At 43.8% G+C, this 288,358-nt stretch overlaps 2 protein-coding genes across 2 annotated transcripts; both read left to right on the top strand.

The window, feature by feature from the left end:
• The first annotated feature begins 63,298 nt into the window (after nucleotides 1-63,298).
• arhgef38 (Rho guanine nucleotide exchange factor (GEF) 38) lies at nucleotides 63,299-174,219 on the top strand. The gene is made up of 14 exons (XM_063046918.1): nucleotides 63,299-63,470; nucleotides 118,831-119,018; nucleotides 122,262-122,385; nucleotides 134,378-134,525; nucleotides 135,611-135,628; nucleotides 139,296-139,495; nucleotides 141,151-141,284; nucleotides 143,810-143,914; nucleotides 147,746-147,868; nucleotides 148,560-148,898; nucleotides 155,339-155,497; nucleotides 165,631-165,829; nucleotides 168,102-168,376; nucleotides 169,779-174,219. Exons 1-14 carry the CDS (start codon nucleotides 63,299-63,301, stop codon nucleotides 169,962-169,964), a joined length of 2,370 nt encoding a protein of 789 aa, XP_062902988.1. The 3' UTR covers nucleotides 169,965-174,219.
• A 12,088-nt stretch (nucleotides 174,220-186,307) lies between these two features.
• Nucleotides 186,308-285,521, top strand: abcg2a (ATP-binding cassette, sub-family G (WHITE), member 2a). Its single transcript, XM_063046916.1, has 16 exons — nucleotides 186,308-186,463; nucleotides 200,215-200,434; nucleotides 213,614-213,673; nucleotides 226,662-226,776; nucleotides 228,100-228,252; nucleotides 240,793-240,950; nucleotides 246,342-246,493; nucleotides 247,471-247,575; nucleotides 261,178-261,431; nucleotides 268,345-268,427; nucleotides 272,112-272,201; nucleotides 274,778-274,902; nucleotides 276,262-276,416; nucleotides 277,334-277,423; nucleotides 281,298-281,383; nucleotides 283,831-285,521. The coding sequence occupies exons 2-16, from the start codon at nucleotides 200,217-200,219 to the stop codon at nucleotides 283,976-283,978; spliced, it is 1,992 nt and encodes a 663-aa protein (XP_062902986.1). The 5' UTR covers nucleotides 186,308-186,463; nucleotides 200,215-200,216; the 3' UTR covers nucleotides 283,979-285,521.
• The last annotated feature ends 2,837 nt before the right edge of the window (nucleotides 285,522-288,358 follow it).

The raw sequence follows: 288,358 nt of genomic DNA, 5'->3' as shown, positions 1-288,358 counted from the left end.
TTAGCTTCACTTTGTACAATAAGGTTAATTTTGTTCTCATCATGAGGAATTCTTGAGGTAAATCTGTTCATGGTTTTATTTCTGTGCCATCAGTTCTCTTGGTCCACTGCCTTCCGAAAATAGGAATTAATGGCCAACAGGGATCAGGAGAATGGAACTGTCCTGCTTGGGACCTGGTGTGGCAAAACAATTCAACTCAGGAGACCGGCCACTGTGTGTGTGCTCTTGTTCAATTTCCGTTTGGAACTGATTTATTTCATGATTCATTTGAACCTAACATTAGGTATTGCTGTTGGCATTAAGGCAGATTTGGACTAATGCATTGGTGGCTAGTTAATTATTGTTACAGTACCGCCATACAGTGAAAAGCTTTTGTTTGCATGCTATCCAGACAGGTTGTTCCATATACAAGTACATTAAGAAATGCAGAATATAGTGTTCAGTTATAAACATAAAGATTAGTTTTACTTGTGAAGTGCTACATTTCAATCGTCCTCGCTCACTCTTCTAAACTCCAGTGGATACAAGCCCAGCCTAGACAACATTTCCTCATGGGACAACCCACCCATTCCAGGTATTCATGACTGAAATGCTCCCCAACACATTAACATCCTTCCTTAAGTAAGTAAACTGCTTCATGTATGGGCTCACCAGTTCCCTACAAAATGGAAACATAATCTCTCTACTTTTGCAGTCAATTCCTCTGAAAACTATTGACAATATTCTGTTAATCTTAATTAATTGGAATGCTCAGTATCCACATTAGCCAAACCTTTCACTGTTTAAAGGCCCCTATAATGACCTCTCAACATTCTGTTCTCAAGATTTAAACTCAGAATAGCTTGCCTCCTTTAAATCTTCATTTCCTCTCCAGTCCCTCTTTATCTCAATGTTAATCACAATCCATCGGTACCTCTTCATTCTGCATTCTATTATTGTTTTCCCTTGCACTATCTCAATGCATTGTTGTAATGACATGATCTATCATAAACAAATTATCAGATTATTGTCACATGTGGCGAGATGCGGTGAAAAGCTTTTGGTTTGCATGCCATGCAGATAGATCATGCCATACAGAATTTTATTAAGGTAGCATAAAAAACACATAGAATTGCATTTACAGAAGAACTGCAGTGCAGGCAGACAATTAAAATGCAGGGGCGGCGACAAGTTAGATACAGAGTTCAAAAATTCATCTATTAGCAGATGTGTGGTTTATTCAAGTGGGATAGAAACTATCCCTGGACCTGGTGATCTGTGCTCACAAACTTTTGTATCTTCTGTCTAATGGAAAGCTGAAGACGAGAGAATAACCAGAGTGAGAAGGGTTCTTGATTATGTTGGCTACTTTCCCAAGGCAGTGGGACTGTAGAAAAGAGTCACTGGAGGGGTGCTGGTTTTCGTGTTGGACTGAGTTGTGTTCACAACTTCTTTGCATGCTTGGGCAGAGCAGTTGCCAACACAAGCTATGTTGCATCGAGATAGGAAGTTTACTATGGTATATTGATGAGAATCATTGGGGACATGGTAAATGTCCTTCAGCTTTGGAGGAAGTACAGATGTTTCTGTGCTTTCTTGGCTGTGGGATCAATGTTGTTGAACCAGGGCAAATTGTTGGTGATGTTTAAAATTCTCTTTCTTTCTTTTTAAATCTTTTTATTGAGTAAGTATACAAAAAAGGTAAGCCATATAAACATTAATACAATGTTAAAGTATAATAAAATTCCAAAAGATAACAATACCAAAAAGAAAATACTACAAACAATGTAATTTAAGCATAAGAAACCAAGATAACATAATAGTATACTAGATTTTATATATATCAATGGAAAAAAAAAGAAAAAAAAAAACCCCAAAAAAAAAACCCACCGTGCAACTAACTAAAAGCAAAGCAAAGCAATGGGCTAACTTGAAACCAAACAGAGTTAAACTTAAAATCACGTCCTCAATCCCGACCTCCATTAAAACAGTGAAGAAAAAACAAGAAGGGTAAATATTACATTAAATGAAAATATCGAATAAAAGGTCCCCAAATCTGTTCAAATTTAAATGAAGAATCATAAAGGTTACTTCTAATTTTCTCCAGATTCAAACATAAAATCGTCTGAGAAAACCAAAAAAAGGTAGTTGGAGCATTAAGCTCTTTCCAATGTTGTAAAATACATCTTTTCGCCATTAAAGTAAGAAATGCAATCATTCTACGGGCTGAAGGGGAAAGATTACTAGAAATTTTAGGTAGTCCAAAGATAGCAGTAATAGGGTGAGGAGAGATATCTATATTTAATACCTTAGAAATAATATTGAAAATATCTCTCCAAAAAGTTTCCAAAGTAGGGCAAGACCAAAACATATGAGTTAAAGAGGCTATCTGCCCCGAACATCTATCACAGAAAGGATTAATATGCGAGTAAAAACGCGCTAACTTATCTTTGGACATATGTGCTCTATGAACCACTTTAAATTGAATTAGGGAATGTTTAGCACAAATAGAGGAAGTATTAACTAATTGTAAAATCTGCCCCCAATCATCCACAGAAATGGTAAGCCCCAATTCCTGTTCCCAATCTACCCTAATCTTATCAAATGGAGCTTTCCTAAGTTTCATAATAATATTATAAATCATAGCCGATGCACCTTTCTGACATGGATTAAGGTTAATTATCGAATCTAAAATATATATAGGAGGAAGCATTGGAAAGGAAGTAAGTATAGTACTTAGGAAATTTCTAACTTGTAAATATCTAAAAAAATGTATTCTTGATAAGTTATATTTATTAGATAATTGTTCAAAAGACATAAGGGAACCATCTAAAAATAAATCCAAAAACCGTAAAATACCCTTAGTCTTCCAAGTTTGAAAAGCGCGATCCGTAAAAGAGGGAGGAAAAAATATGTTACCTAAAATAGGAATCGCTAACCCGAATTGATTAAGATCAAAAAATTTTCTGAATTGAAACCAAATGCGCAAAGCATATTTAACTATCGGGTTAGAGACCTGCTTAAGACGTTTCGAATCAAAAGGAAGAGAGGAACCTAAAATAGAACCAAGTGTATAACCCTGAACAGATTGTAATTCCAATGCTACCCATTTAGGAATAAATAGTATGTCCCGGTCAAGTAACCAAAATTTCATATGTCGAATATTAATAGCCCAATAATAAAATCTAAAGTTAGGTAATGCTAAACCTCCATCTCTCTTAGCTTTCTGTAAATGTATTTTACCCAGTCTCGGATTCTTGTTCTGCCAAATAAATGAAGAAATTTTAGAGTCAACTTTATCAAAAAAAGATTTAGGAACGAAAATTGGTAATGCCTGAAACACATATAAAAATTTTGGCAAAAAAAACATCTTAACTGCATTAATACGACCAATCAAAGTTAAATATAAGGGAAACCATTTAGATGAAAGTTGAGTAATATGGTCTATTAATGGTAAAAAGTTAGTCTTAAATAAATCTTTATGTTTACAAGTAATTTTAATCCCAAGATATGAAAAGTAATTATTAATCAATTTAAATGGAAATTTATAATATAAGGTAAAATTCTCAACCATCTCCTCAGATCATTGATATAGACAGGAGTGTGTGCTCTGTCCAATTCCAAAAGTCAATGACCAGCTCTTTCATTTTGCTGTCACTGAGGGGAAGGATGTTGTCTTGACACCAAGCAGCCAGGCTCTATATTTCGTTCTTGTATTCCATTTTGTCACAGTACTCCATCACGACCAGGAGCTACTCCATGCTAAACCTCAACCCTATTTCTACCAGTCACAACATCAGAATCAGGTTTAACATCACTGGCATACATCATGAAATTTGTTAACTTAGCAGCACCAGTACAGTGCAATAGATGATAAATATAGAAAAAAATTCAGTTACAGTAAATACATAGGTACAGGTGCTCAGTGAAGCGGTCTCCCAATCTACGTCAGGTCTTACTGATATACAGGAGGCCGCACCAGGAGCACCGAAAACTGTATATGACCCCAACAGACTCACAGGTGAAGTGTAGCCTCACCTGGAAGGACTGTTTGGGGCCCTGAATTGTAGTGAGGGAGGAGGTGTAGGGGCAGGCATAGCACTTGTTCTGCTTGCATGGATAAGTGACGGGAGGGAGATCAGGAGCAATCCCTGTGGAAAGCAGAAAGTGGGAGGAAGGAGGAGAGAAAGATGTGCTTGGTGGTGGGATCCCATTGGAGATGGCAGAGGTTACATAGAATTATGTGCTGGGCATGGAGGCTGGTGGAGTGGTAGGTGAGGACAAGAACCCTATCTCTGGGAGGATGGGGTGAAGACAGACGTGTGTGAAATGGAAGAGATGCGATTGAGGACAACGATGATGGTGGAGGAAGGGAAGCCGCTTTCTTTGAAGAAGGAGGACATCTCCTTAATTCTGGAATGAAAAGCTTCAACCTAAGAACAGATGTGGCAGAGACGGAGGAATTGAGAGAAGGGGATGGCATTTTTACAGGTAACAGTGGGAAGAGGTATAGTCCGGGTAGCTGTGTGAGTCAGTGGGTTTACAAAAGATATCAGTTGATAAGCTGTCTACTGAGATAGAGATGGAGTGATTGAGAAAGGGAAGGGAGATGTTGGAAATAAACCAGGTAAATGTAAGGGCAGGGTGGGGAAGTTAATGAAGTTGACGAGCTCGTCGTGGATGCAGGAAGCAGCACCAATGCAGTCATCAATGCAGCATAGGAAAGGTTGGGGAGTGATATCAGTGTAGGCTTGGAACTAAGACTGTTCACGTAGCCAGGCATAGCTGGGACCCATGTGAGTGCCCATTGCTACACCTTTTGTTTGAAGGAAGTGGGAGCGGCTAAAGCAGAAATTATTGAGAGCAAGGACCAGTTCCGCCAGATGGAGGAAAGTGGTGGTAGAGGGGAACTGGTTAGGTCTCGCGTCCATAGAGAAACGGAGAGCTTTGAGACTTTCCCGGTGGGGGATGGAGGTGTATAGTGACTGGATATCCACAGTAAAAAATAAGATGATCTGGACCAGGGAACTTGATATCATTGAAAAGATCAACAGCCTGTGACTTAAAAAAGTGAGGCAGTGTTCATGAGTTCAATGTCCATTTAGAAATCGGATGGCAGAGGAGAAGAAGCTATTCCTGAATCGCTGAGTGGGTACCTTCAGGCTTCTGTACCTCCTTCCTGCCTCCTTACTCCCTTGCGTCCTTAATGACTTTGTCTTTGATTGAATCTCTACACTCTACCTCAGCCAGACCTGATGGAAATCAGTTCCACCTTCTCCCCACACTAAGTAAATGTTTAGAATCAACAGACCAACATGTGGTACCATGGAGTCACCTGGTCCCTGGTGAACATTTGTCTCATCTACCTGGGCCTCTGCTGACTCACCTTGTAGCACAGTTTGTCATGTGGGTTGGCCCTTACTCACTTTAAATGCAGCCAAGGCAAATCTCATTAGAACTTGTACTCAGGACCATCAAAGAAATTTTAATGACTGCTGACATTTATTAATTACTGTAGAAATCAATAAGATTTATTTTTAATCATTGTAACTAAATTCAGTTTTAGTCCCACCCTTTGTATAAAAGAGCATCGTGATTAGTGCACAAGTAAAAGGTCAAAATAATAAACTGCGTTGTTTGGATAAGGATTATAGGCTAACCCTTGATCTCTTACCAGTCTGATCAAACTTGTAAAAGGATTGGTGGGGTAAGGAAGCGAAGTAAGTCAGCATAATAGGCCTGAACATTAAAACAAAAGCAAATCCTTCCTGTGTCAACTCTTTGTGAAGGGCAAGTGTAAGATAAAAGAACTGGTAATTCAGCCCAGTGCTTTCCATTCCCAAATCTCTCCCCGGGGCCTGTTCCTTGTTTCCTTTAACTTTCTTTAATAACTTCTGAAAATTATAACAATCGGCTTTCTCCACAACTCCAGCCAGTAAATTGTGGATCATAATTTCAGGGTGACAGAGTGGCACATCTAGCAAAGCTGCTGTCTCACAGATCCAGAGATCTGGGTTCCACCCCAAGCTTAAGTGCTGTCTGTGAGGAGTTCACATAATCCCACATGTTCTGCCTGTGCCTCTGTGGGTGCTGTGGTTATTTTCCACATCCCTATCACGAGTGAGTTGGTCGGTAAATTAACATTGTGTGTGGATGAGTGCTAAAACTTGGCAGAGCCGATGGGAATGTGGGATTAGTTTGACATTAGTCTGGATGGATGGTTGCTAGCTGGTGTGGATTCTGAGATATTTTCATGCCTTGGGTTTCTACAACCCTATAACGAGCATAGGAGCAGCACAGATTGGGTCACCGCACACAGTCTATTTCCTGGGGCTGGACAACCAAGAACTAGAGGGCACAAGTTAGAAGTGAGGGAAGAAAGATTTAATAGCAGCCTGAGGAGCAATTCTTTCATCTAGATGTGGTCACTACATGGATTGATTTTCCAGAGGTACACTAACAACATTTACAAGCACTTGTTCAGGTATATGGATAGGAAAGGCTTCGAGCAGGGAATCCCAACCTTTTCAATGCCATGGACCCTTACCATTAACCAATGGGGTCCATGGGCCCCAGGTGGAAAACCCCTGATTTAGAGGGATATGGGTCAAATGCAGGTAATGGGACTAAATTAGATGGGATGGGAATCTTTGTCGACATTGGATTAGTTGAGTGGAAGGACCTGCTTCCATGCTGTACGACTCTGACTCGATAACTCCGAAGACATTGTGCCCGGTTGTTGACTGACAGAAAAATGACCTTTCATCCATACCAACCATGGTGCCTATCAATCTTACTTCCATTCTCCTGCATGAGACCCATTTTCCCAAATGCCTTTCCAGTCTGAACACATGTCTTAATGACCATCGGCCAGAAGCACTCACATCAACAGTGATGAAATGCTTTGAGAGGTTGGTCATGACAAGACTGAACTCCTGCATCAGCAAGGACCTGGACCCATTGCAATTTGCCTAGCTCCACAATAGGTCAACGGCAGAAACAATCTTAATGGCTCTTCATATGGCCTTAGACCATCTGGACAACACAAATACCTATGTCAGGATGCTGTTCATCGACTATAGGTCAGCATTTGATACCATCATTCCCACAATCCTGATTGAGAAGTGACAGAAGCTGGGCCTCTGTACCTCCCTCTGCAATTGGATCCTCAACTTCCTAACCGGAAGACCATAATCTGTGTGGATTGGTGATAACATATCCTTCTCGCTGACGATCAACATTGGCACAGTTCAGGGGTGTGTGCTTAGCCCACTGCTCTACTCTCTGTATACACATGACTGTGTAGCTAGGCATAGCTCAAATACCATCTATAAATTTGCTGATGATACAACCATTGTTGGTAGAATCTCAGGTGGTGATGAGAGGGTGTACAGGGTGTACAGGAGTGAGATATGCCAACTAGTGGAGTGGTGCCATAGCAATAACCTGGCACTCAACGTCAGTAAGACGAAAGAGCTGATTGTGGACTTCAGGAAGGGTAAGACAAAGGAACACATTCCAATTCTCATAGTGGGATCAGAAGTGGAGAGAGTGAGCAGTTTCAATTTCCTGGGTGTCAAGATCTCTGAGGATTTAACCTGGTCCCAACATATCGATGCAGTTATAAAGAAGGCAAGACAGCAACTATACTTCACTAAGCGTTTGAGGAGATTTGATATGTCAACAAATACACTCAAAAACCTCTATAGGTATACTGTGGAGAGCATTGTGACAGGCTGCATCACTGACTGGTATGGGGCTGGGGGGGGGGGTGGTGCTACTGCACAGGACCAAAGCTGCGGAGGGCTGTAAATTTAGTCAGCTCCATCTTGAATACTAGCCTACAAAGCACGCAGGACATCTTCAAGGAGCACTGTTTCGGAAAGGCGGTGTGCATTATTAAGGACCCCCAGCACACAGGGCATGCCCTTTTCTCACTGTTACCATCAGGTAGGAGGTACAGAAGCCTGAAGGCACACACTCAGCAATTCAGGAACAGCTTCTTCCCCTCCACCATCCGATCCCTAAATGCACACTGAACCCATGAGCACTACCTCACTTTTTTAATATATATTATTTTTATTTTTGCACGATTTTAAAATCTTTTCAATATACGTATACTGCAATTTATTTTTCTTCTTCTTCGTCTTCTTCGTCTTCTTTCTTCTTCGTCGTCTTCTTCTAGATTATGTATTGCATTGAACTGCAGCTGCTAAGTTAACAAATTTCACAGCACATGCCAGTGATAATAATTCTGATTCTGATTCTAACCAAATGCCTCTTAAATGTAATTGTACCTCCTCCACCATTGCAGATAATCACCACACTCCTTGTGGAAAAACTTGCTTCTCAGATCACCTTAGAATTTCCCCCCTCACTTTAAACCTGTGCCCTGTAGTTCCGGACTCCCCTGCCCCAAGAAAAAAAAACTATCCCTCATAAGTTTATAAACCTCTATATGGTTACTGCCTCAGCTTTCTATGTTCTGGTGAGAATAAATCGAACCTATCCAATCTCTCCCTAATGTTTCCAGTCAGCTACTGTTTGATTTTCTCAGTTCCCTCTTGACAACTTTATCTTTATTCCTTTGTAATCCTCTTCACTTAATTTTAAGACACTTGCTTCACACCTAAGTAGGACTGAATGTGGGGTTTATCAAATTATGGTCATTCTTTGCCTAAGGATACTTTATAAGATAATTGATTAATCCTTCCTCTTTTAATATGTCTACATCTAAAATAGCCTGTTTTCTGGTTGGTTTAATAATGTATTATTCCATGAAATTGTCCCAAATATATGCTCTGAACTTGACCTCAATTCTGACATTTTAATTTGTCCAGTCTGTATAAATAGTAGAATTGCCCATGATTACTGCTGTACCTTTCCTGCAAGCCCCTATTATTTCCTCATTTAGATAGGCAAAGTGCTCTGATAGCAATAGAGTCTGAGGAGAAAACTACTCACTGTCAGGCCAAGAGTGAATTGAAATCATATTGCAATTGGAAGAGGACTTTGACCAAAATTCATCTAGTTAGGATGCTTTTGTTACAAATCCTTAAAAACGTTATTGCACTGCTTTAGAGTAGATATCATTGCTTCTCGGCCTTTTGGCTAAGATCAAGTGTAGAGTAGATATCATTAAGGTATGACAATCTTCTTCCAAAAAAGAAGTTGAGGGTCAGTGTTCAATGTCACTCTCTGAGTTTGATCTCGACAGTTTGTGGTTATGGCAATGCAATAGAAGAGTTCATGAGTATCTCTCCTGCATTCCAATAAATACAAACCAAACCAAAATTATCTCACAACCCATAAAGATGGGCAGCTTATCAGCTTCATTGCTGATTGAATCTCTTGACAGAATGATAGAAATAGATGAGAAAGAATTGCCAATCTGTTTGAGGCCATGTTTGTGAAATAAAATAGATCAAAATATGACAGGAAGGGGACTATTAGACCCAAGTTATATTTGACAATGCTGATTATGCTTATCGCTTTAGGCTCCTTAGAAGGAGATTTTGTTCCAAGTTTGATCCATAAAAATCAAATAATTTGTCTTTGGAGATAGTCATCCTACCCAAGTGGAGTTGGTGTGCACTTGGTTTTCATTCCTGGAGTGATCTTGCCCCTTAGGCAGCAAGGAAACAGAAGCAGAAGAGGGCTACTTGGCCAATCAAGCCTGCCCACCATTCAGTATGATTTATGCTGGCCTCAGCACCTCCTCGGTCCCAGTTCCCCTCAACCCTCAATCCTTCATCTTTCAAATATTTTTCTATCAGCCCATCACGTACCCTGTCAAACTCTGTGAGAATCTGTACGTTCCCGTGAGCTCACCGCTCACTCTTTCAACCTCAGCAAAGTAAATGCATGGTCTGTTTAAAGTGTCCACATCAGAAAAACTTCAGACTAGAAATCAGTCTGTCAGCCATCACTGTAGATCCCCATTAGAAGAATACGCTTCCACAGGAGGGAATTTTGATGTGTACAATATTCCAGGCACGGCCTTGGTGGGGCTCTATGTAACTAAGCCATCTTTCTTTCTGCACTCAAATCCTCTTGCAAAATGACTAACATGTTGTTGCCTTCCCAACTGTTTGCCACACCTGCATATTAACTTAGCGATGTGTGTACAAGAACAACAGGCATTCAATCTCATCATTTCAAAATCTCTCCCAACTTCAAAGTCAAAGTTAAGTTTATTGTCATATGCACAGGTGCTTTGGGAAACAGCTGGAGCCGAATAACAGGCACATAGAATCAGTGACACAACATTCACAAGAAAAGCATAAATTAAACTTAATATACACAATTTTTACAAGAAAGGAAACAATTAAGAGCAAAAACAAAGTTGATTGTAGTGTGAAGTGGTCATATTGTTGCTGTTCTGAGGTTGTGATTTGGATTATGCTGTGGGTTCAAACACGGAATGTTTGAAGGGAAGTAGCTGCTCTTGAACTTGCTGGTGTTGGGAATTCAGGCTTCTGTACTCCTTGCCTGATGTGAGAAGATGATGTGGCCCAGATGGCGAGCATTTTTGATGATGGACGTTGCTTTCTTGAGATGGCACCTCCTGGAGATACTAGCAGTGGTTGGAAGAGATGTGTCAGTGATGTATTGGGCAGAGTCCACTACTCCCTGCAGCTGTTTATTTTCCTGCACGCTCGAATTACCATACCAGACCACGATGCACCAGTCAGCATACTTTCAATAGTAGAAGTTTGTTAAGAGTGTTTGGTGACAGGCCAAACCCACTTAACTTCCGTATGGGGTTAGGGTTTGAGCGGAGACTGGCTGTGTTAGCGAAGATGGGGGGGGGAGGAGGGTTGTTCGGGGGAAGAGAATCTCCTGCTGGGGTGGGACTCACAAAATCACAAGCAAGAAATAGTGAAAAGATCAAAAACCACGTGCAGACGTTTGCCATGCACATCTTTAGGTCAATACTACATGAGGAGGTGCTTGGGAATGTGCAGGTTGGTTCAAGAATCAAATAGTTGAAGGGAAGTAGTTAGCCTTGAACTTGGTGATGTGTGACTTCTGCCAAAGGGATGAATTCCCTTTTTCTACACTGTATTCACCTATCATGGCCAGTCCTATCGTTTCATCTTTTCTCAAATTTTCTGTCCAATCAATATGGTGTTGATTACTAATACAATGCGTTCTATATTTTTAATAACCTCTGTGTGGCATTTTATCAAAGTCTTTCTGACAGGCCACAAAGTGTTCATTCACCAAGTTTCCAATTATTTCATCTGCTGGTTACAACCTCAAAGGACATGGACATCACAACATCGAAAAACTACAGATGATGGAAATTCTGAAATAAAACCAGAAAGAGCTAGTTTGGATGTTCAGATGAAGGGCCTCAAACCCAAATGAGAATGATTTCTCTCTCAACAGCACTGTCCGACTAGCAGAGTGTTTCCAACATTTTCTGTTTTTAATTTACAAACATTATTTCTTTTTCATAAATACATTAAGTGAAGTGACTCTGTCACAGATCCACAAACTCATTGTCCACGGGAGGGTCTACTAAAAGTGATTCTTGCAGCAATAGCACAAATGTGACCATTTTCAGAATTAGAATCAGAATCAGGCTAACTATTACTGTCTTATATGATGTGAAACTTGATGTTTTGAATATGTAGTATAGTGCAAAGTCAAAAAATTACTATAAATTACAAAATAAATTAGTGAGAGACAAGGAATAATGGGTTCATGGACTGTGCAGAAATCTGATGGTAGAGGGGAAGAAGCTGTTCCTAAATCGTTGAGTGTGGGTCTTTGGGTTCCATGATGGTAGTAATGAGAAGAGAGCATGCCCCAGGTAGGGAGGGCCAGTAATGATTGATGCCACCTTCTTGAGGGACTGCTTCTTGAAGATGTCCTTGCTGGTGGGATGGGTGGGAGTTGTGCCCGTGTTGAAGCTGGCTGGTCCTACAACACTGAACCTTCTTGCAATCCCAGGCGTCTGGGCTTCAGGAAAGGAGATGAATCTGTACGTGAGAATCACAGTCTGCTCTTAGTCATTCAACACTGGGAAGGTCCTCATCAGAGTCCTCTTCAACCCTCTCCCACAGTGACAAAAGAGCCATTCCCAAATCCTGGTGTGGATTACAGTAGACATGAGCTTCATCACATGACAATCCCAGAGCAATGAATGGAGCAGCAACAGTGATGTGTGTGATCTTTTTTTCACCACACTGAAGTTTTTGACTCCATTACAACTAGGAGGGAGTGAAACGAGCGCAATACATCGTGGGCACATCCCTCTCCACCACTTGTATTATCTGTACGAGGCACTGCCTCAAGGAGGCAACATTCATTTCAAAAATGCCCACCGTCCAAGCCATGGCATCTTCTCACAGCTACCATCAGGCAGGAGGTACAGAAGCCTGAAATCCCACACCACCAGGTTCAACCATCTGGTTCCTGAATCAATCAGTAAAAACATAAACACTTTGAGCAACACTTTGATCACTTCGCACTAAAATGGACTTTGTTTTCTTTTGTTCTAGCTGTGTTTTTCTGTGAAAATTGTGCATCATTTATGTTTAATTTATGATTTTCTTGTGAATGCTGCTTATATGATGATATGGGCCTCTAATATTGCTGCAAACAAGTTTTACAATGCACCTGTACATATGTGGACTTGAGCATATGACTCAACTTTGACATTGGCTTTGAACACACTGCACAAATTCAGCTGTGAGCGGAATTTCATCTCCAATAATGGCAGGCATGCGTGATACAAATGAACGAGTCTACAGCAGACCAATTCTAATGAAGACTGGTGTCAAACTTGTTCAACCTTTCCCATTCAGAGTCCAACTTCCAACAGGAATAAAGCTCATCTTCAAGACTGATGGGGAATTGTTCAGCTGACTCTCTACACTCCAGAACCATGCTTAGCTCAAACCTCAAGCTACAGTAAGCAGATAAACCTGGAATTCACATAAGCTCAGAGGCCAAGCTCCAAAACATCTTCGACATGTTCACCAAAACATACATGCAGATGGGCCTTATACTCAACATCAGCCCGACAGAGGTCCTTTACCAGCCTGGTCCCACGGAGCACACTGCTCTCAGATCCCACAGAACTACAGTGGAAGCAAATAACCCTCAGTCCCAAGGAAATGAGTAAGACTCTTTGTGGAGCAAAGACAACAGGGATCATCTACCAGAAGCCTTTAAACTCTCTGATCTTGAAAATAATCCCCTCAAATTTTCCCTCTCTCTTTCCCCACACCCCCCTTCCTCCCTTCCTTCTGATTTCATTGTCACTCGTTTGCTTTCCCTCATCAATCTTCCAACTGCATCTTATCAGCAGCTGTCAAGGGCATCTGACTCCTCACTGTGGAACTATTTCCAGCCTCCTCCTCCTCCTTCTTCCATCTTATACTTGTCCAAAGTTCTCTCTCTTTCGACAGCCACTGCTGTTTTATCTGTGCTGCACCACCATCTACTGTACAACTTAGACAATGCAGCATCGTTCTTGGTAAGCCTTCCCAGATTTCATTACCTCCAGTGAAGTTGATGCAGAGTTTAGACCAACACTTGGAGATATAAGGAGACCAAAGTGTCAGTAGTTAATTAAGGGATGGCCATGAAGATCAGGAGCAGTAGGGCTGAGAATTGGGAGCACGTCAGTACTTATCTGAGGCTGAATAATGGGTTATAAGCAGCCAAAAAAATATAACAGTAAGGAATTGTTGACACTCCTGGTCAGAACCCTGCATCAGGACTGAGAGTGGAGGGAGTAAGTTTTATGGGTATGTAAATAGGAAAGGACTAGTGAGGGAGCTACGAGGGTTAGATCCCTCAAAGATGCCGCAAAAGTTGACAGGGTTGTTAAGAAGACATATGATGTGTTGGCCTTCATTAGTCACAGGATTGAATTCAGAAGCCAAGATGTAATGTTGCAGCTCTATGAAACCCTGGCTGGACCACACCTGGAGTATTGTTTTCAGTTCCAGTTGCCTCAACATAGGCAGGATGTCACAAATACAAGAAAATCTGCAGGATCGGCATCATCAATGGAAAAGAGTAAACAGTCGACGTTTTGGGCTGAGACCCTTCTTCAGGACTGGTAAGGAAGGGGAGGAAGAAGTACAAAGTGGCAGGTGATAGGTGAAGCTGACAGAGAGGAGGGGTGAAGTAAAGAGCTGGGAAATTGATTGGTGAAAGAGATAAAGGCTGGAAAAGGGGGATCTGATAGGAGAGAACAGAAGACCATGGAAGAGGAGGAGGAGGAGTGCCAGAGGGAGGTGATGGGCAAGTAAGAAGACGAGGTGGGAGAGGGAAGCAGGAATGGGGAATGGTGAAGGCGAGGAGGGGGGAGCCCTTACCAGAAGTTTGAGAAATCGATGTTCATGCCCTCAGGTTGGAAGCTACCCAGATGGATACAAGGTGTTGTTCCTCCAACCTGAGTGTAGCCTCATCACGACAGTAGAGGAGGCCATGGATTGGCATTTTGGAATGGGAATGGGAAGTATAATTGAAATGGGTGGCTACCGGGAGATCCTATTCGTTGCGTCGGATGGAGCGAAGGTGCACTGTGAAGTGGTCTCCCAGTCTGTGCAGGGTCTCACCGATACGTAGGAAGCCACACCAGGAGCACTGGATACAGTATATGACCCCAACAGACTCACAGGTGGTGTCGCCTCACCTGGAAGGACTGCTTGGGACCCTGAGTGGTAGTGAGGGAGGAGGTGTAGGGGCAGGTATGGCACTTGTTCTGCTTGCAAGGATAAGTGCCAGGAGTGAGATCGGTGGGGAGGGATGAATGGACAAGGGAGCAATCCCTGTGGGAAGTGAGGGAAGGGAATGGTGGTGGGATTCCATTGGAGGTGACAGAAGTTACAGAGAATTATCTGCTGAATGTGGAGGCTAGTGGGGTGGTAGGTGAGGACAAGAGGAACCCTATGCTTGGTGTGGCTGCGGGAGGATGGGGTGAGGGCAGATGAGTGTGAAATGGAAAAGATGCCAGTAAAGGCAGCATAAATGGTGGAGGAAGGGAAGCTCCTTTCCTTGAAGAAGATGGTCATCTCAATTATTCTGGATTGAAAAGCCTCATCCTAAGAGCAGATGCATTGGAGACAGGAACTGAGAGAATGGGATGGCATTTTTACAAGTGACAGGGTGGGAAGAGATATAGTCCAGATTGCTGTGAGAGTCAGTGGGTTTATAGAAGATAACAGTATCAAAGGTTTCAAAGGTACATTGCCCAACGCCGGACCCCTAGGCCTGAGTCAACGTAGTAGTAGTAGTAGTAGTAAAGGTCGGAGAACTGTATACAATATACATCCTGAAATACTTTTTCTTTGCAACTATCTTCAAAAACAGAGGAGTGGAGGAAAGTTTTGGGGGGGAAAGCTTTCAGAGTTAGTTTTTTTTATACTGAAAGTGGTATATGCGTGGAACGCTCTACCACGGGTGGTGGTAGAGGCTGATCCAATAGCGACATTGAAGAGGTGGGTAGGCACATTGGTGAAAGAAAAGGGAGGGTTATGGGATGTGTAAAAGTGAAGGGTCAGACTGAAGTTAGAGTAGGTTAAAAGATCGGCTGAACATTGTGGGCCAAAGAACCCACATGTTCGACATTCTAAGGAACTGCAGATGCTGGAATGTGGAGCAACGCACAAAAGCAGTGGAAGAACTCAACAGGTCAGTCAGCATCTACAGAGGGAAATGCACAGTCGACGTTTCAGGTTGAGTCACCTCACCTGGACTGGAGAGAAGGAGGGGAGGTAGCCAATTTGAAAAAGGTGAAGGAAAGGGGTGGAGCAAAAGCTGGCAGGTAGATCCAGGTGAGGGAGGGAGGGAGAGTAGTAATGGTGTCAGAATTTGGAAGGTGTTCAGTGGAAGGAACGAAGGTGTGAAAATGTAGAACCTTGGGAGGGGACTGGGGAACATGGAATAAAGGGAGAGAAGTGGGGGGGGAAGTAGTGGGAGGGGTGTGTGGGTAATGGGCAGGTGGAATGGCTGGGGGATGGGAAAGAGATGGTGTAAAAGGAATCACTTGGATCAGGGGGAGAGAGAAAAGTGAACAAGGGGGTGCGGTTACTGCAAACTTGAGAAACCAGTGTTTGTGCCACCAGGATGGAGACTGCCCAGGCGAAATATGAAGTGTAGTGAGGGACCTTAGTACTCCCTACAAATAGAGACAAGGGAATTTCTAGACAGCTATAGAAAATGGCAGAGGAACTGTTTTGTTGAAGGCAAAAAATAAAACTGGACAAAGGAGGTAAATAGCTTGAATCAGGCCCTTCAGCCCATCAAGTCTGCAATGACCATCAAGCACCAATCTACTTCTGAGGATGCCCTCCTCCATTGTCACCTCCATGATCTGGTTTTCATGTGTGTTGGATCAACACTTCCTATGGCCATGTTGGTCCAGTGTTGTTTCTTCCTCATCCTGTCCATTCCCTGAAGGTCTTTGGCCCCTCAGTTATGTTGATGTACCTGTCTTCTTTCAACTACCCCCATTACTCCCTCACATTTTGTCTTTCTGGTTCCAGCAGTCTTTTATTGCCAGGAGTAAAGCCCTGGTGTGAATCTCATCGGCGACAGAGTACTCCCATTCTCACATTTCTCCCTATTAGACTCTGCATTCAGAACATCCATTCACCATTTCCACCAGCTGCAATGAGATCCCACCACTAGCCACATCTTCCCCTCCCTACCCCTTCCAGCCTTCCACAGCACCACTCTCTCTGTCATTCCCTGGTCTACTCATTCCTCCCCTGCCTTACCACTGGAACTCTCCCCTGCAGCCATAAGAGGTGAAACACTCGTCCTTACACCCCCCTCCTTCACCAGCATCCAGGGACCTAAACGGCCTGCCCAGGTGCAGCAAAGGTTTATGTGCACCTCCATCAAGTTTGGCTACAGGATTTAATGCTCCTGATGTAATCTACCCGTCATGACCAAGACCAAGTGAAGATGAGCCACCTGATCTGTAGAGCACTTACAATGGCTGAGGTCATCTCACTTCCCACTTGTAGACCAAGTCAGCGCATCTTCCCAATCCCAAACTGACCTATCCATCTCATACTCTGTCTTGGTAACCTGCATCCATATGGTATGTACTGATCAAACACCCTCCAGTTTCCCTAACCCAGTTTTGACCCTACCCCCCTTCTAGTTCCTTCCACCTACCACCCACATAGTTCACCCACTGTATCCTATCTCCATCTGGTTCTATCCACCCTTCACCTCTCCCCTAATGGCCCCATGATCACTTTCCATGACTTATCAGACTCCAGCACTGATTGCTTTGTGTTCCTGCATATCTCCTCCCAGTACCTGTCTCCATCCTCCTCCGGCCACCTTGTTCCATCTGCCTTCACCTATCACTCCCCTGCCACTGTCTCCCGACTCTGCCCCTTCCACTGCCCCAACTTGCTCTTTCTGCCTGTTACCCTTTACACCTTCTAGGTCAACCAGTCACCGTGGGCCTCTCTCTCACATCCCTCCTCTTCCCCTTTTTATACTGGCCATTGCCTCTCACCACTCTCAGTCCTAAGGCAGGGTTTGCACCTGAAATGCTTCATCTCATCTCCCCAAACTCCCATGCCAAAGGCTGAAACTGGATTGTGTTTCACCGATCTCATTGTCTCTAGCTCACCATCCTCACTGTCCGCTATGTCCTCGAGATCAGCTGAGTTAAGCATATTGGCTGTCTGCATGCCCTTGTCCAACAGGACCCAATGTTCACACTGTGTGTCTTCATCTCAAGTGTCTCTGCAATCTCCTTGGTGTTTCCACTATGTAATATTTTCATTAGGCCAGGGGTCCCCAACCTTTTTTGCACCGCGGACCGGTTTAATATTGACAATATTCTTGCAGACCGGCTGACCGGGGGGAGGGTGGGGTGTTCAAGTTCAACAGTGTGTGACAGGGAATGAGGAAAGGTGCAGCTGACTCATATCGTTTCATATCGCTAAATCATATTGTTTCCTTGCGGCCCGGTGGTTGGGGAGCACCGCATTAGGCCACTCCAAGTATTGTGTGCATTTCTGGTTGCCCGTTACAGGAAGGACATGGAAGCTTTGGAGAAGGTTCAGAAGAGGTTTATCTGAATTACAGAGCATGAACTCTAAGGAGACATTTGGCAAACTTGGGTCATTTTCTTTGGAGTGTCAGAAGCTGAGCGGAAACCGAATAGAACTTCATAAAATTATAAGGCATAGAAAGTGTAGATTGTCAGTCTCTTTTTGGCAAAGTGGAAGTGTTGAATACTAGAGGGCATGCATTTAAGGTGAGAGAGGGGTATGTTTAAAGGAAATTGTGGGGTAGGACTTTTTTGCACAGAGAATAGTCAGCACATGGAACAGACTGTTAGGAGTGGTGGTGGGAGCAGATACGATGGTAAGAGGCTTTTAGATATGCACAGAAGGGAGGGATAAGGATTATCTGCAGGCGGAGGAGATATGGTTTAACTTGGCATCGTGTTTGGTGCAAATAGTGTGGACTGTACAGTTCTATGTTAATTAGAAGAGTTTATACTGTAGCTCAAGTGGTCTGTGATCTCTGTGCAAATATACCATTCCTCTACATGTGTATCAGTGCGACTTCTCCAAACCTAAAAACAAAGCAAGAGCACAGGACACGTCACCACTGCTCTCAGAACTCTGTCTGCGCATTTCCTGCAAAATCATTGCTTATCCAGGTCCCTGCAGTGTCAGTGACTCACCTTCAAGTTTGCTGTGACTGCTTCCTTGATTTGATTGACAGCTTGCTCATGAGCATCCAGCCAACCCCATTCCAATTTTGAAGAATAAATCTAACGATGCTCTAAACACATTATCGGTGATGTAACCTGGGGTCATGGAGTGTTTCACATCTCTCAACATCAGACTCCCTCACCCAGGCAACCCAGCTGTGGTTGATCAAGCCATGACTTGTGTTAAAAGACCAAAGACATAGAAGCAGAATTAGGCCATTCAGCCCATTGAGTCTGCTCCGCTATTTCATCATGGCTGATCCCGGATCCCATTCAACCCCACCTTGATGCCCTGACCGATCAAGAATCTATCTACTTCCGTTTTGAATATACCCGCAGATTTGGCCTCCACCGCAGTCCATGGCAGAGCATTCTACAGATTCACTACTCCTTGGCTAAAAAAATTCCTCCTACTTCTGTTCTAAAAGGTCGCCCCTCAATTTTGAGGCTATGCCCTCTAGTTCTGGATACCCCCACCATAGGAAACATCCTCTCCACATCCATCCTATCTAGTCCTTTCAACATTCGGTAGGTTTCAATGAAATCCCCCTGCATTCATCTAAATTCCAGTGAGTACAGGGCCAAAGCTGCCACTCTCTCCTCGTATATTAACCGTTTCATGCCCGGAATCAGCCTCATGAACCTCCTCTGGACTCTCTCCAACGACAATATATCCTTTCTGAGATAGGGGGCCCAAAACTGTTGACAATACTCCGTGCGGCCTGACTAGTGTCTTATAAAGCTTCAGCATTATCTCCTTGCTTTTATATTCTATTCCCCTTAAAATAAATGCCAACATTGCATTTGCCGCCTTTACCATGGACTCAACCTGTGGATTAATCTTTTGGGAGTTTTGCACAAGGACTCCTGTCCCTTTGCACCTCTGATGTTTGAATTTTCTCCCCATTTAAATAATTGCCTGCACTATTGTTCCTTTTACCAAAATGCATTATCATACATTTTCCAACATGTATTCTATCTGCCACTTTTGTCCCATTCTTTCATTTTGTCTGAGTTCTGCTGCAATCACATTGCTTGCTCAGCACTAACTACCCGTCCACCGATCTTCATATTATCCACAAACTTCACCACAAGGCCATCAATTCCATTATCTAAATCATTGACAAACAATGTGAAAAGTAGCAGTCTCAATACTGACCCCTGAAGAACACCACTAGTCACTGGCAACCAACCAGAAAAGGCTCCGTTTATTCCCACTCACTGCCTCCTGCCTGTCAGCCATTTCTCAATCCATTTCAGTACATTTACTGTAACACCGTAGGGTTTTATCTTGTTGAGCAACCTCATGTGAGGGACCTTTTTCAATTTTCCAGTCCGCTGGGACCATGCCAGAATCAAGTGGTTCTTGAAAGATCATGACCAACCTCTCCTGGGACTCTGGGATGCAGTCTACCTGGTCCAGGTGACTTCTCCACCTTAGGACCTTTCAGTTTGCCTAGCACTTTTCCTTCGTAACAGCAATGGCTCTCAGTCCTGCTCCCTGAAACTCACGGATCTCTGACACACTACTAGTGTCTTCCACAGTGAAGTCTGTATTCATTAAGTTCATCTGCCATTTCTTTGTCCCCCATTACTACCTCACCAGTGTCATTTTCCAGTGGTCCAATATCAAGTCTCACCTCCCTTTTATTCTTTATATTTTATACTTCATACTTTATTGTCGCCAAACAATTGATGCTAGAACGTACAATCATCACAGCTATATTTGATTCTGCGCTTTACGCACCCTGGAGTACAAATTGATTTCAAATATTAAAATTTTAAATTATGAATCATAAATAGAAAATAGAAAAGGGAAAGTAAGGTAGTGCAAAAAAACCGAGAGGCAGGTCCGGATATTTGGAGGGTACGGCCCAGATCCGGGTCAGGATCCGTTCAGCAGTCTTATCACAGTTAGAAAGAAGCTGTTCCCAAATCTGGCCGTACGAGTCTTCAAGCTCCTGAGCCTTCTCCCGGAGGGAAGAGGGACGAAAAGTGTGTTGGCTGGGTGGGTCATGTCCTTGATTATCCTGGCAGCACTGCTCCGACAGCGTGCGGTGTAAAGTGAGTCCAAGGATGGAAGATTGGTTTGTGTGATGTGTTGGGCTGTGTTCATGATCTTCTGCAGCTTCTTTATATAACTGAAATAACTTTTAATATCCTGCTTTATATTATCAGCTGGTTGCCCTTATATTTCATCTTTTCCTTTCTTATAACTTTTTTAGTTGCCTTTTGTTGGATTTTAAAAGCTTCCCAATCATCTAACTTCCAGGACATATATACCTTATATGCCCTTTCGTTGGCTTTTATGTAGTCCTTAACTTCTCTTGTCAGCCATGGTTGCCCAGCCCTGCCACTTGAGAACTACTTCCTCAGTGGGACATACCTATCCTGCACCTTGTGAACTATTGCCAGAAACTTCAGCCATCTCTGCTCTGCTGTCATCCCCCCAGTATGCCCCCCCCAGTCCATCGAGGCAACTAACCCTCTCTCTCTCCCCCCGTCGCTAATTCTCTTTATTCCATTGTGATACAGATACATGTGAGTTATGCTTCTCCCTCTCAAATTGCAATATGAATTCAATCATATTATGATCACTGCCTCCTAAGGGTTCCCTTATGTTAAGCTGACTAATAAAATCTGGGTTATTACACAGTCTAAGATAGCCTTTCTCCTAGTAGGCTTGAGCACGTGCTGCTCTAAAAAGCCATCTCGTAGGCATTCAATAAATTCCCTCTCTTGTGATCACCATCAACCTGATTTTCCCAGTCCCCCATATTGCAAATTGAAGTCCCCCATTACAATTGTGACATTACCTTTATTACATGCCCTTTCCAGCTCCCTTTGCAATCTCAACCCCACAGCTTGGCTACTATTTGGAGCCCTATATGTGATTCCCACAGTGGTTGTTTTACCCTTGCAGTTTCTTAACTCCACCCACAAGGACTTGACATTCTCTGACCCCATGTCACCTCTTTCTAAAGATGTACTGTAATTCCATCTCTTACCAACAGAGCCACACCACCGCCTATGCCTTCCTACCTGTCTTTTTGATACAAAATATATCCTTTGATGTTAAACTCCCAACTATGGCCTCCTTTCAGCCACAACTCAGTGATGTCCACAACATCATAATGACCAATCTCTAATTGCGCCACGAGTTCATCCACCTTATTTTGAATGTTACGTGTATTTAAATACAGCACCTTCACCCTTATGAATTTTGCCTCTGAGATACAACTTAACTCTTTGGGTACAACTGCAGACCGAGCAATCATTGGCTTGTCCTTCCTTACATTCACCTTACCTATCACATCATCTACTTGCAAACCTGTTGGCTCATCCTCAGCTCTATCATACTACAAATGTTTGTAGTTCCTGTCCCCCCGCCATGTTAGTTTAAACCACTCCCAACAGATCTAGTAAACCTGCCCCCAAGAATATTGGTCCCCCTCAGATTCAAGTGCAACTTGTCCTTTTTGTATAGTTCACACCTGCCCCAGAAGAGGTCCCAATTATCCAGAAATCTGAATCCCTGACCCCTGCTCCAATTCATCAGCCACACAATTATCTGCCACCTCATTCTATTCCTATCCTCACTGTCGCATGGCACAGGCAGTAATCCCGAGATTACTACCCTTGAGGTCCTATTTCTCAGCGTGACTTCCTAACTCCCTGTGGTCTGTTTTCAGGACCTCCTCCCTTTTTCTACCTTTGTCATTGGCACCAGTATGTACCATGACCTCTGGCTGCTCACCCTCCCTTTTCAGGATATTGTAGATGCGTTCAGAAACATCGCAGATCCTGGCGCCTGGGAGGCAAACTACCATCCGAGTTTCCTTTTGGCATCCGTGGAATTGCCTATCTGTCCCCCTGACTATAGAATCCCCTATTACGGCTGCCAGCCTCTTCAGTTCCCTGCTATTCTGAGCCACAGGGCCAGAGGCACGACCGCTGTTGCTTCCCCCAGCTAGCTGTTCAGGCAGCAGGTGCTTGACCTCCTCATCCAGAGCCATCCCGAGCCTTTCTCCGTTGCCTCAGCGACGTCTGCCTCCTCGTACCAGCGATGCCCCTGTGCGCTGAGGGCTCAGTAAAGAGACTGGCCAGCAAAGTCCTGGAAGCCCACTTCAATGGGCATGCACTTTGCCTTCCGACCCTGCCTCTGATTGTCACTGACCAGTTCCTAGTATTTGGCAAACCTCCTCCCGATGCTCCTCCCGTGGCACTGTCAGCTCCAGCAGGACGCTGTGGTTTGCTGCCTCGGAGACCAGGAGGATGTCTGGTCTCAATGTGGGCTTGACGACGTGCTGTGGCAGTTCTAGCTGTTTCTCCTGCTCGGTCCTGAGCTGCCAGTCATGAGCGGGTGCCCGAATCCCTGTAGGTGGCTTTACTCTTGCTTCTGGTTGCTCTCCAGCCCAATAGGTTTCAAAAGGTACATTTAATGTCAGGGAAATGTATACAATATACATCCTGAAATACTTTTTCTTCACAAACATCCACAAAAACAGAGGAGTGCCCCAAAGAATGATTGACAATTAAATGTTAGAACCCCAAAGCCCCCCAAACTTCCCCTCCCACACACAAGCAGCAGCAAAGCAACGACCCCCCTCCCCCACCAGCAATAAAGCATCGGCACCCCACACCAAGCACTCAAGCATGCAGCAAAGCATCAATAAAGACACAGACTTGCAGTACCCCAAAGATTACTCGTTCACCTGGTAATTCCACATACCACGGGCTCTCTCTCTAATAAGGGAAAAAGAGGTGTCCCCATTTCACAGTGAGAGGGGAGACATAACAAAACAACTCGCTGATTTATGGTGTTAAAAGTCTGTTGCATCGCTTTTTCCGAGCCCCGTGCCCAAAAATCTCAGGCCTCTGGGTGCACAGCCGGCAGCCAGCTCGCTGCTTCCGATGGTCTGTGTACTGATGCATCAGTCGTCAGCGGCAACACCAGCCTTGGATCAGCCCGTCTCCAGAGCCATGAAAATCCGGCACCTTGAAGGCGCATGAGTCTCCCAGGCCGCGTCCTTGGCATATCGAAAAACGGCCGGTCGTGAGGCCCTGAGAGCGGCTCCCATTCCCGCAAAGGACCGAAGTCAGCGTGTAACTCCAGGTCAGGGTGTTTAAAGGACCCCTGAAAGGGGAAAAAAAGAGATGTCAAAGATAGAAATAGAGCTGTTTTCAAAGATGCAAGCAAAAGAGTCACCATCAGGCACCATTATCCTAACCTCTGCTCTTTTCACAAAGGTGATGGTTCGATTGCAGGTTTGAGCTTGTTTGCTGTTACTGACTGTTAAGAAAATTACTTCCATGAGGGCTTTCAATACTTGGTCATGTCTCCAGCAGTGTCAGTCCTCTCTAAGGGCTTTCGGGCAGCAGCTCAGGATATGCTTCAAGGTTTTTCTCCTGGAGCACAACGGGCAGTCTCCAGCTATGCAGGTTGGGTGGGCTGGGTGTGGGGTGCCGATATATCATACACTGAACACGCTGGAGGAACTCAGCAGGTCAGGCAGCATCCGTGGAAACGCTACACTACGTTGACTGTTCGTTTCCATGGATGCTGCCCGACCTGCTGAGTTCCTCCAACATGTTATGAGTCCACATCACTCTCCTTTCCGTGGCCTGCTCCCACCTGGCCCAAGCTCCCTCCTGCTTCATGCCCACTTCCTTCTGGATGAGCCTGCGCTTCTCCCTCCCATTGTCCATGTCATACCTGTGGACTGGGAAGCTTCCCAGGCCAGCTCTCCCTGGGGTCACCGCTCCCACCGGGAAATTGTGACACAGCCGAGATTCAGCTTGCTGCACAGCTTCTTCCGCTCTCCACTTCCTCCTGATCCTCACAATGACCCGTGCCTGGACCAGCTCTGAGCTGCTGGAGTCCCGATACTGCATCACCTCTCTAGCTCGTGTCACCTTGAACCTTTCCTCCCAGTACGTCAAGGAGAGCCGCAGCTTGGTGTTCCTTCCATAGCGGGCGCTGCTGCTGAGCAATCCCAGCCACCTCCGGAGGAAGCCTCTGACCTTTCTCTCTACGATCTCGTCAGTGGAAACTGGAACTTTATATACCAGCAGTGGCCAAACAATCCGTCCAACATCCTTCTAGCCTGAGTGATTCACACACCTCACTCAGACGGGGTTTGAAACTGCTTGACTAGGAAAAGATGTTCCTTTACACTCAATTTTAACTTACTCTTAAAGCTATGTACCCTTGTACAAGATTTCCCCGCAGAGTGATAGTAATTTATGATAGGCTAGTCACAAACATGAACTGGAAAGGTTTCAAGGGTCTGTGCTGTATCAGTTTGGTTCTGACAGGCTCAGTAACAATTAACATTTGTAACCAGTAGGTGTCCCTGCAGACACTGGCCCACAAGAGGCAAAAACAATGGGAACTCCATCAGGGATAAAGAGGTAGTCAAGGTTTCCTGAAAGGACATTTCAAAGAAATCCTCAATTACCGTAGACACAAATTCTTTTGACTCTTTTATCTGCTCCACACTCACACCATCCATCTCTGACAAGGCTTCAAAAGAACATACAGTATATAGGTTTCAGAAGCAGACAGTATTTCAATGCAGATGCAAGAGTGCAGATATGGAGCAAGAAGCAATCTGCTGGAGGAACTCAGCGGGACAGTCAGTATCTGAGGGGGGGAATGGAACTCTCACTGTTTCAGGTTGAAGCCCTGCATCAACCTGACACAATTTTCTGACATAACGTCGACAATTCCTGACTGATGCTGCTCGACTCGCTGAGTGTGCACAGCAAATTGCTTGGTTTTCCAATACATTTCTAAATGCTAATATACTTCACAACCTCATTGGGAAGAGGAGGACATGTCAAGGGACATCGGGGACACTGATTGCGCCCATTGTCAAGATAGGTGCTAAATCCTGTTGTAGAGATGGGAGATTTACCCTGCTGACTTCACGGGGCAGGTCAGTGCAGAGTCGCGATCAGCCAAATAATTCTGATGCCCAAATGGATGCTCCTCAGCACTGTAGATCCTGCTTATTTTACGAAGAAACAAGCACCAGCCCCACCACGCACCAGCTTCACCCAAACACGCAATAGCCCCACTACGCTCCCAGCCCCAGCGCACACCAGCCCTACCATGCACCAGCCTCACCCAACCACACAATAGCCCACCACATAACAGTCTTACCATGCCTCAGCCTCACCCAACAATGCACCAGTCCCACCACGCTTCCAGACCCACCATGTACCAGCCCTACCATGCACCAACCTCACCCAACAACACACCAGCTCAAATGAAATGTAAAAAGCAGCATCTTCCACCATTCATGGTCTTTTTTGACCTTACAAAAGCATTTGATGCCCTCATTCAAGAAGTATCTTCACAAATCTGGATGACCGTAAACATAAGACCATAGAATTAGAAGCCCAGCCCCTCACATTTGCTCTGTATTCATTTCCGACGATTTACCATCTCAGCTCAGTTTTAACATTCTCCTGTTTCTCAGGATCACCTGAGATCTCAGTGCTCCAACAATGATACCAAAGGTATTCCGAATAGATGGTGGGCAGTTTATTATTGAGTTATAGGGTCATTCAGTATGGAATAAAGTCCTTTGGCCCTTGTGGCAACGCTGACTTTCAAAACCTTTCCATGCTAATCCTATTTACCAGCACACAGAATTTGGTCCTTAGCCTATGAAATCTTGGCAATTCAAGGGCTTATCCATATGCTTCTAAAATGTAGTGAGAATCTGTGCCTCCACTACCACCTCAGGCAGTGTGTTCCAGATTTTAATAATCCTCTGGGTGAAGAAATTCTTCCTCAGATCCCTCCAAACCTCTTAATTCCTCACCTTAAACCCAAGGCCTCTCATCTTAGTCACCTCTGTTGTCTGATGTAGGAGAAGCATTTGATGGCTCTTGGCCTGTTGTCGCAGGAGTTCAGGAGAATGAGGGGGGAGCTCATTGAAACCTCTTGAATAGTGAAAGGTCTAGATAGAGTGGATGTGGAGAGGATATTTCCAATAGTGAGAGAGTCTAGGACAAGAGTGCACAGTTTCAGAATCGAAGGATGTCTCCTTAGAACAGAGATTGTACTGACGTTCTTTAGCCAGAGAGTGGTGGGATCTTTCGCAGGCAGCTGTGGAGGCCAAGTCGTTGGGTGTATTTAAAGCAGAGGTTAGTAGGTTCTTGATTAGTAAGGGTGTCAAAGGTTATGGGGAAAAGGCAGAAGAATAGGGTAGAGAGAGAAAAACATTAGCATGATCAAATGGCAGAGCAAACTCGATGGGCTGGGGCTGAATGATCTAATTCTGCTCCTATGTCTGATGGTCTTATGATTCCCCTCCCACAGCAATGGGGTGGTGTTGAATGGTGTGCCCTGTTTGAACCCGAGAGCAGAGTTTGAAAATGACATCTGTGAGGTTGTTTTTCAGCCTGAGTCCACGCTGTCAGATCAGGTGCACTTTAATTAAGCGGCAGTCCCATGAGCTCGGTGTGCAGGGGTTCCCAGTGCTCCACACTATTCTGCTTCCATCCATTCTTTCCGATGCCTCGGAGCTGAGCTGCAACTTCCTTGCTGGTGAGAACAGTGGCCCCATGAACACTGATACTCAGCAGCACCCAGTCCAAGGTAGTGTTGACTGGAGGGCTCCAATCATGAGGAAGCACTGCTCTGTTCTCACTGGAGTGAAGGAATCTGAGGGGTGACATCAGAGAGGCTCATAAAATCATAAGGTGAATAGCCACCATCTTTCTCCCAAATAAAGGACCCCTTAGTTAATGGTAAGAATCCATGGTGTAAAAAAGTTCGGGAATCCCTGGTTCAGAGGGATATAGGCTAAACACCACGATAGACACTACCAACAAAATGGGACAAGAATAGTCAATAACAACATTTTATCCATGCACTTGTCCAGTCTACATAGTCCAAACAGATTGGGTATGTATTCCTTGGGCTTTAGAAGAACGTGGGATGAAAATCTAAGATCTTAAGAAGACTAAGTGGACTCACTTTCAAAGACTCTGGTTGGATAACCTAGTTGGGCAGTCTGTCAATAATTCTGTTATGGTTATTATTCTATAGATTAATCTCAGGGTTGTATATGGTGACATATGTACTTTGATAACAAAATTTACTTTGAAGTTTGACTCTTCATCTTATATTCTCAACATTATTTATTTGTTTGTTTGTTTATTTATTATTTATTTCTTTTTGTATTTGCACAGTTTGTTGTCTTCTGCACACTGGTGGTCCACCTATTGGTGACAGTTTTCATTGATTTTATTATGGTTATTAAATGTATTGAGTATGTCCACAAGTAAATGCATCTCAGGTTTGTATATGATGACATAAGTGTACTTTGATAACAAAGATAGTTTGAACTTTAAGCACTGAGGATTGGGCAGAGTAGAGTAGATGTTGAAATGTTTTCACCCCTGGGTCTGGTGTGCCAATCCAAAGGGTCCTTCTTCACTCTGAACAGTCAAGGGCCAGGTATTCCAGGGTGCGTCACAACCTGGTATGGAAATACCTATGCCGAAGAATGGGAAAGTCATTTATACAGCCCAGTCCTTCACAGGAAAATCCCTCCTGAGCATTGAGCACATCCACAAGGAGCGCCACCACAAGAAATCGGCATCCACCATCCAGGCCACGTTCCCTTCCCACTTCTGACATCAAGAAGGAGGTACAGGAGCCTTAAATCCCACACCACCAGGGTCGGGAACAGTTAATACCATTCAACCATCAGGCTTCTGAACCAGTGTGGATATCTTCATTTGGTTCGACACTGAACTGATTACACAAACTAAGGACTCTAGAAATTCATGTTCCCAGTATTATGTGTGTATCTGTGTCTGTTTGCTTATTTAATTATGTGTTGCTTTCTTTTGTGTTTCCACAGTTTGTCTTTTGCACATTGGATGTCAGGCTTTGTGTGCAGTATTTCATTGATCTATTATATTTCTTTGTTCTACTGTGAATGCCTGCAAGAAAATGAATCTCAGGGTTATATATAGTGGCATATCCATACTTCGATAATAGTTACTTTGAACTTTGAACTTCCATTTGATGGAGGCTGACCTAACAGCGACTCCTTTGCTTGCGTCTTTGGAAACAGTTCTATTTCCATCTTTAATATCTCTATTTTTCCCTTTCAGGGTTCTTTTGAAGACTCTAGCTTGGAATCACACACTGACTACAGTCCTTTGTGGGAATGGGACCCACTCTCATGAATGGCCATTATTCGGCATGCCAAGGGCTCGGCCTAAGAGCTCCGCTCGCCTTCGGTGGACCGAGTTTTTGTGGCTCTGGAGATGGAGGGATCGGAGGTCAGTGTCCAAGCAGAAGACCGGTGTGTCGTGGGTGATGGAAGATCTAAGGCTGTGTGCCCAGAGACCCGAGATCTTTGGGCACAGAGCTCGGAAAAAGCGACACAATGGACTTTTAACATCATAAACCAGCAAGTTGTTTGTTATGTCTCTCCTTTAATTGTCAAGTGACTTCACCTCTTTTTCCCTTATTCGGGAGAGAGAGAGCCTGTGGTATGTCGAATACTGGGTGAACAAGTAGTCTTTGGAGTACTGCAAGTCTGTGTCTTTGCTGTTGCTTTGCTCGCACTTGAGTGTTCGGTGGTGGGTACCGATGCTTTTTTTGCCAGTGGGGGAGGAGAGATTGTTGCTTGCTGCCACTTACGCACGGGAGGGAGGGGAGCTGGGGGAGGACTTTGGGATTTTAACATTTAACTGTCATTCATTCTTTGGGGGCACTCCTCTGTTTTCGTGGATGGTTGCGAAGAAAAACCATTTCAGGATGTATATTGTATACATTTCTCTGACATTAAATGCACCTTTGAAACCTTTGAAATGTACCTTTGAAACCTTACGCTGAACATCAGCAAAACCAGGCAAATTGACTGTGGACTGAGGGAAGTCAGGCAAACTTCTTTGAAGGGTCTGATGTGGTGAGCAGCCTCAAGGTCCAGGGAGCTAACAACTCGGAGGACCTATCCTGGTCCCAGCACATAGATGTGACGATGAATAAGGTGCACCACCGTCTCTAGTTTCTTAGAAGTTTAAGGAGATTCAATATGTCTTTGATGACTCTGACATACTTTGACAGGCATGCAGTGTAAGGCACTCTGACTAGTTACATCACAGCCTGGTCCTGGTATGGAAACTCCCAAGTCAAAGTGAGTTTGAATGCACGTTGAAGGTCCAATGCACAGGCATGCACGAGGCTACAGAGAATGGTGGATTCAGCCGGCTCCGTTTGAGGTACAGCTCTCCCCACCTTTGAGGACACCTAGGAGAGTCAAAATCTCAGAGAGGCGACAGCCATCATCAGGGAATCAGAAACAATCGGGTTAAATGGACTGTTCACTCTTTTCCATCGATGCTGTTAAGCCTGCTGAGTTCCTCCAGTATTTTGGGGGTGTGGCTGGGATTTCCAGCATCCGCAGATTTTCTCTTGTTTTGTGATCAGGTTAAGTATCACTGGCATAGGTCATGAAATTTGTTGTTTTGCACCAGAATTACGGTGCAAAACATTAACAAGCATAAATTTCAAAGGGTAGGTTCATTGTCCGTTCAAAAATCTGATGGTGGAGGAGGAGAAGCTGTTCTTAGAACATGGAGTCTCTCTTCAGGCTCCTGATGGTAGCAATGAGAAGAGAGCATGTCCTGGGTGAAGGGGGTCCTTAATGATGGGTGCCAATGCCAATGTTTTGAGGCATTGCCTTTTGAAAATGTCCCTGAAGCTAGGGGGCTAGTGCCTGTGATGGAGCTGGCTGTGTTTGCAACCTTCTGCAGCTTCTTCCGATCCTGTGCAGTGGCCCCTCCGCCATCTGACCCATGCGCTTTTCTCTTTGCCAGCATCCAGCAGGAGGCACAGGAGCCTGAAGACACACACCTCAAATTTCAACAGCAACTTCTTCTCCACTGCTATCAGGTTCTAGAACCGACAATATCCCTAACACTACTTCGGGCCATATTTCTTTCTCTCTGTCTTTCAACGTGCACTAGTGTCAATTTGCTTATTCTGTTGTGTAAGTTCAAAGTCAAAGTCGAGTTCAAGTACATGTAAGCACAGGTGCAATAAAAAGCCTTAATTGCCATCAGTATCGCAGGCACATACATCACAGACTCAGTGTATACAGTTTAAAGTACCACTTTATTATGTACACCTGTACAGCTGCTCGTTATTGTAAATATCTAATCAGCCAATCATGTGGCAGCAACTCAATGAATAAAAGAATGAAGATATAGCCAAGAGGTTCAGTTGTTGTTCAGACCAAACTTCGGAATAGGGAAGAAATGTGATTGAAGTGACTTTGACTGTCATTGTTGGTGCCAGACGGGGTGATTTGAGTACCTCAGAAGCTGCTGATCTCTTAGGATTTTCATAGACAACACCTCTTGATTTTACAGAGAATGGTGCAAAAAGCAAACGACATCTGGTGAGCGACAGTTCTGTAGGCTTTAATGAAAGAGGTCAGATGAGAATGTCCGGACTGGTTCAAGCTGACAGGAAGGTGACAGTAAGTCAAATAAAAATACATTACAACAGTGGTGTGCAGAAGAGCATCTCTGAACGCACTTCATGTCGAACCATGAAGGGGATGGGCTACAGCTGCAGGATACTACCCGGGGTTCCACTTCTGTGGCCACTTTATTGTGGTACATCCCTGTATCTAATAAAGTGGGCACTGAGTTTATAAACAGCACTCAGAAAAAAAACATAAATTACACACAATTTTTATGAGAGAACAAAAAAAAGTCCCCATTGTAGTGCAAAGAAATCAAAACAGTCACAGTGTTGCTAAACTGCAGTGATTAGGGACGTACAGCTTGATTCAAGATCTAAATGGTTGAAGGGAAGTTCTTGTCTTTGAACCTGATTGTGTGGAACTTCAGGTTTGTATACTTCCTGCCTCATGGTGGAGGAGAGAGGGAGAGGAGAGGGAACGTCAACTCAGACCATGAGAGGCCTGCGTCTGGCATTTTCATGTCTTACAGGCGCAGTTTGGAAGTCTGTGTGGGGCGCCACTCCTTGCACAGACACCAGAGCAATGTGTGGTTAAGTGCCTTTCTCAAGGACACAAACACACACGCTGCCACAGCTGAGGCTCGAACTAGCAACCTTGAGATCACTAGACGAACACCTTAACCACTTGGCCACGTGCCCAACAAGTGCCTTATGGTAGTTATGTATAATTCATTAATTTGTATTTGTCATGTTTGTAATGCACTATGCTGCTGCTAGAAAGTCTTTCATGGCATTTATACCATATGTCAATAAATTGCATTTGACAGACGCTTTTTTGGGAAGGATTAGAGAACATCCCTGAGTGTTTCCCCGCTCCACCCGGTGGATGGAATCGGTACTGCATTTCCAAGGGCAGCCCTTCAGCCACTTGGAGGGGCTGGTTGAGTAACATTCCGGCAAAGGCTTCTCCTGTTACAGAAAGCTCCCTGAAGTTAAAAACAAACTGCTGCAGGAGTTTATGAAGGAAAACTCCGTGAAAGAAAATGGACAGTCCATATTCAGGTTGAGATTTTGCATTAGAATAAGATATGTGTTGTTTTGTGGCAGTAGTACAGTGCAAAACTCTAATTTACAGAAACTAAATAAATAAAAGTTCAAAGTAAATTTATTATCAAAGTACATACAGTCAGCTTGTACAACCCTGAGATTCAATTTCTTGCAGACATACTCAATAAATCCGTAACAGAATCAATGATAGACTACGCCAACTTGGGCATTCAACCAGGTGAAGTCAAGTTTATTGTCGTTTACCTATGTACAAGTATATAATGTATATAGAACTGAAACAACACTTCTCCAAACCAGGGTGTAAAGCACAGAAGTACATGTGACACACAATCATTTATAAAGGTAAGGATAAAACTGCACTTGAATCACACACAAATAACAAGCTAAAGTGCATTAATATTAAATATCGTAAGGTACGGAACTGATTACCAGTGACACTTCGAATACAATGTGGCAGGGAGTTCAGAAGCCCAGTGGCCTGGGGGAAGAAACTTCCATTCTAACCAGTCTTGCTGTTATACATCGTGCCTAACCAGTGTGCAAAAGACAACAAACTGTGCAAATACAAAAAGAAATAATAATAAAATAAATAAGCAGTAAATATCGAGAACATGTGATGAAGAGTCTGTAAAAGTGAGTCCGCAGGTTGGGAGAACATTTCAATGATGGGGCAAGTGAAGTTGAGTGAAGTTATCGCCTCTGGTTCAGGAGCCTGATGGTTGAGGAGTAACAACTGTTCCTGAAACTGGTGGTGTGAGTCTGAGGCCCCTGTACCTTCTTCCTGATGGCAGCAGTGAGGAGGTAGTATATCCTGGGTGGTGGGGGTTCACGACGATGGATGCTGCTTTCCTGCAACAATGCTCCATGTAGAGGGCTCAACAGTTGGGACGGCTTTATCCATGATGGACTGCGTCATATCCATTACGTTTTGTAGGATTTTCTGTTCAAGGGCATTGGTGTTTCCATTTCAGGCTGTGATGCAGCTGGTCAGTATACTCTCCACTACACATCTATGTGCCTATAAGCTGTTTCTTCTTCCTAGTGGCATTCTGGAACTTCCCAGAAGGAATGCCTTACATTTGTGAGTAACTATGTCCTGGACCCATTGGTTATTCATATCAAAACAGTCCGAGTTTTTTTTTCTCATACAGAGACCAAGTGTCTCTTTCCACAGCTGCTAATCTCTGCTGGTTAGGTCTCATCAGCTTGAGAGGATCTCCCTTTGAGGAAAAGGAACTTCTGGACACTGTTACTCGAAAGCAGCTCTTTGCCTTGGACACCCAACTTACTGTACGCTTTTCCTGCTTCAGAAAAATAAATCAGAATCAGGTTTGTTATCACTGGCATGTGTCATCAAATTTGTTAACTACTTAGCAGCTGCAGTTCAATGCAATACATAATATGGAAGGAAAAATAAATAAATTACAGTGTATGTACTGTATATTGGACAGATTAAAAATCATGTAAAAACAGAAATAATATATGTTTAAAAAACGAGGTAGTGTTCACAGATTCAATGTCCATTTAGGAATCGGATGGCAGAGGGGAAGAAGCTGTTCCTGAATCACTGAGGGTGTGTCCTGAGGTGACTTGTCTAACTCACGTAAGTTTTTTAAAATAGGAAATGGGATGAAATGATCTCCTTTGCAAGCAGTAGGCTGACGGAGATCTTGCAATCTTTAACAGTAATGTTACCATGGTGCAGCGGTAGGACTGCTACCTCACAGCACCAGTGAGCCAGGTTCAATCCTGACCTCTGTGCCTGTGGCTGTGTCCCCCAAGGCTCTAACTTCAGCCCGCACCCTAGACACGTGCTGGTTGTTCAGTGCAGGTTTGTGGCAAAGAAACAAAGGACAGGGAACTGGTGGGCATGGCAATGAGAATAAGTTTGAAGGCTAGTGGGGAAGAAGGAGAGGTCTGGAAGTAACACACATCAAAGTTGCTGGTGAACGCAGCAGGCCAGGCAGCATCTCTAGGAAGAGGTACAGTCGACGTTTCAGGCCGAGACCCTTCGTCAGGACTAACTAAAGGAAGAGCTAGTAAGAGATTTGAAAGTGGGAGGGGGAGGAGGAGATCCAAAATGATAGGAGAAGACAGGAGGGGGAGGGATGGAGCCAAGAGCTGGACAGTTGATTGGCAAAAGAGATATGAGAGGATCATGGGACAGGAGGTCCGGGGAGAAAGACAAGGTGGGGGGGGGGACCCAGAGGATGGGCAAGGGGTATAGTCAGAGGGACAGAGGGAGAAAAAGGAGAGTGAGAGAAAGAATGTGTGTATATAAATAAATAACGGATGGGTTACGAGGGGGAGGTGGGGCATTAGCGGAAGTTAGAGAAGTCAATCTTCATGCCATCAGGTTGGAGGCTACCCAGACGGAATATAAGGTGTTGTTCCTCCAACCTGACTGTGGCTTCATCTTTACAGTAGAGGAGGCCGTGGATAGACATGTCAGAATGGGAATGGGATGTGGAATTAAAATGTGTGGCCACTGGGAGATCCTGCTTTCTCTGGTGGACAGAGCGTAGGTGTTCAGCAAAGCGGTCTCCCAGTCTGCGTCGGGTCTCGCCAATATATAGAAGGCCACATCGAGAGCACCGGACGCAATATATCACCCCAGCCGACTCACAGGTGAAGTGTCGCCTCACCTGGAAGGACTGTCTGGGGCCCTGAATGGTGGTAAGGGAGGAAGTGTAAGGGCATGTGTAGCACTTGTTCTGCTTACAAGGATAAGTGCCAGGAGGGAGATCAGTGGGGAGGGATGGGGGGGACGAATGGACAAGGGAGTCGCGTAGGGAGCGATCCCTGTGGAAAGCTGAGAGAGGGGGGAGGGAAAGATGTGCTTGGTGGTGGGATCCCGTTGGAGGTAGCGGAAGTTACAGAGAATTATATGTTGGACCCGGAGGCTGGTGGGGTGGTAGGTGAGGACCAGGGGAACCCTATTCCTAATGGGGTGGCGGGAGGATGGAGGGAGAGCAGATGTACGTGAAATGGGGGAGATGCGTTTGAGAGCAGAGTTGATGGTGGAGGAAGGGAAGCCCCTTTCTTTAAAAAAGGAGGACATCTCCCTCGTCCTAGAATGAAAAGCCTCATCCTGAGAGCAGATGCGGCGGAGACGGAGGAATTGGGATTGCTCTTTTGGGTGCTGCTGTGTGATAAATGACTCCCGTCTATGCCCCAGGAAGTAATTAAGGGACTCTGGCCCTCCAAGCCTGCATCTCCCCTTCTCGTGGAACCACAAAGTCATACAGCACAGAAATGGGCCCAAATCATCCAAGTTGCTTACCTAGCTGGTGTTGTTATCCTGCGTTTGGCCCATATGCCTCTCCAAGCAAGCTGTTGCTTACCTGCCCCAATGTTGCATGACTAAGGGTCAGATTTTGTTTGATACCTCTTCTGAAAGTGGCAAAGTTCAAAGTAAATGCATAATTATCAAAGTACGTATTATCTGTCGCCATAAACTACCTTGAGGTTCATTTTCCTGCCGGCATTCACAGCAGAACTAAGAACTACAATGTGCAAAAGACAAACAGTGCAAGTACAAAGAGAATAAATAAATACGTAGATAATGCTGTGAACCTGAGTTGTGGAGTCCTTGAAAGTGTGTAGCAGTAACGGTCTTGTACAAGGGAAATTAATTGTTGCTAAAAATTCCATTGTCCGTCACTGACATTTTAACAGTTTCTAAATCAACAGCCTCCCCACTTTTAAATACACCTGGCACAGTAACTTCCCTGGGTTTATAGTTCCTTCCTGTTTTACTGTGTAAATAGCATACTGCCTGATGTTCATACACTCCTTCTATTGCCTTAATCCTTACAGTCAATCGTCAGCCCTGGACAAACAGGAGAAAATCTGCAAATGCCGTAAATCTAAGCAACACACACAGAATGCTGGAGGAACTCAGCAGGCCAGGCAGCATCTATGGAAAAGAGTACAGTCGATGTTTTGGGCCGAGACCCTTCATCAGGACTGAGAAACTAGATGAGGAGTCAGAGTAAGAAAGTGGGGGAGGGGAGGAAGAACCACAAGGTGAGAGGTGAAACCGGGAAGGTGGGGAGGGGTGAAGTAAAGAGCTGGGAAGTTGATTGGTGAAAGAGATACAGAGCTGGAGAAAGGGGAATCTGATAGGAGAGGACAGAGGCCATGGAAGAAAGAAAAGGGAGGTGGGGGGTCAGCCCTGGGCTGTTTTATACTCAGCAGCCAGTGAGAAAGGCCCTGGATGGAGTTTAGTCTGCAGCAGCTCCTCACAGTATAAAATTTAACTCTCAAAGAAAAAAAAAATTTTTAATTTAACATTTTTTTTAAAACTCTCAAAGAATCATAGAGAAGTTCTGTACATCATGGAAACAGGCCCTTCAGCCCATCATGACCATCAACACCCAGTTATAGTAATCCTACATTACGCCCACATTCTCATCAACAACACCGAGACCCTACCTACACAATAGGGGCAACTTACAGTTAACCCAGCATGGTATGGCAACTGCTCCAGCTGAGACCATAACAAACTGCAGAGAGCTGTGGACACACAAACTAGCTTCCTCTCCATGGAAGCAGTCTACACTTCCCATTGACTTGTTAATGCAGGCCAACATAATTAAAATCCTGTCCCGCTGTCTCTTCTTCCCACCCCCTCCTATTGGGCAGAAGGTTCAAAAGCCTGAAACATACACCGCCGGGTTCAAGAACAGCTGCTGATCCATGGTTACCCTTTGTATAACAAGATGGACGCATGACCTCACAATCTATCTCATTACGTCCTTGCATGTTATTGTCTGCCTGCGCTGCACTTTTTCTGTAAGTGTACAACTCTATTCTGAATTCTGAATTGCTTTTCCCTTGGGCTACCTCAAAGCATTGAAGTGGTTAAATGATTTGTATGGATGGCATGCAAAGCAAAGTTTTTTTATGGCATCTCGGTCCCTGTGAAAATGATAAAACTATTTACGGACAGCCACCTTTGGGGGGTGTGAGGAAACCGGATCACTCAGGGGTACACACCTGTTCACAGAGGGAACGTGCAAACCCCACACAGACAGCGTTGGAGGTCGGGATTGAACCTGTCCAGCCAGTGCCCTGAGGCAGTGGCTTGAGCTGCTGTATCACTGCACCATGCCCCAGCCTTGCTGAACTGCTCCCTCATGGGAGTGGACATCCCATGGAAGTTTGGGCAGACCCCTGGGAACGTTGGAGCGTAGTCTGGTTAAACTAGTAGTTGGTTTATTATTGTCACTAGTAGCAACATAAAGTGCAAACTTTTGCTTTGCATGCCATCCAGTCAAATTATTCCAAACATTAAGATAATACCATAGGACCACACGATATAGACTTGACTGGAAAACCATCACCAAGGCTGCTTACAAGAAGGAGATGAGCAGACTCTATTTTCTAAGGAAGCTGAGATCCTTCAATGTGTGCAGCAGGATGTTGGAGATTTTTTACCAGTCTGATGTTGTGAGTGCAGTCTTCTTTGCGGCTTTATGTTGGGGGAGCAGCATTGGTGCTGGTGATGCAAAAAGACTAAATAAACTCATCAAAAAGCCTGGATCTGTCCTTGGCTACAACCCAGACTCTTTTGAGTCAGTGGGGAGAGGAGGTCACTAAACAAACTGGTATCCTTTATGGACAATCTGGCACATCCTCTCCGTGACGTACTGAATAAACAGCAGAGCACCCACACCCCTTTCAAACAGGCTCATTCAGCTCTGCTGTCACAGAAAATCTTTCATACCAAATGCAATAAGCATATGCAACAGTTCATCTCTCTGCAACAGGAGAACACACATCGTAGTACAATAGTCTCTGTTTTATTATATCCTACATTATTATTGCACATTGGTAAATTAATATTGTGTATATTATTACTCTGTACTTCATTATTAGTTAAGTCTGTACACCACTAAGTGTGATTTTAAATGTTGTTATTATTATTAATATTATTACAGGGGAGAATTAGGCCATTTGGCCCATCAAGTCTGCTCTGCAATTTCAATATTGCCGTTCCATTTCCCTCTCAGCCACAATCTCCTGTCTTCTCCCCATTTCCCTTCATGCCCTGACTAATCAAGAATCTATCAACCTCTGCCTTAAATATACCCAATAACTCGGCTTCTACAGCTGCCTGTGGCAACAAATTCCACAGATTCACCACTATCAGGCTAAAGAAATTGCCTCTCTTCTCCATTCTAAATGGATGTCCATTCTGTTCATTCTATTCTGAGGCTGTGTCCTCTGGTCTTAGACTCCCCCATCATAGCAAACATCCTCTTCACATCCACTCTATTGAGGCCTTTTGACAATCAATGTTTCAATGAGATGACACCCCCCCCCCGACCCCCACACACATTTTTCTGAAACCCAATACAAAAGTAAAAGCAATACCAGAAGATCTATTGGAAGTCGAGGCCTGGGATCCCTGGATCTGCAAATCCACTGGGGAAATCAATGCCCAATGTCTGCAAATCCAGGAATCTGCTGGATGTATATGGGCGGGAGGCAGGGAGGAGCAGGACTTCATTTGCTGCTGTTGTTTAGTTACTTATTGTGTTCTGTGTTGTTCTGCCGAGCATGCTATACTGACACAGGAGTGTGAGGCGACATGGGTGAGTTGCCCCCAGCACATCTTTCGCTTGTGTTGGTTATTAACGCAAAAGACGCATTTTACTGTGAAAAATAAAATGAATCTGAATCTGAAGTGATACTGTGACAGAGACAGTGCAATGCGGGCAGACAAGGCCATATACCGTGCTGCCAAGGGTCCACCTTCATTGTACAAGAGTTCTGTTCAGGAGTCTTATTACAGCAGGATGTTGCTGTTCGGTGTGTCGAGTCATCGTTGACTCACGGTGACCCTATGAGTAGTGTATAGAGTAGTGAGATACGGAAGTAGATTGCCAGGCCTTTCTTCTGTGCAAATACTGCTGCTCCCAGGTTGGGACCCGGCTGGATTTGAACTCAGAACCACCCACCTCAAAGCCCAGTGCTGATGCCACTACACCACCGGCCGGTCCAAGCAGGATCAGACACCATAAACATTGATCACTATACTGTATCCAGATATGACCACTGATACAGAAATTGTTCCTAAGAACCATTGTCTTTGCTAAACAGAAAAAAATGTTGAAGTTCCTGCTATTTGTTTACAAGAACAACACAGTGACATAAGTGACTACTTTGGACATTTACCATGTACACATTATTGAAAGGCATATGACCCATTCCACCTGTCTTCTTTGCAAACACAATCAGTTTGCCATGCACGTATTTTCCATGAGGGAATTTTTTTTTTAAACTTCAGTCATATTAAAAAAAAATTTACAAGAATAAACTGTGCAACACCTTTTCATTCTTTGCATTCATAGTCACTGCTTTCAGCACCATCCTATAACATTCCAACACATCAATAAACCATCAATGTGGTCCCCTGGTGTGGTATACTGGTAGTGCCTTTAATTCAATTTTCCAAGGCATTAGGGGCTAAGTCTTTTTGATCCCCACCACCCCTCCAGGTACTTCACTCCTTCTGTTGCGGAGGAAGAGTTTGTTACACAGAGGTTTTATACAGAAGGAAGTTGTATCTCCACAGCCCCTTTCATAACTTCAGGATGTCACAAAGAGATTCACAGCCAGTGAAATATTTATTAGTGACACCTGCTCTGAGATATAATGAAAAGCTTTTGTTTGCGTGCCATCGAGAAAGATCATTCCATGAGTACATCATGACAGTGAAAAACAGAATACATAATGTAGCCTTGAAATTATTTTGCAAAACGCACTGGACGCCTGATCATTGTTGCGCAGGAAGCCCAGCAGACAATGTGTATAAAGCAAGATCCCAGAGACAACAAAGTGTGAATGACACACATAAAAGTTGCTGGTGAATGCAGCAGGCCAGGCAGCATCTCTAGGAAGAGGTACAGTCAACGTTTCGGGCCGAGACCCTTCGTCAGGACTAACTGAAGGAAGAGTTAGTAAGAGATTTGAAAGTGGAAGGGGGAGGGGGAGATCCAAAATGATAGGAGAAGACAGGAGGGGGAGGGGTGGAGTCAAGAGCTGGACAGGTGATTGGCAAAAGGGATATGAGAGGATCATGGGACGGGAGGAGAGGATCATGGGACGGGAGGCCCAGGGAGAAAGAAAATGGGGGGGGGGGAACCCAGAGGATGGGCCAGGGGTATAGTAAGAGGGACAGAGGGAGAAAAAGGAGAGAGAGATAAAGAATGTGTGTGTATAAATAAATAAATAATGCATGGGGTACGAGGGGGAGGTGGGGCATTAGCATTGTAGGGTAAGCAGTCAGAGTCTCTTCGCCAGAGTAGAAATGTCAAATGCCAGAGGACATGCTTTTAAAGTTGGGATGGGAGGGAGATAACTTTTTTTTTACACACAGAGAGTGTTAAATGCCTAGAATAGATTACCAGGGATGGTCATGGAAGCAAGCAGTGTGGCGGAGTTTAAGAGGCTTTTACAGAGACACCTGAATATTAAGGAATAGATGGATATGGGTGATACACAGGAGGACATTTAGTATGAATTGGCATCAAGATTTGTACAATGTTATGGGCCGAATGGTCTGTACTGTTCTATGTTTTGTAGCTCACTCAGTGTTGATTGAAAGATAACTATTGGCCAGGACAGGGGAATCTCCCTGGCTATTCTTCACTCCACTGCTTCATTTAAAAAGATCCCTCTTCTCTACAAACCATTGGGCTTAAGGATGAAATTTACTTAATCAATTCGGGTTAGCGATTCCTATTTTAGGTAACATATTTTTTCCTCCCTCTTTTACGGATCGCGCTTTTCAAACTTGGAAGACTAAGGGTATTTTACGGTTTTTGGATTTATTTTTAGATGGTTCCCTTATGTCTTTTGAACAATTATCTAATAAATATAACTTATCAAGAATACATTTTTTTAGATATTTACAAGTTAGAAATTTCCTAAGTACTATACTTTCTTCCTTTCCAATGCTCCCTCCTATATATATTTTAGATTCGATAATTAACCTTAATCCATGTCAGAAAGGTGCATCGGCTATGATTTATAATATTATTATGAAACTTAGGAAAGCTCCATTTGATAAGATTAGGGTAGATTGGGAACAGGAATTGGGGCTTACCATTTCTGTGGATGATTGGGGGCAGATTTTACAATTAGTTAATACTTCCTCTATTTGTGCTAAACATTCCCTAATTCAATTTAAAGTGGTTCATAGAGCACATATGTCCAAAGATAAGTTAGCGCGTTTTTACTCGCATATTAATCCTTTCTGTGATAGATGTTCGGGACAGATAGCCTCTTTAACTCATATGTTTTGGTCTTGCCCTACTTTGGAAACTTTTTGGAGAGATATTTTCAATATTATTTCTAAGGTATTAAATATAGATATCTCTCCTCACCCTATTACTGCTATCTTTGGACTACCTAAAATTTCTAGTAATCTTTCCCCTTCAGCCCGTAGAATGATTGCATTTCTTACTTTAATGGCGAAAAGATGTATTTTACAACATTGGAAAGAGCTTAATGCCCCAACTACCTTTTTTTGGTTTTCTCAGACGATTTTATGTTTGAATTTGGAGAAAATTAGAAGTAACCTTTATGATTCTTCATTTAAATTTGAACAGATTTGGGGACCTTTTATTCGATATTTTCATTTAATGTAATATTTACCCTTCTTGTTTTTTTTTCACTGTTTTAATGGAGGTCGGGATTGAGGACGTGATTTTAAGTTTAACTCTGTTTGGTTTCAAGTTAGCCCATTGCTTTGCCTTGCTTTTAGTTAGTTGCACGGTGGGTTTTTTTTGGGGTTTTTTTTTTTCTTTTTTTCCATTGATATATATAAAATTTAGTAAACTATTATGTTATCTTGGTTTCTTATGCTTAAATTACATTGTAGTATTTTCTTTTTGGTATTGTTATCTTTTGGAATTTTATTATACTTTAACATTGTATTAATGTTTATATGGCTTACCTTTTTTGTATACTTACTCAATAAAAAGATTTAAAAAGAAAGAAAGAAAGGATGAAATTTACTCCAGTTCAGCGGGTTCTGGAGTGGCCCAGAAGGAACTGCAGAGCCTTTCACAGACGAAGTGGGTTGGTGGATGGTTTATCACTGCTTTCAGTGATTATGAAGGGTCTCAGTGTGATACCAGTACATGGCTTCGGCATTCTGACAATCTTCCCAAATGCTGGGATAGCACAGCAGTGTTAGCCAGTAGAGCTGCTGCCTCTTAGCATGAAGGCCCATATCCCAAGGACATACTGGTATTGGTTTATTATTGTCAGTGAGAACCTTGTTTGTATGCCATTCAAACAGATCATTCCAAATGTCAGTACATTGAGGTAGTAGAAAGAAAACAATATAATAATACAGTTGTAGGGTAAGGCAATTGGGAGAAATGTACATAATTCACAACCACCGCCAGTGAGTTGAAGTTTCGGCAGGGTCGTCTACTGTTCATTGCGGACACTCTTTCGGGGCGACGCTTCCTGTGTGACACAGGTGCTCGAGTGAGTGTGCTGCTAGCAACGCCCATTGATGAGAAGGCAAAGAGCAACAAAACCTTGCTGGAGGCCACCAACAACAGCAGGCTTACGGGACACAAAGGGTGACACTCCGCTTCAGTGGGTGATTTTACACATGGGACTTCGTCCTGACTAAAATGGCTAGACCGCTGCTTGGTGCAGATTTCCTGTGTGCCCAGGGACTACTGGTCGATCTTATGAACCGCCAGCTGGTGGACGTCAAGGACTTTGGTCCCTGCTCCCGAATAAATTCCCCACAACGACTCTGTCAAACGCATGCACCACTGCATGTGAGTTTACTTGACTGCTGGGCGAATTCCCAAACCTCGCCAAGCCCACACTCTCCACTACGTCACAAAACATGTGGTTGTGCACCACATTTCCACAGCTGGCCCGTCAGTCCATGCCCGTGGGCGTAGACTGGACCCAGAAAAGCTGGCAACTGCAAGGCTGAGTGTCAACATGGAAAGTCTTGGCATTGTACGCCGGTCGAAAAGCCCCTGGGCTTCGCCCCTCCATATGGTCCCTCAGTCCGATGGTAGTTGCCACCCATGTGACAATTACATAGAACATAGAATAGTACAGCACAGTACAGGCCCTTCAGCCCACAATGTTGTGCTGACCCTCAAACACTGCCTCCCATATAACACCCCACCTTAAATTCCTCCATATACCTGTCTAGTAGTCTCTTAAATTTCACTAGTGTACCTGCCTTCACCACTGACTCAGGCAGTGCATTCCACGCACCAACCACTCTCTGAGTAAAAAACCTTCCTCTAATATCCCCTTGAACTTCCCTTACCTTAAAGCCATGTCCTCTTGTATTGAGCAGTGGTGCCCTGGGGAAGAGGCGCTGGCTATCCACTCTATCTATTCCTCTTATTATCTTGCACACCTCTATCATGTCTCCTCTCATCCTCCTTCTCTCCAAAGAGCAAAGCCCTAGCTCCCTTAATCTCTGATCATAATGCATACTCTAAACCAGGCAGCATCCTAGTAAATCTTCTCTGTACCCTTTCCCAGACATCCCACCCTGCAAAAACTCATTTCAGGGAGGTAGCACCATCAATTTGCAGGAGACTTCCAGGAGAGGTGGGATGTCTGCAATAGAGTAGCTCCTTAGCAGCTAGCCAGCTAGTTTAAATAATGTTAGCTATGCTAATGAACGAATGACACCTGTTAAACTCACCTCAACACAGCTTTTACAGTCTTAACCTTTTCCATGGGCAATAGAAAAGTCACTGTTGCAAACAGTGCAGCGAGCAACGCTGTCATTATTTTGACCCCTATTAGGCAGGGGTACACTTTAGTGTAGTCTGGGGTGACATATGTTTTATATATTTTTTTGAAACACTCTGCCATGGCGCACTCTCGCTCACGCTCTCTCTCTCTCTCGTGGTCGCTTGCATGCTCTCAAGTGCTCACTTGCTTTCTCTCTAGCTCTCTCGCTCGCGCGCTCTCGCCTGCTTTCTCTCTCGCTCTCTTGCTTTCTCTCGCTCGCTATCAAAAAAATTGATTTCCGTGATATTGTATAAAATTTGTAGGCATCAGGGAGCCACTATTAATATGTGGGAGACTCCCGGAACTTCCGGGAGAGGTGAGATGTCTGCTTTCCAATACTTCCACATCCTTCCTATCGTGAGGCGACCAGAACTGAATACAGTACTCCAAGTGTGGCCTAACCAGAGTTTTATAGAGCTGCATCATTACATTGCGACTCTTAAACTCTATCCCTCGACTTATGAAAGCAAATACCCCATAAGCTTTCTTAACTACCCTATCCACCTGTGAGGCAACTTTCAGGGATCTGTGGACATGTACCCCCAGATCTCTCTGCTCCTCCACACTACCAAGTTTCCTGCCATTTGCTTTGTACTCTGCCTTGGAGTTTGTCCTTCCAAAGTGTACCACCTCACACTTCTCCGGGTTGAACTCCATCTGCCACTTCTCAGCCCACTTCTGCATCCTATCGATGTCTCTCTGCGATCTTCGACAATCCTCTACACTATCTACAACACCACCAACCTTTGTGTCATCTGAAAACTTGCCAACCCACCCTTCTACCCCAACATCCAGGTTGTTAATAAAAATCACGAAAAGTAGAAGTCCCAGAACAGAGCCTTGTGGGACACCATTAGTCACAATCCTCCAATCTGAACGTATTCCCTCCACCATGACCTTCTGCCTTCTGCAGGCAAGCCAATTCTGAATCCACCTGGCCAAACTTCCTTGCATCCCATGCCTTCTGACTTTCTGAATAAGCCTACCATGTGGAACCTTGTCAAATGCCTTACTAAAATTCATATAGATCACATCCACTGCACTACCCTCATCTATATGCCTGGTCACCTCCTCAAAGAACTCTATCAGGCTTGTTGGACACGATCTGCCCTTCACAAAGCCATGCTGACTGTCCCTGATCAGACCATGATTCTCTAAATTCCCATAGATCTTATCCCTAAGAATCTTTTCCAATAGCTTTCCCACCACTGACGTAAGGCTCACTGGTCTATAATCACCTGGACTATCCCTACTACCTTTTTTGAAGAAGGGGACAACATTCGCCTCCCTCCAATCCTCCGGTACCATTCCCGTGGACAACGAGGACATAAAGATCCTAGCCAGAGGCTCAGCAATCTCTTCCCTCGCCTCATGGAGCAGCCTGGGGAATACTCCATCAGGCCCAGGGGACTTATCCATCTTAATGTATTTTAACAACTCCAACACCTCCTCTCCCTTAATATCAACATGCTCCAGAACATCAACCTCACTCATATTGTCCTCACCATCATCAAGTTCCCTCTCATTGGTGAATACCGAAGAGAAGTATTCATTGAGGACCTCACTCACTTCCACAGCCTCCAGGCACATCTACCCACCTTTATTTCTAATCGGTCCTATCTTCACTCCTGTCATCCTATTTTTCTTCACATAATTGAAGATGCCTTAACGAGCTCACCACCCTCAATCATTACCCTGTCCCACACATCCAAGATTTTTCGGCACGTTTAACCAGAAAGTTAATTTTTTCCAAAAGTTGATCTAGCTAAGGGCTACCATCAGGTGCCTGTGTGCTCAGAGGACATTCCCAAGATGGCTGAAACGAGCCCATTTTGAGTTTCTGTGCATACTGCTTGGACTGAAAAATGCAGCACAGACTTAGATTTTCTTTTCATTTACCTGGAAGACATACTTGTCGCCAGTCTGTCCAAATCTGAACACATATCTCGTCTCTGCACACTTTTCAAGCGCTCCCCCTGTATAGAGCACTTAAAGGCAATACCCCTAATCATGTGCCTGACTTGTCAGGGGACATGACCAGGGCATTTGATGACACCAGACGAGCTCTTTCTAACACGCCCTACTGGCGCACCCAGACCCACTTGTGAACTCGGATATGTAGGTCGGGTGGCATTGCTGCTGTGTAGACCAAAGTTCTGATATCTTGGCCATTTCATGCACGGGGAGCACGGTTTGTAGTCAACGAATGCTGTGAAATGGCGACTCTGCAGAAGAAAACAAAAGTGGCAGACGGTCGGATAGAGACCAAGAAGCCCGCAGTCAAACATGCTGTACTTCCTTTCGGGGGAACAGAGCGTCTGCCGCATGCCTCTGACCAGCTGTTCGTGCACAGCAGCCAGAGCCATTACTTCTGACGCCTCCGATTATGCTTGGGTACTGTGCACTCAAGTTTGTTTGGCATGGCCTCAGAAAGGATTGTGTGATTGGACTGCAGCAGCCTCTGTAGGGTGCCAGAGGGCAAAAATTAACCACCATGTTCAGCGCCACTGGTATCTTTCGATGTCCCTGAGCAATGGTTTGATCATGTCAACGTGGACCCTGTTGGTCCTCTTCCCCCACGCACCTCCTTACCATGGTGGACCATACCACCAAGTGGGCAGAGGTTGCCCCTCTAGCATCAACGATGGCCGCCATCCCACCTGATATTTCCTATGACTGCAGTCCCCAATTCATTTCGGACCTCTGAGCTGCGATGGCCCAGAACTTCTGTGTTAGGCCGCTCCTTAAAGGCTGCTCTGAGGGCTTCCTTGACCGATGCGTGTTGGTGCAATTGTCTTCCTTGTGTCCTGCTCCAAACGAGGGCCTGCAGTCATCCCTGCCAGCGTTGGTATACGGGCAGCCGTTACGAGTGATAAGTGATTTAATTCCTGACGCCACACCGCCTGGTCGGCCCCTCAACAGCATCCCACCCTCCTCAGTAAATTCGATTCCTTTGCCCCTATTCCTACCTCCCATGATGGTGTACTGCACCTTGGGTCCCTGTTAACCTGCATTCTGCCTCGCTTGTTTTCAGCCACCAGGATGCACACGAACATCCCCTTAGGCCCCCCCTTACGATGGCCCATTTGGAACAGGGAGAAAAGACTTTTAACATAGGTAAGCAGGGTAAAACCTGAACGTACTTTGGTAGGTTGCCTTAAACCAGCCCACCAAGATTTGTAGTATTCCCGCTGCCCTGCCCCTGGCATCACAACAGGACCATGAATATGTCAACACACCTCTGGACGAGCCGGAGGCTCCTGCTGTTCCTTCACCCACGGAACACGGGCCCCGAGCCGGGCAGCTCGTCTGAGCTCCAGACAGGCTCTCAGTGCTGGTTACAGTGAATTCAAGGGCGGCCTGTGTAGGGGAAGGTAACTGGGAGAAACGTATGTGATTCACAACCACCGACGTTGATTTGGGGTTTCACTTTAAGAGGCTGGTCTGATGTGACGACGTTATTATGTAAAGATTTTTTTAGCGGCTTTTGCGTTCAAGGCTTTGGAGTTCAATACAATGTGTTACGGGTTTCATCAGAATCAGAATCAAGTTTATTATCATCGGCCTGTAACGTGAAATTGGTTAAGTTAGCAGCAGCAGTTCAATGCAATACATAATCTAGCAGAGAAAAAATAATAAGTAAAATAATAATAATAATAAATAAACAAGTAAATCAATTACGTATATTGAATAGATTTTTAAAAAGTGCAAAAACAGAAATACTGTATATTAAAAAAAAGTGAGGTAGTGTCCAAAGATTCAAAGTCCATTTGGGAATCGGATGGCAGAGGGGAAGAAACTGTTTCTGAATCGCTGAGTGTGTGCCTTCAGGCTTCTGTACCTCCTACCTGATGGTAACAGTGAGAAAAGGGTATGCCCTGGATGCTGGAGGTCCTTAATAATGGACGCCGCCTTTCTGAGACACCGCTCCCTGAAGATGTTTTGGATACCACAGAGGCTGATACCCATGACGGAGCTGACTAAGTTTACAAGTTTCTGCAACTTATTTTGATCCTGTGCAGTTGACACCCACCCCTATACCAGACGGTGATGCAGCCTGTCAGATGGATAAGGTTTAGAGGACATGAGCCAACTGTGGGCAAACGGAGCTAACTTTGATGGGAATTTTGGTTAGCATGGATGTGTTGGACTGAAGGGCCTGTTCCTGTGTTGTATAACTCTGTCGCTAGTGTACCTCTGTCAGGTACAGAGGCTGAGATTTCACACCCCTGTCTGAACTGGGGTGTGGCAGGTGAGTGGGGAATTGGAGGCCACCTTTACCTTAAATTGCCCCCAGTGAATAGATGAGTGGTTGACCGTATGGGGAGTGTGCATCACATCCTGTTTGAACCTTATAAATGTGTCATGCAAGCATGCATAAAAGTTCAGCTAAAGACTCCTTCCTCAAAACTTTGCAAATAAAATTAATATCATGATGTAATCATGAGTGAGTCAGGAAAATGAGGCAGCCTCTGGCACACTCTGTATAAATACATCAGCTGACCTGTTTCAGGAAGGAGCACTCTGCTCAGTGTTTATACTGGACTTCTTTTTTCAAAGTCATTTATGTGTTGGTAAAGAATGGTGTCGGCTTTGGGTAAAAAAAAAACAATATTCAATCCACGAGGGGACTTATCAAGTTTAAAGCAAAATACTGCAGATGCTGGAAATCTGAAATAAAATCTGCAGCTGCCAAAAGTCCTTAGAGATCAGGTAGTGTCTGTGCAGAAAGAAAGGGAGAGGAAATGAACATTAACTCTGCTTCTCTCTCAGTGACACTGTCTGACTGTATGGGCATTCGTTGTTACTCCTCATTATGATACGTGTTCAAAACGGACCGGAGAGCTGAGCTCAAATGATCCAAGCTAACAGTGCAGTGCTGTACCTATAGTGCTACAGTATTGTCTTTAGGATGAGAGCTTGCAATTGTGAGTTGATGTTTCGTGATCCCATGGCCCTATCTAGAAGGAAAGTTGTCTTTGATAGCCTGTCATACTGATATCACATAATTGATATCACTTAATCACAGAGTCACACCTGGTCACACCTTCAACCTCACAGTTCCGGAGAGCCAGGTTCAAACATGACATTGGGTGCTGTTGGCACATTCTCCCTGTCATTGCAAGAGTTTCCCTCATGGGTTCTGGCTTCTTCCCACATCCCAAAGACCTGCAGGGTCAGTGTGTTCACTCCCTCTGGGTTAATTGTTCCCAGTGTGTAGGTGAGTGCTGAATTTGATGGGAATGTAGGGATATAAAAAATGAGGTTAATATAGGAATAGTGTCAATGAGTGACTGATTAGTCAGCATGGATTTGATGGTCTGAAGGGCCTGTGACTCTACAACTAGGTGATCTGGAACAACAAGTAATCTGCCGGGTGGAGGAACTCAGCAGGTCAAACAGCATCTGTGGAAGAAAAGGAACTGAGCACATCCCAAGTTTCCTCTCAGGAGCGTATTCATACTGGAACTGCCACGTGACAGACCCAGGGGTTCCCAACCTTTTTTTATGCCATGGAGCCTTACTGTTAACCAAGGGGTGCACGGACCCCAGGTTGGGAAGCCCTGGATTAGACACAGGTATGCACAAGAATGTCTGTGGATGCTTGAAGTCTGAAGCAATACAGAAAACATTGGGGGAACTCAGTGGGCCAGGCAGCGTCTGTGGAGGGAAATGGATAGTCAATATTATGGATCAACAACCATTTGGGGCTAGAAAGGAAAGGGGAGAGAGCCGTATAAAAGGGTGAGGAACAGTGTGGTTCTAGAGCTGGTGGATGATCCAGGTGAGGTGGAGCAAAGATAGACAAGCGATGGAGAGTGAGAGTGGATAGAATGTAAGAAGCTGGGAGGGAGGTAATAGGTGGAAATGATAAAGGGCTGGAGAAGATGGAATATCATAGGAGAGGATAGTGGACCATGGAATGAAATGAAGGAGGAGAGGAAGGGAACTGGAAGAAGGAATGCATCTTCCGCCAAGATGGTGGCACATTCAGATGCAGTGGCCTCTCAGGGGTCAACCAAAGGTGCTTTTTTATTTGTTAAATGTGTTTTTTTATGATCATAAGCCTATACTGGACTCCATGAACTTCAGGTACAGCAGGTCTACCACATCAGTGAGCTGCTTGTTGATCGGAGTAGTCAGCCGGGGTGTCAGAGGAACCGGCTGGGAAGTTCCGGACTGGGTTCGGAGGAGCTGGTCTGGGTGCAGACCACGTTGATGTCTGCTACTCGTAGGCATCGGAGTTGGTGCGCCAAGGTGGCATGCTGCGTAACCATGGGTGATTGTCTTGGACATGTCTCTTGCAATCGCAAGGCCTTGTTGGACATTGATAATGTAAGTTGCCACAGCCCTGTTTCCCTTGCTTTGTGGTGTAGCACGCGGCATGGGAGCTGCATAGCTTCGGTTGTAGCATGGCCCCAAGCCATAGGCTTGCCTGCTGGTGCGGTCCAGGTGAGGCAACACTGGAGGCTGGGTAGCATGGCGTCTGTGCTCAGTTGGGGGCTGGCCTCTCCTGAAGGTGCTGCCCTCCAGTGTTTAATCACTGGAATGACAGGCTAATTTTCCAGTAAGTGTACCATCAATTTGCGGGACGTGTTGCTCATGGTCTTGGACGACATGTTTCTTTGCATGACTATGTTTTTTTTTTGCTCGCAATTTTGAATGTTTTGCATCTTGGCCCCAGAGGAACACTGTTTCATTCGGCTGTATCCATGTATGGTTGAATGATAATTAAACCTGATTTGATTTGATTTGCTTTGATTGATTTGATGGGAAAGTGAGATAGAGCATGAGACGGAAATGGGGTATAGTGGAATAAGGACAAAAAGGGGACAGAAGTATGTGATTACTGGAATTTGAAGAAATCAATGTTCACGTTGAGAGGTTGAAGAATACCAAGGTAGAATGTGAGGTGCTGTTCGCTGATCTGTGTCTAGCCTCAACTTGGCAGTAGAGAAGGTGTGGCCACCAGATCTGGACTGTTGCAGTGGATGGAGCAAAGGTGTTTGATGAGCTTTTGTGAACTTTAGTTCTGAATTTTATTTGCTTACTTTTTAAGAGCACGATTTGTTCTAATTTTTTGCACTTTGGGTGTCTGACGGTCTTTTTTAATGGGCTCAGTTGGTTTTTTATCGTGTGGCTGCCTGTAAGGAGACGAATCTCAAGATTGTGTACACTATAAATACTTCAATCAATGCACTTTGAACTTTGAAGCAATTACCCAATCTGCGTCGGGTTTCACCAGGAGCACAGGGTACATTAAATCAGACAAAGTGATGGAGGTGAACAAAACCCTGGTCAGAGATTAGAAACTTTGCACAAGTGTTTACGGAAGGAATTCTTGAGTGGATGTTAGGGAGCTGAAAGCATAGCATCAGTACTGGTGTGGTGAAGGTCAGTTACGTCCAGGAAGTCAGAACGGGAGAAGCCCAGAGACTGCCAAAGGCTCGCATGGTCTGCAGGAATCTAAAACCTATTTGAGGTCCCTTACCCTTTTTCCAAATATTCTTTCTTGGTGTTTTGTGGAGCAACCTCAGCAGAACTACTCTCTCGTTGGGTAGTGGCAGAGCATCAGAATAATGTAATCTAGTGCAACACAGCTCGAGAGAAGATCAAGCAGACAAAGGTTAAATCCATCCTGCCACTGACTTGTTTTTAGCCCATCTATGAACGTGTTCACTCAGGTGCTGGGTAATGAGTTAGAAAGAAGGAACTTCCAGCTGTAAAGCATTTGTTTTTAATAGCATCTGCGCTTACAGGCAAAGGAGCAAATCTTCTCATGAACTATGATCACTGGTGGAATGTAGGAATGTAGTGGCTAATGTGTGCACAGCAAGAATACAGACAGACACACACACACACACACACACACGTGGCTGCAAAACATTACAATGTCAGAAAATTAGAATCAGAATCAGAAATATATTTGTTATCACTGACCTATGTCACACCTCTGCTCCATCCGCCACAAGCAGGATTCCCCGGTGACCAGACATTTTAATTCCTGTTCCCATTCCCGTTCTGATGTGTCAGATCATGGTCTCCTCTTGTGCCAAGATGAGGCCACCCTGAGGGCAGAAGAGCAACGCCTTATAAGTTGCTGGTGAACGCAGCAGGTACAGTCAACTGTACCTCTTCCCAGAGATGCTGCCTGGCCTTCTGCATTCACCAGCAACTTTGATGTGTGTTGCTTGAATTTCCAGCATCTGCAGAATTCCTCGTGTTTACACCTTATATCCTGTCTGGATAGCCTCCAACCTGAGGGCATAAATATTGATTTCTCCTTCCAATAAACAAATTCCCTCTCACCTCATCTATTACCCACTCTGACCTTTTATTATTCCTCACTCCTGCCTATTACTTCTGCCTGGATCCTCTCCTGCTTCCCTTTTTCCTATGATCCACTCTCCTCTCCTATCAGATTCCATCTTCTCCAGTCCTCGACCTTTTACATTCACTTGGCATCACCTATCACTTTCCAGTTCGCCTCCTTCCCCTCCCCCCACTGCTTTATTCTGGCATCTTCCCCCTTCCTTCTCAGTCCTGAAGAAGGGTCTCGGCCCCCGAAACGTCGACTATCTATTCATTTCCATAGATGCTGTCTGATCTGCTGAGTTCCTCCAAAATTTTGTGTGTGTTGTTATAAAATTTATTGTTTTGTGGCAGTGGTACAATGCAATGCATAATAGTAAAAATATATTGCTATAAGTTACAATAAGAAATAAAGAGTAATTAAGTAATGCAAAAAAAGAGCAATATAGTGATGTAGTGGAGCAGGAGTAGGCCATTCAGCCCCTCTAGCTTGCCCCTCCAATCAATATCACCATGGCCAAACTCCTCCTATGAACCAGATCCCTAATCTATTAACAAAAATCTACCTTCACTTTAAATATCTACTACCTAGCCCCCATGATCGTCTGGGTCAGAGGCTCACTGTCATCCGTAAGATGAAATTTCTATGTATTGTACCTCAGTTTCAAATAACTGACCCTAATCTACTCTCTATCCCCTCACGGAAAATTCTCCCACCAGTGGAAATGTCTCCACATCTACCCGTTGCTCTTCCGGAGAACCAGACATATTTCCATGAGATGTCAGCTCATTTTTCTGGCCCGGGACATAAGGGAGAATCGCAGACACAAGAAAGTGCAGATGCTGGAATCAGGAACAAAACAAAAATCGGATTGCTTGAGGAACTCATTTGATCAGGTAGCACCTGTGGAGGCAAAGGAACAGTCTATGTTTCAGGCTGAGATTCTGCATCAGGGCAGAGCAGGCCAAGGAGCGATAATCAGTATAAAGTGGAACCAGGTGAGGTTGTAGGGTCATAGAGCCATACAGTACGGAAACTTGTCCTTCGTCTTTGTCAAATAAGATACCCGTCCATGCTTAGTCCATTTGCCCGTATTTGATCCACAATCCCTTTCCTAACCACGTACCTACCCAAGAGTCTTTTAGATGTTGTTATTGTGCCTGCAAAGCATTGTTATCATGTTGCTGTTGTGGGGAATGATGGGCAGTTGGAGCCAAGTGCGAGGAGGGGGAGTTTTGTAAGTGGAGGAGAGCAGACGGTGAGTGGAAATGGATAAGGGAAAAGTTGGACAGCGGGAGGCAGGTGGAGTAAGGGGAAAGGGAGGGGGAAAGTAAGATAGAGGCCAGAAGATAAGTGGACCGAGATAAAAGAAGGATGATAAATCCAGATGGGAGAAACGTAGGCAAAAGAAGAAGAAACCCAGGTGGATAGGTATGGAGGAGATGGGTAGGTGGGAATGGGAAAGGCGAACAAAGAGATGCTGGGTGGACTGGTGGGAGAGGGAAAGGAACACTAGAGGTTACCTAAAATTGGAAAATCCAATGTTCATACCATTGGGTTAAACATAGAAACATAGAAAATAGGTGCAGGAGTAGGCCATTCGGCCCTTTGAGCCTGCACCGCCATTCAGTATGATCATGGCTGATCATCGAACTCAGAACCCTGTACCAACCTTCCCTCCATACCCCCTGATCCCTTTAGCCCCAGGGGCCATATCTAACTCCCTCTTAAATATAGCCAATGAACTGGCCTCAACTGTTTCCTGTGGCAGAGAATTCCACAGATTCATCACTCTCTGTGTGAAGAAGTTTTTCCTAATCTCGGTCCTAAAAGGCTTCCCCTTTATCCTCAAACTGTGACCCCTCGTTCTGGACTTCCCCAACACCAGGAACAATCTTCCTGCATCTAGCCTGTCCGACCCCTTTAGGATTTTATATGTTTCAATAAGATCCCCCCCTCAATCTTCTAAATTCCAATGAGTATAAGCCTAGTCGATCCAGTCTTTCATCATATGAAAGTCCTGCCATCCCAGGAATCAATCTGGTGAACCTTTTTTGTACTCCCTCTATGGCAAGAATGCCTTTCCTCAGATTAGGGGACCAAAACTGCACACAATACTCCAGGTGTGGTCTCACCAAGGCCTTGTACAACTGCAGTAGAACCTCCCTGCTCCTGTACTCGAATTCTCTTGCAATGAATGCCAACATACAATTCACCTTTTTCACTGCCTGCTGTACCTGCATGCCCACTTTCAATGACTGGTGTACAATGACACCCAGGTCTCATTGCACCTTCCCTTTTCCTAATTGGCCACCATTCAGATAATAATCTGTTTTCCTGTTTTTGCCGCCAAAGTGGATAACCTCATACTTATCCACATTAAAATGCATCTGCCATGAATTTGCCCACTCACCTAACCTATCCAAGTCACCCTGCATCCTCTTAGCATCCTCCTCACTGCTAACACTGCCACCCAGCTTCGTGGCATCCGCAAACTTGGAGATGCTGCATTTAATTCCCTCGTCTAAGTCATTAATATATATTGTAAACAACTGGGGTCCCAGCACTGAGCCTTGCGGTACCCCACTAGTCACTGCCTGCCATTCTGAAAAGGTCCCGTTTATTCCCACTTTGCTTTCTGTCTGCCAACCAATTCTCTATCCACATCAATACCTTACCCCCAATACCGTGTGCTTTAAGTTTGCACACTAATCTCCTGTGTGCGACCTTGTCAAAAGCCTTTTGAAAGTCCAAAGTTGAAGACTACCCAAGTGGAATATGAGGTGTTGATTTTGTAGCTTGTGTTTGGACTCACCTGGCAATGGAGAAGGCCAAGGACAGATTCAGAATCAGCTTCGTTATCACTGGCATGTTGTGAAATGTGTTGCTTTGCAACAGCAGCACACTGCAAGTTAGAAAGACAAGTAAGTTGAGCAAATGGTGAATAGGCAGTATTCCTGGGTTCATAGACTGTTTAGAAATCCGACCGTGAAGAGGAGAAGCTGCTCTTAAAATGTTGAGTATGGGTGTGGCTACCTCCTTCTGGATGGTAAGAAGGTGAAGAGGTCACATCCTGTATGGTATGGGAATGGGAAGGGGAGTTGAGGTGAGATTGGAGCATTCTCTTTGAAATAGTGATCTGTGATCTTTTAAGATGGACTCTCGATTTCACAAACTACCTCATCATTGCTCCTGCAACTTATAGTCTGCCCCCACCGCACTTTTGTTCTTACCTGACCAATATATTCTGCATTTTGTTATTGCTATTCCCTTACACTAGTGCACTCATGTGATGAAATGATCAGTATGGGTGGCACTCTAAACAAAATTTTTCATGCACCTCAGTATACAGTATGTGCTAACGTCATCACATCATCATCCCTGAGGCCTGACACGGTCGTTCTGTGGCCATGATAGAACTGAGAGTGCCCTGGGAAGACCGGATTGAGAAGGCATTTGAGCGTAAGAAGTCCAAAACCAGGAGCTGGTAGAGCAGTGCCAGAGACGGGTGGAGGGCACGATGCGAGCCTGTAGAGGTGGGGTTTAGAGGTTTCGCTGGCTGCTCACTCTGCAGAACCTACTCCCTTCTTGGCATTACAGGGACTGCAAAGAAAAGAACCATCAGGACCGTCACAGAGGCTGCTGAGCAAACCCCCAGGTGGCTAAGGATAAAGAGGTGTGACCCGTGAACCAGTGCTGCTGGGACACAAGTCGGGGCCTGACCCACCCCCTCAGGGTCGACTCCCGATGACCCCAGGCTACAACACTGATGATATGTTCCAGCACATCTTAGGATGTATCTCAGCATCATGTGATATTAATAAACCAATTTACCAATTTAAATATCAGATTTATTTGTCAAATGTTTGTTAAAACATCAAAACATACAGTGAAATTCATCATTTTGAATCAATGACCAACATTGTCTGAGGATGTGCTGGGGGCCAGCCCACACTTCCGGCACTAACATAGCACGTACACAGATTGCTAACGCTAGCCCATACACCTTTTGGAATAGAGTCATAAAGCATTGCAGAAATAAGCCCTTCGGCCCATCTAGTCTGTGCCCAACTATTCTATCTAGTCCCACCCACCTGGATTTGGACCACAGCAAATATTCAATGGCAAATGTCATGAAATGCGTTGTTTTGCAGCAAATTCCACAACATATGTCAGTGAATAGAATGTGGGAGGAATCCAGAACACCCAGAGGAAATGTACACCGTCACGGGGAGAACCTAGAAATTCCATACCAACAGTGATAGGAATTGACCTCTGATTTACTGCTGATGCTCAGGCGAACCTTTGACACTGTCATGCTTCCAACTTGTACCGGGACAGGTGGCGTCCAGGATGAATGTCTCCTTGGAAAGACAGGAGGTCTGATAGTATTCTCTCAGTTGAGAGTGAGCAGTTTCAAGTTCCTGGATGACCTGGACCCAACATACCGATGCAGCTACAAAGAAGGCACAACAATGGCTATATTTCGTTGGAGTTTGAGGAGATTTGGTTTGTCACTTACAAGTTTCTACAGGTATACTGAGGAGAGCATTCTAACTGGCTGCATCACCGTCTGGTAGGGCGGGGGTGGTTTTGCTACTGTACAAGGTCAAAGAAAGTCGCAGAAAGTTGTAAACTTAGTCAACTCCATCATGGGCACTGGTCTCTGCAGTATCTAGGACACCTTTAAGGAGCGATGCCTCAAAAAGGCGGCAGCCATCATTAAAGCCTGCCATCATCCAGGACCTGCTCTCTTCTCATTGCTACAATCGGGAAAGAGGTACGGGAGACTGCAGACACACACTCAACGATTCAGGAACAGCTTCTTCCCATCGCCATCCAACTTCTGAATAGACACTGAACCCATGAACACTACCTCACTACTTTTTTATTTCCATTTTTGGACTACTTATTTAATATATATACTTACTGTAATTCACAGTCATTTTTCTCTGTTATTATGTATTGCATTGTACTGCTGCCACAAACTTAATAAATTTCACGACAAGTGCTGGTGATATTAAACCTGATTCTGATTCTACACTGCGGAGCTTCCTAATGAATCACGTCAACCAGCAACCATCTCAAAAGAGCCAGCAACACACATCAGAGTTGCTGGTGGACGCAGCAGGCCAGGCAGCATCTCTAGGAAGAGGTACAGTCGATGTTTCGGGCCGAGACCCTTCGTCAGGACTAACTGAAGGAAGGGCTAGTAAGAGAGTAAAAGAGCCAGAGCTCTTCTCAAACCATCAGCCCCAAGGCAGAGAGGAGTGAATGGTGATGAGGGTGGGGTTGGTTGTGATCTCCGGACTAATTGTATAACACAAATTAACATTTAGAAATCCAATCATTAACTCAACAATGTCTCAATTCCTAGGGGATGTTCAGATTACAACACTATTGGCCCTCTAACTCCTATCTACATTTGCACGTTAATCTATTGTTACGCTAAGAAGCATTAAGATCATGGAATCTATTTTGCAGTCAAAACTTTGTCCTCTTCCCCCACGGCGCTACCTTCTTCCCCCCCCCACCCCCAAATGGTGCCTGATTTGCTGATGTTCATCATTTACATTTCTATAGCAAATGAATTTCAAAAGTTCCCCACAGCCAACATCTTTCTTTTAGAAACGCAGTCACTGTTGTTATGCAGGAATTATTTTCACCTGTGCCCTTGACACCAGCAATCTCCATTTCGCAACAACTTTGTAATGTGAGTCTCTCTCCCCATACTGGGGTCAGGAAGGACGTGTTTTAAACCCGCACCACTTTTCTATCTTCTTACTTTACCAGGGCAGCAACAAGAGCGGACAGAGAAGGGCCTCAGTCCAAAACATCGACTGTTTACTCTTTCCCATAAATGCTGCCTGGCCTGCTGAGTTCCTCCAGCATTTTGTGAGTGTTGCTTGGGATTTCCAGCATCTGCAGATTTCTCTCTTGTTTGTGACTGCATTACTACGCTTCAAAGTCTCTTCCAGGGATGCCTACCCTGAAGAAGTTTAAATCTTCCCTCTCTCACTGCTCCCCTCTGTGATCTCTGCAGCCAGGAGGGGTCTCGGCCTGACTGCTCTTCTCCATAGATGCTGAGTTCCTCCATAGAGAGGATGTTGGTTTCTGTGATGTGATGGTCTGAGTTCACAACTGCCTAGTCTCTGCAGAGCAGCTGGGAAGGGTCTTTCGGTTCCTGAGGAAGTAGACATGCCAGTGGCTTCTAACTTGTATTGATGTTGCCCTTTACATGATGTAAAACTTCCTTGGTGCTTAAAGAAAGATTTCACACAGGGCCACCTCTCGAATAGTAGGGCAGGTGAAATCACCAAAACTGTGTAGTTGTTAATGAGCAAGAGGGATGTTATGGTTCATGAGGAAATTTGAGAACTCAGCCACTGCATCGAATGAGCCGCACACCGACGGCTTGAGTAACTTTTCCTGGATAGTCTACAACCCATTGAATTCTGAAATTTCAGGTAGCCAATGCTCCCTATCCCATTCTCTCTCCTCCTGGTCTATCCAGGTCCTCTCTCACACATACAACACCCCCATATCGCCCACCACCCCGTCTCTACCCCATCTTCCACTCACTGTATCTGTCCATCACCCACTCACTCTTCCCACTGGTTCGGTTCCATGCTCCACGTACTCCTTCCGTCATATTCCATCACCCGCAGCCCTTTGTTGCCTCCACCGATCACCTCGCAGCCTCTGTCACTCCATTCTTCATTCCTGCAACTGCCTGTCACTCCTCCTAATCTGGATCTACCAATCACTTGCCAGCTCATGCCCCATTCCAGCCCATCATGTCATGTTGGCTATCTTCCCTTCATCTTTCAGTCAAACTGATTGTCCTCTTCCCCACATCCACACCTCCCCTGAAACGGTGCCTGACTTGCTGAGTTTCTCCAGCAGTCTGTTTTTACCTCAGATTTCCATCAGCTGTCATCTTTTATGTTTCTGGTGAAATCAGCTGCTTGACACAAACACACATGATTCATAGCACATAGAGCATAGAAGTGTACAGTATCGGAATAGGGCCTTCGGTCCAATTTGTTTTCATGGACCTTGATGTCAACCAAACTAGTCCCACCATCCTACTCATTGTTCATATTTCTCCCTGTTCACTCGTCTGTCTAAATGCCTCTTAAATAGTCATAGTCATACTTTATTGATCCCAGGGGGAAATTGGTTTTCGTTACAGTTGCACCATAAATAATAAATAGTTAAATAGTAGTATGTAAATTATGCCAGTAAATTATGAAATAAGTCCAGGACCAGCCTATCGACTCAGGGTGTCTGACCCTCCAAGGGAGGAGTTGTAAAGTTTGATGGCCACAGGCAGGAATGACTTCCTATGACACTCTGCTGCATCTCGGTGGAATGAGTCTCTGGCTGAATGTACTCCTGTGCCCATCCAATACATTATGTAGTGGATGGGAGACATTGACCAAGATGGCATGCAACTTGGACAGCATCCTCTTTTCAGACACCACCGTGAGAGAGTCCAGTTCCATCCCCACAACTTCACTGGCCTTACGAATGACTTTGTTGATTCTGTTGGTGTCTGCTACCCTCAGCCTGCTGCCCCAGCACACAACAGCAAACATGATAGCACTGGCCACCACAGACTCGTAGAACATCCTCAGCATCGTCCGGCAGATGTTAAAGGACCTCAGTCTCCACAGGAAATAGAGACGGCTCTGACCCTTCTTGTAGATAGCCTCAGTGTTCTTTGACCAGTCCAGTTTATTGTCAATACGTATCCCCAGGTATTTGTAATCCTCCACCATGTCCACACTGACCCCCGGATGGAAACAGGGGTCACCGGTACCTTAACTCTCCTCAGGTCTACCACCAGCTCCTTAGTCTGTTGCTATTGTATCTGTTTCCACCACTTTCTCAGGTAGTGTGTTCTAGGCACTTAGTTCAAGTTTAATTGTCATTCAGCCACACTTGAATGCCAACGTATACATCCAAAGCAAACAGCGTTACTCTGGGGCCAAAGTGCAAAACATAGTACCAACAGTTATACACAGCACAGGGCACATATAATATGATAGTTAAAATACAGTCACACAAAAAAATGTGGGCCAAATCCCTGAGTCCATGAAGGTTGCAGCTCTCTGCAGTTGAACACAATACAGCTTGTCTTCTGCCGAGCGAACACTGGGGGCAGCACCAACTGCACAACAGCACCTCTGGCATTCCAAAGTAACACCCGACTCCAATACCTGGCTTTGGGCAGCTGCAACACACAACCCCGTGTCTTGAGGCCTAGACCTCACCTCAACAGAGGCCACGGAGCTCGCCTGCAGTTGCCAACAGGGTCTTGCAATCAGACGATCACTCATTGTTAAACTGCACACCTCCTTCATGTACCGACACCTCTCTGTTGCAGGCACTGTCATGGTCTGCACCAAGTCCAAATCCTTCAGTTTCCAAGCAATTCACGGATGGGATTGGCCTGCGGTACTTTAAGTTCTTAATTTCCATCAGGGTCTTGTGAAAGTAGAAAATACATTTAAACTATGTTACCACTTTGTGTGTCAGAAAAATCTTGTCTCACTAACCTTTAAACTTCCCCTCTCCCTCTTAAAAATGTATGCCCTCTAGTAATTGACATATCTACCGTGGGAAAAATCTCTGACTATCTACTCTATCTATGTCCCTCATATTTTTATATACTCCCCTCAGCCTCCGATGCTCCAGAGAAAACAACCTAAGCCTAACTCTATCAAATTTCTACTTACAGCTCAGTTAACGTACTGGTGAATCTCTTCTGCGCTACATTCTTCCTGTAGTGGTGACCAGAACTGACACAATATTCCAAATGTAGCCTAACCATTGATTTATAATATTGCAACATGACTTGCCGGCTTTTATGCCCAATGCCCCGATTGATAAAGGCAAACATGTTGTACACCCCCTTTACCAACCTATCCATTTGTGTTGCCATTTTCGGGGAGATATGAACTTACATCCCAAGGTCTCCCAGTAGTACTTCAATGTTCCCAAGCTCTTGCATTTCAACTCTCAAAGTGGATCACCTCCCACATGTCCGGATTAAACTCCATCTGCCACTTCTCCACACAGATTCCCCAATCCTTAAAATGGGGGTAACCAATGGGTAACTGATGAAACTGCCACAGGCTGGTCCATGTTATGTAAGGGAGCCCACTGTCATTTGGCCATGTAGAAAGGTATAGGAGGTAGTTCTGTGAAAACAAGAGATCTGCAAATCGTGGAAATCATGAGCACAAAGTGCTGATGAAGGTTCTCGGTCCAAAATGTCATCTGTTCATTTCCCTTCATAGATGCTGCTTGACCTGCTGAGTTCCTCCAGCCCTTTGTATGTTGCTTATACTGAAGAATCTGACCACTTGGCCCATCACCCCTCTCCTATCGGCACCTCTCCCCTTGTTCTTTCCCTCTCCTATCGGCACCTCTCCCCTTGTTCTTTCCTCACTGCCCTAGCAATGTTCCATCCCAAGTATTGGACCAATTCCCATGTCAAAGCTCCTGTTGCGTTTTCTCCAATCACCCTTCTAAACACTTTGCTTCTTTTGGAAATATTTTGTCTTTTCCGCCATGATTTCTTACCCTCCAAACAAAGCAGCAGGTTTTCCTTTTATGTAATCCCAGAAACATTTTCGTGATTCCTGGTGTCTCACAGCACCAGAGACCCCGGTTCAGTCCTGAGCTCCAACGTTGTCTGTGTGGAGTGTCTGCATTCTCCCTCTGACTGAGTGGCTTCCCCAGGGTCCTCCCGTTCCCTCCCACGACCCAGTGAGGTGAACGATGGTGACTGGCTGCTATCAATTTTTCCCAGTGTGTGGGTCATGGGTGGAATCTGGGGAGCGGGGGTGGAGTTGATGGGGATGTGAGAAGAACGAAAATTAAATGGGTGGTGGGTGGTCAGCATGGGCCGTGTGGGCCGAATGGCCTGCTTCTCTGCTGTATGACTCTATGATGCCATCCATAAATTCACCGACATGACTATTGTTGGCAAAATCTCAGATGGTGATGAGGTGTACAGGAGATGGTTGAATTATGTCGCAACAACAACCTTGCGCAAAGCCTCCAAGTGTGTGGAACTGACTCTGGACTTCAGGAAGTTAAGTTGAGGGAACACACACCAGCCCTCACTGAGGAGTCAGCAGCAGAAAGTGTGAGCAGTTTCAAGTTCCTGGGTGTGGACATCTCAGAGGATCTATCCTGGTCCCAACATATTGATACAAATGCGGCACACCAGTGGCTGAAATCCATTAGGAATTTGGGGAGATCTGGTATGTCTCCAAATACTAGCAAATTTCTACAGATGTACCATAGAGAGCATTCTGACTGGTTGGTATGGAGACCCCGATGAACAGGACTGGGAAAGGCTTCAGAGGATTGTAGACTCAGCCGTCTCCATCATGGGCACCAGCCTTTCCACCATCCAGGACATCTCCAAAAGGCGAAGGAAGATGGCAAACCTCAGCTTCCAAGACATGTCCTCTCCTCATCACTACCATCGTGGAAAGATACACGGCCAGAAGACCCATGGTCAACGCCGAGGATTTCTTCCCCTCCAACACCAGATTTCTGAATAGTGACAATACACCTGACTTCGATTCTGACATAACCCTCAGCGTCTATAACTTTAAAGAAAATGTTTATCCCTTTAAATTTTAATTGCTCAGCTGTCCCGTTGACGTCGGCACCCTGTTGCTGACAGCAGGGTTTTTTTTCTAGGAACACTTTTCCTAATTAAATGAAACATTATACAAATCGAAGTTTACAAAGCCGGGAACGGGGCTGAGCGGTGACGACAGGGAGCGCGCTGCAGGTGAAGTTAGCCGGAGTTGTGTGAGTGGGAGGAGCCGGGCCGGGCCGGGCCGGGCCGGGCGAGCAGCCGCTGTGTGTGCACAGGTGAAGGGAGGCATTCCTCTCCAGCAGCGGGGCGATGGAGGGCGGCGCGGGTCCTAAACGCAAGAACCTCGGCTTCTTCAAACCCAGGCTCTACATGCTGGAGCGGCGCCGCACCGACACCATCATCGCGCAGGCAGAGGAGGAGAAGGGCAGCAACCTGCGCAGGAGCCAGTCCGATCGCAGCGAGTACAGCCAGAAGCTGAAAGGTAGGAGGGGGAGACGGGAAGAACAGGGCAGAGAGCGGGCCAAGAAGGGAGACAAGGGGGAAATGAGAGCGAGCATGAGTAGGGAGATGGGGAGAGAGGGGATTGAGAAAAAGTCAGGTAGAGGAGGGGAGAACTTAGGGTGGGCGAGGAAGATGGAAGAGAGGAGAGAATGTGTGGAGCAAAGATTGAGGAGGGAGGAATGAGACTGGGAGACTGAGAAGCGGAGGGTGGGGAGAAATGAGAGTAGGGAGAGCAGAAGGGGAGAATGGAGAGAGAAAGTGGATGAGAGGGATAGAAGGGGAGGGGAGGAAAGAATGGAATTGATGAGGGCAGAGGGAAGAGAGAAAGGGGGATAGAGAAGGGGAGACAGGAAATGAAAAGGGTGAGGGAAAAGGAAGAGCGGGTAGAGGAGGAAGATTAAGCGAGGGAGAGAAGACAAGAATGGAGAAGGGAGAGGGCGAGGAAAAGGAAAAGGACAAACAGAGGAGCAAAGGGAGAAGGGGAGTGGATTAAAGTGAATCAAGGGAGAGAATAAACACAAGTTATTCCCATCAAGCTCCCTAGGCTGGCGTCTCCCAGTTCCCCAAGCTCCAAGGTTCTAGGGGTCCGGAGTTTGTGTGTGGGTGTGTTGTGGAGGTTACAGCACCAACATCGGGTGCCAAGGGTGGTGCTCTAAGCCTCCTGCGGTTCTGTCTTACAGTAGGTTCACTGTTGTAATAAGAGGAATTAAATCTGTGTGTGTTTTCTACAGGGAGTGAGTGGAGAGCCCAGGGCCGTGGGGTCACACTCCCATAGTAACTGAGCAGTCTCTGCTGTCTGTGCCTGCTAACTTGGGTCCAGTCTGTGCTGCGTCTTTAACATCCTCACCTTTTTATCAGACCCCTCCTTATCCCCATCTCTACATCCTCCTCTTAAGATTTCTGCTCCCTTCTGATTCGGATCTCTTGAGATGTGTTGATCCATTCAAAGTAGGTAGAGGACTAGCTGCTAAAGAGCAAGGAGTTATTCCAGTTTCCTAGATAACTTCCTTCGCACACTGCAGAGACCCCAGAATAGCCATTTTTTGGTTATGAAGTTCCCAAACATTAACAATGCAGGGTTATTAATGCAAACACTTCCTTTAAAAACATGAATCTCTATTAGCATTATCCAAAGATGATCTTTTGTACAGAGGTACTTTGAGGATATGATTGTATTTATATATACACCCAGTCGCACTTTTTGAGTACAACTGTACACTTGTTCATTAATGCAAAATATTAAATCAGCCAATCTTGTGGCAGCAACTCATTGCATAAAAGCATGCAGGCATGGTCATGAGGTTCAGTTGTTGTTCAGACCAAACATCAGAATGAGGAAACAATGTGATCTAAGTGACTTTGGCCATGGAATAATTGTTGGTGCCAGATGGGATAGTTTGAGTATCTCAGAAACTGCTGATTTCCTGAGATTTTCACACGACAGTCTCATGAGTTTACAGAGAATGGTGCAAAAAACAAAAGAAAATGGTCAGTGAGCAGCAAAATGTCTTGTTAATGAGAGAGGTCAGAGGAGAATGGACAGACTTGTTCAAGCAGACAGGAAGGCAACAGTAATAATAGACGTGTTACAAGAGTGGTGTGCAGAAGAGCGTCTCTGAATGCACAACACGTCGAACCGTGAAGTGCATAGGCTACAGCGGCAGAAGCCCACGAGCAGACACTCAGTGGCCACTTTATGAGGTAGAGGAGGTACCTAATAAAGTGACGACTGAGTGTAGTTCGGGTATTAACTTAAGCTTTAAATGAACAAAAAACATCTCTTAAGTTATTTTGGTGTACAATTTTAGAAAGTGGTTTAGTGATTTGGAAAGTTAATTTACAAGGAGGTTATTGGTAAGCATGAGTTATAGGGAAATGTTGAATAGGTTTGGATTTTATTCCCTGGAGTGTAGGAGAATGAGGGGAGATTTGACAGAGGTATGCAAAATTATGGGGGGTATGAATTGGGTAAATGCATACCGGCTTTTTCCATTGAGTTTGGATGAGACAAGCAATAGAGATCATGGGTTAAGAGTGAAAGGTGAAATATTTAAGGAAAACATTAGGGGGAACTTCTTCACTCAGAGATGGTGAGAGTGTGAAATGAGTTGCCAGCGGAAGTATTGGATGCAAGTTTGATTGCAATACTTAAGAGAAATTTGGCTAAGTACATGGATAGGAGAAGTTTGGAGGACTATGGTCCCGGTGCTGATAGATGGGACTTTGTCTATTTATTATTCAGACCTGGAGCCTGAACTGCTTCTAAGACCATGAGACGTAGGAGTAGAATTAGGCCATTTGGCCCATCAAGTCTGCTAGCCTTTCCACCAAGGCTGATTTATTATCACACTCGACCCTGTTCTCCTGCTTTCTCCCCATAACTTTTGATGACCTGACTAATCAAGTGCCTCTGATCCTCTGCTTTAAATATACCCAATGACTTGGCCTCCATAGCTGTCTGTGGCAATGAATTCCACAGATTCACCACCCTCTGGCCAAAGAAATCCATAGTTTGTTTGCTGTCAAAATGTCAAGGATTTGGGTCCTGTTCAATGCTGTGAAGTGCAGCTCTGCTCTTAAAGAAATTTCAGTTATTCATTGTATCCAGTCACTCTTTGTGCTTCTGGGAGTTGTCACCCGCACTCCTGTAAGTCCGGGCAAGTGATTCAGTGATGCATGGCAGAGGCGCAGCTGAGGGTTAAAGATGAGCTCATTCTCGGGTGAGTCATTGTGTAATCAGAGCCTGTTCCTTGTTCTGGTACAGCCCATATCATATGGATTCAGATTTACCTGAGCCAACAGGTGCATAGCAGAGCGCATGATGTAATGTGTGAATAGTTCTGAAGAACAGGTGCATTTTTCCAAAGCTCATTCTTACCTGACCGACAGCACAATTCACAAATCACTATAGGCACCAGAGAAATGTCATGGTAGCAGTGGGTTGATAATTATTTAGAATGTTCGCACTTTCCAGGAATTGCTCAGGGGATTTATTTTGTTGGGCTGCCTGCTTCAGTTTATTAAACTTGTGTCCTTTAATTTAAAGTTTCACTGCTTGTGAGCGGCAATTGTGTTTGCATTTGTGTCGTGCTCAGAACGAGAGTGAAACAGTAAACCAGCCCGCAAGGAAGCAGTCACAGTTCAACCAAATGATACTGGTATCTGCTCGCCAAGGTGACCTACCGCCCAGATGCTTTGCACAGGAGGTGCTTCACCGTGCACTCCTCCTGAGAGCATGGTGTCAGGCCCATTGCGATACAAGGAACTCAGCTTTTGCTGAAGTTATTGGGACAAATTCACATAGCAATGAACAACTCGGCAAAGGAACAGGTCCAGTGGCCCACCGTGCTGCGTTGATCTAATTAAACTAACCCCTTTTGCCCGCACTATGTTCTTATCCATCCATTCTCTGCACATTCATATGCCTAAGGGGCTTCTAAGCGTCTCTGTTATATTTGACTAGTACATTAAGATGGACTCTTCCACAGAGAAGGTGTAGGGCAAGGTCACAACGAAATCTACCTCAGTTTGACCCTACACCTTTCTGTCCATCTGCCCTGTACCTTCTCTGTACTGTAACACTCTACACAGTGTATACTGTACACTGTTAGTTTTACCTCGTACTACCTCAGTGCTTCAGTCTGATAAATTGATCTGTATGGATGGTGTGCAAGACAAGCTTTTCACTGTAACTTGGTGCATGTGACAATAATAAACCAATTTAGCCAGCCACGGCAGCACGTTCAAGGCAGCCAGCACTCTCTGGGGAAGAAAATAGGCTCTGCAAATCTCCTTTGAGCTTGCCCCTCCTCACCTTAAATGTATGCCCTCTAGAATTATACATTCTGACATGGGAGAAAGACACTGGCTGCGTACTCTTATCTATCCCTCTCATAAACTTCTGTCAGGTCTCCCCACCACCTCCCAGCCTCTGCTGCCCAAGTTTGTCAACCTTTCTTTACATCACACTCTCCCTAGGGCAGCTCGATAGAGCAGATCGCTTTACAGCACCAGTGATCCCCAATCTCAGTTCGATTCCCACTGCCGTCTGTAAGGCGTGTGTACACCATCCCTGTAACTGCACGGACTTCTATCATGTTATTTCAAAACCAGGGTTAGTAATTTGTGGGCATGTCATGTTGGCGCTGGAAGCATGCCAATACTTGGTGGAATTCTCCCAGGACAATCCTCGCTAATTTTACAGTACTTGACATAAACAGTGCATTTCACTGTATGTTTCAATGTTTCGATGTACATTTGACAAATAAAGCTAATCTTTATCTATAATTCAGGCAGTAACCTGGTAAACCTCTCCTGCACCCTCTTACACACCCTTCCTCTAATGACATAACCAGGAATGAATACAATTCAAATTAAACTGCATTGCAGAAAAATAGCTGATTTGCATTTATGTGGCATCTTTACTATGGTAACGCCCCCAGACACACTTATGAATTAGGTTCTGTCACCAAACCACGTACACAATATTAGACAGGTGATCAACGAATGAGTGTGTGCTAAAGAGCAAGAGTGTGGAGTAGAGTGTTTGGAATTTTGTCAAGAGAAGGTGTAGTTGTCATTGATGGGGGAATTGGAATTTGACACCGGATCTGGACGGGTGCCTGGATTCCAGAAATAGGGAGGGATTTATAGAGTAGTACAGACCGGAATCAGGCTCTTCAAACAACTCATCCGTGCCAGCTAAGTTGCCCACTAAGATGGTTCCATATGCTCGTGTTACATTTGGCAGCTCTAAATGAATCTGCTCCACAGTTAGGTTGTATAGAGGGATGACATGGTTGATGCTGGCATTATATAGGCAACATATAACACATCAGTGACATTGTTTACAAATTATAGATGTTTGAGTAGAGAGCTGTCACAGATTCACCTGATGGGGAGTCAGAAGGCCATTGATTTATTATTAATTACCCAATGCAGGAGCAACAGGCAAAGTAATCATTCTTACACTAAAATTCAAAGTAAATTCATTATCTATGTGCATATCTGTCACCCTATACCACCCTGAGATTCATTTTCTTGCAGGCATTCACAGCAAATGCAAAGAATCAATGAAAAAAATGGATAAACAGGCAATTGTGCGATACAAAAAAACAAACAACATAATAATAAATAATTAGATGTAAGGTCCTTGAAAGTGAGTCCATAGGTTGTGGAATCAGGTCAGCGTTGGAGTGAGTGAAGGTGAGTAAAGTTATCCCTTCTGGTTCAAGAGCCTGATGGTTGAGGGGTAATACGTGTTCCTGAGCCTGGTGAATTGAGATCTGAGTTTCCTGTACCATCTTCCTGATGGTAGCAGTGAAAAGAGAGCATAGCGTGGATGATGGGGGCCGCTGCTGATGGGTGCTGCTTTCCCACGACAATGCGCTGTGTAAGTGTGCTCGGTGGTGGGGAGTAGCCACATCACTACTTTTGTAGGGTTTTTCATACAAGGGCATTGGTGTTTCCATACCGGGCTGTGATGCAGCCACTTCGTGAAGACATCTAAACCAAACCCATGACCTCTACCAGATAAAAGCTGGGTGCTCTTCTAAGAAGTGCCTTCGATGACGTTTATAAGTTTACAGCCTTTTCTGTTTTTGTGGAATGTCATTAAATTCCTGAAATATCCTCTTACAAAACTTTATAACTTTAACTTAATAAAACATCCCAGGTCCTTCAGAGAAGCGGAACCAAATCCACAACTGCAAAGTAATAAAGCACCAGTTTCAATCAAAAATGTTGACAATTCCTTCGCTTTTCTCCCCTCACAGATGCTAATTAACTCACTTAGTTCCTCCAGCAGTTAGCTTTGAGAGAGAGAACAGTATTGATGACCGATGCCCATATGCTATGCAGTCCCAACCATTTATTGAAGCCTGAACATACCAATAGGAATATGTTCTGTTGAGCCTCCTGATTGTTACTGAATTTAATGACGTTATAACTGATTTGTGACACAACTCCTGTGGGTGAACCATTGCCACATATCCATCAATCCATTTCAGTAATCAGAAATATGTCAGGCTCAGATTTAAAATCAACCAAAATTAAAGGTGGGTCCATTGCATTCTGCACAAGTCCATGTATGCACAGGTGCAATGAAAATCTTACCTGCAGCAGTGTCACAGGCTCAGAGCATCAGATAAACAGAGAAACAGAAATTATATATTAAGTGTTACAAGAAGGGACACAATTAAACAAATTGTTTCAATTAGTTCAGTTAGAACAAAAAAGTTGATAAATTTATTAGTCACATACCGAGGTGCAGCATAAAGCTTCACACCGTTCATACTGATCAATTCATTACTAGAGTGCATTGAGGTAATAAAAGAGAAAAAATGAAAGTACAAAACAAAGTGATATATTTGTACAGAACGTGCAGTTCAGGTAAACAATAAAGTGCTGGGTACTTTGTGAGGTCTCGAGTCCATCTGATCATGTATTCTTATAAGAGTGGGGCGGAAACTGTCCCTAATCCCAGTGGAACTTGCTTTTGGGTTTTTCTTTCTTCTGCCCAGCGGGAGCGGGGAGAAGACAGAATGTCTGGAGTGAGTGGGGTCTTTGTTTATTCTGGCAGCAGGAAGTGTAGGTAGATCCCATGGAGGGAGCTGGTTTCTATGATATGCTGAGCTGTGACCACATCTCTGCAATTTCTCGCAGCCACGCGGTCAGTATGGTAGGGACCTTTGGCGACATATGTGGCCGCCTTGATGCAGTGCCTCCTGTAGGTACTACTAATAGTGGGGAGGGATATGTCCATGATGTATTGGGCTGAGCACTCTCCATTTCTTCTTGTATTCCTGCACATTTGAATTGTTATGTCAGAATCGGGCTTAATATCACTGACGTATGTCCTGAAATACCAGAGCGTGACACCAGCGTTCAGGACGTTTTCAACAGTAGGTTTACAGAAGTTTTTAGAGTACATCACTGACATGCTGAATCTCTTTAACCTTCTATGAAAGTAAAGACACTTGGTGCATCTTACTTGTGATTGCACCTATGTGCTGGTCCCAGGACAGGACGTTCAGTATGTTGACATCTGACCTTCTTGCTGCAGAGTTCTGAGCCTTTCCCGCTGTCTGTATTGTGTGTTTTCCAATTCCACCCTGGTTTGAGCATTTGGATCCATTCCCAGTTCCAAACTTTTGAACTTATGCCATCTCTCCATCTGCCCCATTAATTCCTTTCTTTAGCTTCAATCACAAGACAATTTCTTAAATTCCAGAGATTACATTCCAAATACTCTCCCTGTAGGATCCAGGTTTCATTCGCACCCCTAATGCAGTTCTGTCACAGTAAATGTATCTTCTGGGATAGTGCTCAGTACCTGTGTAAATGGAGCATCGCTCTTAACCGCTCCTGTGTTTGCTGTAACCGTTCATGAGACTGTAACAATGTGTGTTTGGACATCAACGGCTTCTATCTTTTCAGCTGGGAAATGTAGTTATTCTGAACTGACACACCACCTCACCCTTCCCCAGTGACTCTTCAGGTCAAGTGAAGTTTATCGTCATTTAACTACATGCATTATTGTCTTAGAAATGAGACGACATTTCTTCGAACCAGGGTGTAAAGCCTATAACATAAATAACACACAATAACTTATGAAGGTAAGGATAAAATCTACAGATAAATCATACATAAATGACAAACTAAAGTGCATTAATTATAAATATCATAAGGCAGACATCCCACCTCTCCTGGAAGTTCTGGGAGTCTCCCGCATATTGATAGTGGCTCCCTGATGCCTGCAAATTATATACAATGTCCCGGAAATTGATTTTTTTGAGAGCGAGCGTGAGAGAACAAGGGAATGAGCGCAAGAGCAAGAAAGCAAGCGCGAGAGAGAGCGACCACGAGAGAGAGCGCAAGAGAGAGCGAGAAAGCAAGCGCGTGAAAGAGTGAGAATGAGAAAGCAAGCGCGAGTGAGAGCGACCACGAGCGAGAGAGCGCGCGCCATAGAGAGAGAGCAAGAGCGAGAGAGTTCCAAAAAAAGTCAGAGTGGCAGAGTGTTACAAAAAAAGAAAATACAAAACGTACCCCAGACGACACTAAAGTGTACCCCTGCCTATTAGGGGTCAAAAATAATGACAGTGTTGCTCGCTGCACTGTTTGCAACAGTGACTTTTCTATTGCCCATGGTGGGTTAAGACTGTAAAAGATATGCTGAGGTGAGTTTAACAGGTGTCATTCATTCATTAGCATAGCTAACGTTATTTAAACTAGCTGGCTAGCTGCTACGGAGCTACTCTTTTGCAGACATCCCACCTCTCCCGGAAGTCTGCCACAAATTGATGGTGCTACCTCCCTGAAATGAGTTTTTGCAGGGTGGGATGTCTGATGAGGTACAGAACAGATTAACCGGTGACACTTCGAATACTCCGGGAGTTTAGAAGCCTAATGGCCTGTTTCTCATTCCGATTGTTCTTGCATTTTTGCATTGTAGTCTCCTGCCTGATGATAGAAAGTCAAAGAGGATGCTGGATGGATTGGTGGGATCCTTATTAATACTAAGGGCCCTGCGTACGCAGCACTCCTGATAAACGTCACCGATGGATGGTAGGGAGACCCCAATGATCCTCTCAGCTGTTCTCACAGTACTTTGTAGGGACTTCTGGTCCGATGCTCAACTGCTCCCATACCAGATGGAGATGCAACCTGTCAGGACGGTCGCAATAGTGCTCCTGTAAAACACAGTTAAGATGTGGGGGGGGGGTGGTGGGTAGCTTTGCTTGCCTTAATCTTCTTAGGAAGTGGAGGTGCAGTTGTGCCTTCTTGTTCAGGGAGGTGACATTAAGGGAACAGGTGAGGTCATTGATGTGAACTCCCAGGAACCTAGTGCACTTTCTTCTCTCTCTGCAGAGGAGCCATGTATTCACAGAGGGGGATGGTTTGTTTGCACCTTCCTGGAGTCCACAGTGACTTCCTTTCTCTTCTCCACACTCAGGCTTGGGTTGTTCTTCTCACACCAGTCCACCAGCCCCTCCACTTCCTGTCTATACTCCGTGTCATCATCGTTCCTGATAAGGCCAACCACTGTTGTGTCATCTGCAATGTGATGACACTTTTTGAGCTGGATCCTGCTACACAGTCATGCATCAGCAGTGGGCTGTGGGGGCTAAATTCTTTCTCTTCCTCCAGTGGTTTGGGGGATGATATCCTCTGCACCAAAGTCTGCAATTTTGTGCTCATTGACGTTGTGTGAATTAGGACCTATTGTAGGTCAAACATTCCTTTGAGTATGAATGTTTTCAATTGTTCTTCTGCAAATGGCAGTTCTCAAAGTGTATGTTAAGCCTACGTCCACACTACGCCGGATAATTTTGAAAACGAAGCTTTTTCTCTTCGTTTTGACCCTCTGTCCACACTAAAACGACGTTTTCATCCCCCGAAAACGGAGATTTTCAGGAACGGTCTCCAGAGTGAATAAATCTGAAAACGCCTAATATCCGTTGTAGTGTGTACGGGGTAAACAGAGAGATTTAAAAACGCTGTCATGACAACACCACAACAACAATGCTTTTTCTGCTTCTGCTTGGTACTGCGCAAGCACTGCCATACGGCTGTTACAACGCGCAGTCGGTGTGAACGGCGTGAGAGTTAAATTGTAAAGTGAACTTTTTTGACTATTTTAAAAATGTTTTATACATTTAACAAGGTGCTTTATTAATGCAACAGAGTTAGTCAGTATTTCAATGTTCGTCGTCAGCCGGGTCATACTGTCTGTGAACTCCCTGTCGGTTGCCTCCATACGCTCTAGTATTTGTTTTTTTTTAGTTTTAAGTCCTCCTGCGCGAGAGCCAAGAGCAATTAGAGCTTTTTCTTCAGAATTTTTTTCTTTAAAGTTTTTCTACTCTGTAACTGGACAAACGCACACCAAGTATACTGTTTCCTCTTCGCTTGTTTTCTGTGTGTCCTGCACATGCCCAGTAGGAGGAGACTCGCCCAAATATCCGCCTAATGTGGACGGAGATATTTTGAAAAACGCTTAGTGTGGACGCCTGTCATTTTTACTCGAAACCGGCGTTTTCAAAATTATCCGGCGTAGTGTAGACGTAGCCTAAGAGGCAGTCTGAGATGAGAACCATCTACCCAACACATGGAAGAAGAGTTCTCAGTTCGATGGGTGGCATTACAACAGGGTACTTGGGGTAAACAAGGTTACCTCAAAGCCTAAAGCCAAAAGTTTGAATAACACTATTGTAAACCATTCCAGTGTCGAAGGGTGACAACCTCCACCTCCTGTATTACAAACTGAAACCAAGGTGAAAGTCAAGTTTATTGTCACTATGCAATAAAAAACTTACTTGCAGCAATATCACAGGCACATAGGATTAGAGGCACAACATTTGCAAGAAAAGCATAAATTAAACAAATTGTACATGAAAGGACACAGTTAGAATTTTAAAAAATCAATGGCTATACTGGTTTGAAGAGAAGTAGCTGTTGAACCTGGTGGTATCATAGCTCGAGAAGATGGCATGACCCCAACTTTAGACTCTGACATAGCAAGAGGTGAGAGTATTTGCCCCAGAATTGTTTACATCACCTGAGACTGTACATCTTAGTCAACAAAGAGACACTGCTTTCTTAAAGCAGCTTGCTTGATTGGAATGAGAAGTGTAACCAATGGTGTGATCAAGGAAGTGAAGCAACTCCCTGTAACTGGTAACAACAGATTATCTGGTTGAAGATGGTTGATGGATAAGTATTAGCCAGAAAATCTGGGAAACCCTCCCTGCCCTTGTACCACCCAAACCCTTTTGATGATTTATATTCTTTTGAGAACAGAGGAGATCTCAGTTTTACATTCTATCTGAAGACACTGCAGAACTCCCTCAGTATAACATCCTGAATCAGAGATAAGGGGTTTATACGTATCCAAAGTGGATGCCTTAAAGAAAGAGTTTGCATTTCTGTAATGCTGATGATGATCTCAGGACTTGAAATGTAGTGGTGACTATTTTATATATATTTAATATTTTATTATTTGTTAATTTATTTGTGGTAATGTTATTTTATGTGTTGAGTTGTGAGTTATATGTACTGTGTTGTACACCTTGGTCCAGTGGAACATTGTTTTGTTTGGCTGTATACAAGTATATGGTTGCATGCCAATACACTTGAACTTGAAAAGATAAGGCGAGGGCTTCAGTTATCTTCAAGTGAAGTTGAACCTATTGTCACGTACACAAGCATGCTGATGTACAGGTACATTGACAAAGTTATCTGCAGCAGCATCACGTGCACGCAGGTATTGACAATGCGCTGAATATAAACTATACATAAATTATCCAAGACAGTGAAGAGAAAGAGGAAAATAGATTGTTCAGTAAACAAGACATTAGTGCAAAAGCAGTCACAGAAACAATACTAAATGATGCATGGTACAACAAAATAGACTCTTGACCTCAGAATTGACCTTGTTATGGCCTTGCAGCTTATCATCTGGCTGCACCACACTCTCTCTCTAACTGCAATACTTGTAATTCTGCCCACTGTTATTGTTTTACCTTGTACTGCCTCAAAGCACTGTTGTAATGAAATAATCTGTATGGGTGTACCTCAGTACCTGTGACAATAATAAACCAATTTGCAACTCCATAAGAGTTGTAAATCACAACAAGTTAACAGCAGATGATATTTGATTGGCTCCTCACTCAACCCTGGTACATGTGGACAGTGAAGATGCATACTTCAGGATGCTTGTCATTGACTACAGCTCAGCATTCAATACTATCATCTCCTCAAATCTAATCAATAAGCTTCAAGACCTTGGCCTCAATACTGCCTTGTACAATTGGATCCTTGATTTCGTCACTTGCAGACTCCAGATGGGTTGGATTGGCAACAGCATCTCCTCCACAATCTCCATCAGCACAGGTACACCACAGGGCTGTGTGCTTACCACCCAGCTCTACTCCCTTTACACTTATGACTGTGTGGCCAAGCACAACTCCAATGCCATATTTAGGTTTGCAGACTACGTTACTGTAGTTGGCACAATCAAAAGTGGTGACGAATCAGCATATAGGAGGGAGATTGAAAATCTAGCTTGCAACAGCAACAACCTCTCACTCACTGTCAACAAGATCAAGGAGCTAATTATTGACTACAGGAGGAGGAAACCAGAGATCCACAAGCCAGTCCTCATCGGAGGATCAGAGGTGGGGAGGGTCAGCAACTTTAAATTCCTCAGTGTTATCACCACAGAGGACCTGTCCTGGGCCCAGCACACAAGTGCCATTATGAAGAAAGTATGACAACATTTCTACTTTCTTAGAAGCAACGACTCAGTGTATCAACTAAAATTTTGACAAACTTCTACAAATGTGCGGTGGCAAGTATATTGGCTGATTGCATCATGGCCTGATATGGAAACACCAATACCATTGAATGGAAAGCCCTGCAGAGTGTAGTTGGTACAGCAAAGTCCATCATGGGCAAAGTCCTCCCCACCATTGAGCACACCTAAACAGGAAAGCAGCATCCATCATAAGGACCCCAACCATCCAGGCCATGCTCTCTTCTCACTGCGGCCATCAGGAAGAAGGCATAGGAGCCTCAGGACCCACATCACCAGTTCAGGAACAGTCATTACCCCTCAACTATCAGGCTTTTGAACCAGAGGGGATAACTTCACTCACCCCATCACAACTGTTCCCACAACCTATGGACTCACCTTCAAGGACTCTTCATCTCATGTTCTTGATATATATTGCTTATTTATTATTATCATTGTTATTACTATTGTTGTATTTTTATTTTTTCGCAGCTCAAGCTGGTCTGTGGTACAGGCATAGCCAAGTACACTCATTTCTCAATTGCTAGGAACTTTCAGACTATTCTAGTGGTGTTTAGTATTGTGGCTTTCTGAAGATTTACATAAATATTGCTGTGTAGGCCTAATTGTTTAATGCTATTGTGTAGTGACTTTGGGATGCTATCAGTTATGGATATTTCTATTGGGACAATATATATGTTGCCCTTTTCATGTTCCATAGTCTTTTCTCTTTTAATTCAGCATATTTCTGGTGTTTTTCACTTATTGCTTTCCGTACGTTATGTGTGTTTGGGATGGCTGTATCTAAGTTGCTCTTGCTTGTTTATTCTGTAATGTATCCGGCCGGTTATCTTGGATTGTCCTATCAGTAATAGTTGAGCAGTCGTAATGTAATTTGTAGTACTCTGACTGTAAGCTGGATCAGGCTTTAACTTATAGTAAGGTGTGGTGTCTTTTATGAGTTTATATTTTAAAGCAAAATTCTGGTAAATAATGTTTGGCACTTGATTGTGCCTGTGTAAATAATCAGGTTGAGTTAAACTGCTGCTAGATCCTGTAATATGTGGGACTGTTTCTGGTTTCTCTTGTCATTTTCTGCATTTATCATCTTGAATTTGTTGGTCTTATATTATGTATTTTTGATAAATTTTTTTTGTATTTACCACCTGGGCCAGTACTGCTACAAGAAACCCCTCTGTTTCTGGAAGGAGGTCTCCAACTCTGAGCCAGGTTTCGATGCTTCCTAGACAACATCTAGTCTGCTCAGATGCTGGGTTGTCTTCCATGGAGGGTCATGCTCTTGCATTGGTTAACTTTTGCTTCTGTAGAGATGATTTCTTCATTTTTGTGAGTTGAGCTTTATTTTAAGTTTTGTGGTGTGTACTTAACAGAATTGCATACGCTCACATGAAGTACTGAATCTTGTTTTCATTGATGAAGATGTATCCTTAGAAGTTTATCTGACTGCTGTGTAATCTTCTTATGTCTGTTATTCCTCTTTATCCTTCTGTCCTAGGTAGTGATAATCTAAGTGTGTTTGAGTGTACATAGTCTTTTCTAAAATTTGTCATTTCAGTTCTGATTTTTCTTTGAAATTTTTCCAGATCGGTTTCAGAGCAGGATATTATGCCAAAAGAATACGTTAATATGGGTATAGCGGCAAAAGTGTTATGGCCTTTATTATATTTTTACTGTTGAATCAGGTTTAATATCACTGGCATATGTAATGAAATTTGTTGTCTTTGTGGCAGCAGTACAATGCAAAGCATAATAATAGAAAGCAACTGAATTACTGTGAATATATAATATTAAATAGCTAAATTAAATAAGTAGTGCGAAAATAGAAATAAAAAAGCTGTGAGGTTGAGTTCAATCTCCATTCAGAAATCAGATGGCAGAGGGGAAGAGTCTGTCCCTGTATCATTGAGTGTGTGGCTTCGGGCTTCTGTACCTCCTTCCTGGATGGTAGCAATGAGAACAAGGCATGACCTGGTTGAGATTTTTTTTAAGCCTTGAAGTAAATTCTGTTGAAAGTTTTCCTTTTATCGCACTATGATCTATTGTCTTAGCTTGTTGATATCTCAGATACTTCTACGTTTCATATTCATCCATCAGTTGTACTGTATCCTGCTGCTCTGGTTTGTATTCTACCAGCTTTATTGCATCTTTCTTTATGTTTAATGTTCCGCACTTATCCAGTCCAAAGTTCATGTTTATGTCTTTAGAAAATAGTTCTACTGGGCCGGCTGGTGGCACGACGATATCGGCACCGGACCCGGGAGCAGAGGTTCCTGGGTTCGAAACTAGTCGGGTCCACCCCCGAGCACGCTTTCCATCCGTGCCGGGTTGAGTGTCAAGATCACAACTTGACCTCGTAAAACAAAGGAAAAATACTGCGAAAATGTGTGTGAGGAGTGGCACGCCACACGGTCTCTCTCTCTCTCACTCTGCACCTTGGGGAAAAAAGCTATGAAAAATCCATCATCACAGACTGGCATACACACGCACAGATTCGCACACACGCAGGCACACGCCAAAAAAAAAAGAAAATAGTTCTACTATTTGAATGAATTGCCTTAGCTTTATAGATGAAGGAGCGTATAATTTCAAATCAAGGTATAATTCGTTTAGTTGTCTCTGATTTAATACCCTATTTTTGCCTGATTCAGTAAATATGTGAGTGGGTTTAAAGCTAAACAAAACCATAGTGGGCTTAGAGAGTCACCCTGGAAAATGCCTTGGTTTATTTTGATATTACTGGTTGTTCTTTTTTGGTTGATAATAGGGTGATTATAGTAACCCAATGCTTCATCAGGTGTTGCAGGAATTTCGTAAGTATTGGGTGTAGTTTATATACATTAAGAGTTTCTATTAACCATGAGTGTGGGACAGATCAAGTGCTTTTTGTAGTCAATATAACAACATGGAAAATTTCTGCTTTTCCGCCGGGCTTGATTTAGAAAGACAGAATCTATTATCAGTAACCACGAGGAAATCTGCAGATGCTGGAAATTCAAGCAACACACACAAATTACTGGTGAACGCAGCAGGCCAGGCAGCATCTATAGGAAGAAGCACAGTCGACGTTTCAGGCCGAGACCCTTCATCAGGACTAACTGAAAGAAGAGATATTAAGAGATTTGAAAGTGGGAGAGGGAGGGGGAGATCCGAAATAATAGGAAAAGACAGGAGGGGGTGGAATAGAGCTAAGAGCTGGAAAGTTGATTGGCAAAAGGGATACAAGGCTGGAGGAGGGGTGGATCATGGGACAAGAGGCCTAGGGAGAAAGAAAGGGAGAGGGGAGCGCGAGAGGAAGATGGAGAGCAGGCAAGGAGTAATTGTGAGAGGGACAGAAAGGAAAAAAGAGAGAGAGAGGGGAAAAAAAGGAATAAATAAATGAGGGATGGGGTAAGAATGGGAGGAGGGGCATTAACGGAAGTTAGGGAAGTCAATGTTCATGCCATCAGATTGGAAGCTACCCAGACGGAATATAAGATGGAGGAATCCGTCTGGAACCTTAGTTCCAGAATCCAACGCTGATCTCATTGTGCCACCAGCTGGCCCCTCCTTTTTTTTTGCTCTCCCTCTTTTTTCTCTCTCTGTCCCTCTCACAATTACTCCTTGCCTGCTCTCCATCTTCCTCTCGCGCTCCCCTCCCCCTTTCTTTCTCCCAAGGCCTCCCATCCCATGATCCTTTCCCTTCTCCAGCCTTGTATCCCTTTTGCCAATCAACTTTCCAGCTCTTAGCTCCTCTTAGCTCTATCCCTCTCCCTCCTGTCTTCTCCTATCATTTCGGATCTACCCCTCCTCTCCCACTTTCAAATCTCTTACTATCTCTTCTTTCAGTTAGTCCTGACGAAGGGTCTCGGCCCGAAACATCAACTGTGCTTCTTCCTATGGATGCTGCCTGGCGGGCTGCGTTCCACCAGCATTTTGTATCTATTATCAGTTGTTCTTTACATCCTTTCATATCCTTACGGCATCCTTTCTATCTTATGCATGAATATTGTGGTTATTTAAGTGAGTGGTGATTAGTTGTGAGATACATGATGCTACAATTTATATATAGTTTGTAAATAAGTAGTTTGATGGGCTATTTGTGACTCAGGATTTTTAATAATTATTATTACTTTTTCTTTTTGTATTTGCACAGTTTGTTATCTTTTGTACATTGATTGTACTGTTGGCTGCGGTCTTTCATTGATTCTATTGTGTTTCTTGTATTTACTGTTGATAAGAAATTTCCAGCTATTGCCATCTTTGTAAGACACAAAGGTTCAGCCAGCAAGCAGCTTTCTGTACCCCATGCTATTTCTCCTGGTCTCCGGAGAATCCGGAGTCTCCAACTTCTCCTTTCAAGCTATGGACACACTCCTGGAATGTCACTGTCTAATCCTCTCCTTGCTCTATTTTCACACGTCCTCATTATTTTGGAATTACTGGATACTGTCAGGAACGGGAAGACCAGTTTAACTAGCTTTGGCTGAGCTCCGAAACTCTGGACTTCACCACTCAACCAACCCCCACTTTGCAGGAAGAGGATTGTGTCTCTTGTGAGACTTCTGTATCCATTGATGAGATGTAGGCCTTGCTGGCAAGGCTCATCCCTGCTCGCTGAGTCTTCCCAGGGGCCACGAGTCATCCACATTGCTGTTTGTGGATTCACACACTGGCAAAGGAAGGTGGACATACTGGGTTTTCAAGGCAGTTAGTGTTCAGTGCCCACCAGACTTTTCTGCAGATTAGGTAGCTATTTAAATTCCCAGTTAATGTGAATCTGTGTCTATAGTTTAGGCCTCTGGATTACCAGTTACTGTTAGAACCAGAGAACATGGCTTTAAGGTAAGAGGAGGAGCAGTTAATAGAAACCTGAGGGGAAACTTTTCCACACAAATGATAGTATGTGCTTGGAACATGCTGCCAGAGGAGTGGTTGGAACTTGGTAAATTGATTTATCATTGTTACATGTACTGAGGTTAAGGTGAAAACCTTTGTTTTATGTACTGTCTGTACCATAGTAACATTCTATCATAGTTTCATTGCAATAGTGCAAGAGAAAAATACAGAATGCAGACTAAAGAGTTACAGTAACAATGAAAATGCAGTGTGAGTGGATAATAAGGTGCAAGGCCATGGCAGTGTAGATTGTGAGGTCAAGAGTCCATCTTGTCGTACTAGGGGACCATTCAATAACAGTTTTATAACAGTGAGGTCGAAGTTCTCTTTTAACTTGGGGGCATGTGCTTTCAGGTAAGACACATGGACAGGAAAGGCTTAGAGGGATGTGGGCCAAGTTTTATTTTATTTATTTATTTATTTAGAGGTACAGCACATTACTAGGTCCAATGAGCCAACGCCACCCAAGTACACCCACGTGACTAATTACTGCTAACCCATACGTCTTTGGAATCTGGGAGGAAACCAGTGCTTCCAGAGGAAACCCACGCAGTCACAGGGAGAGCGTACGGACCCCTTACAGACAGCGGTGTTAATTGAATTTGTGCAGCAGATGCCGTAACAGAGTTGTGCTAACCACAATGCTACTGTGCTGCCCGAAGGGACCAGCTTTAATGGGCATGGGTGCCCTGGGCTGAAGGACTTGTTACATGCTCAATGGACATATGAATACACTGCTATCATACTATAGCCATATTCAATCTGATATTGAAGTGTCAGGTTTTGCTAGGCACCCACCCTCCCCATTCCAGAGGATCTACGATGCTGATTCGGCACGGGGAGTGCTACTCCATCAACGGTATGCTCCTTCAGATGAGCCTTTACCAATGAGCTCAGATGGCATGACATAGAAGGCCACAAGACATAGGAGCAGAATTAGGCCATTCAGCCCATTGAGTCTGCTCCACCGTTCCATCATGGCTGATTTATTATCCCTCTCAACCCCATTCTTCTGCCTTGCCTCCGTAAGCTTTGACACTCTGACAATTGAGGAACCTTTAAATACACCCAATGACTTGGCCTCCACAGCCGTCTGTGGCAATGGATTTCACTGATTCACCACCCTCTGGCTAAAGGAACTCCTCCTCATCTCTGTTCTAAATGCATATTCCTCTATTCTGAGGCTGTGCCCTCTGGGCCTAGACTCCTTCATTATAAGAAGCATCCTCTCCAAATCCACTCTAGGCCTTTCAATATTCAATAGGTTTCAATGAGATGTCCCCCTCATTCTTCTAATCTCCAGTGTGTACAGGGCCAGAGTCATCAAATGCACCTCATACGTTAACCCTTTTATTCCCAGAATAATTCTTATGAACCTTCTCTGGACCATCTCCAATATTAGTACTTCCTTTGTTCGACAAGGGGCCTAAAACTGCTCACGATACTCCAAGTGTGGTCTGACCACTGCCTTATAAAGCCTCAGCATTACATCCTTGCTTTCGTATTCTAATTCTCCAAAATGAGTGCTAACATTGCATTTTCCTTCGTTACCACTGACTCAACCTGCTAGTTAATCTTGGGGGAATCCTGCACAAGTCCCTTTACACCGCTGATATCTGAATTTTCTATCTACTTTGAAAATAGTTATCACATTTATTCCTTCTACCAAAGCCTATGACCGTACAGTTCTCTGCACTATATTCCATCTGCCACTTCTTTGCACATTCTCCTAATCTGTCTAAGTCCATCTGCAGACTCCCTGCAACCTCAACACTACCAGCCCCTCCAGTTACCTTCATATAATCTGCAAACTTGGCCACAAAGCCATCAATTCTGTCATCCAAATCACTGACATGAAAAATAAGTCACCCCAACACCAACGAAGACATTTTCAAGGATGTCCGTAGTATCTATGACATCTTCAAGGAGCAGTGTCTCAGAATGGCGGCGTCCATTATTAAGGACCCCCATCACCCAGGGCATGCCCTGTTCTCACTGTTACCATCAGGAAGGAAGTACACAAGCCTGAAGGCACACGCTCAGCGATTCCAGAGCAGCTTCTTCCCCTCTGCCATCGATTCCTAGATGGACATAGAACCCAGGAAACTACCTCACTTTTTAAAAAATATTATTTCTCTTTTTGCACTATTTTTAATCTGACTATTTAATATACACACCCTCACTCAGACACACACACTAAGTTAACAAATTTCACGACATACACTGGTGATATTAAACCCAATCCCGATTCTGTTTCTGAGCACCAGCGGCCAAACAGAAAAGGCCCCTTTATTCCTTTATTCCCACTCTTTGCCTCCTGCCAATCAGCCAATCTTCTATCCATGCTAGTATCTTTCCTGTAATACCAGGGGCTTTTATCTTGTTAAGCAACCTCCTACGTGGCACCTTGTCAAAGGCCTTCTGAAAATCCAGGTAAATAACATCACTCACTCACTTTCCTTTGTGCATCCCTCCTTCCTCATACCTATGGTTTCCTCACCTAGGTGATGACCAGAAAAACTGATAGCTGTTTCCTCCAAGGATTCCAACAGATTTGTTAGGCAAGATTTCCCCTTAAGGAAACTATGCTGACTTTAATACCCCATCAGCACTCTTTGAAGAGTAAGAGAAGGTGACCCCTGACCTCCCATCCTCCCTCCCCTACCCCTCATGTCCTGGTCAATAATTGTCCTTCAATAACGTCACCGGAAATACACTGTGTCTCAACACTCTGTCATAGTTGCCTGTGGCACAATAGTGTGTCTGTATACTTTGCCAGCTTTGGCACATCTTGGAGTTACTGACTTGCACTACAGAACTGATTATTGTGTCTCTCCTTCCTCATACCTATGGTTTTCTCACCTCAGTGATGACCAGAAAAACTTGACAGTTATTTCCATGAAGCCTTTTGTTGTCATGTACAGTAGAAAATGTGGAGTGAAGCCTCTTCATTTCAGTCTGTGATGAGCTGCGCTCTGTTTCTCTTTACTGTATTGTGAAATACGGTCTCCTTCAGTCCTGGCACAGCACCAAAATGCTGCTGGGTCTTGAAGTCCAAGTTGTACAGCGTGTGTTGTTGAACACAAGGATGGTCTTGTGCCAAGATGTCACTAACTGTTTCCCTCCGTAGATTCTGCCTGACCTCCTCCAGCATTTTGAGTGTGGCTACAGTTCATCTGGAGGAAGGTCAGCCAGAGGATCTGAGATGTTCCAAAATAATGTTTTTATGTTTTGCCTTAAGGAGTCTTTGAACTAAAATATGATACTGAGCAGGAAATAGGGCAGTCAAGCTTGGATTTAAGGAAGCTGTTGTGTATTTACTATTTGACCAATATTGTAAATGTATTGTTTGATTAAGCATTCTTTGATGTTTACATAATTCACTGCAGATTATATGTAAAAATGTGTAACTGGCATATGTTATTGTGCCTCCACGGCATATGTGTGTGTCTCACTAAAAGTAGGATGAAGCATACATGAGTTATAAGACGTAGGAGTAGAATTAGGCCATTTGGCCCATCGAGTCTGCTCCACCATTTCATCATGGCTGATTCATTCTTCCTCAGCCCCAATCTCCTGCCTCTTTCCATATCCCTTTATGCCCTGACCAATCAAGAATCTATTGACCTCTGCCTTAAATATACATAAGGGCTTGGCCTCCACAGCTGCCTGTGGCAACAATTCCCACAGATTCACCACTCCCTGGCTAAAGAAATTCCTCCTCTTCTCCATGCCAAAAGGAGTCTTAGACTCTCCCACCACAGGAAACATCTTCTCCACATCCACTCTATCAAGGCCTTTCACCATTTGATAAGTTTCACTGAGGTCACCCCTCATTACATGTACAGAGCTATCAAACACTCTTCATAAGACAAGCCATTCAAACCTGGAATCATTTTTGTGAACTTCCTTTGAACCTTCTCTAGTTTCAGCACATCCTTTGTAAGATGAGGAGCTCAAAACTTCTCACATTACTCCATGTGAGGCCTCACCGGTGTTATATAAGGTCTCAACATTACATCCTTGCATTTTGTATCCTAGTCCTCTTGAAATAATTGCTATCATTGCATTTGCCTCACTCACCACAGAATCGATGGGCAAATTAACTTTTAGGGAACCCTGCACCCTTTGCACCTGTGGTAAACCATGTATATATGTTGTAACTCGGTTACCTGTCTGGACACGCCCCTCTGCTGACTGCCCCTGTGGCTCCTCCCACAGAGTCCTGTATAAAGGTGTTCGCCTTGCCCCTCCCCCTCAGTCCGGGGGCAGACACTCACTGTGGAGGTCGTATTGTACAGCGAATAAAAACCTTTCAGTATTTTACCAAACCTCAGTCTTTTGGAGTAATTGAAGGTGCTTCAGCACCTCAGTTTTTTTTTGTATTTTCTCTCCATTTAGAAAATAGTCAACCCCTTCATTTTTTCTATCTAAATGAATGACCATACACTTCCTGACACTATACTCTATCTGCCATTTCTTTGCCCATTCTCCTAATCTGTCTAAGTCCTTCTGTAGCCTCTCTACTTCCTCATAACTACCTGACTCTCCACCTGTCTTCGTATCATCTGTAAACTTTGCAACAAAGCCATCAATTCCATCAGCCAAATCATTAACATATGATGTAAAAATGCTCAGTTCCAACACAGATCCCTGTGGAACACCAATAGTCAGGAGCAGCCAAGTGGGAAAGACTCCCTTTATTCCCATTCTTTGCCTCCTGCCAGTCAGCCACTGTTTTATCCATGCTGGAATCTTCCCGGTAATACCATGGGCTTGTAACTTGTTAAGCAGCCTCATGTGTGGCATCTTGTCAAAGCCTTTTGTAAATCCAAATACAGTACACAACTTTAACCAATAATCCTTTGTCTAACCTGCTTGTTATTTCTTGAAAGAATTCCAACAGATTTGTCAGGTAAGATTTCCCTTGAGGAAACCATACTGACTATAGCCTATTTTATCATGTGCCTTCAAGTACCCCAAAACCATCTCCTTAACAGACTCCAATATCTCCATACTGACTATAGCCTATTTTATCATGTGCCTTCAAGTACCCCAAAACCATCTCCTTAACAGACTCCAATATCTTCCCGATCTCTGAGGTCAGACGAACTGGCATATAATTTAATTTCTTCGGCCTGTCACCGTTCTTGAATCGTGGAGTTATATTTTCAATTTTCCAGTTTTCTGGAACCATTCCAGAATCTAGTGATTCTTGAAAGATCATTATTAATGCCTCCACAATCTCTTCAGCCATCTCTTCCAGAACCCTGGGGTGTACACCATCTGGACCAGGTGACTTATGTACCTTTCAGTTTCCCAAGAATCTCTCTAGTTATGGTAACTTCACACACTTCATGGCCCTGACACCTAGAACATGAACCATACTGTTAGTGCCTTCCACAGTGAAGACTGATGCAAAATACTTATTCAGTTCATCCTTCATTTTGTCGTCCCCCATTACCTCTCCAGCATCATTTTCCAGTGGTCTGATATCCACTCTCACCTCTCTTTTATACTTTATGTATCTGAAGAAACTTTTGGTATCCTCTTTAATATTATTGGCTAGTCTATTTCTGTATTTCATCTTTACCTTAATGAATTTTTTTAATTGTCTTCTGTTGGTTTTTAAAAGCTTCTCAAACCTCTAACTTCCCACTAATTATTGCCCTATTATATGCCCTCTTTTTGGCTTTTATGTTGGCTTTGACTTGTTAGCTGTAGTTGTGTCGTCTTGCCTTCAGAATACTTCTCCCTCTTTGGGATGTACATATCCTGTGCATTCCGAATTACTTTTGGAAACTCCAGCCATTGCTGCTGTGCCATCATCCCTGCCGGTGTTATTCCAGGCTCCCATATTTTTCTTTTAATTAATTTCTAGAGTTACAAAATGTAACAGTGGTCAGAAAGAGAGTTTCAAAACAAATCCATGATAATTACCTACCTGTTAAAGAACGTTTGAGTTAAAAAAAAACGCAGCACGTTTTTTCTTCAGAAGAGATGGTTTTTCTTCAGAAGAGGAGAAAGACATCCTAATTGGAAAAAAAAGGCAGAAAATAGATGAAATTCATGGTGAGTACCAGATGATAATAAATTTAAAAAAGCAGAAATGGCTGGCTACATCAGAAAGATAGAGGTGTTTCATAGCAACAGATATCTAGGGGATGTATACTGAATGAACTGAGCAGTATTTTAAAGCAAAATGAAAGGCATTTTGAAGGTACTAAACTGAAGCCTGCAGATATCTAACTGAGAACTAATACTGGAGAAAACATAACTCCAATAGTCAAAGAGAATTGGAAGTGCAAATCTGCAGAGAGATAGCAGGCAACTGCAGGAAACATAAAGTTGTGGTGGTAGGGGATTTTAATTTTCCCATATATTGATTGGGTCTCCCATACTGTTAGGGGTCTAGATGGTTTAGAGTTTGTAAAATGTGTTCAGGAAAGTTCTCTAAATCAATATATAGAGGGACCAACTAGAGGGGATGCAATATTGGATCTCCTGTTAGGAAACGAGTTAGGACAAGTGACAGAAGTCTGTGTAGGGGAGCACTTTGGTTCCAGTGATCATAACACCATTAGTTTCAACTTGATCATGGACAAGGATAGATCTGGTCCTAGGGTTGAGGTTCTTAACTGGAAGAAGGCCAAATTTGAAGAAATGAGAAAGAATCTAAAAAGCGTGGATTGGAACAGGTTGTTCTCTGGCATGGATGTGATCGGTAGGTGGGAAGCCTTCAAAGCAGAAATTTTGAGAGTGCAGAATTTGTATGTTCCTGTCAGGATTAAAGGCAAATTGAATAGGAATAAGGAACCTTGGTTCTCAAGGGATATTGCAACTCTGATAAAGAAGAAGAGGGAGTTGTATGACATGTATAGGAAGCAGGGAGTAAATAAGGTGCTTGAGGAGTATAAGAAGTGCAAAAAAATACTTAAGAAAGAAATCAGGAGGGCTAAAAGAAGACATGAGGTTGCCTTGGCAGTCAAAGTGAAGGATAATCCAAAGAGCTTTTACAGGTATATTAAGAGCAAAAGGATTGTAAGGGATAAAATTGGTCCTCTTGAAGATCAGAGTGGTCGGCTATGTGCGGAACCAAAGGAAATGGGGGAGATCTTAAATAGGTTTTTTTGCGTCTGTGTTTACTAAGGAAACTGGCATGAAGTCTATGGAATTAAGGGAAACAAGTAGTGAGATCATGGAAACTGTACAGATCGAAAAGGAGGAGGTCCTTGCTGTCTTGAGGAAAATTAAAGTGGATAAATCCCCGGGACCTGACAGGGTGTTCCCCCGGACCTTGAAGGAGACTAGTGTTGAAATTGCAGGGGCCCTGGCAGAAATATTTAAAATGTCGCTGTCTACAGGTGAGGTGCCGGAGGATTGGAGAGTGGCTCATGTTGTTTCGTTGTTTAAAAAAGGATCGAAAAGTAATCCGGGAAATTATAGGCCAGTAAGTTTAACGTCGGTAGTAGGTAAGTTATTGGAGGGAGTACTAAGAGACAGAATCTACAAGCATTTAGATAGACTGGGACTTATTAGGGAGAGTCAACATGGCTTTGTGCGTGGTAGGTCATGTTTGACCAATCTATTGGAGTTTTTCGAGGAGGTTACCAGGAAAGTGGATGAAGGGAAGGCAGTGGATATTGTCTACATGGACTTCAGTAAGGCCTTTGACAAGGTCCCGCATGGGAGATTAGTTAGGAAAATTCAGTCGCTAGGTATACATGGAGAGGTGGTAAATTGGATTAGACATTGGCTCGATGGAAGAAGCCAGAGAGTGGTGGTAGAGAATTGCTTCTCTGAGTGGAGGCCTGTGACTAGTGGTGTGCCACAGGGATCAGTGCTGGGTCCATTGTTATTTGTCATCTATATCAATGATCTGGATGATAATGTGGTAAATTGGATCAGCAAGTTTGCTGATGATACAAAGATTGGAGGTGTAGTAGACAGTGAGGAAGGTTTTCAGAGCCTGCAGAGGGACTTGGACCAGCTGGAAAAATGGGCTGAAAAATGGCAAATGGAGTTTAATACTGACAAGTGTGAGGTATTGCACGTTGGAAGGACAAACCAACATAGAACATACAGGGTTAATGGTAAGGCACTGAGGAGTGCAGTGGAGCAGAGGGATCTGGGAATACAGATACAAAATTCCCTAAAAGTGGCATCACAGGTAGATAGGGTCGTAAAGAGAGCTTTTGGTACATTGGCCTTTATTAATCAAAGTATTGAGTACAAGAGCTGGAATGTTATGATGAGGTTGTATAAGGCATTGGTGAGGCCGAATCTGGAGTATTGTGTTCAGTTTTGGTCACCAAATTACAGGAAGGATATAAATAAGGTTGAAAGAGTGCAGAGAAAGTTTACAAGGATGTTGCCGGGACTTGAGAAACTCAGTTACAGAGAAAGGTTGAATAGGTTGGGACTTTATTCCCTGGAGCGTAGAAGAATGAGGGGAGATTTGATAGAGGTATATAAAATTATGATGGGTATAGATAGAGTGAATGCAAGCAGACTTTTTCCACTGAGGCAAGGGGAGAAAAAAACCAGAGGATGTGGGTTTAGGGTGAGGGGGGAAAAGTTTAAAGGGAACATTTGTGGGGGCTTCTTCACACAGAGAGTGGTGGGAGTATGGAATGAGCTGCCAGACGAGGTGGTAAATGCGAGTTCTTTTTTAACATTTAAGAATAAATTGGACAGATACATGGATCGGAGGTGTATGGAGGGATATGGTCCGTGTGCAGGTCAGTGGGACTAGGCAGAAAATGGTTCGGCACAACCAAGAAGGGCCAAAAGGCCTGTTTCTGTGCTGTAGTGTCTATGGTTTCTATGGTTTCCTGTTGGAATGACATTTGTAACAGTGAAATACAACAACCAATAGCCACATTGGGCTTGTATATGGGGAAAAACAGGAAAGCCAGCATTGTGGGGCCATTGATTGGCTGAGACAACTGCAACGTGATTGGAGTTCCATCCACTATTTGCATGCTGCATTCCTGGTGGTAGAGTCAACTGAAAGCAAATTTAGAAAGTTACTGGATGATGTCACAGCAGTGTTCAAGGATGGCATTGGAAAATTTAAGCATATCAAGGGTAAAATAGTGTTAAATGAAAATGCCACACACAAGCTTTACAAGCCCGTCCAGTTCAATATTCCATCTGTGATAAAGTCGCCAGTGAGCTAGGTTGCTTGGAGGCTGAAGGAATTATTTCCAAGGTTGAGTGGAGCCCATGGGCAATGCCACTAGTCCCAGTAGCCAAGAAGAATGGGTCTGTCAGGATCTGTGATGTTTTTAAAGGCATCAATGGTACGGAAATTTAATCAATATCCTCTGCCCAGGATAGAGGATACCTTTGTTCAACCTTCTGCGTGAGGTACTTGGCTGAGGCCTACCTACAGATGGAGATGGAAGTGTTTCTCACCATGAATACAAACAAAGGGCTTTATCACTATAAAACAAAGTGCATGCTGGTGATAATAAACCTGACTCTGATTTTTTTAGAACAGCATCTACACCTGCTCTTTGGCAGAAAGACCATAAGATATATGAGCAGAATTAGGCCATTTAGCCCATCTCCTCTGCTCTGCCATTTCATTATGGATGATCCAAATTTCCTCTCCACCCCAATGTCCTGCCTTCTCCCCATATCCCTTCATGCCCTGATCAATCAAGAATCTGATGTTGGCGCATGGTCAAGTGGTTAAGGCGTCGGTCTAGTGATCTGCAGGTCGCTAGTTCAAGCCTCAGCTGAGGCAGCGTGTTGTGTCCTTGAGCAAGGCACCTAACCACACATTGCTCTGCGACGACACCGGTGCTGAGCTGTATCGGCCCTCATGCCCTTCCCTTGGACAACATTGGCGGCATGGAGAGGGGAGACTTGTGGCATGGGCAACTGCCGGTCTTCCATACAACCTTGCCCAGGCCTGAGTCAACATCGAAATCAATGGACAGCCGAAGAAGAATCAAGAATCTGTCAACCTCAGGAAGCTATGGACCAGGTGCTCCAAGGCTGTCCAGACACTCAGTGTTACCTGGATGATATCATTGTCACCCAGTGAGGATGCGAGGAACATCTCCCAAACGTTAAAAAGATGAGAAGATTATAGGCTCAGAGCACAATGCAACATGTAAAGTTTTTAAATTAGCATAATTTATTGTGATCACACCATTGACATACAAGAATTACAAAAGTGTTCTGAGAAGATTAAAGCAGTGGTGGATGCCCCAAGGCCAAAGGAAGTGTCACAGTTGCAGTGTTTTAGAATACGTCATTTAAAATAACAGGTTCCTGCTAAACCTGGCTACTGTGCTCCGCCACTTGAACTCATTACTACAGATCGGGAAGAAATGGCAAATCACAAAGCAGTATGAGCTGGCTTTCCAAAAGACAAAGGGAATGGTGATGTCAGATATTGTACTCTCACATTATAACCCACCTTGTCTGGTGAAGCTTGCCTGTGCCACCTCGCCTAATGGTACAGGTGTAGTCATGTCACGTGTTATGAGTGATGGAAGTGAAAGCCCCATAGGCCTTGAATCACATACCCTTACTACTGCAGAGAAAAATTATGCACAGGTTGACACAGGCCTTGATTCTGGTTTGGGATGTAAATGTTTCAAGCAGTACTTGTACAGGAGAGAGTTTACCCTCATTACTGATCATCAGCCACTAGTGTCCATTTTCAATCCACAGAAGATGTTCCACTGACAGCAGCAGCAGGAATACAGAGATGGACTCTGTTTCTTAGAGGACACAATTACAAAATCGAATTCAAGAGGACAACTAATCAGCAGAGATGATCCAAAGGGAAACCAGAAAAGACTCCATACTGTCTTGGGTCTACATAGTCACCCAAAGTGGCTGGAATGTGGAGCAGAAGTTCCAGTTCCCCCATTTTTACCAGCACCAGGATGAAGTTGACTGGGGTTTCCTTATGTGTGGATTGAGAGTTGTTGTACAATTAAGCTGCGAGCTGAAGTCTTGTAGGAGCTGCATCATGCCAGTCATCCGGGCATGATCAAAATAAAAGTGTTGGCTCGAAGCTTTGTCTGGTGGCCTGGGATAGATCAGCAGATTAAGTTGCTTGCCATGCGCTGTTTGGGATTCCAACACATCCAGAAGGTGCCAAGAGCAGTGCCTTTCCACACCTGCGAATGGCCTGCATTGCCCCGGCAGGGGATTCGTGTGGATTTTATCAGATCATTCGTGGGCAGACATTTCTTGGTAGTAGTGGATGCCGCTACAAAGTGACCAGAAGAGTTTCCAATAGCTTCCACTGCACCCTTTCACAATGCTGATGTGTTGAGAAACCTCTTCTCAAGAGCTGGTGTTAAAGAACAGTTTCAATCTTTCCTGAAAATAAATGGAATAAGTCCTATTACATCTGTACCGTACCAGCCAGCTACAAATAGCTTGTTGGAAAGGTTTATCCAGAGTCTAAAGAACACACCACAAGCAATGTCAGTAGAACACACTACTCTGACACTGAATCAGGTCCTCGCCAACTTCCTGCTTTCATATCGCAATGCAACACACTCCACAACCATCAGCTCACTAGCTATGCCTTTCCTGGGTCATCTCTAGTGCTCACACTTGGATCTCCTCAAACCCACTCTCAGAAGGAATATGCAGGGCGAACAGCTGAAGCAAATTGAGGGTTCCTCGAACAAGGAGGTTTAATGTTTCATTCCTGAACAAGCAGTCCTGGCAAGGGACTGCAGAGGTGATGAAAAGTGGGTACTTGGCAAGATTAAGGACAGAACTGGACCACTCTCCTATCAATGGAAGTTGCGACTGATGTCATCTGGGGACGAGACATCGATCAGTTGAGAAGAGCAGAGACCGTTGTTAGGGAAGAAAGGTGCCCAGAGCTGTCAGAACCACTCCCTGCAGTTTCAGAGTCTATATAGATGTAAATGTATTCTATATTGTTGGAGTTTATAGCTAAGTGGAGAGGAGTGTAATGCATTTAATATTTCAGTAATATTTGATTAATATTGTAAATATTTTGTTAAGCATTCTTTGTTTACATGATTCATTCTGGGTTATATGTAAATATATGAAATGCTTATAATATTAAGGCACCACATCATATTTGCTGGCCTCACCAAAGTAAAGCAAAGTGTACATGAGCTATCCCAGGTCCTGTGTTTCTTTTTTGGTTAGTTTCTGAAGTTACAACATATAACAGAAGCTTTCAGAGGGCAAAAAAAGAATGGATTAAGGAGAACACTCCAAGACATGACCATTTGGAGAAGGGTATAAAAACAAGGATGTAATTCTGAGGCTTTATGAGGCATGAGTCAGACCGCATTTGGACTATTGTGAGCAGTTTTGGGTCTCATATCTAGAGACTGGCATTGGAGAGAGTCCAGAGGAAATTTACAGGAATGATCCCATGGATAAAAGGCTTAATGTATGAAAAGCATTTGATAACTCTAGGCCTGCACTTGTTCGAGTTTAGAAGAATGAGTGGGATCTCATTGAAACCTAATGAAAATTGAAGTGGATGTGGGGATGATGTTTCCAAAAGTGGGACAGTTTAGGACCAAAGGGCACAGCCTCAGAATTGGAGGACGTCGCTTTAGAACAGATATTAGGGGAAATATCTTCAGCCAGGGGGTGATGAAATTGTGGAATTCATTGTCACAGACTGCTGTGGAGGCCAAGTCACTAGCATATATTTAAAGCAGAGCATGATAGGTTCCTGATTAGTAAGCATGTCAAAGGTTACGGGGAGAAGGCAAGAGCATGTGGTTGTGAGGGAGAATAAATCAGCCACGATGGAATGGTGGAGGAAACTTGATTGGCCAAATGACCCAATTCTGCTCCTATGTCTTAAGGTGTTATCTTTAAAACCTGTGCCTCAAGGAGGTGTCGTCCCCTACCAGGACATGCCCTCTACTCATTACTACCATTGAGGAGGAGGTACAGGAGCCTGAAGACCCATATTCGATATTCTAGGAACAGCTTCTTCCCCTCTGGCACCTGATTTTTGAACGGCCAATGAATACTGACTCATTATTCCTCCTGTTGCACTTTTCTGTAGCTTATAGTAATTTTTATGTATTGTACTGTACTGCTACCAAAAAAAAAACACAAATTTCACGATGTATGTCAGTAATAATAAAGCAGATTCTGAACTCTCCAAGGCAATTGAGTAGATAAGACTAGGAGTGCCAGAAAAATATCAGCCATTTATATAAAGCCTTTTTAGAATGGCCTGTGGGGACTTGATATATTAAAGAGCAGTAGTAACACTGAACATAAGACCAGAGCATGTGTAGACCACTTGGCCCATCAAACCTGCTCTGCTGTTTGCCAATCTGATGAAGCCACACAAATGGAGAGGGTTCCAAAGAGGTTCACCAGGATGCTGCCTGGATAAGGAGAGGTTGGAAAAACTTGGATTGTTGTCTCTGGATGGTTGAAGATGAGGGGAGATTTGATAGAAGTGTATAAAGTTAAGAGAGGGATAGATAGTGTAGAAAGTCAGAATCATTTTCCCAGGTTAGAATCGTCAAACACTAGAGAACAGAGCCTTAAGGAGAGGTGGGGAAGTTTAGGGGAGATGAGCGGGGCAAGTGTTTTTTTTTACACAGAGAATGTTAGCTGCCCAGAACGGACTGTTAGGGGTAGTTTCACCTCATAATACAAGGATGTCCCTTTAGAACAGAGATGAGGAGGAACTTCTCTAACCAGATGATAGAGAATCTTTGGAATTCATTGCCACTGACAGCCGTGGAGGCCAAGTCATTGGATATATTTAACGTGAAGGTTGATTAGTTCTGGATTAGTAAGGGCATCAATGGTTATAGGGAAAAGGCAGGAGAATGGGATTGAGAGGGATAATAAACCAACCATGATGGAATGGCAGAGCAGGCACAATAGGCCAAATCGCCTAATTTTGCTCCAATGTCTTGTGTTCTTGTAGTGGAAGCAAATATGATATTGGTATTTTAAGGGTTTTAGTCAGGCACAGGAATATGCAAGGGATGAAGGGGTATGAATCCTGGACAGGCAGAAGAGATTAGTTTAATTTGGCATTGTGTTTAGCGCAGCCATGGTGGCCAAAGGACCAACTATTATACTTGTAGAGTCATAGAATAATACAGCAGAGAAACAGGCCCTATGGCCCAATTCCCCCATACTGACCAATGTGCCCATCTAAGCTAGTTCCGTTTCCCCACGTTTGGTTCATTTGCTTCTTAACGCTTGTAATCATTGTACCTGTCCAACAGGTGTAATGCTTACAGTGGAACGTTATCAAATAGAGCTTGACGCAGACTCACACATGAAAATAATAAGTCAGGCAACCAAAGCTCAGTCAGTGCCAAAGGTCTTTTTTTTAAATGAAAAGGATAACAGAGAGACAAGAGAAGTTCCAGAAGGAGACTGCACACCCTAAAACGTTCAGTGGCTGAAGCAGGACTGCCAATGGATTAATGTCAAGGCCAACTTCTGAAGCACAGGGTGCTGTACCGATCTATGTTCTGTCTTCACCACAGTGCAATTTCTAATATCCCTGACCATGAAATCTTCATTCTGGGCTCTTCAAGACAGGAAAACATCAATTCCAAATTCACCTTGTTAAAATTTTGTAAGTTTCAATCCGATTTTCTTTTTCTCTTCTAAACTGAAGAGGATATAATCCCAATCTAGACGGTCTTTCCTGCGTACAACATGCCCACTGTCCTCGGAAACAGTCGAGTGAATCTTTACTGCATTCACTCTATGGTAAGTAAGAAACCAATAATGTCCTTGGATTTTGTACAGTCCTTATAAGCAACAGAAGGGGGGCATTTGGCCACATCAAACCTTGTGATATAGGCTGAAATGGGAAAATAAGAATATAAGTATTTTATTAAACAAAACTCTTCATTTTCTTTGGATTATCCTACACATCTCAATAACATAAAGCAATAAACTGAAAAAAGGAACCTAGTTATTTTTATAAGCAGAAGTGTAAGGAAAGGTATTTGTCTCCATTTCTCTTCACCATTTACACCTCAGACTTGAACTACTGCACAGAGTCTTGGCATCTTCAGAAGTTTTCTGATGACTCTGCCATAGTTGGATGCATCAGCAAGGGAGATGAGGTTGAGTACAGGGCTACGGTAGGAAACTTTGTCACATGGTGTGAGCAGAATTATCTGCAGCTTAATGTGAAAAAGACTAAGGAGTTGGTGGTAGACTTGAGGAGGGCTAAGGCACCGGTGACCCCTGTTTCCATCCAGGGGGTCAGTGTGGACATGGTGGAGGATTATAAATACCTGGGGATACGAATTGAGAATAAACTGGACTGGTCAAAGAACACTGAGGCTGTCTACAAGAAGGGTCAGAGCCGTCTCTATTTCCTGAGGAGACTGAGGTCCTTTAACATCTGCCGGACAATGCTGAGGATGTTCTACAAGTCTGTGGTGGCCAGGGCTATCATGGTTGCTGTTGTGTGCTGGGGCAGCAGGCTGAGGGTAGCAGACACCAACAGAATCAACAAACTCATTCGGAAGGCCAGTGATGTTGTGGGGATGGAATTGGACTCTCTGATGGTGGTGTCTGAAAAGAGGATGCTGTCCAAGTTGCATGCCATCTTGGACAATGTCTCCCATCCACTACATAATGGACTGGTTGGGCACAGGAGTACATTCAGCCAGAGACTCATTCCACTGAGATGCAACACTGAGCGTCATAGGAAGTCATTCCTGCCTGTGGCCATCAAACTTTACAACTCCTCCCTTGGAGGGTCAGACACCCTGAGCCAATAGGCTGGTCCTGGACTTATTTCCTGGCATAATTCACATATAATTAATTAATCATGGTTTTATATTGCTATATTTATACTCTGTTCTTGGTTGGTGCAACTGTAATGAAACCAAATTTCTCTCGGGATCAATAAAGTATGACTATGACTATACTATGACTATGTATGTCTAAAGAATTCAGGAAAGTGTCTATATAGGGCTCATTGGAGGCCTGGGGTTGAGCGTACAGCTCTTGATCATATGTTTCAAAGCTCTCTTGAATTTTCCGTGTTGTATTCTCCACAAGCTTTGTTTTTGGATTCTTTATTTTATGAATTGTATTGTCTGCTTGTTGTTTACATAATTTATATGCTAATAATCTAGCTGATTTACCTCCTACTTCATAATTCTTCTGTCTCAGGTAAAGTAAGTTTCTTTGAGTTTCCAATGTGTATATATCATCAATTTCACTTTACACTTTCTTAATTTCCTGTTTTAAATTAGAACTAATTTTGTTGCTATCTACAACTTGAAATTGTTTTAATTTTCCTTGACAGTCTGCTAATTTTTGTGCATTGAATTTTTTCATGTGAGTAGTAATGGAAATAATTTTCCCTCTCAGTACAGCTTTCAATGTATCCCATAAGATCACTGGTGATGTTTCTCCTGTGTCATTATAGTCTAAGTATTCTTTGATTTCTCCCCTTAATCTCTCCATTACTTTCGGGTTATTGAGTATATGTGAGTTTAACCTCCATAGTGTTTTCCTCATTTTCCTTTCCAGGATTAGAGACATAGAGACTGGACTATGGTCCGACGGATCAATTGTTGCAATATTACACTCTTTTATCCTGTATCTATCTATGTTAAATATAAAAAAGTCTATCCTTGAATAAACAATGAGGGAAAGAATAATGCGTATAGTCTTTACTAGTGGAGTGTGATTCCCTCCGTATATCTATAATTCCCAGCTCCTCCATCAATGAATTCACTTTCCTAGTCAGAGGTTTATTCTGAATAACTGTTCTTGAAGACTCTAATGCAGGGTTTAACCTAATATTAAAATATCCTCCGCAGATTACCACCCCTTGAGAGCTGACCATTAGGTCAAAAATGTGTCTATAGAATGACCATTCACAAACTGGTGGAGCATAAACATTCAACAATGTTATTTCTGTACTTTCTATTCTTCCTGTAATTTTTACAAATCATCCATCCTTGTCTTTAGTCTCTGAAATATGTTCATAATTAAGAGCACTTGATATTAAAGTAGCTACTTCTCTTTTGTGGCCCAATTTATATGATGAATAAAATATATGCTTAAAGCCCATTCTTTTTAATTTTGCATGTTCAGATTGGCTCATGTGCGTTTCCTGAATGAAAACTATTTGTGCCCTCTCTTTTTTCAATTTAGACAATTATATTTCTCTTAATTGGATTCAAAACCCCATTTACATTATAGGAAATTATTTTTACCAGTTCAATTTGCATTTTTCTCTAATAGAGAAAAACACTCTCCTTTTCTAAACCAACAGTAAGCAATCCCTTCTCAACAGTAAACCAGAACATAAAACCAAACCCTAGGCATTTTTGAATATAGAATATTTGAAAATTTTTCCCGACTTCCAACAGTGAGGCCTGAGCCTCAGTTCAGAGGGATAACCCCCATCTCCAGTCTGTGTTCGAGGGCCCTCCGCAGTGTGAACAGCCATAGAGAACTCTCTCCTTTTTATGTCTCCACCGTATTGCTATCATTCAAGTTATTCCGTCTAGATTATTTTCAATTATCAGCTTTCATTTTACCTTTAAGTACCATTCACTCTTTTCAGACACTTCTCAATTATTCTACACTCTCTGTACATTCGTGTCTGAATACTTGCAGCTTTTCCTTATAGCTTGACACTCTGGTTCGAGTGGAGTGTCCTCGCCGCACTGGCTGCCACGTCCACCGCCGAATCTTCTCTAGTAGCGACTCCGGTTGGGTGATAACCTTTATGGGTAATCCCTGAACCGCCAGATCCAACGTTGCCTCTTCCACTGTAGCGTAGGTTTTTGTCCCTTCATCGTAAAAGACTCTTAGCCGAGCTGGATACAGGGTGTGAGATCTGTTGTTTTCCTTCAGGACCCTCCGTGTTTCCGCGTATTCCTTCCGTCTGGCAAGGATCCCTGGTGTGTAATCGTGGTCTAAACTGATTTTACAGTTGTTCCACATAAAGCCTTCCTTTTGCCATGCCAGTTTAAGCACTTCTTCCTTCATTCTGTAACTGAGAAATCTGACTAGAATCGATCTGAGCTGGGCATCTGCCAGGGGTTGTGGTGCCAACGCACGGTGAGCCCTTTCTATCTGTAGGTCTTTTGCGTCTGGTATTTTAAGGTTCTCTCTAAGCAGCTTCTCCACGAAGGGAATCACCAATCCGGGTTTACCTTCAGCTCCTTCGGGAACTCCATGGATCCTCACTTTTTCCCTTCTTGGTGTATTCGCTTCCACTGGAGCTGCTCTTGTAGCTTCAGCATTTCTCCCATCACTTCCTCTGCGCTTTGCAGCCTCTCCTCAGTCCCTACAATCCTCGCTTCGGCTTCATCTAACCTCAGATCAGTTTTTCCTGTTTCTCCTTTAATATCTTCCAGCTGTTTGATTCTTAGAGAGATTTGTGATTTCCGACAAGATATCAACAAAGTCAGATTCACCCATTCTTCCATATTATCTCCATCCTGGCTAGCCGTGGGGGAGCTAGGCCCCTCATCTTGCTGCGTCTTTTTATATTTATCAGCCTTCTGAGCGGACTTTTTATTCTTGTACTTAGAATCCATCCTTGCCCCTTTTATTGATATAGTTACACAATACTAAATATTTGTCTAATTTCAACTTTGGGGCAGTTTATGTTCTTTTTTGTCGAGAGACCTTTTCCTACGCTGCCATTCTCTTGGTGACCCGGAAGTCCTCCCCCAATCGGTATTTGTATGTCATTCCTTCGACTTAAACAGAGAAGACGAGTCTGACTCCCAAGTGCAGTACTGAGGGAGAGCTACACTGTTTTTTGTTTGAGATGTTAGCTGCCACCAGTCTCCCTTCTGATTGGACGTGACATAAGATCAAGTGACATTAGAGCAGAATTATGCCATTTGGCCAATTAGGTCTCCCCCTGCTATTTCATCATGGCTGATTTGTTATCCCCCTCAACCCCATTCTCTTGCCTTCTCCCCATAACCTTTGACACTAATCAAGAAGCTGTTAACCTCCACTTTAAATACACCCATAGAATTGGCCTCCACTGCCATCTATGGCAATGAATTCCACAGTGAGTTCAGTAGCACTATTTTACAAGAAGAGCAGGGCAGTTATCCTTGATGTCTTGACCAATCTCTCTCTCTGTGAAGCAGCTAATCTGTCTTTTACATGGCTGACTGTGGGACGTCGCTGTCCATGAGTTGCCATCTGGTTGCCTTCAATAATGAGCACATCTCAAGTGCCTGGCAGTCCTGTAATGGAGTTTGTTTGTCTGTGGTCTTTCAGGAGCACAGCTCTGATCACTCCGTAGGAATTGAATTGAATTGAATTGACTTTATTTCTTACATCCTTCACATACACAAGTAAAGTACTTTACGTTACATCTCCGTCTAAATGTGCAATGTGCAATTTATAGTAATTTGTAATAAATAGTATGTACAACAGGACAGTCAATAAAACATAGAAATACAATTGTATCAGCGTGAATTAATCAGCGGGGCCTGGTGGAAAAAGCTGTCCTGGAGCCTGTTGGTCCTGGCTTTAATGCTGTGATACTATTTCCCAGATGGCAGCAACTGGAACAGTTTGTGGTTGGGTTGACTCGGGTCCCCAATGATCCTTTGGGCCCTTTTTACACACCTGTCACTGTAAACATCCTGAATAGTGGGAAGTTCACATCTACAATGAGCTGGGCTGTCCGTACCACTCTCTGCGATTGAGGGAAGTACATTTCCCATACCAGGCAGTGATGCAGCCAGTTAGGATGCTCTCAATTGTGCCCCTGTAGAAGGTTCTTAGGACTTGGGGGCCCATACCAAACTTCTTCAACCGTCTGAGGTGAAAGAGGCGCTGTTGTGCTTTTTTCACCACACAGCCGGTATGTACAGACCACGTGAGATCCTCGGTGATGTTTATGCCGAGGAACTTAAAGCTGCTCATCCTCTCAACCCCAGATCCATTGATGTCTATAGGGGTTAGCCTGTCTCCATTCCTCCTGTAGTCCACAACCAGCTCCTTTGTTTTTGCGACATTGAGGGAAAGGATTTTTGACATCATTGTGTCAGGGTGATGACTTCTTCCCTGTAGACTGCCTCATTATTATTTGAGATGAGGCCAATCAATGCAGCAAATTTAATTAGCAGATTGGAGCTATGGTTGGTGGCACAGTCATGGGTATACAGAGAGTAAAGGAGGGGGCTTAGGACACAGTCCTGAGAGGCTCCTGTGTTGAGGGTCAGAGGGGCAGAGGTCAAGGAGCCCACTCTCACAACCTGCTGGCGATCTGACAGGAAGACCAGTATCCAACTGCACAAGGCAGGGTGAAGGACCACGATGACGTCACTGTGTCTTTGCAACCTCTTTGTTTACTATGGACTCATGATCAGGATGTGCACAGACTTTTGACTGCATTGTATTTGCATGTATTTGTTAAAGTTACCTGACCTCCCAGAGCCAGAGAACAAAATGCACCAGAAACAGTTAACATAGTGGCCTGTGCCCTGTGCCTTGTGTATGCAGTATTATAATGCGCTGATGTCATAGATTTAGAGAGTTATGCATGGAAACTGACTCTTAGTGCCAACCAATCCACGTCAACCAAGGTTCCCATTTAAGCTGGCCCCACTTGTCTGCATTTGGCCCATATCCCTCAAAGCTTTTCCTAATCCAGATACCTGTCCAAATGTCTTAAAATGTTGTGATTGTATCCACAAGAGCCTCTTCTGCCAGCTCTTTCCATGCAATAGGAACTCCAGTGTGTATGGTCCCTGTACATTTGGGCAATAACGGCTCTTTGCCACCTTCCTCTTCTTCACATCACTTTCCCACTGAGCCCAGAATAGCGATGGAATCTTGTCCCCAGCAGTTCCCAGTTCTTAACGACATGTAAGTACCAACAGATCTGGTGTTAGCCAGTGCAATAGCGGACTAATATTTAATGATTCATTACACCCATTGACACAGAATCTTTCAGTAACACCGAGCATCAAATAGGATGCAGAGTTTTGGTGTGGCTGGAGTTACTGATGCCCCCTACCCACTTGTGTTCACTCTGCAGAAGACGAGCTGTATTGTACTTGGATTACAGACTGCTGCAACATGGATGAACTCAGGGACTTGACTATATATTTTTTGTGTGACTGTATTTTCCTGCTATCTTATATGTGCTCTATGTGCCTTGTGCAGTGTATGACTGTTGGTACTTTGTTTTTCACCTTAGCCCCGGAGTGAAGCTGATTTGTTTAGATTAGATTAGATTATGAGGACACGCAGTCCTCTTTTATTGTCATTTAGTAATGCATGCATTAAGAAATGATACAATTTGTTCCTCCAGAATGATATCACAGAAACACAAGACAAACCAAGACTAAAAAAACTGACAAAAACCACATAATTATAACATATAGTTACATCAGTGCAAGCAATACCGTAATTTGATGAAGAACAGACCATGGGCACGGTAAAAACAAAAAAATCTCAAAGTCTCTCGAAAGTCCCATCATCTCATGCAGATGGTTGAAGGGAGAAAAACTCTCCCCGCCATGAGCTTCCAGCGCCGCAAACTTGCCAATGCAGCATCCTGGAAGCCCCCGACCACAGTCCGACTCTGAGTCCGTCCGAAAACTTCGAGCCTCCGACCAGCTCTCCGACACCGAGCGCTGAGCACCATCCCTGCCGAGCGCTTTGACCCCGGCCCCAGCTGAGGATTTGGGGCCTTCCCCTCCGGAGATTCTCGATTGCACAGTACCAGCGGCAGCAAAGCAGGCATTTCAGAAGTTTCTCCGGATGTTCTGTGCTTCTCACAGCTGTCTCCATCAAATCAGGATTGTGCACGGCATCCTAATTCACAAATACGACATCAATTCAGAGTGGCCGCGCACACTGTGTCACACCGCCATCTTCTCCTCCCCTCCATGTTTCGCTGTATTCATAGATATTCTTGTATGGTTGAATGAGAATTAAACTTGGACTTGAATAAAAAGAGAAGCAATGAATTGAATGAGAATCCGGAAGAACCTCGTAATGAGAAACAACAGCTGGTTGTTTGGTGAGGTGTTTCGTTTAACTGGTTGGATGACTCTCCAAAGTCTGATGTTGAAATATTGTATCCAATCATTTACAGATTTAACTTTGATATTTTAGTGATTTAAATAAACATTACTGGCTGTCTAACCTGAATGAAAGCACCCAGGTAATCTTCCCTTTTGTTCACACCAGAGTTTACACTGCTATGTGTATTATTTGATGTTTCATTCACGAGTTTGGGAATTCTATTGTAGCTTGACTTCGATAGACTCCTTAGACAGCACCTTCCAAGTCCCCACCACTACCAGCTAGAAGGACAAAGGCAGGAAAAGCACAGCTGCATTGGGAAATTGCCCTCCATCCTGACTTGGAAGTACACTCAGTGACCACTTTATCAACTATACCTGCTTGTTAATGGATTCTGGCAAACTAGCAACAGAGGAGCTGAAGGCAGTGTGGACAGGGCCAATGAACTTAACCTGTTCTTTAACAGATTTGACATTGTGGCCCCTGCCCATCCCCCACATGAGCCACCTGTTGTCAGCACCCAACCAACACATATTCCACTCTCCCCTCCTGCCCCTCCTCACAGTCCCTCACCCTGCTCTCATGACTATACCCCTTCCCCACACAAAACCACCACGGTGGGCTTCACAGCTGAACAGGTGAGAAGACAGTTGAAAGGTCTCAACCCAAGCAAGGCTGCAGGACCGGATGGTGTCAGAATCAGGGTGCTCAAAGCCTGTGCCCCTCAGCTATGTGGAGTACTTCACCATGAACTTAACCTGAGCCTGAGGCTCCGGAGGGTTCCTGTACTGTGGAAGACATCCTGCCTCGTCCCTGTGCCGAAGATGCCACGCCCCAGTGACCTCAATGACTACAGACTGGTGGTATTGACCTCCCACATCATGAAGACGCTGGAGAGACTTGTTCTGGAGCTGCTCCAGCCTATGGTCAGGCCACACTTAGATCCCCTCCAGTTCGCCTACCAGCCCCGACTAGGAATTGAGGATGCCATCGTCTACCTGCTGAACCGTGTCTACGCCCACCTGGACAAGCCAGCGAGCACTGTGAGGGTCACGTTTTTTGACTTCTCCAGTGCGTTCAACACCATCCGCCCTGCTCTGCTGGGGGAGAAGCTAACAGCGATGCAGGTGGATGCTTTCCTGGTGTCATGGATTCTTGATTACCTGACTGGCAGACCAGAGTACGTGTACTTGCAACACTGTGTGTCCGACAGAGTGATCAGCAGCACTGGGGCTCCACAGGGCACTGTCTTGTCTCCCTTTCTCTTCACCATTTACACCTCGGACTTCAACTACTGCACAGAATCTTGTCAGCTTCAGAAGTTTTCGGATGACTCTGCCATAGACGGTTGCATCAGCAAGGGAGATGAGGCTGAGTACAGGGCTACGGTAGGAAACTTTGTCACATGGTGTGAGCAGAATTATCTGCAGCTCAATGTGAAAAAGACTAAGGAGCTGGTGGTAGACCTGAGGAGAGCTAAGGTACCGGTGACCCCTGTTTCCATCCAGGGGGTCAGTGTGGACATGGAGGAGGATTACAAATACCTGGGGATACGAATTGACAATAAACTGGACTGGTCAAAGAACACTGAGGCTGTCTACAAGAAGGGTCAGAGCTGTCTCTATTTCCTGAGGAGACTGAGGTCCTTTAACATCTGTTGGACGATGCTGAGGCTGTTCTACGAGTCTGTGGTGGCCAGTGCTATCATGTTTGCTGTTGTGTGCTGAGGCAGCAGGCTGAGGGTAGCAGACACCAACAGAATCAACAAACTCATTCGTAAGGCCAGTGATGTTGTGGGGATGGAACTGGACTCTCTGACGGTGGTGTCTGAAAAGAGGATGCTGTCTAAGTTGCATGCCATCTTGGACAATGTCTCCCATCCACTACATAATGTACTGGGTGGGCACAGGGGTACATTCGGCAAGAGATTTATTCCACCAAGATGCAACACATAGTGTCATAGGAAGTCATTCCTGCCTGTGGCCATCAAACTTTACAACTCCTCCCTTGGGGGGGTCAGACACCTTGAGTCAATAGGCTGGTCCTGGATTTATTTCATAATTTACTGGCATAATTTACATATTACTATTTAACTATTTATGGTTTTATTACTATTTATTATTTATGGTGCAACTGTAACGAAAACCAATTTCCCCCGGGATCAATAAAGTATGACTATGACTACTATAATGCAAACATCTAATCAACCAATCATGTGGCAGAAACACAATGGATAAAAGCATGCAGACATGGTCAGGAGGTTCTGTTGTTGTTCAGACCAAACATCAGAATGGGGAAGAAATGTGATCTAAGTCATTTTGATCGTGGAATGATTGTTGGTCCCAGTCAGGGTGGTTTGAGTATCTCAGAAACTGCTAATCTGGGATTTTCATGCACAACAATCTCTAGAATTTAAAGAGAATGGAGCGAGAAACAAAAAAAAATCTAGTGAGCAGCAGTTCTGTGGGTGAAAACACCTTAATGAGAATGGCCAGAGTGCTTTAAGCTGACAGGAAGATAACCGTAAATCAAATAACCACACATTACAACAGTGGTGTGCAAAAAAAGTATCTCAGAGCGCACTGTACGTCAAACCTTAGAGTGAATGTAATACAACAGATGAAGACTATACCTGGTTCCACTCTTGTACCTAATAACATGGCCACTTAGTGTATATCACCATACCCTCACTGTTTATGGGTCAAAGTCCTAGAGCTCCTTCCCAACAGTAATGTTACTATATCCACACATCAAGGACTGGAATGGTTTGAGAAGGCAGCTCATCAGCACCTTCTCAAGAGCCATTAGGGATGGGCAATTAAATGCTGGCTCAGTCTGTAAAGCCCACATCCTTGGCTAGAGAAAGAAATTAGAACCACAAGTCTCATGTCTCCCTCTTAAATCCATTTCCTGTTACTTCAACTTTCAATCCACTATTATGGTCCAAAAGGAAGTCACTGGGAAATTCTTTGCTGCTTTCCCCAATAACTTCATACGACCTTTGTGAAGTGCACCCCAGAACTACGAGGAATTCTTGGGAATTTCTGAAACTGATTTTCCACAGCCTCGTGCCCTTGCCACTCCCTTTCCCTCTTGGTCTGTGGATTGCCCATCCCTGGATTTCTGGAGGTGGGTCACCAAGCGTTAGTTGATCCATCTCCTGCCTACACACCTGGTTGGCACAGTTTGTTGGAGACACAAGAGTCTGTTAATGCTGGAAACGGGAGCAAAACAAAATGGTTGGATGAACTTGTTTGAGCAGCATCCATAGCATCAAAGGGACTGTTGTTGTTTTGGGTCGAACCCTTACATCAGGACCAAATTGGGGGAGGGGAGGGGGAGTATAAAGTGTCCTGTGTCGCCACTTCCTTATCTCTGTTATTATTTTGTATTTGTACAGGCAGTCTTTGTGTGGAATTTTCATTGATTATTTTGTATTTCCTTGTTCTACTATGAATGCCTGCTAGAAAATGAGTCTTAAGGTAATATATGGTAAAATACATGTACTTTGATAATAAGTTTACTTTGGACTTTGAACTCCCCCTACCCCATACTCCAAATTTTCTGGCCATGAGAGAAAGGTTGAAACTTGAAGAAAGTCCCAGCAGGGGCTGGGGCCTAGGGCCTAGTCCCACTTGGGTCTCCTCTACGCATCACAGTGATACTGCACTGGGCTGGTGTTGCATGATCCAGCTTCTGAAACTTTATCTGACGTGCCTTTCTGGCGTACACATTTTGTGTAAACACCAAGCTTCTCCAGGGGGAAGTCCCTGTTGTATTTCTTCTTGAGGTGCTTCATTAAGCTGTTGCTGAGCAACTTGGCAAAAACCTAGAAGAGGTGATCACTTGGGAAGTGTGCAGATGTGGTTTTGAAAATTTAAGCTTTAAAGGGAGCTTACGGTGTAATTCCCAATCCAGGAATGTCCGGCTCTACAAGGCGTTCACAAATATTCCATTCATAGTGTCCATGAACCTAAGAACATTATCCATCTTAGTCTCTTTTTTGCACTATTGATTTATTTTTAATATATTTGTTTTTGCAACTCTTAGTAGTTTGTTATGTGTCACACTGCCACAAAACAACAAATTCTGATTGATACTGATTCCCTCCATATCTGTGAAAGAAATGAGGTCTTCTGACAAACGTGGGATCCATTTTCTGTCTTAGTTCTACGACCTTCACTGTGCTCAGCAGGCATCTGATCACGGATGATAGAAAAATGTTAAATGTAGGGTGACACATTAAGTAAAATGGGGTGAAACAGCACAAGGCACCTGGGGGATGAAACAAGTAAACAGAACTCTCATGGTAGAAGGTTGGAACCCACCCATGCTAACTCAAAGCCCATAGGACGCTATACACATGGCGTTCTCTCTATTTAAAGAAGGCAGTGTTTACGCTCGGTTTGCTCCATTAACTAAAAAGGATCAAAAAAGCAAACAATCAGTACCACAGCCGCAGAGTAGAGGATCCAGTGTATACGTAAAGAATGGTTAGACCAGCTGGAGTTAGGAACCACAGGGATCAGTGCTAGGCCATTATCTTCTATGTACACTAACTATTTGCTAGTTTACAGAGCTCAGAGAGTGCCACCGTGGCAGAGCCCCCGAGACCAGGTTCGATCCTGACCTCTGGTGCTGTCATGTGGAGTTTGCACAGTCTTCCTGTGACTGTGTGGGTTTCCACTGGGTTTTCCAGGTTCCTCCTACATCTCCAAGAGGGTACAGAGGAGGTTCACAAGAATGATCCCTGGAATGAAAGGCTTAACATATAAGATCATAAGACCATATGACATAGGAACAGAATTAGGCCATCTGGCCCATCGAATCTGCTCCACCTTCAATCTTGGCTCATCCTTTCTTTTTCTCTCCCCGCATCCTTCTGAATTCTAATGAGTACAGACCTAAACCTATCAAACATTCCTCGTATGATAACCCTTTCATTCCTGGAATCATCCCTGTGAACCTTCTCTGGAACCTCTCCAATGCCAACACATTTTTTCTTAGATGTGGGTCCCGAAACTGTTCACAATATTCAAGGTGAACCTCACCAGTGCCTTATAAAGCCTCAGCATCACATCCCTGCTCTTGTTTTCTAGACCTCTTGAAATGAATGCTAACGTTGCATTTGCCTTCCTCACCACTGACTCGACCTGCATTTAGGGTGTTCTGCACAAGGGCTCTCAAGTCACTCTGCATCTCAGATTTTTGGATTTTCTCCCCATTTAGAAAATAGTCCACACATTTATTTGTACTACCAAAGTGCATGACCATGCATTTTCCAACATTGTATTTCATTTGCCACTTTTTTACCCATTCTCCTAATCTGTCTAAGTCCTTCTGCATCCTATCTGTTTCCTCAACTCTACCTGCCCCCCACCAATCTTCATATCATCTGCAAACTTGGTAACAAAGCCATCAATTCCATTATCTAAATCATTTATATACAGCATAAAAGGAAGTGGTCCCAACACCAACCCCTGCGGAGCACCACTAGTCACTGGCAGCCAACGAGAAAAGGATCCTTTTATTCCCACTCGCTGCCTCCTACGAATCAGCCAATGCTCTAACCATGTAAGTAACTTCCCTGTAATACCATGGGCTCTTAACTTGGTAAGCAGCCTCATGTGTGGCACCTTGTCAAAGGCCTTCTGAAAGTCCAAATATACAACATATGAGGATAATTTGATGTCTCTGCGGCTGTGCACGTTGGAGTTCAGAAGGTTGAAGGGGCATTTCATTGAAACCTAATGGATATTGAAAGGCCGTGATAGCATGAATGTGGAGAGGATGTTTCCATTAGCATGAAACTTTTGGATCTAAGTATGCAGCATCAGAATAAAGGGACATCCCATTGGAACAGAAACGAGAAAAAATTTCTGTAACTGGAGGGTGGTGAATCTGTGGCATTCATTACCACAGAGGACTTTAGAGGCCAAGTCATTGTATTTAAGGTAGAGACGGATCAGTTCTTGATTGGTAAGGAGGTTAAAAGTTACAGAGAGAAGGCAAAAGAAGGGGTTGAAGTTCCTCTCCATCAAAGTTTGGAACTTCAGTAACATTGTCTGCTCCCCTGGTACGTTGTTCTTCATTTGGCAGGTGGCCTCTGTGACTCCTGATTGTTCAGTGGTCTTGCTGAGTTTAGGTTAGATCACATGTAGTGGAAGGGAGTCAAGGGCCATTGTTTCAACACCAGAGTTGTTCTAAGTGCTCCTACCATGGGTGCTGACTGCCTCTCTGTCCTTCATCACTTTTTCTTCTTCTGGCTTCAGCTGAATGGGCCTTTGGGTGTTTGGGCTGCGGATCACATTGACAAACCCAGATATTAATCAGTTTCATTACTGACGGAGGGTGGCACTGTCAGAGGCACTCTCTTCTGGGTGAGCCATTAAAGCAAGACTTCGTTGGTTCCCTTGGGTGGATGTAAAAGATTCTTACAAAAACTAAAAGATTACTACAAAGAGGAATGGAAGACTAACATCACTAAAACTGTTCAAGTCTGTTGGAAAAGCAAACTGAAACATTAGCTGTTTCCCCACTGACACTACCTGATTTGGGGATTTCCTGTGGTTTTTTCATTCTTATTTCATTGAAACAAGATTATCTGATCTTAATTCCACTGGTATTAGTGGGAACATATTAAGCCTGTGATGTTGTGCCAAACTTGTAATTAAATGCCTAATTAAACTAACCACTTCTTCCAGCATATGGTCCATATTGCTCCATTCTCTGTGCATTCATGTCTCTTAAAATGCCTTTATTATATCTGTCTCCACTAGCACCTGGGCAGCATCCACTGGTCTGTGTAGGAGAATCCGCCCCACACCTCTGCTTTCAACTTTTTGCCCTTTATTGTGGCCGGCAACAATCGGTACTTGCCTCAGTACTAAACTGACTCCGTGGTGTGGACTCACTTTTGGGGACTCTATGGTTTATGTTCTGTGTGTTGTTTGTTTACATTTATATTGTTTGCATGATTTGGTCTTTGTTGTGTGGTTTTTATTCCCCCCCCGGTTCTATTGGCTGCCTGCAAGAAGATGAATTTCAATGTTGTCTAGTGTTCATACTTTGATCATAAATGTACTTTGAACTTTTAACTCTAGTATTAGACATTTCAACCCTGGAAAAAAGATACTGGATGTTCACTCTTATCTACAGTATGTCACTGAGAATCTTATCAACTGCTTTCAGGCCTCCCCTCAGCCTCAACTGCTGCAGAGAAAACAGCCAAAATCTGTTCAACCTCTCCTTGTAGCACTTGCCTTCGATTCCAGGCAGCATCCTAGTGAACCTTCCCAGAGCCTCTACATCCTTCCTATAATGCATGACCAGAATTGAACACAATGCTCCAAATGTAGCTTATCTAGAGTTTTATAAAGCTGCAATGACTCTTGAATTCACCGCCATAATCATTTTCTGACAGTCAATCAAACGATGGTACTACTTTCATGGAGCTATGAACTTGGACCCCAATATCAAGTCAAGTCAACTTTATTAAGAGTCCTGCCATTAACTGCGTACTTTCCTTTTACATTTGATCTCCCAAAGTGCACTACATCACACATGCCAGCATCACAGTCCATCTGCCATTTCTCCTCCCATATCTGCAACTCATCTATATCTCACTGCACCCTTTGACAATCTTCTACACTATCCATAGCTTCACCATTCATTTTGTGGTTTGGGAACTTACCCACTGATCCAGATCATTTATATATTGTCCATACTGTATATCACAACAGCAGAGGTCCCAGTACAGATCTGCGCAGAGCACCACTAGTCATGAACGTCCAGCCCGAACAAGTCCCATCAACCACTACCCTATGAATCCATGGTCCCATCTTAAATCTTCTGGATGGGCTTACCATGTGGGATTATTTTGTTTCCAAACTTGGCACCAGTATTTCCAGTGTCACCTGGGCAAACCTGTCAGCCAGATGTCCCTCTGGAGGTACTGATGGGCCCAAAGGCAATTAGAATAATGCATCTTACTTTAATTTTCCAACACTATCATTTTTCAATTTCCACTGTAGTTATTGTAATGGCCTTCCTAAAGTTACAAGTAAATTTATTATCAAATTACATGTATGTCACCATATACCCTGAAATTCTTTTTTCTTCTGGGGATACTCAATAAATCCATAATAGAATAATAACCATTTAGAATCAATGAAAGACCACAGCAACTTGGGCAGTCAATCTATGTGCAAAAGACAACAAGTCAAGCAAATACAAATAGGAAAAAATAACGCGCCTTCAGGATGCCAGATTTCCATGGCTGATTCAAGGCTGGAGCCGCCGACTGACGCGTCACGGGAGAACAGGGAAGGTCGGAAACAGTGGGCTTGCTGGTGGCTGTGTGCCCAGCGGCAGAGAGCTCGGAAAAAACGATGCAACTAACCTTTAACACCATAAGTCAGCAAGTTGTTTTGGTTATGTCTCTCCTCTCGCTGTGAAACAGGGAGACCTCTTTTTCTTGTGTGTGTGTGTGTGTGAGAGAGAGAGAGACTGAGACTGACTGAGTTATGTTGAATACCAGGTGAACCAGTAGTCTTTGGGGTACTGCAAGTCTGTGTCTTTATTGATACTTTGCAGCACAATTGAGTGCTTGGTGGGGGGGGGATCATTGCCTTGTTGATGCTTGTGCGTGGGTGGGGGAGCTGGGAGGGGACTTTGAGGTTCTAACATTTAACTGTCATTCATTCTTTGGGGAACTCCTCTGTTTTTGTGGATGTTTGAGAAGAAAAAGAATTTCAGGATGTATATTGTATACATTTCTCTGACACTAAATGTACCTATTGACCTATTAAATAATGTGAACATGAGATGAAGAGTCCTTGCAAGTGTTCATAGGTTGTGGGAATATTTCAATGATGGGGCAAGTGAAGTTGGGTGAAATTAGCCCCTTTGGTTCAAGAGCCTGATGGTTGAGGGGTAATAACTGTTCCTGAACCTGTTGGTGTGAGTCCTGAGGCTCCTGTACATTCTTCCTGATAGCAGCAGTGAGAAGAGAGGATGCCCAGGTGGAGAGAGTCCCTGATGATGGATTCTGCTTTCCTGTGACAATGTTTCATGTGGATGAGCTCAATACCTGTGATGGATGGGGCCGTATCCATTACTTTTTGTAGGATTTTCCATTTAAAAGCATTGGTGTTTCCATACCAGACTGTGATGCAGCCAGTCAATATACTCTCCACTACACATCTGTAGAAGTTTGTCACAGATTTATATGTCATGCTGAATCTTCACAAACTCCTAATGAACTAGAGGCATTGCCATGCTTTCTGTAAAAGTGCTGAATTATTGCTTTCTCCTGCGACTCCTTTCCATTGACAGCTCTGTCTTATTTTATCCACCTGGGAGAAACATGGACTTTCATCCTAAATCTGACTAGAATTTATGTTTGGGATCTGATGAAGACAGAATGGAGTTCAAAGCTCGGTACATAAGTTGTTCCCCTATCTATATAGTCATGGTTACAGGAAGCCTACAATCTTCACAGGTTCTCTTTCAGCACGTTGTTTGGTCATTGTATCCACCAGTGATAGCAAACAGGATCAAGTAACATTTGTTGTTGATTTACCACTTCCTCATTAAATATTTGTTCTTCCATTTTTTTACAATGGAAGGTTTATTCACAGGACAACAGGGTAAATAGAGATGTGAATAGCCATTCAATAAATCATTCCATCATCTCTGCACTATTCTCTTACAGACAATGTCTTTCTATATTTTATATTTCAGGAGGCCATTGAGCCCATCAAGTCTGTGTAGCTCAAGATTAATTTAATGTTATTTCCAGACACAAATGTAAAGGAAAACAGAATAATTGTTTTCCAGATCCAATGCAGTACAAAAAAACACAATATGATCAAGAGCACAATATTAAAAACACAATAAATATAAATACATAAGATAGCTTATATACAGACACTGATTGTATGTCCATACAGTAATGCTAGGCACAGGAGTGTGTACAAAGGAGACAGACAGGAAATGATTAAGTAGTGGTGATGGGGGGTGTGGAGGGATGGGTTCATGGATGGAGGTGTTGACCAGCCTCATTGCTTGGGGAAAGTAACTGTTTTTGAGTTTTGTAGTCATAGCATGGATGCTCCATAGCCCTTTCCCTTGATGGAAGTGGGACAAGGAGTCCATAGGCAGGGTGGGTAGGATCCTTCATGATGTTACTGGGCCTTTTTCAGGAACTTTCTACTATATGTCATTGATGGTGGTAGGCTGGTGCCAGTGATGTGTTGGAAAGTTTGACTACCCATTGTATAGCTTTCCTGTCTGCCGCATTGGTAGACAATGGTGGAATAACCAGAGGGGAGTTGATTGATTGATTGTGAAGAGGACAATTCAAGGGGAAAAGGAGACAGGGGGTGGGTAGACATGGGGTCCTTCTGTGCTATAATTATCCAAATAATCTGGAAAACATCCATTAGCACCACAGCAAGCTCCCACTAAGACCATAAAATATAGGAACAGGATTCGGCCATTTGGCCCATCGAGTTTGCTCTGCTATTTCATCTTGGCTGATCCAACTTTCCTCTTGGACCCAATCTCCTGCCTTCTCTCCATATCCCTTCATGCCCTGACCAATCAAGAACCTATCAACCTCTGTCTTAAATATACATACAGTTTTGGCATCCACAGCTGCCTGTAGCAACAAATTCTGTATTCCATAGAAAGAGCCAGGGATCAATTGCCAAAACAATCTTTCTGTATAATACAGGCCAAGATAATCTCTCTGCTCTCCAGGTGGGGCTGTGGGATCTTTTAAGTCCATCTGAGGGAGGAGACGGCTCATGATAGTTTTAACGTCTCTAATGGTGCAATATTTCCTCAGTACAGTTTTTGAACTAAATAAGAAGTAGACAGCTGGAAGAACTGATCAGGTTGGGCAGCATCTGGGGAGGGAAAGGGTGTAAATTTGATGTTTTGGGTGAGAACTTGCATCAGGACGATAGAGAAGATTGCCATTACATATCAGTATGAAGTGGGGTAGGTGGGATGGAGAAGGGATGATGGGCAGATGGAAGTGGGGATAGTGAGGGGTGGGTGAAGTGAAGTAAACTAAGTAGTTAGATGAGTGTATGCATGTCAGTGTGTGTGCCCTGGAGCAATTGGAAAAAGTCTGGGCAAGGGGAGACAGGATGGAGTCCAGGCATGAAGATCTGAGTTCAGTGGGGCAGAAGCAATGGGGTCTTTAAGAGCTAAGCATTTGTGTTCATGTCGGGCTGTGGGCGGGACTTGCCAAATTGTGACTTGGGAACAGTCCACTGAAACAGAACTAACAAGAGCATAGATGCTTGTTATTATCCAATGAACTCTGTGTTTATGCTCCACTAAATCCCCGATCACCTTATTCATCAAGTTTCTTGATTGCTTCTTTATGTTTATTTGGTTCCTCCTTAAGATCTTTCCTTAAATCCCCTTAAAATCATTCTAACAAACACTCACAGAGTTATCAGCCCTATGGCTCAACCTGCTTGTTCAGTGACACAAAATTACCTTCATAACTTTAAATCCCTCCATCCATGAACCCTTAACTTGTTGCACCTTTATAATGTGGGGACCAGAACTGAGCATCATGCACTGTGTAGGGTCTAACCAAGTCTTTGTATAAATAATGACCCATGTCCAACTGATACAGTTTATCCTGAAATAATTATTTAAATTTTTTCCCATATTTTACACTTTATGGGATTGTCTCAGAAGCTTTCTTTTAAGAACCGTGGCTTTTCTTGCATTATTTTGAGAGATATGTCTGGGCAAGTGAAGAGATAATAGAGGAAGCTACCAGAAAGTAGTCACCCCAAGGCTACAGGAGACACATAAATGGGTGACTTGTCTGGAGAAGGAAGGGAGAACGTCAGATAGTGGAGTGCACCCTTGTGGCCTTTCCCCTCAACAATAAGAACTCCATTTTGAGTGCTGTTGTGGAGAACGACCTACCTGGGGGAGGCAACAGTGGCCGTGCCTCCAGCACTGAGTCTGGCCCTGTGGCTCAGAAGGGGAGGGAACTGAAGAGGCTGGCAGCAGTGATAGGGGACTCTATAGTCAGGGGGACAGAGAGGCGATACTGTGGACACGAAAAAGAAACACGGATGGTAGTTTTCCTTCCAGGTGCCAGGGTTCGTGATGTTTCTGAACACATCCACAGTATCCTGAAAAGGGAGGGTGAGCAGCCATAAGTCGTAGTACACATTGGTACCAACAACATGGGTAGGAAAAAGGAGGAGGTCCTGAAAAAAGAATATAGGGAGTGAAGAAGGATGCTGAGAAGTAGGAATAAAGGGAACCTTCTCTGGTTGGCTGCCAGTGCGAGTGGTGTTCCTCAGGGGTCAGTATTGGGACCGCTACTTCTCACATTGTTTGTCAGTGATTTAGATAGTGGAATTGATGGCTTTGTGGCATAGTTTGCTGATGATACAAAGATAGCTGGATAGGTGGAGGTGCTGAGGAAGCAATACAGATAGAATACAGTGTTGGGAAATGTATGATAATGCATTTTGGTAAAAGGAACAATAGTGCAAACAATTATCTAAATGGGGAGAAAATTCAAACATCAGAGGTGCAGAGGGACTTGGGAGACCTCAATCAAGACTCCCAGAAAGTTAATTCACAGGTTGAGTCTGTGGTAGAGAAGGCAAATGCAATGTTGGCACTTATTTCAAGGGGAATAAAATATAAAAACAAGGAGATAATACTGAGCCTTTATAAGACACAAATCACTTCGCACTTGGAAGATTGTCAACAGTTTTAGGCCACATATCTCAGAAAGGATGTGTTATCATTGGAGCGAGGCCAGAGGTGGTTCACGAGGATGATTCCGGGAATTAAGGGGTTAACATATGAGGAGCATTTGACATCTTTGGGTCTGTACTCACTGGAATTTAGAAGAATACGAGGGGATCTCATTGAAACCTACCAAATGTTGAAAGGAGTAGATAGGGTGGATGTAGAGAGGATGTTTCCTATAGTGGGGGTATCCAGAACTAGAGGGCACAGTGAGGGGTGACCTTTTAGAACAGAGATAAGGAGAATTTTTTTTTTAGCCAGAGAGCCGTGAATCTATGGAATGCTGTGCCACAGACTGTGGTCAAGCCCAAGTCTGTGGGTATATGTAAAGCGCAAATTGATTGTTTCCTGATCGGGCAGGGCATTGAAGGATATGGCAAGAAGGTGGGTGTATGGAGTTGAGTAGGATCCAGGATCAGCCATGATGGAATGGCGGAACAGACTCGATGGGCTGAAAGGCCTAATTCTGCTCTTCTGTTTTATGGTCTAACCCACTGATGGTTTTGCATGACAGTGGCACACTGGGTCTCTATAGTCATTTATTGAGGAAGCTATGCCTAATGCACAACCAACCTTTATTTACTCCAGGTTTGCTCATTAAGATTGCACTGACCCTGTAATCCGGAGTTATTTAGCAGATTTTTTAATGCAGTAAAATAGACCAGGTTTTTCCCAATGGGAAGTGCAGGAAGTGATGGAGATCGCTGTTACCGGGTACAAGTTTTATGGGGGCATTGATTGAACAGAGAGAGCGTGAACGTGTAATAGAACGAAGAAAGGGCAGTACACATTGGTACGGAGCAAGGCTGGTATCTTTTAATGGGTGAAATTGTGGAGAGATCACAGAAAGCTGAGGTGTTTTTAAATCTTGGGAAGCTATGACATGCTTCTGTCATCTCAGTGGAGAAGGAATGGGGAATTGTTCATCTCCTGGTGAGGAAATGTGTAGGGGAGGGTTATCAGCTCTCTCTACATTCCCACAGAACAGCAACTGCATTTGCTGAGCAAAGGATGGCTCTGGAACGTCCTGAAGTTATAATTCTTTCTTTTGAAGTCTCTTCTTGCAATCTAAGTAAATTACACTCTGTGAAATTCTGGTTATTCCCAGGCAATGTCAATTAGAAGGGTTTAAAGGGAGTGTGTCCTGGGGGACATACACACTTAACTCTGGCTTATTACTAAATTTGATATCATCCAGCACCTTTACTGATTCCCGAGCAAGCTGCTGGAGAAAACGGTCCAGAAATTCACTCTTTTTCTGATGAGTCCCTTTCTGCTCATCTCAGTCCAGTTCAGGCACAGTTATTATCCATCAATCATCAGGCTCCTGAACGGGAAGGGATAACTTCACTCAACTTCACTTGCACCATCACTTTCCCACAACCTATAGACTCAATTTCAAGGACTTTTCGATATTTATTTATTTTTACATTTTTTCATAGTTTGTTGTCTTTTGCACACTGGTTGTATGCCCTGTTGGTGCGGTCTTTCATTGATTCTGTTAAGGTTATTGGATTTATTGAGTATGCCCACAAGAAAATGAACCTTAGGGTTGTATATGGTGACATATATGTACTTTGATAATAAATTTACTTTGAACTTTGAAGTTAATGCAGTACTCCTTGTTCATAGGGTCTCAGTGTTAACAAAATCAGCTCATTATGATGCAGAAAGGTCTGCATTCCTTTAGTCATAGTCATACTTTATTGATCCTGAGGGAAATTGGGTTTCGTTACAGTTGCACTAACCAAGAACAGAGTATAAATATAGCAATATAAAACCATAAATAATTAAATAATAATATGTAAATTATGCCAGATGGAAATAAATCCAGGACCAGCCTATTAGCTCAGAGTGTCTGACCCTCCAAGGGAGGAGTTGTAAAGTTTGATGGCCACAGGCAGGAATGACTTCCTATGACGCTCTGTGTTGCATCTCGGTGGAATGAGTCTCTAGCTGAATGTACTCCTGTGCCCAACCAGTAGTGGATGGGAGACATTGTCCAAGATGGCATGCAACTTGGACAGCATCCTCTTTTCAGACACCACCGTCAGAGAGTCCAGTTCCATCCCCACAACATCACTGGCCTTAAGAATGAGTTTGTTGATTCTGTTGGTGTCTGCTACCCTCAGCCTGCTGTCCCAGCACACAACAGCAAACATGATCGCACTGGCCACCACAGACTCGTAGAACATCCTCAGCATTCTCACTATCCATGGCCTCAAGATGTCCCAAAACACGTCCCAACTGTGCACAGTTCGGCTGCTGATGAGATACTTGGCAGCCAAACTGTGCACAACAAGCTCCCACAAGCAGCATCGTCAAAGTACTGTCCCTGCTGGTTAGAACACAGTATTGCCCCAGTTGTCTTACACCTTCAGGGGATCATAGAAGTCACTTATTCACACGAGGGGAAATGGGAAACTGGGGCTTTGATTTCCCCAATCCCCTTCCCTTCCCCGCTCGATTAATAAATATGTCAAAACTTGAGGCTAGAACATGGAACAGTACAGCACAGGAGCAGGCCTTCAGTTTACAATGTTGCACTGAATTAATTTTACTAATGGCACCTATTGTCTTCTGCCTGCACATGGCTCATACCCCTCCATTCTCTGCATATCTGTGTGTCTGTCTAAGAGAACATTAAATGCCCATTTTATTTGCCTCCAGCATCACCTCTGGCAGTGCATTCCAGTCTCCTTCCACCCTCTGCATTTAAAAATATCTTGTCCCACACATCTCGTTTTTCCCTCTCACCTTAAAAGGAATCCTGTAGTATTTGACATTTCTACCCCAAGAAAAAGATAACAGCTGTCTATCAATCTGCTCTCATAATTTTATAAACATCCACGAGGTCTCCCCTCAGCTTCTGTTACTCCAAAGACAATAAATCAAGTTGTCCAGCCTTTCCTTGCAGCTCATGCCTCTAATCCAGGCAGGAACCTTGTAAACCTAACGGGAGCAAATCTGCAGATGCTGGAAATCCAAAGGAACACCCACAAAACAGAACGTGAAACACAGAAAACCTACAGCACAATATAGACCCTACAAAAGCTGTGTGTGATCCTGGTAAACCTATTCTACAGCTCTCCAAAGCCTCAACATGGGGCAACCAAAACTGAATCCAGTCCCCCAGATGCAGACTAACCAAAGTGCTGATAAGAATTGTGGGCCAGGATATTCAAATACTGACCAGCCATGGCCTAACTGATTGGTGGAAGAGACTAGAGAACTAAGTAGCCTGCTATTCTTCAGAAAGGGTCATTCAGCATTCTCTTCATTCAAATATTTCTCCCTTTCTTCCCCCGCTCAACCAATATCCCCACAGCCAAGATGACTCCCCATGCAATTCCTGAAGCCTCAGCAACCCCAGCGGTGGACCCAAAGGAACAGAGAGAGCAAATGATGCGCATGAGGTTAAAGGTCATCGAGGAGCTAGTACAGACTGAGAGAGATTACTACAAGGACCTGGATCTGTGCATCACGCATATTGTGCAACCTCTCCGGCAGAAACAGGTATAATCTTTTTGTATTTGGTCGGGCCACTCTGTTCTGTGATCCTATTGCTCAGCTCCCTCTGCTGGTTAACATTTGGAATGTGCTGCCAGAGCAGATGGAGTCGATGCATGATTACTGCCATTTTGACAGGCACTTAAATGGGGGTAAGGTATAGAAAGACAGAGATTCAGTGCTGGAAAATGGGATTAGTTTAGTGGATGAGCATCATGTTCCTGGGTTTAAACACCCCGGAGTATCTATCCTGCGCCCAGATGCAACCGTGCTGCCAGTGTTCAATAGTGCCCTTTGATATCAGAGAATGTATACAGTATGCAACCTGAAGTTCTTGCTCTTCGCAGACATCTACAAAAACAGTAGCGTATTCCAAAGAATGAGTGACGGGAAAATCATTTGAACCCAAAGCCCTCTTCTCCCCTGAGTCCCACGCACAAGCATCAACCTCCAACAGCTGATCCACTGCTCCTGATATTCCCCTTTCTCCAGTGACGCTTCAGGCGCTGACACCGGCATTGAAACAGCTCATCCTCAGGCCTGCAAAGTTTAGGACCCCCGAAGGCACCTCGGCTTCTTGGCCGTGCCCTTGGGATATCCAGAAACGGCCTAGTCAGTGAACCCCCAGAGCGGGAACCATTACCGTAGAGAACCACAGTTTGAATGCAGGTGCAGGTCAAAGGCACTGACAGAACCCTTCCTTGAAAAGGGAAGAAACAGACATTAAAGGTAGAAATTAAGCTTTTTCCGCAGATGAGCTCGAAGAAGCTACTGTCTAGCGCCATCATAGCTCCACTCCAATGTCTCCATTTTCTTAGAAGTTTAAGGCAATTCAGTATGTCATCAGAAACTGACAAATTTGTCTACAGTGGAAGTCAATCTGACTGGTTGCGTCACGGCCTGGTAAGGGAATTCCAATGCGCAGGAATGCATGAGGCTACAGAGAGAGGCGGTCTCCTCCATTTCCATCATGGGTACAGCTCTCCCTACCATTGAGGGCATCCATGTGCCGATGTCTCAGGAGAGTAGCATCTATCATCAGGGCCCCCCCACCTTTTGGGGAGTAACCTCTTCTTGATGCTGCAATCAGACAGGACCCCGAAGACCCACATCTCAAGGTACAACAACAGATTGTATCCGGCTCTTGAACTCACTTGTAAACCCTAATTCGACCTCCGATCATATCTCCCTCATCTTGCACGAATGTGACTATGTTTTTTTTTCTTGTTATTTTGTCCCGAAAGTTGTATGTAATTTAGGTGGCAGACAAGGTGCTGGGGATTGGGAGGAGACATCCTCATCCTGGAGAAGGGGCTCGGCCTGAAACGCCGAGTGTTTATTCATTTCCATAAATGTTGCTGAACCTGCTGAGTTCCTCCGGCATTCTGTGTGTGTTGTCTTGGATTTTAACATCGGCAGACTTTCTCATGTTTATTATTGCTACTCCTGTATTTTATATCATTAAATGTTCTCTTTGTGATTTTTATAAATGACCTGGATGAGGAAGTGGAGGGATGGGTTAGTAAGTTTGCTGATGACACAAAGGTTGGGGGTGTTGTGGATAGTGTGGAGGGCTGTCAGAGGTTACAGTGGGACATCGATAGGATGCAAAACTGGGCTGAGAAGTGGCAGACGGAGTTCAACCCAGATAAGTGTGAGGTGGTTCATTTTGGTAGGTTAAATATGATGGCAGAATATAGCATTAATGGTAAGACATTTGGCAGTGAGGAGGTTCAGAGGGATCTTGGGGTCCGAGTCCATAGGACACTTAAAGCTGCTGCGCAGGTTGACTGTGTGGTTAAGAAAGCCGAGTTCAAGAGCCGAGAGGTAATGTTACAGCTATATCGGACCCTGGTCAGATCCTGGAGTACTGTGCTCAATTCTGGTCACCTCACTACAGGAAGGATGTGGAAACTATAGAATGAGTGCAGAGGAGATTTACAAGGATATTGCCTGGATTGGGGAGTATGCCTTATGAGAATAAGTTGAGTGAACTTGGCCTTTTCTCCTTGGAACGATGGAGGATAAGAGGTGACCTGATAGAGGTGTATAAGATGATGAGAGGCATTGATCGTGTGGATAGTCAGAGGCTTTTTCTCAGGGCTGAAATGGCTAACATGAAAGAGCACAGTTTTAAGGGAATCTCAGGGGTAAGTCTTTTACACAGAGAGTCGTGAGTGCGTGGAATGGGCTGCCGGCGACAGTGGTGGAGGCGGATAAAATAGGGTCTTTTAAGAGGCTCCTGGATAGGTAAATGGAGCTCAGAAAAATAGAGGGCTATGGGTAACCCTTGGTAATTTCTAAAGTAAGTACATGTTCGGCACAGCATTCTGGGCTGAAGAGCCTGTATTTTGCTGTAGGTTTTCTAAAAGAGGGCAACCTAATCATGATAGGCAAGATGTGGCAAGGTGTTGGGACTTGTGGAGAGACCAAATAATGGAGTAATAATATAAGAACAACTGATGAATCAATAGGCCCTGTAGCAGAAAGTTCTACAGCAAGGCAGCAGTGAGAATGTAGGAGTTGTGTGGCAAATGGCAGAGATGGGTTTCAGTATTGACACATGAGTGTGAAAGGAAGTGAATGAGGTGGTGGTGGGAGAAGATTAGAAGCGGTGGAAGCAGGCAGGTGTTAAGTCCAAGCACCAGAATGAAGCAGGTGGATCAAATGGCCTGGCCCCTGCTGTGGACTTAATGCAATTTAATTTCTGCTGCCCGAGCATTTCAATCTGAAGAAAGTACAAAGAAAATCTCAAATACCTAATGACAGACAGAAATCTAATCATAAGCTAAATGTTGATTACAGACAGATGCAGATATTTTGGATATATTCTATAAACCAAATCCCACGGGACACTAAAATCGGAGAATGTTAATGCCACACAAAATGCTGGAGGAACTCAGCAGGTCAGGCAGCGTCGAAGGAGAGGAATAAATAGTTGACATTTTGACCTCAGATCCTTCATCAAGACTAAAGGAACGGGGAAGAAAACAGAAGCCACGTTGGCTCCTTCCTGTTTCCTTTCCAGTCCTGAAGAAGGGTTTCAGACTGAAACGTTGATTGTTTATTCCTCTCCATAGATGCTGTCTAAGCTGCTGAGGAGTTCCTCCAGCATTTTTTGTTTACTCTGGACTTTCAGCATCTGCAGAATCTCTTGTGTTTATGTTAATTACCAGTTGGACTAAAACTATATTGCCTGATGTTTGAAGTGACGGATCTTTATAAATTAATTCAGGTTTCTCTCTGCAGGTAGAGTGTCTTGATGTGGACGGGTTGTTCAGTAACATCGAATCAGTCCATCAGATATCTGCCAAGCTCTTGTCAATGCTGGAATACGCAGTCACCGAGGATGAGCAAGAAACACAGATGATTGGTATGGAAGCAATGACCTGAAATATATTTGTATTTAACAGTTGGAGATCCCAGAAATCCATATAGATTTCTACAGACATCTAAGTGGAGGAGTTGTAAAAGTAGAGAATACCTATTCAACATGTTCATAATATAATATACCTTCTTAATGATTGGGTGGATTGAAAGCTAGGATAATAAATAGGGAGAAAGGAAAACCTTGAGGTTGTGCATAAAACCTAGAAGATTTAATTAATGTATTTCAGTCAGAGTACTGCCCGGCTATAAAGGGAACAATATAAAAAGATGTTCAGCAAAGATCAGAAAAAATAGGGTTTGCCTCTCGATGTAATACAGACAGGATAACATTGCTGGGTAAAAACATACTAAGGCCAAAGGAAGTCAGACGCCTAATGCACACCGTTTAAGGGAATACAAAATACTTAGGGGAACAAAATTAGGAAATCAGAAAGGAACTGTGGAATTGAATCTAGAAGGAAAAATGTCTTAAATTATGGGGGATGTAAATAGGGTAGTCAGTTGAGAGTCAGAATCATTGCCGAGGTAGAAATATCAAGTACTGGAGGACATGCATTTACGGTAAGAGGGGAAATATTTGAAGAGATGCGTAGGACAATTTTTTTTTACAGAGAGTGGTGGGTGCCTGGAACAGGCTACCAGGGGTACCGGTGGAAGCAGATACAACAGTGGTGTTTATATGTATCTTGAACATGCAGGAAGGATCTAGCTCAATTCAGCATCATGTTCGGCACAGGCATGATGGGCTGTGGGACCTGCTCCTGTGCTATACTCTTCTATGTTTTATGAATATAAAACAAAATAGGATAGGTTCCCACATTCAGATAATAAAAAGAAAAATTGGGATTATCATTGGGATATTCACTGGAGAGAGTAAAGCAGTGATAGTCTTTGGGTTATACAGTACTGTGCAAAAGTTTTAGGCACATATATATAGCTAGGGTGCCTAAGACTTTTTCACAGTACTGTATTTGTTAACGTGAAGCAGAGAGCAAGTTTGTAAATCTGGCAGGAGTAAAGAATGTTGAGAATGGTGACGGTTATGCGCCGTGGAGGGGTAAGGGACAAGTGGCAGAGGAGTGCCAGGACCGGGGGGGGGGCGGGGGTGGTGTGGGTGCAGACACACCCAGCCCTGAGACACCAGGCAAGGTCATTTGATTCCAAACAATTGGTTTTATTGATCATTACAGAATGTATCTCTGGTGCTTCCTGCTTCCCTCCCCTCTCCCTTCCCGTTTCCCAACCGCGATTCCCTTCTTCCTGTCCCCTTCTCCCTCTCAGTCCACAGTAGAGACCCATATCAGAGTCAGGTTTATCGTCATTCACATACGTCATGAAATTTGCATTTTTTGCCGCAGCAGTGCCGTGCAATGCATAAAATTGCAACAGTACTGTGCAAAAGTCTTGGGCACCCTAGCTATATGCATATATGTGCCTTAGACTTTTGCACAGGTACTATACATGGAAATAGGCCTTTGCTATCATTCATCCATGCCAACTGTGTTGCTCAGTAAGCTAGTTCCATCTGCCTGTGTTAGCCCAGAGCCCTGTAAACCTTTCCTATCCATGTACATATCTAGATCAATTTTAAATGTTGCTTTAAATGCACCAGCAGCAAAAGCAAAATGACAGAAGTATTAAACAATTTGGTGTGCTGTGTTACATACAAAGGAGATGTTATAGGTGAAGCTGCAATTAGAATTAATTTATCACATTGTAAAATCTTTTTTAAAAATGCTTAAAAATTAATCAAATGCATGGACCAGTTGGATCAAAGAGCTTTTTCCATGCTGTATAACTCTATGACTATGACAATAAACTCAGAAAATAAAATTCCTAGTTCAGAAGCATTATATTTTAAAAGAGATTACAGAGGTGTTGCTATAAATGGATAATAATTGGTTATAGTGTCAGAACATGGGTAGAGAGCTGAGATAATGTTACACTTAGGAAGAGAGATGGACTCTGATCTGGGAACAATAGACCTGCTTAACATCAGCAGTAGAAATTTATTGTTGTTCTTGAAAGTTTAAATAAATCTTCTTGAAAGCTAAAAGAGGCAAAATTAATTTCGCTGAACACTTACACTCTGTCCGCCAGGGAAAGCAGGATCTCCCAGTGGCCATTCTTTTAATTCCAAGTCCCATTCCCATTTCGATATGTCTATCCATGCCTCCTCTACTGTCAAGATGAAGCCACACTCAGGTTGGAGGAACAACACATTATATTCCATCTGGGTAGCCTCCAACCTGATGGCATGAACATTAACTTCTCTAATTTCCTTTAATGCCCCTCCTTCCCTTCTTGCCCCATCCCTTATTTATTTATTTATTCCCCCCCTTTCTCTTTTTTCTCTCTCTGTCCCTCTCACAATAACTCCTTGCCTTCTCTCCATCTTCCTCTGATGCTCCCCTCCCCCTTTCTTTCTCCCTAGGCCTCCCATCCCATGATCCTCTCCCTTCTCCAGCCTTGTATCCCTTTTGCCAATCAACTTTCCAGCTCTTAGCTTCATCCCTCCCCCTCCGGTCTTCTCCTATCATTTCAGATCTCCCCCTTCCCCTCCCACTTTCAAATCTCTTACTATCTCTTCTTTCAGTTAGTCCTGATGAAGGGTCTCGGCCCGAAATGGCGACTATACTTCTTCCTATATATGCTGCCTGGCCAGCTGCGTTCCACCAGCATTTTGTGTGTGTTGCTTGAAATTCCAGCATCTGCAGATTTCCTCATGTTTGCAAAATTAATGCTTGATTTTCAAAAGCAAAATCTCGTACAGCAAGTATTAAATTATTGAAATAGTTGCAAGGTGGCAACTCTGGTGGTTAAATATACTTGAATTTGCAGAAAACCTTTGAGAAGGAGCCACTTATCAAGAGTGCGTGGGATCAGATGCAGAAAAATGTGAGGCCAGCCAATTTGGTAAATAAAAAGAAATGGCATTTTTAAATGGTGAGTGCTTAAGGGGTGTTGGAGTTCAGAGGGACCTGGGTGCCCTTGTAGAAAATTCACTGTAAATTAGCATTCGTTGTAGCAAAGAATTGTGAAGTTAACTGGTATGCCAGCCTCTATTGCGGAGGATTAGCATACAAATTTGGAAATGCCTTGGGCTCAGTCAGTGAGGTCACATCTGGAGTATTATGTACAGGTCCGATCTCCCTTTCTCAAGAAGGAGATATTTATTACAGACCAACCCGCAAAATGCTGTTGGAACTCAGCAGGTCAGGCAGCATCGATGGAGGAAAATAAACAGTTGATGCTTCAGGCATGATGAAGGATCTCGGCCTAAAATGTCGACTGCTTATTCCCCTCCATGAACGCTACCTGATGTGCTGAGTACCACCAGCTTTTTGTGTGTGTTGCTCTGGATTTCTAGCATCTGCAGAGTTTATTGTGGTTATTTATGACAGAGTTTGTGCAGCAAAGGTTCATGCAATTTGTTGTAAGAGGAGAGATAAAGTATTTTAGACTTGTATTTTTAGAGGAATGATGGGTGATCTTATTGAAATGTTCAACGTTTCATACAGAACTTGGGTAAGCAGATGTAAGGATGACACTTCCCCCAGGTTGGGGGTCTCAGGAGGTCTCAGTTACAAAATAGGAGGTCAGACATTCAGAAGTGAGATGAGAAGAAATTCCCTCATTCAGTGGTAAATCTTTGACATGTTGTTTACCAAAGAGGGCTATTGGGAATCAGCCACTGAGTACATTCAAGACAGAGATTTGATAGATTGTTAAAACTGGAGGGGATATGGAGTCGGAGAAGGAAAAATGACTTTGAAGTAAAAGATCGACATTGATTGGCAGGTTATGAGTTCTCATTATCGGAAACCACAAGGTCTGGAATTGTGTGATCAGCTAGCTTCAAGATGGAGAGAGCAAGTGGTGTATTCAGACACCCAGGAATCTCACAAGGATAAGTGTTGGCACCACAGTCATTCATAGTAATATGGCACCAAAACAGACCCATGGCCAACCGGTCCATGCCAACCAATGTACTCATCTCACCGACTCCCATTTGCCCCCATTGGTGAGTGAGTGGGCCAGTGAAGGAGTGGAGCTTTGAGGCTTTTACTCGAGAGGCTTCGACGAGTAGAGGCGGAGGACCAGCTCACTCGCAGTTAGTTTTTACAATGTCTCCTGAAACGGTGATGTGCCTCTCATGTGAGATGTGGCAGTCTTGGGGGATCTCCCCTCTCCCGCAGAGTCACATCTGCCAGAAGTGCATACGGCTGGGCGATCTGGAAGACCGCGTAAGGAATCTGGAGCAGCAGCTGGATGACCTTCGACTCATAAGGGAGAATGAGGCAGTCATAGATGAGAGCTACAGGGAGGTAGTCACACCTAGGCTGTCGGAAGCAGGTCGTTGGGTGACAGTCAGAGGGGGGGAAAGCGAAGGTGAGCAGACAGGTAGTGCAGAGCACCCCTGTAGCCATTCCCCTGAATAATAAGTTTACCGTCCTGGATACTGTTGGCAGGGATAACTGACCAGGTGTGAGCCATGGTGGCAGGGCCTCCGGCACTGAGTCTGACCCTGTGGTGCAGAAGGGTGGGACGGAGAAGAAGAGAGCTGTCGTCATTGGAGACTCTATAGTCAGGGGAGCAGACAGGAGATTTTGTGGATGTGAGGAGGACACCCGCATGGTTTGTTGCCTCCCGGATGCCAGGGTCCGGGATGTCTCTGACCGGGTGCACGACATCCTGGTACGAGAGGGAAAGCAACCAGAAGTCGTGGTAAATGTTGGGACCAACGACATAGGCAGGAAGAGGGATGAGGTCCTGAAGCGTGAGTTTCGGGAACTAGGCAGAAGGCTGAAGAACAGGACCTCAAGGGTGGCGTTCTCAGGATTGCTGCCAGTGCTACGTGACAGTGATGGTAAGAATTGGAGGAGATGGCAGTTGAATGCGTGGCTGGGGAGTTGGTGCAGGGAGCAGGGTTTTAGATTTTTAGATCATTGGGATCTCTTCTGGGGAAGGTGGGACCTGTACAGATTGGATGGGTTGCACCTGAACTCAAGGGGGAGCAATATCCTTGCAGGTAGGTTTGCTAGCGTGGTTCGGGAGGGTTTAAACTAATTTGCGAGGGGGATGGGACCCAGAGCGATAGAGCAGTGAAAGAAGTGCATGGAGTAAAGCCAGATCTAACATACAGAGAGGCTTTGAGGAAAGAGAAGCAGAATAAACGGTATAAAGACAGTAAGGTAGAAGGGCTGAAATGTGTGTACCTCAATGCAAGAAGCATCAGGAACAAAGGTGATGAACTGAGAGCTTGGATACATACATGGAATTATGATGTAGTGGCCATTACAGAGACTTGGCTGGCACCAGGGCAGGAATGGATTCTCAACATTCCTGGATTTCAGTGCTTTAAAAGGGATAGAGAGGGCGGAAAAAGGGGAGGAGGGGTGGCATTATTGGTCAGGGATACTATTACAGCTACAGAAAGGGTGGGTAATGTAGCAGGATCCTCTTTTGAGTCAATATGGGTGGAAGTCAGGAACAGGAAGGGAGCAGTTACTCTACTGGGGGTATTCTATAGGCCCCCTGGTAGCTGCAGGGATACAGAGGAGCAGATTGGGAGGCAGATTTTGTCAAGGTGCAAAAATAACAGGGTTGTTATCATAGGTGACTTTAACTTCCCTAATATTGATTGGCACCTGATTAGTTCCAAGGGTTTAGATGGGGCAGAGTTTGTTAAGTATGTCCAGGACGGATTTCTGTCACAGTATGTGGACAGACCGAACAGGAGAATGCCATACTAGATCTAGTACTAGGTAATGAACTGGGTCAGGTCACAGATCTCTCAGTGGGTGAGCATCTGGGGGACAGTGACCACCGCTCCCTGGCCTTTAGCATTATCATAGAAAAGGATAGAATCAGAGAGGACAGGAAAATTTTTAATTGGGGAAAGGCAAATTATGAGGCTATAAGGCTAGAACTTGCGGGTGTGAATTGGGATGATGTTTTTGCAGGGAAATATACTATGGACATGTGGTCGGTGTTTAGAGATCTCTTGCGGGATGTTAGGGATAAATTTGTCCCAGTGTGGAAGATAAAGAATGGTAGGGTGAAGGAACCATGGGTGACAAGTGATGTGGAAAATCTAGTCAGGTGGAAGAAGGCAGCATACATGAGGTTTAGGAAGCAAGGATCAGATGGGTCTATTGAGGAATATAGGGAAGCAAGAAAAGAGCTTAAGAAGGGGCTGAGAAGAGCAAGAAGGGGGCATGAGAAGGCCTTGGTGAGTAGGGTAAAGGAAAACCCCAAGGCATTCTTCAATTATGTGAAGATAAAAAGGATGACAGGAGTGAAGGTAGGACCGATTAGAGATAAAGGTGGGAAGATGTCCCTGGAGGCTGTGGAAGTGAGCGAGGTCCTCAATGAATACTTCTCTTTGGTATTCACCAATGAGAGGGAACTTGATGATGGTGAGGACAATATGAGTGAGGTTGATGTTCTGGAGCATGTTGATATTAAGGGAGAGGAGGTGTTGGAGTTGTTAAAATACATTAGGACGGATAAGTCCCTGGGGCCTGACGGAATATTCCCCAGGCTGCTCCACGAGGCGAGGGAAGCGATTGCTGAGCCTCTGGCTAGGATCTTTATGTCCTCGTTGCCCACGGGAATGGTACTGGAGGATTGGAGGGAGGCGAATATTGTCCCCTTGTTCAAAAAAGGTAGTAGGGATAGTCCGAGTAATTACAGACCAGAGAGCCTTACGTCTGTGGTGGGAAAGCTGTTGGAAAAGATTCTTAGAGATAGGATCTATAGGCATTTAGAGAATCATGGTCTGATCAGGGACAGTCAGCATGGCTTTGTGAAGGGCAGATTGTGTCTAACAAGCGTGATAGAGTTCTTTGAGGAGGTGACCAGGCATATGAGGGTAGTGCAGTGGATGTGATCTATATGGATTTTAGTAAGGCATTTGACAAGGTTCCACACGGTAGGCTTATTCAGAAAGTTAGAAGGCATGGGATCCAGGGAAGTTTGGCCAGGTGGCTTGCCTGCAGAAGGCAGAGGGTGGTGGTGAAGGGAGTACATTCAGATTGTGACTAGTGGTATCCCACAAGGATCTGTTCTGGGACATCTACTTTTCGTGATTTTTATTAACGACCTGGATGTGGGGGTAGAAGGGTGGGTTGGCAAATTTGCAGATGACACAAAGGTTGGTGGTGTTGTAGAAAGTGTAGAGGATTGTCGAAGATTGCAGAGAGACATTGATAGGATGCAGAAGTGGGCTGAGAAGTGGCAGATGGAGTTCAACCCAGAGAAGTGTGAGGTGGTACACTTTGAAAGGACAAACTCCAAGGCAGAATACAAAGTAAATGGCAGGATACTTGGTAGTGAGGAGGAGCAGAGGGATCTCGGGGTACATGTCCACAGATCCCTGAAAGGGTAGGGTAGTTAAGAAAGCTTATGGGGTGTTAGCTTTCATAAGTCGAGGGATAGAGTTTAAGAGTCGCAATGTAATGATGCAGCTCTATAAAACTCTGGTTGGGCCACACTTGGAGTATTGTGTCCAGTTCTGGTCACCTCACTATAGGAAGGATGTGGAAGCATTGGAAAGGGTACAGAGGAGATTTACCAGGATGCTGCCTGGTTTAGAAAGTATGCATTATGATCAGAGATTAAGGGAGCTAGGGCTTTACTCTTTGGAGAGAAGGAGGATGAGAGGAGACATGATAGAGGTGTACAAGATAATAAGAGGAATAGATAGAGTGGATAGCCAGCGCCTCTTCCCCAGGGCACCACTGCTCAATACAAGAGGGCATGGCTTTAAGGTAAGGGGTGGGAAGTTCAAGGGTGATATTAGAGGAAGGTTTTTTACTCAGAGAGCGGTTGGTGCATGGAATGCACTGCCTGAGTCAGTGGTGGAGGCAGATACACTAGTGAAGTTTAAGAGACTACTAGACAGGTATATGGAGGAATTTGAGGTGGGGGCTTATATGGGAGGCAGGGTTTGAGGGTCAGCACAACATTGTGGGCCGAAGGGCCTGTACTGTGCTGTACTGTTCTATGTTCTATGTTCTATTGGTCCACTACCCCTCTAAACTTTTCCAATCCATGTACCTGTCGAACTGTCTTTTAAAAGTTGTTTTTGTATCTGACTCAACCACAGTCTCTGGCAGCTCATCCACCACATCCACCCTTTATGTAAAAAAAACTTGCCTTTCAAGTTCCTGTTAAACTTTCCCCCTCTCAGCTTAAGCCTATTTCCTCCAGTTATTGCAAATACACGTTAACTCTCTGTACATTGGTCTTTGGAATCAAAATTACAATTTCTACATTTGAAATCTGAAAGCAAGTTACAGCAGCAGTAGTCAATAGTAAAGAGGTGGTCATAGAGTCCTACAGCTTGATAACAGGCCATTTGGTCCAACTTTCAATGCTGACCAGTGGAGACCCATCTGTTATTAATTCCATCTTCCACCTTAGCCTTCTATGTCTGGGTCATTCATAGAAACAGCCCTTAAGTGCTGGCAGAGACTCTGCTTCCACTACTCTCTCCAGCAGTGTATTCTAGATATCACCACCCTGGGTGAAAATATCCCCCTCAGATCTCCCCACCCCCCTTACTCCAAATCTATGTCCTCTCCTTTTATCTACTCTTACACGAGGAAAGGTTTCCTGTGGTCTACTCTGTCTAACACTTACCTATATGCTGTCCATCCTGTAGCCAAATAGTCACCCAATTCTAGCATTTGATAATGAAAATTCCTACCCAGCCAGTCAATGAAGATCTTCTACTTCAAAGTCACTTTCCTCCTCTTACCCATATGCCCTTCAATTTTAAAAATCTATCAATTTCTCTCAAGTACATTGAGTAAGGACCTCAATCATGTCCTTTTTGAACCTCCTTTACTCTGGACAAAACGGACCCAGCCTCTCTATTCTCATCACTGAAATGCTCCATCAACCAACAATCTGGTGAATCTTCTCTGTGCTCTCTCCAGCGCACTCACATTTTGTCTAAAGCAATTAAACAGGAACATGTTACTAACGGACCATATCCATTAATACATTTCGTCATTGTATCTTATTATTTTATCCCTAGTTTGGGATCAGGTGTCACTGGCGAGGACAGCAGTTATTGCTGCTCACTCTCAGCTGTCCTCGAGAGTGTTTTGATGAGCCTCTTTAAACTTCTGTGGTCCTTCCAGTGAATCTTCTCCCACTGTGCTTTTGGGAAAATTAAGGACTGATATTTTATTGTCAAAATGGTATGAAACATTACCCAGAAAATAAGGAACTGAGATCCTAATCTATGGCGGAATAGTATATTCTTATATTTTCAGCAATACAGGTTTCCCCCGTCATCCGAGGGTAGAGCATTCCTATGAAACGGTTCGTAAGCTGAAATGTCCTAAAGCGAAGAAGCAATTACCATTTATTTATATGGGAAAATTTTGTGAGCGTTCGCAGACCCAAAATAACCTACCAAATCATGCCAAATAACACATAAAACCTAAATTAACAGTAACATATAGTAAAAGCAGGAATGATATGATAAGTACACAGCGTATATAAAGTAGAAATACTTTTCCACAATCATTACTGCACTGTTCTCCGTAGCAAAAATCTCACGCAAGCGCCATCGGCAGAAAATCTCACGCAAGCGCTGTTGGCAAAAACACAGCGCAAGCGCTCTCCAGTAACCTTTAAGCTATGAAGCTGCCAAATCATACCAAATAACACGTAAAAATACACAGCCTATATAAAGTAGAAATAATGTATGTACAGTGTAGTATCACTTACTGGAATTGGTTCAGCCCGGAGCACACTGATTAGACTGAGTGTGTTAGACTGAGTTGTCGCAGGTTGGGTGGTGCAGTGGCCGCCGACCGATATCGAACCGCGAAGCATGCAGGGGTGCAGCAGTAGCCGGGAGGCACACAGCACATCTTTAAGAAAAAAGCCGAAATAAACATGCTAATTAATTAGGTGCCACCCGGCAAGTAATTGTCAGCCCAGATCAGTGCCGATTTCCGATTGCGTTGTCTCTGATCTGGGCCGACAATTACGTGTCGGGCAGCACCTAATTAATTAGCTTGTTTTTTTCAGCTTTTTTCTTAAAGATGTGCTGTGTGCCTCCCGGCTACCGCTGCATTCTCCACGAATCGGTATCTGTCCGTGGCCCGGGGGTTGGGGTGGTGGGACACTGGGCTGTCATCTCATCATCTGTTTCCACGAGAGCAGGCAGCTCATCTTCTTCTATGTCTGCCCGCCTCGATGTCGAAGATCAAAGTTCGTCGTCTGCTGTGGCTGATGTGGAAGGCTTGCTTGACTGCTGAGCCTCGCGCATTTTTCTATCATACAGTTCTTTGTAAGGACTCAAACCATCTTGCAGATATCCCCTAAACCTACATACCCTTTCAAAATTAAAGTCGTACTTTATCATTGCAGCTAAAATCTCACGCAGTTTCCTTCACATTCAGTTCGCTACTGCATTCGGTTTCGATTGTTATCCTTTCCTCTTCCAATTGCATCAGCTCTTCATCTAGCAGTTCTTGGTCATGGGATGCCAAAACCTCTTCAACATCATCTTCATCAGCTTCCACAAGCCAAACTCACTTTGTCCTTACTTCGTTCACCACGATCAAAACGCTTAATTATGTCTCATTTTACGCTAAGTATAACACCCTTACGAGCTCTTTTAGGCTTTTCCGACACCTTAGAACTCATCTTGCAAACGGCTGCTCACAGGCACATGTTTAAGCAATACTTTTCCGAATACACGGGAGAGCGGCTGCTCCGGGCACGCGCTGCCTTTTATCGCACGCTGATTTTTTTCGCGTGCTGCTTTTTTTCGCGCACTGCCTTTCTTCGTAACAGTGAAAACACCTTCTGAAAGCGAAAACAGGGTACTAATGTAGGTCGTTCGTAACAGTGAGGTTTCGTAAAGCAAACGTTCGAAAAGCGGGGGACACCTGTATTAGACTCAAGTCTCTACTCAAAACCTAGTCATAGCTATTAATATAAACTTATTCTTGAATTAATCCCCATTGCTCTTTGTGACTTTAATGTCTGCTCTTTAACCTTTGAGCCCAAAACTGCATAAGTAATTCCTCATGTCATCTACACGAATAAAATCAAAAAGCTGCCAATGTTGGAAAATTGAAGCACAAATGGAAAATGCTGAATGTACTAAGCAGATCAGACAGTAGCAGTTAATATTTCAAGTATGGCTCAGACCTGCTTCCATCCTGCCCTTTGGCCACTCATCACCTCCTTCTCACCTGGATCCACCTACCACCTGCCAGCTCCTGTTCCAATCCACGTCCTCACCGATTTACCCTGACTCTCTCCCCTCGAGGGTCTCAGTCCAGGTGAACCTCAGCTTGTACATTCCTCTCCATGGATGCTGCCTGACCCGCTGAGTTCCTCCAGGTTCTAGCATCTGTAGTGTTTTGAGTCTCCATTTAACTACTACATTGCCAATCTCTTCAAGGCCAGTCCACTTTGAAGGAGTTCTCCTCGCTTTGACAGGAGTTTCTGTGAGACCCTGTCTCACTGATCCTTCTCTGATTTCTGCTCTTCAACCTCATTCTCACCTAGACTCACTCCCACAGTTGCTTGTCCTTCCTTTGTACTACATTCTCTCCACCTCCATTGGCCTATCACCCCTTCTCACAGGATATCTAGCCCCCCCCTCCTTCTACCTCTTTATACTGGCTACTGCCCTTTATCTTGCAGCTACAGAGAAAGTGCAGTGCAGGCAGAGAGTAAGGTGCAAGGCCATAACAAGGTGGGTTGTGATATCAGAAATCCATCTTAGAACAAAGAATATGGAACAGTAGAGCAAAGGAGCAGGTTCTATGGTCTCCAGTGTTGGGCTATGTTTAAAGCACAGTCAGGTGAGATGTTCAAGAGGCCGGAGTACTCAGACTTGCTCTGACTGACTCCGTCCTTGTAACTCCATGAGTGAAGGCTTCGGCCTGTTTCCACTGATGCTTCGGTCTAATGTGTATTTTCTTTAACAGGCGAAATATTTTTGCAGATTAAAGCTCCTTTAGAGGAAGTCTATAAAATCTATTGTTATCACCATGACGACGCCAATAATTTGCTGGAAGTTTATGACAAAGATGAAGACATTCGGCAGCATATAAGAACCCAAGTTGATATTCTGAAGTAAGTGAGCTGTTGTTTTTGTTTTAGTGAACATGTTAGCCACATCTAAGTGAACATCACTGTCAGCTCTGGGTCCGACAAGGCCCGGTGATGATAACTGAGACATGACTGTCCTGAGCAGTACTGAACGACTGCTGCCCCTGTCCGTGACCTTTCAAGGAAACATTTACCCAGCCTGTCAGGAGTGAAGCCAAAACTGGAGGGAATTCTCCCAGTCTTGACCAATGTCTATTCCTCAACCACAACATGAGTGGTCTGGTGTAACGTGGTCGGACCTCAGTGTGGTGCAGCAGGTGTCACTCAGCTCCAGAGACGCGGGTTTAGTCCTGAACCCCTGTGCTGCCTGTGTGGCATTCGCTGTTTCTGTGATGACGTGGCTTTCCCCCCGAGTGTTCTGCTTTCCTCCCTCGTCCCAAAAACATACCGGGAGAGTAAATGGCCACAGTAACTTGCTCCAAGGTTTGGGAACTGGGGTGGTGAAGAACATGTGAGCGAAAATAGATCGTAGGGAGCTAAGTGTGGGGTGGGAATGCTCTGAGTCGATGGGCCAGATCGGTTCCTTCTGTGTTGTAAGGAATGTCTCTGAAAGAGGCTTTGCTCTGCTAAAGCTGAGCCTAAGGAGTACAGAGTGTTCAAACTCCCCACTGGCCTCAAAGGGTTAAGGCCATGGGAACATCAGCAACAGTTTCTTTACTTCAAGGGTGGTGCGCATTTGGAATGAACTGCCAGAAACAGTGGGTGAGGCGGGCACGTCAGCAACGTTTAAAAGACATCTGGATAACTGTATGGATAGGAGAGGTTTCAAAGTCGATGGGCCGAACATGGGGAGATGGGACTAGCTTGCTGAGCAGCACATTTGGGGTGGACGATTTGGGCCAAAGGGCCTGTTTTGGTGCTCTATAAATTATTGAATTGTGAGGGGAGTCTGGATGGACTGGAAGCCAAGGGGGACCTGGTGTACATAATTGTGTGGGACATGGTGAGGGTTCGAGAAACATTGCCCCATTAATGCAGTATTGGAAACTAACTTTAACTTTTGCTTCAACATATTTTAATTTTTATCTGTTTCTTTTTTTTTAAATTAGGAAAATATATCAGGAGCAGTAAGTATATATTTTATTCCAAAATTTTGATTCCTTGTTTGGCTTCTCCTGTCTGAGCAAAATCTGTTTTATCATGTAATCCTTTCATTAACAGCAGCCTCTCTTTAGTCTGTGGCTTCCAACTGTGTGTGTGTGTGTCTGTGTGTGTGTGTGTGTGTGTGTGTCTGTGTGTGTGTGTGTGTCTGTGTGTGTATGTGTGTGTGTGTGTGTGTGTATGTGTGTGTGTGTGTGTGTCTGTGTGTATGTGTGTGTGTGTCTGTGTGTGTGTGTGTCTGTGTGTGTGTGTGTGTGTCTGTGTGTGTGTGTGTCTGTGTGTGTCTGTGTGTGTGTATGTGTGTGTGTGTGTGTGTGTGTGTGTGTGTGTGTGTGTATGTATGTGTGTGTGTGTGTGTGTGTGTCTGTGTGTGTGTGTGTGTATATATATTAGGCATTACTATTTGTTTAAATAATCCGTTACGGGTTATATGTAAAATATGTTAATTGCATACATTGTCACACTACCATGTGATACATGTGCACCTCGTCTAAAGTAAACTCAAAGTCAGACCCCCATTCGTGGACTCCCATGTCTTCCCTGGGATTAGTGAAGTTACAAAACATAACAGAAAGGAATTGCTGATGCAGGGTTTTGACCCAAATCCTTGACAGTCTCTTCCCCACAGATGCTGCCCGACCTGCCTGGCTCCTCCAGCAAATTGTTTGCTGCACCAGATTCCAGCAACTGCCTTCTCTTGTGTGTCTATAACTTGGGCGCACTACCAAATCATTCATTTGAAATGGATTGCAGTTACCTTTTCTTTTTTAATATTTTTATTGGTATTATACAAATTGCATGAATACAAATACAAAATTCATAAGGATATAGTAAATAATATGAATTACATTACATTTAAATCACAGTAATATGACCACATATTCCAAATCAATCATGTAGAAATTAAGATTGAATTATGAAATGAAATAAAATGAAATAATTGTAAACAACAAACAACAGGAATTCTGCAGATGCTGTAAATTCAAGCAACACACATAAAAGTTGCTGGTGAACGCAGCAGGCCAGGCAGCCTCTCTAGGAAGAGGTCCTGATGAAGGGTCTCGGCCTGAAATGTCGACTGCACCTCTTCCTAGAGATGCTGCCTGGCCTGCTGAGTTCACCAGCAACTTTGATGTGTGTTGCTTGAAATAATTGTATTTTATTTTTGAAAAAAATCTACCCCCACAAAAAGTTACCTTTTTAATAATAGGAAGGTTTAAATCCTTTTGAAACAACTTAACGACATAGGTGCGAACACTGAGTTATAGCATGTGAAAATGTGAAATGTTTTACAAGGAAGGCAGGAATAAATCGAAGGTGGGGATGCACTGGTGGTTGGGTCAGACAGACTTCTTTTTGCATCCACATTAAAAGGCTTTGCAATGCTGTAGCAGTAGTGAAAAACGACCTACTTAACAAGAAGCACTGTGCTCCTCCCCGACAAGTCAGGTCACCGTGGTTACCCTCCGATCTAAATGTAGCAATAACTGCACCTGTTGTAACCACAATCTCCTAACTTGTTTCCCTCCGCTTCTCTGTCAGTTATGTCTCTGTGCCTCAAAAGGCATTCACTGCCTGTGTAAACATCGCCCTGCCTTTGAATTGTCTCCATTTCCAACATCTGGTCCCGATTACCAAAGATTTCTCCATTATACAAAGGTTAATTTTTACACGTGCTCTTGTATGAATGTCTCACTTGTGGGCTCTGAGTGTCAACATAGAACTTGGAACGAAGAGCATTATAGCACAGTACAGGCCCTTTGGCCCACAGTTCTGTGTTGACCTTTTAATCTACTCTAAGATCAATCTTACCCTTCCCTCCATTTGTTGTCGGAAAGACCGGCAGTTATTGTCCATCTCTGTTGACCCTTGGAAAGATAGAGAAAGCCAGCTCCTTGAACCACTGCAGTCATACCAGGGAAAGTACTCCCACTGTGCAGTTGGGGAAAGACTTCAAGGATCTGGGCATATTGACGATGAAAGGGCAATATCTCAACAAGCTTGTTCTTTTTATGAAAATTTCAGTAGCTTTTATGCAATTGCACATTTCCGCTGACTCCAGCTGTAGCAGCTTCATAGAAACTCACAGCACAGAAACAGGCCTATTTGACTCAACCTGTCCACGCCTTCAATAATCTCTTTCTTTCACACTGATATCCCTCTGTGCCTTTCCTATCCAAGTACCTGTCCAAAAATAGAATTGTACGTGCCTCCACCATTTCCTCTGCCACCTTGTTTCAGATTTTCACCATCTTCTACTTGGAAAATTTTCTCCCCTTTCACTTCAAACCTGCACTTCTAATTCTACACTCCTGTAACCTGGGGAAAAAGCTATCTTATCTTATCTACACCCCTCAGAATGTTCTAAATCTCCAAAAGATTACCCCTCTGTCTTCCTGCATTCCAGTGGGAATAAACCCATCCTATGCAATCTCTCCCATCTCGGCAACATTCTGGTAAATCTCTCCTGTACGCTCCCTATTGCTACCTCTGCATCTGTCCCATAGTGTCTGGCCGGAACTGCACACAGTGCTCTTAAAGGTAATCTAAATAACATTTCATACAGCTGTAATGCGATAACCCTATTCTTATACCAGCCTCAATAAACGAAGGCAAGCATGCCAAATGCTTTCTTCACTACCCTAGCCACCTGTGTTGGTACTTCCAGGGAGCTGTGTTCTTGCACCCCAAGGTCCTTCTGTAATCAATGTTGCTAAGGTCCCTGCCATTTACACTATATCTTCTACCCGAATTTGACTTCCAATCTATCATCGAGTCATGGAGTCGTACAGCACAGAAACAGGCCTTTCGGCCCTACCACTCCATGCTGACCAGGATGCCCATAAACTTCTAAACCTTACCAACCCACCTACGTGTACAGCTGTCTTTTAAAAGTTATTAATTCTGCCTCAACTACTTTCTCTGATAGCGTGTTCTATTAAATCGCTTCCATCTTAGCTTAAATCTTTGCCTTCTGTTCTGTGATTTCCCCAACTCTGTGGGGACAGAGTGGAAAGACTGAGTGAATTCACCCTCATGATTACCTCCCAGTTTCCTACACCTCGAGCAAGAGAGTCCTAACCTGTCCAACCACTGCCCGTAACGCAGTCACTCAGATCCTAGCAACATCCTTGTAAATCTTTCCTGCACTCTTTCCAATTTAATAACATCTTTCCTACAACAGGACGACCAAAACTGAATTTATTACTCCAGATGTGGCCTCACCTTGACCTCCCAGCTTCTACACTCAGTGCCCTAGCTGACGGAGCCCAGCGTGCTAAACACCTTCTTCAGCGCCCTTTCTACCTGTGAACCCACTTGCATTGAACCATCTGCTTGTACTCGTATGTCCCTTTGTCCCTCAACACTTCACAGGGCGCTGTCAATCTTTGTGGTGCTCCTACCTGGAATTGGCGTTGTAAAATGCAACACGTCCAAATTAAGCTCCATTTGCCATTCCTTGGCCCACTTTCTTGGGTTCTAGATCTCTGCTGTGTGAGGAAATGTTCCCTAACATCACTCTTCAACGTCCTTGCTCTGGGCTCTCCACTCATCTTTGCCATGAAGGTCTTTGTATTGTAGGAAGATAAGGATGTCTTGTCTACACAACATGTTCTCTGTCTCTCTACCCAGGGGGAAGTCTACCCTGTTAGATATGGGATCACTGCTCATTAAACCTGTGCAGAGAATAATGAAATACCCGCTGCTGCTGAGCGAGCTTTTCAAGTCCACACCAGAGCTACATGCTGACCACAGGCCTGTTGAAGAGGCTTTGCTTGCAGTGATGCAGATCAACACCAACATCAATGAATTCAAGAGGAGGAAGGATCTGGGTAAGAAGTTGATTCAAATCCAAAACACCGGTCTGTTACTTCAATATATAGTGGCCTCACCGACTCCCCATAGAGCATTGTGGACATGCTGTGTTGGTGCTGGAAAGCGTGACACACATGTGAGATTTTCCCCCAGCACCTCCTTGTATGTGTTGGTTGTTAATGCCAGTGATGCAATTCACTGTATATTTTGAGTGTACATGTGATAAATAAATCTAAATCTAAAATCTAAAAGTTCCCTGGAATCTGAAGCAGATCCTCCAGTCCTTGCCCGGGTGACTGAGGCATTCACTCAGAAGCCAGACGTAACCGAATGGGATGTGGGCTTCACAGGCCCAGTTGGCATTCAGTTGTTCACCCTGAATTGCCCTGGAGGAGGTGGCAGTGCGCAGCCTCTTTGGATCCCCAGACCAACTGAGGTAGCAGGGGCTGATGAAACCCTTAGAAATGATGACCTTGTGCCTGGAGATGCAGTCAAGGCAAAGCAAAGTGAGCATTCAGAACTAGGACTTGGGCAAACCCTCCACTCTTTACAGTAGCAGCTGGAGAGGTCATTATCTCCTACTGGGAGGGACACCCTCTCCACATTCCCTCCCCACTGTGGGTGTTTGGTGCCAGAATGGAAATTTCCAAGGTTCATCATTAAGGTTTGTTTAGAAATTTGGAACCATTGTCCCTTACTTATAAATCTGCACCATAATATAAAGTTTATATTGATGCCTTAGATTTTGGGATGAATTGGAGAGTGCATAGTTCTGCTAGTTGTGGACCTGGGGACCTTGATATTTCTGACAGTTTGACCAGTGAAGAACAAGTGTCTGGAACAGGCTCTGTTTGAATCTTGCATGTCTAGCAATTCACTGAATGTGTGCCAAGTATCCACCCCTCCGTAACATGAGCTCTAACCAAGCATGAGAAACAAGCAATTAAGCCTTGTGCTTCCAAAGGCCACGCATCTGAATGTTAAACAGATCACGAATGCCCTTGGAAACCTGCACCTTCCGTGGAATTAGCTTGACTGCTCCCTTCAAGTGATCATGTTAATACACAGTAAAGCCAATTAACTCATCACAGTCAAATTAAGCAGGAAACTCCTGCTGCCCCTATCCCTCCTACAGTACTGAATCCTGTCACAGGTTCAAGAGCAGCCACTTTCCTGCAACCATCAGGCTGTTAAACTGACCTGCACAGCCCTAACCTTGCCTCAACAACAGAACACCACCGACGACTTCTTGCACTACCATGGACTTGTCTCTGATTATGTCTTTTTATTTTGCACCAAGTCTTGTTTTTCATTTTTTTTCTCTTCACAATCTTGTATGATTTATAACTTGCATTGTGCCTTGTCAGTACCTACAAACCAGTGAAGCTGCTGCGGGCAAGTTTTTCATTGCACCTGCACCTCATGTGCTACTGTGACACTAATTTCCTTTGGGATCTATAAAGTATCGATCTACATGTGGCACTATACTTGGTCTGACATGGCTTGACTCATGACTGGAAGAATTGGATCAGCCCATGATTGAATGGTGGGAGCAGACTCGATGGGCCAAATAGCCTTCTGCTCCTATATCTTATGGTCTTATTGGCTCTAAGTGCATCATTAAGACTTTTGACAGCGTACTGATTTATTTTACTTGCAATGTGTTCCTCAGTGATGAAGTACAAGCGAAGTGACGAAGACGAGTCTCTCAGGGACAAGCTGTCTAAGGTGAACATTCATTCCATCAGGAAGAAGTCAAACCGTGTCACCAGCCACCTGAAGATCCTCACTGGAGGAGAGCTCCAGGTAAGTGCACATTATATCTGCATTAATGTTCATGAGCTGAGATCCTAATTCCAGGTCCTTCAATCGCCACAAATGTTGTCTTCACATCACCCTGCCTTAAACTCCCAGACTCCATTCCATTGTCACCAACAGGCTTATATGTTCCAATGCTCCCCACCACTCCCACACAGTACAACCTCCTTCATCCGTCAGTCTGTCACCCACTTCACAACTTTTACCCAGACCGTTCATCCATCACTGGCACACAGATATGTCGTGGAGTTTGTTGTTTTGCAGCAGTACATTGCAAAGACATAAGCAATACTATGAATTATATATAAAAATAAATATTGATGCAAAAAAAAAGGAACAATGACTGATTGTTCATGGGATAATGGACCATTCAGAAATCTGATGGTGGAAGGGAAGAAGCTGTTTATGAATCATCGAGTGTGGGTCTTCTCCCTGACATTAGTGATGAGAAGTGAGCACATCCCGGATGGAAGGCTCCTTCATGACGGAAGCTGTCTCCTTGAGGGGCCACCTCCTGAAGATGTCCTCGGTGGTGGGGAGGCTTGTGAACGTGATGGATCTGGTTGAGCCTACGACCCTCTGCAGTCTTTTGCAATCGAGTCACTGCTCAGTCACTGGCTTTGCAATATGGCACATGTGCACAGCCAGCACTGTGCTCTTCACAATAGCAATCCAGAGTTCTCTCATGTACGCCTGAGACAGTGGGCTTCACTCTGATTTGATATTGTGTTGCTCAGTACACCTGGAGAGCATAGTACAGTACAGGAAGAGGCCTTTCAGCCCAAAATGTCTGTGCTGACCAATCCAAACTAACCCCATCTGTCCCCACATGACCCATATCCCTCCACTCTTTACCAGTTTATGTGCCTGTCTAACGGCCTCTTAAATGTCATTATTGTATCTGCTTCCACCACTACGCCTGGCCAGCAGTTCCAAGCAATATATTCTTTTTACATGCACTACTCTCATAAAAAAGCTTTCCTCATGTCTTCTTTAAATGTTTGCCCCTCACCTTAAAGCTAAGTTCTCCAGTATTTGATATTTCGACGGTGGGAAAAAGACTCTCACTATCTATGTGGTCAAAGCAGTACGTAGGGCCGGTGTTCAACTCGTACTCAGGTGAGGGTTACTGGACTCTGCACTGAACTGAGGCTGTGGCCTGCAACTAATGGGCTCCTGGAACCGCTGTGACAGGCTACACGGCTGTGAACTCACTTTAGTCCTGAATGTTATTTGCTTACTTTTTATTGTTTGTATGATTTGTTCTTTTTTTTGCACATTGGTTGTTTGACAGTCTTTTTTAATGGGTTCTATTGGGTTTCTTTGTTTTGTGGCTGCCTGTAAGGGAGAAACTCAGAAGGTCATGCAGTATATCTTTGTTGTACTTCCTACAAAGTGAAACCCAATAGCATGAATGGCAGTGATGCTTCACTGCCAGATGAACTCAACGCCTTCTATACCTGCTTTGAAAGGGAGAACAGAGCTATAGCTGTGAAAATCCCTGTTGCACCTGGTGACCTTGTGATCTCTGTCTCGGAGGCCAATGTTAGGCTGTCTTTAAAGAGGGTGAACCCTCGCAAGGCAGAAGGCTCCAACAGTGTACCTGGTAAGGCTCTGAAAACTGTGTCAACCAACTGGCGGGAATATTCAGGGACATTTTTAACCTCTCTCTCTGCTATAGCTGGAAGTTCCCACTTGCTTCAAAAAGGCAACAATTATACCAGTGCCTAAGAAGAATAATCTGAGCTGCCTTAATGACTATCACCAGGTAGCACTCACATCGACAGTGATGAAATGCTTTGAGAGGTTGGTCATGACTAGACTCATCTCGTGCCTCTGCAAGAACCTGGACCCATTGCAATTTGCCTATCGCCACAATAGGTCAATGGCAGACGCAATCTCAATGGCACTTCACACGGCCTACTGCACAGGACCGAAAAAAGCTGCAGAGTGTTGTAAATTTAGTCGGCTCCATCTTGGGTACTAGTCTACAAAGTACCCAGGACATCTTCAAGGAACGGTGTCTCAGAAAGGCAGCATCCATTATTAAGGACCTCCAGCACCCAGGGCATGCCCTTTTCTCACTGTTACCATCAGGTAGGAGGTACAGAAGCCTGAAGGCTCACACTCAGTGATTCAGGAACAGCTTCTTCCCCTCTGCCAAACGATCCTAAATGGATATTGAACTCATGAACTGTACCTCACTTTTTAAATATATATTATTTATGTTTTTGCATGATTTTTAATCTATTCCATATACAGATACTATAATTGATTTACTTTTTTTTCTTCTTTATTATGTGTTGCATTGAACTGCTGATGCTAAGTTAACAAATTTCATGATACATGTCGGTGATAACAAACCTGATTCTGATTCTGTCTGTGGCAAGAGAGCAATTATCTTTTCACTACCACCTCTCCACTTCAGAATCTGTACAGTTGGTAGTATAGTGGCCCCCGATGTCACTGAGATGCCCTTCCAGGGATACACTTGCTTAACTTCTTGGTTTCAGGTCAAGGATGAGACATTCGACCGAGAAGAAAAATTGTTCCGAAACTTGGAGAGGGCTGCGAGACTTACTGTGAAGAACATATCATCCTATGTTCAGAATATTCAGGTGGGTGTCGGTGTAGGTCCGGAGCTGTTCACTAACATCGGGCTGGTTGGTTCTGTCTGGGTGATGGGAGTTGCTCTATGTTCACTGTCGGCTGCCACTCTGTTTAATGGCAAATTGATTTATTATTGTCACATGTATCAAGATACAATAATAAAATCTTGTTTTGTTTGCCATTACTGCAGATCATTTCTTTTCAACAGTGCATTGAGGGTGCAAGGGAAAACCATAACAGAACGCAGAATAAAGTGTTACAGTTATAGAGAAAGTGCAGTACAGGCAGAGAATAAGGTGCAAGGCCATGACAAAGTGGATTGTGAGGTCAAATATCCACCTTATACTCCGGACCATTCTGTCTTATGACAGGGGTATAGAAGCTGTCTTTGAGCCTGGTGGTACATGCCTTCAGCTGGTATTTTCTGCCTGAAGAGAGGGGAAGAAAAGAAAGAAAGTCCAGGGTAGGTGGGGTTTTTGATTATAGTGGGGTCACTGAGGCAGTGAGAAGTGTAGACAGAAGTGGTGCAGTTGCTTGATAACAAAGAGAGGAAATATTTCACGTGTATCAGAATGTCCAAGTGCTTGGACCAGTCAAAGAAGACTAGCGATTGTTGAAATATGAAAAAAGTGAGAATATATTTGTGCACAGCAAGCTCCCACACTTGTGATAACGTTCAGCTAATCTGTTTGAGTCGTGTTGGTTGAAAGATGAGCATTGACCAGGCCACTTGGAAGAATTTCCCTGCTCTTCTTTAAAATGTTGCCAAACAACCTTTCATATCCTGATGAAGAGTTCCAACCCAAAACGTGGACTATTCTGATCCACTGAGTTCCTCCGTCATCTTTTGGTTGTTCCAGATTCCAGCATCTGCAGTTCCTCAATCTTTCATATCTGTCTGAAGGAGCAAACCTCAGGCTCAGAGCTGTACACAAGGAGATAGTTTGGCATTCCTGGAGCAGAGCTTGAACCTGTAGTCACCTGCCTCCTGGATGTGATGCTAACAACTTTGGCATCTAGCTGGGTGTTTAACTTGCCAATGAGACTTGAGAACAGGGAACATGTTGAACTTTCACTCTAGTCAACTGGACATTCTGGCAAAATACCCAAGTCGCTTAATACAAGCGCTGAGGTTTATGTTTATAATGTCAAACCATCCGTGAGGAAGAAGATAATTGCAGGTTATAGAAACATGCATTATATTCGTACATCAGAAGTGGAAGAATTTGCTTTACTCATTGTTGATTGGGAGTGGCAATTAATGCCCATAAGGGCTGGAAGTACTCAGCAAGTCAGACAGGAACTGCAGAAAGATGAAAGTTAATGTTGAGTTATTGAGCATCAAAGACAATGACATATGCTGGGAAACTGAAATAACAACAGAAAAGATGACTCTTCCTCTCTCCACTGTTGTTGTCTGAGATTTTCCCAGAACTTTCTGACTTAACATCACATCATCAGCATTTCAGGGTCAAGGACTTGTCAAAAATAGTGCACATGTTTAATGCATATGTTCTGCCCTGACGAAGGGTCTCGGCCTGAAACGTCGACTGTACCTCTTCCTAGAGATGCTGCCTGGCCTGCTGCGTTCACCAGTAACTTTGATGTGTGTTGCATATGTTTAATTTATGTTTTCCTTGTGCTATAATGTTTTCCGTTTGTATAATGCTTTGTGACTATCATACTGCTGCATTTAAGTTTTTCCGTTGCACCTGTGCATACATAAAAGCTTGGCTGTGACCTTTACAGCTTCCACCCCCTGTTCTAAGACTTTTAAACTGATTGCTTGTACATAGAGTCATAGAGCAATACAACATGGGGACAGACTCAACTAATCCATGCCAACCATGGTGCCCATCCAGCTGGTCCTAATTTCCGAATTTGGCCCATATTCCTCTGTCCCACCCCTACACGTGCCTATTCAGGTGCTTCTTAAATGATACTATTGCAACTGCCTTACCCGCTTCCTCTGGCAGATCATTCCATCTACTCACCACCCTCTGTGTGAAAGAGTTGCCCTCTCAGCCCTTTTAAATCTTGCCCCTCTCATATATGCCTCCTGGTTTTGGATTCCCTGCCTTGACGATATTACTTTATCCATGCCCCTGCTAATTTTATAAACTTCTATAATGTCACCCCTCACTCTCCTGCATATGCGCCAAGGAACAAAGACCTAGTATGGCATACTTCTCCAAGTAACTTCTGCCCTCCAGTCCTGGCACCATCTTCATTCATCTATTCTGTGCCCATTCCAGTTTAGCCACATCTTTCTTGTGACAGGGTGACTGAAATTGTACACAGTCCATCCTCACCAATGACTTATACAACCACGACACCTGTATTCAGCTCCTATACTCTGTACCCTGACTGATGAAGGCTGGCATGCAAAGTGCTTTTTTCTCCATCCTGTTTATCTCTGATGCCACTTTCAATGACCTGTGCATTTATGTTCCTAATTCCCTCTGTTCCATTACACTCCCTACCGCCCTACCATTCAGTGCACAAGTTCTGCCCTGATTTTGACTTTCCAAAATGCATCACCTTATCTGCATTGAAATCTATTTGCCTCCCCTCAGCCCACTTCCCTAGGTGATCAAAATATACTTGAAATCGATAATATCTTTCATAATCATCAACAATAACTAATTTTGTGTCATCTGCAAGTTTACTTACCAAGCCTTGTGCATTTGCATGCAAATGGATGATAAAGATGAACTCTTCGTCTCTATGTCTACCTCATCACGGGCCTTGTATTTTTTTGATATATATATTCACTATGCACTTTCTCTGTAACTGTAACACTGGTCTGAATTCTGTTGTTTTCCTTCTGTGGTATCTTCATGTACTGATATCTGGAATGATTTAACAAGAGAAAGTCTGCAGATGCTGAAAATCTAATGGTTGTAAAAATTAAGAGGAAGTGTGAGTAACCTGTTTAATTTCTGAGCTTCAACTTCCTAAGACAGACCATCACCAAATGACTTCATTGCTCCAATCACATAGACACCATACCAAGGAAGCTCATTGGAGCCTCCATTTCTTCAGGAGACTAAATAAATTTGACATGTCCCCTTTGACTTTGCCAAATTTTATCAATGCACCATTGAAAGCATTCCACCCAGATGCATCACGGCTTGGTTTGGCTACCACACTACCTGAGATTGCAAAAAACTGCAGAGAGTTGTGGACACAGTTTAGCATATCCCAAAACCCGGCCTCCCCTCAGTAGATTCCATCTACACATTTCACTGCCTCAGAAAAGCATCCCCATCCTCCCTAGACATACTCTGTTCTCCCTCCCAAGCCCCCTATCAGGCAGAAGATAGAAAGCCTGACAAAACGTAGCACAAGCCTCAATGCTCAATGACATCTTCTAACCAGTTGTTATAAGACTATTAAACAGCCCCCTTGTACAATACAATGGACTCTGAACCTCTGAATCTACCTCATTATGGCCTTACACTTTATCATCTACTTGCACAACACTTTCTCTGCAACCATAACACCTCTGTTAATGTTCTCCCTTGTACTACCTCAATGAACTGATGAAATGATCTGTGTGGATGGCATGCCAAACAACATTCTTCACTGTTGCTTGGTACATGTAACAATAATAAACCCAAGTTAACCATTTACCAGTTTGCTTATTGTAACACAGAAGGATGCTTAATCTTGTCCGTGCTATCTCCCAGCAGTCCCATCCTCACCATGCCTGTCTCTGTGACCTATTCTCTCTCTCATACTTGTCAACTTCCTCCAACTTCCCTGCCATGCACCTGCACTAATATTGGTCATACTTTTTAGCCAATATTTGACCATCTGCTTATGTTCTTGTTCAGGAAGGTATGCTATTGGCTGTTCAAAATGTTCATGGACTTCAAAGAACTTTCCAAGATTTGCACCAGACCAATGGCAACTCTCTAGACGGACTCAAAAACTATCAAAACTCTTTTGAAAGTTTTGTAAGTACTTATCAGCATAATCCTCTTTATTTAGGGGCCTAATCCTTGAGGTTTGTTTCTGGGTATAAAGAAATGAAAGCCTAATCCAGGTGCTGTAATGAGCCAAGAGTAAAATGATACTGGTATTAAAGTAGTTCAAGTTTATTATCATGGACATCCATACTCCGGGTATAAATGACATGAAAGTTAGCATTTTTACAGCCACAGTAGAGTTCATTATAAACATGACAAACATAAATGACATAAAAAAACAAATTAACATAGATTATAGATAATTTACACAATAAAATGCAGAAAAATAAAATTAATGGCTTTAGTACAAGTTGAGGGAAATTTGGTCCATTGTAATATGAGGGTTTTAAGGGTCAGTTCAATAACCTGATGGCAGTGGGGAAGAACCTGTTGTTGAACCTTGAGGTGTGGGTCTTCTGGCTGCTGTATCTCGTGCCTGATGGTAGCACTGAGAAGTGGGCAAGGCTCAGTAGGCTTCCTGAGACATGGCCTATTGTAGATGTTCTGGATGGTGGGGAGAGTTGTACCCATGACAGAACTACTGAATCCTCCACACTCTGTAGCCCCTTGCATCCTGTGCAATGGCATTACCGTACCAAGCCATGTCTGGCACCAAAGGCTGCCATTGTCTGTGTCTGGCACAAGACTAATATTTTGCAATGGTTTGTCTTCATTACAGAGAGACCACTTGGAGAGGGCAGTGGTCCTGCCGCTAGGTACATTGCAGGTCCTGTTCTCGGCTCCGCAGAAGCTGATACAGAAGCGCTACGACAAGCTGCTCGATTACGTCAGCTTCCTCAAGCAGTCAGAAAGCGTGAAGGAGAAGAAGGCCGCAGAGGAGCTGAACCAGGCGAAGAGGGATTATGAAGCTCTGAATGGACAGTTGGTAGAGGAGCTGCAGAAGTTTAACAAAGTGGCAACAAAGGTTCTGCTCAACTGCATTTACTGTTTCATGGCCATCTTCAGGGATCTCATGACCTCTGCACTACAGGCATCTCCGTCCATCAAAAACATGCCGGTAGGTTCAAGCGGTGTGAAGGAATTGGATTGGCTGCTCTGCTTCCCTTATTGCTAAAGTTCTGCACAGGACAGATCAAAGCTTGCACACCCTGCAGAAATATAGATCACAGGGTAACCCACCTGAGGCAAATCATCCCTTCACTTATTCCACAACAAACATTGTCAATAGCAAACAGCAAAAGTCCTTGTCACTTTTGTGTCTGTGATATATTGTCGCACACAAATTGATTGCTGATGTTTCCTACAATGTAATCTTCACAATGCTTCAAAACTAGAACCTCAAGGTGCAGTTCTCCACATTGTCTGGGTCAATGTTTATCGAGTTGTACAACAGAGAAACAAACCCTTCAGCTCACCAAGTCTTTGCTAGCCCACCTGCAGGAACTTTATTCTCCCCCCTCATCAACACACCCCTATTCTAGCCCTCACCCGGGGCAATTTACAGTGGTCTATTAATCTCCCAACCTCCAGGTTCCTAGGCCATGGGAGGAAGTTGGATCGCCCGCACAGTTACAGGGAGTACCAGTAGTTGGAAATCAAACGTCAACTGTTTATCCCCCTCCATAGATGCTGCCTGACCTGCTGAGTCCCTCCAGCATTTTGGGTGTGTTTGGTTCTCAAGATTTCCAGCATCTGCAGGGCCACGTGTGTTCGGGATCAAGCCCAGGTTTCTGGAACTGAGAGGCATCAGCTTTACCCACTGCAGCCACAGCGTCACAGGATTATTTTATGGAATCTTGCTGTGTAGAAAAAGGCTTATCTAGTTTCCACATTACAATTGGTTAAAAGACCGGTTTATTGGCTGTGAATCCCTTTGGGATGCCGTGTAGATATAAGGCAGGCTGGTTTTCACTAGGTGGCAGCATTGGTCTGATCGCAATGTCCTCAGGTCCTTGGCTGCTTCATCGGGAAATCATTGAACCTTGCACAGTGGAAGGCCATTCCACACTTGTCTGTTCCAACTTTCACCACTCTCTGCATCCATCGTTTCATATTCCTTGGTAGCTTAGATTGATGATTTAAAATCAGAGGTAGCTCAATTTTAACATTAAACCAGAAAATCCGTGTAAAAGACTCTGGAATAGGTAGGTGGGTAGGAAAGGTTGAGAGGAATATGGGCCTAATGCAGGGGCTGGGACTTGCTTAGACATACATCAGCTCCAAATACTGAGGTACTTTAGCCAGAGGAAGGAGGGCAGTCTCTTTCATGTCGCGAGGCCCACTTTGAATGGTGACAGAACGCAAGCCTCGGGTTCTGCCAGGTATATATATGCAGTAGTTCCAGAGAGAGAGACTGCAGGAAGACAGGCTCTTCCACCACTGATGTACAGAGTCATAGGGTCTTGATGAGTTAGAGAATCAGGGGCCCAAGTTCATAGCTCCCTGAGTTAGGTACAAGTAGCTAGGGTGGTAAAGAAGGTGTGTGACATGTGTGCCTTCTAGGGCACCGAATATAAGAGTCAGGAAGTCATGCTGCAGCTGTGTAAGACTTCATTTAGGCCACATCTGGAGTTGTGTCTGCAGTTCTGGTCAGTCCATTACAGGAAGGGTGTTGAAGCTTTGGAGAGGGTGCAGAGTAGGAAAGAAGCCAAAATAAGAAGGTAGGGGGAATGGAAAAAATCAAGTCAGCAGGTGATAGATGAAACCAGGTGAGGGAGAGGGGGAATAAAGTGAGAAGCTGGGAGGTGACAGGCGGAAGAAGTAAAGGGCTGAAGAAAAATGACTGACGGGAGAGGAGAGTAGACCGTGGAAGAAAAGGGAGAAGAGGCACTAGAGGGAGTTGATGGGTAAGTGAGGAGAAGAGAAGGGGTAAGAGGGGAGCCAGAATAGGGATTGGAAAAAGAGTGGAGGGAGTAATTACCAGAAGTTAGAAAAACCGATGTTCATGTTGTCAGGTAGAACATGAGATGTTACCCAGATAGAATATGAGATGTTGCTCCTCCAACCTGAGAGAGTGCTCATCATGGTAATGGAGGAAGCCATGGACCTACATGTCAGAGTGGGAATGAGGTAGAATTAAAATGGGTGGCCAGTGGGAAAACCTGTCTTTTGTGGCAGACAGAATGAAGGTGCCCAAACAACAGGAATTCTGCAGATGCTGGAAATTCAAGCAACACACATAAAAGTTGCTGGTGAACGCAGCAGGCCAAGCAGCATCTATAGGAAGAGGTACAGTCGACGTTTCAGGCCAAGACCCTTTGTCAGGACTAACTGAAGGAAGAGTGAGTAAGGGATTTGAAAGTTGGAGGGGGAGGGGGAGATCCAAAATGATAGGAGAAGACAGGAGGGGGAGGGATGGAGCCAAGAGCTGGACAGGTGATAGGCAAAAGGGATACGAGAGGATCATGGGACAGGAGGACCGGGAAGAAAGACAAGGGGGGGGGACCCAGAGGATGTGCAAGGGGTATATTCAGAGGGATAGAGGGAGAAAAAGGAGAGTGAGAGAAAGAATGTGTGTATAAAAATAAGTAACAGATGGGGTATGAGGGGGAGGTGGGGCATTAGCGGAAGTTAGAGAAGTCGATGTTCATGCCATCAGGTTGGAGGCTACCCAGATGGAATATAAGGTGTTGTTCCTCCAACCTGAGTGTGGCTTCATCTTTACAGTAGAGGAGGCCGTGGATAGACATGTCAGAATGGGAATGGGATGTGGAATTAAAATGTGTGGCCACTGGGAGATCCTGCTTTCTCTGGTGGACAGAGCGTAGGTGTTCAGCAAAGCGGTCTCCCAGTCTGCGTCGGGTCTCGCCAATATGTAAAAGGCCACATCGGGAGCACCGGACGCAGTATATCACCCCAGCCGACTCACAGGTGAAGTGTTGCCTCACCTGGAAGGACTGTTTGGGGCCCTGAATGGTGGTAAGGGAGGAAGTGTAAGGGCATGCCCAAGGCAGCTTTAACTCTGTAACGTTCTGTTTGGATTCCTGATATTAAGTGTGGTAATCATTGGTGATTGGAGATTGATGTTCTCCCTATAGGCTTTTGTAAGTTATTAGCCAAAATCCCACAAGGCAGGCCGGTCCAGAAGATTAAGACACTTGGGATCCAGGCAAGCTAGTTAACTGGATAGTTGGGTATTAGGAGGCAAAGGTAATGGGGAATGTTTTGGATCGGAAGTCTGTGACCAGGGATTTACCACAGGGATTGGGGCTGGGTCCCTTATATAACAACTCAGATGAAAATGTAGGAGGAATGCTTAATATGTTTGCCATGACATGAAAGTTGGTTTTGTTACCAATAATGAGGAAGTTGTCTAAAGCCTCAGCAAGATATTCACTCAGTGGCCATTTTTTTAGCTACAACTGTACATCTGCTCAATAATGCAATATCTAATCAGCCAATCATTTGTCAGCAACTCAATGAATAAAAGCACGCAGGCATGGTCAAGAGGTTCAGTTGTCGTTCAGATTAAATGTCAGAATGGGGAAGAAATGTAACCGCAGAATGATTGTTGGTGCCAGACGGGGTGGATTAAGTATCCCAGAAACTGCTGATCTCCTGAGATTTTCACACATGACAATCTCTTAGAGTTTACAGAGAATAATGCGAAAAACAAAAAATATCCAATGAGTGGGGGTTCTGTGAGCGAACATGCTTTGGTAATGAGAGAGGTCAGAGGTGAATGGCCAGACTGGTTCAAGCTGACAGGAAGGCGACAGTAACTCAAATAGCCACGTGTTACAACAGTGGTGTGCGGTAGAGTATCTCTGAACTCACAACACCTCATCCTCAATCCTTGAAGTGGATGGGCTACAGCAGCAGAAGACCACAAACTTACACTTAGTGGCCACTTTATGAGGTACAGGAGGTACATAATAAAGTGGCCACTGAGCCTAGATCAAATTGGAAGTTGCTGGAGTATTGGCAAACTCAATGTAATCTTGATCATCATAAAGTGATGCTTTATGATGCACCGATTACAGTAGATGAAGTGTCACCTCACCTGGAAGGTACAGTTTGTGGCTCTGATTAGTGATGAGGGAGGAGATGTAGTGGCAGGTGTATCACTTGTCAGAGGGGAAATTGCTGATTGGATTCAGAATTAACTCAGTACTAGGAAGCAGTGAGCAATGATTGAGAATCTTTTCTTGGACTAGAGACTTGTGTCTAGTAATGTGTCATGTATCAACGCTGGGACCTTTGTAATCTACATGAATGATTTGGATGTAAATGTACAAGGCATGATTAGTAAAATAGTTGATGTTGTAGACACTTAGAGTCATAGAAAAGTAGAGCACAGAAACAGGCCCTTCAGCCCATCTAGTCCATGCTGAACCCATTTAATCTGCCTACACCGGGACCATAGCCTTCCATACCCCTACCATCCATGTACCTATCCAAACTTCACTTAAATGTTGAAGCTTTAATCCTTTAGAAGGTTATAAAAAATTACAGAGCGATTTTGATCAGCTAGATACTGTTTGTGCATTGAGGAAGGGCAAATGCCTTCAGTCCAGGAAAATATGAGATACTGCATTTTGTGAGATCAAATCAGGGTAGAACTTGTACACTGTAGGGACCTGAGGTGTGGTATGAAACAGGGAGATATATGAGTGCATGTGTATAGTTTGATGAAAGTGATGACTCAGGTAGACATGGTGGTGAAGAAGGTGTTTGGCACATAAGAACGTAAGAAACAGGAGCAGGAGTTGGCCATCTGGCCTGTCGAGCCTGCTCCGCCATTCAATAAGATTACGACTGATCTGGCCACGGACTCATCTCCACCTACCTGCCTTTTCCCCATAACCCTTAATCCCCCTACTATGCAAAAATCTATCCAACCTTGTCTTAAATATATTTACTGAGGTAGCCTCCACTGCTTCATTAGGCAGAGAATTCCACAGATTCACCACCCTCTGGGAAAAGCAGTTCCTCCTCATCTCCATCATAAATTTACTCCCCTGAATCTTGAGGCTATGTGCCCTAGTTCTAGTCTCACCTGTAGAAACAACTTTCCTGCCTGTATCTTATCTATCCCTTTTATAATTTTATATGTTTCTATAAGAGCTCCTCTCATTCTTCTGAATTCCAGCTAGTACAGGCCCAGGCGACTCAATCTCTCCACATAGTCTAACCCCCTCATCTCTGGAATCAACCTGGTGAACCTCCTCTGCACCGCCTCCAAAGCCAGTATATCCTTCCTCAAGTAAGGAGACCAGAACTGCACACAGTACTCATAGGTGCAGTCTCACCAGTTTCCTATACAGTTGCAGCATAACCTCCCTGCTCTACAATTCAATCCCTCTGGCAATGAAAGCCAACACTCCATTTGCCTTCTTGAAAGCCTGCTGCACCTGCAAACCAACCTGTTGCGATTCGTGCACAAGCACTCCCTAGTCCCTCTGCTCAGCAGCATGCTGCAATCTTTTACCATTTAAATAATAATCTGATCTTCCATTTTTCCTTCCAAAGTGGATGACCTCACATTTACCAACATTGTACTCCGTACTGGTCTTTACTGGTCAGGACAGTGTAGAAGTTGGAAAGTATATGCAAGTCATTAGTGAGGGCTTACTTGGAGTCTTGTGCACAGTTTTAGTCACCCTATTATAGGAAGGATTAGAAGAGATTTACAGGATGCTGCCTGGACTTGGGGATCTGAATTACAAGGACTGGCTGCACAGATTAGGACCTTGTTCTTTGGAAAGTAGGAGTTTGAAGGGTGACCTAAAAGAGGTATACAAGATTCATGAAGGGCATAGACAGGGAGAAAGCACATGGGAGGAGATGCTAAAAAAAAGCAGGAGGGCATAGGTTTAAGATCAAAGACAAGAGATATAAAATAGATATCTGGACAGCATCTTCATGCAAATAGTAGTGCATATTTGGAATGAGCTGCCCAAAATAGTGGTTGAGGAATGTACATTAGCAACATTTCAAAGCCATACAGATATATACATGGATCGGAGAGGCTTAGAGAGCCGGGGCCAAATGCAGGCAAATGGGACTAAATCACTGGGCAGCACAGTTAGCCAAAGGGCTTGTACAGCTCCATGTTTCCGTGAGAAGAGTGTTTTATCTGCGTTGCGTGCAGTGAGTGGAAAAAATGTAAATAAACAAAAATTACCTGTAGCTACTAATCATTTTTGTTCCATTCCTTCAGCTCTTAACTGACATTTTACAGGCATGCTCAGGGGCACGTAAACCTTTTTGCATTTAGGAAAATAGATCGTATCTCCTGCAGGCACATAAAGGCAGCAGTAGAAGAAGGGGATTTGTTTTGCAAAAAAAACAAATCTGCAAATCTACATGAGGGTGATGGAACTTTTTTATTGACAACTTTAGTGACAGATTTAGTGACAACTTTGAAGAATATTTGCAGAGATGGAGGGGAACAAGGTTTGGAGGGGGACAGAGGAGATGAGCTCAAGAGGCTTGCTCAGACATGGTGGGCCTCCGGTAAAGTTTGAATACTGAGCATATGTTTTAACCTTTCAGATTACCTCCACAAGGAATGTCCAAGACAAGCAAAAACATGTCATTGAAGAAATACGTAAGCTTTCCTTTGGTAAGGAGCTCAGCAATGGATCTCAGAGGGTGGTGGAGAGGAGGAACAGTTCAGAAGAAAGGTCAAAGAAAAGGCTATCAGCTTCCTTGGTTAGTGACCATTTGATACGGTTCCATATGAAACATACTGTATGCCCTGCTACACTGTACTGCTGCCACAAAACAATGTATTTCATGACATATATCAGCGAGAGTAACTGTGACTGATTCAGATTCGGTTTCTGATATGAGATGCACACGTGATTCTGTAAAGGAACTTCCTGTATGCTAATCTCGATTTAACCATAAAACAACTGCCAGGATAATAGAGATGTACAGATAGTGGTCAACTCACTGATGCATCTACTTACAACTGTTCACCTTTTAGGGCTTGAGATCAGAATTATCCAGCTAAGTAATAATTTGCAGGGCACCCGCTGGTACTGAGCGGGTTCTTTTACAGACGTCCATAGCCAATGTTATCTGTAGATTAGAAAATACACAAAAATCACTTGATATGGTAACCAGCATTATAATGAATGGCATCACAAATACATAAGACTGATAAGAAGGCACAATTACTATGAGTAAAGAGGAGTAGAAGCTAGTTCTACCATTCATAGGAACAGATGTTCATACATATATTTTAGTTTAATAATATTAAGTCAATGTCAAGTTTACTGTAACGTGCACAAGTGCAGTTATGGGATCAGCCCTGATGAAATGGCAGAGCAGACTCAATGGGCTGAATGGCCTAATTCTGCTCCTACATCTTATGTATGCACAGGTGCAATGAAAAATCTGTTTGCAGCAGCATCACAGGCACATAACATCAGAGAAGCAGCATTCACAAGAGAAAAATATAAACCTGGATGGTGGGGATCATTGATGATGGACGCTGTTTTCCTGTGACAGCGCTCCTTGTAGGTGTGCACAATGGTGGGGAGGGCTTTATCCAAATGGTTTGGGCTATTTCCACTGCTGGGGTGCTAGTCCTTAACTCCCTGTGAATGGTGACATAGACACGGTAGTGAAAAAGCCATTTGGTGTGCTCCTCTTTATTGGGGGAAGCATTCAGTATCAGAATTGGGATATCATGCTGCATTTGTACAAATCATTGTTTAACCTGTAATTTTTATTAGTGGAACAGAATTGACGGGCCGAATGGCCTAGTTCTGTTGCTATATCTTGTGGTGTCCCACGCTTCATTACTGTGTACAGTTCTGGTTGCCACACTACAGGAAGGATGTGACAGTGTGGCAGAGAGTGCGAAGAGATTCATCAGGGTGTTGCCTAGAATGGAGAGCTGTAGTTATAAAGGGAGATTTGGATAAGCTGGGTTTATTCCCACTGAGGCCGAGGGATAATGTTGTAGTGGATTGTATAATTATGGGGAGCAAAGATAGAGTGTTTTCTACAGGTCTGGGGAATACAGAATGAGAAGGTATGAGCTTAAGGTGAGGAGAAATAAATTTGAAGGTGATACGAAGGGCTGTTTATTTTACTTAAAGAGTGGTGAATATCTCGAATGAGTTGCCAAAGGTGGTAGAGCCAGGTACAATATTCAAAAGGCATTTGGACAGGTACTTGGAGTTGAGGGATTCAGGCTTAATGAGAACAATGGGGATTAGTGTTGGTAGACATCCCAGTTTGCAAGAATGAGGTGGACAGTATAGGCCTGTTTCCATGATGTCTATATCCATAATTCTATAGAGGACAGGACTGTTGATTGAGAGACACAAGTTCAAAACCCACCTTGACAGCTGGGGAACTTCAACTCATTTAATTGATTAGGTCTGAAATTAGAATACATCTCTTTCTAACAGAACCTATTGAAGTATCAGATGGTAGTAAAATACCTGGGCTTCTCTAACATTCTTCAGTGCCATCATTGCAAAGTTTGCCCTCTCTCTCTCTCTGTCTTATCCATGCAGTTGACTGAGAAGGCTCAGAAAGATGACAGTAAGTACTGGCCTTTCAGAAACATGCCTATGAAAACTATTCACCCCCCCCCCCCCACCTTGGAAGTTTTCATGTTTTATTATTTTACAACATTGGATCATAGTGGATTTAATTTGGCTTATTTTGACATTGATCAACAGAAAAATACTCTTTTGTGTCAAAGTGAAAACAGATCTCCACAAAGTGATCTAAATTAATTACAAATATAAAACACAAAATAATTGATTGCGTAAGTATTCACCCCCCTTTAATATAACACAGCAAATCATCACTGGTGCAGCCAATTGGTTTTAGAAGTCACATAACTAAATAGAGACCTGTGTGCAGTCAAGGTGTTTCTATCAATTGCAGTTACAATACACCTGTATCTGAAAGGCCCAGCTGCTGGTGAGTCAGTATCCTGGCAAAAACTATATCATGAAGACAAAAGAACACTCCAAGCAACTCTGTGAAAAGGTTATTGAAAAGCACAAGTCAGGAGACGATACAAGAAAATTTCCAAGTCACTGAATATCCCTTGGAGTACAGTTTATTCAATCAAGAAATGGAAAGAATATGGCACTGCTGTAAATCTGCCCAGAGCAGGCCATCCTCAAAAACTGAGTGACCCTGTAAGAAGGGGTCCAGTGAGGGAGGCCACCAAGAGACCTATGACAACTCTGGGGGAGTTACAAGCTTCAGTGGCTGAGCTGGGAGAGACTGCACATACAACAACTGTTGCCCAGGTGCTTCACCAGTTGCAGCTTTAATGGAGAGTGGCAAAGAGAAAGGCACTGTTGTAAAAACCTCACTTGAAATAATGGCTAGAGTTTGCCAGAAGGCATGTGGGAGACTCTGCAGTCAGCTGGAAGAAGGTTCTATGGACTGATGAAACCAAAATTGAGCTTTTTGGCCACCAGACTAAATGCTATGTTTGCCATAAGCCAAACACCGCACATCATCAAAAACACACCATCCCTACCGTGAAGCATGGTGGTGGCTGCATCATGCTGTGGGGATGCTTCACTGCTGCAGGTCCTGGAAGGATTGTGAAGATAGAGGGTAAAAGGAATGCAGTAAAATACAGGAGGAAAACCTGATGCAGTCTGCAAGAGAACTGCAACTTGGGAATATTTGTTTTCCAGCAAGACCATGACCCCAAGCATAAAGCCAAAGGTACACAGAAATGGCTTAAAATCAACAAAGTCAATGTCCTGGAGTGGCCAAGTCAGATCTGTTTTCACTTTGACACAAAAGAGTCTTTTTCTTTTTAGACTTCTGTAAATTTTTTTTACTTAATCTAGGATTTTTGTTCTGCCATATATATGAAGAGATTTTAGAATCTAAAGTATCAAAAAAGGATTTAGAACTAAAAATTGGTAATGTAGTTAGCTAATCAGCATATTTGCCCCTTGATTTCAGGCTATCTTATTTTCAAGGACCAATTCTGGTTCCAGTTTCACTTCAACCTTTGACTTACTTTTCCAATCTTAGTTCTATCTAATGGGTATGTTCAGCAAGACAGTCTCTCAACTGATTTCCTGAATGAGCGGTCAATAAATGTGGAGCGGGGAGTTACTGAACTTTGACCCAGTTCTTCTTTCCATTCCTTACCCCATGTTTTGTAAAGCTGGGATCAACCAGAAGTTTTAGTAACAGGGGTAGGTGAATCTTCGGTGAATGAAGATGGGATGAAAGTAGATGTGTGGAGCTGTAGTGCCTGATGGAATGGAATCATGGGAGGTACAACATGTAAATAGGCCCTTCAGCCCACTGAGTCCATACTCACCATCGAACACCCACTTACACTTCTCCCATTTTTCATTCTACACAAATTCTCATCTATTTTCCCCTCCAGATTCTATCATACACTTAAATGCTGGGGGTAGTTTCCAGTGACCCAAGTACCCACTGACCTGTCTTTGGGATGTGGGAGGAAACCAAGGAACATGGATTAAATTTGTGTAGTCAAAGGGAGAAGATGCAAACTCTACACAGACAGCCAAGGGGCCAGGTGTAAACCAGGTCTTTGGTACTGCAAGGAAACTGCCCTTCCAGCTGTGCGCAATGAACTCAGAAAACTGAATGTCCTCATCTTCTTCCATGTTCCTTCTAACTCAGTGATTGTTACCACATGTACAGAGATGCAGTGTAAATCTTTTGTTTTAGCGTGCTGTCCAGACTGATCGTTCCATATATAATTGCACTTTGTCTGTTCCGTACTGTGTCGTATGATGTGGGTGATCATAGCCTTTCCATGACCATGATTGTTCTTGGCAAATTTTTCTACAGAAGTGGTTTGCCGTTCCCTTCTTTTGGGCAGTGTCTTTACAAGACGGGCGACCCCAGCCGTTTATCAATACTTTTCAGAGATGGTCTTCCTAGCATCAGAGGTCGCATGACCAGGACTTGTGATGCGCACCAGCTGCTCATACGACCATACATCACCTGCTCCCTTGGCTTCACGTGACCCTATTTGAGGGGCTAAACAGGTGCTACACCCTGCCCAAAGGTGACCCGCAGGCTAGCAGAGGGAAGGAACACCTTACACCTCCTTTGGTAGAGTCGTATCTCCACCCTGCCACCCAAATTACATTGAAGTAGTTAAAAAAGATACAGAATATACTGTTACAGTTTCAGAGAAAGTGCTGTACAGGCAGGTAGGTAAAGTATAACATGACATGATGAGGTAGATTGGGGATCAAGTGTTTATCTCCTAGCCTATGAAAGATCTATTCGACAGACTGACTGACAACAGCAGGACAGAGGCTGTCCTTGAGTCTCGTAGTTAATGCTCTTGGGCATTTGCATGTTCTACCCAATGGGAGCTGGGAGAAAGTAGAATAGCCAAGGTGGATGGGGTCCATAATTACTTCGGCTGCTTTCCCGAGTTAGTGTGAAGTGTAGAAGGAGTCAATGGAGAGGAGCTGGTTTGCGTGATGGACTGGGCTGCATTCACACCTCTGCAATCTCTTGTGGTCCTGGGTAGACCAACTGCCAAACCAAGCTGCGATGCATCAAGATAGGGTGTTTTCTATGATGCATCTATAACTATTACACAGGCCAATGGATAATTACATGCTATTATGCTGAACTATGTTCTAAATGTATTTCTTGCTGTTTCCATTCTCGTGTCTCAGATGGATAATTAGCATAGACTTTTCAAGGTCCACCATTCCAAGATGGAATGTGAAAAATGTTTATGTATATGGTTTAAGAGTATGCTAAGGACTTAAGAATTTATTCTAGGCAGAGCTTAGGGAAACCTCAAAGCCAATGTCATATATACCACTACATGTATGCACAGATGCAATAAAATCTTAGTTGCAGCAGGATCACAGGCACATAGCATCATATAAGCAGCATTCACAAAAAAAATCCAACTTGTACACAATCTTTACAAGAAAACACAATTAAAACAAAAGAAAACGAAGTTGACTTTCATATGAAGTGATCTAAGTGGTCACAGTTTGCCTAAATTGCAGTGATTTGGGAGCAACGTCCAGAACCAAATAGTTGAAGGGAACTGTTCTTGCAGCTAGTGGCTTGGGATTTCAAGCTTCTGTGCCTCCTGCCCAACGGAAGCTGTGAAAAGATGGTGTGACCTGGAAGGTGGGGATCTTTGATGATGGATGCTGCCTTCTTGAGGCAGCACCTCCTGTAGACACTACTGATGGTGACAGGAATGTGCCCGTATGTATTGGGCAGGCTCCAGTACTCCCTGCAATTTTTTTTTTTCTTTTTTGAGAAATATAGCACAGAAGTAGGCCCTTTGGCCCATCTAGTCCATGCCAAAGCTATTTAACCTGCCTACTTCCAATGACTTACACCTGGACTGTCACCCTCCATATCCCTACTATCCATGTACCTATCTAAACTTCTCTTAAACATTGAAATCAAGCTCGCAAGCACCACTTGTGCTGGCAGCTCATTCCACCCTCTCATGACCATCTGAGTGAAGAAGTTTCCTTTCATGTTCCCCTTAAACTTTTTACCGGTTTACCCTTAAGCTTGCATTTACCCTATCTACTCTCCTCATAATTTTGTATACCTCTATCAATGTCCTCTCAATCTTCCATGTTCTAAAGAATACAGTCAATCTTTCCTTATAACTCAGGTCCTCCAGACCTAACAACAACCTTGTAAATGTTCTGTGTACTATTTCAACCTTGTTTACATCTTTCCTGTAGTTAGGTGACCAAAACTGCACACAGTACTGCAAAATGGGTCTCAACAATGTCTTATACAACTTCAACATAACATCCCATCTCCTGCACTCAATACATTGATTTATGAAGGGCAATATGCCAAAGCTTCCTTTACGACCCTTTCCTCCTGTGCCACCACTTTCAAAAAATTATGTGCCTGTATTCCCAGATCCCTTTGTTCTACCACATTTCTCAGTGCCCTACCATTCACTATACTAGACCTATCCTGGTTGGTCCTTCCAAAGTGCAAAACTTTGCACTTGTCTGCATTAAATTCCATCTGCCATTTTTCAGCCCATTTTGTTAGCTAATCCAGATCCCTCTGCAAGCCATGATAGCCTTCCTCACTGTCCACTACACCCCTCATCTTGGTGTCATCTGCAAATTTGCTGATCCAGTTAACCACATTATTATCCAGATCATTGATGTAGATGACAAACAACAAAGGACCAAGCACCAGCCCCTGCGGCACACCACTAAATCAAGCCAAGTCACTTTTTATTGTCATTTCGACTATAACTGCTGGTACAGTACACAGTAAAAACAAGACGACGTTTTTCTGGACCATGGCGCTACATGAAACAATGCAAAATCTACACTGAACTACGCAAAACAACACAAAAACCACACTGGACTACAAGACCTACCCAGGACCGCATAAAGTGCACAAAACAGTGCAGGCTTTACAATAAATAATTAACAAAACAATGTGCACAGTAGAGGGCAGTAGATTGGTGTCAGTCCAGGCTCTGGGTATTGAGGAGTCTGATGGCTTGGGGGAAGAAACTGTTACATAGTCTGGTCGTGAGAGCCCGAATGCTTCGGTGCCTTTTGCCAGATGGCAGGAGGGAGAAGAGTTTGTATGAAGGGTGCGTGGGGTCCTTCATAATGCTGTTTGTTTTGCGTATGCAGCGTGTGGTGTAAATGTCTGTGATGGTGGGAAGAGAGATCCCGATGATCTTCTCAGCTGACCTCACTATCTGCTGCAGGGTCTTGCGATCTGAGATGGTGCAATTTCTGAACCAGGCAGTGATGCAGCATCTCAGGATGCTCTCAATACAACCTCTGTAGAACGTGGTGAGGATGGGGGTTGGGAGATGGACTTTTCTCAGCCTTCGCAGAAAGTAGAGACGCTGCTGGGCTTTCTTTGCTATGGAGCTGGTGTTGAGGGACCAGATGAGATTCTCCGCTAGGTGAACACCAAGAAATTTGGTGATCTTAACGATCTCTACGGAGGAGTCGTCGATGTTCAGTGGAGAGTGGTCGCTCCGTGTCCTCCTAAAGTTAACAACCATCTCTTTTGTTTTGTTCACATTCAGAGACAGGTTGTTGGCTCTGCACCAGTCTGTTAGCTGCTGCACCTCCTCTCTGTATGCTGACTCATCCTTCTTGCTGATGAGATCCACCACGGTCATGTCATCGGCAAACTTGATGATGTGGTTCGAGCTGTGTGTTGCAGCACAGTCGTGGGTCAGCAGAGCAAACAGCAGTGGACTGAGTACACAGCCCTGGGGGGCCCCCGTGCTCAGTGTGATGGTGTTGGAGATGCTGCTTCCAATCCAGACTGACTGAGTTCTCCCAGTCAGAAGGTCTAGGATCCAGTTGCAGAGGGAGGTGTTCAGGCCCAGTAGGCTCAGCTTTCCAATCAGTTTCTGAGGAATGATTGTGTTGAATGCTGAACTGAAGTCTATGAACAGCATTCCAACGTACGTGTCTTTTTTGTCCAGATGGGTTAGGGCCAGGTGGAGAGTGATGGCAATGGCGTCGTCTGTTTAATGGTTGGGACGGTACGCGAACTGCAGGGGGTACAGTGAGGGGGGCAGCAGGGTCTTGATGTGCCTCATGATGAGCCTCTCGAAACACTTCATGATGATGGATGTGAGTGCAACGGGACGGTAGTCTTTGAGACAGGACACTGAAGACTTCTTTGGCACGGGGACGATGGTGACGGCCTTGAAGCATGTAGGAATGCGGCACTACTCAGGGAGGGGTTGAAGATGTCAATGAGAATATCTGCTAGCTGGTCTGCACATCCTGTAAGCATTCTGCCAGGAATATTGTCTGGTCCAGCAGCCTTCCATGGGTTGACCCTGCACAGGGTTCTCCTCACATCGGCCACAGTAAGGCACAACACCTGGTCATTTGGAGGAGGGGTGGTCTTCCTCGCCGCCATGTCATTTTCCGCACAGGCCTCCAGTCAGACAGGCAACCCTCTGCTACCACTCTCTGGCTTCTCCCACAAAGCCAATGTCTCATCCAGCTGAGTGACTGAACCTTCTTGACCAGCTTCCCATGCGGGACTTTGTCAAATGCCTTGTGCATCATTGTGCAGACCATGATGCAACCAGTCAGAATACTTTGGCTTGTGACCCAGTGAATGATGTCTGAGGGTTATTTCAGCGAGTGAGTGACAATTTTCAAAGGAATCAATTGAGTTGATAGAAGTGATATCCTGGGAAAGAATCAAGGGACCAATGCATCGAAATCAGATCCATGTCATTCAGACACATTTCTCATTAAAGGTTTAGAACAAGTCCCACAAAAAAGGGGCGGTTGTTGGGACTCGTTCAAAAACATTAAATCCAAGTTTGATTTTCAGGAAAGGTGTAAATGGATTTGGTACTGAAATGAATGAATGCCACCACATTGATCACTTGTACACATCTCCTCTTGCCAACATCTGCTTTATCAGTTTACCCATTACTTTGGCTTCCTGACAGCGCTGTATCACACTGCAGTGTGTGCCGTCCACAAAATACTGTACGTCTCAGCCTTGCCAAAGGGTGCCTTCATCTTCCCTCAGTACCGTGATCTCCCCAGCTTGAAGGTCAGTGGCAACAGGCAAATGGGTACTGCACCACCAACTCCCCATTATACTGGCTGGGGAACATATTGATCCATTATTGCTGGGTCAGAGCTCTGTAACTCCCTGCCCGACAGCTCTTCTCCTCTTCTACTGAAGTGGATTCGGAAGGTAGTTCACCTTCACCTTAAGACCATCAGAAATGGGGTGGACATTTGCAAAGCCTACCAACTCAGTAGGTCAGGTAACATCTATGGAAAGAAATAGACAGTGAGCATTTGGGGTTGAGACCTTTCATCTGGACTGAAAAGTAGGAGGGAGACACCTAGGATAAAAAGGCTAGTAGCATCAATATCAAATTCTTAAACTTCTGGTAATCTCTCCCCCATCCCTTTTCCCTTGTTTTTCTTTCCTCTCTCTATCTAGCCTCCATCTATACTTATCTAACTAGCCTCCATTGCCATACCCTTTCCCCTCCCCCACCCCTCTCCCTCTTCCCTCCTCCACTTCCTTCTTCTCCATTCTGCCCATCACCTGCAGACTGGCCTCACTGGATCCCACCCCATCTCCATTCCATTTTCCTCCTAACAGGTTCCATCACCTTCAGCCCTTTGCCTCATCCATCTATCACCTTCCAACTTCTGACGTTGTGCCTACTCTCTCCTTCCCACACCTGCCTATCATCCCATTCATCTGGATCCACCAATCGCTTGCCAGCGCTTGCTCCCCCCTCCCCCCCACACCTTCTGATGCCTTTGGTAGCAGCTATGTTATGTGAACCTAGTTGTTAGATATTCCTTTGATACATAAATCAGTACAATATGAACAGGCTGTCCAGTCTATGACTTTACGCCAAACTCAATGCCAATTTATACTGCCATTCCTCCTCCTGTATATCATCCATATCCTTCCATTCCCTTCTACATAAAAGCCTGTTAAACTCCACCAATTTGCCGGTTTCAACTGCTAGCTCTGGCAACCCATCCCCAGGCACCTACCTCTCTCTGCTTAAAAAAAAATTGTTCCTCATATCAACTTTAAAATTCTCCCCTTTAACCTTAAATGCCTGTTCTCTGGTGTTTGATATTTCCAGAGATCCTGACCATCGAACCTATCTATGCTTCTCATAATTATGAAAACCTCTGTCATACCTCCCCTTCAGCCTCCATGGCTCGAGCGAGAACAACCCAAGGTTGTCCAACCTTTCCTTAAAAAAATTCCTTAGATATTTGTCTACAAAGAATATGGAGTTTTCCTGAGGTTTTGACTGCTATGTTCTATTTTCTCTGAAGCCCAAAGTTCCCCATCAGACTGAAGACCACCGGGCTAAACTCCTGTCGACGTACAGTCCTGACAAGCTGTTTCAGGCAAAGCGGAAATTCAATGCCACCCAAGAGCTAGACACGTCTCTTCATGAGGGTGAAATCGTGGCCGTTCTTGAGAAGCAGGATCCTATGGGCAGTGTGAGCAGGTGGCTCGTTGACACTGGAGGTTGGTTTGCCCCTTATGTCTTCTTTAGAATATGGACAAAGCTACATTTTATCTTGCTGTTGGAAGAGCTATTGGATTTGTTCCCAAGAACTTGCCTCTGAGTCAGAGGAAGACACAAGAGACTGCAGATACCGTCAGACAGCATCTGTGGAAGCAGAGTTCTAAAGCAGGTCTTGACCTGAAACATCATCCAACCCTTTGCCTCCACAGATGCTACCTGACCTGCTGAGTTCCTCCAGTAGTTCATTTTTAGATCTAGTCAGATGTTTGAGGATTGATCACATTTCATAAATTTAAGCACAAAATCGAATTCCAGTGCAACTTGTAAGCAGAATGGTACTGTTAAAGTGGCTAGTACTGAGGAGTGCTTCACTCTCTGAGCTGGTATCAAGGAATGGCTTCTTCTTGGAGTAGTGCTACAAAGAATTTGTTGCCGTATCAAAACGATAGGACTTTGGAGGGCTGATCCTGACAGAGTGCCATATTGCTACGCGCACAGTACTGAGAGAGCACTGTAATGTTGCAGAGGGCACTGAGGGAGAGCTGTACAGCTGCAGGAGAAATACTGAGGAAATACTCATGGGTTAGTATTGAGGGAGCACGTTATTGTCAGAGGGACAGGACTGAGGGAGCGCGTTATTGTCAGAGGGACAGGACTGAGGGAACGCATTATTGTCAGAGGGACAGGACTGAGGGAACGCATTATTGTCAGAGGGACAGTACTGAGGGAGTGAGTTATTGTCAGAGGAACAGGACTGAGGGAGTGTGTTATTGTCAGAGGGACAGTACTGAGGGAAGGCGTTATTTTCAGAGGGACAGGACTGAGGGAGCGTGTTATTGTCAGAGGGACAGGACTGCGGGAGTGAGTTATTGTCAGAGGGACAGGACTGAGGGAGCGCGTTATTGTCAGAGGGACTGGACTGAGGGAGTGTGTTATTGTCAGAGGGACAGTACTGAGGGAAGGCGTTATTTTCAGAGGGACAGGATTGAGGGAGCGTGTTATTGTCAGAGGGACAGGACTGCGGGAGTGAGTTATTGTCAGAGGGACAGGACTGAGGGAGCGCATTATTGTCAGAGGGACTGGACTGAGGGAGTGCGTTATTGTCAGAGGGACAGGACTGAGGGAACGCATTATTGTCAGAGGGACAGTACTGAGGGAGTGCGTTATTGTCAGAGGGACAGGACTGAGGGAACGCATTATTGTCAGAGGGACAGTACTGAGGGAGTGAGTTATTGTCAGAGGGAGCACGTTATTGTCAGAGGGACAGGACCGAGAGAGCGCGTTATTGTCAGAGGGACTGGACCGAGGGAGCGCGTTATTGTCAGAGGGACAGGACTGAGGGGGCGCGTTATTGTCAGAGGGACAGGACAGAGGGAGTGCATTATTGTCAGAGGGACAGGACAGAGGAAGCATGTTATTGTCAGGGGGACAGGACTGAAGGAGGGCACTATTATCAGAGGAGCAGTACGGATGGAAAACTGGAGCAACGAAGATTCCAGCATCCTAAGTCTACAGTCAGAGAGGGCCGTTCTGAGGAAGATGTGCATTATTGAGGAACACGCGCTCAGGAGAGTACACTTTGGGAGGTGGTGACACAAGAAAGTACAGGTGCTAGAATCCGGAGTAACAAACAATCTGATGGCGGAACTCAGTGAGGCAAGCAGCATCTGTGGGAGAGAAAGGAATTGTTGACATTTTGGGTGAAAATCCTGCAGCAGTCCTGATGCAGGGTTTTGACTCAAACATTGACAATTCCTTTCTCTGATCCAGATGCTTCTCGACACGCTGTGTTCCTCCAGCAGATTGTTTGGATTTACTAAATATCTAAAATATTGGTTTATTAGAAAATTGGTTTATTACTGTCACATGTACCGAAGTGCATGAAAATTGTTTTGCATCCTATCTACACAGATCATTTCATGTTATCAGTACATCGAGAGAGTATAACATAAAATAATAATAATGCAGAACAAAGTGCACTGCAGGCAGATAATAGAGTACAAAGTCATAGCGAGACAGATTGTGAAGTCAACGGTACATCTCATCGTCCCAGGGAACCATTCAAAATCTTTATAACAGCAGGATAGAAGCTGGCTTGAGCCTAGCAGTACATGCTTTCAGGCTTTGGTATCTGAAGGGAGGGGGAGAAGACAGAATGTCTGGGATGGGTGGGGTCTTTGATTATGTTGGCTGTTTTACCAAGATAACAAGAAATGTATTTGATGTAGTATTAAAAATTTGATGAGTGACTCTTTTTTTGATTCCATGTAGTGACACAGGGCTATGTGTACTCTTCATTCCTGAGGCCATATAATCCTGCGATTGGACAGAATGGCCAGTCGAGTGAAGGATCTGCTATGGACAGCGATTTTGATGACATTACTCTATTCGTAACTTCGTATTCTGACATCATGAAGACTTCGCACTTCAGCACCAGTGACAGTGACACTACTCTGAACAGTTCTCAGGAGATCAGTCCATGCAGTGCAGACACAACGTCATTCAGTGGAAGCGATGACAACTCAAGTGACCTGGGAGAGCAGCAGGTAAACCAAGTGGCTGTTACCTAGTCAATGCTAACTGATAGGTATGGTAATCTTCCAAACCACCTAAACTTCTAGTCTAAGCTGTGACCAGGTTCTGAGAAAATGTGGCATTGTTTTCAACAAGATGTTAAATTGAGATGTAGGGTGAAGTTGGTTAAATATCAAAGGTCCCCCCAGCCATGTTTGAAAGAAAACAAGGACAGTGGACTCTGACTCTTTGCCCAATGTTTACATCATAACCAATTACTTTGGAGCAGACGACCTGTCATTATCACATCTCTGTTTGTGAGGCCTTGCTTTGCAAAATTTTTCTTAAGTTACAGCAGTGATAACGATTCAGAAGTGTTTAATTTTATGATCCAGAGGCAATGAAAAATGTGCAACTCCAAGACTTATATTGGTTTGTGATTTTCCATACTATCTTGGCCAGGGACCAGTTCTGTATTCTATTAAAGATATTGTAGTGGAAAGTTTGGACATTTGTAACCTAGAGTCACTCGGTTCTTATCGGATGCACGGTCTGCTATTTTAATGCCAACAGATTACCCTCATGCTTTGTGTGTTTTTTTTCCCATAATGTGAATCCCAAGGAACAAAGATGCACAGTGGTCCAAACCAGTGTTAGCTCCAAACTGTGTTGGTCATTGTTTCAGTGATAGAACTTTTCTGGTAAGGATCTCACTCCAGATTAAGGCATTAACCTGACTGGACCCTTCACCCCAGTATATTGCATTCATAGAAACGACGTCAGCTTGAGCCAGATATGACACAGAGTCCCCACGGTGGAGGAAGTGGGCGTAATTGATGTCATAGTCACACTCGAAGAAGAGCAGTGTAACTATTTTGGAAATTTGCCCCTTGCCACCGTGTTGGCTGTGCCCCAGTGGGTAGCCCTCTTGTGCTAAGCCAGACTGCAGGAGGAATAGGCCCAAGTTCAGACTTTGGACAAGTTGTTCAGCATGAGATTCTGGAGCCATACGGAAGGAGTGCTGCATTATCAGAGACTCCATCTCCCTGATTAAAATGTGACACACCAGGCCTGTTAGAGTAAAATCACACAGCGATATTTTGAGAAGAGGCATGGATGGTGGCTTTGTGGAAATAGTTTCTCCTTCTGTATATCCAATTGAAAATTTGGGTGACTATCCAGAGAGAAGTGAGAATGTGGAACTTATTCCCCCAAGGACAGGCAAGATAAACGGGGGAAGCTGGATAAATATATGAGAGAGAAAGGACTAGGAGATGACAATGGGGGAGGTGGAGGAATTGGAAGTATAAATACCAGCTTGGTGCAGTGGGGCCTACAATAATGATTTCAAGCTACAAACGATGGTAGATATGAAAGTCGAACGAAGGCCTTGTGCTGGATTCTTACTCAAGCCCACTGCTTTATTCTTTACAGATCTTCTATGCTGTGTACCCATTTCATGCAAGGAGTGACTACGAACTCAGCCTCCAGGAGTACGAACGAGTGAAGATAGTCAAATCCAGTGACTTGAGCGGCAACAAAGACTGGTGGTTGGCAGAGGTCAATGGCAAGAGGGGCTATGTCCCTGCAAACTACTTGGGAAGAATGACTTACGCATGAAGACCCCACATGTGAAAACCTTTGAGATCCATGAATGGACCCTCATTATCATGTGGTTGCTGACCTAGTTTTGGGCATCATGTTCAAGGAGCAAGGCCTGTTTAATTGGATGTGGAGAATAGTAACAGGAAGATGTGGCTGCAGCAACTGAGACTGTCTCGTTGTCAAGTTTAAAACTAGTGCTCCTAATGCTCCATTAAAACCAACACAAAAATAAACCTGGAGGCACAAGAGACGGCGGGTGCTAGAATCTGGAGCAAAAATGTAAGCTTCTGGAGGAACTCAGCAGGTCAGGCAGCATCCGTGGAGGGAAATGAACAGTTGACGTTTCAGGTTGAGACCCAAAATGTCAACTGTTCAGAATCAGAATCAGGTGTATCATCATTGATATATATCACGAAGTTTGTTGTTTTGCAACAGCAGTACTATGTAAAACATGAACATTACTCTAAGTTGCCAATATAAATAAATAGTGCACAGCAAGAATCATGAGGCAGTGTTCATGGGTTTCAAGCCCTATATTGATGTTGCTTGATCTACTGGGTTCTTCCAGCAGTTCTTCTTTTGCTCCATAAAACAATTTCTTGTGTTTCTATACATTTTCCAAAAAAAATGACTCATTTTCTATGAGGATAGGACACTACTGCATTGAAGCAACTGTGTAGTGAAATATTCAGTTGTGTGTGTGTGTGTGTGTGTGTGTGTGTATGTGTGTAAGAGTGAACACTATATGAAGGATATGGTACCAATGACCCAGATACCAAGGCTGTGTGTGAATGAGAGTGAACACTATATGAAGGATATGGTACCAATGACCCAGATACCAAGGCTGTGTGTGAGTGAGAGTGAACACAATATGAAGGATATGGTACCAATGACCCAGATACCACGGCTATGTGTGTGTGTGAGTGAGAGTGAACACTATATGAAGGATATGGTATCAATGATGCAAAAACCAAGCCACAAAATCCTGATATTGCTATTAAACGTACTCCTGTGGAGTAGAGACTTCATTAAAAATCCTCTTGAGATATGAAGGTATACACTAATTCAAAACTATAGGGAATATGCAGAATATTTAACGTGAATCTTTTCTTCTATTAGAATTTCAATTATTAAGTATCACAGAAGATGAAGCCAAAGAAACATCAAGTTTTATTTCGTTGTGGGATAGCATTTATCTTCCATCCCAGAGGATGGAAGATAAGTGCTGTCAATTAAGAGTCAACTGTGGAGTTGCACAGAGACCAGAATGGATAAGTTAACAAACGAGAAAATCTGCAGATGCTGGAAATCCAAGCAACGCACACAAAATGCTGGAGGAACTCATCAGGCCAGGCAGCATCTATGGAAAAAGGTACAGGTGACATTTCGGCCAAGAACTGCCGAAGGGTCTGGGCCCAAAACATTGACTGTACTTTTTACCATAGATGCTGCCTGGCCTGCTGAGTTCCTCCAGCATTTTGTGTGTGTTGCTTTGGTAAGCTAACAATTTTTTCCCCTATAAACATTAATAAAACAACTCCCCCTGCATTAATCCAGTAGTTTTATAATTGTAAGATTGTAAATTCCAGATTTTATTTACTAAAGAAAATATAAAAATCCTCAAAATTCATAGTAAATTTATTATCAAGGTACATATATGTCATCTGAGATTCATTTTCTTGTAAGCATACTCAATAAATCCATAGAGTAATTACCACAATAGAATCTATGACAGGTCACCAAGTTAGGCGTTTAACCAGTTGTCAAAAGACAACAAAATGCAAATACAAAAAGAAATAATAATAATAAATAAATAAGCAATAAGTATTGGGAACATGAGATGAAGAATGCTAGTTTGTGCAGTGGAATTTAAACTTGTGCCTCGAACTTATGAGTGTAGCATTATGGATAAATTGTTCAGTGAAGTATCTCCTATGTTACTGTTGCCCTCAGAAAGACGCAGCACAGCGGAAAGCTTTTTGTTTTGCTGCACCTGTACCAACCTATTGAAAATCCGTTGATGGTGTACACGGATAGCCCTTACATTAAAAAAGTGGGGAATGCAGAGATGAACAGGCAGCAGATCTTCTAAAATGTAAGCAAAGATGATTTCCTGATTAATTATGATGGCAGCGGGCAGTGCTCCCAATCTTTCAAACATTTGAACACTCTGAAAAGCTTTTGCTAATAATTATCTTCTGCCTGTGAAATTCTGCATGGGAGCGACAACCTTGACAGATCCTGCCTGCAGTGTTTGCATTAGGTTTGTGGAGGTAAATCTCACTTTCTTTCCCCCAAATCCATAACTTTTGCAAAATATGATAGATTTTTCAATTGATCATATTTCACAAGTATATTTCAAAATACTACACATTCTGAATGAAATTCCTGATTATCATCCCTCAATAAAGAGCATAAATATTATTGTGCCTTGAAATCCCCAGTGTTACGATTAGATAAGATGTTTTCCTTATGAGATTGTTGAGGTACAGTACTTGTTATTGTTCAAGTATGCTACTTGTGCCTGTTTGTTAAATGTGGAATATTCTTATTATTTATGCATTGTATTTGAACAACATCACTATCACTGGTAGGGTAGTGACCATGAATTTTGGCAAACTAAATAGTGCTCTCTGTAACCCAACTTTCACTGGGTTCGGGTGCAAATGTTTTGGTGCTGCAGTAACACCTCAGAAAGTTAAACGCTTACTGTTGAAGCCGAGAGCAACCACAAGAAAAGTTAGTGCCAAATCTAGCTGCTCTCCCAATTGTCTCTGAAATTGCCTTCAAAGTTACACAGCTCTTAATACAATTCAAGTAAGAGGAAGCAGTATTTCGGATTCAAGTGCTGTCATCAGTTTCTTCTAGGGAGTTGGCCCCAGTGACCTAGTCAAAAATTTTCCCTCAATCAATGTCACAGGGATTATCTGGTCATTAGCATATTCCTGTTTGTGGGAGCTTTCAGTGCACAAATTGTACAACAGTGAAACCTCTACAGAAAGTTTACTTGGCGGTAAAGTGCTATAGATGTCCTGAGCTCATTTTATAAATGTACATATTTATTTTAGACAGACTGCCAGACTAATGTGTGAAAACTAATTATTTTGGATGAATTTTATTAACAATTCTTTTATTTTATTAAGTTGGCCAAACACATCACTTTTTTTTAATCTGGCTTTTATCAACAACATTTTCGCTGTGAGCAGAGCCAAAAACCTAATCTTATGAAACCACTGAATCCTGGCTTGAGGAGACATGCCTTCTGTTAACTTTTCTATTGAGGCCAGTTAATGTGTAGCTTGGGCTGAAAGATATGCACAGCCTTCACATTAAAATGGTTATGAGATGGAAAAGTGACTTGGCTGCTTAATAAATTGAGTTAAAGCCTTAACTCGTGAAAAACTGTGAATTCTGGCCAGTTTCTTTCGAGGCAACTTTCTTTTTTTGCCCATTTCTGTGCAGGGACTTTATACACTTTTGTAGTACACATTTTAAAGTACAGGACCTGATGTGAAGTGCAATGCTTGTAGCTTTATCATGAAGGTGATGTGGAATTCCAGAGCTTTCAATTCTGGGTTGGGATGATTAATGATAAGACTGACCCTGTTTCAGAGTGAGTGAGTGAGTGTGTGTGTGTAAATAAAGATCACTGAAGCTTTTCCTTGCTGCCACCCAATTTGTTTTGATTTAGCTCTTAGACCACATGACAGTCAAGGACTTTGACTAGTGGGGAGCCTTGTTCTGTCTGTACTTAAAGGAACAGCCTTTGAAGAGATGCAAATGATTTATCATAATCATGCATCATGGAAAGAGGTCCTTAGGCCCAGAGTCCATGTATACCTTTATATACTAACCTTTTACCTAATGGTCACCCGTCCTGGGGACTCTATGTGAAAGATATTGTGTACTCCTCCATTAATTTCACCAATGATTTCTCCAACGCATTCAAACCCATTAAGAGATTTAGCCAGTTCTTTGATCATGAGGTTCATTCGGAGTAACTTCATGGTTTTTCATTTAGCCAGATACACAAAGCACACTATTGGTTCTGATATAATTTAGCTTGCCAAATTATCCTGTGCAACTTTGTAGAATTTGTTTTGCTTTCGTGAAAATGTCACATATTTCTTGTGCTTAGCATTTTAAACACTAATGCAATCTGTGTGCGTGTGTGTGTGTATTTTCTGAAAGGAAATAACTATTTCTCTTGTCAACTTGTTGGACTATATGATTCATGAGTTGTATAAGTGATGATTTGTTTTGAATAATCTTGCACAATAAATTATTTTTAGATGTTGAGTGGCAAATGTAAAATTTCTTAAAACAGCAGAAGAAATCTAGGTGTAAGGATAATTGTGCCTGGCTGTACAAAGAGGTGTAGATTATGTTCAGGCTCCCAGCGTGGACCTTGCATTCTGGGAACACAGCTGGTCTTGGCATTAACAACAGCTTCCCTGCTATTTCTGACAGGTCTTCCATTTACCCCAGCTGTGGTTCAACCCTTTGTTTTTACCAAAACTATAAAAGTGTATTTACATCACAAATACACAAGGTACAGACAATCAGTATTTGCAAGATAGTGAGTACACTCAGATTAAAATATAGTTACTACCATCTACTAGACAATCAATACCCCAATGTGCCCATTGAGACCAGATGCTCCCTCTCCAAGGACAGCCGGCACCCTCCACTTTTGACCAAGCAACGAAAGGTGTCAGCTCCATTTCCTACAAGCAGTTCAACATAAATTTTAAAACTTCAATGGCACATTGCCAGCCTTTGGAACTCAATGCTCACATCAGGAATTCCTGATAATTATGTCTCATGTTTCTTGAAATCACGTTTTTTTAACCTTTCCATCTGGTCTGTCAGAGTTCACACCTCCTTTTCCTCCTAATCACTCTCTATCAGCTAATATCACTCAGCCATTTTCCTTCTCTTTCTCTCTATTAATCTGCCTCTTCTTCTATATCTATCTTGGGTTCTCCCTCTCTATATCTATCTTGGGTTCTCCCTTTCTGTCTGTATCTGTTTAACTCTCTAGCTTCTCGTTCTCTGTAATATATCGCTCTCTCCCCTTCCCTCTCTCAGTCCCCACTCTCTCTCGGTCCCAACTCTCACTCGGTCCCAACTCTCTCTCTGTCCCCACTCTCTCTCGGTCCCGACTCTCTCTCGGTCCCAACTCTCTCTCGGTCCCAACTCTCTCTCCGTCCCCACTCTCTCTCTCTCAGTCCCCACTCTCTCTCTCAGTCCCCACTCTCTCTCTCAGTCCCCACTCTCTCTCGGTCCCAACTCTCTCTCGGTCCCAACTCTCTCTCCGTCCCCACTCTCTCTCCGTCCCCACTCTCTCTCTGTCCCCACTCTCTCTCTCTCTCCGTCCCCACTCTCTCTCCGTCCCCACTCTCTCTCTCTCTGTCCCCACTCTCTCTCTCTCTGTCCCCACTCTCTCTCGGCCCCAACTCTCTCTCGGTCCCAACTCTCTCTCCATCCCCATTCTCTCTATGTCCCCACTCTCTCTCTCTCTCAGTCCCCACTCTCTCTCAGTCCCCACTCTCTCTCTCAGTCCCTACTCTCTCTCAGTCCCCACTCTCTCTCTCAGTCCCCACTCTCTCTCGGTCCCAACTCTCTCTCGATCCCAACTCTCTCTCCATCCCCACTCTCTCTCCGTCCCCACTCTCTCTCTGTCCCCACTCTCTCTCTCTCTCTCTCTCTGTCCCCACTCTCTCTCTCAGTCCCAACTCTCTCTCCGTCCCCACTCTCTCTCTGTCCCCACTCTCTCTCTCTCTGTCCCCACTCTCTCTCTCTCTGTCCCCACTCTCTCTCTCTCTCTGTCCCCACTCTCTCTCAGTCCCAACTCTCTCTCAGTCCCAACTCTCTCTCAGTCCCCACTCTCTCAGTCCCCACTCTCTCTCCCGGTCCCCACTCTCTCTCCCAGTCCTCACTCTCTCTCAGTCCCCACTCTCTCTCTCAGTCCCAACACTCTCTCAGTCCCCACTCTCTCTCTCAGTCCCCACTCTCTCTCTCTCAGTCCCCACACTCTCTCTCAGTCCCCACACTCTCTCTCAGTCCCCACTCTCTCAGTCCCCACTCTCTCAGTCCCCACTCTCTCTCTGTCCCCACTCTCTCTCTGTCCCCATTCTCTCTCTCTCTGTCCCCATTCTCTCTCTCAGTCCCCACTCTCTCTCAGTCCCCACTCTCGCAGTCCCCACTCTCTCTTAGTCCTCACTCTCTCTCTTAGTCCTCACTCTCTCAGTCCCCACTCTCTCTCTGTCCCCATTCTCTCTCTGTCCCCACTCTCTCTCAGTCTCCACTCTCTCTCAGTCTCCACTCTCTCAGTCTTCACTCTCTCAGTCCCCACACTCTCTCAGTCCCCACTCTCTCTCAGTCCCCACTCTCTCTCTGTCCCCACTCTCTCTCTCAGTCTCAACTCTCTCTCTCAGTCCCCACTCTCTCTCTCAGTCCCCACTCTCTCTCAGTCCCCACTCTCTCTCTCAGTCTCCACTCTCTCTCTGTCCCCACTCTCTCTCTGTCCCCACTCTCTCTCTCAGTCCCCACTCTCTGTCTCCACTCTCTCTCAGTCTCCACTCTCTCTCTGTCCCCACTCTCTCTCTGTCCCCAATCTCTCTCAGTCCCCACTCTCTCTCTCTGTCCCCACTCTCTCTCTCAGTCCCCCACACTCTCTTACAGTCCCCATTCTCTCTTACAGTCCCCATTCTCTCTCAGTCCCCACTCTCTCAGTCCTCACTCTCTCTCTCAGTCCCCACTCTCTCTCTCAGTCCCCACTCTCTCTCTCTCTGTCCCCACTCTCTCTCTGTCCCCACTCTCTCTCTGTCCCCACTCTCTCTCAGTCTCCACTCTCTCAGTCTTCACTCTCTCAGTCCCCACACTCTCTCTGTCCCCACTCTCTCTCTGTCCCCACTCTCTCTCTGTCTCAACTCTCTCTCTCAGTCCCCACTCTCTCTCAGTCTCCACTCTCTCTCAGTCCCCACTCTCTCTCTCAGTCCCCACTCTCTCTCTGTCCCCACTCTCTCTCTGTCCCCACTCTCTCTGTCTCCACTCTCTCTCTGTCCCCACTCTCTCTCTGTCCCCACTCTCTCTCTGTCTCCACTCTCTCAGTCCCCAATCTCTCTCTGTCCCCACTCTCTGTCTCAGTCCCCCACACTCTCTTACAGTCTGTCTCAGTCCCCCACACTCTCTTACAGTCCCCATTCTCTCTCAGTCCCCACTCTCTCAGTCCTCACTCTCTCAGTCCCCACTCTCTCTCTCTGTCCCCACTCTCTCTCAGTCCCCACTCTCTCTCAGTCCCCACTCTCTCTCTCTGTCCCCACTCTCTCTCTGTCCCCACTCTCTCTCTCAGTCCCCACTCTCTCTCAGTTCCCACTCTCTCTCTCAGTCTCAACTCTCTCTCTCAGTCCCCACTCTCTCTCTCAGTCCCCACTCTCTCTCAGTCTCCACTCTCTCTCTGTCCCCACTCTCTCTCTCAGTCCCCACTCTCTCTCTCAGTCCCCACTCTCTCTCTGTCCCCACTCTCTCTCTGTCCCCACTCTCTCTCAGTCTCCACTCTCTCTCTGTCCCCACTCTCTCTCTGTCTCCACTCTCTGTCCCCAATCTCTCAGTCCCCAATCTCTCTCTGTCCCCCACTCTCTCTCTGTCCCCCACACTCTCTTACAGTCCCCATTCTCTCTCAGTCCCCACTCTCTCAGTCCTCACTCTCTCTCTCAGTCCCCACTCTCTCTCTCTGTCCCCACTCTCTCTCTCAGTCCCCACTCTCTCTCAGTTCCCACTCTCTCTCTCAGTCCCCATTCTCTCAGTCCCCACTCTCTCTGTCCTCACTCTCTCTCTCAGTCCCCCACTCTCTCTCTCTGTCCCCCAATCTCTCTGTTCCTCACTCTCTGTCTCCTACAGTCTATCTCCCACTCTCTGTACCATTCTCTCCCTGTTCCCCCCTGTCCACAACTGTCTCCTCTCTCTTTATCCTCTCTTTCCTCTCCCTCCCAGTCTCTCCTCTCTCCTCCTCCCCTTCCTCTCCTTCCCCTCCCTTCCTCTCCTCCCTCCTCTCCCCCTCTTTCTTTCTCTCTCTCATCTCTACCCAACAGAGACCTTCTCTTTTGCGCTCTTTTCCTTTCTCTGAAGCTTCAATTATCTCATTTCTGGTGTCTCCCAACACCAGAGGAAAAAAGCTTTCCCTCCACAGTTGCTGCCTGAACTGTTCAGTATTTCCACCACATGTCTGCCTTGCAGATACAAATTGGGGGGGGGGGGGTCTCCAAGATCCCTGCACATGTCTGCCCCGTCTCTCCCCATGATCGTGAACATTGTCACAATGCTCAGAGCAGTACTCACATCACTGTCTTAAGTAACAATTCATGTTTACAATTCAAAGAGTTCACTCTCGAGACATGAAGACCTACCAGTTCAACAAGGTGCCAGAAGAGAAAATGTGCCCTGCCCTAAAGAAAAGAAACTGGTCATTTGGAAGAGGGTGAGTGGAACCAAATTTGGAATTTGATATCTGAACATTGAAGGGGGCATGGTATGGAATGGGGTTTGGAACAATGTTGGGAGTCTCCTCTGCTGTTCAATAGGAGCTGGCTTGATCTTCTTGTGACGAAAGTACACATAGACTAAGATATTGACTGTCCTGTGCTATCACCAGTGGGATCAACAGTTGATCTGCCACCTGTCTTCAGGAGAGAGAGATAAGTAAAGACAATAGAGCAGCATTTGGAAATGTTAATGAAGAGACGGGACAGCTTAACGGAAGGAAACAGCGGTCTGGGAATTGTCAAGACCGGCTCCTCTTTGAACCCTGAACTGTTTGAAGTGATGGACAGGCGATACCCCAGCAGGGGGATAAAAAGGGACAGGTTCGCTAAGGCGGGACACACACACGACACCACGAGGTAACGAGACCCTGGAAGCGGTGCGTCTCTCACAAGTCGGTGGGAGTTTTTGGAGGGCTGGTCGTGGGACCAAGCCATAGACGCACAGGGTGGAAAGGAACGATCGGCGGGAACCTGGTGTGTGTCCGCCCTTGCCTGGGTGCCAGGTTCACTGTAGAGGAACGGAGGAGTCACAGTCGGTGACCTCAGAAGACATTACAAAGGGCTCGCCCGAAAGCTGACTGCAAGGAATATCGAAGGTCTGTATGGAAGCTGTTTTTGAATATTCATTCACTTTCTCTCTCCCACGGCAGTGATTACTGTGAAATGAACTGAACTCAATTGAACTGAACTTTGCGTCACTTTGAAACTGGTCATTTACCCCTAGACGACGATAGAGCTTAATTGATCCTATTATCCTAGTTTCTGTGTACATGTGTGTTTATCATTGCCGAACTGTTGTATTCGTTATCCTTTTGATTAGAGTACTGTGTTACTTATTTCTTTAATAAAACTTTCTTAGTTCCAGTAATCCAGACTCCAACTGAGTGATCCACTTCTGCTGGTTTGGCAACCCAGTTACGGGGTACGTAACATTCTGACCTCACTTCCTGCCTAATCAACATTTCACAATTCCATTTCCCATTCAAATTTCCATCAAACTCATGGTAGAGTCACACAGCGCAGAAACAGGTCCCTCAGCCCACTTGGTCCCTGTTGACCATCAAGTATCTATTAATCCCATTTACCAAGTCCTGAATAGACTGAAAAGCCACAGGTCTCTGGAACACCATGTTAGAAAGGTTTAGAGTCATAGAGCTATACAGTATAGATACAGGCCCTTCAGCCCAACGAGGCCATGCCAACCATGTTGTCCAACTAGCTAGTCCCAATTTCCTGCATCAAGCATTATCCCTCCAGGACCCTCCCCTCTAAGTACCTCTCCAAGTGCTTCTACCTGCCTCAACCACTTCCCTTCAGCGTAGCAGGGTAGCGCAGTGGCTGGTGTAATGCTTTTACAGAGCCAGCGACCCAGGTTCAATTCTGCTACAGTCTGTAAACATGACATTCAGAGCTCGTACGTTCTCCCTCTTGCACCGTGTCGGCAATAGACGCAAACAACGCTCTTCAATAAATGCTGCATGTTTCAATGTACGTGACAAATAATGCTAAAATGAAGTGAAGAAGTTTCCTCTCATCTTATTTCTTTATGGTGGGCCCCTTATTTCTGAGAGAGCAACCTCGGTCATTATCAACTACTTACAGGAATCAGAAACCTCCTCTGGGCACCAGAAGAGTTTCAGGCTAGCATAGATCAGCCACGATTATCTTGCATGGTGGGACAGGGGCCTACTCCCACACTTTGTGCCTCGAGTCCTTGTTCACAAATTAACTGCTTTTTATGTCGTATAGCTGTCACGAGACTTAAGTACTTCAAACACTCTGAGTGTCATGGGAAAACAGGAAAAAAAACTAAAAATGCAAACAAACCCTCTTCTTCCCCTTTTTTTAATGCAGTAGAAGCTGTGTAACACAGAACAAAGCCATTTAGCCCATTATGCCTCTGTCAACAATTTGAAATAGCCTTTCACTCGGCCCCACTTCTACCTGCTGAACCCAGTAAGCATTTTAAAAATGATGTTCACTAATTTCCTCCCATTGAAAACTTCCTGTTGAACCTACAAGAGTTCAGATCTAGGGAACCTATGGCAACCTTCTCATTTGTTTGTTTATTTTAGGGAAAGTAAACAATAGCATTTTCATGAGAGCAAGGAATATTCACAGCAGCAATACATTGATATCAACGTGTTGAAGTACACTGCAACCTCCTTCATAATCCTCAGACATCGAGACTTGTTCGAGATGTTTTAACTTCCTCAATGAGCCAGTGTAAGGGACACAATTCAGTGCCTGCAAGTAGAATGCTTCAGGCCTGGTGATCTTTTCTCAAACTTATTTACGTTTAAACTGCCTTTCCACCGATAACTGTAAGTGCATCAAACCCGGAGATCATTTCTGGATGGACCATAGAAAGCATCCTATCCAGATAATCATAGATTGGGATTGCAACTGCCCTGCCCAAGACCGCAAGATGTGACACAACTCAGTCCATCACGAGTACGAGCCTCCCCCCTCCATCGACTCAGAACCAACATAATCAAAGACCCCTCCCACTCTAGTCATTCTCTCTTCTCCCCATTTCCATCAAGCAGAAGATACAAAAATGTGAAAACATGCACCATCCAACTCAAGATTCAAGATTCAAGATTCAAAAAACTTTATTGTCATCCTAACCATACATCAGCTCTGCAGGGCAGAATGAGACAGCGTTTCTCAGGGACAGTGCAATCATAACATAACAAAAGCAACACTAAATAATAAACATAACAATAAATAGTAAAACACAACAGCCACATGTCAGTTAAAATCAGTTATAAGTGTCCAGTGCAAGTTAAAAGTGTCCAAAGCAGAGTCAGGTGGAGCAGCTATTTAGCAGTCTGACTGCCTGTGGGAGGAAGCTGTTCAGTAGCCTTGTGGTTTTAGTTTTGATGCTCCTGTAACGTTTGCCTGATGACAGAAGAACAAACAGTTCATGGAGAGGGTGTGAGGGGTCTTTAATGATGTACCGTGTCTTCTGAAGGCATCGACTCTGAAAGAGGTCTTGGACAGAAGGTAGGGAGATCCCAATAACCTTCTCTGCTCCCCTAACCACCCTCTGCAAGGCTTTTTTGTTGACAGCACTGCAGCTGGAGTACCAGGTTGTGATGCAAAAGGTCAGCACACTCTCAACCACACCTCTGTAGAATGTAGTTAAGATGTTAGTGGGGAGTGATGCTTGTTTAAGCTTCCTCAGAAAGTGCAATCTCTGCTGGGCCCGTTTCACAAGGAGAGCAGCTACCTGCTGATCTGACTTGTGAACAGACCACTCACATGTTAATGATAAACTTTTGATCTCCTCATCAGTCTCATTGTGGGTCTTGTACCGTATTGTCTGTCTGAAATGTAAATTCTCTGTAACTAATTCTGCATTCTGTGATTGCCTTTCCCTTGCACCACCTCCGTGCACTGATGATTTGAAATGATCTGTACGGATGGCATGTTAAAAACAGTTTTTCCCTGTACCTCAGTACACGTGACAATAATAATGAAGTCAGTGAAACTTGAGTATCAATTTTCTTCTCGACTTTAGAATGCCATATTTCCCCAAAGCACAATACTGGGGGAGGGTGATGGCATATCTGAAGTGAAATTGGACATTCTCAATGGCAGAACAAAAAGAGCCAAGTTTAGCATTTCAGATCAATGATCTTTCATCAGAACTGTCCAGATAAACTAAGGTGCAGATATATTGACAAAAATCTTCCTTAGTTGAGCTCTGACAAATGAGAATTGCATGAGAGACTTGAGTATAAAGCATAAAGAATCAAACCTGATTGGGTAAATTATGACCATGGAAACAACCAAGATGAGATCCCACTAAAATTATAAACAAAAGAAAATCTACAGACGCTGGAAATCCAAGCAACACACATAAGATGCTGGAGGAACTCAGCAGGCTAGGCAGCATCTACGGAAAAGAATATTGAAACCCTTCAGAGTCCTGCTGAAGGGTTTCGGCTCGAAACGTCGACAGTATGCTTTTCCATAGATGAGGCCTGGTCACCTGAGTTCCTCCAGCATTTTGTGTGTGCCACTAAAATCATCTCAGGTCTGAGCTCCTGATTCATCCTTTTTAAATAGACTTTGCTTAAGAAAGTTTTCATAATTGGTGAACTTGGTGAACTTTCCTAAAGATTCAGGGAAATCTTTATGATACATAGAAACATAGAAAATAGGTGCAGGAGTAGGCCATTCAGCCCTTCAAGCCTGCACCGCCATTTATTATGATCATGGCTGATCATCCAACTCAGAACCTTGCACCAGCCTTCCCTCCATACCCCCTGATCCCTGTAGCCACAAGGGCCATATCTAACTCCCTCTTAAATATAGCCAATGAACTGGCCTCAACTGTTTCCTGTGGCAGAGAATTCCACAGATTCACCACTCTCTGTGTGAAGAAGTTTTTCCTAATCTCAGTCCTAAAAGGCTTCCCCCTTATCCTCAAACTGTGACCCCTCGTTCTGGACTTCCCCAACATCGGGAACAATCTTCCTGCATCTAGCCTGTCCAATCCTTTTAGGATTTTATACGTTTCAATCAGATCCCCCCTCAATCTTCTAAATTCCAACGAGTATAAGCCTAATTCATCCAGTCTTTCATCATATGAAAGTCCTGCCATCCCAGGAATCAATCTGGTGAACCTTCTTTGTACTCCCTCTATGGCAAGGATGTCTTTCCTCAGATTAGGGGACCAAAACTGCACACAATACTCCAGGTGTGGTCTCACCAAGGCCTTGTACAACTGCAGTAGTACCTCCCTGCTCCTGTACTTGAATCCTCTCGCTATAAATGCCAGCATACCATTCGCCTTTTTCACCGCCTGCTGTACACAAAGAATCTATTTCACCCACGTTGCCTGGGCTAACAGAAAAAGGGCTATCTGGACTCACCCCAATTTGAAGACAGCATTGAGTGCACATCTATGGCCTTTTTAACTGTGATGCAGAGTTTTATTTCTAACGCTCTTTTGAATTTTTTGTTTTATATATATATATAAATCAATACATCAAAGTGTCATTTGTGTCAAATCAAATTCCCATCTCCCTTTTTACTGAAAAGCCTTCAATTACTTCTTGTTATTGACCTCTCTGTTAAAGGAAATTTGTCATCTTTGTTCATGCTATCTAAACCTCTGGTAATTTTATATACAGTGTGCCACTTAAGCCAACTCTCTACTGTCCCAGAGGAAATTGCCGGCTAAAATATTCTTACCCTACCCCTAAGGTTCTCAGTCCTGGCAACAGCTTTTCTGCAGCCTGAACAGTGAGGGCAGTGAAGGACTGCAGGATTCTGGAATGGGAACACACATGGAAGGGGAAATGAAACACAAAAAAAACCGGAAAGTCATTCATTTTGGAAGAAGTATGAGAAGGGGCCATATCACACAAATGATACAAAGGGATTGTGGGAACACTGACCGGTGGGATGGGGACACACTTGTAATGTATCCATCAACCAGCACTGCTGATAAATAAATGATTTATTTATTTAGAGACATAGCTTCTGCAGAAACTCTGTGTTCCTGAGAAATTTGTAACCTTTAATGTTATGAATGTTATCTGCATAGTGTCCATGCCACCACTTGTTCCCCTGGGATGTGATTTACCAAGCTTTCAGGAATGGTCTGTGATACAAAGAAATGAAATGTTAATCCCCAAGACACTATTTGAGCAAACCTCAGAAGGAAAACCATAAAAATAATGATAATATCATAAAATTATGTTATTTTCCTTGTCTCCATGACCCCTCCAACTGCACGAAGATTGCAGATTGAGGGCAGACGTAGTTGCCACGTCAGTGATTACTCAGAAGGGGAATAGAGGAGCTTAATTTATAATTGGCTATGGTGTCTTGAGTACTGTGAGGATGGCTGTGGAGAGTCATTGAGAGAAGCAGCCCATAGAAACAGGCCTTTTGGCCCACCAAGTCCATGCTGATCATCAACCAAGAAATGTCACCCTAACTCCTTTTCAATTTCATTACATTCCCATTGGAAGTTTGATCAGTTCACGGCAGGAGGGCAAAGATTTTATAGGAAGAGGCGCAGTCGACGTATCAGGCTGAGACCCTTCGTCAGGACGAAGTCCTGACGAAGGGTCTCGGCCTGATACGTCGACTGTGCCTCTTCCTATAGATGCTGCTTGGCCTGCTGCGTTCACCAGCAACTTTGATGTGTGTTGCTTGAATTTCCAGCATCTGCAGAATTCCTGTGGTTTGCGGGCAAAGATTTTGCTGCATTTACATCGGGATAGAAAAATGCACATTCCTCCCTCTCCCAGCAAGGCTGCATTTACTGAATGCATGCTGAGTGATAGGGGGAAAAGTGTGCAGCAAGTTGATTATTAACTGATGTGTTGGCTTGATACTGTCTTTCTCACCTTAGCCCTACAAACGGTTAATGATAAACCATATCCCACTGTTATCATGCCTTGTGATATGCTCCTTATCTGCTGAACAGCATATCAGGTGAGAAGGAGTGTTGCGATGTGTTTAGCAGAGAGCAGAACAGCACAGGAATAGGATCTTCAACCCACAGTGTTGTGTTGATCTAGCAAACCTAAAGACTGCTGATTATACTAATTCCGTCTGTTTGTACGTTATCCATAATCCCTGCATATTCACATGCCCTTCTACGAGCCTCTCAACCATCTTCATCGCATCTGACTCCACCACCTCTGGCAGCTCACTCCAGACACCCATCACTCTGAGTAAAAAAAACTCAACTTGCCCCCCCCCCCCACCTTAACTGCATGCCATGTAGTATCAGACATTTATTAGGATTCCTCTCAGCCTCTGACGCTCCAGGGAAGCAACCCAAATTTGTCTGACCTTTCCTTATAGCATTTGCCCCTCATGTGTGCAGCACCCTCTTCTGAATTCAAAGCCTGAGTCAGTACGCATTTGTAAACCTGAGTTGTACGGCCTACTGATAGTGTGAGCTCACACGGACGTTGAGTGATCCTCTTGTTGAGCGGATGTCACTTCACACCATTGTATTTGCTGTTGGCGCATCAGTGTGAATTCACATTGTGACACTCACAACACACTGGAGGAACTCAGCAGGTCGGGCAGCATCCGTGGAAACGATCAGTCCCCCCACTTTCTTTATAGGGCCTCTGCCCCTTCCCTCTTCAGTCCTGACGAAGGGTTCTGGCCCGAAACGTTGACTGATCATTTCCATGGATGCTGCCCGACCTGCTGAGTTCCTCCAGCGTGTTGTGAGTGTTGCTTTGACCCCAGCATCAGTAGGGTATTTTGTGTTTACAATTCACATTGTGTGCTGGCTGGAATTAGTGACTGGGTTCACACTAAGTGAGTGTGTTCTGGGTAGGGGAGTAAAAGTTTGCATTGATGCTGTCAGTGAGTGTGAGCTCACACCTAGTCTGTGATTAACATAGAACATTACGGCACAGTACAGGCCCTCTGGCCCACTATGTTGTAACCACCTTCTGACCTACTGTAAAATCAATCTCACCTTTCCCTCCTACATAGCCCTCCATTTTCCTATCACTTGTGTGTCAAAGTTTGCATTCACACTGTGGATTTGATGGGGGTGAACTCACACTGGATGAATGTGTGTTCAAACTGGGTTTGGTGAATGAGTGTGAGCTCACACTGGGTAAGTATGAGTTCACATCGGGTCTGTGAGTTTGCCGAATCAGTGTGCCTTTGGTTGCGAGCTCACACCGGGCCTGAGCGAGTTCAGACCACTTTGGTTGAGGTGAGCGTGAGTTCACGCTGAGTCCGGGTGAGAGTGCGTGCAAGCCAGCGAGCGAGTTCCAGAGGAAGAGGCGGCGCCGCGGACGGCGGGGCGGCGCTTCCCCGAGTCTGGGACAGCGTTCTCTCGATGCCCTATCAGTCCCATGCCGGAGTGGGAACGGGGCAGCGAGGGCGGAAAGCGGATAAAGTCCTTGGGGGATCTGAGTGCGGCCGGGGCTGCTAAGACTGAGGCCTGAGCATTGCTACTGACAGGTGAGCGAGAGAAAAACGTTACGGTAATTCGGGGAAGGCAAATTGATGCGTTTTAAGGAAAAAAAAGAGACAGAGGGAGCAATCCCGTTATTAGGGCGTAAATGAGCTCAGTACAGTACCTTACTGGAGGAAGCGTGAGAGAAATTACTGCAACTCCGGGAGAGTGAGAGAGATTGATGCAACAGTGAGGAAGCGGGAGCGGGACTAATGCATCCACTGGGATAACAGGAGTGGAACGCTGAGGAGAAAGATATAAATGCATCACTAGGGTATATTAATGCAATACAGAAGGAGACCCTAATGCATCACGTTAATGCAATACTAATGTGTGAAGTATCAAAGGCGGAGGGGTATGGGTGAAGGGTAATGTTACTGAGCTAAATGGCCTGAGCTTTGCTGTTTAGATTCTGTGTTTTGGGAGCTGGTCATTGCATGCTGCACAAACCTCAGTGGCCAATTTGCACACAGTTTTGTTGGGCGGGGTGGGGGGGGGGTGCGGATATCTGCGATCTTCACTGAAGTAGTTTTGCTTAGTGAATAATCTGAATTACAGAGCTAAGTTTATCTATGTGAGTGACGATCTTCACCTGGTGAATCAGATGTTAAAAATAGACTTATCAGAAACAATCATGCATAATTTCTGTATTATGTAACTTTTACATTTCGGGGGATGGTGTCACTGGATAGTTCTCTGGCACCCAGGCTAGAAGGCTGGGAGGCCGAGTGGGATTTTCAAAGACTAAAATTATTGAATGGTCTCAGCAAAGGAGGCCATTTGGCCCATCACGTTCATGCTGGCTTTTTACTGCAGCAACAAAATGTAGGCCGACAGTGCAGTACCACACTGAGGGCGTGCTGCTCGGTTGGATGAAGCAATAAGCAGAGGTCCCAGTTTACTCCATCCCACGGTTTGACTTTTCAAGCTCCAGGGATGTTGGTGTTGCTGAGTATGTCGTGTTCCTCTAGTGAGTTTTCTTATTTGAACTTATTCAGTCAGTTCTGTGTCATTGCAGTGCCGAAATTTACAAACAAATTATGTTCACTTTATTAAGTGTATTTAACAAAGAGCAGTTCCTTAAGGACATTATAGCCGGGGGTGGTAACGGGGGCAATCTCCCACTACCTATTAAGTGCCCCCAATGACCTCCGCCTCAAATAACCTCTGACAACAAAGTCCAGTTCCTGGCCTTCACGTGTGGTTGAACTACTAATCCCAGTGGAACCGTTTCTCCTGAGAGGAGAAGGGGCGAGGCTGGGTTACTGGCATCTTAAAACCAGTCGCTTTGGGCAGATGGGGCTCATGGGCCGCGGTTGGCAGCTCATCGAGGAGAAGGAAAACTCTGATCTCAAACCTCTGCTGCCTCGCGGCTATGCCCATTCATAGGAAGACTTTGGTAGTAAAACCGAGGAATAACCTGGAGCTGGAGTCCCTAAGGCAGTGCTACATTGAGTTCAATGCTGACTGACAACTCCTGCGACGCTGCTGGTACCAAACTGTATCGGTCTCTGCCATTCCTTTTAGATTCATCAGATGTGCGGAGAGGGGATTTATCAGATCTGCTATATGGGCAGCAGCTCGTTCTCCATATTGTACTGGCCTGGCTTGTGTATCTAGACAGCTAGGACGCAGTATCATCATCCATGGTTGACCCTGACCAACGGAGGCCTCATCCCCATAACAAGGAGCTCTGGAAATTACGATGTGTAAATCTTCGCCATTCTCCCTCACTCATGCAGGACAGGTTTGCAACCTGATCCAAATCTCTGTGAGTTATCTTCATGATTTAACTCCCTTATCCCAGCTGCACTGCATTGCATTCCTCTCAGGCTGATCTCGCCTTCCTGACTTCTGCCTATAGAAAAGGCTTTTAACAATTCTGCATTTAGTATCTAGTAAGATCTTTCAGAATCACAATTTTCATCACTCCCTTTCTGGGCTGAGTTATTTCACACACACACACACACCTACTTTTGCATTAATCCATGTTAAAGTTATTATTCTGTTATTCTCTCACACTGACACCCTCCCTAGGAGAGCGCACATCTCCGCTTAATGGAACTGAAGTAATTTGTCTGTCTCCTTTGAGCCTTTGTGTTGGGCACGTGGCCAAGTCGTTAAGGCATTCGTCTAGTGATCTGAAGGTCGCTAGTTCGAGCCTCAGCTGTGGCAGCGTGTTTGCGTCCTTGAGCAAGGCTCTTAACCACACATTGCTCTCGTGTCTGTGTGAGGAGTGGCGCCCCACACAGACTTCCAACTTGCACCTTGTAAGGCCCAACGCAGGCCTCTCATGGTCTGAATCGACGTTCCCCCTCTTTGAGCCTAGCTAATTTTTAATCAGTCCACCATGAAAGACGTCCTATCGGGATGCATTATGAATTGCTCTGCCTGTGACCAAAAGAAACTGCACAGAATTTGGATGCAGCTCAGCACACCACAGACACCAGTGTCTCATTCAGTTGACTCCGTCTACACTTCTCGTTACCTCAGTAAAACAGCCAGCAGAATCAAAGATCTCACTCACAACAAACATTCGCTCGCTCTTTCCCTTCCATTGGGCAGGTAATCAAAAGCCTGAAAGCACATACCACCAAGTTCAAGGAAGCTTTCTATCCTGCTGTTGTAAGACTATGTAATAACATCACAAAGTTATTATGACTTTGCATCCTACTCTCTATCTGTACTGTACTTTGCTTATTTACTTATTTACAGGATGTGGCTGTCACCAGCTAAGCCAGCATTTATTGCCTATCCCTAGTTGCCCTTGAGAAGGTGGTGATAAGCTGCCGCCTTGAACTGCTGCTGTCCCTGAGGTGTAGGTACACCCACAGTACTGTTAAGGAATTCCATGATTTTGACCCAGCGACAGTGAAGGAATGGCAATATGCTTCCAAGTCAAGATGGTGTGTGACTTAGAGGAGGATTCCCAAGTGGTGGTGTTCCCAGGTATCTGCTGTTCTTGTCCTTCTAGATCAGGGGTGGCCAACCTTTTACATTCCATGCATCAATTTTTTTCACACACGAGATCAGATGCGCCATACAACTCTTGTACCCCTATTCAATTCTTGTAAAATTATGTTAATATAGACATACTTAGCATTTTTACATGATATATTGATTTAATATAAAAACAAGATAAACATTACTTACCTTAATGAGACTTCTGAATCTGTTTTGATTTCGCCAAGATTTTAATGTTTGGAGTTAAATTAGTTACTGAGAGCAGCAGAGAATTCTTCAAATTTGAATTAGTCAATCGCGACCTCGTTTTGTTTTTAATTAATTTCATGGCTGAAAATGCTTGTTCACATCTGTACGTCATTCCGAAACGACAGATGTAACTCTGGGCAAATTTTCTTAGTTCTGGAAAATGTTCACAGGGTAATGATCGCCAGAAATTAATCATGTCAGAAGCATTTGGGACTGAGGGAAGCTCATCAAATTTCATGTTCAATAATGAATTTGTTTTCAAGTCAATAAGTTCCATTTGTATGTTACTAGGCACCTTCATGATTTTTTGTTCACTAAGTGAAAATGGGTTTATAAATGCAAGTATGCAATCTTCTTTAGCAAAATCATGAAAACGACTTTCAAATGACTTGCAATAACCTGATTTTTTCAATATATTTTGTAAAATTACCATTATCTTCAGCACATTCACTCTGCTCTTTTAAGTGCGGAAACTGGCTCAAATCCTCATTTTCTAACTGAGAGGTGAACAGTTTTAACTTCATCCTGAATGCATTGATATCATTTACTAAGCTAGGAAACAATTTGTTCTTGCTCTGGAGTTTCAAATTTAGATCATTGAGATGGCTTGTAAAATCAACTAAAAATGCTAAATTAAATAGCCAATTGTTATCACATAAAAGGGCTCTTTCCTCAGGCAGCTCATTTTTCTCTTCCAGAAAATTATGAACAGTATTTTTCAGTTTCCAAAATCTACTCAGTATCTGTCTTCTAGAAAGCCAGCTCACCTCACAATGAAGGACGAGATCACCATATTCCAAATCTAACATTTCACAATATTCTCTGAATTCTCGTCTGTTTAATCCTCTTGCTATAATTTTATTTACGCATTTCACCACCAGTAACATAACATGCTGCAAATTTAAAGTCTTTCCACACAGTGACACTTGGTGTATAATGCAGTGATATTTTAGTAGAGGACGACCTAAAAAGTTCTCAAGCAAAGCTGTAGTCCTAGCGGTTTTACCTATCATTGACGGTGCTCTGTCAGTACAAACACCGATGTTTACTAGAATCTAGTTGTAGATTTTCTAGGCATGATTTTACTTTGTCAAATATGTCTGATCCTCCCGTTTATCCATGAAGCAACTCAAGACTGATAAGTTCTTCAAAGACGCTAAAATTATCAATTCCTCTTATAAAAGTGCTTAACTGGGCTACATCACGTATGTCAGCAGATTCGTCCAAAGCTAAAGAAGAGAAAGTACAAGCATGGACAAGGCCTTTCAGTTGTTCAGATACATCATGCCAGAGTTCTTTGGTGCGTCTCGTAACTGTTTGCTTTGACAGAGCAATTTCGTCTACTTTCCTTTTGATATTTTTATCACCAAGACATTTTGCAAATATTTGGAGACAAGGCTTAACAATTTTTTCTCCATCAGAGAAAGACTTCTGTTTTTTGGCCAGCGCTAGCTAAAGCAATTTCATAGGATGCTTCTGTCATCGCCAAACTTTTACTATCACTTTCTGCTTTTCTTTTGCTCATTTTCTTTTGCACTGTGATGGGTAACTGAATGTAAAGACAAGGCTTAATTTTCAAAAAAGTACAAAACTGCAAATGTTCACAAAAGACGAACAAAGCACAACTCGGTAGCGCACGAGCATTGATTGTAAACTGACTGGCAAAAACCTACGACGTACTGCAGGTGCAGACGCCTGGTGCCTCAGGATCAAGCAAATATCAAACGTGTATTGAACAGTTATGGTATGACTGTAGAACAAAAGTCCTTCTTTCCTAGTTTGACTCATTGAGCATTTTTTTTATTGAGAACAGATTAATGTGAAAGAAGATAACATTTGCCAAAAGGTGTGCACGAAATAATAAAATGGCTAAAAATAATTGCTAAGTTTTAGATTTATTCTCAGTAAAACCCATTTCTAGCTCTAAGCTACTTGAGTCCCTGTTATAGATTTTTTTTCTACAAATCAGTTTTTGGTTAATACTTTTTGCATGAGTAGACTTACTTTTTTATTATTATCACTGGGGTGCAATGCGCCATTTCTAATCATCCAATGCACCACAGTTGCCCATCCCTGTTCTAGGTGGTACTGGTCGTGGGTCTGGAAGATGCTGCCTTAGGAACTTTGGTGTGTTGTTGCAGTGCATCTTGCGGATAGTACACACTGCTGCAAATGTTCATCGATGGTGGAGGGATTGGATGCTTGTGGAAGGGGTACAAGTCAAGTGGGCTGCCTTGTACTGGATGGTGTCAAGATTCTTGAGTGTTGTTGGAGCTGCGCTCATCCAGGCCAGTGGCAAGTCTTCCATTACACTCCTGACCTGAGCCTTGTAGATGGTTGACAGGCTTTGGGGAGTCAGGAGGTGAGTTACATGCTGCAGGGTTCCTAACCTTTGACCTGCTCTGGTAGCCACAGTGTTTATAGGGCTGGACCAGTTCAGTTTCAGTTGCTCTGTGCAGGATGTTGATAGTAGGGGATTCAGTGTTGGTGATGCCACGGAATGTCAAGGGACGATGACTAGAGCCTCTCTTGTTGGAGATGGTTATTGTCTGTCACTTGTGTGGCTCCACTGCCACGGTCCTGAATGACTTCCGTCCAGTTGCACTCACCCCCATCATTGCAAAGTGCTTTGAGAGACTGGTTCTATCACTTCTGAAATCCTGTCTGCCCACTACCCTGGATCCCCATCAGTTTGCCTATCGCACCAACAGGTCAACAGAGGACGCCATCTCCATGGCACTTCACTCTGCCCTGACCCACCTGGACAGCCTCAACTTTTACATCAGAATGCTGTTCATTGACATTCAGCATTCAATACTGTGATCCCCTCCAAGTTGATTGCCAAACTTCGCCAGCTTGGTATCAGCTCATCCCTCTGCAATTGGACCTTGGACTTTCTGACTAACAGACCCCAATCAGTTAAGTTAGACGGCCTCTCCTCCTCCACTCTCACCCTGAACACCGCGTGCCTCAAGGCTGTGTGCTGAACCCTCTTCTGTACTCCTTTTTCACCTATGACTGCGTTCTTGTACATGGTTCTAACTCCATAATCAAGTTCGCAGATGACACCACGGTGCTTGGCCTGATCAGAGGGGATGATGAGACAGCCTACAGGGACGAGGTCCAGCACCTGGCCGCATGGTGTGCCGACAACAACCTGGCCCTTAACATCCAGAAGACCAAGGAGATCATTGTGGACTTCAGGCATGCTAGGAGCCACACTCACTCCCCCATCTACATCAACGGAGCTGTAGTGGAGCATGTATCAAGTGTTCACATTTCCAAGGATCTCACCTGGTCCCTGAACTCCTCCATCCTGATCAAAAAGGCACAACAGTACCTTTATTTCCTGCGGAGCATCAAGAAAGCTCACCTCTGTCCCAGGATACTGACGGACTTTTACCGCTGTACCATTGAGAGCTTACCCACCGACTGCATCTCAATGTGGTATGACAATTGTCCCATATCAGACCGCAAAGCACTCCAGCACGTGGTGAAAACTGCCCAGTGGATTATCGGCACCCAATTGCTCACCATTGAGAACATCTACCATAAATGCTGCCTGGGCAGGGCGTAAAGCATTATCAAGGATGCATCTCACCCTAACCATGGACTTTTTACTCTCCTCCCATCCGGTAGGCGCTACAGGAGCCTCCGTTCAGGAAGAGCTTCCTCCCTGAGGCTGTGACCCTGCTGAACCTCACATCACAGCGCTAAGTAGTATTGCATCCATATTGTACTGTCTCAGTACTTTTATATTTGTGTGCTGTAGCACTTACTTTTTATTCACAGTTATTTTGTAAATAACACTATTCTTTGCATTTCTGGTCAGATGCTAACTGCATTTCATTGGCTTTGTATCTGTACTCAGCACGATGACAATAAAGTTGAATCTAATCTAATCTAATCAAGTGTTACTCGCCACTTGTCAGCCCAAGCCTGGATATTGTCCAGGTCCTGCTGCATTTGGGTATGAACTGCTTCACTAATAACTGAAAGACTTCTGTTATTATTTTACCTTGTACTGCAGTACCTCATAGCGTCATAGAGCTCCACATCATAGAAACAGGCCATTCAGCCCATCTTGTCCATGCTGAACTATTATGCTGCCTAGTCCCATCGACTTACACCTGGACCATACCCTACAATCCCGTCCCATCCATGTACCTCTACAGATTTCTCTTAAACGTTGACATTGATCTCACATCTACACTTGTCCTGGCAGCTCGTTCCACACTCCCATCACCCTCTAAGTGAAGAAGTTCCCCTTCATTGTCCTTAACATAGAAACATAGAAAATAAGTGCCGGAGTAGGCCATTCGGCCCTTCGAGCCTGCACCGCCATTTATTATGATCATGGCTGATCATCCAACTCAGAACCTTGCACCAGCCTTCCCTCCATACCCCCTGATCCCTGTAGCCACAAGGGCCATATCTAACTCCCTCTTAAATATAGCCAATGAACTGGCCTCAACTGTTTCCTGTGGCAGAGAATTCCACAGATTCACCACTCTCTGTGTGAAGAAGTTTTTCCTAATCTCGGTCCTAAAAGGCTTCCCCTTTATCCTCAAACTGTGACCCCTTGTTCTGGACTTCCCCAACATTGGGAACAATCTTCCTGCATCTAGCCTGTCCAATCCCTTTAGGATTTTATACATTTCAATCAGATCCCCCCTCAATCTTCTAAATTCCAACGAGTACAAGCCCAGTTCATCCAGTCTTTCTTCATATGAAAGTCCTGCCATCCCAGGAATCAATCTGGTGAACCTTCTTTGTACTCCCTCTATGGCAAGGATGTCTTTCCTCAGATTAGGGGACCAAAACTGCACACAATACTCCAGGTGTGGTCTCACCAAGGCCTTGTACAACTGCAGTAGTACCTCCCTGCTCCTGTACTCGAATCCTCTCGCTATAAATGCCAGCATACCATTCGCCTTTTTCACCGCCTGCTGTACCTGCATGCCCACTTTCAATGACTGGTGTATAATGACACCCAGGTCTCGTTGCACCTCCCCTTTTCCTAATCGGCCACCATTCAGATAATAATCTGTTTTCCTATTTTTGCCACCGAAGTGGATAACTTCACATTTATCCACATTAAATTGCATCTGCCATGAATTTGCCCACTCACCCAAATATTACACATTTCACCCCAACCCAACACCTCTATCTCCAGTTCTCACCCAACCTCAGTGTAAAAAAAATACGTGCCTCTATCAAATCTCCCCTCATTCTCCTACACTCCAGGAAATAAAGTCCTAACCTATTCAATCTTTCTCTTTGCCTCAGGATCTCAAGTCCTGTCAATGTACTGTGTAATGAATTGATCGGTACGAATGGTATGCAAAACAAGGTTTTCACTGCACTTTGGTATGTGCCCAATAGAATATCTTAGTCTGGAGACAGAAATTTACATAAGTTTACATACAGGAGATTATCTGCAGATGCTGGACATACAAGCAATGCAAACAAAATGCTGGAGGAACTCCGCAGGCCAGGCAGCTTCTGTCGAAAAGACTAAACAGTTGACATTTCGGGCTGACAAGGACTGGAGAATAAAGTTGAAGTGGGGGGAGGGGAGGGGGCGTACACGGTGGCAGGTGATAGGTGAAACCAGGAGACGGGGAAGGGTGAAGTAAAGAGCTGGGAAGTTGATTGGTAAAAGGGTTGAAAGGCTGGAGAAGGGAGAATCTGATGGGAGAGGGTAGAAGACCATGGAAGAAAGGGATGTGGGAGAAGCACTAGAGAGAGGTGATGGGCAGTCAAGGAGATAAATGGAGAGAGGGAAATATGAATGGGTGATGGTGAACCTGAGGGTGGGGTGGAGTGGAAGATTATATAACTAGCTGGTTTACATAACCAGAGCATATTTGGAACCATTTGTGTCCTGCCAAACCTGTTTAGCTTTGCTGAATAAATCTGGAAAGATTTATTCATCGGTTTAACCCAAGATTGGTATTTGCTAGAGTACAGCATTACCTGCAGCACTGTATTCCCCCAACTTTTTCACTCCCATTTCCAACTACACTTGTGAGAAAGCCCCTGCTGTAAGGAGCTTGTGTGTCCTCCCAGTGAAAATGTGGGTTTCCTCCGGGTGCTCCGTTTCCTCCCACAATCTTGAGACGTCCTGGTTAGTAGGTTAATTGGTTATTGAAAATTGTCCTGTGATTAGGCTAGGGTTAAATCGGTGGGTTGCTGGGTGGCGCCAGAAGACCCTGTTGTGTGCTGTCTGTATAAATAATATAAAATAAAATAAAGCTGTGAACATCTTGGAGTGTGGTTACCTGTCCGACTTCTAGCTGCCACTTCCTTTCTTCCCCAAGGCCACTCAATCTATGGACCTCCAATGATTCCCCTTCTCTCCAACCTGCTTCCTGTTCTTTCAACTCCATACCCACCAAACTGCTGACCAGACAAGTTCTCTCTTCTCCCGAAACAAACCTGCGAACGTTGGTAACCTAGAATGAAAGCAAAAAACATTGGAAACTCCCGGCCTACAAGGCAGCATCCATGGAGAGAAACAAGAGTTGGAGGTATCAGGTGGAAAGTGCTTTACCAGAACTGAGAAGGAGAGAGGACAATTTGGCGTCAAGCTGTTAAAAGTGTGAGGGAGGGATGATTAGGGAAAAGGGATACCCCTGATGGGGTGAGGCCAGGGTTGTGCTGTGGATAAACTGTAAAAAGGGCAATCTGTTTGATGGGTTAGTGGGAGCAGTCAGAGGGAGAGAGCATGGCCTGAGAGAAAGGGTTAACCAACAGGTCAGTTAACCTATCAACACCTCTGGGAGATGGGAGTTAACTAGAGCACCAGGGAGTAACTCACTAGGAGAACGTGCAAGTACCATGTAGAAAGCATCAAAGGTCAAAGTTTAATGTGGATTACTTGGTTTGTGAATCAGCAGCACTAATTGCTGCCGAGGTACTTATTAATTGCCTGCTCCCGAGAGTAAAAATACAGTGGATTCTGGTTAATTGGGATGCATCAGGACCCAATTAGCTGAAATTTCATGGAAATAGTTAAAGTTATAACTGAGTAGCAAATTATAAATCTACTACAGTGCTATAAAACTGTATTAATTCCGAGTAGTTATCAACAGAGGGAATTCATCCAGGGGATGCTACAGCATTCTTTTGATTGACTGTAAATGAGCAAAATCAGTGCAGACTTCTCGTGTAGATAATGGATTGCCCTCATACAATGCTTCCGATGATTACATCCTCCAAATCTTCATTTTCATTGTAACACTCAATATGACTGTTGATACTTTCAAATTCTTCATGGGTCCTAAGTTGATGAACCAGGGAAATTGTTTCATTTTCACACCTAGCCATTTAAGCCTGAATGCTTAAAGCCACAATGAGCAAAACAGTTCTGAATTGTCTCACTGCTTATTTCTGGTCAACTATCAGTGACTAAAATCTATGCTTTTTCAACGGAAGTGCACGCAGTTGATGCTATTTCAAAATTGTTCTCTCTCACAGCCACACATGTACACATGTCTGACACTAGTTAGAATCTGTTCGGCAACAGGCTCCTGCCCCATTAAGTGGCTTGGTGTCCCAAATAAACAAAGGGAATCTTGGCTATTTTTTTGATTAGTTTCAATTCTTTATTTAAGAGTTGTCCCAAATAAGTGGCTGCCCCGATTAACCAATGGCCCAATTAACTGTAATCCACTCTATACTCTATGTCAGACTTGATAACAAGATTTGCTTGTATAGATGTGGAAGCAGAAATGTGTTTCATAGGGAATGTTAATTCCACAAAGCTGGGAGCAGTCTGGTCACTAGTAGGTTTATGGTGAGTGTGGTTGGAGGTAGATGGATAACTGCAGCTGTTCATTCACATCAACCCCAGGACATCACCACAAGTGTTCCTCAGGGCAACGTCCTTGGTCGTTCTTCTTCAGAAGCTTCATTAATCACTTTCATTCTGCCATGAAGCAAGAAGTTGGGTGGGGGGGGGGGATGTTCGGATATGATGGCACAATGTTGATTGGTGTAGGCAAATTTTCTATTGGATTGAGGTCAGAAAATGGTGTCAAGTCTGGTCCATCCTTGGGAGCAATTTTCAAACGCCTGAAGGTACCACGTTCCTCTGTACAAACAATAGTACGCAAGTATAAACACCATGGGACCATGCAGTGTCATACCACTCAGGAAGGAGACGCATTCTGTCTCCTAGCGATGAACGTACTTTGACGTGAAAAATGCCAATCAATCCCAGAACAACAGCAAAGAACCTTGTGAAGATGCTGGAGGAAACAGGTAGACAAATATCTATATCCACAGTAAAACGAGTCCTATATCAACATAATCTGAAAGGCTCAGCAAGGAAGAAGCCACTGCTCCAAAACTGCCATAAAAAAACCAGACTACGGTTTGCAAGTGCACATGGGGACAAAGATATTACTTTTTGGAGAAATGTCCTCTGGTCTGATGAAACTAGAATTGAACTGTTTGGCCATAATGACCATCATTATGTTTGGAGGAAAAAGGGTGAGGCTTGCAAGCCAAAGAACACGATCCCAACTGTGAAGCATGGGGGTGGCAACATCATGTTGTTGGGGTGCTTTGCTGCAGGAGGGACTGGTGCAGTTCACAAAATAGATGGTATCATGAGGAAGGAAAATTATGTGGATATATTGAAGCAACATCTCAAGACATCAGCCAAGAAGTTAAAGCTCAGTCACAAATTGGTCTTCCAAATGGACAATGACCCCAAGCATACCTCCAAAGTTGTGGCAAAATTGCTTAAGGACAGCAAAGTCAAGGTATTGGAGTGGCCATCACAAAGCCCTGACCTCAATTCGAGAGAAAATTTGTGGGCAGAACTGAAAAAGCGTGTGTGAACAAGGAGGCCTACAAACCTGACTCAGTTACACCAGTTCTGTCTGGAGGAATGGAACAAAATTCCAGCAACTTGCTGTGAGTAGCTTGTGGAAGGCTAGCCAAAACATTTGACTCAAGTTAAACAATTTAAAGGCAATACTACCAAATACTAACAAAGTGTATGTAAACTTCTGACCCACTGGGAAAGTGATGAAAGAAATAAATGCTGAAATATGTAGTCATATTCTGAAATAAATCATTCTCTCTACCATTATTCTGACATTTCACATTCTTAAAATAAAGTAGTGATCCTAACTGACCTAAGACGGGGAATGTTTTCTAGGATTAACTGTCAGGAATTGTGAAAAACTGAGTTTAAATGTATTTGGCTAAGGTGTATGTAAACTTCTGACTTCAACTGTAAGTTCCCCCTCAGTATAGCAACAGTGAATACTTTACACTGCCATGGTCTTTGTTTTATATTTGTTTTTGTTATATTTTTTCTTTCATGTATAATTCATGTTTAACTGAATTTTTTTTCCTTGGTGGATGTTTTTTCTAAAGCTATTTGCCTGTGATACTGCTGCAAGTAAGTTTTCATGGCACTTGTGTATATGTGTACAGTACTGTACAAAAGTCTTAGGCACCCTCGCTATATATAAGCACAGTACTGTACTTCTGCATATGACATTAAGTGTGACTTGACTTACTATCTGTATTGATGAATAGAATGACTCTTGTCCCTGCAATGAATTTTTAGCGGATTTGGTACACTGGTTGGAAATCTTAGAAGTGTCAAATACAATTGAGCCAGAATGAGGTTTATTAACGCTGGCATCTGGGATGTGAACTTTCCTCTATTCAGGACATTTACAGCAGCAGGTGCGTAAGAAGAGCCCGGAGCATCATCAGGGACTCCAGCCACCCCGACCACAAACTCCTTCAGCTGCTTAATTCTGGCAAATGATACCACACCATTAAAGCCAGGACCAACAGGCTGTGGGACAGCTTCTTACACCAGGCCATCAGATTTATCAATACACATTGATCTGGTTGCGTGTCTGACTGTGCATACATGGATACAAAACAATTATGTATGCAATCTTAGTGTTTGGGCAGTATGACCATTCAGAAATCTGTTTCTAGTTCATTGAGGGTCCAAGTTGGAAATCTTCAGCAACACATACAAAACACTAGCAGAATTTAGCAGGTCAGGCAGCATCTGTGGAGGAAAAGAAACAGTCGATGTTTCGAGCCGGGACTCTTGGGGTCTCGTGCTGGAACATCAGCTGTTTATTTCCCTCCACAGGATTTGCCCAACCTGCTGAGTTCCTCTAGCATTTGTGCCTTTATCATTAAGTGTGGGTCTTCAGGCTACTGTACCTTCTCCCTTATGGGACTGACAAGAGGGCATCTCTGGGATGGTGAAGGTCCTTAATGGTGGATATCTCCTTCTTGAAGCACTACTTGTTGAGGATGCCCTCAATGGTGGGGGGGTTTAGGGGTTGTGCTCGCGACGGAGGTGGAGGAGTCCCATAACTCTTGCAGCCCTGTGTGTTTGGAGATTCCACACCAGGCTGTGATGTAACCAGTCAGAATGCTCTCCACCGTACATCTGTAGTAATTGGTAAGGGAGAGAGAGAGAGCGATAGATTAAGGATCAATTTACAGGACTTTTAAATCTGATAAATGTTTGTGTTTTTCCTCACAGTGATGGTAATTGCTAGCATGGAGGAGACCGACCACAGCAGTGACGTGCAGATGAATAATGTGTACTCCAACGTGGAAGCAGGCCACCCAGACTCGTACCATCACGAAACGATCAGTGGATCGACAGTGACTTTCAACAATATCTGCTACCAAGTGAAAGTCAAGATGGGCTTTCCATGCAAACGGCAAACTGTTGTGCGGGAAATTCTCAGTAATATCAAGTAAGTATTAGCAGGCTGTAGCTGCGGTATCTGTAGTTTGTGAATGTTAGCCGCAGCAATGGTGGCGACGGGGGGGGGGAAGCGGAGTGAGGAAAGGAAAGACAGAGTTGAGTGTGGAGGGGGCGTGTGTTGGTGTGTCTCCTTATACTACAAAGAGGTTCATTTTTTGGCTGGCATTGATGGTAGAAGAATTAGAATAGAGTTAATGAAAATACAGATGAACAAAGACTGACAAACAACTAGTGTTGAAAAGAAGACAAATTATGCAAATAAAAAAATTACTGTATAATAGTAAGCAAGTGTGCGGTCTACGGGAAATCCTAGCACAGCCTCTGGATCTCAGTGGCGTCGTTCATTCATTCAGGTGCCTTGCCGTTCGGCGAGGGCGATCATGTCTCTCCATCCATCACGGTCCCTGACCCTCCGAATTGTAACTGTTGCCTCCCCTGTTTCTAACCATGATGTTATTCCATCTGTCATTTTCATTCTCTGTCTGCCTCTGCTTCTTTTTCCTTCCAGCTTTCCAGTTGTAACTAAATGTTCTAATGTCTCTCTCGCATGATGTGTCCGAAGAATTTTGATCAACGCAGATAAATGTTGCTGGTGAACGCAGCAGGCCAGGCAGCATCTCTAGGAAGAGGTACAGTCGACGTTTTGGGCTGAGACCCTTCGTCAGGACTAACTGAAAGAAGAGCTAGTAAGAGATCTTCTTTCTCTTACTAGAGAACTTCTTTCTAATCCCTTACTAGCTCTTCTTTCAGTTAGTCCTGACGAAGGGTCTTGGCCCGAAACATCGACTGTACCTCTTCCTAGAGATGCTGCCTGGACTGCTGCGTTCACCAGCAATTTTTATGTGTGTTTCTTGAAATTCCAGCATCTGCAGATTTCCTCGTGTTTGCGTAAAGAATTTTGATTGCTGTTTTCTGATTTTTTTAAGTCAATGGCATCATCTTCTTTAAAAAAAATGCGTGGCAATCCCCAAACTGATGATATGCCAGAATAGCCATCAACCTGGAAGACTTGTGGGCTTGCCTGTAAGTTCCCTGCAGTTATTCAGAGAAGGAGACAAAAGAAGAAAATAAGTGTTTGTTTGACAGAGGCAAAATGCATGTCAGCCACTCTGAAAGTCGTGTTTGTCAACAGTTTACTATCTCAGCCTTTGTCTCTGTCAAATGTTCTGAGGTCAGTCTGCTGGGGTGATGGCCTGCCAAAGGAAGGAGATGGATTAATGAATAACCTGGTTAATAACAGTGAAATTAATGGTAAAGGTAATTCCCTCTTCACATGTAAGCAGCAAATTGAAGTTCAAAGTGAATTTATTATTAAAGTACATATTTGTCACCGTATTCATCCTTGAGATTAATTTTTCTGCGGGCATACTGAATAAATCAATAATAGAATAATAACCCCAATAGAATCAGTGAAAGGCTGCACCAGTTGAACTTGGGCATTCAACCAGTGTGCAAAAGTCAACAAACTGTGTAAGTAGAAAGAAAGAAATAATAATAAATATAAAACCAATAAATCAGAATCAGGTTTAATATCACTGGCATATGTCATGAAATTTGTTAACTTAGCAGCGGCAGTGCCATGCAATATATCATAGAATATAGAAAAAACGATTAAATAAAATGAATTACAATAAGTATAGATGTATACTAAATAGATACATTAAAATAATGGTGTAAAAATAGAAATAAGATTTAAAAAGTGAGGTTCAATGTCCATTTAGGAATCAGATGGCAGAGGGGAGGAAGCTGTTCCTGAATCACTGAGTGTGTGCCTTCAGGCTTCTGTACCTCCTTCCTGATGGTAACACTGATAAGAGGGCATGTACTGGTGATGGGGGTCCTTAGTAATGGATGCCACCTTTCTGAGGCACCATTCTTTGAAGATGTCGTGGATACTACAGAGGCTAGTACCCAATATGGAGCTGTCTAATTTTACAACTTCCTTTCAATCCTGTGCAGTAACCCCCACCTCCGCTCCCATACCAGACGGTGATGCATCCTGTCAGAATGTTCTCCACAGTACATCTGTAGAAGTTTTCGAGTGTTTTAGGTGAAAAATCAAATCTCCCTAAACTCGTAATATAATATAGCTGTTGTCATGTTGCCTTTGTAGCTGCATCAATATGTTGGGATCCTCAAAGATATTGACACCCAGGAACTTGAAATTGCTCACTCTCTCCAACTTCTGATCCCTCTCTGAGGATTGGTTCACGTTAACCTCGTCTTTCCCTTTCTGAAGTCCACAGTCAGCTCTTTGGTCTTACTGATGTTGAGTGCCAGGTTGTTGCAGCGACACCACTCAACTAGGTGATATATCTCGCTCCTGTACAACCTCTCATCTCCATCTGAGATTCTGACAACAATGGTTGTATCATCAATAAAGTTATAGATGTTATTTCAGCTGTGCCTAGCCACACAGTCATGGGTATACAGAGAGCAGAGCAGTGGGCTAAGCACACATCCCTGAAGTGTGCCAGTGTTGATTGTCAGCGAGGAGCTGTTATTACCAACCTGCACAGATTGTGTTCTTCCAGTTAGGAAGTCAAGGGTCCAATTGCAGAGAGAGGGTCAGAGGCCCAGGTCCTGTAGCTTTTCGACCAGGATTGAAGGAATGGTGGTGGTAAAAGCTGAGCTACAGTCAACGAATGCCATCCTGACATGGGTGTGTGTGTATAGTCCAGATGATCTCAGGCCACATGAAGAGCCATTGAGATTGCATGTGTTGTAGACCTATTGTGGCAATAGACCAATTGTAGAGGGTCCAGGTCCTTACTGAGACAGGTGTTGATTCTAGCCATGACCAACCTCTCGAAGTATTTCATTACCGTAGGTGTGAGTGTACTAGACAATAGTCATTAAGGCAGCTCACGCTACTCTTCTCGGGCGCTGGTATGATTGTTGCCCTTTTGAAGCAGGTGGGAACTTCTGACCATAGCAGTGAGAGGTTGAAAATGCCTTTGACTGAGTATTGAGAATGTGAGATGAAGAGTCCTTGAAAGTGAGTCCATAGGTTGTGGGAACATTTCAGTGATGGGGCAAGTGAAGTTAAGTGAAGTTATCCCCTTTGGTTCAGAAGCGTGGTGGTTGAGGGGCAATGACTGTTTCTGAACTTGATGGTGTGAGTTCTGAGGCAGCGAGAAGAGAGCATGACCTGGGTGGTGGGGGCCCCTGATGATGGACAGTTCAGTAACTTTAGTTCTCATATGCCTTGTTTTCAGAATTGTTGGACAATTTCTCTGTTGCAAATCATTAAATGCTTAGCAATGCACAGAAGATCCTGGAAGAACTCAGCAGGTCAGGCAGCATCTATGGAAATGAATTAACAGTCAATGTTTCAGGCCGAGACCCTTCTTCTGGACTGGAAAGGAAGGGGGAAGATGCTAGAATAAGTAGGTGGGGGAGGGGAAGGAGGACAAGCTAGAAAGTGGTAGGTGAAGCCAGGTGGGTGGAGAAGGTTGATGAAGTAAGAAGCTGGGAGGTGATAGGTGGAAAAGGTAATGGGCTGGGGAATAAAGAATCTGAGATTAAAGGATAATAGACTATGGGAGAAAAAGGAAGGGGGGCATCAGTGGGAGGTGATAGGCAGGGGTAGAGAATTGCAGAAGAGGGAAGGGGGAGGGTGAAAAATTACTGGAAGGTGGAGACTTGATGTTGATGCCATCAAGTTGGAGGCTAGCTAGATGGAATATAAGGTGGTGTTTTTCCAATTTGAGAGTGGCATCATCGTTGTTGAAAAGGAGGTCATGGACCAACATGTCAGAATGGAATTAAAATTGGTTAGCCATTGGGAAATCCTGCTTTTTGCAGATGGAGTGGAGGTGCTCGACAAGGCAGTCCCTCAATCTACTTTGAGTCTCACCAATGTTTTGGGAGCACTGGATACAGTAGATGACCCCAACAGACTCACAGGTGAGGTGTTGCCTCACCTGGAAGGACTGTTTGGGGCCCTGGATGGAAGTGAGGGAGGAGATGGATGGGCAAGTGTGGCCTTGTTCCACTTGCGAGGATAAGTGCCAGGAGGAAGATCAGAGGGAAGGGATGAATAGACAAGGAAATCACATAGGGAGTGATCCCTGCAGAAAGCGGAAGGTGGGGGTGAGAATTAAATGCTTAAGTTCTTGCTTAACAAGGGGCCCTCATTTGAAGCTATTGTGTAAATAATCACTGATATGAGTTGCGTGAGGATGGTGTATGCTCTTGGTGGCCAAGAGTGGTGCTCGCACTACTCCCACTAGAGCCTTTGGCCTTTCTTCAAGGACACCCCAGAGCAGCCTGCTTCCTATGATTACCTTTGCGTTTGATAAAGAGGGACTGCCTTGCATTTTATAACTCTCTGCCGACTCCACCCCTACCTGACTGGTTCTGCTCATCATCCTTCAATTCTTTTCCTCCTCTCCTCTTTATGCTGGTCATCTTCCCTCTTCACCTTTGGTCCTGATGTAGGGTTTTGACCTGAAACATCACAGTTCCTTCACTCCTTCCACCACAGACCTCCTCCAGCAGATTGTTTGTCACTCCACCTTCCAGTCTCTGCAGTCTTGTGTCTCCAGTGTCAATGATCTCTGTCCCAGTCAGCGTCCCGGGTGCTGAAACCCTGGCCATGCTTAGTCCACTACATTCGAAGCCATGTTGCTTGCATCATCTGCAGCTGAAGCACCTTCAATTACTCCAAAAGACTGAGGTTTGTTAAAAACACTGAAAGGCTTTTACTCGCTGTACAATACGACCTCCACAGTGAGTGTCTGCCCCCGGACTGAGGGGGAGGGACAAGACGAACACCTTTATACAGGACTCTGTGGGAGGAGCCACAGGGGCAGTCAGCAGAGGGGTGTGTCCAGACAGGTAACCGAGTTACAACATATATACATGGTTTACCACATTCACCCCTCCTTTTTTTAAAAAGAGTCCCGCGGGGTGAAGTGACTGACAATATTTACAAGAAGTATATTTACAGGTTAAGTCTATCAGGCGGTCGAGTCCGTCGCTGTGACCTACGTAGCACCAGCGGTGATTGCACCGGCGATGGCGGTTGTGCTGGCTCCGGCCTGACTTCAGGTGCCAGCACGTTAGGCGTCGGTAATCCCTCGTGCGTGTGCGTCACGCCCGGTATGGGAGTGTCGTGTGGTGTCTGTATAGGGTTTGGGGTGCACGGTGTCTCGTAGGTACATACATTGGTGGGTACGGGGTCAATAGTCACCACGGAGTGTTCAGGCTAGAGGCCCGGAGCTCCTGCGGGCGCCAGGTCGCGGATGGAGACTGTGTCCTCCCGCCCATCAGGTAAAACCACGTAGGCATACTGGGGGTTCGCATGAAGTAAGTGAACCCTCTCGACTATCGGGGAGTATTTATGGCTCCTCGCATGTTTCTGGAGCAGCACTGGCCCCGGTGACGTCAGCCAAGATGGTAGGGTGGTTCCAGTGGTCGATTTTCTGGGAAAAGAAAAGAGCCGCTCATGAGGGGTGGCATTGGTGGCTGTGCATAACAGGGAGCGGATGGAGTGGAGTGCCTCGGGAAGGACCTCCTGCCAGCGGGAGACCGGCAGTCCCTTTGACCTGAGGGCTAAGAGTGTGGCTTTCCACACTGTGCCATTCTCCTTCTCTACCTGTCCATTCCCCCGGAGATTATAGCTCGTGGTCCTACTAGTTGCAATACCCCTAGCCAGTAGAAATTGGCGCAGCTCGTCACTCATAAACGAGGACCCTCTGTCACTGTGGATATAGCATGGGTATCTGAACAGAGTGAAGAGCTTGCGCAGGGCTTTTATAACTGACGTGGTAGTGGTGTTGGGGCAGGGGATGGCGAAGGGGAACCGCGAGTACTCGTCAATTACGTTAAGAAAGTACACATTGCAGTCGGTGGAGGGAAGGGGGCCCTTAAAGTCAGCACTCAGTCGCTCAAAGGGGCGGGTGGCCTTGATGAGTGGTGCCTTTTCCGGTCGGTAGAAGTGCAGTTTGCACTCTGCGCAGATTTGGCAGTCCCTGGTCATCATCCTGATCTCCTCAAGGGAGTAAGGCAGGTTCTGGGCTTTCACGAAGTGGAAGAGCCGGGTGACTCCTGGGTGGCAAAGGTCTACATGTAGGGCGTATAGCCGGTCGATCTGCCTGCTGGCGCACATTCCCTGGGATAGGGCATCAAAGAGCTTCCCAGGCCTGTACATGACGTCATAGTTGTAGGTGGAGAGTTCGATTCTCCACCTCAGAATTTTATCATTTTTGATTTTGCTCCGCTGCTGATTATTAAACATGAATGTGACTGAGCGCTGGTCAGTTAGCAGGGTGAACCTTTTGCCGGCAAGATAGTGCCTCCAGTGCCTTATAGCTTCCACTATGGCCTGGGCCTCTTTCTCTACCGCAGAGTGCCGAATTTCAGGGCCTTGAAGCGTACGGGAGAAGAACGCCACTGGTCTTCCCGCCTGGTTGAGGGTAGCAGCCAGCGCAAAGTCGGAGGTGTCACGCTCTACTTGGAAGGGAATGGCCTCATCCACCGCATGCATTGCTGCTTTGGCAATGTCCCCTTTTATGCGGTTGAAGGCCGCGTGGGCCTCGGCAGAGAGGGGGAATGTGGTGGACTTGACCAGGGGGCGGGCCTTGTCTGCTTAGTTAGAGACCCATTGGGCGTTATATGAAAAGAAGCCCAGGCACCTTTTGAGGGCTCTGAGGGTATTGGGAAGAGGAAGTTCCAACAAGGGGCACGTACGGTCGGAGTCAGGGCCAATGACTCCATTCTCCACGACACACCCAAGGATAGCAAGTCGGGTGGTCCCAAATACACACTTGTCCTTGTTATAGGTGAGGTTGAAAGATTTGGCCGCTTGGAGAAATTTTTGGAGGTTGTTGTCGTGATCCTGCTGGTCGTGACCTCAGATGGTGATGTTATCCAGATATGGGAACGTGGCCTTCAGTTGGCACTGGTCCACCATCCGGTCCATTGCCCTCTGGAAGACAGATACACCATTCCTGACACCAAAGGGGACGCGCAGGAATTGATAAAGCCTGCCGTCCGCCTCGAAGGCAGTGTAAGGGCAGTCCTCCCGGCGGATGGGGAGCTGATGGTAAGCAGATTTTAGGTCTATGGTCGAGTACACCTTGTACTGTGCTATCTGATTGACCATATCCGCGATGTGGGGTAGAGGGTACGCGTCGAGCTGCGTGAACCTATTGATGGTCTGGCTATAGTCCACGACCATCCTATTCTTCTCCCCGTTCTGAACAACCACCACCTGCGCCCTCCAAGGACTTGTGCTTGCCTCAATGACCCCCTCCCTGAGCAGCCGCTGCACCTCCGACTTAATGAAAGATCTGTCCCCCACGCTGTACCTCCTGCTTTTAGTTGCCACAGGTTTACAGTCGGGGGTCAGGTTGGCGAACAGCAGTGGGGGAGGGATCCTGAGGGTGGAGAGGCCACAAGTGGTGTCGGTAGTGTGGCAGTTGGCATGATGTTGGGTGGGATGTGCGGGTCGGTGTGTGTGTGTGGTCAGTAGCGGGGTACGTGACATATCTCTACAAAACAGGGGATTTATGACAGTAATTGGTGGGAGGAGCCCATCATACTTCATTGTCACGCTTTTCAGGTGGCTCTGGAAGTCCAACCCCAACAGCACAGGGGCACACAGTTGAGGCAAGACCAGTAACGTAAAGTCCCGATATTCTGTGCCCTGCACCACTAGCGTCGCTACACAACCCCCCCGGATGTCTGTTGTATGCGACCTGGAGGCCATGGTGACCCTCCGACTTACCGGCCGTATCATGAGTCCACAATGCTGCACCGTGGCCAGGTGGATAAAACTCTCCGTGCTGCCCGTGTCAAACAGGCAGCTTGTCCTGTGCCCCTCCACCAGGATGTCCATCATTGACCTTGCGAGCTGGTGGGGAGCGCTTTGGTCGAGGGTCACGGAAGCCAGGGTGGGGTCGCTGTCTTGGTCCAGCGTGGTGGGGTGCCCCGTGAGCACCCGTTGGTCATAGGCGGTGGGAGGTGGCGCCGACCAAGATGGCCACCCCCATGTCTCGCACGTGGTGGTGGCGTGCAGGGAAGATGGCGGCAGGCAAGATGGCGACCCCCACGTCTTGCACATGGTGGCAGTGTGCAGGGAAGATGGCGGCCCCCATGTCTCGCACGTGATGGCAGCGTGCAGGGAAGATGGCGGCCCCCATGTCTCGCACGTGGTGGCAGTGTGCAGGGAAGATGGCGACCCCCACGTCTCGCACGCGGCGCTGCTCGATCCCGCTCGCGGTTTTGACTTACAGACCTTGGCGAAGTGGCCCTTCTTTCCACAGCTGGAACAGGTAGCTTGTCGGGCCGGGCAGCGTTTCCGGGGGTGCTTCTCCAGTCCGCAGAAGTAGCACTTCGCGGACTCACGACTGGCGGCAGCCGAGGTCGATTCGCCGGCAGGTTGCGGGGTCTGCGGCACCCACGAGGCCATCAGGGGATCGCGTGCCTGGAGAGCCTCGGAGTTATGCAGAGTGGCCTCCAACGTATCAGCCAGCTCCATCGCCGAATTTAGGGTAAGATCGGCTTTTTCCAGCAGCCGCTGGCGCACGTACACTGACCTGGTCCCCGTGACGAAGGCGTCTCTCACTAGGAGTTCTGCATGCTGCGCTGCCGTCAGCTCCTGGCAATTGCAGGCTCGCACGAGCGTCCGTAGGGCCTGGACGAACTCAGCACTCGATTCCCCGGATCGTTATTGCCGTGTCGCTAAGCGATGCCGAGCATAGACGCTGTTTATCGGCCGCAGGTATTGTCTTTTGAGTGCGTTCATCGCGCCGTCGTAGTTCGGCTGGTCTCTGATCAGCGAATAGACCCGTGGACTGACCCTGGAGAGTAGAACTCTGTGCTTCGCTATGGGGTCGGTCGCTTTAATCTCCTCTAGATACGCTTCGAAGCAGGCCAGCCAGAGTTCGAAAGCGTTTCCAGCGTCAGGCATTTGCGGATCGAGGTCTAATTTTTCTGGTCTCAGGGCCTGTTCCATGTTTTAAAATGTACAGCGAATAAAATTGAAGCACCTTCAATTACTCCAAAAGACTGAGGTTTGGTAAAAATACTGAAAGGCTTTTATTCGCTGTACAATACGACCTCCACAGTGAGTGTCTGCCCCCAGACTGAGGGGGAGGGGCAAGACGAACACCTTTATACAGGACTCTGTGGGAGGAGCCACAGGGGCAGTCAGCAGAGGGGTGTGTCCAGACAGGTAACCGAGTTACAACATATATACATGGTTTACCACACTCCACACCAGGCTCTGCCAGGAGAGTATTAAAATAGGGCAGTACCAGATGTGTGGAACTTCATAAAGAAAGTTGGAGACACAGGAGAGCAGCAATGTTCTTTTGCCGAGTGATGAGAGGTGAATTATTCAGTTTAATTGCTGTGCCATTTTACAATTTAAATAACCCAGGTGCCAAGTAACATCACAGAAGACTGTGATCACAGTCTCGCTTTGTGATTGGTATGGATACTCCTCAGAACCCAGCTGATAACTGCAGCCTCGTGTTCTGGCCAAGGGCAGACTGTGTGATACCCTTTCAGCACCCTGGCAGAGGGGGCTGATGTTATCAGAAGGCAACAACATGTTCTTCCCATGAGGACAAGGCTACCACCCTTGGGATTAGCATTCATATGGCTTTACAGAGCAGCAGCATTTGGGAGTAATACGAAGCAGTGGAGGATCAGTTTCTATAGTACAGGGGTATTGGAGTATCACCACTCTGAGGTTCCCTTAGGTATTGCACATTATCCCTGTTTGGAAGTACTTTGGTTAAACTTGTCATCTCTTACTGAAAATCCTGCAGCATTTTCCTTAACAGTGCACGTTCCCCACACGGACTCAGTGCATCACGGAGGCAGCTTCCCCTCTTCGGAAGCACAATCCCAGCGATGAACCACCCCACAGCTCATCACGCTTTCCTTTCTCCCCTTCCCCATCCAGTCCCACAAAGACAAGATGGAAGCTTACTGAGCTTCCACGGATGCAGTACAAGGTTGAATTTCTGGGTTATACTTTGCCTTCACAATAATTCTATATACCTCCCTTTCCGTCTGTACAAAGTACATGATTGTGCTTTATTGTTGTGTTAGTGGTCATTGAACCCAATCCGTAAATTTCTGATGTGTGATCAGTTCAGAATTTTTACTCATCGTTACTAAGCAGACTTTTATTGGAGGTAATTTATTAGTTGCGCCTTGAACTTTAATTAATAAAACCTTTCCTGATGAGGTATCTATTGCTCTTTAGCATGCGACCAAAACTGTGATCACTTGTCTTTTCAACCAGAACCAATAGAAGCCGCTGTCTTTTATCAGTGGTTCAGTCACTTGCGGATCAGCATGTGCAATTATGACGCTGTAGCCATTTGAGAGTTTTGGTTGCAGGAGGGGCGGGACCGGCAGCTTAATGTTCAGAAGTTCCATTGTTTTAGATGCAACAGAGCCGAGGGGTGGGGGGGGGGGAGGAATTAAAGGGAAGGGTGGTAATACTAGTTAGGGTAAATGTCACAGCAGTCCTCCGTCAGGACAGACTGCAAAGCTTGAATAGCTAAGATTTCTGGGTAGGACTGAGGGATAACAAAAGTATGACCACGTTAACAGTATTATAGACCACCCATCAGTCCACAGGATTTGGAGGAGCAAATATGTAGAGAGATCGCAGACTGTTGCAAGAAGCACGAGGTTGTGACAGGTGGTTTTAATTTTCCACATATTGACTGGGATTCCCACACTGTAAAAAGACTGGATGGGAAAGAGTTTGTCAAATGTGTCCAGGAAAGTTTCCTGAATAAAGCAGGGCAGGTGATAGGTTTGTACAGGGGAAAAGCTTTTCATCTAGTGATCATAAGACCATAAGATATAAGAGCAGAATTAGGCCATTTGGCCCATCGAGTCTGCTCTGCCATTTTATCATGTCTGATCCATTTTCCCTCTCTGCCTCAATCTCCTGCCTTTTCCTCTTATCCCTTCATGTACTGACTAATCAAAATTCTATCATCCTCTGCCTTAAATATGCCCAATGACTTGGCCTCCACAGCCACCTATGGCAGATTCAACACTTCGGTTAAATAAATTCCTCCTCATCTCTGTTCTAAAAGGACACCCCTCTATTCTGAGGCTGTATTGCACCCATATTGTACTGTCTCAGTACTTTTACATTTGTGTGCTGTAGCACTTACTTTTTATTTGTAGTTATTTTGTAAATAACACTATTCTTTGCATTTCTGGTTAGATGCTAACTGCGTTTCATTGGCTTTGTATCTGTACTCGGCACAATAAAGTTCAATCTAATCTAATGTAATCTAATCAGTAATAGAAAAGTTATCGGAGGGTATTCTAAGGGAATGGATATATCAGTATTTGGATAGATAGGGATTGATTAAGGATATTCAACATGGCTCTGTGCATGGTAGGTTGTGTCTAAGCAATCTTACAGAGTTTTCTGAGGAGGTTACCAGGAAAGTGATGAAGGCAAGGCAGTGGACATTGTCTATATGGACTTTAGTAAAGCATTTGACAAGGTCCCACATGGGAGGTTGGTCAAGAAGGTTCAGTCACTTGGCATTCAGGATGAGAGAGTAAATTGAATTAGATATTGGCTTTGTGGGAGAAGCCGGAGAATGGTAGTAGATGGTTGCCTCTTTCACTGGAGACCTGTGACTAACGGAGGGCCACAGGGATCGGTTCTGGGTCCATTGTTGTTTGTCATTTATATCAACGATCTGGAATGCAATGTGGTTAACTAGATTAGGAAATTTGCAGATGACACCAAGATTCGGGGTGTAGTGACAGCAAAGAAGACCATCAAAGCTCGCAGTGGGATCTGAACCAGCTGGAAAAATAGCAGATGGGATTTAAAGCAGACGAGTGCAAGGTTTTGCACTTTAGTAGGACCAACCTGGGAATTTGTCCATAATTTGTTGAAAGTGGCATCACAGGTAGGTAGGGTCATAAAGAAAGCTTTTGGCACATTGGCCTTCATAATTCCATGTATTGAGTACAGGAGTTGGGATGTTATGTTGAAATTTGTATGATATGTTGGTGAGGCGTAATTTGGAATATTGTGTAGAGTTTTGGTCACCTACCTACAGGAAAGATGCCAGTAAGATTGAAAGAAAATTTACAAGTATGTTGCCAGGACTTAAGGATCTGAGTTATAGGGAAAGGTTGAATAGGTTAGTACTTTATTTCCTAAGAGTAGAGAAGATTACCTTTCCAGTGAGATGGCGGTGCGTTCGATCGCAGCGGCTTCTACTGAGTCAACAAAAGATGTTACTGTCTTTTTTTTAACATTTTTTTATGATCGCAGGGTCTGGCTAGACATTAAGAACTTAAAGTACTGCAGTATAAGTTGTTAGCTGGATATCTGCAGGCTGCAGTTCAGTATCTTTGAAATGCCATTCAAGCTTGTCTTGTGGAATGACTGAAACAGCTGAAGCAGTATCGAAATCCATTTTAATTAATTTGCCCTTCACTTCTGGAGTAAGCTGTACTGCTTATCTGTTGTTGATTTTCACTTTGTAAATCTCAAGGCTATTCAGTCCTGTTTCACTCTCATCGTTATCATATTTTTCATCAACAGTGTGCAAGATTAGTGCTCTTTGAAACTGTACCTTAACTTTTATCTTTTTCTTAATGAGGCATGCACTTATGAAGTAGTGGTGTAATGACACGCACTTGACACGGTGGCGTAATGATGTATGACTTTTACAGATGACCCGTAATGAATTAGTAAACAACAAAGAGTGTTTGATCAAACAATATATTTACAGTATTACTCTAATGTTACTGAAATATTAAATACACAACAGAGAGAGCTTGGGATTAGCTGCCAGTATAAGGGCTGGATGCAGGATTGATTTCAACATCTAAGAGAAATTTGGATCGGTACATGGTTCAGGGGATATGGTCCGGGTACAGGTCAGTGAGACTAAGCAGATTAATAGCTCAGCATGAACTAGATGGGCCGAGGTACCTGTTTCTATGCTGTACTGTTCTATGACTGTATTTTTCTGGGCACTTTTACTCTTTTATGAATATTTAACAGCTTAAGTTCTTTGTGCAATTTTTGTAACTATGAAGCAAGATTTTTGAATGGCAGGATTTTCGGGGTTCTTTGTGACAATTAACATCCTTAGCCAGAGTTCAATATAGTTACACAATATTTCACTCCTGTTTTCTTTTGCAGTGGCATCATGAGACCTGGTATGAATGCTATTATGGGCCCCACTGGTAGTGGCAAGTCATCGTGAGTATTGTAATTAAGACAAGACTGCAGTACAGAACTCCAAATGCTCCAGCTGAGCTTGTTATTCCATGTCAGTCTCTTCCCGTCCTCGTGCATCACGACCTAATAACTTCGCCTTTTATCTGCAGTTCACACTCATTTACGTATGCAGCACTCCTTTAAATACTCTTGCTATTTTCCTTGTATACTCCTTGGCGGGATGAATCTTGGAGCTCTGACCACACACAAAAAAACACAACTGAGGCTAGGAGTGTAAGCTATTTTAGTACTGGGATAATTTCAGTAACTGCAATACAGAAGGAGACCGTATGGGGCATCGTATCAGCTGACTGTAAGAGCTCTCCAATTAAATGCATTCCACTGCAAATTCCCACAGGCTTGAAAATTCCTGAAATTCACTTCCCAAGGAACAGAAAATTGGAGATGAAAGAAACAGTCTTAAACACAAAAACAGGTCCGTTGACCCAGCTTGTCCATATCCACCAAGGTGCCTATCCAAGCTGGTCCCATTTGCCTGCTTTTGGCCTATATCCCTCCATACCTTTCCTATCCAACTGGCTTTTAAATATTGTTAATGTACCTACCTCAACCATTTCATCGGCAGCCCATTACAGACCAAACTCTGGGTGGAAAAATTTGCCCCTCAGGTTTCTAATAAATCTCTCTCCTCTCACCTTAAACCTATGCCTTCTAGTTTGCGATTCCTCAGCCCTGGGAAAGAGGCCGAATGCATTCACCCGGTCTGTGCCCCTCATGATTTTAGACACCTCTATAAGGTGACCCCTCAGTCTCGAATGCTATAATGAGTAAAGTCCTAGCCTGCTCAATCTCCCTCCAGAACTCAATCCCTCTGGACATGGTAACACTCTTTTTGGAACAGCATTCTATCAAACTGGTACTTCAATCACAGGTGCGACAGTGCTTTGTAGGGGAGACATGCATAAGGACTTGCTTCCCACCATTAGGTAGGGGCTTGAGGTAATGATATTTTCAGGTTATAGAGGCGTTGTTTTGTATTGGCAACAATGCTCCAGAGTATGCTTAAACACGTTGTATCAAAGAAATACCAATGTAATAATATGACTGGATACAGATCTTGTTACAGTTTTACAAAACGTTGATTTGGCTATACTTGGAATATATGTTCAGTTCTGGTCACCCATTATAGGAAGGATATGATGAAGTAAGAGAAGGTGTAGAAAAGAATCGTAAGGACATGGACTGAGCAGAGTTGAGGGTTATGGGCAGATAGAGCAAGGTGGGGGGGGGGGCTGGGGGGGTGTTTAGAGTTGAGAGCCAGAAGCAGGTAGATGCAAGGCGAAGAGAATATGGGCAGGTGTGGCTAAATGTAGGGGTTCAGTGCAGTAATGACACAAAATTATCTCTTATTTATCGAAGTGAAGAAGTGAGTAAATATTCAGTAATATTGGACACATGCCATTTTTTTGTCTAGAGCAGAATGTAGGTAGACCAAACCTTCAAGCCATTCATTAAGATCTTGGCTTATTTTCCACTTCAGCTTTGATATGTAGCACTCTAGCCACACTGATTAGCTTCCTTCATGTGTCTGGCAATGTACTGATCTCTGAATGAAGTTGCTGACTAAGCCTCCACAGCCCTCCGGGGTAGAGAAGAGAACTCCAGAGGTCCACGTCCCTCCGAGTTAAGGAAGTGTCTTCTTTTCAGAGTCATAAACAGCCGACCGCTTATTCTGAAACTGTGTACCAGGTCCTAGATTCCTCTTTCAGGTGACACACCCTCTCTGGATCTAACAGTCAAATTCCTGAGGAAAGACCCCACCTACCCTGTACATTCTCTCTTCTCTCCTCTCACGTCAAGCAGGAGATAGAAAAACTCGAAAGCCTTTACCAGTAGGCTCAAAGTCAAAACACCTTAGTTTACAATTTAACTCCCACGCCATTCATACCGACTGCGTGTTATAACAGCCATCCAGCAGTGCTTGCGCAGTACCAAGCAGAAGCACGAAGATGACCTTTATCCTGTTCTTATAACACTATTGAATGGTCCCCTAGTATGATGAAACAGACCCTTGACTTCATAATTGACTTCGTTATGGCCTTACGCCTTATTGTCTGCCTGCACTGTAGTTTCTCTGTAACCGTAACATTTTTATTCTGCATTCAGTTATTGCTTTCGCTTGTACTCACAATGCACTGTTGTAGTGAGATAATCTGTCTCACGACAGTAGTGCATTGAGGTAGCATAAGGAAGAGGTAGTGAGAAATACAACAGTGCATTGTGATAGTACAAAGGAAAAGCAATAACAAAATGCAGATTAAAGTGTTAACAGTTACAGAAAAAGTACTGTTTTCATGCACCTTGGAACATGCAACAAAAATAAACACGTTTATCAGCTCAAACACGAGGAAATCTGCAGATGCTGGAAATTCAAGCAACACACACAAAATGCTGGTAGAACGCAGCGGACCAGACAGCATCCATAGGAAGCACAGTCGACGTTTCAGGCTGAGACCCTTCATTAGGACATTTATCAGCTTTTTTTGTATGTATAGACAAAATCTCCTTTCGTTCTTCTAAACAGTAGAGTTTACAGCTCCATTCCACATTCTCAGATCATATAGCAGCCCTGATGCTGTATGATGCTATACCAGAGTCAGTCTGGTGAATCTTTGTTCCTTTCCCTCTGCAGCAAGTGCATCTTTCCTTTGGTAAGGAGACCAAAACTGTGTGCCATACTTTAGAAGTAATCTCACCAAGACCCTTTAGACAAACAAGAGAAAATCTGCAGACGTTGGAAATCCAAGCAACACATACAATAAGCTGGAGGAACTCAGCAGGCCGGGCAGTATCCATGGGAAAGAGTGCAGGTGACGTTTTGGGCCAAGACCCTTCATCAGGACTCAAGCCGTATAAAATTGCAATGACACTTCCTTACTCAAATCCTCTTGTAATATAAACTAACTGATTATTTGCCCTCCTAATCACTTGTTGCACTTGTGTTGACGTGCACTTCCATCCCTTTGAACATCACTGCCAGCCAGTCTCTTGTTATTTGGGTGTAGACGCAATTTGCTAATGTGAGATACTTCCTTTTCAAGAGTGGATCGATGATTTTATGAGAAAATTCAGATTAAATTCTTTAGAACTTTAAATAGGGGTTTTACACCGCCAATGCTAAATGAGGTGAAGATTAGTTTTATCTGTCTCACGTACATCAAAACATACAGTGAAATGTGACAACGACCAACACAATCCAAGGATGTGCTGGGGGCAGCCTACAAGTGCTGTCATGTTTCTGGCGCAAACAAAGCATACCCCCAATTTATTTACCCGACTCCGCATGTCTTTTGAATATGAAAGGAAACGGGAGCACGTGGAGGAAACCAATACAGGCAGAGGGAATACACTTTACAGACAGCAGCGGGAAAAGAACCCTGATTTTTGGATTGCTGATACTGTAATGAGTTATGCTAACCACTATGCCACTGTGCTGCCCTACCTTTAAGCTTATGCAACAATTTTTGAGTAACAATGCTCTCCATGCATTAACCCAAGCTATTAATTTTGTTTTCCTCTCTCCATACTATACACTCAGTGGGCACTTTATTAGGTGCTGGTGTAGCCCACCCACTTCAAGGTTTGACATGTGCATTCAGAGATGCTCTTCTGCACACCGCTGTTGTAACACATGCTTATTTGAGTTACTGTGTCTTTCCTATCAGCTTGAGCCAGTCTGTCCATTCTCCTCTGGCCTCTCTCAATAACAAGGCATTTTCACCCACAGAATGGCTATTCACTGGATGTTTTTTTTCTCTCCACACCATTCTATGTAAACTCTAGAGACTGTTATATGTGGAAAATCCCAAGAGATCAGCAGTTCTGAGATACTCAAACCACCCAATCTGGTGCCAACAATAATTTCCCAGTCAAAGTCACTTAGATCACATTTCTTCCCCATTCTGACGTTTAGTTGAAACAACAACTGAACCTCTTGACCATGCCTGCATGCTTTTACGCATTGAGTTGCTGCCACATGATTGGCTGATCAGATATTTGCATTAATGACCAAGTGCTTCTAATAAAGTGGCCACTGATTATATGTTCCTGCTTCTGGCATTCGCTTGTGTCTCCAATATACAAATGTTATCCAACTGTCAGAGACAGTAGCTAACTGGCTAGGATGACCCTGAGTTTCCGTTGCATGTCACTTTGATTTTCCGATCTACCTCTTACACAATTCCAGCAAAGCCCAACACAGGCTCAGGGCAACGTTCCTCTCATAGTTTTGATCTAATGCACTTCAGGGCTTAGTTGCAGTAACCAACCTTTCAGGTTCTTTCGAGTCAGCAATCCAAAACATCATCTTTCCCATTTGCACATGCCTCCTAACTTTTATGCTGCCACCAAATATATATGTAAGTTTTTCACCGTACCTCCGTCCATGTGACAATAATAAACCAATTTACTAATGTTTAACTCAGTAATGTTTTGATTATTCTGATTGAGTGGACCACGGTGTCAGTTTCTGAGCCATGCCACAAATGATGCTGTGTGACACCAATTCAGATTTTGATGTTTAAGTGGGGTGTTGGTACAATATTATTCGATGCCAGATTTAAAAGCCCTCCAGCCAGGGTGTCACTGAACTTGCAGCTCGCGTGTCATCCTGATCCTCTATGTCAGGCCATGCTTATTCAATTTTTGGTCTGTGGCATTGTTTATATAAAAAAAAGACTATTGCAAGCTTGAGGAACAAGCATCTCATGGAGCCATAGATTTGTACAATTTAGAAACAGGCTCTTCAATGCATCACGTCTATGCTAGCCACCGTCCCTATCTATACCATCCCACGCACCTGCACGGTTCCATACCCCTCGGAGCCCTGCTCGTTCAAGTACTTTCCAGGTACCTCTTGAACGTTGTTATTGTTTCTGCTACCACCTCCTCTGGCAGCTGAATCCCGACCATCTTTAAACCACCACCCTTCACTTTCACCTTGCGCTGTGTGTGATCATACATCTGCCCTATGGCTCAGAATCAGAATCCTTTGTTATCGCCAAGTATGTGGACACATACAGGGAATTTGATGCCGGTTTCCCTAAGCTCTCGCTGTACAGAATCAAAAAGCAAACAAAACAATAGTGCAAATAATCATGAACTATATACAATGAGGTATACCTGTGTATGTACAGGTGGACTTGGTTTATAATAGACTAAAATTCAAGTGTTCATAAGACTGATGGCATACGGAAAGAAACTGTTCTTGTACTTATTTGTCCTGGCATACAGTGATCTAAAGCGCCTACCAGAAGGAAGGAGTTGGAACAGGTGATGTCCAGGGTGTGATGGGTCTACAATGATGCTGCTTGCTCGCTTCCTGACTCTAGATGCATATAAGTCCTGGATCGAGGGCAGCTTCACACCAATAATCCTTTCCGCAGTCCTGATGGTTCTTTGGAGTCTATTCTTGTCTTGTTTGGTAGCTGATCCAAACGAGACAGTGATGGACGAACACTGGAGTGATTACTCCAGAAGAACAAGGATTTGTTTAGCTGCATGTATACATGTGCATGGTAAAATAACAATAAACAAATGCCTGCTGTCTACTTTTAGAAACTCCCTACCATGAAAAACATTGTTGGCAATTCCCCCTATCTATGCCTATTATAATATTACACACATGCATCATGTCTCCTGTCTGCCAATCCAGGCAATATCCTTCTGCCCTCTCTTGATTGCATCCTTCCTGTAATGTGATGACCAGAAAGGCACACAAGATCCATAGTGCAGCCTAACCAATGTTTTGTACAATATTAGATTATGAAGACACGCAGTCCTCTTTTATTGTCATTTAGTAATGCATGCATTAAGAAATGATATAATATTTCTTCCGGTGTGATATCACAAAACACAGGACAGACCAAGACTGAAAAAACTGACAAGACCACATAATTATAACATATAGTTACAACAGTGCAACAATACCATAACTTGATGAAGAAGTCCATGAGCACAGTAAAGTTCAAAGTTTCTCAAATGCCCCACATCTCACGCAGATGGGAGAAGGAAGAAAAACTCTCCCTGCCATGCCGACCACAATCCGACTCTGAGTCATCCGAAAACTTCGAGCTCTGATCAGCTCTCCAACACCGAGTACTGAGCGCCATCTCTGTCCGAACGATTCGACCTCCTTCTCCGTCGCCAAAAGCAGGCAAGGCCGGGGATTTTGAGGCCTACCCTCCGAAAGATTCCTGACCACACAGTAACGACAGCAGCAAACAAGCGTTTCAGAAATTTCTTCAGATGTTCCTCTGTGCTTTCACGTCCATTCTCCATCAAATCAGAATTGTCCATGGCCCCTATTTAACAGATAAAATATCTTTTTTCACTGGAGGGCCGCGCATCTGCAGGCGCGCTGCCATCTTCTCCTCCCAATATGATCAACGTTTAATCATATTCTTACCTTAGTATTTCTTTGATACAAAGGGTTTATGCATACTCTGGAGTGTAGTTGCCAGGCGCAAAATACAACCTCCGTAACTTGCAGATATTTTAACCTCCAGTTCCTTTCTAGAGGTGCAAGTCCTTCAGCACGTCTCACTCACAAAACATCGCAGCATCTGCAAAGTGCTAGACTGATGGAATTTTGCATTTGGACAAGTACATGGATAGGAAAGGGTTAGATCTTCTAATATAGTACATAATTGTCCTCGTGAAGTGACACTGTAGTCGGCATATTTCAAATAATGAAATTTTCCAGGCATTAACTCAAAACATTGATCTTGTTTTCAATTCCCCATATGTTCCTCCTTCTGGTACTTTCCTTTTTTTCATATTTCTGGCATCAGCAATGTTTTATTCAAAATGTTTTGGAAGCTCCTGGTTCTGTCAATGTATTTATCTCTCCCTTTGCTTTCATAGGTTCACCATTCACACCTCCTGTAGGTTTATCTGCTGCATTTAACGAGCCTTCACCACCATGCTCCCTCAGTCTCTTTTGCACCCTATCATACATATTTTCTTTTGTCCTCTCCACCCTACGGCTTCCTCTGTGATTTGTGTTTGAACTCCACCTTTTCTCATTCATCAAACAAAAATGTTCAACCCGCTTCTCACTGGAGACTCTGGCTGACCTGCTGAAAGTTTCCATCTTCACTCCAGAAGACTATAAGACATTGGAGCAGAGTTAGCCCATTCAGTCTGCTCTGCTCGTCAATCATGGCTGAATTATTCTTCCCTCTCAACCCCATTCTTGCGCCTTTGCACCCTTACTAATCAAGAACCTGTCAACCTCCGCTTTGAAACTAACTAATGACTTGGTCTTCATGGCTGTCTGCAACAATACATTTCAAAGAGTCACACCCTCTGACTAAGGAATTTCCCCCTTCATCTCTTTTCTAAACGGATGTTCTTCCATTCTGAGGTTGTGCCCTCTGATCCTAGACTCTCCCACGAGTGGAAGCAACCTTTCCATGTCCATTCTATCCAGGGCTTTCAATATTCAGTAGGTTTCAATGAGATCTTCCCCATCCTTCTAAACTCAATTTATTATGTGCTTCAAAGTATCTCAAGACCTCATCCTACAGTATATAACAGACTCTGAAGTCAACCAACCAGTGAAGTTAGGCTAACAAACTGTAATTTATTGCTTTGCTTCCCTTGCTTCTTAAAGAATGGAATGACATTTAAGATTTTCCACTCCTCTGGAAAGATTCCAAAATGTAATAATTCTTGAAAGATCATTACTAATGCCTCTCCAATCTCTTCAGCGACCTGTTTCGGAACCCTGAGGTGTATAGTCCATCTGGTCCAGGTGTCCTAGACACCTTTAGACTTTTCAGCTTCCCAAGCGCCATCTCCTCAGTAAGTGTGACTACACTCACTTCTGCTCCCTGAGACTTGCAAATTTCTGGCACGTTCCACAATGCAGATTGACTCAAAATACTCACTCAGTTCACCCACCGTTTCTTTGTTCCCCATTACTTCTCCAGTGGTCCACTCTTGCCTCTCTTTCACTCTTTATATATCTGAAAAAAAAACTTTTGGTATACCCTTTTGTATTATTAGCTAACTTACTTACATAATTCATCTTTTCTCCCCGCATTCCTTTTTCAAAATTGCCTTTGGTTAGTTTTTTGAAAGCTTCCCAGTCCACTAACTTCCTGCTAGTCTTTGCAATATTGTTTGCCCTCTCTGTGTATTCCTTTTGGTTCTTTTTCCAGTTCCCTTATCTTGTCCCAGTTCCAGTTTCCCATTTACTCTGCATTTATTTTACTGTGGTCTAGCTAATTCCTTTGGGATGAGTTACCCAGACATCCCACCCTGCAAAATCTCATTTCAGGGAGGTAGCACCCCCATCCCCCGCAACCCCATATTCCCCCCCCCCCACGGTCTACCTCCAAGGGTGTATGTAGTACTTTGTTTAGTGATTTTGTCTAATCTGTAAACCAAGCTGGGTATATGCAGAAAATGTGACATTAAGATATGTACTTATATTATCATGTTTATTCATTACAACTTTAAGCAAGTCTACAGGGAGTTTGGCCTCATCACGTAGGACATCAACAGCGTAGCTCCTTAGCAGCCAGCCAGCTAGTTTAAATAACGTTAGCTATGCTAATGAATGAATGACACCTGTTAAACTCACCTCAACATGTCTTTTACATTTTAACCCACAATGGGCAATAGAAAAGTCACTGTTGCAAATAGTGCAGCGAGCAACACTGTCATTATTTTTGAGGTCGACTGTAAAGCCCGCGCACAGAGAAAATTTATAGGTCTACTTAGCAGGGGGCCGCAATCGTTTTTGCACCGCAGACCGGTTTAATATTGACAATATTCTTGCGGACCGGCCGACGGGGGGGCAGGGATGTTAATCACAACCGGAATATAGGTGATAAGTCAATCGCATCATAACATTTTAAGTAACGTTTGGATATTAAACACACAGCGCATATTTTCCCCGTATGAACATATAAACACACCAATATCGCTGAATCAGTGGGAGCCCTGGGCTTGTTTTCCTGCAACAACACGGTCCTATCGAGGGGTGATGGGAGACAGTGATACTCGAACGGGGTTCCTTATGTCCAGTCTATTCCGCAATTTGGTTTTCGTTGCATTCATTGCAGAAAACCCCGCTTCACAGAGATAGGTTGGAAATGGAAGCAACGCTTTCAGTGCTTTCGTGGCTATCTCAGGATATTCAGCCTTGACTTTGATCCAGAATGCCAGCAGAGATGTTATGTCAAACATACTTTTCAGCCCACCGTCATTTGCAAGCTCGAGGAGTTGATCTTTTCCCCACGCTGACATGGATGATTCACCGGAGACATTCACTAATGGATCACGGACCCATTCCTTTGCTCGTCTCGGGTCACTGATGATCTCACGTGCGTTAAAATTCAACAGTGCGTGACAGGGAATGAGGAAAGGTGCAGCTGACTCATATCGTTTCATATCGCCAAATCACATTGTTTCCTCGCAGCCCGGTGGTTGGGGACGACTCTTAGCATGAAGAAAGACCAATCAGGATGCTCACTCTCCCTCTCAAAAAGAATCTATTTCCAGGATATTTTATATAATTTCCGGGCGTCAGGGAGCCACTACCGATATGCGGGAGACTCCCAGAACTTCCGGGAGAGGTGGGATGTCTGAGTTACCTCAGTTCACACAAACTCGCAATGATTTTGTCAGCGAACTATTGAGCCAGACAGGCCCACGTGGATAGGAGTTTTGGGTTAAACATATGTAATGGGACTAGTTTAGATGGGTACCTGGTCAGCATGGGTGAGTTGGTATCTTTGGATGCTGTTGTACTCTTCGCTCTATCTGCTATCATACAAGTAACCATCTATGCTAATATCAGTTACCAGCATTCAGTCTGTCGCCTTCTACACTTTGACAGTTCAAGTGTTGGTCCAGGTATTGCTTAACCACGGTGAAAGTATTTGCCTCCGTTGTCCACTCAGGCAAATGTGTTGCAGATTCCAGCCATCCTTAAGGTGTAAAAAAAACTACCCCCTCATCGTATTTTTAACCCTTCACTCTCTTATCTTGTATTCTCTGCTTGTAGACACCTCTGCCATAGCGAAGGCTTTCCAATGCCACACATAATCTAGTCAGGTTCCCCTTAATCTCCACCGGTGCAAGGAAAACACACTCAGCCTGTCCAGTAACTCATCAACCAAAACACTTCATTCTCACAACGTCCCAGTTCTGCTCCATGCCACAGCTATTGGAGGTACGTAAATATCCCAAATGCCTTCTTCACTCCCTTCCCTACTTGTGTTGTCACCAACACAGATTCTTGGACTTGTACACCAAGGTCCTCTCCGTCCCCAGAACTCCTCCATTCATTGTGAATGTCCTCAGCAATCCAGCTGCACCATGGGAAGCGGAAAAGAGTTGCTTTTTAAGTTGAAAACCCTTAGTCAGGGGTGTGAAGGTGGGGGAAACGTGTCTGATTGTGTAAATCTGCATTGACCATGGAGATAAACTGTAAAATGGGTTATCTGACCACTGATGAATGGGAGCAGTTAGAGGGTGAGAACATAGAACAATCCCCTTCCACTTCCCCCTTCCTCCCCCACCACGTCCCCCTTCCTCCCCCTTGCCAATTCCCCCTTCCTCCCCCTCGCCACTTCCCCCTTCCTCCCCCTCGCCACTTCCCCCTTCCTACCCCACAACTTCCCCATTCCTCCCCCCTCGCCACTTCCCATTTGTCCCCCTCCACTTACCCCCTCACCCTCACCGTAACCCTGCGCTTCCTCCCCATCCTCTTCCCTCACCCTCCCCTTCCTCTTCCCTCACCCTCCCCTCCACTCCCCATACTCCCCCACCACTTCCCCACATCGTCCCCCTCCACTGCCCCCTTCCTCCCCTTCCCCATCCTCCCATCCCCTTTCCCCTTCCTCCCATCCCCTTTCCCCTTCCTCATCCTCCCATCCCTTCCCCTTCCTCCCCTTCCCCTTCCCCATCCTACCCCCTCCCCTTCCCCATCCTACCCCCTCCCCCTTCCTACCCCCTCCCCTTCCTCCACCTCCCCTTCCCCCCTTCCCCCCCCCTTCCTACCCCCTCCCCCCTTCCTACCCCCTCCCCTTCCCCGTCCTCCCCTCCCCTTCCCCTTTCCTACCCCCTCCCCATCCTCCCCTCCCCTTCCCTGTCCTCCTCTCCCCTTCCCCTTCCTACCCTCTTCCCCATACTCCTCTCCCCTTCCCCCTTCCTACCTCCTCCCCTTCCCCCTCCCCTTCCCCTCCCCCCTCCCCTTCCCCTACCCCCTCCCCTTCCCCTACCCCCTCCCCTTCCCCATCCTCCTCTCCCCATCCTCCTCTCCCCTTCCTCCTCTCCCCTTCCTCCTCTCCCCTTCCCCCTCTCCCCTTCCCCCTCTCCCCTTCCCCTCTCCCCTTCCCCTCTCCCCTTCCCCCTCTCCCCTTCCCTTCCCCCTCCCCCTCCCCTACCCCATCCTCCTCTCCCCTTCCTACCTCCTCCCCTTCCCCATCCTCCCACTCCCTTCCCCATCTTCCCCTCCCCTTCCCCATCCTCCTCTCCCCTTCCCCTTCCCCTTTCCTACCCCCTTCCCCATCCTCCCCCACCCCTTCCCCCTTCCTCCCCTCCCCTTCCCCTTCCCCTTCCTACCCCTCCCCTTCCCCCTTCCTACCCCTCCCCTTCCCCTTTCCTACCCCTTCACCTTCCCCCTTCCTATTCCCTCCCCTTCCCCATTTCCTACCCCCTCCCCTTCCCTCTTCCTACCCCCTCACCTTCCCCTTCCCCATCCTCCCCTCCCCTTCCCATTCTCCTTCCTCACTCCCCCATCCTTGTACATGTCATCTCCCTCCACTCTTTCATTCTCCTACCTTCCTTCCACCCTCCCCTCCTCCACCCCCTCCCCCTTCGACCCCCCCAGCTTGCCACCCCACTCTGCCTGCCCTCTACTGCTGCCAACCTACTTCCTCCCTCTCGCCACCATGCCCCCCCACTCTCCCCTCCTCTTCTTTTCCTCTGCACCACTCACATCATTATACTGGTGCCTCATTGAGGCATGTTTCTCTTTATTTTATATTTCCAGTAACTGCAGATTTAAAAACTTTTCATTGTGTAGGTGCCTGTCGAGCTCAGTCACCCCAAAGTGTGTTACCTCACATTCATGAAGATTTTATTCCATCTGTGGCTATCTTGCCTACTGTTCAATATCCTCTTTACTATCAACACTGCCATGTATTGTTATGTCAGCTGCAAACGTACTAATTGTACCTCTGTGGTGTTGTGACAGTAGGGTGAGATGGTATTGCCTGATAAAATTGGTTACACCAGCTGCTCAGTACATTGTCTTCTTCTAATCTATTTCACAACTTAACACTTTTCTTACCCTAAACGAGCAAGCATAAGTCCATAATTTAAAGAGTCTATGTATTTTGGCTACTCTGATTAGCAGATTTGTCTACGGTTAACTTCACATTTCTTGAACAAGTGAAAATCTGCAGATATGTTGCTCACTTTTCTTGAGCCAAGTTTTGAACATCATAATCATTCTTTGCCCTTCAAGAATATCTCTTGATATTCATTATTTAAAGATTATACAGTAATTACTGTATTTCTGAATGTGAGGGCTTCCAATATCAATAACCATATTTTCTAAAATACAGCAGTAGCAACACTTCAGAATTGACAGTAAGGCCCATTGAGACAATCTGATGTAATGAAATATATAATTTGAAATATGAAACATATAAAACCTATACTCCTACCTCTTCGTTTGATTTCCAAATTCTTTTTTTAAGTTAACTTCAAAGAATAGAATATTTTATAAACTAATGAGTGACTTTGGCAGGTGATTGGTTCTTGCTGGTGGGCAGTGACAATTTGCCATTTGTCTTTGCCCACCAGCGTCTGATGGGTTATGCGGTCTCTGATTCCCGTGTACGATACTGTCAGACACCAAGCAATGTTTTATTTGTGTGGATTGATTTTTTTCCTCATTAAATAACAAGTGCACATTACTTCCTAGCTTACTGGATATCTTGGCTGCCAGGAAAGAGCCTATTGGTTTGAAAGGACAAGTGCTGGTAGATGGTGTTCCACAACCTGCTGACTTTAAATGTATCTCTGGTTATGTTGTGCAGGTGAGAATGTTTCCTTTCTGAAAAAAAGACATTTAAAATATTTTTCAAACACACCACCATTCTGTCCACTATACCAGCCGGGAGTGGTCAGCCATTTTAATTCCTGTTTCCATTTCCACACCAACATGTCTGTCTAAAGCCTCCTCTACTGCCAAGTTGAAGCTAGGTGTAGATTAGAGAAACAGCATCTCATATTCTGCCTTGGTAGTCTCCAAGCTGATAGCATGAACATTGATTTCTCTAACCCCCTTTTCCTTTTTGGCCCCTTATCTCACCGGCCCCATCTCTCTCCTCCCCAACACTCTTGATTTGCCCATCACCGACACATTCCTCCCACCACTTCACCTCCATCCCTTTATTCCACGGTCTACTCTCCTTTCCTGTGAGATTCCATCTTCTTCAGTCCTTTGTCAATTCCGTCTATCACCTCCCTGCTTCTTGTATCATGCTCACCTCCTTCACCTGCCTATCACCTCCACCCGCTCATCTGGATCCACCCCTTCCTCCTGTTTTTTATACCCCTCTTTCTTTACAGCCCAGATGAAGGTCTCGATCCAGAATGCTGACTGTCTATTTCCTTCGTAAGTGCTGCCTGACCTGCTGAGATCCTCCAACACTTTGTGTGTTGCTCCTGATTTTCAGCATCTGTAGTCTCTTGTGTTCCCATTTTGATGTGCTGACGTGTCTTGGATGCCCCATGTGACACGTTCTTCTCATTGCAAAGATTGACATGACTATTATGGAATAGTGGGGGGAGGCTGGTGCAGAGTTGGCCACTTGAGGTCTCGATGAGGTGTTTAGATCTGAATTCTTCCACTGTTGTGAGAACCTAGCAAATACAAGTGTGATGATAGTAGCTACCATTTGCAGAAGGAAGTCCCTCATTTCTACCTGTAGTGATATTTCCTGGTCATTTCTGGAGAGGGTGGCCTAACTTTTAAGATAGTTCCAAACCAGCAAAATAGTTTTGCTCTGTCAGCTCCATGAACTTCATTTGAGAAACATTTTGCTACAAAACTTGCCATGACATTGTGAAGATGCATGGGGTGCTCTATAATTATCCAAGTCTATTACTTTCTTCATTTCTGAGTGATTGAAATGTCAGTGTTCTGTGTGTTATTTTAGGCTTGGCTTAATGGTGATTTTTCTATTCTGGTTAGTCCTGTTAGTGGTTAGTCCTGACGAAGGGTCTTGGCCTGAAACGTCAACTATACTTCTTCCTATAGATGCTGCCTGGCCTGCTGCGTTCCACCAGCATTTTGTGTGTGTTGTTTCTATTCTGGTGCCTGTTGGCTTATAGCTATTGTTCGCTTTGTCTTTCAGGATGATGTGGTGATGGGCACACTGACGGTGAGAGAGAATTTGCAATTTTCGGCTGCTCTGCGTTTGCCAACTAGTATTCGCAATAGGGAAAAGAATGAAAGGATTAACCAGATCATTAAAGAGTTGGGACTGTCCAAAGTAGCAGACACCAAGGTATGTCACCATCTTTTTTTGTCGAAAATGTAAAGTGTCCTTTTTGCCATTTTTATCTGCAAGACTTAAGGAACCAGAATTTGCTGTGAAGAGTGTTTAGAACATAGTAATAGAATTGTGTGTGAAAGAGATTGTGATTTGTCATGGAATGGTGGACAGTTTGTCTCATCGATCCTCACAAAAGAAGCCAAATATATTACTGTCTGCCAGCAACTCCCTGACAATGAATTAGGTTTTATCTTTTCCATTGTCTCCCATCTTCCCATATCTCACTCTCTTTTCTCTGTCCAATTTGATTCCCGTTCGTATTTTTCATCTTATTTCTAAATCCTTATCTCTCAACAGCTATGAGGATGCATTATTGTTCACAATGTTTGGGAGGCCCCTAATATCCTATTGCCCTCTTTCTGTTAGCAGTTAGGCTTTCAGAAAATACCATAATCTACGAGGGGTGATTGATAAGTTCGTGGCCTAAGGTAGAAGGAGTCAATTTTAGAAAACCTAGCACAAATTTATTTCTCAACATAGTCCCCTCCTACATGTACACACTTAGTCCAGCCGTCATGGAGCATACGGATCCCTTCTTTGTAGAAGTGGGCCACAGCAGGGGTGAGTGATAAGTTCGTGGCCTAAGGTAGAAGGAGATGAGTTATTAATTTCAAACATTCTGCATTATCAGTCAAAGAGTTGAACTGCACATGCATGTAACGAAAGCGTCTTGGACCTCCAGGTGGTCCACAGCAGGGGTGATTGATAAGTTTGTGGCCTAAGGTAGAAGGAGATGAGTTATACAGCTCTTGTTACATGCATGTGCAGTTCAACTCTTTGAGTGAAAATGCAGAAAATTTGAAGTTAATAACTCATTTCCTTCTACCTTAGGCCATGAACCTATCAATCACCCCTGCTGTGGACCACTTCTGGAGGTCCAAGACTCCGACTTCTACAAAGAAGGGATCCGTATGCTCCACAACCACTGGACTAAGCGTGTAAAAGTAGGAAAAATAAATGTGCTTGATTTTCTAAAATAGACTCCTTTTACCTTAGGCCACAAACTTATCAATCACCCCTCGTAAAGGGTTGACCTGATTCACAGCAAGGTGGAGATGTACAACCCACAAAAAAAAAGTGTTCAAGAGTTAGTTTTTGAAAGCAGAGTTACTTTCATTTTAAGCCATGTGTAGCAGCAGGAATGTATAATCCCCTCCCCTCCAACAAGTTCACCCCATATATATTTGTCGATGGGACAATTGGTCCTCAGATCTATCAACCTGTGTCTTTAGTGACCCCATCATAATTTTATTTCCGCATTATCATCCAGAATATGTAACTATAGCTTTGTCCCATTTCATTTGGTGATGGTCATAATCTGTTTGCATTGCCTGCATTTTTTTTTGGTGTGTGCCTGTGTGCATGCAAGTCTGCGAGTCTGTGCATGTGCGTCTGTGTGACCGTGCGTGCGTCTGTGATGATGTCTTTCTCATGGCTTTTTACAAGGTGTGGAGCGAGAGAGATAGAGAGAGACAGACTGTGGCGAGCCACTCCTCTCACAGACATTTTCGCAGTATTTTCCCTTTATTTTACGAGGTCGACTTGCATTCTCGACACTCAATCCGGCACGGATGGAAAGCGTAGTCGGGGGCGGACCCAACTGGTTTCGAACCCGGGAACCTCCGCTCCCAGGTCTGGTGCTGATGTCGTTGCGCCACCAGCCAGCCCTGCCTGCGTTTCTTGTTACTTCCTAATGGACTTAAATACCATGGACTCTGCAATTCCCCGTTAGTGGGACATGAAGTTATGGATTTGTTGAAACACAGCTTCACCCTTACAAAAGTGGGAAACAGCCCCATTTAAAAACTCTTTTCTCTTTTTTTTAAATTTAATTTTATTTTTATTTGGATAAGGTATTCACAAGTAATACACAAACTTCTTTTTACATATATAACTTCTTCCATTTTTTATGTGAGTAAATCTATATTAATTTGTACATTCACAAGTGCACATTGAGATAATATAAAAAATAATTAGGCACTCAAATAGCTGTTTATGTGCAATTGTAATTCCACTCTATTAAACTAAATAATGATAATAGTTGTTATAAAAAATATTAGTAATAATGGTTGAATACTGATTTCCATGTATCTCTTCTGGTCCATTTCTTTCTGGTCCAAAATTTCCCCAGATCTTTTCGTTACTTGTGTTAATTCCACATTTTCCAAAAAAAAGAACAGTGAACATTCGAGCCAAGGGTGCTTACGTTAACACTATTACTATGTTGGTGAGACAAACAGTATAAACCATTAGGAGAGCCATCTAAAGTCTGCTCGCTTTGAGGTTATAAATTCAATCCATTTATTCCAAATTTGATAAAATTTTTCCTTTTGAATTCTCAGAGAGTAGATCATCTTTTCCATTGTAAATATTTCCAAAATGATTTCATGCCAATCTTCTAATGTAGGTGATGTTGGATTTAACCACTTTCTGGAGATTGATTTCTTACTTGCCACTAAAAGGGCCTGTAGCAGCTTTATATCTTTCTTCTGTTCCAAAAACAATACATGCCCCAAGTGCAGAGTCTCAAAATTCAGAGGTATCTGAGTCTTAAACGCTTTAACTAATGTTCTGTGAATACCTTCCCAATATAAACTTAACTTAGGGCAATCCCAAAAAATATGGAAATGATTTGCCTCCTTGGAGCCACACCTTTTCCAACACGCCATGTTTGTGTCTTTATATTTTTCCTGGTATGGGGTCTTGAAGTATCTTTTAATATTTTTCCAACAATGTTCTCTCCAAATCAAAGAGTTAGTTGAAGACCACTGAAAGCTGCATATTTTCCCCCAAGCCTCCTCTGAAAGTACCAACCCCGCTTCTTTCTCCCACTTCTCTTTAATATACAATGTGTTTTCATTTTTGGCATGAGAGAGGGCATTATATAATCGAAAAATTGATTTACTTGGTATTGAACTGTAAGCCGAATTCAGAATCTTGAACAAATTCTAATTCTACTGTTGATAAGTCTATATATCTAAAACTCTGGTTAACATGATGTTGTACTTGAAGGTACCTAAAAAAGTCATTGTGTTCTAGGCCATATTTGTCCTGCAGGGATTGAAAACTTTGTAATACACTTTTATGTGTGACTGAGAGGTAGGTTGTAAGGCCCTTCTTTATTGACAGTTCAAATCTTTTATCTCCTGTGCTGGGAAGAAATTTGGTATCATAAGCACACCGTCTGAAAAGTTTTGACATGTTATTGATTCCATATGAATTAGCCACCTTCTGCCATACTTTTAATGTGAGATTTATCTAGCTGTTTTTAATCTTTTCCAATTGGGCCATCAATCCTATGTCCGCAATTGAGGCCTGTAGAGGAAAACTGTCAATCAATCCAAATTCTATTTCCTTCCATTTAGTGTTGTATTCCCTATTGCACCAATATAACAGAGGGGTTATCTGTGAAGAATAAAAATAATTTCTCAAACAAGGAAGAGCCATACCTCCTCCTTCCTTTCCTAACTGTAAGGTGTTAAATCGGATTCTAGGTTTCTTTCCTTGCCAGATAAAGCGGGAAATCCATTTGTCCCATTCCCTGAATTGATTATCATCCACCTCGACAGGTAAAGTCCGGAAAAGGTAAAGGAACTGAGGGAGAATATTCATTTTTATGGTATTTATCCTTGAATTTAAACTTAAAAAGGGATTAAGATTCCACCTATGTATATCTGCTTTTATCTCTGAAGTTAATGGCCCATAATTTACCTGTGACAATGTTGAAAGATCTTTTGGCAGGATTATTCCTAAATATTTTAATAATTTAGCTTCCCACTTAAGATCATATGTATCCTGCAGTTTAAGGACAAAACTTGCGTTTTCTGTACATTAATGTTATAACCTGATATTTTCCCGAACTCATCCAACAGTGTAAACAATCCTATAAATGATTTTTCTGGTTCACTCAAATAGACTAAAATGTCATCTGTGAATAGCGCCACCTTCTGTTCAATCCCTGCCACCTTGATACCTTTTACAATTTCACTCTGTCTTATTAGTTGGGCAAGAGGTTCAATGTATAGTGCAAGAAGGAGAGGAGAAATTGGGCATCCCTGTCTGGTTCCTCTCTCTAAAATAAAAGAGTCAGAGAGGTTCCCATTTATCTTAATTCAAGCTGTAGGGCTGTCATATAAAGTCTGGATTACTTTAATAAACTTTTCTTGAAAGCTGAATCTTCCTAACACTCTGTATAGGAACACTCAACTAACTGAATCAAAAGCTTTCTCAGTGTCTAATCCTCCTACCATTGTCTCTGTCCCGTTCTTAATAACCTGTTCTAGTATGTGTAAAGTTCTCCTTATGTTGTCCTGAGTTTGTCTTTGCTGAATGAATCCAGTCTGGTCTAAGTGGATGAAGCCAGGTAGAAGCTTTTCAGTCTACGAGCTAATATAGATGTAAATAATTTATAATCCAAATTAAGGACACTGATTGGCTGGTAATTACCGCATTCTAGTTTATCTTTACCCTCTTTAGGAATAACGGAGATAGTCGCCTCTCTCCAGGAAGGTGGAATTTCTCCTCTCTGTAAGATCCAATTAAAGGTGTTAAGTAATAATGGAGCTAACTGTGACTTCAGCGATTTGTACCACCTGAGGTAAACCCATCAGAACCTGGAGACTTTCCAGCTTTTAATCTAAGGATGGCCACGTTCAGTTCTTTGGCAGTTACTGGCTCTAATAGGCATTCATTTTGTAAATCTGTGAGCTTGGGTAGTTCTAAAGAATTCAGAAAAGTGTCTATATGGGACTCACTGGAGGCCCGGGGTTGAGAGTACAGGTCTCGATAATATGTTGAATTTTCTGCATTGTATTCTCCACAAGCTTTGTTTTTGGGTTCTTTATTTTATGAATTGTGTTGTCTGCTTGTTGTTTACGTAATTTATATGCTAATAATCTAGCTGATTTACTTCCTACTTCATAATTCTTCTGTCTCAGGTAAAGTAAGTTTCTTTGAGTTTCTAATGTGTATATATCATTGATTTCACTTTGCACTTTCTTAATTTCCTGTTTTAAATTAGAACTAATTTTGTTGCTATCTACAACTTGGTTGTTTTAATTTTCCTTGATGGTCTGCTAATTTTTGTGCATTGAATTTTTTCATGTGAGTAGTAATAGAAATAATTTTCCCTCTCAGTACAGCTTTCAATGCATCCCATAAGATCACTGGTGATGCTTCTCCCGTGTCATTATCGTCTAAATATTCTTTGATTTCTCCCCTTAATCTCTCCGTTACTTTTGGGTTATTGAGTATATGTGAATTTAACCTCTATAGTGTTTTCCTCATTTTCCTTTCCAGAATTAGAGACATAGAGACTGGACTATGGTCCGACAGATCAATTGTTGCAATATTACACTCTTTTATCCTGTATCTATCTATGTTAAATATAAAAAAGTCTACCCTTGAATAAACAATGAGGGAAAGAATAATGCGTATAGTCTTTACTAGTGGGGTGTGATTCCCTCCGCATATCAATGAATTCACTTTCCTAGTCAGAGGTTTATTCTGAATAACTGTTCTTGAAGAATCTAATGCAGGGTTTAACCTAATATTAAAATATCCTCTGCAGATTACTACCCCTTGAGAGCTGACCATTAGGTCAAAAATGTGTCTATAGAATGACCATTCACAAACTGGTGGAGCATAAACATTCAACAATGTTATTTCAGTACCTTCTATTCTTCCTGTAATTTTTACAAATCGTCCGCCCTTGTCTTTAGTCTCTGAAATATGTTCATAATTAAGAGCACTTGATATTAAAGTAGCTACTTCTCTTTTGTGGCCCAATTTATATGATGAATAAAATATATGCTTAAAGCCCATTCTTTTTAATTTTGCATGTTCAGATTGGCTCATGTGCATTTCCTGAATGAAAGCTATTTGTGCCCTCTCTTTTTTCAATTTAGACAATCTTATTTCTCTTAATTGGATTCAAAACCCCATTTACATTATAGGAAATTATTTTTACCAGTTCAATTTGCATTTTTCTCTAATAGAGAAAAAAACACTCTCCTTTTCTAAACCAACAGTAAGCAATCCCTTCTCAACAGTAAACCAGAACATAAAACCAAACCCTAGGCATTTTTGAATGTAGAACGTTTGAAAATTTTTCCCGACTTTCAACAGTGAGGCCTGAGCCTCAGTTCAGAGGGATAACCCCCATCTCCAGTCTGTGTTCGAGGGCCCTCCGCAGTGTGAACAGCCATAGAGAACTCTCTCCTTTTCATGTCTCGACCGTATTGCTATCATTCAAGTTATTCCGTCTAGATTATTTTCAATTATCAGCTTTCATTTTACCTTTAAGTACCATTCACTCTTTTCAGACACTTCTCAATTATTCTACACTCTCTGTACATTCGTGTCTGAATACTTGCAGCTTTTCCTTATAGCTTGACACTCTGGTTCGAGTGGAGTGTCCTCGCCGCACTGGCTGCCACGTCCACCACCGAATCTTCTCCAGTGACGACTCCGGTTGGGTGATAACCTTTATGGGTAATCCCCAAACCGCCAGATCCAACGTTGCCTCTTCCACTGTAGCGTAGGTTTTTGTCCCTTCATCGTAAAAGACTCTTAGCCGAGCTGGGTACAGGGTCTGAAATCTGATGTTGTTTTCCTTCAGGACCCTCCGTGTTTCCGCGTATTCCTTCCGTCTGGCAAGGATCCCTGGTGTGTAATCGTGGTCTAAACTGATTTTACAGTTGTTCCACATAAAGCCTTTCTTTTGCCATGCCAGTTTAAACACTTCTTCCTTCATTCTGTAACTGAGAAATCTGGCTAGAATCGATCTGGGCTGGGCATCTGCCAGGGATTGTGGTGCCAATGTGCGGTGAGCCCTTTCTATCTTTTGTGTCTGGTATTTCAAGGTTCTCTCTAAGCAGCTTCTCCACGAAGGGAATCACCAATCCGGGTTTACCTTCAGCTCCTTCGGGAACTCCATAGATCCTCACTTTTTCCCTTCTTGGTGTATTCGCTTCCACTGGAGCTGCTCTTGTAGCTTCAGCAGTTCTCCCATCACTTCCTCTGCGCTTTGCAGCCTCTCCTCAGTCCCTACAATCCTCGCTTCGGCTTCATCTAACCTCAGATCAGTTTTTCCTGTTTCTCCTTTAATATCTTCCAGCTGTTTGTTGATATATCGTCAGAAATCACGTATCTCTCTAAGATTCAAAGTCAGATTCACCCATTCTTCCACATTATCTCCGTCCTGGCTAGCCATGGGAGAGCTAGGCCCCTCATCTTGCTGCGTCATTTTATATTTATCAGCCTTCTCAGCGGACTTTTTATTCTTATACTTAGACTCCATCCTTGCCCCTTTTATTGATATAGTTTCCTACGCTGCCATTCTCTTGGTGACCCGGAAGTCCTCTTTAAAAACTCTTTTCAAGGATTTGGGTGCATCCTTCCTGATAACCAAACCAAATTCTTTCACATGCCTCTCCACCATAGTGGACATCTTCAAGAGCTGGTGTGTGAAGAAGATGCCATTATCACTAAGGACCCTCGCCATCTTGGACATGCCCCCTTCTCCTTACTGCCATCAGGGGGCCTGAAAACACACATTCAATGACTCAGGAGTAGCTTCTTCCCCACTGGCATCAGATTTCTCAACCTATGAACACCACCCCTTTATTCCAAAGAAGAAACATACAAATTAGCCAGAGAAAGTGGCTCACCTGAGGACTGGGAGAAATTCAGAGTTCAGCAGAGGAGGACAAAGGGCTTAATTAGGAAGGGGATAAAAGATTATGAGAGAAAACTGGCAGGGAACATAAAAACGGACTGTAAAAGCTTTTATAGATATGTAAAAAGGAAAGGACTGGTAAAGACAAATGTAGGTCCCCTGCAGACAGAAACAGGTGAATTGATTATGGGGAGCAAGGACATGGCAGACCAATTGAATAATTACTTTGGTTCTGTCTTCACTAAGGAGGACATAAATAATCTTCCAGAAATAGTAAGGGACAGAGGGTCCAGTGGGATGGAGGAACTGAGCGAAATACATGTTAGTAGGGAAGTGGTGTTAGGTAAATTGAAGGGATTGAAGGCAGATAAATCCCCAGGGCCAGATGGTCTGCATCCTTAGAGTGCTTAAGGAAGTAGCCCAAGAAATAGTGCATGCATTAGTGATAATTTTTCAAAACTCGTTAGATTCTGGACTAGTTCCTGAGGATTGGAGGGTGGCTAATGTAACCCCACTTTTTAAAAAAGGAGGGAGAGAGAAACCGGGGAATTATAGACCGGTTAGCCTAACGTCGGTGGTGGGGAAACTGCTGGAGTCAGTTATCAAGGATGTGATAACAGCACATTTGGAAAGCGGTGAAATGATCGGACAAAGTCAGCATGGATTTGTGAAAGGAAAATCATGTCTGACGAATCTCATAGAATTTTTTGAGGATGTAACTAGTAGAGTGGATAGGGGAGAACCAGTGGATGTGGTATATTTGGATTTTCAAAAGGCTTTTGACAAGGTCCCACACAGGAGATTAGTGTGCAAACTTAAAGCACACAGTATTGGGGGTAAGGTATTGGTGTGGGTGGAGAATTGGTTAGCATTCAGGAAGCAAAGAGTGGGAATAAACGGGACCTTTTCAGAATGGCAGGCGGTGACTAGTGGGGTAGCGCAAGGCTCAGTGCTGGGACCCCAGTTGTTTACAATATATATTAATGACTTGGATGAGGGAATTAAATGCAGCATCTCCAAGTTTGCGGATGACACGAAGCTGGGTGGCAGTGTTAGCTGTGAGGAGGATGCTAAGAGGATGCAGGGTGACTTGGATAGGTTGGGTGAGTGGGCAAATTCATGGCAGATGCAATTTAATGTGGATAAATGTGAAGTTATCCACTTTGGTGGCAAAAATAGGAAAACAGATTATTATCTGAATGGTGGCCAATTAGGAAAAAGGGAGGTGCAACGAGACCTGGGTGTCATTATACACCAGTCATTGAAAGTGGGCATGCAGGTACAGCAGGCGGTGAAAAAGGCGAACGGTATGCTGGCATTTATAGCGAGAGGATTCGAGTACAGGAGCAGGGAGGTACTACTGCAGTTGTACAAGGCCTTGGTGAGACCACACCTGGAGTATTGTGTGCAGTTTTGGTCCCCTAATCTGAGGAAAGACATCCTTGCCATAGAGGGAGTACAAAGAAGGTTCACCAGATTGATTCCTGGGATGGCAGGACTTTCATATGAAGAAAGACTGGATGAACTGGGCTTGTACTCGTTGGAATTTAGAAGATTGAGGGGGGATCTGATTGAAACGTATAAGATCCTAAAGGGATTGGACAGGCTAGATGCAGGAAGATTGTTCCCGATGTTGGGGAAGTCCAGAACGAGGGGCCACAGTTTGAGGATAGAGGGGAAGCCTTTTAGGACCGAGATTAGGAAAAACTTCTTCACACAGAGAGTGGTGAATCTGTGGAATTCTCTGCCACAGGAAACAGTTGAGGCCAGTTCATTGGCTATATTTAAGAGGGAGTTAGATATGGCCCTTGTGGCTACAGGGATCAGGGGGTATGGAGGGAAGGCTGGTGCAAGGTTCTGAGTTGGATGATCAGCCATGATCATAATAAATGGCGGTGCAGGCTCGAAGGGCTGAATGGCCTACTCCTGCACCTATTTTCTATGTTTCTATGTTTATTCTTTTTATTTTGCACTTTTTGCTTTTTTTTTGGTAATTTATAGTAATTGTTATGTCTTTGCACTATTCTGCTGCCGCACGGCAATGATTCTCATGTGATTTAAGTCAGTTATAATATTACAGCAAAATAGTTGTTGGAACAGATAATGAGAAACATTATGTTCAGCTCACGAATTACAAGGCATTTCAGGATTATCACAATCCTCTGACTTCAAAAGTAGTCCAGAAATTTCAAATGGCTCCTAAAGTTTTTTCCAGCCTGAAATGTTCCCAAATCCTTTGGTAATCCAATTAAGATAATTATCCAGCCTTCCCTTTATTAGCCATCAGTCACCAATTCAGACCAAATTAATTTGTACTCCATTCATTCTCTTTCCACCCACTGCAGATATCATTCCTGAACCTAAAGAGCTTTATTTTCATGAGTAATTATTTTGGGTCTGAATTATCTGAAAGATTTTCCAGTTTATACTTTTAGCCTCTGTTTATTGAAGCTATTTTGAAACTGCTTTTGGCTGATGTCTGATGGTCTAAAAGTAAAGGACTTGCAGATAGAACATAGAAGAGTCCAGCACAGGAACAGCCCCTTTGCTGCACCAAACTCAGTCTCTTCTGCCTGCATATGATCTGTGACCCTCCATTCCTGCATATGCATGTGCTTATCTAAAAGCCTCTGAGACACCATTATCATATCCACTATCATCACTGCCTCCGGCAGTCCATTCCTGGCACCAGTCACTCTCTGTGCTTTTAAAAATAAAACTTGCCCTGCACATGTCCTTTAAAGTTTCCTCCCCTCTGCTTAGATGCACGTTCTCCAGTATTTACTACTTTGTTCAGTTCTGGTCACCTCACTGCAGGAAGGATGTAGATACTGTAGAGAGATTGCAGAGGAGATTTACAAGGATGCTGTCTGGATTGTAGAGCATTTCTTATGAGAATAAGTTGACTGAACTCGGCCTTTTGTCCTTGAAGCGACAGAGGATAAGAGGTGATCTAATAGAGGTGTATAAGATGATGAGAGGCATTGATCGTGTGGATAGCTGGAGGTCTTTTCCCAGGGCTGAAATGACTAACATAAGGGGGCATAGTTTTAAGGTGCTTGGAAGTAGGTACAGAGGGGATGTCAGGGATAAATTTCACACAGAGAGTGGTGAGTGCATGGAATAGGCTGCCGGCGACAGTGGTAGAGTTGAATACAATAGGGTCTTTTAAGAGACTTTTACGTGGAGCTTAGAAAAATAGAGGGCTATGCAGTAAGGAAATTCTAGGCAGCTTCTAGAGTAGGTTACATGGTTGGCACAACATTGTGGGCCGAAGGGCCTGTAATGTGCTGTAGATTTCTATGTTCTATGGAGTGCTCTGGAAAAAGGGTTATAAGTGTCTGTCCTATCTACCCATCTCATAATCTTACAAATTTCTGTCAGTAGTATGAAAAGGATCCTTATCCTGAAAACATTGAGATACAGAGAGTACAGCAGACATTGGGATTTAAAAAATCAGAAAATACCTAAAATGCTCAATAGGTCAGTCAGCATCTTTGGAGAGATGTTCAGATGGATTTATTTGTTAGAGGATGTTTTGTATTTTGTATCTGATCTACCAGTCTATGTCATCGTGGTCCTTGCACCATGTAAACACTTATTTTGCATTCTTTTATTGTTTTATCTTGTACAGCTGCGTCACTACACTATTAGTCTGCATGAACAGTATGTAAGGCGTGCTTTTCTCTGTACCTCGGTAGATGTAACAAAAATAAACCAATTACCTACTCCCCTAGATGCAGGAGAGTTAACATCTAAAGAGTTTTAACATTAAAGGCAACATCAACATTAACATCAAATGCATCCTAAACCCAATAGAGTTAACATCAAGTGCATCCTAACCTCAGTCTTCATTGCAAAGCGAGTTAAAATTGCATTTCAATGGATAGAAACATAGAAAACCTACAGTACGTTATAGGGCCTTTGGCCCACAATGTTGCGTAGACCATGTAACCTACTCTAGAAGCTGTCTAGGGTGTTCCTACTGTATAGCCCTCTTTTGTTGCTTTTAAGTCAGAATGTGGTGCATTCAAGCCCCTCTCTCCCACCCCCCCCCCCCCAAATCTGATCAGGCTGCCACTTGCAGTTCAAGGCAATACATTTCCAAGTCAGGATGGTGCAGAATCAGAAAGAGATTTATTATTTTGATTTAGATTATGTGAAGTTTGTTGTTTTGTGGAGCAGTACAGTGCAAAGACTTAGAAGTGCAGTAATATCACAAGTAACAAGGAATAACTAGGTAGTGTTTGTAGGTTCTTGGATCATTAAGATACTTAATAGTTTCGGAATCGCTGAGTGTGACTGAGAGGAATCTGCTGGTAGTGGTGCTCTTGTACATCTGCTCATCTTTTTCCTCTTGGTGAAAATAACGAGCGCAATTTGTAGATGTGCACACTCTAACCATCTGTGCTTGTGCTAGAGCAAATAAATATTTAGGGTGTTTGATGGAACAGTTGCTTTGTACTGAATGGAGTTGAGTTCTTTGTTTTGATATCATTAAAGATGCTGAATAAAAACAGGCTTGTTCTTCCTTGCTAGACACTTTTCCTGCAGGATCTCTTGGGCTGTAATTCCCAATTGTTGCCAGTTTTCTGTTTTATTAAATTAATTTGTTTCTAATGAGGGACCTCCTTGTCAGAAGTACCAACAAATCTTCAGGTAGGTGGAGATGAGTCCATGGCCAGAGCAGCCGTGATCTTATTGAATGGTGGAGCAGGCTCGATGTGTCAGATGGCCCATTCCTGCTCCTGTTTATTATGTTCTTGTGTTATATTCTTATGCTCAGTTGGTTTCCCTCTTAATGATTGAAACAGGTTGGAACCCCATTTATTCGGGGAGTATCTGGTGGAGAAAGAAAGAGGACAAACATTGGAATGGAGTTGATTATTGATCCATCCGTCTTGTTTTTGGACGAACCCACCACTGGATTGGACGCCAGCACAGCACTTTCTGTGCTACACCTGCTACAAAGGTGCCTAGCTATGCCATTGGGAGGGGGAGGGGGTGGAAAAGAGAGAGGAGATTATCTCAAAGGTATTGAATATAGATATCTCTTCCCATCCTATTACTGCTATCTTTGGATTACCTAAAATTTCCAGTAATCTTTCTCCTTCAGCCCGTAGAATGATTGCATTTCTTACTTTAATGGCGAAAAGATGTATTTTACAACATTGGAAAGAGACTAATGCTCCAACTACGTTCTTTTGGTTTTCCCAGACGATATTATGCTTAAATTTGGAGAAAATTAGAAGAAAGATTCTTCAGTTAAGTTCGAACAGACCTGGAGATCTTTTATTCAACATTTTCATTTAATGTAATTTTTTTTCTCTCGGTCCATATTTATATTCCCTTCTTGCTTTTTAACTGTTTTTAATGGAGGTCAGGTTTAAAGACGTGATTGTTTTAAGTTGTTTAACTCTGCTTGATTCCTAGTTAGCCCATTGCTTTGCTTTGCTTTTTAGATTAGTTGCACGGTGGGTTTTTTGGGGGGGTTTTTTTGGGGTTTTTTCTCTCTTGTTGATATATATAAAAATTAGTATACTATTATATTACCTTGTTATTTTATGTTTAAATTGCACTGTTTGTATTAATTTTTTTCTGTATTAATATTTCCTGTAATATATTATATTCTAACAGTGTATTAGTGCCTATATGGTTTACCTTTTGTATACTAATTCAATAAAAAGATTTAAAAAGAAAGGAAGAGGGAGAGGAGGATAAATATACTACCTAAAGTAGAAATTTGAAAGGGGATACAGGCGAAGGTTTGTATTAATGTGGAAAGTAGCAATACATTAACTAACAAAATTGGAAGACACTGATGGTTCAAAGTGGCAAAGTGGATTGCAATGAGACAAAAAAATGAACTTGGCCTGGAGGAGGAGAGATTACTTGCCTCAGATTCAGTACCAAGACTTGTTGCCATTGAGAAATAAAGAAAATGTTGACATCTTTGTGAATTCATTTAGGTTGTAAAATGTGTGAAGATTTTAGTTGGATAATTTTTAATATATTTCCTCAAAAATATTTAATTGAGAAAAGTGAGCACTTCAGACTGAGGGGAAAATTAACAGATCTCAGGGCGTATGGAAAAAGCAGGAAAGCTCTAAGAGCACCTTTCTGAGAATGAAGTGAGTGGCTGGTCTGTAACAGTCTTGTGATTCTCAGCTTGCTGATGGCGTTTAAGGAGAATGTTTAAGGCTACAACAACAGCGTATACACTCAGTAGCCACTTTATTAGGTATATTTATATACTTCCTTATTCCGCCAGTCCTGCCTGAAATGTCGACTGTACTGTTTTCCATAGATGCTGCCTGGCCTGCTGGGTTCCTCTGGCATTTTGTGTGTGACACTTGTACACCTGCTTGTTACTTCTAATATCTAAACAGCCAATCATGTGGCAGCAACTCAATGCATAAAAGCATGCGGACATGCCCGAGAGGTTCAGTTGTTGTTCAGAGCGAACATCAGAATGGGGAAGACATGTGATCTAAGTGACTGACTGTGGAACGATTGTCTGATGGGGTGGTGTGAATGTGATGGGGTGGGGTGCAGAAGCTGCTGATCTCCTGGGATTTTCACGCACAGCAGTTTCTAGAGTTTATAGGGAATGGTGCGCAAAACAAAAGCTCATCCAATCAGCAATAGGAAGGCGGCAGAAGCTCAGATAACCACGTGTTACAACAGTGGTGTGCAGAAGAGCACCTCCGAATGCACAACGCGTCAAACCTTGAAGTGGATGGGCTACAGCAGAGGAAGGCTGCGAACTAAGTGGCCACTGACTGTAGATCAACTGGGAAAGTGGGCCAAGGAACAGCAAATGGAATTTAACACAGACAGGTGCATTTTGGGAAGTTAAACCAGGGCAGGATATACACAGTGAATGGACAGGGCCCTGGGCAGTGTTATAGACAGTAAATCACCAATCCCTGAATGTGACAACACTGGTGGACGAGGTGGTGAATAAGGCATGTAGCGCCCTTGCCTCTTTCAGTCAGGCCACTGAATAATAGCAACATACATCAAAGTTGCTGGTGAACGCAGCAGGCCAGGCAGCATCTATAGGAAGAGGCGCAGTCGACGTTTCAGGCCGAGACCCTTCGTCAGGACTAACTGAAGGAAGAGTGAGTAAGGGATTTGAAAGCTGGAGGGGGAAGGGGAGATGCAAAATGATAGGAGAAGACAGGAGGGGGAGGGATGGAGCCGAGAGCTGGACAGGTGATAGGCAGAAGGGGATACGAGAGGATCATGGGACAGGAGGTCCGGGAAGAAAGACGGGGGGGGGGGGTGACCCAGAGGATGGGCAAGAGGTATATTCAGAGGGACAGAGGGAGAAAAAGGAGAGTGAGAGAAAGAATGTGTGCATTAAAAAGAGTAACAGATGGGGTACGAGGGGGAGGTGGGGCCTAGCGGAAGTTAGAGAAGTCAATGTTCATGCCATCAGGTTGGAGGCTACCCAGGCGGAATATAAGGTGTTGTTCCTCCAACCTGAGTGTGGCTTCATCTTTACAGTAGAGGAGGCCGTGGATAGACATGTCAGAATGGGAATGGGATGTGGAATTAAAATGTGTGGCCACTGGGAGATCCTGCTTTCTCTGGCGGACAGAGCGTAGATGTTCAGCAAAGCGGTCTCCCAGTCTGCGTCGGGTCTCACCAATATATAAAAGGCCACATCGGGAGCACCGGACGCAGTATATCACCCCAGTCGACTCACAGGTGAAGTGATGCCTCACCTGGAAGGACTGTTTGGGGCCCTGAATGGTGGTAAGGCCTTGTAGCTACAGGGACATATGTTCAATCCTGTGCTCTCTGTGTGGAGTCTATTCATTCACATTGATTTCCTCTAGATGCTCTGGTTTCCTCCGAAATCCCAGATACATGTTGGTTGGTAGGTTAACTGGCCACTCAAATTGCATGTCTAGGTGTCACTCAACAATTCAGGAACAGCTTCTTCCCCGCTGTCATCAGATGTGTGAACATCAATGAAAACAAACACTACTTCACTATTACTTTTTTACACAATTTGTTTTGAATATTTTAGTAATTTTATGTACTGTTGCTAAAAAAACAACACACTCACGTCATATTAGACAGTGATAATAAGCCTGATTCTGATTCTGATCACCTCCCGTCCCGATGAAGGGTCCCAGCCCAAAATGTTGACTGTTTACTCCCCTCCATGGATGCTGCCTGATTTGCTGAGTTCCTGCAGCATGTTATGTGTTCTCTGATTCCAAGTGACAGAATCTAAAAGGAGTTAATAAAAACAACACACATAAAAGTTGCTGGTGCACGCAGCAGGCCAGGCAGCATCTCTAAGAAGGGTCTCGGCCTGAAACGTCCACTGCACCTCTTCCTAGAGATGCTGCCTGGCCTGCTGCGTTCACCAGCAACTTTGATGTATGTTGCTTGAATTTCCAGCATCTGCAGAATTCCTGTTGTTTGCACTGAATAATAGAATTGGGCTGTTACGTTATGGCAGTATGAGACATCGTTGAGACCCTACCTGGATAAGTGTGTGCAATTCTGGTTTTCACACGATGGGAAGGGCGTGATTAAGCTAGAGAGAATGCAGATATTCACAAGGTTGTTGCTTGGACTAGAGGACTTGAAACTGGATGGACTGGCCCCTGTTTTCAGGAGTGAAGGAGGCTGAGTGGGGACCTTAGGTGACATAGCCAGTCATTTGCTCAGTGTAAGAGAGTCTGGAGGTAGAGGGCACAGGTTTTGGATGAGAAGGGAGGAACTTAAACATGATCTCAGAGTCAAACTTTTGACATGGGATGGTAGGTATATGGAAAAAGTGGCCAGAGGATGGGGTAGAGGCAGGTGCACTTAAGATGATTGTGTTACGTACCCCGTAACTGGGTTGCCAAACCAGCAGAAATGGATCACTCAGTTGGAGTCTGGATTACTAGAACTAAGAAAGTTTTATTAAAGAAACAAGCAACACAGTACTCTAATCAAAAGGATAATGAATGCAACAGTGCAGAAATGATAAACACCCATGTACACAGAATTAAGGTAACAGGATCAATCAAGCTCTATCGTTGTCTGGGGTAAATGACCAGTTTCAAAGTAACGCAAAGTTCAGTTCAGTTTGCAGTAATCGCTGCCGTGGCGATGGACAGTGGTGGGGGGGGGGGAAGGAGAGAGAAAGCAAAACGAATGAATATTCAACACAGCTTCCAGACAGACCTTCGCAGTCAGCTTTCCGTCGAGTCCTTTGTGATGTCATCTGAGGTCACCGACCGTGACCCCTCCGTTTCCAGACACGATCGTTTCCCTGCGCTGAACCTGGCACCCAGGCAAGGGTGGACACACACCAGGTTCCCACCAATCGTACCTTTCCACCCTGTGCGTTTATGGCCCGGTACTTCCCACCGACTTGTGAGAGACGCACCGCTTCCAGGGTCTTGTTACCTCGAGTGTCATGTGTGACCTGCCTTAGCGAACCTGTCCCTTTTTATCCCCCTGCTGGGGTATCGCCTGTCCATCACTTCAAACAGTTCAGGGTTCAAAGGGGGAGCCGCTCTTGACAGCTCTCCTTCCTTCATTAACATCTTCAAATGCTGCTCCATTGTTTTCCTTATCTCTCTCTCCTGGACAGGTGGCAAACCAACTGCTGATTCCACAGGACAGCTAACATCTTAATCTATGTGTATTCCTGTCACAATTGTAAGATACTTATTCATGGATAGGAAAGGTTTGGAAAGACAAGGTTCAAATTCAGGCAAATGGGACTAGCTCAGTGGGTACGGACAATATGGGGCCAAAGGGCCTGTTTCTCGTATGACTTCTTTGCCCACTCTCCTAACCTGCCCAGGTCCTTCGGCAGACTCCCTGCCTCTGCAACACTACCTGCCCCTCCACCTACCTTTGTATCGTCTTCACTCTTGGCCACAATGCCCTCATCCAGGTGATTAACAATAGGGGCAATTAAGAGGCTCTTATTTAGCACATGGATGTAAGAAAAATGGGTGATGGGCTGTGTAGGAGGGAGGGGTTAGCTTGATCACAGAGTAGGGTTGTATAGGTCACCACAGCATTGTGGGCAGCAGGGCCTGCACGGTACCGTTCTACTTCTCCCTCTCTCCACGGGTTCTTTTCCTTGTCTGATCTCAGCCCTGCTGCAGGGTTTTGAATTGAAATCTTGGAAGCTATTTGATGAAATGACACCTAAGAATGTAGAGTTTTGGATTGTATATATGATATTTACGAATTAAGTTTATTTTTGAAATCAGTCTTCCCAGGCACAGGTGCTGCTTCACTCACTGTGTTTCTCCAGCAGATTCTTCATTGCTCCTTAAGATCAGCTGTGCAGATGTGAGAGCTTACTCTGTTCACTTTTGACTTTTCCTAGGATGTCAAGGAAAGGTAGAACTATTATCTTCTCAATCCATCAGCCAAGGTACGCTATCTTCAAGCTGTTTGGCAGTTTGACACTACTGGCCAATGGCAGACTGGTGTTCCACGGTCCATCCAAAATGGCACTGGACTATTTCTCTGCAATTGGTGAGCTTTCTGATAATTGACCAATGGTTTATTACTGAGATTTTAGCTCAGAAGGTCAGATGCACTTAACCAGACCAATGAGATCTCATTCCATTTTAGTTTTGTTATAAAGTTCAGCTCAATTCTACCAGTTTACTGACGGTGCAAGGACGCTCAGTGCTCACTTTATTGGGTACACCCGTACCACTACTTAAGCACATCACCCCTACTGAGGCACAGGCCGCCAACAGCGGCTCGCCAGAGACCTCTGTCGTGGGCTAAAGGGTGATCAGCCCTGTGGCTTCCGCTTTTACTACACGACTTCATACGTCTTCCAGGCAAAGATCTTTCCTCTCCCAGGGATGAGGTCGTTGGAGCTCCTCTTGGCATATCTGTAGCTCTGGGTTTTCACAGGATGGGGTTGCTAGCCAAGATGCCCAACCCTCCTCCTCTTGCAGCTGGGCTTTGAGTTGCCCACCTGCTTGTTAATGCAAATATGCAAATACAGGAGGTACCTAATAAAGTGACAACTCCTCCCTTGGAGGGTCAGACACCCTGAGCCAATAGGCTGGTCCTGGACTTATTTCCTGGCATAATTTACATATTACTATTTAATTATTTATGGTTTTATTACTATTTAATTATTTATGGTGCAACTGTAACGAAAACCAATTTCCCTAGGGATCAATAAAGTATGACTATGACTATAGTGGATCTGAATTTCCTGGGGATATTGTTTCAAGAGGAGGGGTCTACAGAGTTAGCATGAACGTAATTCCTAGTTCTGTATTAGTCCCTGGATAACCCCAGGAGCCTGTGATCAGGAGGGATACTGCACCGATTATAACATCGGACTGATTTGATGGTTCATAGATCAATTAGTCATTGAGAGGTATAATCTGCCAGCAGTGACTAGTCAGATTAAACAAGCAGTTTTATTTTATGGGTGAGTGTGTTCTCTTGTTTTAATTTACTATTCCTCCTGTAATATTAAACAGGATACAATTGTGAGGCGTTTAACAACCCTGCTGATTTTTTTCTGGACATCATCAATGGAGACTCAACTGCAATGTGCACACAACCTCTTACAGAAATTGATCCAGGTACGGTGTGCCTTAATTTTAGCTGGTTATTTAAAGTAGTTTATTAACCACACTGGGCATGTTAACTGCTGTCTTTCAGGTACTTAACTCCTTTTCTCTTTTAAAGTCATGTCCTTGCCTAAAATAAAAATGCCTAATTAGCAGTATGAAGCATTCTGACCCAGCTCTATCCAATACTGGGTGAAGGTAAAGAAACATCCATCTTGTCAGATCAGAAAGGCTCCATGGCCTGGAGGTGACTTGTTTAAAAATTTATTTGTGAAGTGCAGACATCATTGAAAAATTTGGCATTTTAATGTATATTTAGTTGTCGGAAAAGATGGGCTGGGAACACCTATCGAACTACTGTAGAGAAAGCTTGATACAGTATAACTCACAACATTGCTGGGCCACTTTAAAGAGCAGTTAAGCATCAACAGCACTAGATAGTATTATTTAAAGTTCAAAGTTCAAATTTATTATCAACGTACATATAGGTCACCACGTAGAACCCTGAGATTCGTTTTCCTGCAGGCAATCACAGTATCTACAGAGAAACACAATAAAAATGGACAATCAGTCAATGTGCAAAAGGCAATAAACTGTGCAAATACAAAAAGAGAAAATATCAGAATAATCATAAATAAATAAACAATAAATATTTGAGAACATGAGTTGTAGAGTCCTTGAAATTGAGTCCATAGATTGTGGAACCATTTCGGTGTAGGGTGAGTGAAGTAATCCCTTCTGGTTCAAGAGCCTGATGGTTGAAGGGTAATAACTGTTCCTGAACCTGATGGCATGGGTCTTGAGGCTCCTGTACCTCCTTCCTGATAGCAGCAGCAATAAGAGAGCATAGCCTGGATGTCGGAGGTCCTTGATGAGGGATGCTGCTTTCTTGCAATGGCACACCTTGTAGATATACTCAGTGGTGGGGAGGGCTTTACACATGAAGGACTGGGCTATATCGACTATATCTTGTAGGCTTTTCCGTTGAAGGGCATTTGTGTTTCGATACCAGCCCGTGATGCAACCAGTCCGTCTATGAAAGCTTCCTAGAACCCCGAATGGAAAGTCATTGTAATTTCAGAGAAGTATATAACACAAAATGTTTACTTTCAGAAAGGCTTAATGAAGCAGCAACGTTTTGAAAAATGTCCATTTTATCCATTGTATAGATATGGCCTTCATAGACAACGTCAACACTTAATGCTGTCCAATTTGCCCTTGATTTCGGTGGTTTTTAGTACAGGAACAGGCCCTTTGGCCCACAGTGTCTGCGCTGAGTATGAAACCCTGTATAACCCCTTTAAACTTTCTCCCCTCACCTTAAACTCTCGTCCTGTAATAATGGATGTTTCCACCCTGGGAAAAAGTCTCTAACTATCCATCTTCTCATTATTTTATAAACCTCTGTCAGGTTTCTCCTCAGCCTCTGATGTTCCGGAAAGAACAATCCAAGCTCATCCCCTCTAATCCACGATGAATCTCTTCTGCACCCTCTCCCAAGGCTTGCTGTAATGCAGTGACCAGAATGCCAGACACTACTCCAAATGTGACTTAACCAAAGTTTTATACGGTGGGAAAGTTGTATGTTAGGTCATTGTAGAGGGAAGCTCAGGAATGACCACATTGCTCTGTGTGTGTGTGTGTGTGTGTCTGTGTGTCTGTGGAGACACCTTCTGACCAGGTAGTGTAAGGACACCAGATTTTCTTCTCCCAAAAAGGCAAGTCAACAAGTTTGGGTATTTAATGTTTCCAATCACTTTCAAATATTGCTGATATTTGCTTCTGGAGCAGTTTATCAGTGTAAACTGATATTGTGCTAACTAAAGAAGTTTTTCATGATTAGGAAGCCAACTTTTGATCAAGACAAAACAAGATAGGGCTATTTCTCTAAAACTAGTAAACTGGTTTATTGTTGTCACATGTACCAAGCTACAGTGATACACTGTGTATTTTACATGCCATTCATATGGATCATTTCATCACATCGGTGCATTGAGATAGTACAAGAGCACCAAATAACAGAATGCAGAATGAAGTGTTAGAGTTACAAGCAAAGCGCAAGGCCAAAATGAGGTTGTGTCCACTCTTTTCGTACTGGGGATTGCGGAACAGTGTTATAACAGCAAGATAGAAGCTGTTTATGAGCCTGTGATGACTGAGGGATGACATGGTGGTTTGCCTTATGAGTATAGGATAGTTCAGCAAGATTGACATTGGAACTGGTTTATTATTATCACATGAACCAGGGTACAATGAAAAACCAGTCTTGCAGAGACAGTATTGAAATAAAGGCATTGAGAACGTAGTGTGGGAGTCTGAGCTAACAGATTGTTATTAATAAATCCATAGGAAATTCACGACAAACTATTGTCTGTCAAATGCGATGTGAATATGGGACTCTCTGTCACCCGCACAGGGATCTGTTCAGACAAACCAGACTTGCTTTTAAGACAAAGCTATTAAGTGAAATTCAGTAGTTGTGTGATTTATACAAAAATCACAACTGACTACATTAGGGTTGCTAATTCCCTGTGCCAGACGGGATATATCCCAGCTTCCTTACCATGGGAAGCAAGGGAAAAGATTACTGCTCCTTTTGCGATAATCTTTGTGTCTTCACTGGAGACAAGATTATTACCACATGACCAGTGACAAATGTCATTCCTTTGTTCAAGAAAGGGAGTAGGGATAACCCTGAGAATTGTAGATTAATGAGTCTTGATTTAACTGGTGGGCATGTTATTGGAGAATAATCTTAGAGACAGGATTTATGGACACTTAGAGAAGCATAGTCTGATTAGAGAGAGTCAGCATGGCTTTGTGAGGGGCAGGTCATACCTCACGGGCCTGATTGAGTTCCTCGAGGATGTGACAAAACAGATTGAAGGTAGAGCTGTGGATTGGGGTATATGGTGTAAGGAGCTTCGTAAGGTTCCCCGTGGAAGGCTCATTCGGAAAGTCAGGAGGCATGGGATTTAGAGAAATTTGGCTGTGTGGATTCAGAATTGGCTTGCCCGTTGAAAGCTGACATTGGCTGTGGATGAGGCATGCATGGATTTGATGCAGAAAGAGAAACTGAGAGGACAAGGATGACTGGATTGTGATAGAGCAAGAAAAGATGAAAAGTTTAAATTTGTCAACATTACCATTAGTGGATCATACATACTTCTCGCTACCTCAGCAAAGTAGCCGACATAATCAAAGACCCCACTTACCCCAGACATTCTCCTTTCTCCTCACCCTCCCATTGGGCAGAAGATACAAAAGGCTGAAAGCACATAGCACCGGGCTCAACGTAGCTTTAATCCTGCTGTTATAAGACTATTGGACTGGCCCCTAGTACGATAAAATGAACTTGACCTCTCAATGTTCCTTGTTACCACCTTGCACCTTATTGTCTACTTGCATTGTAAGTTCTCTGTAACCGCAACACTTTATTCTGCATCCTGGTATTACTATCTCAATGCACTGTTGCAATTCAATTGTTTACTGTCAGTTACAGTACACGTGGCCAAGTGGTTAAGGCGTTCGTCTAGTTATCTGAAGGTCACTAGTTCGAGCCTCAGCTGTGGCAGCATGTTTGTGCCCTTGAGCAAGGCACTTAATCACACATTGCTCTATTCTGTGCGAGGAGTGGCACCCCACACAAACTTCCAATCTGCACCTTGTAAGGCGTGAAAATGCCCGGCGCAGGCCTGTCATGGTCTGAGTCGACATTCCCCTCCCCTCCAGTACACTAGTGTAAAGGAGAACAAAATAATTGTTACTCAAATCCGATGCAGCACAAAAAATAACCACAATAAGGTAAAGAACACAATAATTAAAAATACATGATCAATATAAATACATAAGATAGCTTTATATAGACTGGTTGTATGTACATAAAGTGATGCTAGGTACAAGGGTATCTATATATAAGCTGACAGACAGGAAATGATAAAGTAGTGGTGGTGGATTCGTAGTTAGAACTATTGATCAGCCTTACTGCTTGGGGAGGGTAACTATTTTTGAGTCTGGTGGCCCTGGTGTGCATGCAATGTAGCCTCCTCCCTGATGGAAGTGGGACTATAACAGCCCAAAAGCAGGGAGTGTGGGATCTTTTGTAATATTGCTGGCCTTTTTCTGGCCTTTCTGTATATATGCCCTTGATGGTGCTGGTGATGCGTTGGGCAGTTTTAGCTACCCACTGGAGAGCCTTCCTGTCTACTGCAGTGCAGTTTCCCTACCATGGATTGCAGGAGTGCAGGTGTACCTTCCTTAAGGATCTCTGCTGGGATCCAGTCGGGATCAGTGACTTTGTTGCTTTTCAAGCTCCTGATGACATCATGGTCCTATGTCTTCTCTCACAGGTCTCTGGAGTTTTGGTTAGTAACCTTTGGTTCAGAGTGCTGTCGTGGTGAAAAAGTTCTTGAAAGTGCTCTCTCCATTGAATCTTTAACAAGTTCTTCCCATCCTTTGAACATGGGGAGTTTAATCCGCAGGAACTTGGACCATAGACTTCTTTAGTGGGACTGAAGAGCCATTCATTTCACCAGAGTTTGTCAGTCTCTAGATTTCTAGGGCTTTCTTAGCCCACCAGAATTCTTTAGCTTTTTCACCCTGCGCTGGACATTTGCCTTGGCTCTGGAGTAAGCTTCTCATTTGGTCTTGCTGCCATTATCATTCTGCCAGGCACCAATGGCTTTCTTTTCTTGGAGATAAATTGTCCTATCTCTATGCTGTTATCATCAAGCCAAACTTGATATTTTCTGGACTTGTACATAAGATGTTTTTGCAAGTTATAGAATGTAACTCTCGCTTTGACTAGCGGCTTAATATAGGGGGTGATAACCCGCTGCCCGGCCAAACTTAAGAAATCTTGTTTGGGTGGATGCTGCACAATGTGTCCCCTGTTACAAATCAGTACCCAGAAATAACAAACAGTACACAATACAGTATGCGATTAAATGATTAAGCTTTGTAATTCTTACGTTGACTATATGGTTAGTAAAGAAATTTAAAAAAAGAAAAAGGGCCCAATCTTATTAAACAGTCTGTTGTGGAAAGTTGGAGCTCACTGATAAGTCAGTCGTTCACCACTGACCTCTTCTGATCATCGATGCCCTTTGGACCCTCGCTCCGAGTCCACCCCGCCCAGCAGACTACCAGATCTCTCCATTCGCGTCTTCTCTCCTCATCGCTCCTCGGCAAAAGCCGGCAAAAAAAATCTCCTTCCAGATTCACAAGACAGAGCAACAAAATCCTGATTGCCTAACATGCATGACCATAATCCTGTTATCTCCAGCCATAACCCAAACATTGCTGCTACAGAGAATCTGTTACTTTGGCAGTGAACATTACAGAAGAGCTATTACATTAGCCTTAGCAGTGAACCATTACAGAGAAGCTATTACAGTGCGTTACAAGAGGATGGTGATTTAAGCAGACCCCAGTGTTCTTCAATATCTTCCAGATATTCCCGTTGGAAGTTTTCCCCTAACGAGGTCTGAAGGTTCTGTTGGGTGGTAGTGTCAAGCAGGCTCTCGAGTTTTAGTCTTGGCCTGGTCTGTGACTTATGAACCCTCCTCTTTTTCATGAGTGTAATGGATGTGATTGTGCAGATCAGGTGATGATTTGTCCAACAGTCATCCAAGCCAATCAGGCCCTTTGTGATAGTCACTTCATGGTGGTCCCTAGCTCGGACAATGACATAGTCAATGAGATGCCACTGTTTAGATCGGGAGTGATTGCAAGATGCCTTGAGTTTATTGTTCACGTGGAAGAGAGTGTTTGTGATGATAAAATTGTACTCAGCACATATGGTGAGAAGTGGTACTCCATTTGAATTGATGTTATCAATGCCTTCCTTTCCTATTGTACCCTTCCAAAGGATGAAGTCCCAACCAAACCTGGTATTGCAGTCCCCCAGGGGAATTACCTTGTTGTCCTTGGGGATGCTCCTGAGCATTGAAAGCCTCTTCATACTCATGTGAGTCTAGAGTTGTGTATAAGCACTCACTATGGTTGTCAAGCACCAAACGGATCGTCATGAGATGTTGAGTGGTCCCCACAGGAAGTTCAGAAAGTTGGCTGACAAGGTGGTTCTTATTGCAAACCCAACACCATGGATCCTGGGCTTGTCAGCTGCCTTCCCTTTCCAGAAGAAGATGTTAACCACGCTTTTCCTCTTTCAATTGCCCTGCACTCCTGAACCACATCCATGCCTTGCTCCTGAAGGTCTGGGAAATGGAACACCTCCCTTCCGAACTCAGGGATGCCCTATAGCGCTACCAGGGGCGCCACGGCAACGTAGCAGTTAGTGCTCAGCTCAGAGTGTCGGAGTTCAGAGTTCAATTCTGACATCATCTCTAAAGAGTCTGGACGTCCTCCCCATCAACATGAGTGTTTCATCCAGGTGCTCCAGTTTTCAAAGATGTACTGGTTATTAGGTGAAATGGTCATTGTAAATTGTCCCCTGGCTAGGCTGGGGCTAAGTCAGTGGATTGCTGGCACCATGGCTGAAAGAGCCAGAAGAGCCTATTCTGCACTAAATTGGTGGGTTGCTGGCAGCATGGTTCAAAGAGCCTAATCCACGCTAAATCAGTGGGTGGCTGGATAAATCGGTGGGTCGCTGTCAGAGTGGCTCAAAGAGCTGGAAGGGTCGACTCCACGCTGTATCTTTAAATTCCCACCCACTATCTGTAAGGAGTTTGTACGTTCTCCCCATGATCACACAGATTCCCTCCCAAAGTCCAAAGACGTACCGGTTGGTAGGTTAATTGTTCATTGTAAATTGTCCTGTGATTAGGCTGGGATTGAATCAGGGGTTGCCGTGTGGCAAGGTTCAAAAGGCCAGAAGGGCTTGTTCCGAGCTGTATCTCAATAAAGTTAAAATAAAATATATCTACTAAATGTTTACCAATATTAATAAAAACTTAAGACTCACAGATATTGCTGTTTCAAGGCCAGTTAATGAGAGGGTGAAGATGCATCTCTTTTTACTTTTCATATTCTCATTATCTATTGCGATTTATTTATACTTGCATTTGCACCGTTTGATGTCTTCTGTGCCTTGGTTGATCTCTCATTGATCCTGTTTACAGTTACTATTCTATAGACTTGCTGAGTTTGCCCACAGGAAAAAGTATCTCCAGGTTGTACGTGGTGACATGTATATACTCTGATAATAAATTTACTTTTTACTTTGATGTTCATACAAAACGGACTGAGCCTCTAGAAGCCAGAACACGACCCGCCTGGCATTCAAGATTGTTTAATGCCATTTACAAGTGTAAGGAGAACAAAATAATTATTCCTCCAGATCCGATGCAGCACCAAAAAGCAGACAAGATAAAGAACACAATAATAATACTAAAAAAAACACTATAAATATAATTACATAAGGTAGCTTATTGAATGTCATTAAAATGCTGCTAGGCTGTATATAAGGTGACAGATGGGAAATAATAAAGTAGTGGTGGAGTTAGTTGGTGGGGGTGTGGATCAGTTTTACTGCTTGGGGAAACTAACTGTTTTAGAGTTTGGTGGTTCTGGTGCGGATGCTACGTACAGTCCATGAGCAGGGTGGGTGGGACCCTTTATGATGTTACTGGCCCTTTTCCAGCACCTTTCTGTATATATGTTCTTGAATCCGGGTAGGCTGGTGTAGGTGATGCATTGGACAATTTTGACTGCCCATTGTTGGGCCTTCCTGTCGGCTGCAGTGCCGTTTCCGTACCAAGCAGTGATGCAGCTTGGTAGGATGTTCTGTACTGCACATCTGTAGAATAATGTGAGTATAGATGTGCAAAGTCCAGCTCTCTTCAGCCTGCTCAGAAAGTAGAGGTGTTGGTGAGCTTTCTTGACTGTGTAGGATGTGTTCTGAGAAGTTGTGTGTGATGTGCACATTCAGGAGTTTCCACTGCTGTGCTGCCAGTATAAAGGGGGCACGAGTGATGCGCGTTCTCCTGAAGGTGGTGACCATCTCCTTTGTCTTGTTGACATTTAGGAAGAGGTGATTTGCCCAGCGCCAGGCCTCAGGTTCTTCACCTCCTCTCTACAGGCTGACTCAACATTGTTGGTATGAGCCTCACCACTGTGTGTAATCAACGAACTTGACAATGTGAACTTGGCCGTGCAGTCATGTGTGAGCAGAGTGTACAGCGAAGGGTTCAGTGCACAGCCATGGGGTCGCCTGTGCTGAGGAAGATGGGGAGGGAGGAGCGATTGTGCACCCTGCTATCTGAGGGCTGTTGGTGAGGAAGTCCAACACCCAGTTGCACAGTGGTGTATTTAGACCAAGGAGAAAGGAATTTGTTGACCAAGGTCTGTGGGACAATAGTGCTGAATCGCGAGCTGAAATCCAGGAACAACATTCACAAAAGTTGCTGGTGAATGCAGTAGGCCAGGCCGCATCTGTAGGAAGAGGTACAGTAGACGTTTCAGGTCGAGACCCTTCGTCAGGACTAACTGAAAGAAGAGTTAGTAAGAGATTTGAAAGTGGGAGGGGGAGGGGGAGATCCAAAATGATAAGAGAAGACAGGAGGGGGAGGGATGGAGCCAAGAGCTGGACAGGTGATTGGCAAAGGGATATGAGAGGGTCTAGGGAGAAAGGAAGTTGGGGGGAGGGAGTCCAGAGGATAGGCAATAACGGATGGGATACGAGGGGGAGGTGGGGCATTAACGGAAGTTAGAGAAGTCAGTGTTCATGCCATCAGGTTGGAGGCTACCCAGACAGAATATAAGGTGTTGTTCCTCCAATCTGAGTGTTGCTTCATCTTTACAGTAGAGGAGGCCGTGGATAGACATATCAGAATGAGAATGGAATCTCTTACTAGCTCTTCTTTCAGTTAGTCCTGACGAAGGGTCTTGGCCTGAAACATCGACTGTACCTCTTCCCATAGTTGCTGCCTGGCCTGCTGCGTTCACCGGCAACTTTTATGTGTGTTGCCCGAAATTCCAGCATCTGCAGATTTCCTCGTGTTTGCGGTTCTAACATCAATGTACTTATTTTCTTGTAACATCAGGGCATGGTGAATATCTGATGCTATGACATCTGTCGTAGAGCGGTTCTTTCAGTAAGCATATTGGTGAGTGTCCATTGTGGCAAGAATGGAGTGTTTGGTATGTGCCATTATCAGCCACTCAAAGCACTGATTGACATCAGTGCTTACTGGGCAGTAGTCATTTAGTTCTGAAGGTGCAGAGTTCTTTGGTACAGGGATGACAGTGGCTGATTTGAAACGTGTGGGGACAGCAGCCTGGATGAGTGGAGTGTTGAAGATGTCTTTGAAGACATCAGTGAGCTGCTGTGCACACTTCCTGAGTACTCAGCTTGGCATGTTGTCTGGCCCGGCTGCCCAACAAGGGTTGACTGCAGAGTCTTTCTCACATTTGCTTCTTTTTCAGACAGTGGCTGCTCACTTGGGAAGGGAGGGAGGAGCGTTCATGGCCGGCGTTGTGTTGCATGCCTCGTAAAGGTAGTTTGGAGCACCAGGGAGAGAGGTGTCACTGATACAGTCAACACAGTTTTCCCTTACATAGTCAATAATGCCCTTGATGCCATCCACATGCGCAGGGGATTGTTCAGATAGGTGTTCCTGGACTTTTTTCTCTGTTGTCAGTCTTTGCCCTCTTGAGGCCTAAGATGAGGTTTCTCCCGGCATCCATAAGATGCCAAACTTAACTACTGGCAATAGAAAGATGGTTTCAGAGACGAGTCTTAATTTTAAGTGGACAAAGGTTCGTCACCATAGCCAGAAATGAGGTGGGGTGGGGCGGGAGGTGATACTCTAAGCCAGGCTGAAACAGAGGGGGCTGAGTACCCCCCCCCCAAACACCATGTTAGGAAATGTGCAGTTGTTGGAGAACAGAATTGAGGACCGGAGGGTGAGATTGCTGTATCGAAGGGAAATGAAAAATTGTTGTGTTCTGTTTTACTGAGAGGTGGCTTACTCAGAGTATGCCAGATAAAGTGATCAAACCTGAAGGCTTTGTGATGGACAGGATGAACTAAACTGCTGATTCAGCAAAGGCAACAGGTGGAGGTGTGTGTTTCATAGTACTCTCTCCGTGGTGCTTGTCTGTTGTTGAACTCGTCTTCCCCCAACCTCGACCACTTAACGATCAAACGCTATCAAATTCTGTTTACCAAGAGAGTTCTCCTCCATGATCCTGACCGCAATTTAAATAAAACCATCGGCCGACTGTAATCAGACACTTGAGATACTGCACCATGCCATCACCAAACAAGAAACCCCACCCCGATGCATTTCAAACCATAGTCAGGGATTCTAATCAGGATTGTGTGAAGAAAACCCTGGCTAATTACCATCAGCATGTAACCTGTAGCATCAGAGGTCCCAACACACTAGACCAGGGGTCCCCAACCTTTTTTGCACCGTGGACCGGTTTAATATTGACAATATTCTTGCGGACTGGCCAACCGGGGGGGGGGGGCGGTCGGGTTGCCAACAGATAAGAGTAGCAGTCAAATACGGGACACTGGTGTTTACCCCGAGAAAGACTACCATAACCATGAAGCCTTGCGCGGGCACCTGTGTGCGCATGCGTGTACGTGCCGATTTTTTTCTACAAATCGTTTTTGGCGATTCTGTTCAGTGCAACTACACTGTGCATACATTATTTCTACTTTATATTGGCTGTGTATTTATCATATCATTCCTGCTTTTACTATATGTTCGTGTTATTTTAGGTTTTATGTGTTATTTGGTATAATTTGGTAGGTTTTTTTTGGGTCTGGGAACGCTCAAAAATTTTTCCCATATAAGTTCATGGTAATTGCTTCTTCGCTTCACACCATTTTGGCATGAAAGGTTTCATAGGAACGCTTTACCTTAGCGGGGGAAATACGGGACAAGGGCGGTCCCATATGGGACAAACCAATTTAGCCCAATATACGAGATGTCCCGGCTAATACAGGACAGTTGGCAACCCTGGGGAAGGGGGTGGTTTAAATCACAACCAGAATATAGGTGATAAATCAAATATAAATCACTTACAACACTCAATTTAATTTCTAAAAGGGTTTATCTAACGAATTTAATATTAAACACACAGCGCATATTTTCCTCACCTGAATATAGTGATAAGTCAATTATAAATCACTTATAAGTCAATAGCATCATAACATTTTAAGTAACGTTTGGATATTCAACACACAGCACATATTTTCCCTGTATGAACATATAAAATCATTGCAACACACCAGTATCGCTGAATCAGTGGGAGCCCTGGGCTTGTTTCCCTGCAACAAGACGGTCCTATTGAGGGGTGATGGGAGACAGCAATACTAGAAGGGGATTCCTTATGTCCAGTCTATTCCGCAATTTAGTTTTCGTTGCATTCATTGCAGAAAACCCGGCTTCGCAGAGATATGATGTTGGAAATGGAAGTTTTCAGTGCTTCCATATTTAGCCTTGACTTTGATCCAGAATGCCGGCAGAGATGTTGTGTCAAACATACTTTTCAGCCAGCTGTCATTTGCAAGCTCGAGGAGTTGATCTTCTTACCGGGCTGACATGGATGACGCGTGCGTAATGACCTCGTGTGTGTTAAAGTTCAACAGTGGGCGTGACAGGGAATGAGGAAAGGTGCAGCTGAGTCATGTCGTTTCCTCGCGGCCCGGTAGCACATGCTTTGCAGCCCAGTGGTTGGAGACCACTGCACTAGACCACTGTTATACTAAGATAAGGAATACCTACTGTTTCATGCCCAGGCCGCACTTTGGAAAATCTGATCACTTGGCTACCCGTCTCCTACCTGCATACAGGCGGAGGGTAAAGAGCAAAGCTCCAGAGACTAGGACAACCAAGAAGTGGTTGCAGGAGGCAGAGGAGTGGCTACAGGGGTGCTTCAAATCAGTGGACTGGGCTGTATAAAAGGACTCATCTGTGGATCTGAATGAATACACCATGGTTGTCACAGACTTCATAAAAAAAACTGTTGTCTAGTAGACAAGTGTGTTTGCACAAAATCATTCAGAATTTTCCCCAAAGAGAAGTCCTGGATGAACCATAAGAGCCACAATCTGCTGAGAGTGAAGTTAGAGGCATTCAAATCTGGTAACCAAGTAAGTTACAAGAGGTCCAGGTACGATCTCTGAAAAGCCACCTCACAAATGAAGTGGCAATTCTGGACTAAACTTGAATCAATGAAGGATGCTCGAGCTGTGACAGGGCTTGAATGCTATCTCCTCTTACAAAGTGAAACCAAGTGACATAGGTGACAACAGCGCTTCGCTTCCAGATGAGCTCCATGCCTTCAATGCTTGCTTTTACCATCAGAACATGGAGGAGCCATCACAAACTCCCACAGCCCCAATGATCATGAGATTTCAGTCCCTGATGCCGACGTGAGAGCATCCTTCAGGAGTGTGAACCCACGGAAAGCATCCGGCCCAGTCAGGTACCTGACCATGTACTGAACAGCTGAGCTGATCAGCTGGCTCATGTGTTCACTGAGACCTTTAACCTCTTACTTCACCCGTCTGCTCTAAGCAGGCTTCAGTTATACCAGTGCCTAAGGAGAACATGGTAACCTATCTCAATGACTATCGTCCATAGTGATGAAGCATTTTGAGAGGCTGGTGATGAAACATATCAACTCCTGCCTGAGAAGCGACTTGGATCCACTCCAATTTGCATCCCAGCACAACGGGTCCACAACAGATGCTACTTAATTGGTTTTTCACTCAACCCTGGGATATCTGGACAGCTCCAATGACATATATAAGTTTGCTGACGACACCACTGTCACAGGCCGAATCAAAAGTGGTGATGAGTCAGCATATAAGAGGGAGATTAAAAATCTGGCTGAGTGGTGTCACCACAACAGCCTCACACCCAGTGTCAGCAAGCCCAAGGAGATGATTATGACTTCAGGAGGAGGAAAGTAGAAGTCCATGAGCCAGTCCTCAGAGGTGGAGAAGATCATTAACGATAAATTCCTTGGTGTTGCCATTTTGGAGGATCTGCCCTGGGCTCAGCACATAAGTGTAATTACAAAGGAAGCACGGCAACACCTCTACTTTCTTGGAAGTTTGCGAAGATTTGGCATAACATCTAAAACTTTGATAAACTTCCATAGATGTGTGGTGGAGAGTATATCGATTGGCCTGGTATGCTAACACCAATGCCCTTGAACCGGAAGATCCTGCAAAAGTAGTGGATACGGTCTAGTCCTTCACGGGTAAGGCCATCCCTGCCATTACCTTGTTTCACCACACATTATCGTAAAAAAAGCTGTGCTGTTCCACACAGATAACAAGCTAGCACCTTGAGAGTTACATTGAGAGCTGAACCTGCACTATTACCTTTGTGCATTGTTATCTGTTCTGGTTTTGCTTGTCCAGGTACCCATGAAAAACAATTACATTATGTCTTTCCCAACCACAAACAAATCCAACCAAATCAAAATACAGTATTTTAACTTCTTGTTCTTTAATTAAAGTAACTGAAAGTGATTATTTAAAGAGTTCTGATTATAAATTTGGATAATAATACAATTAAAATTTTGTTCTTTACCAAAGTAATAGATGCTTCTTAAAGCAAAGTTAAATTTAAATTCTGTGGGTTTCATTTGAGCAACTAAAGTATTTTCTTTTTTCCTTCATAGAAAAAGGTCTTGATGAACCTGAATTAAAGAAGGAAATTACCATAGCAGAGAACTTGGAAGAAGAATTCTCCAAATCCAACTACTACACGGAGATGATGTCTGAATTAAGAAAGGTTGCTCGGGAAGAAGTTGCAGACTCGACTTTAGTTTCGAGAAAGATCACCTATGCAACTTCATTCTTTCATCAATTCAAATGGGTGGCTAGACGATCATACAAAAATCTCTTGAGGAATCCCCAGGCCTCTGTTGCTCAGGTAAGATTGAAACTTCACGGTTTTAATTGTGACTTCAGAAATTCAACACCAGGGACACACAAATAAAAGCCCACCGCTGTATAAAGGCTGCCATTATGGCATTATAACAAACAAAATGCTGGAGGAACACAGCACGTCAGGCTGCATCTGTGGTCCAAAGTACAGCAGCTATTTTGGGTTGAAACCTTTCACTTGGACTGTAAAATGGAGCTGGAGGGAAGGGGCAGAGTAAGAATTGGCAAGTGACGGTTGGGTAGAGGTGAGAAGCAGATGATGAGGCAGGGGGAGAAGGGGAGGGGGGAGAGAGAGAGAAAGTAGCACAGAAGCGGGGAGGTGATAGGTGGAATCAACAAAGGGATGCAGTTGATGGAATCTGATAAGAGAGGAAGGTAGAGAGCATAGAATCAGATAAAGGAGGTGGGGAGAGCAGATAGGAACAGTAGGGGAGGGGAGCCATTGGGAGGAGTGTGTGGGTTAGAGGCAGATGGACTGGGTGAAGAGAAGGAAAAGTTCAAAGTGAATTTATTATCGAAGTTCATAAATGTCACCATTACAACCCTGAGAGTCATTTCCTTGCAGCATACTCAATAAACCCATCAAAGAATATTAACCATGATAGAATCAATGAAAGACCAGACCAACTTGGGCATTCAACCATTGTGCAAAAGACAGCAAACTGTGCAAATACAAAAAATAAATAATAGTAAATAATAAATATCAAGAGCATGAGATGAAGAGTCTTTGAAAGTGACCATAGGTCATGGGAACATTAAAGTAATGAGGCAATTGAAGTTGAGTGAAGTTATCGCCTTTGGTTCAAGACCCTGATGACTGAGGGGTATTAACTGTTCCTGAACCTGGTGATGTGAGTCCTGAAGCTCCTGTACCACCTTCTTCATGGCAGCAGAAAGGAGAGAGCCTGGCCTGGTTGCTGGGGGTCCCTGATGATGGATGCTGCTTTTCTGCAACAACACTTTGTGTAGATGTGCTCAGTTGTGTGGAAGGCTTTACCTGTGATGGGCTGGGCTGTATCCACTACTTTTTGCAGGACTTTCCATTCAAGGGCATTGGTGTTTCAAAGCCAGGCTGTGATACAACCAGTCAATATACCACACATCTATAGAAGTTTGTGTTTTAGATGTTATGCCAAAACTTTGTAAACTCCTCAGGAAGTAGAGGCACTGTGTTGCTTTCTTTGTAATTACACTTGTGTGCTGGGCCCAGCACAGGTCTCCTGAAATGATAAGGGAAGGAGAATGTTGACTCAGACCATGAGAGGCCTGCGTTGGGCATTTTCATGCCTTACAAGGCACAGATTGGAAGATTGAAACGTTAAGACAGGAATTTAAAGTTGCTGACCCTCTCTACCTCTGATCCTCCAAATAAGACTGACTTATGAACCTCTGGTTTCCTCTTCCTGAAGTCAATAATCATCTCCTTGATCTTACTAACATTGAGTAAGATGTTGTGTGGCATCACTCAGCCAGATTTTCAATCGCCCTCCTGAAAGAGGGTGAAGTTGGGCTGGGAGTGGAGTGTAGAAGAACTGGGTAGATCTGGAAGGGAGAAAAGGGACAGAGGGGAGCAGGTTAATTGGAGAACAGAGTTGGGAGGGGTGGTGTGAAAATGGGAGACGACTGCTGGCGAGAGAGACACAGGAACATAAAGTGCTACCATTGCTGGATTTGGAGAAGGAGGTGAGAATGGGCATCATAGGGAGGGGTGAATGACAGTTACTTACCTGTAATTGGTGTTTAGTACATGGTTTTCGGGAGAGTTCTGGCAAGAGTTAATAGTGTACCACCTGAGTCTTTAGTGATCTATTATCCATTGCCTGGATCTGGAGCAACAGAGCTACTCCTTGTTGGCTGTACTGCAAGCTGGTGACCTTTGTCCTACCAATTCTTACTCCAGCAATTATATTTCTGAATGTCCTGAATGTTATAAGACAATAAGAGATAAGTTGAGTCTGTTCCACCGTCTCATCATGGCTGATCCAATTTTCCTCTCAGCCCCAATCTCCTGCCTTCTCCCTGTGTCCCTTAATGCCTTGACCAATCAAGAATTTAGCAACCTCTGCCTTAAATATACATAAAGACTTGGCCTCCACAGCTACCTGTGTCAAAGAATTCCATAGATTCACCACTCTCTGGCTAAAGAAATACCTCGTCACCTTCATTCTAAAAGGACGGCCCTCTATTCTCAGTCTGTGTCCTCTGGTCTTAGACTGTCCCACCACAGGAAACATCCTCTCCACATACACTCGATCAAGGCCTTCCACCATTCAATAGTGTCATCTCTCATTCTTCTGAATTCTAGTGAATACAGATCCACAGCCACCAAATGCTCCTCATATGACAAGCTATTCAATCCTGGAATCATTTTCATGAATCTCCTTTGAACGCTCTCCAGTTTCAGAACATCCTTTCCCAGATTAGGGGCTCAAACCTGTTCACAATACTCCAGGTGATGGCTCACCAGAGCTTTATAAAGTTTCCTTGCTTTTATATTCTAGTCCTCTTGAAATGAATGCTAGCATTGCATTTGCCTTCCTCACCACAGTCTCAGCCTGCAAATTAACCTTTAAGGAATCCTGCACAAGGACTCCCAAGTTCCTTTGCACCTCAGTTTTTTTGTATTTTCACTCCATTTATTTCTTCTACTAAAGTGCATGACTGTACACCTCCCAACATTGTCTTCCATCTGTCATTTCTTTGCCCGTTCTCCAAATCTGTTTTAAGTTCTTCTGTAGTCTCTCTACTTCCTCAAAACAACCTGCCTCTCTACCTATCTTCATATTCATATTGTCTGCAAACTTTGCAACAAAGCCATTGAAATCATTGATATACAATGTAAAAATAATCGGTCCCAACACAGACCCCTGTGGAACACCACTAGTCACTGGCGGCCAAGCAGAAAGGCTCCCTTTATTCCCACTCCTTGCCTCTTGCCGATTAGCCACTGTTTTATCCATGCTAGAATCTTTCCTGTAATGCCATGGGCTTGTAGCTTGTTAAGCAGCCTCATGTATGGCACCTTATCAAAATCCTTTCTGAAAATCCAAGCATACCGCATCAGCAAGTTCTCCTTTGTCTATCCTACTTGTTATTTCTTCATAGAATTCCAACAGATTTGTCCGGCAGGATCTTCCCTTGAGGAAACTATGCTGACTACACCTATTTTATCATGTGCTTCCAGTTACCCTGAGATCTCATCCTTAATAATCAACTCCAACAGCTTCCCAACCACTGAGGTCCGACTAACGCCTATAGTTTCCTTACTTCTGCCTCTCAAATGTGGAATAACATTTGCAATTTTCCAATCTTCCAGAACCATTCCAGAATCTAGTGATTCTTGAAAGATCGTTACTAATGCCTCCACGATCTCTTCAGCCACCTCTTTCAGAACTCTGGGGTGTACACCATTTGGTCCAGGTGACCTATCTACCTTCAGACCTTACAGTTTCCCAAGAACCTTCTCTCTAGTTATGGTAACTTCACACATTTCATGCCCTGGAACCTCATCCATACGGCTAATGTCTTCCACAGTGAAGACTGATGCAAAATACTTAATCAGTTTGTCTGTTATTTCTTGGTCCCCCAGTACTACCTCTCCAGCATCATTTTCCAGCGTCCAATATCCACTCTTGTCTCTAATTTTGTATCCAAAGAAACTTTTGGTACCTTATTTAATATTATTGGCGAGCTTACTTTCATAATTCATCTTTACCTGAATGACGTTTTTAGTTGCCTTTTGTTGGTTTTTAAAAGCTTCCCAAACCTCTAATTTCCCAGAATCAGAATCAGAATCAGAATCAGGTTTATTATCACCGGCATTTGACGTGAAATTTGTTAACTTAGCAGCAGCACTTCAATGCAATACATAATCTAGCGGAGAAAAAAAATAATATTAATAAATAAACAAATAAATCTATGGTGAATAGATTTTAAAAATCGTGCAAGAACAGAAATACTGTATATATTTTTTAAAAGTGAGGTAGTGTCCAAAGACTCAATGTCCATTTAGGAATCGGATGGCAGAGGGGAAGAAGCTGTTCCTGAATCGCTGAGTGTGTGCCTTCAGCCTTCTGTACCTCCTACCTGATAGTAACAGAGAGAAAAGGACATGCCCTGGGTGCTGGAGGTCCTTAATAATGGATGCTGCCTTTCTGAGACACTGCTCCCTAAAGAGGTCCTGGGGACTTTGTAGGCTAGTATCCAAGATGGAGCTGACTAGATTTACAACCTTCTGCAGCTTCTTCTAGTCCTGTGCAGTAGCCCCTCCATACCAGGCAGTGATGTAGCCTGTCAGAATGCTCTTCATGGTACAAATATAGAAGTTTTTAAGTGTATTTTTTGACATGCCAAATCTCTTCAAACTCCGAATAAAGTATAGTCGCTATCTTGCCTTCTTTATAACTACATCGATATGTTGGGACCAGGTTAGATCCTCAGAGATCTTGACACCCAGGAACTTGAAGCTGCTCACTCTCTCCACTTCTGATCCCTCTATGAGGTTTGGAATGTGTTCCTTCATCTTACCCTTCCTGAAGTCCACAGTCAGCTGTTTCATCTTACTGACGTTGAGTGCCAGGTTGTTGCTGCAGCACCACTCCACTAGTTGTCATATCTCACTCCTGTACGCCCTCACGTCACCACCTGAGATTCTGCCAACAATGGTTGTATCATTAGCAAATTTATAAATGGTATTTGAGCCAGCCACACAGTCATGTGTATATAGAGAGTAGAGCAGTGGGCTAAGCACACACCCCTGAGGTGCGCCAGTGTTGATCATCAGCAAGGAGGATACGTTATCACCAATCCACACAGATTGTGGTCTTCTGGTTAGGGACTTGAGGATTCAATTGCAGAGGGAGGAACAGAGGCCCAGGTTCTGCAACTTCTCAATCAGGATTGTGGGAATGATGGTATTAAATGCTGAGCTATAGTTGATGAACAGCATCCTGACATAGGTGCTTGTGTTGCCCAGGAGATCTGAAGCCGTGTGGAGAGCCATTGAGATTGCATCTGCCGTTGACCTATTGTGGCGACAGGCAAATTGCAATGGGTCTAGGTCCTTGCTGAGGCAGGAGTTCAGTCTAGTTATGACCAGTGACCAGCCTCTCAAAACCTTTCATCGCTGTTGATGTGAGTGCTACCAGGCGATAGTCATTAAGGCAGCCCACTAATATGTGCTCTATTATATGCCCTCTCTTTGCCTTTTATGTTGGCTTTGACTTTCCTTTAGAATACTTCTTCCTTTTTGGGATGTATATATCCTGTGCCTTCCGAATTGCTTCCGGAAATTGCTGCTCTGCAGTCATCCCTGCCAGTGTTCTTTTCCAATCAATTCTAGCCAACTCCTCTCTCGTGCCTCTGTAATTCCCTTTACTCCACTATAATACTGATACATCTAACTTTAGCTTCTGCTTCTCAAATTTCAGAGTGAATTTGATCACATTATGATCACTTGTCCCTAAGGGTTCTTTTACCTTAAGCTCTCTAATATACTCTGGTTCATTGCACAACACCCAGTCTAAAATAGCTGATCCTCCAGAGGGCTCAACCGGGAGCTGCTGTAAAAAGCCATCTCACGGGCACTCTAGAAACCCCCCCTCCTGAAATCCAGTACCAACCTGATTTTCCCAATCTACCTGCATTTTGAAGTCCCCCATGACTATCGTAGCATTGCCCTTTTGGCAACATACCGTCCGGGAGTCTCGTTCTCACCCACAGAATCTCCTGTCCTTTCCCCTAACCAGCGAATCCTCTGTCACTACAGCTTGCCTCTTCTTCCCCCTCTGAGTCACAGAGGCAGACTCAGTGCCAGAAACCTGACCACTGTGACTCTCCTCGGTTCAGTCACTCCCCTCCCCCTCCCCCGACAGTATCCAAATTGATATACCTGCTGTTGAGAGGGATGGCCACAAGGGTATATCGTTACTTTTTGGAGTAACTTGTTGTGCACGCATGTTGGTTGCTTGTGCTTCACTGTGACTGCATTTCAAAGTGTATTTCGTTGATCATAAAGAGTGTTGAGGTGTTCTCGTTGGTGGAAGCTGCTATATAAATGCACCTGTCTTGAATTTGGTATTCCACTTCCACCAGACGTTAACTGAGCATGACTGGCTTTAACTTCTGCAAATGATCTCTCTTGCTTGAATTTTAGTTTCCCAGACTGGGGTGTAACACTATCTTAATGTGTTAATGAGTGAAATATGATGCTGTATTTGTTGCTGAAGAACTGCAGTGTACTATAAAGCTGTTGCTGTGTGGCCTGATGAAGGTTCAGTGGGTGCATTTTCAGTAGAAGTTTTGTTATAGTCATGGAAACTAATGTTTTCACACACCTCACCTTTTCAGTGGAATCTCCTGATGGTTCATTGAGTCATACATCACAGAAACAGGCCCTTTGTCCCAACAGGGCCATGCTGAGCAAGATTCCCACTTGGCCCATATCCCTCTAAACTTTCCTATCCATGTACCAGTTCATCTGGTTTAAGTAATGGTAACCAGGTCATGGGGTCCAGGAAGTTTTCAGTCTCCGTTTAGTTTTATTGTGTGGTTATGGTTGGGGGAGATGGGAGTTCTACCGCTGACATTCCCTCCCCCCCCCCCATCCCTTTCTGTTAAAGAGAGAATTCACTGGAGTTGTTCTTCCTGGTGGAATATCCATTGGGAAAGGTTTGAGCTGCCTGGGAGTGGGCTTCCAGTAAAAGTGGAATCAGCAGCAGGTGTGGTTCTCTACCCCGCTGAAGCCCAGGAGAAGCAGGAGGTCTGTGTCTGTGGCACATCAATGGATCAATGAGCTTCCAGAGAGAAAATGCATAGAAGAGTAAGAAAAGGGAGAACTGAGGAGACCATCTTGAAGTGTTTCGTTGATTATATTCTGTTTTATTGATTTTTTTTATTAGGTAGTGGTTTCAGCTGTACTTGGACTGATTGTTGGAGCCATATTCTTTGGAGTGGAAAATGACATGTCAGGAGTTCAAAACAGGTTGGTCAAAGATTTTCACACTTGGGACATAAAACAGTGCAGCACCTTCGCCCTACACAGCCCACAATGATGTACCAACCTTTTAACCTACTCCACAATCAACCTTACCCTTCGTCCTGCACAGCCCACCATCCTCAATTTTCCTTTCATCTATGTGTCTATGACTCTCTTAAATGTCCCTAATGTATCAGCCTCTATCACCACCCACGGCAGTATGTTCCAGGTAATTATGACTCTTTGTGTAAAAAAAAAACACTTCCTCTGACATCTTTTCTAAATTTTCTTCCAGATGTCCTTTGATATTAGCCGTTGCTCTTCTGGGAAAGTAACTGGCCGCCCAGTTTATCTATGCCTTCTATAATTTTACACACCTCCATCAAGTCACCTCTCATCCTCCTTTGTTACAAAGAGAAAAGTCTTAGCTCAGTCAGCCTTTTCTCATAAGACATGCTCTGTGATCTGGGCAGCATCCTGATAAATCCCTGCACCTTCTCAAACACTTCCACATCCGTCCGAAAATGAGGTGATCAGAACTGAACACGATACTCCCAAGTGTGGTCTAACCAGTTTTATAGAGCTGTAATGTTATCTCGCGGCTCTTGAACTCAATCCCCTGGCTAATGAAGACCAACATATCAGATACCTTCTTAACCACCCTATTAGCTTGTGAGGCAACTTTCAGAGAATTAAATGGAAAATCTAAGACTAGAGATAAAAATCATGGACAGCTGTTAGTATGACAATATAATGCATTTATATAAACAAGTAAATGAAGAAAAATGCCATTGATGGGTCTCAGAAAATCTGTCACTCAGTCCCTTAATTATTTAGCAGCTTAATATTGAATAAATTATTCCTATCATTTGTTTCATTGCAGCTTGTAAAATGTATTGCATGTGATCAAAATACAAGACTGCAGATACTGGAGTTCTGAATTAAAAATCAAAATGCTGAAGAAACATCATGACCATTTCAGGTTGATGATTTTAATCAGAACTGGAAATATAATAATCGTTTTAAGTTGCAGAGAGGAGGGGAGTAGTGATAATGTCCGTAATAGGACAGATTGGTTGTCCAAAGGACACAGATAGTGTTGATGTTGTCCAAGTGAGGTGGTCGAATGCTTGTTAATCATGGAAAAGAGTAAACTTATGATAGTTCAGACTGAGACCCTTCATCAGGACCTGCTGAAGGGTCTCTGCCTGAAACGGCGACTGGTTATTCTTTCTCATAGATGCTGCCTGACCTTCTGAGTTCCTTCAGCATTTTATGTGGGTTGCTTTGGATTTCCAGCGTCTGCAGACTTCTTCATGTTTGTTAATCATAACTGGCTTCTGGAAAAGTGCAGATAGAGGAGGGTGAATGGATGAGGCCACATGAGGGTGGGAGTGGGGGGGATGGAGAGAAAACAGAAAGCTGGAACTTTGAGATGTCTGCTCTCCCTTAGTACTCTGCATTCGCTTGGATGCTGCATGATGTGAGCAAGTATTGTGAAGAAGGTGTTTTAAACTTGGGCCTTTTTTTTTGTCTGAGCAACACCGAAGTTTGGATGGATAGTTCACGGTAGATTGAACCAATTTGCTTTATTCATTTATTTAGAGATACACCCCAGAACAGGCTGTTCTGTCCCAATGAACCACACCACCGGCAACCCACCTCTTTAACACTAATCTAATCACAAGGCAATTTACAGAGACTAATTGGCCACACTCCAAAGACTGAATGTTAAAGTGCAAACTGCTTCAGCAAATGTATAGGACTACTTTGGTGGGCACCAAGATTGGCATGGACGAGGTGGGCCGAAGAGCCAATTTCTATACTGTATTACCCTATGACTCTATGCGTAATGTGCCTGCATGGAAGATGAGATCCTATTCCTCGAGCTTATTTTGGACTTTACGGGATATTGTATGAGGCCAAAGACACAGATGTCAGAGTGGGATGGAGAATTAAAATGACAAGAGACTGGAAGTTAACAATTTCCTTCCGGAAGGTACCATATTGTTAGAACCAAATGCAGAGCACAAAACTGGAAGAGAGTTTCCTAGCCTCCAAACTATTGTCTGTTATTTCTGCCTCTTTCTACTGACACATCTATTCTATCACTCTCATTTCATCTTTCAAAGGGACTGTTACTCTCCACAACTTTATGCTTTGTTCCTCCATCCCGTACAACCACTCTCTTTCTCATTTGTGCTTTCCTATGCAATGTCAGGAGATGCAGCTTCGGTCTGCTGCTTTATCTCCTCCCTGCTGGCAATCCAGGATTCAGGCAGACTTTCCAGGTAAAGCAGCCATCCAGTTGCATTTCTTTCAATTTAATTTCCTCAAAGTGACAGCACAGGGATAAAGATGGCATAAGGCATAACTGCATTCATAGCAGGTCTTGGCTTTATAGAGTTGTGTTACAATTTCATAGAGCATTGATTAAGCTGTTGTGTGGAGTTCTGGTTTACAACACTAAAGGAAGCATATGATTGTACTGAAGAGGGTGCAGAGCAGATTCTTCAGGGTGTTGTCTTGGAGAACTTCGGTTAATGAGGAGAGGTTGAATAAGTCTGTTTTTCCTGGAGGTTGAGGTGTCAACTGATTAAAAAGAAAGCTTACAATAAGACTTAGATGGTTAGAAGCTTTTTCTTATGGTCGGTGTATCAAAAACATGAGGACATTAGTTTGAGGTGAGAGGAAGAAGTCTTAAAGGGGATCTGAGAGACAAGTTTTTTTGTGTGTAGCCGATAGCTGGAATACACTGTCAGAGGAGGTGAGGAAATTGGATGCATTCATTATGTTTAAGAAACATTTAAATAGACAAGACATGGAAGGAGATGGTCTGAACGTGGGCAAATGGGATTCGTGTAGTTGGGCAAAAAGTCAGCTTAATGGGCCAAAGGACAGTTCTGCACTTATGACTGACTGTATGACACTAATTCAAAGAGTGTTATCCTCATATACTGGCCTGGGTTTATCCTTCCAATCAACATACTTTAAAAAAATGAATCATTATTATGTTGCTGCTGCGTTTCTAGATCTTAGGATGACTGCACTTCTATAAGCATTTCATCAGTCATATGGCACTTTATAATGCCCTCTCCTTTCTCTTCTAACCAGATTTTAAACCACATGATTTTCTCCCTAACTTCATAGAAGGTGAGGCAGTTTCAGTTTGTTTCAAACAAAATGAAGAAACCTGGAGTAGACCCAATAGTCCCATTATTCCATTGACTGGTTTCCCAAATAGTGTTTTCTATAAATGAGAGTTCATAGGACTTAATTCATCCACCACGCTTAGTATCATCGGCTGACCTTCATTGCCTCCGGGTCAGCCAATGCTTTGATTTTAAAGTCTCTGTCGTCAAATCTTTGTGTAGTCCTGTTCCTTCCTTTCTCCAAAACCAAGGCTGCTTGTGCCTCATATTTCCAATTGGCTTGTATGATTTTAGCTGTAGAATCCACAAAATCACTTCCTGTTTGTCTCCTCTCTCTCTTCTATGATGCTTTCTAAAACCTTCCTCTTCGTTTATTCAGTTATCCTCAACAGCTCTATGTGGCTCAGTGTCATTTTGTGGGATGAAATTGCTGTGAAGCATTTTGCAATGTTTTCTGTGTTAGATGTGTTGAAGTGCTTAATGCTCATTGGTCAAATATAGTGTAAAAACATCTGATAATTTCTGTTTTCCTTTTTAGAGTAGGTTCAATGTTCTTCCTGACCACTAACCTGTGTTTTACCAGCATCTCTGTAATTGAATTATTTGTCTTAGAGAAGAAGATTTTCATGTAAGTGCCTTTAAATTTTTGCAGTTATATTGAACATTTTTGTTTCCCTATAACTAAAATACAAAACCATTTATAGTCAATAAGCATTTAGTGATTGGAAACTTTCAGTGATGGAAATGTACAGTGAAATTGATAGCCTGAAGGTATCTGAAGGGATTAGGGTGTGGGAAATATGGCGGGAAATAACTGGGGGCAGTGGCAATAATTGTTTCATGCTCTTTGCAGATGGTGCCTGATGTCTGGAGAGTGGGAAAAGTTACTGCCTTGTTCAATAAAGGGAGTTGGGTTAAGCAAGTAACTACAGGCCAGCCAATTTAAAATAAATTGCTAAAATTGGTTTATGATTGTCACTTGTGCCAAGGTACAAAGAAAATCTCTTTTTTGCATGCCATCTATACGGATCATTTTATTACCACAGTGACAGTAGTACAAGGGAAAACGGTGACAATGCAGAATATAGTGTTACAGTTAGAGAAAATGCAGTGCAGACAGACAAACAAGTGCAAGAGCCATGACAAGGTAGATTGAGAGATCAAAACTTCATCTTTATTATATAAAAGTTCCATTTATGAATCTCAAAATGGTGGGATAGAAGCTGTCTGTGAGCCTGGTGATAGTGTTTTCAAGCTTTTCTGCAATGCTTCTGCCATTCAACAAGATAATATCTGATATTTTACATTGGTATCGCTTTCCTGCACAAACTCTATATCCCTCAACTCCCTTAATACCTGAAAATCTCTCTGTCTTGAATGTACTTGGAGACTGAGCTTCCATAGTGCTTTTGGGAAATGAATTCCAATGATTTACCACCCTCCTGGGTGAATAGGTTTCTGCTTATCTCCGTCCAGAGTGGCCAGCCCTTTATTTTGAGGCTCCAGTTCTATACACCCTCAGGCGAGGGGAGACATTAACTCTGCATCTACTCTGTCAAGCTATGTTTGAATGAGATCCCAATGGCAGGTAACCCAGACTGTGTTCCTTTCCCACTTCCCTCATTCTATTCAGGCTCTCTCTCCCTTTGTTTGCCTTTTCCATCCACCCATTATCCAAACCCCATTCCCCTCCCTCACTTGGTTCGATCTGCCCGTCACCCGAGGTTTCTTTTCCCTTGCTTCACCTTCCCTTTCCCATTTTCCACACAGTTCCTTCTGCCCATCATTCCTCCCTTATCTGATTCAACATCTCCTGTGTGGACCTAGCAGACTAATCTGCTAAAGTGCTGCCCTCCTAGGAATCAAACTGGAGAACCTTGACTCTATTCCTTTTATCATGAGTAATTCTTAGCTTGGGAGTCTAGACCTGTACACAGTATTCAAGATGAAATCTCATTAGAAGCCTCTACATTTGGAGCAAATGTCCTTCTTCCTGTATTCAGATCCTCTTCCACTGAATGCCAACACACTATTAGCCTTTTCTATGCTTAGTGAATCTGAATATTCACTTTCATAGTCATACTTTATTGATCCCGAGGGAAATTGGTTTTTGTTACAGTTGCACCATAAATAACTAAATAGTAATAAAACCATAAATTATTAAATAATAATATGTAAATCATGCCAGGAAATAAGTCCAGGACCAGCCTATTGGCTCAGTGTGTCTGACCTTCCAAGGGAGGAGTTGTAAAGTTTGATGGCCACAGGCAGGAATGACTTCCTATGACGCTCCGTGTTGCATCTCGGTGGAATGAGTCTCTGGCTGAATGTATTCCTGTGCCCAACCAGTCCATTATGTAGTGGATGGGAGACATTGTCCAAGATGGCATGCAATTTGGACAGCATCCTCTTTTCAGACACCACCGTCAGAGAGTCCAGTTCCATCCCCACAACATCACTGGCCTTACGAATGAGTTTGTTGATTCTGTTGGTGTCTGCTACCCTCAGCCTGTTGCCCCAGCACACAACAGCAAACATGATCGCACTGGCCACCACAGACTCGTAGTACATCCTCGCCTGTACATGGTGAATCACTGAAAAGTAGAGTCCAGATGCCCATTGTCTTGCGAAGAGCAATATAGTTAGTACTTCTTCTCTTTCACCATATTCCGCTAAGTGTTGAGCAGTTTTTTGGAAAAAAAACCACAAATAGGCAATGGATTGTAAATCCTGAGCACTTAGTGAGTACGAAAATTCTAAATGTTGCCTGTGTGTTTTTGGCAGTCACCTTAAATCTCTCTCCTCTCCTTACCAACACTTCAATCACTAGAAAACTCATTAGTCTTCAACAAAGACATTTGCTAACAACGAGTTCTTTGCAGGCACTGGATTCTCCAGTACATTAACAATCTTCATGGTCTTTCTGTTTTCACATTGTGGAAATCAGATTTGAAGGATGGCATTCAAAGATCCAGCCAAGGAGAGCAACAACACAATGTACTGATCATTTCCAAACGGCGCACAGATCCGACGTGCAGGCAATCCATGGGCAAAGCTTCTGTACTGTACAAAATTGATACATTTGCAGATATTTAACAGAGTGATTGGCATATCATTTCTCACAAGTATATGCTAAATATGATATTTGTCTACCTCCAATATCCCATAGTAATTTGATAATAGTACTATTATCTTTAATAACAGCCACGAGTATATCAGTGGATACTACATGATAATATCCTACTTCTTTGCAAAGTTATTTGTTGATCTGATACCCATGAGAGCAATACCATCCGTCGTATTTACAGTCATCACCTACTTCATGATAGGTAAGCAGCAGATTCCATTATCTCTGTTATTGAGTTTCTAGAACTATATTTTATTGAAGAGCATGAAATGAAATTAGCACCGATAAATATTTCACCACACTTCAGTGTACAGATTTGAGGACTGATTGAATTTGAACAGATTTGAGACAAAGGGGTAGACTCTTTAGGGATGATATCACAATTGTACGGGATGCGGGATATTCAGTTAAGTCGCAAGAATATTAAAGAACCAAGGCAGATAAATGGAGTCAGCCACAAACTTCTGGAATTAATGGCAATATACTGTATATGGAGTTTCCATTAGTAGGAGAACTAAGATCCGAGGGCATGGCCTTAGAATAAAGGGATGTCCCTTTAAAACTGGAATGGGGGAAATTCTTCAGCTAGATAGTGGTGCATCTGTGGAATCCATTGCCATAGTGGGCTGTGGAGGCCAAGTCATTTGGTGTTTTTCAGTCATAAATTGATCTTCATTAAGGGGATTAAGCTTTACAAGGAGAAGACAGGAGAATGGGGTTAAAAAATATATCATCCATAATTGAATGGTGGAGCAGATTCAAAGGGCCAAATCACGTAGTTCTGCTCCTATACCTTACTGTTTTGTATCTGAGGGGGTGAGTAACCTACTTTTCCGAACATTAATGTAACCATCACAAAAATTAAGGTGAGCAGTGAAAAGATATCTCTGCAGTGGAGAGGTCAGTGGGTTGTTCAAGGTTGGAGCTCCTCTGTCCCTTTCGTTAATAAAGTAGATAATGAGAAGTTCAAAAGGAGAATGAGATTCATGTGTACTGTTAATGATGGGAAATGTAAAACTTAAAATAGTAAATCTAAAGCTGTACAAATTGACAAGTTCAAAACAATAATTGCATCGAGAATGTCTTGTATCTGCCACTAGATTTAACTTTCAGTAATATCTCCAGTAGCTACTGGTACAGGAATGTTGACCCTCTGCATAGTGCAAACAGCAGTAATTAAGTTTTCTTTAGGAAAAGCTATGCAAAAGTATGAATGTGAATTGGGTGTGAAATCCAGTTCTTAAACAATAAAGAAATTCTTAATACATTTGGTCATGAGCATTTTAAAATAATATTTAGAAGTTGAGATTCAAGGTAACATGTTAGTGTGCCTTAATTATAAGACATTTCCATCTTTTATAAAATGACTTGCACAGAATGCATCAACCTCAAAAATCCAACATGTACATTTTTAAATGATAAGTAGAATCGTTTGTTGCACTGTGCAGTGTGCTAGGATCTACTTTCTGATACAAGGAACAGAGCAAAGACAATACTTTAATTGGGCTGGTGTTTAATTGATTGTCTCTGAAAATTAGAAGAGTTTTGTTTAATTTTTCAGGCTTCAAGATGGATCCTGGTGCCTTTTTCTTTGCATTGCTGACATTAGTCCAAGTCTCCGTCACAGCCACATCGCTGGGATTGGCTGTAGCAACTGGACAAAGTATCATTGGCATTGCAAATCTCATTATTAGTGTACTATTTGTCATCATGATCGTAAGTCACATTTATCTGATTGCTTACTGTTCCTCCAATGTGTTAGTTACATTCCCTAGCCTAGTACACTGCTTCCACCCTTAAACCTACTCAGCAACTAGTCCTGGTCTTTTGTACATATTGTATTTTCATTTATCTCACTGTCACTGCTAGCGGTGCCTTTGCGTAAGCACTTGAATTACTTCTCTTCATTCCCTCTTAAAGGCTCCTTACTATCTACAAAATACAGTACATAGAAATAAAATACAGAAGTAAATTTGCTTCTTTGGTGGAAAAGTTGGAAGAAATTATAACAGCGAACATTATTCTCACAAGTGTATAAATATAGTGGTGGAATTAATCGAAAGTAGAGCAGCAATGAATCTAAATGTTCAAAAATTGTCATTGATGCAGTGCTCATATTGGAGAGTAGATTTTCAAATTAATTTAGGAATGCTTCCCACGATTAATAGTTATGTTTTATCACCACATTCTAATCCCTTTTTGGAGCATATTTATTTCACTCTATTTTTTTGGATGAGAGCTTTGCTAGCAAGGCTATAATGTATTACCCAGCTCTAATTGCTCCTTAGAAGGTGCCATTGAATGGCTTCTTGAACCACTGCTGTCTTTTTGGTGGAAAAAGTTCCCTTTGGGGGGTGATTTCAGTACTTAAACTCAATGAACTGAAAGTATATTTTGAAGTTGGAATAGTGTGTGACTTGTGCTCCAATGTACTGCACCCCTTCTTCCTTCTAGCTTGTAGAGGTTTGGGAGGTGCTGCCACAGTAGCTCAAGCAAGGGCTGCACTGCATTTTGTAGGTGGTGCACATGGCAACCTTGGTGAAAAGGTGGTGGAGGGAAATGTCACAACAGAGCACAATGAGAGATGATATTATTATAGCCTTGGGCTGCTAACTCTTTGCATTTGTTTTCAGATATTCTCCGGCCTCTTAGTAAATCTGCCAAGCGTTGTAAGTTGGTTATCTTGGCTGCACTATTTAAGTATCCCTTATTATGGCTTCACAGTAAGTACCAAGTAGTCTAATATACCCCAAAGATCTTTCCTACAGGTCCCATACCGAGCTTTTCCTTACCAAACCCTATCTATACTAAAGTTGTTATTGAATCTGCTAACTAGTAAATTGGAAGTCATTCTCTAAAATTACATAAAAATTCCAACATTTTCAAGATAAATTAGATTAAATCTAAATAGTGTAAATTCAAAGTGGCAAGAGAAACAATAAAAGAAATGGAGTGCTGTTCAGAAGTTACCACGATTAAAATCTTGGTTAGACCATATCTGGAGTTCTAAAAGCAGTCCTTTTGGAAGGATATGGTGTAGATTTGCCAGAATGAGAATAGGTTGAGTGAACTCGGCCTTTTCTCCTTGGAGCGACGGAGAATGAGAGGTGACCTGATAGAGGTGTTCAAGATAATGAGAGGCATTGACCGTGTGGATAGTCAGAGGCTTTTTTCCAGGGCTGAAGTGGCTAGCATGAGAGGGCATAATTTTAAGGTGCTTGGAAGCAGGTACAGAGGAGATATCAGGGGTAAGTTTTTTACGCAGAGTGGTGAGTGCACGGAATGGGCTGCCGGCCGCTGTGCTGGAGGCAGAAGCAATAAGGTCTTTTAAGAGACTCCTGGATAGGTACATGGAGCTTAGAAAAATAGAGGGCTATGGGTAAGCCTAGGTAGTTCTAAGATAAGGACATGTTCAGCACAGCTTTGTGGGCCGAAGAGGCCTGTATTGTGCTGTAGGTTTTCTGTGTTTCTAATGATAAATGGATTTCCAGACTTAAGTTAAAGAGTGATGTTTGGATAATGTTACTTAGAACTTCAAAGAGTTAACCTAATTTTTTTTTATATATATATTAATTTGAACTGTTAAGGTCAAGAATAAATCTATGTCTGCTGACGGGAAGTTGAGGATTTGGTGAAAGAGCCAAAATATTAAATCTAGGCCTTTAAAGAATGATGACGGGAAAACAGCTATATGGTTTAAGGTGAAAGGGGAAGGATTTAAAAGGGACCTGAGGGGCTGCTACTTTATGCAGGGGGTACCGTATACATGAAACAACCTGCTGGAGATAACAGCTAAGACAGGTATACTAACAACATTGTAAAGAGATTTGGTAAGAATATGGACAGGGTTCAGAGGAGACTTCTGAGAACGCAAGGCTTAACATGAGTAGCATTTAAAGTCTCAGATTCAGGTTTATTATCACTGGCATTTGTCATGAAATTTGTGGTTTTGCAGCAGCAGTACAATAAAGTACAAAAAATTACTATGGTGCAATAAGAAATATACAAATTAACTCAATGTTGTGAAATGAGAGCCAAGTAGTGAGGCAGTGTTCATGGGTTCATGGACCCTCCCGAAACTTGATGGCGGAGGGGAAGAAGCTGTTTCTAAACGGTTGAATGTATGCCTTCAGCGTATGTTGAAAGGGTGACTGTCAGGAAGGGGAAAGGAGTTAAGGAATGCCCTGTGGCCATCTCTCTCAACAACCGGTATATCACTTTGGATACTGTTGGGGAGGGATGACCCAACAGAGGAAAGTCACAGTGGTCGGGTCTCTGGCACTGAGTCTGCCTCTGTGACTCAGAAGGGAAGGGGGAAGAAGAGGCAAGGTGTGGTGGTGGGGGAATTTGTTAGTCAGGGAAACAACTAGGAAGTTCTGTGGGCGAGAATGAGATTCCCGGATGATATGTTGCCTCCTGGGTGCCAGGATCTGGGATATCTCGGATCGAGTCCTCAGCAAGTGGGAGGATGAACAGCCAGAAGTTGTGGCCCATGAAGGTACCAAAGACATGAGTAGGACGAGTGATGTGTTTCTCCATAGCAAGTTCAGGAGGTTAGGTGTTAAGTTAAAGGGCAGGATCTCCAGAGATGTGATCTGGGGATTGATACCCATGTCACGTGCTAGTGAGGCTAGAACTAGGAAGGTTATACAGTTTAATATGTGGCTAAGATGCTGGTGCAGGAGGGAAAGCATAAAGAGTTTTGGATTATTGGGCTCTCTTCCAGGGAAGGTGGGACCTGTACAGAAGGAACAGCTTGCACCTGCAACTGGAAGGGGACTACTATCCTAGCAGGAAGGTTTGTTAATGCAGCACAATGGGGTTTAAACTAGAGTTGCTGAGGGATAGGAACCATAGTGCCAGAACAGTTAATGGAGAGGTTGTGAAGGCAGATGTTTTGTAAGACCTCAGAACAAAGTTAGGAATCTAAAGTTTGTGCATGGTGTGACAAAAGTTCAGTACAGGACTGAAGGTTTTATATCTGAATGCACACAGTATACAGAATAAGGTAGATGAACTTGCAGCACAGTTGCTGATTGACAGCTATGACGTTATAGGCATCACTGAATCATGGCTGAAAGGCTATAGCTGGGAGCTTAATTTCCAGAAGTACACATTGTATCTAGAGGACAGGTTGGAAGGCAGAGTGGGTGGCGTTGCTCTGTTGGTTTAAAAAAAATGAATCAAATCATTAGAAAGAGGTGACATGGACTGGGAAAGTGTTGAGTCATTGTGTTGATCTAAAGAACTGCAAGGGTAAGAAAACCCTGATGGGAGTTGTATACAGATCCCCAAACAGTAGTAAGGATGTGGCCTACTAATACAATGGGAGATAGAAAATGCATGCCACAAGTGCAATGTTACAATAGTCATGGGGGACTTAAGTATGCAGGTAGATTTGGAAAATCAGGTTGGTGCTAGGTTACAGGAGGAGTATTTCTAAAGCGCCTATGAGATAGCTTTATAGAGCAGCTTGTGGTTGAGCCCACCAGGGAATCAGCTATTCTGGATTGGGAGTTACAGAATTCCAGGCTGCGCGGCTGCTGGAGATATTAAAAACGCTAGGCCGCTTGGTGAGCTCCGGTTACAGGAGCCCAGTGCTGTGTGGAACCGCAGTTTGAGTGCAGCCGTAAATCACGGACTCTGCCAGGACCCCAGCCACTCTGAAAAGGGAAAAAGAGCCATTAAAAATAAGAATTTAAGCTGTTTCACAGATGAGCTCAAAGAAGTCTGGCGCCATCTTTGCTGAGGGGAGCCTCACATTGAAGCTTACTGGATACTGAAAGGCCCGGATAGAGTGGATGTGGAGAGGATGCTTCCATTAGTAGGAGAATCTAGAATCTGACCACAGCCTCAGAATAAAATAATGTCCTTTTAAAACTGAGATGGGGGGGGGGGATTTCTTCAGCAGAAGTTGGTGAATCTGGAATTTATTGCCACAGAGGGCTGTGGAGGTTAAGTATATATTTAAAGCAGAGATTAATAGATTTTTGATTGGTAAGGCTACTGGAAGAATGGAGCTGAAAAAAATCAGCCATGATTGAACGGCAGAGCAAACTCAAAGGGCTGAATGACCTAATTCTGCTCCTATATATTATGGTCTTGTGGATAGGAAACTTTCAGAGGGATATGGGCCAAATGAGGGCAAATAGGTGAGCACCGTGGTTGGCATGAATGAGTTGGCCCAAAGGGCCTTTTCTATGCTCTATGATTTTATTACTCTCTCTAATTGAATGGCATAACTAGACTTAAAGGGCTAAATTGACTCCTATTCCTATGTGTACTAACAATTTGCAATACACTGCACAAAAGTATGCCCAAAATCTCTCAAAAGTAATTTGGATAAATACTTAAATGGAAAATGTTTTCAGGGCTATGGGGAAAGAATGATCGAGTGGGATAAAGCATGGTGGGCCATATATCTTCTTTCTGAATACTGTTAGTCATTGATTTAATGATATGGCCATAAATAATATGTTGCGTATTTTTAAACTGTTTCGGAGACATTCTGGACTGCAGAGGAAGTGCAGTCTCTTTTGCCTTTAGTGCTTCTGGCATTGTTTCTGTTATCATATGCATCACTTTGGTTTTGCACAGGCTCTGGAGGTAAATGAACTTGTTGGTCTGATCTTCTGTAATGAGTCTGAATTGGTATCTGCTGGAAATGCATTTCCTGAAGTAATGTAAGTACAAACGAAAAAAAAACTATAGAATAAATTGTGAATCCCAGTTCCATTTCTCAAAGAGCTGATGCATCCTATCACTTTCTAACACATCTTTACCTGCAAACCCATGACATTTGTTCTCCATTTCAGCAGTTCACAGATGATTTTATTTAAGAGAAAAGTGAGAGGTAGTGGGGAATGGGGAGAAAGTCTGAGAGGAAACTTTGTGGTGTGCAAGTCAGTGAGAGTAAGTCTGAGGGGATCGTATATTTACTCAAAGTTGTCAGACTCTGCGCGCTTCAAAATGTGGTGGGAGTTGATTCCATAAGTAAGTTTAAAAGGATATTGAAAAGCTAATTAACGATGAGGCTAAGAACAAAAATAAGGAATATAGGACTAAGATCAAATTTCTTTTTTAAACACTAACACATCTAAGTGTTTGGCCACCTTTACAGTTTACTGTGTTCACAACTGACATTCTGTCCCATTTTGTTTGATTCCGTGGAGGCTGGGGGAGGAGGGGTGGGTAGTAGTGCGGAATAGTGGTGGGAGGTTAGAAGTTTGTTTAAACACCAACAGATGAACTGGAAACCTTGTGGTTTCTTTGAGGACAACTTAATGAATTGGTGAAACTAGAGAAGTTGAGTTACTTCCTGCCTGTCTTAGACCACATTGGTAGAGGAAGTCAGTAGGGATATCTAAGATTGCAAGAGTTATTGATAGTAAAAGCAAAAGAGAAAGACTTCCCAATTTTGGAATGGTGAGTAGCCAGAGGAAATGATTAATGTAGAAAATAACAGAGACCAGACATTCAGAGCAATACATAGAAAATTCTGGACAAACTCAGCAGGTCAGCCAGCATCTTTGGAGAGTAATAAACAATCGATTGTGCTCCTGATGATAGGTTTCGGCCTGAAACATCAGCCATTTATTCATTTCCATAGATGCTGCTTGACCTGCTGAGCTCCTCCAGCATTTTTTATGTGTTGCTCTGGATTTCCGGCATCTGCAAAATCACTTGTGTTCCATACGTTCATAATTGAGGTGTGATTATCTGGGAAATGTTGTTCGATCGGGCAGTGGAAGCAGAAGCAGAGTGACCTTCAGAGGATGTGAATAAATACTGGAAAAGGCTAAATTGCAGTTCTTGAGGAAAGACAAGGGGAATGGAACTGTATTTCATTTATATTCCACACAACCCACCTCTCACCCCTTTTTATTTAACTCTGAATATATTATTTACCTTTCTCCCTTGTATTTATATGTTGCTTTCTAAAATGCATCTATTCTGTTCTTCTTAGCCATTCCTATGTTAGTGTATTCCACGTACTTCCCATGCTCTGGATAAATTTTCCTTAGTTCCCAGTTGTAGTAATTAATAATATTCCTACATTACAACAGTGATTGCACTTTTAAAAAGTTTCATCATCTTTGTAACCATGGTGTTTGATTTTTGAACTCTCCCCACAACCAGCAACAAAATTTCCTATCGATGTTAAAAATCATATATGTAATAGAAATAGGACACACATAAGGACCTGAAAGGTTAGTTTGAAGGACCCAAACATGTAGGAATAACATCTTCAAAATGATTTATTTCTTACTTGCAAAATAGACTTTTAAAAGTAGAGGGATAAACACTGTAAGCCCTGATTGGATGGGGGTGGGGGGTTACTGCTGGAAATTCATAGGTATTCACCTTGTTTAAATAAGTTTTCAATCATGTCTTTGGTGTTTTTAGACGCAGTTGTTCTAGTCTTGTTGAAAGCTCAGCTTGCATCAACTAAGGTTCACTGTCAATATTACCACCTGATCTGCAGCACCTCTACTGGACTTTTTGGTTTCAAATCCCCTGATGAGTTCCATCCATCTATCCAATCAGATAATTCAGTCCAATCCAGTAGCGTGCCCTTTTGGTCCAATGAGTCCGTGCTGCCCAGTTATACCCATGTGTTTGGAATGTGGAAGGAAACCAAGGAACATAGAAGGATCCCACACAGTCACAGACAGGGAGAATGTATAAACTTTCAGAGAGCAACAGAATTGTCTGCAATCTCTTCATTCCCATAACCCTTACTGATCTCTGCTGAATTCCAATCCTGGATTCTTGCATGTCCTTAATTCCTTTTCCTCCACCATTGAAGAGCATTTTCAAAATCCTAAACTTCCAAAGTTCCTTCCCTCAACCTCAGCCTTTATCTTCCTTTAAGACTCCAATATCAGCCAAGCATTTCATCACCCACCCCAATCTTTTTTTTTGCAGCTCGATATCACATTTTATTGAATCCCTCCTTCTTCACACACAGAATATATTAGGATGAACTGAAATAAGGGTGCAATGAAATTGAGGTAGTTGTTCGTAATGATGGTGACTGTTGGCAAATAAGTTGGTAATTTTTTCCTAGCTAACCAATTATATGTAGTAAAAATGCACCTTTTGTAAATAAAAATACCTTGTATTTTAGGTGTACTGGAGAGCAGTATCTTGAGAAACAAGGAGTTGAAACAAGTAAATGGGCCTTGTGGCAGAATAACCTGGCAATGGCGTTGATGATGGTCATTTTGTTTACAATTGCTTACTTAAAACTTCGATTTATGAAGAAATTTTCATAATGTTATTGTACAAGAAGGTGATGTTACATTCCTTGATTCATACCGTGGATGTTTTCTAAATTGTGTTGTTCAGAGAGTGTCACTGATTCGACATTTTCAACATTCTGGTGAATGATTTGTCACTCTACGTTAACTAATTAAAATTTCATTTAACAGTCTGTGCATAGCTTTGAGCTTATCACAAACTGTGCTACTCAGAAGCTTCATGCTACCTCAATCAAGAATAAAGAAATGTTTATTAGTTCTTCAAAAAAATTGCCTTTATCTGAAACTGGACTCCACTGCTGGACATATTTCCAGTGTTTCCATGAAATGATGACCATCTTACAATTTTCCACCTGATCATCTAATCCGGCAATGCATTTTCTTCATTCAGGCAATCCAAAATCAGTCACATGAAAACTGAAAATGTGGGAAACAATGATCCACAGCATCTGTGGAGAGAGACAGAAATTGAGTTACTATTTCAAGACAGTGATCAGGCCTGAACTCCTGAGTGTCTCCATCAATTTCTGTTTTTGTTTCAGATTTCCTCTTTTTTTTAAAATTCTTTTCATTATTAATGCAAATAGAAACAGGAGTAAACGATATGACCCAATGAGCCTATTATGTAATTCACGACCTTGACTGATCCTCTACTATGTCTGCATTCCTGCTTGATTGTTGCATCCTTCAATCCCCTAAATGTCTAAAAATCTATTGACTTGTTTATCAATAGTTACAGCCTCTGGAGTTGCAAATCCCAACAATTTAGTCTTCTGCAGAAACAAATTTTCTTCTGTCACCTACTGTAGTTCTATGGTTTTCAGCTAATTTCTCAGGATCTACCCAGTCAGACAGTACCTACCACTCCACACCCCCCCAGTATATTTTGTTTTCTCTCTCACTTTTCTGAACTCCAGAATCTATGCCCATTTTACTTAATCTATTTATAAGGTGAACCCCTCATCCCAGATCTCAATCTAACAAAATCTGTTCTGCCCACCCTCCATAGTAGGTTTATCTATCTTTCCTCCCAGACACGATTGTCAGACCTGTAAAATAATAAACCTGTAAAATAAACAATGCTGTTCACCCCAATGTTGACATTTAATTGTGATGCGAATCTATTTGAGTGAAAATGTTGTTTTCTTTCTTGTGTACTTCTGAAATTTAAACTGCTGGATCTGAAAATGAAGTACCATGGTGAAAAGGACAATAGTTTAATAATCTGTTTTATAAGATTTTTTGAAATTATATATTGCTAATTATTTTAATAAAGTGGTTTACTTTGAATGAGGTTATCAGATTGAATGGGTGCTTGCAGTTTAAAAATGAAACCTACTCTGTGCTTTCATGGCTTTTATTAATCTAAATAATCTTCCAGAAATAGTAAGGGACAGAGGGTCCAGTGAGATGGAGGAACTGAGCGAAATACATGTTAGTAGGGAAGTGGTGTTAGGTAAATTGAAGGGATTGAAGGCAGATAAATCCCCAGGGCCAGATGGTCTGCATCCCAGAGTGCTTAAGGAAGTGGCCCAAGAAATAGTGGATGCATTAGTGATAATTTTTCAAAACTCGTTAGATTCTGGACTAGTTCCTGAGGATTGGAGGGTGGCTAATGTAACCCCACTTTTTAAAAAAGGAGGGAGAGAGAAACCGGGGAATTATAGGCCGGTTAGCCTAACGTCGGTGGTGGGGAAACTGCTGGAGTCAGTTATCAAGGATGTGATAACAGCACATTTGGAAAGCGGTGAAATGATCGGACAAAGTCAGCATGGATTTGTGAAAGGAAAATCATGTCTGACGAATCTCATAGAATTTTTTGAGGATGTAACTAGTAGAGTGGATAGGGGAGAACCAGTGGATGTGGTATATTTGGATTTTCAAAAGGCTTTTGACAAGGTCCCACATAGGAGATTAGTGTGCAAACTTAAAGCACACGGTATTGGGGGTAAGGTATTGGTGTGGGTGGAGAATTGGTTAGCAGACAGGAAGCAAAGAGTGGGAATAAACGGGACCTTTTCAGAATGGCAGGCGGTGACTAGTGGGGTACCGCAAGGCTCAGTGCTGGGACCCCAGTTGTTTACAATATATATTAATGACTTGGATGAGGGAATTAAATGCAGCATCTCCAAGTTTGCGGATGACACGAAGCTGGGTGGCAGTGTTAGCAGTGAGGAGGATGCTAAGAGGATGCAGGGTGACTTGGATAGGTTGGGTGAGTGGGCAAACTCATGGCAGATGCAATTTAATGTGGATAAATGTGAAGTTATCCACTTTGGTGGCAAAAATAGGAAAACAGATTATTATCTGAATGGTGGCCGATTAGGAAAAGGGGAGGTGCAACGAGACCTGGGTGTCATTATACACCAGTCATTGAAAGTGGGCATGCAGGTACAGCAGGCGGTGAAAAAGGCGAACGGTATGCTGGCATTTATAGCGAGAGGATTCGAGTACAGGAGCAGGGAGGTACTACTGCAGTTGTACAAGGCCTTGGTGAGACCACACCTGGAGTATTGTGTGCAGTTTTGGTCCCCTAATCTGAGGAAAGACATCTTTGCCATAGAGGGAGTACAAAGAAGGTTCACCAGATTGATTCCTGGGATGGCAGGTCTTTCATATGAAGAAAGACTGGATGAACTGGGCTTGTACTCGTTGGAATTTAGAAGATTGAGGGGGGATCTGATTGAAACGTATAAGATCCTAAAGGGATTGGACAGGCTAGATGCAGGAAGATTGTTCCCGATGTTGGGGAGGTCTAGAACGAGGGGTCACAGTTTGAGGATAGAGGGGAAGCCTTTTAGGACCGAGGTTAGGAAAAACTTCTTCACACAGAGAGTGGTGAATCTGTGGAATTCTCTGCCACAGCAAACTGTTGAGGCCAGTTCATTAGCTATGTTTAAAAGGAAGTTAGATATGGCCCTTGTGGCTACAGGGGTCAGGGGGTATGGAGGGAAGGCTGGGTTCTGAGTTGGATGATCAGCCATGATCATAATAAATGGCGGTGCAGGCTCGAAGGGCCGAATGGCCTACTCCTGCACCTATTTTCTATGTTTCTATGTTTCTATGTTTCTAAGATTGTACACAGTTAGAGGCGCTACAACATTCCTGCCTTCTGAACTGATTTGTTTGTCTGTCCTGTTTGGTACCACATCACTCTGCCGGCATTAAAGCATCCCAGCACTTTATTATATTCCCAGTATTTCTTTCAGATTTATAAGAACAGTTGAAAAAGGAGCAGGAATAGGCCAGCCGGCTCTTTGAATCTGCTCCATATTTCATCTTGATCATGACGTATATTCTCTTCAGTTCTATTTTCTAGCATTTCCTATCTACTTTTGATTTCCCACTATTTTGAATGAACACAGCAACCAAGATTTCACACATTTCCAGGGTAGAGAATTCCATCCTACTGTAATTTTCAAACTATGGACTGGTCCCAGAATGCTTCAGACAAGGAAACATCTAGCCTGTCAACCCTTTAAGTTTGTTCTATGTTTCCATGAGATCTATCATCTTTCTGCACTCCAAAGAATATAGGCCTGCCTGGTTTACTCGATTTCTTATTGTAAGCTAACCCATAATCCCTGGAACCTCTCTAATAAATCTTAGTTCGCTCCTTCTGTGACAAGTGCATTCTTTCTTAGATATGAAGACCAAAATTGTATCTGATACTCTCAGATACAATTGCAGTAAGACTTCCTTACTCGTTTATTCAAATCCTCCCAAGGTAAAGGCTAACATTCCACTTTTCTTCCTAATTGTCTTCATGTTGGTCTTCAGTGACTACTGTTGAACATCAACATTACCCAATCCCTCCCCATTCCTTTGGTATTTACAGTGAATTGTTCTGCATTTTTGTTGACTGAAGCTGATTTTTTTGCTATTTTCCACCTCCTTTTAATATACATGTAATCACTTTGGCTGCCACTGACATCATAGACTGATCTTTTTCTTTTCCCCTTCCCCTTTCTCTATATTTTTAAAACCTATTTATCTGTAACAATTCACAGTGGTAATGAAAAGTCATTGACTTGTAGCATTAGTTTTTTTTTGTTTTTCCATAAATGTTGCAGAGTTTGTTGTGCATTTTCAGCATTTTCTGTTATTTAGCTCCAGTCTGGTGCTGTCTTTCAATTTTGACTTGAAAAGCTCTCTCTCTCTCATTTTTAATAGAAGTACCAATGGTACCTTCAGCTTTCAAAACTCTAAACTCTAAAATTGCTTCCCTAAACCTTCCTTCAGCTTGTTCTCCTTCAATAAATTAGTCAATTATGATTTTTCATCCAGCTGTGATTGAAACTAAATCTTATTACTTTCAACTTTTCAAATGGCCTGTTATAACATCTGTATTGATAATTTCTAACATTTTCCTATGGCAGATAGATTGCTTGTCAT

The sequence above is a fragment of the Mobula hypostoma genome, chromosome 4 (assembly GCF_963921235.1).
Source record: "Mobula hypostoma chromosome 4, sMobHyp1.1, whole genome shotgun sequence".
NCBI lineage: Eukaryota > Metazoa > Chordata > Chondrichthyes > Myliobatiformes > Myliobatidae > Mobula > Mobula hypostoma.
This window is presented reverse-complemented; position numbering and strand designations above follow the sequence as displayed.

Coding starts and splice junctions, on each gene's coding strand:
- abcg2a (XM_063046916.1), top strand. CDS start 200,217: ATGGTAATTGCTAGCATGGAGGAGACCGACCACAGCAGTGACGTGCAG. Junction 272,202..274,777: donor TTAGAGAAGAAGATTTTCAT/GTAAGTGCCTTT, acceptor CTTTAATAACAG/CCACGAGTATATCAGTGGAT. Junction 277,424..281,297: donor TCCCTTATTATGGCTTCACA/GTAAGTACCAAG, acceptor GGTTTTGCACAG/GCTCTGGAGGTAAATGAACT.
- arhgef38 (XM_063046918.1), top strand. CDS start 63,299: ATGGAGGGCGGCGCGGGTCCTAAACGCAAGAACCTCGGCTTCTTCAAA. Junction 63,471..118,830: donor GTACAGCCAGAAGCTGAAAG/GTAGGAGGGGGA, acceptor ATATCCCCACAG/CCAAGATGACTCCCCATGCA. Junction 147,869..148,559: donor AAAACTCTTTTGAAAGTTTT/GTAAGTACTTAT, acceptor TCTTCATTACAG/AGAGACCACTTGGAGAGGGC.